At 49.3% G+C, this 288,358-nt stretch overlaps 1 protein-coding gene across 1 annotated transcript; it reads right to left on the reverse strand.

Moving 5' to 3' along the window:
* Positions 1-14,062: 14,062 nt before the first annotated feature.
* Positions 14,063-235,862, reverse strand: LOC119464412 (uncharacterized). Its single transcript, XM_037725366.2, has 5 exons — positions 234,922-235,862; positions 110,799-110,957; positions 108,186-108,435; positions 49,013-49,193; positions 14,063-21,197 (listed from the first exon to the last, which is right to left on the reverse strand). The coding sequence occupies exons 2-5, from the start codon at positions 110,920-110,922 to the stop codon at positions 20,094-20,096; spliced, it is 1,659 nt and encodes a 552-aa protein (XP_037581294.1). The 5' UTR covers positions 110,923-110,957; positions 234,922-235,862; the 3' UTR covers positions 14,063-20,093.
* Between the last annotated feature and the right edge of the window lie 52,496 nt (positions 235,863-288,358).

The following is a 288,358-nucleotide window of genomic DNA, read 5'->3' on the forward strand; positions in this document are numbered from 1 at the left end:
CGATGTTCTGACCATTAGAACACACATTTAGAGCGCAGCTATTAGGCGCCCGATCCTGCGGCGAGCGTCGGCGTCCTACTTCGTAAACGAGCACAGCAAAAGAGATAACGCGGAGCGCAGCGGGGGATGATAAAAGCAGCGAGAGCGAAGAGGTGCGAGCAGGAAAACGGAATAGGAGGGTACAGCGGAACCATGAGGCCGAAAGTGGAGGAGGGCATAGCGAAAGCGTGAGAAGAAAAGCGTAGTGCCGCGCACGAGGGGCTTTGCGGCGACGATGGCTACAAGATGGCGCCAGAGTAGCGCGCGTCGTCTGAGTGGAAACAAAGCGCTGCATGAGCGAAGGTTGTATGCGGCGGTTGCTGTGAATCGCGCCCACGCGTCACCCGCGGCTTCCTCTCGCGATCTCCAGATTAGCGAGGCAGTCGGTCCACACTTCGCTCCGTTTGCAACGTGCCGCACGAGATAGATTGTCCGCGTCAGCCAATATATCGCGAGTACTAAAAAAAGAAAGAAAATAGGGGGCAGCTTCACACTAGTGGTGCGAAGACTGGACAAACAGTGAAGCTGGCGACCTCACCTAGCTTGATCTTGGTTTCATCAAGTTTTTACCAAGTTATGCTTCAAGACTCGGCCAGGTTTTGCGCAAGATTACCCCGGAATCATCGACAGCCCAAGGCGCAACGAACACTCGGTCATTAAAGTATCTGGACCCTCAAACGCTTTTCCTCGGTTTCGCGGGCTCGTAACTCCGGATTTTCTGCGAATCACCGACGTTTCGCCGCCGCTTCGGCGGCGCGCGATACTCGGGATCGCACCGAAGTCGTCTCACTCACTCTCGAGAAGCGGCGCGGCGGCTTTCGCGCCGCGCTTCCTGTTCTTCGGGAATGACGCTCTTCTTCAGCCCCCCCCCCCCCATCTTCGCGTCGATGTGCTCGGCGCGGAGGCAGCGAGGCTTTTGTGACGCCGCGGCGGCGACGCGGAGCTATAGACGGTTTCATCCAACGCCACCGCGCTCTGGCAACGCTGTGCGCCGGCATGCGGCGCCCCTAGGAAACTTCCGGTAGCCGTTCCTTTTGCTCGTTTTTGCTGGTATTTGTTCGCTCGCGCGCTCGTCCTGCGCATATTCTGTGTTATTTTTTGGGGGTATATCAATATAAGTGCGCCTTGTGGCATTCAGTGTGTTGCGTGACGGCGAGTAGCTCTTGAAGCATCGACTGTTTTCATTACGCTTACTCGTCAACGGTGTTTTTCAAATCTGGGAGCCTATCAAGAGCTCCCAGATTTGCTCTGCTCACTTCATCCAAGGTACGTTACTACGTAGAGTAGCCGGACTGCTATAATGCTGAATAATAAAAGTGCTACTGCACCATTGTTCTGGCCGTATGTCGTGTAACTCATGCGAGAGCAGCTCGACTCTCGCCCCGAGTTTGCCCGCTCGTCCAGTTTCTTGCCTCGGCGTGGATCGCCATGCCACGAACATGAGTTAAAATTATTGTTTAGCGGGTGCCATGCTGCCGCCGTTTTCTTTTAATGTTTTCATATCTGGGGCACAAGTGCACTTCTACAGCTTTACTACCTAGGTACATGTGCGCATTGGTTTATCATGTTGAACGTCCTAAAGCGACTCCGGCTATGACGGACGCCGCCGTGGAGGGCTCCGGATAATTTCGACCACCTGTGGCACGACATAGCACAGTACGCGGACCTCTAGCATTTCGCCTCGATCGAAATGCGACAGCCGGGGCCCAAACGGAGTCTTTCGGGTCAGCAACCGGGCACGGTAACCGCTGAGCCACCGCGGCGGCATGTGAGCATTCGTATTGGTATCGCAGAGCAGAATCGCAGAAAAGTTAGCGATTTCCGTGCATGCATGTAGGAAGTTTCGGCCACATTCTAAAAGCATTTACGAATTAACGGAGGCCAATTATGGATTGCAATCGTGCCCAACACTACAGGTTTCATTTTGTTAGAAGTGTGGTAAATTCGTGAGCATTTAAGTTAGTCCCGCTTCAGTCGACCTAGGCTTCTTGCACTAAATGACTTTTGAGAATGTACAGTTATTTATGAATGCATATTGAAAAGCAGAAACAAGGCATATGACGCAGAAAACATGTGCATGTACACATGCGCAGCTTACCACTTCATCCTCCATCTTGCAGCAATAAACGTGCCATTGCGAAATGCAAAAACGCCCGTGTGCTTGTGTTGTAGGGCACGTTAAAGAACACCAGGTGGTCAAAATTAATCCGGAACCCTCCACTACGGCGAGCCTCATAATCAGAACTGGTTTTGGCACGTAAAACCCTAGAAAGAAGAAAAAAAGTGCCATTAAAGTTTTTCTAGTTTTCGGCAGTCCCATTACCTGCCTTGAAGACAACAGTCTGCGTTCATTGCATGTCCTCACTAAGATGCTCCGCTTGTTGCTCCGTGGTTGTAACTGAGGGAAGGTGTTTGGAGCCCGGCGAAAACGAAAATTGCACATCATCGTCCAGCGGATCGGGCAGCTCTCTGCAACTAAACATCAGCTTTTGGCGATACCGATCTTTTGCTTCGGTGCTAAGCGCCTTAAAGTAGTCGCTCGTCATGTCGACAATATTCACGATGTAGAATCAGCTCATCACAGATTCCACCAAGCAGTGCAAACATCGACACGCCGGCCTCACGTCGCGCATGCCTTCAAACAACATAGCCGGAAGTGCTTCTAGCTCTCCTGCCGGAAGTTCCGATGGGGCAACCAATCAGCGGCAAGCTAGGTTTGTTTGTAAACGCTGAAACCGTGGGTCGGCGCAGTGACGTCACGGCTAAGCTCCGCCTCTGCGCAGCTACGGCAACCACACCGGAGCCACACCAGCTATAGCTGCCAAATGTTTCACATGGCACCTATTCTTACAATGCGTGAAATCTACGTAATTTTTTTTTCACGGCTCGATTCTGTTCCATTGCTGCCTTTTTCTCAATTACTTATATCCAGTACACTGTTTATGCATCTTTGTGTTTTTATTTATCAACCATTTTTCTGCCGCTTTCCAATCTACTAGCGCGATATTTACTGGTTCCTTTCAATGTTTTTGTTCCGATACCTGGTCGCGGTCCGGCGGTAGAAAATGAGAACACGGCCCTATGTTTCCTTTTCACCATGCATGGCCAAGCGGCGTCGTTCACTCACCTGTCGACCGTCGCCCTCCTCGTGTTGTTTCCATTCCATGATGTATTTTGGTCGGAGGACCACGTGCCACATCCTTCAGCATTACCGGTGTGCGGGGCAGGCCCACAACAAGCTTGCGGACTACACGGCCAAGAAATGCAAGCACTTTTTGGCCCTGGCGGAGGACTGCGGATCTTTAGGGCAACTGCGCTTGTTCCGACAACACGTCAAATTCTACCGCTGAAGGCGAATGAGCACCGTTATTGTAAGCAAAGAATAGTTACCGAGCCCGCCCAGTGCATGTAATGGTACGCGCTGGTGTCCTCGGCACGATCACCATGACGCGGCCACGCTCGGCCCACTTATCACGTGGCTGGCAGAACCGGCCCGCCACCTTGTCGCCTCGATAGAAAGTACATCAGCCACGGCTTTTCACGTGAGATTGAATTGATCGCTAGCAGCACGCACGTGACAACCTGCTGGGACTATACGTCATATACGTGATGTTGCGGCATCCAATAAGCAATCGGCATCACCGCCACGCGCACGATTGCGTCAACATAGTTTGGGAAGCAAAGGGACAACTTTATATAAAGCTGTTTATATAGTTATAAAGTTGTTCATTTCTTAATAAATGGCTGGTGCTTTGTGTTCGCGACTCTACAGGTGCGTGCGCGTGCATCCCGACATCGAGCCAGTACATGCGAAAACAAGTAATATCGATCGTTCACGATGTGGACACGTTTCAAAGACGGAGCTTTGGATTTTGCAAAACGCTCCGCGGTCCCGTCGACCCTGACGCGGGTATTATTGTAACTGATGGCGCGGACGGTGGCGTCAAATGTGTTTTCTCGAGTCATTTCGACTATGTTTCATGATCGGAACAACGAATGGCTTGCGGAGTTAAAATTTGCAGCGAAAAGCCTTGCACAAAGCTTTCATTGGAACAACTTGCGAAGGTGATTTAGCATAGCAAGCTATAGGATGTCTACAAGTGTTCTTTAGCGCAAGAATGCACAAGCCTGAGTGCCCCTGAAGGGTTATTGTTTCAGAAAAGTGAACGTGACAAGAACAGATTGCTCGCTCCTTACAATAAAATTGAAAGTGCCATAGACAGCGCCTGTGTTGTTTTGTCTGTCTGTGGTACTGCTGCACTGTTTTTATCCGATTAAGGTGTGTGGATGACCATTTTTCAGTAAGAAATTCATAAGAGGTTATCGAACGTTTACGCTAAAACGCTAAGAAACAGTTCACAGCTACGCCTATCGAAGTCAAAAGTTTTCATTTTCATTGCCACAGAACTTAATTTCGATCACTTGGGTAACATTAGTTTTCAACACAGTCTTGGGTTATCTGTGAGCGTCTCATAGAGTTACTTTTTTTTACGTACGTGAGTTGGGAGAACATGCCTTTATCTGCAGAAGCAAGGTGGGCTCATTGGTTCGTGCCTGGCTGAATCAGATGCGTATAGAGAAAGTAAAGCTTATACACACTGCCGCGGTTGTTCTTGATGATGATGATGAGCTACAAACCTGCAGTGCAGGATGGGCCGGGGACAGGTGGTTGTAGGAAACGCAGAGATCATAGCGCCTGCAGGAATGAAACCAAAAACTAGGAAAGGTAAGAGCGGCAACAAAACAACAGTGTATGTAGTTTAATAGTCATACCAGCTGATTGGATGATTACGTTGAAAGGAAACAGCAAATTAAATGAAGCATCTCGGCCGAGAAAAATTTCGAAGAAACCTACTGCCGAAACCTGAAGGGAGAGTAAGACCAAAGCGCCAAGTTTACGAACCGGAGCTCAGGAAGCCTCGCTTGTGGCGTCGGTTTGCGCCCTCTCTGAGAGATATACAGCAACGCTTATTGCGGTGGTCGATGCTTTCAAAAGAGGGCGCCACGTCATCGCGTGAACTAGGGAGCCTACATTCGCATGTTCATCCACATCACTACGGCACTCTTGAGCGTGTGAGTGTATCAGGGGTCCCAGCGTGAACACGAAGGGTGTACATTAAAGTGATTTTCTGTTTTTCAGCGAAGCGGTTCGTCCTATTATATAGAAGCGTTCGAAACGTTATATATGCGTGTTTTCGCGGCCTCCTGAAAAAAAAACTCGATGAGTCATTGAGTTTATATTTGGAGCAAATGTGGAGAATTATGGACGATGTGCCGGCAATTTCTTTGACGTTGAGGTAATTAGGGGCCAAATGAAAATTGCAAAAATTTTGTTTTCTACTTGTTCGGAGGCGTCATGAGGTATGACATCATGAGGATGATGTTAGAAATCATAGTCATGAGCATGACTCGGCACAAATGACAATGACTCTCCGAAAAAAGATTAAAACTAAAGAAACAACTGGAACGTGGAGGTCCTAAAGCATCTGACAGACCGTTTGCACTTCGTGCGACCAAATTATCGAAAGAGAGGTGCTGGATCATGCACACCGAAAATGAAAACGTACCTACGCACAGTGCATTGGTGAGTGCGTGAGTATTTGGCGCGCAATTCCATCACTGTGCTGGAACACCCTCTCTACAAGCAGAATTTAGCCCCGGCCCTGCGACTTCTTCTTTTTCTTTTTTTTTTCTGTTCCCCAAATGCAGACTGCTGCTCCAGGAGCGCCATTTCGGACGGAAACAAAATCGCTGCTGAGGAGCTCAACAGGAAAGGGGTTTCAAACGGTGCTTCCAGGAACGGAAAGATTGGAACCAGTGTATTGTGTCTCATGTGGATTATTTCGAAGGTGACCACACTGATGTACCTGAAAATTTGTGAAATGATTTTTCAAGGTACTGCACGACCTCTTCGGACAGACCTGGAGTACAAAAAGCCCGCAAGCTTTCCCTAATGCCCTGGGGGAACCAAATGAGCCAGAAGTTTTATATTTAGTGAAGACGGGGGATCTTTTATGGTTGACCAGTACATAAAGATTGAAGTGAGTAGGTTAATTAATGCCTTTTCAGCAAATTGCATTACACATGTCTTCCAGAGCTTTTCTAGCGTATTTTACGAACCGCGTAGGAAATTTGCCCCATCTTCTAAAGGAACTCGCGCAGCAAGTTATCCTTGTTGCGCGAGTTCTTTCAGAATAGGCTCCGTTCAGTGAACAGAGGGCGCTACAACCGAATACGGCAAAACGCCGTGCAGCGCCAATGGTGGTAGGAATGTGAAAAAATGTCACAGTTTCGCCCTAAGGGCGAAGCAATGAATGCGATAGCAACACAGCAATGTCATACGAAGTAAGGTGAGCGGCTTTGGTAGCAATATGAATTGTAGTAAACATGAGCTGATTAAGTAAGCAGGTGTGCTGCGGCGTAAGTAGACCGACATGAAGAGAGACTCGATGACCACGAGAAGGAGCGTGTGAAACGGTGGTGTTGATGAGAAGCGCTTCCCGTGGGCAGCGCGTGCGAAGGGACACACCTGTAGTGCTGCACTGCCGATCCGGGCAGCATTGCATGTGTAGCGTGCGTTGGAAAATGTGGCCCGACTATTACTAACTGAATGAACAAGCGTGGTGTGAGCGCGCACAAACAAACATGAATAGATCACACTGAATGACTGCAGACAACGACTGTCAAAACGGTGGCAGCGAGCGCATACGCCGCCGCGGGCGAAGGTACGTGCGGTCTATCGCTTCAACGAAAACTGAGCGGCGAATGCACGGCGCATAAAGGTCAGAGCCGTGTGGAGATAAGAGACGGTGCGGGCGAGCGAGCGACGAGCGCGGTTGTTGGCAGAGTAGAAGTGCCCCCCCCCCCCCCCCCCGCCGCGCTCCCTCCGGCGCTGGCTTCCCGCTTCCTTGCTTGCGCGTGGGTGATTGAGTGCGTTCGCTCTCCGTGATAGCGCGCGTCCCCGCACGCTTCCGCTCGGGCATACGGCGCGCGGCGAAGATTTTATCTATAGGGAACCTCACGGCGACGGCGACGGCAGAAATCCGGTTGAAGTGTCCATATAATTGCTATCGCAATAAAACTGAGCCGGCCGCTCCGACCTCTGCGGCATCTACTGAACGTGTTCCAACGCGCGCGTGACGTTCAAAATATCGCGTGTGTTGTCTTGCGGCTTTAAGCCGATAAGCTGTATTAAAATATTACTTTCATGTGCCTATAGTCGACAAAGGAGAGAAGCTGCATGTGGCGGGCCACGTTTACGACGTGAAGGAGACCGACGGCACCGACTTGAGGGCGAAGTGTCACTCGCAGCAAGGGAAACAAGTGTACGACGTTTCCTTGCTGTCGTGCTTTTTGCGCCGTTCACTAAGTGTTTGGAGCAGATCCTGCTCGTCTGCTTCGGCATCCACGGCGAGCCGTCGTTCTCGCTGAAGAAAACAAGAGGAGCATGGTTGCGAGTACTACGCAGTTCATACTGACGACACAGTGCCCTATGCATGCGGCCGCAAGCAAGAGCGCCCATGCAGTAACCGAATGACTTCTTCACGGTACGGTAAACAAGGCAAACACGCCACAAAGCGCTGACAAGAGCGAGCAGTCTCACGGCAGGCGCCACTTGGTGAAGGCTTTTGAAGTTTAGATGTTATACGCACCACCACTACCCCCAATGTCAACGCAAACTGAGTTTACTTACTTCGCTGAAAGTCTCACAGAAAAACGCAATTTAACAGTTAATTACCGGACTACACGCATGCAAACAAATCGACAAAGATTCGCATGCAGCCTAAAAGAGCATTTGAGGCACAAATTCGTGCGTAAAATTTCGCGCTACGCAAGCTTGCTGTGCAAAACCTGCTCCATACACTTCAAACCGCGCTAAGCACACAAATACAGTTGCAGAACCTCAAGCAGCTAGACCTGGCTAGACCTTAAGGCATATAGTTACAATGACACTAGGAAAACGCTGTTTTCACAATTACTTAACTCTTCGAACAGCAACAATCCATCTTTTCCGTCGTTCTTGCTCCCACGGGCGGCCAGGAAATCAGTACAATTACACGCCAGGCTGGCCTTCGTGGCTGTGGCAGGCTTTTACACAGCAGTACCGGCACTTGTTCCTCTTCCGTACGCTTTCAGTCGATGGATTAGAATTAGTCGAGCTGAAGGATGACATTGTCTCAACGCCAGAAAAGACCGAACAACACCATCGACGCCACGCCTACGAATCGAGCCCGGGCGCTTTGGCCGTCTCATTATTGTTGGCGGCGCTGCGACAGATGGCGCAGCAATCGCAGCAAACTTCAATGAGCGGAGCCTATAGGGCTAATATTATGAGGCATGTGTGGACAAAGTTTAATAACCGCCAGTTAAATACCGGCTTTGCGAGAAACTTGCTTAACCAAGTACTCTAAATCGTTATAGGGCCATTATGTACAATATTTCCCAGATTTCTACAGGAACTCAACGTGACACCACGTTCATATTCGGTAAAATGGGGCCCACGTTAGGGTTGATGTGTGGAGAAAGTTCAACGTTTCTGGTTTAACTATATATAATCGCTTCGGATAGTTAGTGAATACTCGTATTCTGCCTATTTTCATGCGTGAAAGTTCGTAGTACAGCAGGCTTCCTCGGTGGACTAAACGAAGCACCTTATTTACAATTGATAACGGTAAGGGCAAATATATGGGTTATGTGTTGGCGAGGTTCAAAGCGTGTGGGTAATATATTTAGGACATTTGCAGCAAATTACGTAATCAAGCGCTCCAGGGAGTTTTATAGGTGCGTTCTGCGAACGGTGCAAAATTTAGTCCGCTTTCTGGGAAACCTGCTACCGATATATTTTTTTTTTTTTTACCAACGACTCGAAAGCGAGATACAGCCGTTATCGGTCCTATTCTATTGTCCCGAAAGAACGCTACCACGCACCAATATCGGTTCTGTTTTATTGCACATGAGTTGCTGTGGAGAGAGTGAGGTAGAGAGCAACTCGGCTACAGCATTTCTCCATGTTACGTAGCTATAAAATAGAGAAATAAATACCAATAAAATAACTAAATAAATTAGAAAATGAAACTAATAAAGATAACGCGGCAGTGGAGGGCTCAGTTGTCGTTTGTACATTCCGGTAAGCGAATGATGTTACAGTTTGTAGTCCTCATTAAGTGGTTCAACAGTCCTCCACGTACTAAATGGATGGTTGCGTCCACAGCACAGATCACAGGTGCGTCACTTCATACATAGCTGTACAGGACTACTTATCCCAAACACTCATCTAATTCCGTGTCCACTAAAATGACTTTTAGGAATATGTTCGCCTATTGCTGCACATCACTTTCTCACCACCGTCCAAATAATTTTTGTATTGCAATGGCGCACTTTTTCAATCTTCCTAGATTTCCTTCGCATTTGGGGGAAATGGGAACACGTTAAGCACACTGTGGGGTGAAACTATAATGTTTCTGGTTTAATTATGAGGTTTGCAAATTATTTATATTTCTCAGCTTTCTACCTATATTAATTAATACGTTCCGAGGCACACGATATAAGTTTCCCTGATGTCTTAGAGGAACTAAAGGAGGTACCTGTTTTATATTTCGCGAAAATGAGAGAAGGTTATGTATAGGTGATGTGTACGGAATGTTCAATGTGTGTGGGTTAATTATATAATTTGCAGTAAATTACACATCCAAGCACTCCGGAGCGTTAAAGGTGCGTTTTATATGAGCGGCACGGAATTTCTTCCGCTGTGAGAACTACAACTGCCACTAAAATCAAATTTAGCGAAAATGGGTGGAACATTGTCGCCAATGTGCATACGAAGTTATATATGTGTAGCTGGATTACAGCCTTTCTAAAAAAAGAGAAAAAAATCTTCCTTCACCATGTATTCGAAAATATTGTACGGCGACCGTTATCTGCAATGTTTCCCGGTGTTCTGAGAGAATTCTACTTCACATCTTGTTCACATTTGGTGAAAATGGGTGGCATGCTACGTGTAATGTGTGGCGAAACTGTGACGTTTCTGGCCGAATTATGAGCTTTGCAAACAATTATTGAAGCCTCAGTTTCTCTTTACATTTTCATGTGTTGTGCGATCCGCCCGCGGTGCCCTTAGTGAACAAAACGAGTATATAGATATTTCGTGTAAATAGTAAGCAGGTTATGTGTAGACAAACATTATAGTTTGTGGGTTCATTACGGCCATTGCAGTAAGTAACTTACGCAAGCTCTCCAGAGCGTTATAATCGTGTTTTAAGAACGGCGCACAGTTCAGCTGTTGGAACAATTGTAGCAGCCACCGATATCGAAGTCGGTGAAAATGGGGGATGCGCATGTGAGTGAAGTATGGCGTTCGCTAAAAAAAATTATTTAAAAAGCGCTCAAAAACCTTATACGTGAGTAACGTTTTAATTTTAAAGAGTGTGGTTTAATGACAGGCAGAAAGGTGGAGCTTCGAGCCGTTTGCCAAGAACAGATAAATGCGAGCGACAACCGGACAAGTTACAAAGCCATTATTAGTGCTGCGCCCATAGTTGAATCAAACACGCGCTTTCCCAATATGTTCCGTTTGAATTATCCAAGGCGTTCACGGGCCAGAAAACCGATGCTATCGTCTTGCGTGTTCGTTTAACGTTTCAACAACATTCACAAATATGTGCTTACACGACAGCGCATCGGGAGTGGGCGTCAATCAAAGTTGTTTAGATCTTGGAACACCGCCGCTAACGAAGTACGTCGTTCGAGGCTTTGTACTCGGCCGGTACAAATAGCACGTTGCTTTTCATCGACACATTTATAAGGAGCTGATAATAACTTCATCAAGGCTTGGCGGTGCAATTTCTTGACATGCTGCCGGTAGAATCACGATATCGGTATTCGGCGCAGATACACACTTCTTATCAATTCTAGCGGTGAAAGCAGTAGCGTTTTCTGTCTGACTCATACTTAAAACGTGAAATTGCAATGGCCCTTTTTTCCTCAATTTTTTACATGGGACGTTCATGAACGTGGAGAAGAAAGCGCAACACCGAATCTTCAGAACATGCCAGGAACCTTTCGGAAAAAAATTCCAAGAGCATCTGAAGTCATTCGATAATGGATGAAAAACTGAGGGACCATCTGTTTCTCGGTCAAGTCGGAAGACTGCTTCTGCACATTGCAGCTGGAGCTCATCGACCTGTTAACAGGAGCTAATGGGCGTGCCGAGAAAGCAGCCGGAAGCATAGCTTTAAGAATGACTTGAAACTGTATTCTCTCTTTTAAGGCCCCTAAGTGCGTGAGTAGAACTTAAAAAAAATGTGTTTGAGAGTTGGCAGTGAAAATATTTGACGGGACAGATTGCCTTATTGCCTTACCGCAAGCAAAAGACGCAATGCTTCCCTCTAGTGTGCGACCGGTGTGGCTCCTAGATAACTTTGTTCTGGCCCTCGCTGGCTTTCAGGCTCTGCAGCCGTGTAAAGATGACAACTGGTTGTGATTTCGTTCGGCAAGTTAATGGCGTCCACCACCGTCTGCCATTGGAACAGCTACGAGAACACTTACCTGCTCGGATGCATCGCGTTATATCTTGACGCTCCAATCGTCCTCGATCGCAACGTCACTCACGAAGATCACGTGGAACACAGCGTGAGAGCATCGCAAAATAAATGTAGCAACTTCTTGGGTTTCTTCGAAACAGTGGGCTTCCAGGCGTCGATTATAGACCCTGAAAGGGGCGCTATAGGATGACCTGGAATGCCACGCTAAACCGGCCTTTTGCGACAGCGCCATCACCATGGGAAAAAGCGAAGAGCGCGGCACCCTAGGTGATAGACACGTGCTGCCACGCCGTTATGTCTTTTCCTACTGGAAGGCACTAAGGTGTTCATGCGGACGACTACGACTGTGGATGTCACGGGAAGCGGCAAAGTTCACCGCCGCCTCAGTGTTCATTACTCTGCTCTCAGCGCGCCAACATCCCCGACGCTGCACTGGGTGGTTGCGCGGCAGCTCCGGCGAGCCAGCGCGCGTCCCAGCCCCTGGGAGGCTTCTCATTCCCAGCGGCACATCCGTTATATACGTGCGCCGTCTTCACCGCACTTCCCGATCCTCCAAGAATGGAACGAGGCGTCCCGAAGGTGCGTACAACGTTCGCGGCGGTGTGGACATAATGGGCAGTGGCGGTGTTCGCAAAAAACCGGTTCCGGCGTAATTGTTTCTTCGACGTAATTAAAACAGAGAGAGGAACTTCATCATTACGTCGGCCAGTATTCATTAAACCACCGCGTTTCGCGGCGCGCAATCTCGGCGCGCGACTGCTTCGTCTCGTTCTGTGTGCGCAGCCGCCGACCCATTCAGTACCGGCCGGGCGTGGTCCAATATATACGTCGTATACTCGCCGATTCACAGAGCGGTGCGCCGTCCGCGCGACCAGGCGTGCACTTCCGGCAAAGCGCATCGCTTCACACGGCGCCGTCATATTGCCGCCGTTGTGAGGCGCCAGTGGCAGCAAAGTGACTCAGCGTTTGAAACACGACCGAAGGCTTGCTCTTTCCACAATGTCCTCGCCATTCTTATCACATGCGTTCACAAACTTCTGGCAGTGGCCCTCCATAAAGCCCACCCTATCTATTTTCCTATGTCGAGTTTGCTGCTGCAAAATTCAGATTTAAGCGCGGAAAACTTTACGCAAAGCCCATAGCGGTGTTTTTTATACGCTTAAGCAAAATTTTAGTTGTGGATATTTGAGAAAACCAATTACTAATTAATTAGTATACAATTTATTTTTACTGAAATAACATTTCATTGCCTACTCTGTTAAACCCAGAAACAAAGTTGAACAAGTATTTTTTTTTCTTCACATGGAATGGTGTTCGGGCTTTGTGGAGATAGAAGCCTCAGTGTTTTCCATTCCTTTTTCACAGCTTTGCCCAGGCATCTCATGCCCATCACGCGCTCGTTCTGCCCGAAATGTCTCTTGGTTTGAAGTCACAATGAAACGCTGCCCCCATTTTACAGTGCAACGGAATTCATATACGAAAAATGATTGAATGTTTGCTAGAAGGGCTGCTGCTATAGTTCTTTTTTTATATAAGAATAAACGCTGAAGTGGTCGATGTCTCTGCAGCCAACTGCGCCAAGAAACCACACGGGCCTGAATGCTAGCGAGCTGTTTTCCCTAAAGACCGAGCTTCTTTAGGATAGTGGTTGCTAATTGCAAGTACGTACAATGCTAGCGGACAGAGCATAAATACGGCTATCCAGCTTTTCCGTGCAACTAAGCGATTGCGCCCGCAATTAGCAAATACTAGTGTTTTAGCAGAGAACCGAAATCAGCTGACAATAGAAATCAGAGGCCCACAAGGTTCAAGAGCGCTATGACAGCTGCATTAGGAACCCTTCCGCGTCTCTCTACACGTTAAAGTGATTTTGCTTTCACAGGCAGTGTACATGGTATCGTCCCCGGATTTTGACATGCGCGCTTCTTGTTCATTTCACTGGTTGCTTCTATCTGCTTATTTCGCTTCGCTTTCTGTGGGGAGGCAAGAATGCGACGGAACAGTGCGTCAGTAGATAGCCAGCGCTCCACCATGTCTCGTTCCTTCGTATATATGCTCCTACTGCAAGTATATTGCACGCCTCCCGTTGCTTGGATATATGAGAGAGGCATCCACCTCGACCTTTTGAGTGCCAAGGACCAGCATCCGGAGTGAGGCCCGCATTATTTTTTAACTAAATCGAAGAGAACAGGTAAGAAGTGCACAGGCTGCATTTCAGCTCCATCGAAATGCACCCTCGGCGGCTTCGCGCTCAGCAGCAGAACGCCGTGAGCCACCGTGGTGGGTGTAGGCCGCTCTGGTGCTTTCCAGCATTTTTTTTTTTTTTAAAGAGACTCAGAGGGTCTTCATTTAACGTAAAAGAAAAGACAAGTTTAAAATCTCATGTAGGTGTACTCTTTCGAGAGGCACTATAGCAGGGCGAACAATAGGAAATGAGAGAGAGACACAGAGAAAGTCAGCAGGAAACAACACGACAGTGCTAATTGAGATGACGTTTTCTTTAATATTTTCCTCTCGTAATCCATCTCTGTCACGCATATGTACAAAAGAACGAAGGGAAACGTGGTCACTCGAAACAAGAATAAGTTCAGGTAAAGATACCGAAATGAGAAACAACACAGAGCGTGACATCTTTCTTTTTTTTTTGTTTGTCCTTTTCATTTCTTCGTGGTCTTCGCCATCCACTCAGCCGCTTCCGAAAGTGATTCAGGCACGCGCACAAGCAGTCACTCAACACGCGCACAGTGGACGTCACCCACGGAAGGTACACTCTCGCAAATCACTCGCTCGCTATCGAAGAAACACAAAAAATAAACCCAGTAGCATCTACGGTGTCCACAGTTCAAAAGTGTCAATAAAATTATACACGAACGTCAAAGCAACACAGATGGCACGTTAACCAGAACACTTCAAGGTTGGGAGGTGAATAAAGATGCATGAAACGATATGGATGAGCGCAACTACAACGTAAAAGCCAGAATATTTCGTTGGCGCTTTGTTCTACTAAGACATGACAGGGTTCGCATTCTGAAATGACGACTTCCGGCGCTGCTCTAAATTTCATATGATGGTACATTCGGCGCGATGGTGCAATGATTTTTCTACCCATCTTGTCAACACAATGGACAAGACATGGGCGTTTAGGCTTCCGCTATAGTTCCACCAAAAGATGTGGTGATCAAAGAACAAGTGCTTCGTCACCGCTGGGTTCTGGGGGAATTCCGGCATCCACTAGCGCTCATTGTCGCTTTGGCGAGCTGATCAATACCAACGGAGAAATTGAAAACTCGCTCTTGAGCAGCCACACATTTGACGCCGGATCTCTTGCGCAATGGAACGTATACTCATGTAGCAACTTGCACCGCAAGCGATGCAAGCGCAGACTGTCGCGGTGCACCAAAGTCATGGTCTCGAAAATCGCGCCCCGCGAAGCGACAACGGCGAGCGGATACCTCGGAGGTCGTGCACACCCGTTGGGCTTGCAGCGTTTTTGTGAAGTTCGATAGCGCTGCATATCTCCTCCCGATCTCTTTCAACCACGAGAACACCGATTTGTCACCCCAACTTTTCGGTGCTCAGTGAAGCTGGCCGGCTCACTTTTCGTCCCACCATATTTTACAGACACCAGGCCTATCGCAACGTCGAAGGAAGTACACAACTCAGAATGCGACCCGCATACCAGTAGAGCAGTCAGGTTCACGAACCTTTCCGACAGCAAGAACTGTGACGTCATTAGTCGTCTTCACATGCGCCGTCATGAGACTGGCCTGCTCCCGTGCTTATGAACAGTTCTTGCGGACGAATGACCTCCTGAAAGGCAGCAAAGGCCGAGTACACAACGCAAAGCGCCTAGAATCGGTTTCGAGCAATGGCTGAACGAGAAGCAACACAAGAAATTCCGTGCTACAGATGTTCAAAATCGTCAAATTGGCCGGTCCGTACAAGCTAATGGCTTTCGTCATAATAAATAAAGTAGCTAGTTCCAGCACCGTCTCATGTGTCTTTCTCATACGTACTGTGTGGCTTGGCGCAAACAACCATAGTGTTCGCTTCACTTCGAAATAACCTCTGGGTCGTCCGAAGAGAGAGTGCCGCAGTTACCGGAAGCTCCAAGTAAATCATGCTAAAAATACGTGGCTTTACGTTGCGCGGCAGTCTTCTAATAGTTTGCAGTCGTCATAGACATGCAGTTTCACACCGTCAAACCGGCACAGGCCCGCGTCGAAGCACTCCACAGCACTTCGTCGGCGGACCATTAAAAAGCCTCTAAACATCGGCAGGGCATCGTGAGAAACACCCCGAAGAAACACGGTGCGGGACAATAACATTTTTTTTTTCTTTAGAGTAGCGCAAACGCCACCGGTGCGAATGTTAGATTCGTGCGACTGCACATGCGCGGCAGCACCTCAAGTTTGATCGCGACGCACCTCGCCCTATCAGCCTTGGGTCAATCACTCAGCGCAACGTAATGCCACATCTTCGAAACGGAGGCGCTAAGAAAAAAAAAAAAAAATCGACTAATGACTAGAGCCTTCGTGCCGCCGTTACTATGACATCTTTCGCAGTTGGCGTGTTCGCGACATGTGTGCAATATAAAAGTGAACGCCCTTCTAGTTCGCAAACGAAGGCAATACCAGGAACATGCACGCAAGGATGTTCCCGTATTTGCCGTATGGTATCTTTTTGTTTCCATTATAAACAAAACCAAGCTCCCACTCTTTTCTTATTTTTGTTTCGTCGAACGCTCCCTTAGAACTAAGACATTGTAAGATTTTGACGCAACACTAAAAATATGCCTACTTCGTTTCAAATACAACGTAATGGTCGGTTTTGCTCCGCGACAAATAACCTGCATCCGCCTTAAGCGAACAGTTGTGTGCAGGCCCTTGGCTCCGGCTCACCTTGCAGGATCTTCTCGTAACAAGGGCGACGGATACCTAAAGTTGTGACCACTCAAAGAAATAAAAGTGCCAAGTGTACCATTAGTCTAAGGCCTAAATGGTCTTGCAGCGCCAAATTTAGAGAAACCTCGAAAAGGCAAGACAAGTACGATAAATGCCGCACGTCTATTAATCGTGAAACTGGTTGCGTACATGATTATAGTAGTCAAGCAAATTATAGTTTGCTGCTAGATTGATGCACATAAAAGTGCACAACGTTTGTTCTGCAGCGATCGAGATCATAATGGAATTACAAAAAAAAAAAAAACTGTGTTACGCACAAGAGAAAGCTAGATGCGCTTGTCACGGCGCGTTAGTCGTATGCTCCAATGACGTCATAATCAAACGCTTAAAACCTGTTATGAGGGTAGTCGTCTCTCACGTTACGGCAGATAGACCGGTAATGGCACGCACTGAGATCACACGACCACGTCACGCGAGACCGTCCAACGTCGTCAAATTTGAATAAATATACTAGACATACTTTTTAAAAACCTTTCTGCCGCAGGTAAAAAGCGAATATTTGAACCGCATCATGGTTTTGCTCAAGTGGCGGAAAAATTCATCACTCTTACAGTCGCAAACAAATATGGGGCCACAGGCAGATTTAAATACTCGAAATATAGAATAGTCATAGAATATACACGCAACTTGACAAGACATGCGAGAGATGGAATTTAAATTAACAGAGATTTGTCGACTCAACTCATAAGCCCAGACGCACACACGCAATTGGTTCTAAGCTAACACCGCGAGCACGATTGCTGTGACGAGGTTTCTGATCACTCACATCCATCCACTCTTGAGCACTACAAAACTGCAAGGGTTTCCTCCGGGTCGAACAGGCCTCTGCGTCGCTTTGCTTACTTTTGTTTAGCTCTTTGCACATATTGCGGGCTCAGAACACGAATATACTTATTCCGAAGCCTGAAAACAACGCGTTGTCGTTGTATTTGTGCAACGAGAAAATGCGTGAGCGGACGAGTTTTGCCACAAGAACGAAAAGACATGATACCATTTGTTAACTATCGACCACAATGACTGTCGAGTAGAAATTTCAAAATAGCGGCAAACCTCGCCGATCCACCTTGCGATATATCCAGTAAGCTTTATCTTTCTTGCCACGCGACATTGGAAAGTACAACTGTGTTTGAAGTAGATGTGGGAGCAGCAAGTCCACGTATTTCTTTCTCTGAAGCGCGCGCTCCTGATTACCTCGGCGTAATTCGATTTTAAAACGAGGCGAACAAAGACGAAAGAGGGTTATCCAACCACGCAGGTTTCGGCAATGGCGTGCGAGACCCTCGTGCAAGCGAGGGTTGTCGACAGTATCACAAGGGCTGGTTCAACCTCTCCCGGCAGCGAAGAACGCGGGAAGAAGCAATTAAGCGTCACGTATGGGCCTCGTTACGGCAGCCGAGAACAACAGCCCGGCGTAGAGTGCGCTTAACCCATTTCCATCGCATCCTCCGCCGGTTCCTTGGGGTCGTTAACGCACATCTTGCATACTAAACAGGCAATAGGTCATTCCCCGCCGCGATAGAAACATTAACGGCGTCCACTGTGGAGCACTCGAGGGGCACACCAACGCCGCTCAATTTGAAAGAACGCGCTGGGCTGCTGCGCCGTCTGCAGAGAGAGCGACTCTGCAAGGGCGGTGAGTAGCATTTCTCAAGATAAAAAAATATTATGGGGTTTTACGTGCCAAAACCACGATATGATTATGAGGCACGCCGTAGTGGGGGACTCCGGAAATTTCGACCACCTGGGGTTCTTTAACGTGCACCTAAATCCAAGTACACGGGTGTTTTCGCATTTCGCCCCCATCGAAATGCGGCCGCCGTGGCCGGGATTCGATCCCGAGACCTCGTGCTCAGCAGCCCAACACCATTTCTCAAGAGGCCGTCGGCCATATTAAGAAGGACTTTCAACTAGCGGCCACGTTCATTGGCTGTAGTGACTGCGCGTCGTATACGCGATTCGGGAGGAGCCAGCTTGAAATATTTTAGGGAAAGCCGGAAATTGGCCACGGAAGTAGTGACGTGTGGAATTTTCCACAATTAGGATTTCCAACACTAAATACAAACTCCAAGAGGCTGCGTCGTGGCTCTGCAAGAGTGGATACTTGCGCACGGTTGAAAAGAAAATGAGACGTTAGTGGCGCAAACGCACCTGTGGCGCGTGGCTGTAAACGTTTTGGGGTCTTATCGCGGTGACGCAAGCAAACAAATTGACGTAAGCGTAGCTTCTCGGCACACATTATGCCCGATACTTAGAAGATACCGAATCAGTCGTCGGCGTCATGTGCAAAAATTTCGTTGCTCCAGGATCAAATACATTCAGGCGGCCAGAAGATGGGGAAAATTGAGTTCAATACTGCGCGCAGTGAAGCGCCAAGCGTTTTGCAGGTCCGCCAAAATATCTCGTCACTCGCGGAGTGGCTTCGACATTCTTCGCGATGACAGTAGGTTATACCTCATGTATCAACTCTGTATGCAATGCTCCTAGGGCGTCACCATGCTAGCATGCCCATCGTGAAACAATATGGAATAATGTAAAAAAAAAAAAAAATGAAAAACGTTGATATGCTCCCATTTGTGCTCGACAGAGCGCTCTCTGTCACTATTGTTAGCTCACGCGGTTCAGTGAACGTCGATTGCAGGACACCTGCAAGGCAGAACTTGCGGAACGAAGAGGCGTACCGAACGAACAGGAGGCCGCGGCGACACCCCTGCTTGCCACTCCCTAAGGTGCAACACAACCGTATACACGCACACTCATTCGCTGCATAGTTTCTGTAAGATATTTAAATTATCTGAATACGTTACTACTACTAGTGTACGCCGAAGGTGCAAGACTTGGTCACAATGGTGAGTCTGCACCGTCAGCTCGTCCTAAGACGACTGCACGGCTAAAGGCCGCGCTATCGTGGGGTTGGGACAGACGCGGAGGACTCAGACGAGAGAAAGCGTTCTTTGCCCCCGAGTGTTCAACACCGATGAAGAAATAGAGCAGCGAGAGCGCATATTGCGTAGCGTCCGTGCTTCGCTCGAGGGAGTGATTATTGCGAAGGAGAGTTAGCTGCTCTGCGCAGACTGCGTACATCGCCGGCTTGACTCGAAGGGCTACGCCGGCCACATGGCGTTCGATGAGAAGGCAGATGGAGAGGGAAAATCGAAAGACGACTCTCTAGTTCTGAGAAACAGTTCGACGACTAGGGTGGTACCGCTTTCGATGCTTCGAGGACAATTGGACTTGTTTGCGGGGCGACAAATGGAACGGTGTTGCCTGCCTAGACTGGCACATACGCTAATAATTTAAACAAAGGGGAGGGGGGAACTGGGTTGCCCGCTGTGTAAACCTCCCGTAGCTCATGCTTAGGCAGGCGAATGAAACAAGAAAAAAAAAAAAAGAAGGAACACGCAACATGGTCGTTCGAGGAGGCGCATCCATTTTTCGAGCACGCCCCCGAGCTCGAAGGAAGCAAGTCCCCCGTTTCACCTACAACGTCAACGCACTCAACGGAAGCGTCTTGGTACGCAGTGGTCGAGCACATGGCACCTTCACGCGCAGATCACGTGCACAGAGTCCGACCACTCTGGTCGGTCGGAAACACGGGCCTAATGTCACCGTAAGAGGGCACCACCGAAGCCTCCTTGGCCGATGCCACTGTCCGAGCACCTTGCCCCGGCTTTGCGGCAGCAGCCACCCTGGCCCCACCGCCGATGGTGTACGGTCCCGCCGCCGTGACGTCGTCGTCGTCGATGGACGCGTAGATGTTCTCGGCGTCTCCTTCGGCCGCATTGTCCTCTTGGACGGCGCCGCACGGCTGCAGAAGGAACGTCGAGAAGGGTGCGTTGGGCGCCGCCGGATACTGGCAGTCGGGCCCCATCATAAACCCTGCCTGCGACGCCGCAGTGGGCGGCAGGCCGAAGCCGGAGTTGGCACCGGGCGCCGGCTCCGGAGGCGAGCTGTCCTGGTGCGGGTGCTGCATCAAATCCACCGAGCTGTACGGCCCCGGGTTCCGCTGGTCGAAGGCCAGCGCCGACTTGCTCAGGTAGTAGTTGTGCTTCGCCTGCAGTCCGCTCGCGTTGTTGCGATTGCGCTCCAGCGAGTGGCTGTGCTTGGCCGCGCCCCTGGCCTTCAGCCGCCGGTTGCCGCTGGCCCTCGGCTCGGCGTCCGGCGGGCACAGGTCACCGCCCGTGGAGCCCTGCAGGCTGCTGCTGGCCGACTCGGGCGGCCTCGGGTACTCGCCCAAGCTGAGCTCGTCCTCGGCGAACTCGTCCTCGCTGCCGAGGCTCCTCGCTTCGTCCTCTTCGCTGTCCTCGCTGTCGTGGTGACGGTAGCCCCCCCTCCTGGACTTGGAGCGACCCGACACCTCCTCGTAGATGGGGTTGAACTGCTCGCTGTTCGCCCCGCGGTGCGAGCGGCGCGACGACGTCGTGCCCGTGCGGCTGTTGGGAGCCTTGTGCGACGAGCGCTGCGACGTGCCTGGCGCTGACCGGCGGCCGCTCCCCGTCGAGCCTGCGTGGTGTCCGTGCAAGGTGGCATGCTGCGGCGTACGGTGTTGCTGCGGGTGGTCCTGAGGCCGCAGGCTAGCCGGCCGGAACGTGTAGTTGGTCTGCGTCAGCGGGGCGAGGTGCGGGGCGCCGTAGCTGCCGTACTTGACGTCCAGCAACTGCGACAGGGAAGAAAGACAACGTGCGTGACCCTTCAGCGCTTAGCAATCACACGATACCCGAAATGGCCACGTGCGTTATATTGGGCGGCACAGTAAACATTAAACAACACACAGGTTCACAGCAAGTTGGGGACTTGATAAACACAAGAGATGTCGCTGGAACCGTTTTGAGAAGGTCTTTGTCGGAAACGGTCGGCTATAGTCACCGTCAGGACTCCATAGAGAACTTAAGTTAGACCACGGTAGAACTTAGTGAGTTACTAGTACACCCTTGTACACCAAGATACAGCTGACAAGAAGACACGCCGAGAAATATTGACCGATAATCTTTGCAGGGAGAAAAATAAGAGCTGATCTGAACGCTTCGCGAACAGAAGTGATGTGTAAAGCACTTCTTCACACCGAAGATGCCTACACTCAATGAGTCCTACATCGCAGACAGTGCTTGAAATCTGCAGACTCATCTTACGTAAAATGCATTCCAGGTCAAATGCGTGCATAAAGTAGTCGGTTCACCGTGACGGGTTGCTGGATGCAAAACCCCAGGCCACGGATTCTCCCTCATTTATGTTCTAAGAGATTAGGCCCGCATTGACAATTTTTTTTTGTGGCGAGAGCTACATTGGCCGTATTCTCACCGTTTCGCTGTGGCCGGTGGCCACCCAGCCAGCTGAGCCATTGCCTAGCAAGCGCCGCTCGCCGCGCCATCTGTCATGACATCAGAGGAGGAACCGGTGAAACCGCGAGCTGAGCCGTTGCCTAGCAACTGCCGCAGCTGGCAGTGCCGCTCACCACGCCATCTGGCATGACGTCAGAGGAGGAGCCGGTGAAACCCCACGTTGGAACAGAGCAGGAGCCGGCGTTGCATCGTATATATAGAACGGGCGGCTCGGTGGGATTCATCGGCAGATATGCAAAGTGAGCCGGAGAGCCTAAAGAAGCCAGGCTTCGTCGTCGGAACGAAACCAGGAGGAGGCAGCGAGCCGAGGAGACGGAGGAAGAACGAGCCACACGCCTCGAGAAGCGTCGTAAGTACGAAGCTTCCAGGCGAGTGCATTCAGATGAGGATGGTTCGTCGTCTAGTTCAGGAACTCGTGCCAGGGCCGCGGATCAACGACGGAATGAAACCAGGAGGAGGCAACGAGCTGCGGGGACAGAAGAATAACGTGCTCGGCGTATCGAACAGAGACGGCAGAGTGATGCAGCTCGGAGAGCAGCGCGCCTAGCCGCCGATACAACGCAGTTGGAGGGCGTGAAGGCTCGCCGTGTGACGGACCATGTGATTCGGCTGGCTGAAAGTTCAAGTGCGACGCGCATGTTCCAAACGGACTTTACAGACAAACCGTTTGGATTTGCGTGTGACGTTTGCGAAAGACTTTGGCATATGCGAGATTTGAGTGCGGTGAGTAGCGCAATGCGTGAAACACTTGGTTTAGCCGTACCTGAGTGGGGTGAGGAAGGAGGAGCCGTGGCGAGTGTTTGTGCTACGTGCAGGAACTTTCTACAGAAGCAGAAGATCCCGCTTTACAGCGTGAGTAACGGGTATCGTTATCCGGTGATGCCACCAGGTGACACTCAGACGTACGACGCTAAACGATAAAGATGTAACCGTACAGAGAACCAAGCTAAACAATAAGATTAACCGTACCTCACGCTACGCACACCCAGGCATAACTGAGTTAAGCCACAGCCAATTTTTTTTTTCGATCGGCTGTGCCGTGTAACCAAGCAGGCTGAAAACAATGTTGCAGGTTCGAACGCCGGATAAAAGCCCTTTACCAAACTATACCAGTACATAATTTTTGTCAGAGAAGGAGCTTTCTCGCCAGTGCTACTAATGCCTCACATGCAAACCATGCCCTTTGTAGGTCAAACTACGGCCGCGCATGCAATCTTCCTAATAATTCACAAAGATGTTCTTGAGGACAAGGGCCTCCTGATCCCGGAAGCCAGCGAGGCGATAGCGAAGCTGTACGGGCAAATAATTCGCAATAACGGATCACTACTTGCACAGCGCTACCGCGCTTTATACCGAAAATGTGGACACGTGCTTTTGTATCCTTCAGCGAAAACTGCTGGAGCCGGCGCATTGATACATTATGGGTGACATTGGAAGCTTGTGGTCTCTGGCAAGTGAGGCACAGAGAACTTACATTAGCGTGTTGTAGAGGGCAAGGAGACGCGCGTTTGCCTCGCCATCTGTCAGCCACCTCAAGCATAGATGATGGCCAACCCCCGAATTTTGAGCCAACCAGGCCCAGCCAGCATCTTGACCAAAAATAAGTATGATCTCGTGAATGCGAGAAGCAATGGTTCCGGTCCGCGCGGTCTAGAGGGAAGAGATCGAGACGAAGGCTGCCGGTCCAGCGTTCGTGCAAACGTTGGTAAGCTCATAAGCTGACGAGGTCAGTCACGCGTCAAAAAATGAAAACACCGCCGGGTCTGACGAAAATAGCTTGTGACAAGCGCACAGCACTTCGGTGCTCGTATGAAAACGGCGAGATGCGAAGTAAAAGATATATCTGACTCGACGAAGGAGCGGTAAATCTATATCGTGACCAACACCAAGGAGCAATAAACAAAAGCAGCAGCGTCTATTCCCCCGGTGAGAGAGAGGGGGAAATGCCATTGCGAGGTCGTAATAGGTTTTTCGCTCGAAGCCCTCGGGGTCAAACTGGGGCGTGGAAGCTTGTTAGCGGCCAAGGAAAAGATGAAGTCTGGAAAAAGGAAGGGCAGCGCGCAAAAGACGACGGCGAGAACTTTGAAGCCCCGCGGGGCGCGAGAGACGGGAGCCAGTTTATCGAGTCGCCGAGCATTTTATTGGGAGGAGGCTGCCACTCGAGAGGCACTTTCCTTCGACCGGAGGAAATAGTGCGAGCGACGCCAGCCAATCGGCGATAAGTGAAGCGGCAGCGGTGAGAGCACACTGGTGGAGAGGAAACGATCAAATACCGAGCTAGGCATCACTACAAAGTATATAGCGCTGTACGAGGCGCAGAATGAAGTGGGGCCCAGTTTTAGACAGCGACTGTATTTGTTCAGTGCCAGCAGCGGCAGTGGTTATGTTTCTTCCATACAGTTTCCTACACAGAAATGCATCTGGCGCGCCGATCGTTCAGCAACCACGGCAATGAAGAGTACAGTACACGGATTTGTCTAGCTCGTGGCTTCAGGCGCTTTTGTGGCATCACGTCATCGTTTGTCAACATTACCAAGGAATTATATTTTTTTCTTCTAGACGCACGAAGACAATATGTTCCTGTCCATATGCATAATCACCGCAAATCGTAACATTTGTATAACGCAACGTTTTACTGTGTGTGTGTGGGGGGGGGGGGGGGGGGCAATTTGTAAATTCCCCAAGTGGTTTGAAGACAGACGGGCGAAGTTTAAACACATGCATGTACACTACGCATCATTCCCGTGATTGCTTCACCGATTTTCAAGTAAGTTTGGCCTAGCAACTAGATTCAGTGCCCGGTCCGCTTCATCGCCGAGCGTATATATAGTGCAAGGCGCTCCTGTTGTGCTCTGGGCACCTCGCGCGTGTGCGCTGAGTGGCATTTCTCTGCGCTGGACAACGCGGGCCCAGGCAAGCCACATGCACAGCGGCGTGCCGAACATCTCTTTTTAAGCAGTCACAGAGGGCGTACTTCAGGACTAACTTTTCTGACCACACGCCGGAGCAGGCGAAAATGAGACACGGAATACAGTGCGCGTGCAACAATCGGCATTTACGCACATCGCTCGACAGGTGGACGAACGAGATGCGTCTCTGGAATCAGCGTATCGACAAAAGCTCTGGAACGCCCCGGCTAGAGCGACACTGCTTATCAGATCACTGTTGACCACTTCGAGCCTCCATATCCTTGCGAACCCGTGTCTTGGTTTGATTTACGCATGTTGCCGTCTAAGAGGCGGGGCACCAGCTCTGGTGTAAAGTAATAATAATAATAATAATAATAATAATAATAATAATAATAATAATAATAATAATAATAATAATAATAATAATAATAATAATAATCAATCATGTTTATTTAACGTGCCCAGGAACAACCCTAAGGTCTGAGTGCTGGCGCACGCATACATTACAAACCAAAAACAAGACACTCAGGGAAAAATCATTAAAAAATACATGAATAATAATAATAATAATAATAATAATAATAATAATAATAATAATAATAATAATAATAATAATAAACAACCGCTGCGTGACAAAGTGAACTGATCCAGTAGCGAATTATGAGTTAGTCTAACTCACTATTCTATAAGAACCTTTCGTATTTTTTTCTTCTTTATTGATGCGGAAGCGTCAATAGGCCGATTGAGCAAAAAAGCCGGCGTCTGTCGTCTGCAGTCGCGGAAGCGCACCTACATTGACATTGCCAAAGGCTGCGGCGCCACGTCACGAGCGCGCCTCGACGGAACGGTCGACAGGGAACACCTGCTACATCGCTAGCGTCCCAGGTGTTGCGTGAGGGAAGAGGGCATCGCCACGACCCCACGTCACCCTCGCTCTCGGAAGACGGCGCGCGGTCCGTATCTCTCTCTCACCCCCACTGGGCTTAGTTACTGCCGGCCTTGGTGGCCGCTGCTGCTTCCTCGGTCTCTGGTCGCGCAGCACGTACCGCTATGGTACATTACTCGCAGCGCAAAAATCGAAGGACCGCTCAGCGGCGTTCAACCGGACAGCATTGCTTTTGCATTCACAACTCATACGAAGTGCTTAGGTGTACTAATTTTTTTTTTCTTCACAGCTTTCGTAACTGCTAACTCTCGGTGTATGTGGTCTACTATAAAAGCTTTGCGGTCCTGACTCGACCGACTATAACTGAAATTTGGGCGAGTTCGTATAACTTACTTGTGAGGAACACAGCGCAAACTGAGACGATGCCAACAAAGATGTGACAAGACAAGCACCGGGCGTACAGATGGACAGCGCTGAAAAGACCAGTCGTCGCTTCTTTCATTTGTAGTCATCGTGCCTCTACGTTCGACAAGATGGCCGAAGAAACGTTTTCGTCGTCGAAGGTGAATATCGAGGAAATGTTTGTTCTGCACCGCATGCAACCAGATGGCCATTAACCCCGCTCGTCCCCACCACTACCCCGCGTACAAGTACGATTTGCATGGTGCTCAGATGGCCTTCCGTGACGCCAACTTAATGTTGGCGTGAAACAGGGTTTTAGCTATATTTTCCTTAACTACCCCCAAAGTATTATTTTCGTGGAGGCCCACTCACACTTTCGGATTTCGGCTGTGACCGCCTGCACCTTACGAATCATCTGGTGACCATGCTTTACATTTTTTTTGCTAATAATGTCCATGCCAGGGCGTCTGGGCTCCACTGTCATTCAAAAAAAAAAAAAAATAAAAAAGAACGAGCCATTTGTGGCTTTCGTCTTTCGTGATGCAACAGGACAGGCGAGAGTAAGCACGGCTCAAAAAAGCTGCAAGAGCAGTTCAGGGCCGGACCCCTAAAGCGTCTCCAAGCTCTGCTAAACAATGCTCCGAACAGGCGTCCTATAGCGGACCGAAGGGGTAAGCGAGAGAAGCGACCCCGCTGAAATCGGGTCCGTTTCCCTCCTCCGGGGTTGCTTTAAGATAAAGCAGGCCTGACGCTCTGCAAAGGAGAGCTGGCGCAAACAGCATTTCCGGCGGCCCCAAAGTCCGGCGCAATCTGTCAGCCAATCTGGGTCCCGGACAGCGTAGGCGAGCCACGGGAAGGGAAGTGTGAGCATCAGCGGCCACCGCGGCAACAGTGAATAATGGCAATCGATCCGCTCGACGGAAGCTGCCGCTCTCGGAGACAATGGACTCGAATCGATCGACCTCTAATGGGTGCCGCCACGCCGCCGACAGCAGCAGAACTCTGCATGCCACTGTACAGGGGCGTCCACAGAGGCGCGCAACACTTTCACCTTTCTGCGAATTGCCTTTGCCCATGGGGAACGCAGCATGGGTGGCGGGTGATGCAGGCGGCCGGGAGAAGAATTTCTCCGACGAAATGGTGGCCACCGATTTCTGATGTTGCGCAAAGAACAGCGTGTAGGAGGTGTGCCAACCGAAAATACCGTATACCGGCAGACGCATACCGCTGCCCAGGTATACATTGTGTTACACACACTAGAAACTAGCAGCAGTAACGATCGCGCAGCGCGTCGCACTACTGTGAGTGGCAGCTGTTACTAGCGTTCTTGAACTCTGAAGTTTATCTACTCTCGTGGCGATACAGGGCGACCGAACGAAGAGCCGCAAAAGGTGGCTTGAAAGTCGTCGCCACCCGGCAACAACAAGCGTGGCGAATGGCAGCACTGCCCCAAGTGTAGTAGAACTCACGAGAGCGAAAAAAATAATAGAGCAAGAGGGTCATTTCTGAACACATCACACAAATGAGGTGACAAAGCATAAAGCTGTTGCAATCGTCATTACTGCAAAAAAAAAAAAAAAAAGAACCTTGCAAAAGAAACGCATACGGGGTTCTCAGAAAGAACGCTTCGCAGTTGAGGAAAAATTCATTCTGATCCCGGACTAGGACGAATTTTACAGCGAAGCTGGTGTAGGCTAGGCTCCAGGAGATCGCGTCCGGCAACGGAAGTAGATAAATCAAGAATTTTTTCAGACGCGTCGAGATGCGGCGTTTTTAAACTTCGGGATCATAAAACAAGTTCAGACGCAATTACAGGCTGTGTTCCAGGAGATCGCGTCCGGAAACAGACCGCAAGTGTACGCGTCGCGCCACCTTGTGGCGTCGTATGAAAACGTCGGGAAGGGGTCGTTTTTAAACTTTGGGATCGCTATTGACCCATTTCGCGGAGCAGTTTGCTCTAGAGGAACCAGGTGGCGCTTTCGGCGGCGCGCCATACGTTGCCTCAGCGAATGCGCACGAATACAAAACCGTTACTGCTTCTGCCCTGCTACTCTGCGATCAGCTGTCGGAAATGCAAACTGGGTGTTCGCTAATGCACTGTGCCCAATTCACGCTGCAAAATGTGTAACGATAAAGAGAAGACGTGTGCGGTAGTTCGCTGCAAAAATAGTGATTCACATATTATTAAGGAATGGAATCAACCTGTGTCGCCGCTGCTGCATAAGGACTGCCTGTGTTGCCGGCCCTTCGCGATGCACGGCTTTCCTCGAGGATCAAAAAAGATCATCCGCCAGCGCTGTATAGCTAACCTCCAAAGAAAGGACTTCCAACTCCGGAACGTCGACACCTAAGAGGGAGTACCGATCGTTACAAAGGGAAGTAGCGCCAATTACTGACATAGTAAGCTTCTCGCAGATTATCTACACTCATCCACGCCTACTCGCACGCAAACGTACGTCCACCCTATCGCCAACGTATCAATAATAAGTGAATGAGCGCTCAATTGAACCAATGTGCCGCAGCAGGAGTGACGGTGACTACCCCGACAATACACAAATGTTTGAAGCTGAACGTTTCGTGACGGTCCACAGAGTAAGCGAGGGACTAACGATAATACGTCTTTGCTACAATCTACCGTAAAGTACAGAGCATTTAAATTCCAAGCTTTGTGCGAAGCAAGAAGAAATCTATCGCAGCAGAGCACACCCGCGAGCGATTAGGCTGAAAATAAGCAATCAGATAATGGCCGCACAGAGGAACTTTACTGAGTCAGAAACCTGACAAGCCGTTGCTTCAAAATGTTTGCCAAATAAAGAACGCGAAGAGCACACTGATCCCGATTTAATTCATAAGCGGAAAGTGTCGACAGCTTGGAATACATTTCTAGCCCCGATTTTAAAAGTACAAGCACCATATACGCTGCTCGCGCCGTTTGGACAAGGCGTAATGAGCTCTGAAAGCACTTGCATGTCCTCTAAAGCTGGGGTCAACGCTTCGTGTCGTACACAAAGCCACCGTCTACGATGTGCGTCGAAACGGAGGTTTAATGCGCTGCACCGGCGTCACGCGCTTGCATTGTAAACGCGGAGGCAACGGAGGCAGCTGAGGCAATTGGCAATGGATGCGTCACCACGTGATCAAACATGGCGGCGTCAACGGGAGCGCCGCGAAAAGGGTCAATATCATGTGTAATCATGTGTAGGTTCTTTGCGGCGCCGGCTGAAAGTTGCATCGCTCCAAAGCGTAGCACCACCTTGTGGCGCCCAATGAAATCTTTCGCGGAGAAAAGTGAATGGGCTCGCCGGCGGCGGAAGGAGACCACCGACGGCCGCGGACGCCAATCGTAAGCGTGCTGCCTGCCAGGACCGCGAGGCGGAAAGAAATGTGAACCGTCCATGTGGCCCCGATCCCGCAAACTTGGAACGTTTCACCGGAGCAACGGTAATCGCCACATACACAGCTTCGCTGGTCACCCACCTTCACACAGTGGAATGGCACTGAATTTTTTCCTCAACTGCAAAGCGTTTTTTTTTTTTTTTTGAGAAACCCGTATGGGTTTCCTTTCTAGCTTTTTGCGACATTCTGATTTTCTTCCCCTTTCGCCTTTTACACTTGCACACACTTACAAGCGCTGTGCACATCTTATTTGCTTCATCCTCTCCTTGGACCTTTCAGCAACACACACCGTTCCTTAAAACAAGGTTTAAGGCTGAATGAATCACAGAAACAGTGCGATTATAAAATGCTTTAGTGCAAAGATTAGTAACCAGATCCATTCTATTTCATTCCAAGATGGTGCCAGTGCACAAGCATGCACAAGCTTGTGTCTTGATAAACAGGCTTATTTCCATATGAGGTTATGTCTTGGACTTTGACGAGTTTGATTCGCTGCGAACTTTCAGCCCCCTTAATGGAATAACAATTTTCATCACAGGGAAGACGGCAGAGAATAGGGACGTCGACAAGAGAATGCGAAGTGTGCGTGCCCGTGCGTGCGTGCGTAACGCTGACGCATGCGACTACTCTGAGCATATTTCGAGCGTTAAGCAGCCCGCCATTTCGATATCGTACTTTCACGCGCCAACTACTGCGCTGGCACACCGCCGTATTCTTGAACTGCTCGTCGCAGTTTTTCTTCCCGGGCGTGACATACGGCCCTATAGAGCGACCCCTAGAGCGGACGCAGTGATCAACGCAGCGCCCTGCGTCAACTTTTTCACTCGCAGCCTCGCTTCCTGTTCCTTTTTCCTCCGCTGTAGGCACCGTGCGCCGCTATAGGCGGGGGCACAACCATTTCCACATCACGGTTCGTTGCGCCGGGCAAACGCTGCACGGCAGCGCAGGAGCCAAACAAGGAAATGGGGAGAAAAAGAAAGGCGCGCCGAGAGAGACCAGACTCCCGTCAAGGGAAGGCGCGGAGAGGGAGCGCGCACGAGTTTCACGCACGCGGGGTGCGCGCCCCGGGGCTGCAACTGCAAACTTCCGCGCGGCTGGACAGGACCCGGAAAACAAACAGCGAGCGCCGGCCAGGGAGTGTCGACGCTGCCACGTCATCAGCGTCTCCCGGCCGTCAAATCGCGAACGACAAACAGCCGACGACGCACTCCTTCCCCCGGGTCGCTGAGAGAGGGACGCTGCGGAGGGTGCGCTGCCGTATGTACAGTCGAAAGCAGTCCGACAAAACAGTTCTCGCGGAGCAGCAGCGCATTAGCTAGCTCCGTGCCGGCAAAGCGCTCGCATTGGGTTCGTAGTTGACAGTACGGCCGTCGAGAAAAATTACCTGTTCAACAGGGTTTCAGGGAGCCGGCAGTTGCTTCTCAACATCGGGGCATTCTTAATTTCACCGCGCGTCATGGTGCGTGCGCACTGTGTCCTGCCTGAACAGACGCGGCTGCAGTTCTGCTTGAATGAGGGTTTCTCTTTTCTTTCTTTTTTTTTTTCAGTAAACTTTAGTGAGAGAGCCGGGGAACAAAACTGTCTAGTAGCGATAAGGTGTCATACGGGGAATTTTCTCACCTCTGCGCGTGACAGTAACATACGCCAACAAAACATTTACGTTCTTAGTGTTCGATGTCATGAAGGAAGCAAGCTTGAACAATTACATGCAGCATTTCAACGAGTAGTACACTGCAAACTGTCCCATCCCCACGCCAAGCTGGTTCAAAATAAGGAAACTGAAAAAAAAAAAAAAAAAAAAAACAATTTGGGACGGCCAGACAGAATAAGAGGGATAACACTCTTCCACTCCCAAAGCAAAGCTCTTCAATTCCCGAGCGCGTCGCATCTATCGAGCGAGCCTAGTGCCAATTTAAGCCTTCCATCCCCAGCACGAGTGATAAAAAAAAAAAAATGGATTTTGAGCTATGGCAAAATGTGGGCGCGAACACGTGTCTGCAGAGGACGGTTTCAAAATGACCAGCGACATTTGTCACGCGAATGTTGAGAACGGTAGACTCGGGAGCCGTCGCTAACGAATGGGCGAACGTCCACCAACCGTAAACAAACTAGTAACGTTGCCGTAAACAGCATTAGAGACCCGTTAGACCAGCCCAATTCATCTACGAAGAAGTATCCAGTTGGGAAGACCGACGGTGCTGCAGCGCGACACGGTGTGCCCAGTTTGTCGGCGCACTGCCAAATGAGCTTTGCGCAGACGGGAACAAGGAGTGGTCTAACAGAAGGCTGAGCAGGAACAACGAAAAGAGCAGCTGCACTGCCGGCCACCAGAGAAGCAATGTTCAATATCAGCACGCGTAATACGCTTATTGGCGCACGGCTAGATGTCCCGTCTGACAGATCCGCTCCACGTATCCCCTATGTGCTTCACAGAACTCTCCGGTCTACGGGCCTTCATTATAGACTTTAAGAACGCCGCCCGCTATACCGCTCTATAACGTGCGCCGTTAGTTCGTGCTCGTCTCTTTCTCGCTATCTCTTACCTTCCCCATCTTTTTGTCCCCCTAACCCTTTCACCCGTGCAGGGTAGCCAACCGGAACTACATCTGGTTAACCTTTCTAATTCATCTGGCTATCTTTGTGCGCACCGTTATGCTTGACAGCCGCGGAACGAAGGCGCATGTTGCTCCGGTGAAACTCTTCAATTCGAATGGCATGGTGAAAGCAGAGCGGACACATACGCGAGTAAGCGACTTTAAAACGAACTCGAACCGCGGTTTTCGCCATTTCCTGTCCCTGCAACACTACTTACGCAGTTCAGGCGATGCATATCTGAAGGACGATCGTAATGATGCGCACGTGGTTGGTGAACTTCCTCGGCCCACTTTTGAATAAGCCTGCTTGCAGGAGGTGGACCCTGGAGCGCTCACGTAAGATTTTTCTTATCTGCCCCCGACTCGTCTTGCGTTCCCAGCAAATGGATTCTCCTCCCTGCGCATTTGAACTATGCACGTGAAAAAAGGCGTTTACTCAGCCTTCCCTTTTTTTTCCCCTTACTGAGCGACTCTGAGCGAGATAAGGCCTTAACAACGCTCTGCGAACAACGGAACAGAGCGGAGCTTATTTCATCGGCGACTGAGGCAGCGACGTTGGAAGAGGCTGGCTGTGCAAAAACGACGATGGCGCGAAAAAAGAAAAGTAGACAGCAAGCATAACGAGAAACAGGGACCGCTGATTCGTCCATCCACTTACAACTCGCCTGAAGGCACAATTTCCATTTGCGCTGCGGCGGCTTTCGGTTGCCGCTATGAGGTCGGCAACAGTCGCTTACGGTTCTCTCCCTCGCTGCTCCCCATCGCAACCTGCCAGTTTTCTTTCGAGAAAAAAGGAATAAGAGGAACAGAAAAATACAGAAATGTTCAAACGGGGTGTGGATCGGCTACGACACAAGCAGGAGTGCACGCCTCCTTTCCCGCGAACCGAACTCGGGGCTCTCCCGGATCCAGACTCTAGAATTGAACGAGCTCTTTCCACCCTGTCCCCTTTCTCCCAATCAGACGCAGAACCCTTATTTCGCGTCGCCGTGTTTTTCGCTTCAGAACGGAGAACGGCGGGGTCTGCACTTCAACCCCATTTCGTTCTCCCAAAAAGTGCGCGAGGTACAAAAGGGACAGAAAGGAAATGGAGGAAGAGAAGGAAACAAGCGGGCGAATAAAATGAATGAGCAAAGAGAGCGGCGGCGGGCAGCTTTTTTTTTTTTTCGCCCCCGAGTGTCCTCAATTTTGCCCAATTCACTCTCGTTATTACAATATTTTCCTTGTCTCGCGCACCCACATGTTTCCCTCACTTTTTCCGAATCCCCGAGATCTGAGTGCAAAGCGCGGTGGAACTGCCTCGTCTCGAGCCAGCTGTAAGGTGCCACTGCGGTCGCGCACCTCTGCGCCACTCACACACTCCTCTCTTCATCAGGCCGTCAACTCGAAATTAGCTTATTCGAGAGATAGCGCCACTTTCTCGAACCCACGTGTCGCCGTTTCCCTAAGGCGCACCCTCACTCTCGACTTGTAACCCTCACCGAGCAACCCGTTCTCTCCAGTTCATATAGAGCCGCTCTTTTGCTGCTTTTGACGAGCCTTCGTAGATTTTGAGTTCAACGTGGCGCAATCACGCCGGTGAATGCGCCATCAAGTGGACGGAAGAGGCAATGGAAGGATCAGCGTTCTTTCTTTCGAACTTTTTTTTTTTTTCCTTTCCCCAAGTCAGCACTATTTTATTTTACTGGAGATTTCATTTACTGAAGCGCTGACGTGCTGTGCCTGGCTTCAGTTGCTCGATAGAACTTTGACGAATATATACGGCAGGTTCGTTCGCTCGATATGGCACCACGTTTATCCTGGTTAACCTGTTCCATTTGAACTGTCTCGCCTTATGCGCCGAATAGATTGCGCTACCATCTTTCGTCACAACTCCTGTAGGGCATCTCTGGCAGCTTTTCTCGCAGCATCGCTGGAAAGCTCTTCTGGCCCCGAACTCCGCTATGCAATGCGATGCTACAGGAAAGGATAAGCAATTATCGCTCCTCTCTGCACACCGCCAAATCTTCAAAGCCCTGACTTGCACGCGGACTGCTGTCGTCCTGCAAGTGTCCTGTGTCGAATTCGTCAACCAGGAGCTTTATTTACCGTCGCGAATGCTAACGACGTCTTCAGCAAGATACTCACCCAGCGATCATGTGTGTACGTAAATGTTAACCCAAACTTCCCCAAGTTATCGGTGCTGAATATATATATATATATATATATATATATATATATATATATATATGTGTGTGTGTGTGTGTGTGTGTGTGTGTGTGTGTGTGTGTAATATGCCACTGCTAAAATGGCTGCTGAGCAGCCAGGAAACAAATTTCAAAGTAGGCGACAGAAATGTCTTAGCAAACGGCACCTGCTTGCGCGATTAAATGTATCGTGGAAGTACAAATGGGGGCGACCGCCTACGCGAGCTTGCGGACAATCCACTAACACAAGCTTGTTTGAAGGCCGTCATTCAACGCACTAATTCGGGCTGGTTGGTCTATCATGCTGGGACCCCAAGTCGCGCTGAAAAGACAATCACAGGTACTAGAAAGGCAACGCGCGGCGCCTTGTGTTGTCTTTCCTTGTGCTCGTCAGTCCTTGCGTGGCGTTGTCTTATTTGCGCGACCTAGGATCGCAGTATCCAACGCGCATCGATAGAGCCTCAAATACGACGACTTACATATAATCAGAATCAATAGCATTATTCTCCATATGCTGTTATTACACATAGTTACATACTGAGGCTCAAGTTACAAAGTGCGCACAGAAGTGTGCACGGCGTCGCTGTACATTGATAAGTGCCGAAGCCTTACGTACGTTGAGTCAATGATGACGCGATTTGCCATATGTTTTGCGAGGAACACAGGCGCTGCTGCAAGAAAGGAAACGAAACAAGGCAGAGACAGTCTGTGCTTGCAGTTCTGCGACAACGCACGCATACGCCTTGCCAGGCTAAAAACAGAAGGTGGCCATACATACAGGGGCGAGACACGCGCTTCCTAATGACTGTTCCGCGGGGTCAAGCCGCGCGGAAAGGGGTACAGCGTCGGGAGGGGCGGAATCCGCTGCCGCGTTGTGGACGAGCAGTCGGAGCTCAGCGGCCGTAATCAGCTTACAAAAGGAGAGGCCGGAACCGGGGCCTACACACAAAGCAGCGCCGGCGGCGAACCAGCAGCGCGCGAGTTTGTTCCTCATTACGCGCCAGTCCGGGATTCGCCACCTCCGCAGTCCGGCCCGAAATCTTCTTCTACTGCCAAGTCACCGGCATCATCATCATCATCCCCGACGCGCAACAACGAGTGGTTCAGGCTTTACGTCGGCCAAGTCGGCAGGCGCTGCGGGCTGCGGTGGCTAGCAGCTTTGCTCTCGGCGCGTCTTAGCCGAGACGGTAAGGAAAACACCGAGGATTATGCGTCGCCCGGGGAGCTGATTAGGCGCGCGCGCGCCAGAGAGGAAGAACACAAAGGGAGGCGCGTGTTTGCGCAGACCTTGCCGCCCTCTTGCCGACTCGCAATCACTTGCAGCCGCGTCTCTGTGCATGCCGCGTCGTGCGGAAGCAAGAAGCGCCGGGGAACACGTCGACGGGAGCCGACTGAAAAGCCGTGGGACGCTGCGTGGATTCCAACACGAGGCTTCTCCATCCCGAGACGAACCAAATCAATTTTGCAGAACGGAGCAAACAGATGCTGACCCGAACGCAAGTACGTCCAAGGGCTCTCACGGAGAATCGAAGCCGCGTGAGGCTACTTTGTATTGATCGAGCCTACGCCGCTAAACAGCGGTGCACATCTGCACAACCTTGTGTGCTACCTTCAGAAGCTAAACGCAATATTTCCAGCTGCGCCGTCTATATATACATACTTATTTCTTTCTTCCGTTTTTCTTATGGTCAATTATAAAACTGACATCGACCAAAGCAATAGTCACGTGTAGCTTCTAGCTTATAATGTGCACAAGCATGCGAAAGTGCGCACGCTTCATATCGGTTAGAGCGTTAACAGTGCAACAGCAGTCAGACAAATCCTGAGAGCATTCATGACGCGGTTTAAGAACAAGCCACCGGGGACACAAGAGAAGGGGATTTGCCAAGAGGACCGATATAACGGATAAAGCATCGACGACAAAGGCAAGTTTTTTTCGAGCGACTCTTACTCAGCCTGGCGCTTCGAAATGGATGCGGCTTCGAACTGGGCAGCGTTGTCAGGAAAAGGAACAAAGGCAATTGGAAAGAGGTCGGCGTCCAATGGTAAGTTGGCCTCAAGGGGGCGCTGCAAACAGTGGTCGTCATTTTCCCGTGCCATCCCGTGGAGGGAGCGCGCACGCCCCAAACCACAGTCGTTGGGAAAAGCTTGCGCAGCTCAGCAGTGCAGAGTGGTACTCGCACAGCGGACTACACTCTATAATCGGGAAAGGGAACACAAGGAAGAACGGGACGCAGTTGTTCCACGCGGTCCCTAAAGAAAGGAAGCAGGGGGGGGGGGGGGTGGCTGCGGCGAAAAACAACTGGCATTGTAGTTGTTCGCTCCCTTCCCTCCCCTCTGAGAGCAGAGCCTTCTTTCTCTTTGCGCCGACAACCAATTTCGGCGCTTCCCGACCGACTCCGTTTCGGGATAGGCGAACGTAATGACGACAATAAAAGGGAATCAGAGACGTCGAAGCTCCCGCTCGCGAACATGGGATCTAAAGATTTGCGCAACCTTCTCCACCCCACTGCAAACAAAGCCGGCTGCATCAAAGGTTGTACTCCCCATTTATGCTTCCACGGAACGCTTTTTCCCTGCCGAACGCCCTCCCACTTCGCCCTGCCCAAAGTCCACATCCCTATATCCCTTCTGCCCGCTATAATAAGAGCGGCAGCGAATGTATGATGGCTGGAAGACCATCATACCGTTTTTAAGCCTGTATAATCCACCTGCCCAAAATTGTATTTACAGTATAACTATCGTAACATGCGAGAACTGCTATAAAAAGAAATGCTCGAGTAATTAGAAAAACGTTCCGCCATTACGTAGTCAATAGCCAACCCTGATAAGTGATTCTGCTTTCAAGTTTCACGTCAGAAAAGCCTTTTTTATCACTAATCAAGGGCAGACTTGTGGGATATTTTTCGTGTCACTGTAGCTGGCGCAGACTATTCGTTGTATAAAGCATCGAAATAGCGTCAGTGCACACGTACAATCTTCAAGACAGGCGACGCGAAGTGACGCAGTGCCGATTATCAGCGGTACGCCTTAACAGTCGCTATGGCTTGGCTTAGCGGCACCGGCCCTGTAGGTGTGCAACACGATGCCGCGAGTTGCAATTCCTGGGCGACAGTGCGGCTGTTCCGATGGGTGCACTCAAATTTCAGTACAAGTTGCGCAATCATTCACGGTGGAAGTCAATGTATAGCTGTGAGCTACATCATCTCCCATACATCTCATGTGTTGCAGCTTTGGGAACTGAAAAGCTATAAATCGATTGTTGAAGTAGATAATACGAGCGCATATGCGGTAGCCTCTTTCCCCTCTTCCTCACGATCGAAGTAAAAACTGGGACAGGCGAGAGTCAGAAAGAAAACAACGCGTTCGTCCACTACACAAGCGCGAAAGAGAGACGGGCAAAATAAATAAGAGGGGGAAGGTGCCTGCATCAATACGGTTTTTCGGGAAGCGTGACTGTATTCGGGGACGCCGCGGGAGAACGCTGCACAACGCGGAAGTGTACTACACTGGAACCAGAGAGTGCGCACTTGAGGGCGCAGCTTCCAAGCCACGGCGCGTGCCCAAGGATTCCCCACCCAGTGGTTCACAAATAATGCAGCGCCGCATTATCCGCGCATGCGCCACACATCCGGAAAGCCTCACGCAGCGCCCCGCACGCATCCACTACAACGGGACTGCAGGGAAGACAGGAGAAAGAGAAACGACACCGTGCACAGTGAGGAGAGAGATGCCGCCAGCCTTCCCTGCGAGGGGGTCCTCAATTTTTCCAATTCGGTGTCCTCCCGTGTTTTCCTCGCTTCTTTTGATCCGCCTGCTCGACATCTTTGCGCAGGTTTGTTTTCTCTGTTTTGAGATTTTACGTTTTTATCACCTGCCCAGTTCTCCTTTTGCCAAGAGCACTAGTTCGATAGGCTTAGCCTGCTGTCATTGATGTACATTTATTTCGCTTTTGATTTGCTGCGGGCGTAGGAACGCTCGAAATAGAAGCATATAAAATAAAGAAGGGACGCTCGGATGGACTCCGCACAGGAGGGGCGACGACAACGACGCTATATGGAAGGAAGCACGGCCACGAACTGCACGCCGCACATACACGTAACTGCAATGCGAAAGAGGACGTGGCCCGTCGAAATTGAAAAATCCACGCCCGACTCAACACCGCACTGATCGCCAATACGGTGCAGCACACCGCCGAAGCGGGCGTTGGCGTCGGCCAATCACGAGCCCCAACGAGTACGCTAGGGTGCTGCGTTACGCCGCACCTCGCGCAGTCTCGCGCACTTCTGTTCGGAGGAACAGCGAGCAGACGACGTAGCGCTCGGCGGCACAGAAGCCTCGTTGACTTCGCGGAGTGCGCGCACGGCGGCGCTTATCCGTATGGGTTCGCAGAGCTTATAGTAAGAAACCTCGGGAATGCAGGCTTCGACACTAGCCATGTAACCGTCGCACGATAAGCACGAGCGTTACGGATGCGTGCGCGCGCCGGGTGCGACAGCCGAGTCTGACCGATCACCTGCACGCTGTGACTGGTCACAGTCCTAATAACACAGTCCCGGTCACGCTCTCGATAACACCCTCACGATACTTATGATGATGATGATGATGATGATACTTATGATCATGCACCTTTCTTTGTTGAAAGGCTCGTGGCGACTCCCGGTCAGTTGTCATGGTGAGAAGTGCTGCTACAGACTATGCAAAGTCTGCAAGGGCGAAGAGGCAATTTCCCCTCGCCTTCCGAAGCACCACCACTGACAAAGGCGCCCTCGATGTGTGGCATGTTGGCCGCAGTAAACGGCCCGATCCGGGAGACCTCGAGGGCTACATAGCGTCGCACTGCATCAAACTTCCCTCACCAGAGCGCACACACGCCGGGATTGCAGACGACTTGCGTGCAGTCGCTGTGCCTGGCCTATCCCCATTTTTGCGCGTGCGTGTGATCAGCAGCGTTTTTCTTGCTTTCCTTCGGCTTCATTGCTCCATATCTCTCCTCTCCATCGGGGCCTCGCACTCGGCGGCGCGAAATGAGATGGTAACAAGAACACGGGTCGCGAGAATTGAAAAGGAAGGCGCAGTGGGAGACGAATCGCGAGTGCGCTGCGCGACAAGCATTCGCATGTGCGACACACGGTGATTGCAATGCGCGCAAAGACTTTGTTGTTCTCGTTGCGTTTATATTTTGTGCATAAACGTGGCAGCGCCGATATGTGTTGGTATTTTTAAGGAGACAGAAAACAGAAAAAACGGTTCCTGTGAGGTAGTGGGAGATCGATATACCAACAACTTCTCGCGACATAGTCTCTTCATATATATATATATATATATATATATATATATATATATATATATATATATATATATATCCCGGGTGTTTCCACGAAGATGTGAAGCAATATTTAAAAATGGCCATTTTGAAATAAAAGGACTGTTCCTTAGGAGGAGGAGGAGGAAAGAGAAAGGCAGAAGGCAGGGAGGTAGACATGCCGTCAGTGGCGGCGACTATGGGGTGGCGGCTGATACGTGGTAATCAGACCTTAGTTAATAAAAACCCATTAATTAATTTTCAAACATTTAGTTTCAACGGGCTCATCGGAATTGGGAAATTGAAGCGAGCTCTCCGTACAGTCCATATCAAGTTGTGGATCTGAAAAAAAAAAAAATGATTACCCGCGGAACTGTGGTACGAAGAAATTCGGCTATCAGAGCGCGCGAAACCAAAACTGGGAGGCTGCAGCGAGCGCAAAGTCCTCGAGGTGACGTTCTGCTTAAGTCACTCAGCAGCGGGCTGCCGGCGGACAGCGAGTTGCACGGAGCCGCAACATGCTGCATATATATATCGCGTGCAGTTCGTCTGAGAGCGTGTATCACCTCTGCCATTCAATAATGGAAGCCAATTGCGTTTTCCACTACCACGCTCATCACAGCGCGCCCCGACAAATTTTACAGCTGACTAAAGAGTTCTGTCTTCGCTGCTTTACCGTGTACGGGTAATACGGTAAACCGCTGCCACGCGACTGCTCCGTTTCGCAAAATGAAAACTCCCCCATGTTTTATTTTCTCTCCCTATAAATATCTGTCATGTTCTTCATTCACTATCGACACGAAAGCATCAAATGGCTTATTGAGCGAGAAAGCCGGCGTCTGTAGCAGCGAAACGGCACCTAAATTCCATTGGCTGCGACGCCACGTTACCAGCGCGCCTCGACGGTACATTACTCGCAGGGCAAAACTCAAAGCAACGTTCAGCGGCGTTCAATTGGACGTTAATGCTTTCGCATTCACAACTCATAATCATTTTCTAATAGGTTTACCGTAGCGCGTTATGATGCGTTACCAACAAGCCCACATTGCAACCCTCAGAAGAATTGCTTAGGTGTCCTCAAAATGTTTTTCTTTTTTACCTATGCCCCTTTTCTCTTCTGGAGCGGCAGGTGTTGCGCCCCTCCTTATGGAAGTTGCCAGCTAGCTCTCTTTCTCTTCTCTGTGATTATTTTGATGTTTGCAAACCAAATAAATAAATAAGAAGAATGAATAAAATACGTATATCACGAGGCCAGCTATTGCAACGCGGCCTTTGGAGATTCCTGCCCGACACGCAGCTGAGGCTATTCGGCACTAATAACAGCCGCCACGGTCAAATGGACACATTACCTATAACACGGCCACCGGATTATCCAGCGGCCGTGCCTATACGCATGTTGTGCTAAAGCTCTCCATAGTGACAGCAGCGCCAGAAAGCAGGGCGCAGCGACAGGTCGAGTCAATTCGGTCGGGACGCGATCGATGATAGCTCGAATCGCGTATCACGAGGCAAGATTGCCGGCGGTCCAAAATGTCCTAGTGTCCATGTTCAGTTCTGCATATGACTGGGCATGGTCACGCTTGATATCGAAATTCAAGCTCGAGATCGGAAGTTATCGGCGCGTAACACTCAGTCGGGCAATGAAGCGTACGTGGGTGCCTCTCTTCTCGCTCGTCGATGTGGTGATAAATGAAAGTGTCGCAGCGCCACCTGGCAAGGTCTACGGTGCAGCTGCGGAAAGCACAGCCAGGAAACGCGAACATGCGACGACACACTCCACAGCAGCGGTGCAGCGCAGGTCGAAAAGGCGTAATCAAGGAAGCGAACGAAGTGATTTGTGCAGCAAAGGCGACTTTCCGGAGGGGACGGAAAGGAAGCGGCCAGAATCGATCTCCGATGCCCACGCAGATAAGGAAGATTACTGCCCCGCGCCGGCTCCTTTCAACTCCGGCTGAGCAAGGCGGGCCCGGTGCACAGATACAAAGAAACACGCCGAAGCCGGAGACCCGTGCTTTTTACCGACGCCTGCCGCGCCTAATTGGGCGCAGCGGGGCCGAAGCTCTGCCGTGGCGAGAGTGTGCACATACACGCAGTGGCATATCGCTGTGCAGTCGCACATGCGGCGATGCTAAGCGGCATTGTAGAGTTTTCGTACGCCGCATAGCAACAAGGGCACGGACTACCTACTGCCCACTGCCCAGTACGCAGCGACGCTTGGTCTCCCGCGAGCGTATACGCTCTTTCAGGAATCTAGCGGTCAACGCACGTCAACGCCTTGCGTGCGGTATCGTATAGGGGAACAGGGCGGCGCACATCGAAGTTGCTGCCCTCCACTTCGGCTATATTAAGTCGGCATCCTGCACTGCATTCCCTGCCCCATTCGTTCCCAATTGATGCATGTATTTGCTTTAAATTAATACCATGATGCGTCGGCAAGCAAATTGTTAACAGTTCGTGACAATTAGGCGCTGGTTCCAAGATTCGTTCTCGTTTTTCCCGCGCTTTATAGTATTAACAGGAGCGACTGCATTGGTCGGAGCGACTGCCGACAGGAGCGACTGCCGATATAGTCTATGGGATTTTGCGGTGCGCGGGTCGCAAGCAACGCGTACAGCAAGTTCTCAAGGAACGCAGATAAATTATTGCTTGTACTTCGTATTGTATAGTTGGGCGACACAAGCTACATTTTTTATAAGCTAGTCGGTGCCATAGTGATCAGTGTAGTGCGGATAATAAATATACAACATAGGATAAGGTTGATGTTTGCTGTGTATGTGATTTGCTTGTACTTTGCGAACGTTTACATCTGAGTGGCGACAGCCGTTTGCGTTAACCTTCCGCTCGGTACAGCTATTCTAAAAGACTACTTCGCGCCGTGTTAGCAACCGTTAGCGGTAGCGTCACCCGCTACCGCTAATGCAAGCATCTTACGCTGTACTAACACTTCATTTATCAAGGTGCAGGAACACAGCGCTGTTACGTCACAATTTTCCCCCGCCTTTTCCGGCTACCCAACAGCAAAAAGAACACAATCGCCGTACGACTCTACGGTAGATGCAACGCTCGAGAATTGCTTTGAATATGGCGTGAATTCGACGTGAACTTGAGAATCTTAAAAACGGCCGCAGAGCGGTACCTTTACTCGATCAATAATCCGATGCCAGTCATTGCCGCGTGCGCTAATCTTTCGCAATTAACAAGTTGCGGCTGATTCGCGTAGAACTATTTGGGGACCTCACACAACGAACAGGCTGGTTATGATGTATCGCCGTGTAATGCGAGGTTGTGCACGCATTTTAGCCGCCGCCCGGTTCCTATCTTCCATTTCTATGTCTCTGTCTCCTCCTTTCTGAAGAGTCTTTGCGGTGGAGGCAAGAGGCGTAGCGCATCAGACATAGGACACAAGAGGAAGAACACAGACAACACACACGTTTGGCGCTAACTTTCAACAACAAGTTTTTATGCGGGATCACAGCATACATACATATATATATATACCACTCTCTCGCCGGCAATAGAACACGTGCTTCGAGCAACCTGATAGCATATCTATCAGGTGGCTCGAAGCACGTGTTCTATTGCCGGCGAGAGAGTGGTATATATGTATGCTGTGATCCCGCATAAAAACTTGTTGTTGAAAGTTAGCGCCAAACGTGTGTGTTGTCTGTGTTCTTCCTCTTGTGTCCTATGTCTGATGCGCTACGCCTCTTGCCTCCATCATGTTATACCAGCGTGCAACGTTAGTCTTTCCCACACAGCTCGTCATCTAGTCCCCAGATCTGAATCCTGAAGGAAGTTTAGGAAAAGAAACACCTCGAAAATGTTCAAAGTGTTCGCAGCAACGGCGTCATCATTTGCGCTTGTGTGCGGGGTCGCTCTGGGCTTCATTCACCGACAGTAAGACCTTATACTCGGAGAAATCCAGCGAACAATCATTATGTCACGAAGACCATGGCAATGTACAAACAAAGTCAGGCGGGACTTTGCGCTGACCCGGTGCGGATGCGATAAAGGAAGCCGGCAGTTCTGCGTAGTCCCTTACAAACAATGATGGTGCGGTGTAGATCATAACGAACCGAAGCTATATAGTCAACTTCATCACTACATTTTGAGGAGTCTTCTTCGTTGACCTGAACTTCCGACTCCTTCCTCATCGAGATGGCCGCCCAAATGTGAAGTCTGTGGAAGCAAGTAGACGACTACGCACCACTTGTGTGATTGTCCTCGTTTCGGTGCATAAATAAAAACTCGGTGCTCGAATGACCCATTGAGCGAAATGCAGCTCCACTAACGTGAAACCTGGGGAGCTGCCAGGCATGCAGTGATGCACCGCTAATGGGCTCATACTGCCTTAAGCAATGACTCATAACCCCGTAAACGCGGCCTCCCCATTACGACGACAGAAGAGAAGTGAAATTCTACGCTGGAAAGATGAGCGGCAACGCAGACAGCTGTGGAAGACGACGACGACGAACGCGGGAGCAGTGGCACGAGCGCGTGCCGAGCGCGAGCACGAGCCGCTTGCTTACCGTGATTACGACGACGACGACGATTACGACAGGTGACGCCGACAGCCTGGGCGCCTAAGGTGCTTCGAGCGCGAGCACGAGCCGCTTGCTTACCGTGATTACGACGACGACGACGATTACGACAGGTGACGCCGACAGCCTGGGCGCCTAAGGTGCTTCGAGCGCGAGCACGAGCCGCTTGCTTACCGTGATTACGACGACGACGACAATTACGACAGGAGACGCCGACAGCCCAAATCGCTAATTGGTGTTTCGAAATTATTCTAATGCGACCAAAATTTTTGTGCTGTTTTTATACAATTACAATGATTTTAATTCTGTCTCTGCCCTGTAAATCTCTTTCCAAATTATCATAAACACTATACTTCACCCTGATTTAGTTTTCCGTCTAGTTTTTTTTTTTCTTTTTTTTCTCCATCTCCCCCTTCCGTTTAACCTTTAACCGCCGGCTTCTTGGCCAATCCACCGTAGTGGGTAAGCGCCACGGATGAGGATCAAGCAAGCAAGCAAGCCCGGGCGCATAAGGTGCTTCGCACCTAAAAGTGCTCTCCACCTCGCTCGACAAGCTTGACAACAGTCCCTTTACGGGAAACTGAATTCTTGGACCCTGGTCACAGCCGACGGTAGCACAAGTTGCTCCGAAAACACTATTGTGTTCTTGAGGAGCATCAGGAGTGTATACGAATAACTGTACTATTTGTCAGTTGCCTCCGTGGTGCTTTTTTTTTTTTGTGTGTGGACAGAATTTCTTCATACCTTTTTTCGCATCATCTTTTCTGCCCTTTTCCCGTCTCTCCAATGCAGAGTAGTCAACACACAATCTGGTAAACCGCTCTGCCTTTCATATATTATTTTCTCTCCCTCTGAATTCCCAACGCTCTGCGCGCAAGAGCCTCGTTACCTGCTACGCCGATGTGTGAGGGTATACCCATAGGAAAACAACGATAAAACCGATACTGCGCAACTTTCTAGCACCCCGTTACGCGCTCTGAATACATTTGTCAAGGGGCAGCCCGTGTAGCAGTAATTGCACGTCTGACTTTCTGCCTGGAAAGAGAACAGGTTGCGACCGGCAAGACTTCTGTTTAATGGCAACACCTTCACACACCGACGCGGTCGAGTCTGACAGCCCGTGTCACCTTGAGAACCGGGACCACATAAGCCATTGGGCTAGCTCCATTCGCTTTGTGAACAAAACCGTCGGTGTATAAATGAAGACGACGGTCGTGCCTCCTGTCAAGGTGCTCGAGCAGGAGATATCGCACTTCCGACACGTGTAAGATGCTTGGTGCGAGTGTTAAAAAAGTTGATTCCACTCTCATGCGACCAAGGAGGCTGCAAAGGTTCAGGTTTTCTCGGAAACCACAGGTCAAAGACGCGAACCGAGTTCAGTGCCACAAAAGCGTGAGATTTATCCTAACACGTACCACCACGAATTCATAAATTAGTAACAAAGAGTGCCGTTTTCTTTTCGGAAAAGTAGCGTTATTTCTGGACTATTTGTGCTGGATGTAGCGCTGAGCACTTTCTATGAACGTACATTTAGGCTTTTGAATGTAACTGCTATTACAACATCCGGCTAGCTATGGTTACTATAGACGGCGCGGCACCCGTCAAGTGAGTATTTTTGACGTTGAGCAAGAGTGCCTCGGGTGTAGCACAGCAACCCACCTCCGCTGACTGGACCAGCACTGCACAGAACAATGGGACGCCCGTAGCCACGGCCTTTTACGAGTGAGCGTAGATGTGCACACAGACAGACTCTCGGTGTCCAATGAAGAGGGAAAAGCCGGGCCGAAACAGCGGCCTACGAAACTCGGCTCCGGCGCGCGAAGGCCGTGATAAATGACCGCCCGCTCCATTAAAAGCACGGCGGCGCAGACTTGGGCCGATGGAACGAGCCAGGGGAACGGAAAGGAAGGGAGGGCGCGTCGTGGGGAAAACAGGACGCGGAGAGGGGGAACGAACACGGCTCGCGCGCAGCGTCATGTAACGGAGCTGCGGGCCAAACAGCGAGCGGCGCTCTTGCCTCTGACGCTGCTCGGCTAATTCTGCTGGCTTCTCTTTGTTGCTTTGCTCCGCCCAATGGGGGAGGGGCGAGATCAACGGGCTCGAGCGGCCGCAAAATCCAACGGCGGTCTGTGCTGCGCGTGCGTGCGAAGAGTATCGAACGCGCACTATCGTTAGTGTATAGTTCCCGAGCGGCACCACCGATCTCTGCACGACACCCAAAACATTGTGCTGAAACGCTAGACATCAGTCAATTTGCTTAGCAGACCAAATCGGATGCAAACTGCCGCAGTCTAAGCCAGAATCTAGTGGCCACGCATTCCACAAGGGTTCCCAACTCTTGTTCTGGAGAGGTAGCGATTTCTGCTATGCAGTCTCACTAGTTTAGTTTTACTGTTTTCGAAAAGTGCAAGACAAGCCGTGTCCGGCATCGCTGGTGCAGTTTTGCTTGAATAGCGGAACGATAGCAGATCGTCAGCGAGGAAGGACCCGTGACGCAAAGCTCATTGAGATTTACCACGCACATACAGCTTGCTTCGTTATATGGGCGCCGAATGTGCCGGCCACTCACTCCGCTAAACCTGTTGTTATCAGTCCCTGCGTCGTGCATCTTCACATCGTGTCGACCTTGAATTGCCCCACTGTTCCGTCCTCGGCGGCCTTTACCGCAGCGGGGCAGCTCTCGAGCTTCGTTTTTAGTTCGTCGTCACTCGGCACTTCCGTGCCGGCTATAGTGTATGCTGCGGCTGCTGGGCGCCGCGGTTAGTTGGCTCGAACGCTAGTGGGCTCGTGCGGCTCAGTAAACTCACGGGCATGCATGGCGAAGTATTACTATAGTCGGGTACAACTTTAGAAGACAGGAGGAGGCCCCGCCCAGTTGACCGAAGCGCAGCAGCCAATTCCTCCGCGACTAAAGAAATAGTCCCACTCAAAAAAATGTGACTGCTTCTAAAACACGTATTTGTCGGTATAAATAAGATTTGTGTATCTTGACGAGTGGTTTGGTAAAACTCTCATGATGGAAATGCTACCGCACTTGCCGGATCGCGAGAGAAAAATAACTCCGTGCCTTCTACAACGCTGTGCGTCGTCTGCTACAGAGCAAGATCGACGGCACCGGGCGTAGCAGTCGCTGGCTTAATTGCATAAGATTCATATATACTTTTTGTGTGTTTGCACAACCTTATTTTTTTAATGTGTTGGGCTTATTTTTAATTAATATTTTTTTCTTTTTTTTCGCGGTTGCGAACCTGCGATCTCGTGAGTTCGCGAACGATCGCGCGCGGCATTCCGTGCCAGTTTTCCGCCATGGAGCCCAGCGAGGTTTATCCTTCTCATTTATCCTGATAACGCTTCTCATTTATCCTGATAATGGTTTTGCTCCATCACTTCACCACGTCCGACGAGAAACGCAGGGGCACAGTACACAAACACACCCGCCGCTCACAGTAGGTACCAGACTTTGGCGAACTCTCCTCGTCGTAACTTCACTTAGGAGCAAAACAAAACACCACGGAACAAACACGTACGATGTTTGTTTGCAGCGGTATGCCGCCGCGGGATCTTGTTTCCACACGAAGCGCAGGGCAGCGCCACCGATGTTCGCTGCAATCTTTCTTCGCCGGCTCAAGGCTCAGAACAAACGCACGCGGCACAAATTGTGCATCGTAAGCTCACAATAATATTTCCGGCATGACAGACCACCACAAACAATTCGAATTCACTCTGACGAAGGGAGACGCACAGAGCTGACGCGACTCGGCCCAGTTCGAAGCGAGGGCGGCCATGTTAGGCATGTTCTCCGTCGGCGGGGACACCGGCCGTCCGGCTCATGACGTCACCTAAAGTGCGCGCCTATTGGTGCCGGCTCGTGTCCATCCGCCTTTGAGGGACAAATGCCGCTGTCTTCTAAAGTTGTATCCGACTATAAGGGGGCACAGTGTGCGGGCCCTGAATTGAGTGCACGTGTTGATAACGCTAATGGAAGAAACGAAAAAGAAAAAGGCCACCGAAATGAAAAGGACGAGCTCTGGACCAGGCTCTTTAAGATATGGAGAGACAGTGGAGAGTTCCGGCACTGGTTTAGGACACCGCTTCTGCAGTTACTTACGGAAGAGAGAGAGAGAGCTTACTGAGAGAAACACCTAGAGGGCGCCTTGCTGTGTCGAGACGTGGCCTCCAACTCAACACGCGGTGAAGAACAAGGACAGAGGAAGGAGCGCACGGAGATAGTTGTGGGCTTTTCTATGTCACGCTTTGCCAAGCGTTGGGTGGGACAAAGGATCGAGAGCGAAGCACGGGATACCGTGATAAGAGAAAGATAAACTAGACAGGACTCAAACCGGATAACGCCGGCGGCACAACACTGACAAAAAGCAACCAGGGAAAGGCGGGCAGTTCGAGCCTAATAGCGTGGTACTGAATCGCATTACACCGCCATGCTTGCGGACGATCGAAAGTTTGAGGGCGGAGTAGGTGCACTGCGCGCGATCGACAGCTTGCAGCACACGCGTGTCGGAAAGCACCGGCGATAACGACGACCATTGCCTGGTGCTCAACATATAATGAGATTACGCGTCTACGCCTCACCAAAATGACGATGGGCTCTGGGAGTACAAAGCCCGTCGTCGTCTAAAACAAACACACCAGATCTTAATCACATATTCCGTACTCGTGTAAAGCAAACGGCGAACCGGGAACAGTGCACCGGCGACAGGCGACAGTGCGCGACAGCGCGTATACTCTAAATCGAGAGCATCGTACAAGATATAGGTGGATACAGTTGACATCCACAGCGTGTTGTGCAGTTAATAAGAAACGAATAACGGGGTGACGTTGAAATCTGTGCGCACTGCCCAGGCACACCATGGTGCCAACGCTGTGCGAAAGCACTACATACAAGTTGCATGGACGTACCTCGATCGGCGTGAGCGTGTGCGTGTCGGTTCCGTGCACGAGGTGTGCGGGCAGCCTGGTCGGGTGGTGGTGGTTGAGCAGGATGTCGCTGTAGGCCGCACCATTGGCCGCACTCAGGTCGCACGGCACGCCCTGGTGGGGGCTCTTGCAGGGCAGGAAGTTCTGCACCTTCTTCTTGTGTCTGCAAGGCAAAAGGCGGCACTTGGTCAGCCCGCGCATGCTTTCATGTATACAGAGAACTGCGATGCGTGCACTTATAGAAACGGACAGCTCCACTTCACCGAAGGGGGCCGCGGATATTACAAAACACGTAAGTCAGCTAAGCGAAGTCAGTTGAAACCCATGATAGAAACACTAAACTATAAAAGTACAGAAGACATTATCAGCACGACACAATAAATATTCATTATACAGTGAATGTACACCACGTGCCAGCATGACTTAATTTATCTATACACGAACTACCTGCTGTATGCAGTACACAACGCGAACGTTGCATATAATCTGTCACACACCAAAACACAAGTATTTCCTTATGAAGGCCATTCGACAATGCTCAACACAGGGAAGACTAGTACACTGCAATCCGGGAATAAGAACTTTCGTTGGTCAGTTATCAGTGGCATGCGACCAATCTTACGACAGAGCTTTCGTAAGCGTAAATAAAAAGCGGATCGCCAAAAAGATACTTTGTGCATTATAAGCAGCACATGTCTTCCAGGAACGTGTAGGCACCACAATTCTTCCGTTGTCGCAAGAAGCAGATTTATTCGTGCGTTCAACGCGCACGAACAATCCGACGAAGCTAACGACTCGCTGACATCTATCCATGCTGGCTGAAAACAGACTGCTCGCGAGCCTCCTCGCAGCGCCGCGCATTAGCCCAAAGACAAATTGGATGACGCCCAGCCTCGAAGCTCGCGCGAAACAGATTAGGCGGCAAGTCCTTCGAAAGGCACAGCAAGACAAGCGGTGCGTCGCCGAGTCACACAGCATGTGAAGCGCGCACGACGAGTCGAGCCACGGGGAAGAGAACTAACTCGAAGACAACGAGCCATGCAATGGCCCTCGCGGGGGACACTTCCCAAATCGCGCCGCAGCCAGCGCTCCATATATACGTGCGCCGACGGTTTCCCGTCGAGCTGCTCGGACTGCGCCGAGAGACGGGCCGGAATAAGAAAATACATCAGCTCGTTCCTTTTCATGCCTCGTTGCGAGCAGCGCTGCTGAGACGCTCCGCAGGCCCAAATTAAATGAGCCCGTTTTCCTTCCGACGAAGGAGACGGTCATCACTGGTCGAGTAGACGACACCAGTACGGGCTTCTTTGTTCTGCGGAGCAGAAGGCGCGGCCGACAGAAGAATCGCGTACTGCGGTTTGAACTTGTCCGGTTCAAATGGACAGCACTGGTGCGCGCTCGACAGCACACGCGGGTGTACATTATATGGCTGTCTCGTATGCGACGCCCGGACAGTCTGTGCACGAGGCGAGAGATAACGGGAGAGCGGAGATTTACGGACCTCCGATGCTCGCGGTGCGGGAGATTTGCGCAAGTCAAATGCGAGCGGCTTCAGAACGAGCGATCTGGAGAGAGTGCGCATAATGCAACACATTCAGCGGGCATTCAGCACGCTGGCGCTTAAGGGCCAGCCTTGTTCCGGGCAGTGGTGGGCGGCGATAAGGACGCAGTGTCGCTCGTCTTTTCGGAGTGCGTGCCTAAATGCGTGAGTGAAGGCGCATTGCCACAAGGACAGCTTCGGAGGCATCCCTAACGCCTGGTGAGCTTAGAAGCACCTATTAACTACGGAGAAAGACAAGCAGATGAAGCAAAGGTGATTAGAAAACATTTAGGACACCCCTATTTTTAGACGTCATGACTGATATTGCAGATCCCCCCCCAGAAAACAAATAAGGGAGTAATATGACTATTTCATTTCTGTACCACGGTTACCGCAGCAGCTGCGAGCTCCGTTGAATGATATGCCGTCGATGCAGCAATCGCTCCTGGCCGAGGCATGCTGCGTTGTCGCGTCACTGAAGCATAAAGTGAAGTCTAGCCACGCATGTAGGATGCTTAAGGGGTCATGAAATATTCATAAAACAAATCTGACGCGCACGAGCGAAAAGAGCATATATGCTGGCGTATGACGCCTGAAACAACGCCAATGAAAAGCAATGGCAAGTTCAAGCCAAAATTTAAGGAAGACTACGCCTGCTGGTCCGACAGCCAACCTTCGTAGAGAGCTCTCGTGGGTTATATGATCCCGCAAATCGAAATTATCGAAGCATAAATTGCCACCATCTGCCTAAAACCTGCCAGCTTGAAATCCCGTGCTTGCGCCGTGCAGACAAGCATTGATAATTGGCGCGGCTCACAACCGCCGGCGGCTATCGTCCTCGGTCTTCAACGAAGGTCTCCGAGCTCTCGCTGCAAAGGGTGAAGGGCACCGCGCTGAAAGGAACCACTATAGTCTGAAAGGCACGTTGTGGGCTGTCCTATGGATGTATAGGTCCTTACTTCGCTCCTGAGCTCTTTTGAGACTGAAACGGTGTCTTTCGACTGGTGCGCAACACCTTTGCGACAAGGTAAGGGAAGTAATTATGTTAAAATTGAGAGAAAGATGTCAAATATATAGGATCGTGCAGCAATGAAGAAAGGAAGAGGAAGCGAAATACAAAGTACAAGCTTATTAAATGCGATTCTGAAAGAAACAACACGAAAATAATTTCGCATTTAGCGAGGAAAACGGTGTCAGCGGCTCCACACAAGGTGCACCTCTCTTATATATATGTGGCAGCTGCGACGCCAGAATATAACATCTGAACCAAGCTTCAGCGCCCGCTGCCACCAGCTATAAGAAAACAAAAAATAACAGCCAGCAAGCCACCTCTATAGAGAACAAGTGTATGTGAAACTGGCCAACCGCGTCAGCGCCTATGTCTCTGCGAATGCCCCTCCACACTTTCCAGTGCGCACCGGCATTACCTGCACATATAAGCAAAAGACTTCTTTCTTGGAATCCATATGGCTGCGCACGCGTTATTACCGCCTACCCGGCGTCGGCGCTAAGCGCGCTCATCTGTTGCCGCAGAGCGGGCGATATAAGTTCTGGAAATCGGCCCATTTCTCGAGCAGGCGCGTCGCTTCCACGCGCGCGCAAATACGGGCGTCGAAGATTTCCGCCACAGTGCAACACGCGCAGGGAGGAGAAAAAAAAAAAAAGAAAAAAACCGGGCGAACGATGATCGCAGATATAGGCGCACGGAGCTAGCTGCACGCCCGTGCGGGAATTACCGTCGGCCTAAGCGCATGCCAGATAAAGGTTCGGAGAAAATTTCTCCTCGGAGAAACTTAAAAACAGAGCGCGGGAGCTCTGCTCATCTGCTCTGTAAGAGCGCGCTCGTGTACCGTACTGGCGCGATTATAACACGAGGGCGAATGTTTAGACGTCTCGAAGTGAAAACATCATATTCGTTCGAATATATGAAACTTACTTATTTATCTATTTATTTATTTGCGTTTCACGCCCGTCACAAAGTAAAGGATATTTTAATAATGCCCAGAGTCGAAGTAAATGAAACAAGAGCGAAGGATATCTTACCCTTAAGAATCAATTTCGAATCGAAGAATTCAAAGCCACTACAAGCGCCTTAATCACCGCGTTCAGTAATAGGCACCAAACGCCGACAAGGTGTCCTCGTTCGCGCAGCTGATGTTTCTCAGTATATCCGACAACAGATGTGATGCCTGTGCCGTGCAGTCGGTGACTCAAATAAAATGCGGGTGTTCCCAGTCGAATTCGTTTCACCGTCGCTTCCAATGAGAAAGTCTAATGAGGCATCGGGGAGGCCAGCTTGCCGAGGGTAGAGAAAACGAGGTATGCTATTGTGATTAGCGCGGAAACCACCGCCACGTAAAGGAATCGAAAAAAAACAAAGTGAATTGTCCTTTCTATCTTCTCAGGCAAATAAGAAGACTTACAGACAGACCTAACACCACAAGCATTATTCATTATTTATTTCAATATCATTGTCATATCATTATTCTCATGCGATATATGCAGTAGCCTGTACGCCCATCAGCGACGCTAGGATCTCCGTTTTCTCCTTAAAGTCACTGTACTCCTGGCAGTAATTCGAGTAATATCCGCAAGGAAACCAACTGCTGTTTCTGCACGTACTGCTGTCACGAGCGCGCGCTTTGCTGCCTCTGCGATTAAACCGAGTTGCGCAAACGCCAGAGGAAAGACGCCTAACATTGTGCGCGATAACTCGCAATCCTGCAAACACGGTACGCGACCAGTGCACATTTGCAGTGCAACAACTCCTCGCGCAATCAAGTTGGCAGCGGAGAGTCGAAAGGGTCGTCCGCTGCGTGCGCAAAGCCCGGGGGGAAATGGGGCTCGGCGAGTCGCTGCAGCCCCGCGTCGTTACGACGAGGCGCGCTGCGCGATGCCCTGAGATTTGAATACGGCCGCGGCGGCAGAGCCGTTGTAATGCGATTTTAACAGCCAGCGCGGAGGCTATAGCGGGAAGTACAGTTCCGACGCGAAATTTGCGCCACCGCTCGGTTATTGCTGCCGCCGAGTGTCTTTCCTTTCTAGAAGGCTGCCTGCGATGATCACTGCGGATATCGTCACCGCGACGAGCGGGCGCTGCGGCTTTCTTACGTGCTGATGGCAGTGCTAAGCTGGCAGAGGTGAGAATGTTTCACCGAGTAGGTGCGGCCACGACGAGCTCGCCTCTCTGTGGATCGAGGGAAAGTGCCTCCAGCTGGAGAGCTGGTAAAAAAAAAAAAAAAAAAAAAAAAATCCAGAATCGGTTTACTACGCCGTCGTTTCCAGTTTGGTCTCGAATCATCGCGGGAATCTCGCTAATTTCGCGCACTGCTCAATCAGTGCCAACGCCGAGAGTGAGGCTGCGATCAGCAGCGTTAACTTCTGGTGCACAGTTACAAATTGTGGAGTTTAATCTGCCGAAACTCCACAGAGGGTCACGAGGGGCGCTGTAGAGGATGGCTCCTCACGAAGTTCGACGACCCCTCGGGTTCTTTAACGCATGCTCACAGCCCGGTACACGAGTGTCGTCGCATTCCGCCCCCAACGGAATGCCTCGACAGGAAATCGAATCCGTGACGTTAGTCATTGCTGCGGGTCTGGTGCAAAATTGCAGCTGATGTGACGAGCACGCTAATGTGCATATGCTTCCCTGCCTTTCCTTCTATATTTTCCTACCCCCCCCCCCCCCCCCCCACACACACAACTTGCAGTTTACAAAAAAAAAAAAAAAAAAAAAGAGAGAAAGAACACGCATTCAGGGTGCATATTGAGTGTCGAAGTTTAAATGAAATGAATTACGTAATTGCCTTCAAATACTATAGCTTCTTTTGGCTCTCTCTATCTTTAAACAATGCCGCTGCGAGCTATTCTTCTGTTGTTCCGTAACATCGGGAACCGCCTGTAACAGTAGATTGCTTTCGTGCACTGCTAGTGCGTACACATAGACGGCTAGACGAGACCTAAACGATCAAACGCTCTTCCGCGCTGGAGAGCACGGAGACAATCGAAAGGTGCGCCCATTATCCAATCGGCTTTTCACCGCCAGCGCTGCGAAAACTGTCGATGGTTCTCGGGCCCATCACGTAACACACGGTCATGGCTGACCAGCGCTTATGCCGCAACTCAGGGAAAGACGAGCGAAGTCTGCAGTGATCACTGACACTGAACATTGCAACAATCTGTGTCACGTTACACCTTGGCCTGCCGCCACATACCAGCCGGCAGGTAAGGTTCAATTCTCTCCGGAATTGCGCTATACGTGTCGTAAGTGAAGGACAGACTCGTTCACTATTTACAAAACCAAATGTTACCAAATCCAATAGTGTCGCAGTCAGCAAGACCAATACAACCGACGGACAAAAGGAAACAGGCGCAATGAAGCAGCGTTCTGACACACTTAATCCAAATTTTCGTTGACAGACTGATCCCATGCGCGGTGTTTCGCGCGGCAGTTAGAAACAAATCTCCGCCGTAAAGTGAGCAGCTCTGTAGCGATGGGAAGGTGGCGATCAATATAGGAGGACGGGCTGCAGTCACCAGCAGCACGCGTGAGGGGACGGCACAAAGCGCGGAAGCAAGCGAGAACGGGTTGACGAACACTTCTTCGGAAGGGCTCTCAGCCGGGCGCGGGAAAATGAATAAGCCGAGACAGAGCTCCTCCGCGTCGCCGTACAAAAGCGTGCAGCGGGTTCGTGCACGCGTGAGGCTGTCATCGCAGCTCCTATAGGCTACGCTTGGTACAGCCGCAGTAGCCACTTCTAATTATTTCGTACCACCTTAAAGCTGACACACTCCAGCTCCGACGGGTACTGCGTGTGGCCAGGCACTGTATATTCCCGCTTAGTACGGAACTGAAAAAAAAAAAATAATAATAAATCGCGGTGTTTAACGTACAGAAACTGCATGGTGGGCTTTGAGGGACGCCGTAATGAGGAGCTCCGGATTGATTTCGACCACCTGACACGCAAAAAAGCAGGTATACGCGAGCGTCGGGAAATGCAGCCGCCGCGACCAGGCTCAAACCCACGACCTCGTGCTCAGCATCAGAACTCCAGTGAGCCAGGGCGGCGGGTGAGAGGTGAAATGGAGACGACGGAAGTTCGTGTACCTACTATATAGGAAACGTGAGGCTTTACCTGTACACACGAAACGAGTCTACAGGGGCATCATTCAATGGCTGCAGCCAGTCAGAAGCAAGAACTGTTGATTTTAACTGGGAAGAGCACGAATCAAGCGAGCAAGCGCAAGGAGCTACGTTACGCGGCTGAGCTAAATGTTTTGTCATGAAGCAGTGCAAGCGACGGGAAAAATAAATAAATAAATAAACAAATAAATAAATAAAGAGATTCATGCTCCGGCACCGTTAAACAGGTTAATCTTCATCCCCGATCCGAAGGTAAACAGAGGGGGTTCGAAGCGTGTTCGTATATGTACTATGTGAGTAGATAACACAACTGGTTTCCAGCAGAACGTACTGACGTACATTTGTGCTATGTGCAACTAACGAGCTTATTCTGAGTAGATAACTCGCGCCAGAGGAGGAGGAAAGAGAAAGGCAGAAGGCAGGGAGGTTAACCAGAATGACGTCCGGTTGGCTGTTGCCTTCGTTCCCTCTATTCTGGCTTCTTCATTGTGAATTTCGCGCTGCCAATTATCAATGCAAGTTGTGGTAAGCAAGCAGCCCGCCTTGGAACTTGCGCCGGACAAGTACTGTTTTGAGCAGAGCGGCGTGCAGAGAAACTCTATTCCCAGAATCGATAAATGCACTTTTATCGCTCCTCGGACAGGCGTTGCTTTGCCAACAACAGCCAGACGCGACGTCATTCGAACTCGCAGAGCACTGCGCACATTTAGTGCGACACGGTGCGGAAGACGATGGGCACACCGAGAGGAGGAAAACAAAGCGCCCCGACTCGATAAGACCAGAAGCACAAGCCGATTAAGATTCGGGCCCGATGCCGTCGCTCTAAAAGCATTCAGCGCGCGGCGCAGCGTACAAGCACGGCAGTGGATTCCGTTCCGCTCTCGTCCCCTAAGAGCTTTGCCTCGGTGTTGTTTCTTTCTTGCTCGACGCTTTGTGAGAGCGCGGCGGGCAATCTGAGTGTTTGTGCAAGCGCGAAATTCGATATAGACGACACACGGTGAAGAAAAAAAGAAAGCAAGAAGCGCTGACCCCTTGCGTGACTAAAAGGCTTCCAGGTCGATGCAGTCTTCGGATGCCCGCCTGTATAGAGAGTCTATACCCATCGCTCGTACAGTCAGTACACGCAATGGGCAAGCCGAGTTCCGCTTCGCATGCTCCTTTTGGATGGCAATTCGACATCGTTTAAAAGGAGAAACAAAGAGCGTGCCTCTGCAGCCACCAACACCGCGTACACAAAATGTTGTTGTTTCCCGGTGGTCGTGCTTGCTTCTTTGGCGATCTTTTATGCTCCCGCGTTTTTCTACCGCCTGGCTTCTGTTTCGGAAAAATCAATGATTTACATTTGCCTGTCGCAGCCGTATACGTGATGGAAGAGGTGCGTCTCGTGTACAGCGCATAGTCCTATAATAGCCTTTACGACGGGCGGCCGTGTCACGCCAACTTGCACGTGCGACGGAAAGGCTCGAACGCACCGCGTTAGTCGGTGAGCGTATGTGGGTCAAAACGGCGCCGCTCTCTCGAACGGAAACGACGGAGATTCGACGGCGCGAAAGAAATCATTACAATCCCCGCAAGCTCGAGCACTTCTCATTGGATCAAGCGCGCGGGTAATCGAAGTCGTACCGGGTTCGTTCCGCACGCCGCAGGTCGATACGATTTAGTGCCAGTCGTGCACTAGTTCCAATAAAATAACCGCGTGATGTATGTTCGAGTTTCAGAAGCAATGGGCTCGCCGTACCTCGCGTTCTCCTTTCATTACACAATCATTTGCACTCCAACTCAACCAATCGATCACTCTATTAATAAAGAACAGAACTTACGTTACAAAATGTAAAGAAAGCATTGATTGAGTAACGGAGTAACGGACACCCACGAACTTGTGCTCCGAACCGCAAGCACTAAGCCAATGCGGTGGTTAGCTATATACAATGGTTAGCTAGCTTAGTCTACAGGTTGCGGTGGTCGCGGGATCGAATCCCGGCCAAGGCGGCCGCATTTCGATGGGGGCGAAATGCGAAAACACCCGTGTACTTAGATTTAGGTGCACGTTAAAGAACCCCAGGTGGTCCAAATTTCCGAAGTCCCCCACTACGGCGTGCCTCATAATCAGAACTGGTTTTGGCACGTAAAACCCCATAATTTAATTTTAATTTTTTAGGTTGCGGTGAACGCCGCAGCCACTAAGTCAATGCGATGGTTGGACTACATGCACTGTCCCACTCAGCATACAGTATGAACGCATATACCAACTTGCTCAGCTATCGACTAGGAACTATACGATGGTTAGGTAGGTTAGTGTCACACATCGCGTGTTATAGCTCACCCGAGCTCTGTCTCCGCGGCGCCCTTTAACGTGCCCACAGTGTCGTGTCGACAAGCTGCTCACGCGGCGCCAAACGGCACCAGGAGACAAGGCGATGAAGACAAGATGCGGCATAAAGCAGAGAAGAGGAGCACCACAGGTTGCCAGAACTAAGCCGCTATAGGAAGGGGCACCAAGTTGCCTGCTTGAGGGAATATTCCTGCCCTCATCACGGGTACAGCGATGCCGAACTTATTCTCGTATGTGTAGACTAAACGACTTGCTTTGTTTCTGTTTCCCCTTTGGGATTACGTGTACCCTGAAACAACCGCCGGACTTGAAATCGTAACAAGCACTGAAACAAATACCTTGGCGATCAATTTGCCGGGAGATCATTCGATCAGTTCTAGCTCGGTGAACTATAGTCCACTCGTTTCGTCGCACATTTTCGCGGCCAGTCCATCTATTTGAAGCACATCTTTTCGTTATCTCCGGTGTTCTGTTTTTCGTCCATTCTGCGCGTCATGATTTCTTCACACCGCGCTTTGTGCACATGGTCGCCGATGTGAGCACCGACAATGCCGAATACTTACGTGGGCTAACGCGGGGTGTTGGTGGAATTGCGCCATGTGCGAGTGCAGCGCGAATCAAGCCTCGTGATCATCCGCCTGCATTGTGATCTCGGCAGACCTTCGTGCCGGGACAACCGGCAGCAGAGTAGCGCCGGCTATTTTCTTCATACCACTCTTGCTGCTTCCCGGAACAGCTCGCCATGCGGCTCCGAACAATGTCTCCCAGCGAGATTAATTAGGGCCGCGCTTATCGCCGGGTGCCAGGCAGCGCGAGGAGGACCCGAAATGAGCGCCGCTCACACCTAGAGAGAGATCTCGGCTACGACGAGGCCGTCCCTTCGTTCATCGCGGAAAGGATTCGCAAGAATGCAGAGTGCAGAGGGACTGCAGGTATATACACGCCACTTGATTTTGGAGTGAAGAGGAAAAAGCCGGTAGTCCTCGTCGGAGGCCTCGGTTTTTCACAGCTGCCCTCCCCACACCTCTCTTTTTTCCCAGCGCAAAATGAGGATAACAGAGGCAATTAATCTATACCACTCAAGAAAGGCAAATAGAAGTCTGCGGGGAAAAAAAAAAAAAAAAGCTGAGAAAACGAGATAAAAGGACACAAATGAAATTGTAATACAAAATAAACACCCGGGTGCAAGACAATTAGAAGAATACATAAAGCTGCACGTGACAAGTCCAGATGCTGATCTCCTCACCGTGCGCCGACGGTGTGAATGTCAATTCCGTGTTTCAGATCGCGTTGCAAGCAATATGGACACGATATACCGGGTGTTTCTACGAAGACATTAATATTTAAAAATAGCCATTTTGAAATAACACAACGATTCCTTCACAGACGTGCCGTCTGTGGTGGCGACCACGAGGTGACGGGTAATACGGGGAAATTAGTCGCTAATTAACAAAAAAATACAATTTAATTTTATACGTTTAGTTTCAGCGGGCTCATCGTAATTGGCAAATTGAATTGAGCTCTCCGTACAAGCTCTACCAACTTTTGGACCTGAAAAAAATTCACCGACGATTACGATACTTCCTAATGCGAAATTTGAGTGCAGCTCTATACGCGTTTTCATTTCGCGATATAAGGCACCGAGGTGTGCGATAGTGACCGCGAACTCGTCGGCTGGACCACGACGACTTCCAGCTCCACGGCTTACAATTTTACATGAAGACAAAAGAGAAAAGCTGCAGACGCGCAGCTATTGGCCGCTGCATGTAAACACGACCGCTATATCCAACGCACTTGCATTGGGGGAGCGAATTTACGCGCAAAAGTCGCACGAACTGCGCCCGTTCTAAGACAGCCGTTGATCGATCGGTGGTGAAAACTGCCCCGAGAAGAAACTGAACATTCGCTCAACTGCGTCGGACTATAAAGAGAAGGGAGAAAAAATACCGCTAATAAAGTGCAGAGCTAAAGTAGAAAAAAAAAAAGAAGTGACGCCGTCTTCATCGATACCGCACCGCTGTCGATCTATATATACACACATCGCCGGCGGCCGAATTTCATTCATTCTCGGCGTAGAGACACGGTAGCAACCTGAGAGAGGAAATGCCCGTGAGGGTGCATGGAGGAAAGTGTGTGTTCGGGGGAAGGAAGTTCTCTCCATGGTGCGGTGGGAGGATAAGCGCGCAACGGAACAGCCGCACGGTGCCAATAACTCGGAGTGGGCTCATTGCCGAAACAACACGAAGCACTGATCGAGAGCTGCTGTTGCACTTTTCAGACTGCCAGCCCTCCCTCCCCACCGCACACCGACGCGGCTACCTTTTCTCGCTCGGGTGCGCGTGTCTGTGCGTATATCTGTACAGGCACACACAAACGTTTCCAGCGCAGCACACGCGAGGCGCCACCTCTTCACCCCGTTTTACCTTGCCCTTCCCGCTCTCCCTACTTCCCCATTTTTTCTAAGACTTCCCCGAAAAGCCGTTCAGTAGTCGTGACAAATATACCTCCGGCTCCGTCCATACCTTCGAACCTGCTTACTGTATATTTCGCCGGCCGCCTTCGTCGCCAATATATATCTCTCGCTATTTCTTTCCGAGGCAACCCTCTCTCGTTTTATTTCTTATTCCTCGCATGCCTACTTGTTTGCCGGCGTCGGGAAAGGTTAGGCCCAGGTTGAAATATGGGCTCTCGCGTAGCCCCGGCCACCGAGATATTTAGTACATATATACGCTCGATCCGACAGGAGCGCAGTGCCGAGGGTGCACACACTGTGTTGCCTCCCCCCTTCTTTTTTTGTCTCCTGTATGGCTTTCACCCGAGGTAGGAGCCAATGTGGCCGGGGCCTCTTTCAATTGCGCCCGGCAGTTTGCTGTGTCCCGTCGAACGGGACTCCGACACTGGCCCGCAATTGCACGGGGCGGACCACCCTCAAGAAAACGGCTCGGAGTGTTTTCGAAATGAAGTTTCCCTTCTCCGGTGAGCTACGTCGCGAATTGTATTTCGATTTTGAAAAGAGCCGAGGCGAATGGCAGACGCGCCGTTCGAGCACGAAAAGCTGCGTTTAGAAATTCGCGAACTGATATACTTCCACGCGATTCTGAGGTGGAGTCTCTCAACGGGCTGCAGCTGACGTTCGAAGGCACTCTATAACAAGGCGTCATCCTTCGAAAAATATGAAGGAAGTTACTGGCATTTTTTTTTCATAACTATATTAAATCTTTCACGACAGAGAGCAGCCAAAAAATAATTTCATTCTCTGCGCGTAGCGTCCCGATGCGCAAGACATCCGATGTGCGAAGACGCGTCAAAGTCAGTAGCGCTGCCTCTTGGCGGTGCTGCGTAGAAAGCGACGATTCGAAACAAGAGCGCTCCCAAAAAATATTGGTGGACGCTTAAGCTTCGCCTTTAAGAGTGGAACGCGATAGGCGTTATCAGGACCCGTTCGCAACGCATTTTTCGTTGAGTAGGTTTCACTGCAACACAGAACATGGGAAAGCCAGCTTACAAAGACCAAGCTTACACCAATCCCCTTAAAGTCAGCTTCACTTTTAAACAGACATGCATTGCTGGGAAGACGTTTTTCCAGGGGCAATATAAGTCGTCTTATATTAAAATGGGAAGGCCCTAGCACCTTTTTATTCTTTTATTAATTTTTTGCTATTGCCCCCACGCGCGCCCGTGTCCAAAACGCATTAGGCAGGCGAAGTCCCAATTTGACCTGCCGAGGATGCGAGCGCCATCTGGATATGAATTTCGCAACTAACCTATCCAAGCGCGCCACTGTTGGCATGGTAGAAATGCTGGAAAAGTGGCTTGTGTTTGAGCTTCCTCACAAGAGAATTACGTTTTCTCGTACATTCAAATTACAATCCAACGCCACCATGTGTGCAGGTTGTGGTTAAGTCGTACCTTACCATTTTTCTGACGGACTTCACTGTGAGAAATTCAATTTTTGTTAACTAACACCTTGCGCCACGCGGAGGGCCTGCGCGGCCGGGGGTCGTGGTGGCTGGAGATAATTTTCTCCGCCACGGACGCCGACATCCATGCCGCCGCCGGATTTTCTGCGACACGGAGCCCTTAACGTTGTCGCGTTAATAACATGTTTAGTTAGCCCTTTGTCGGCGTGGCGGGGTATCGTAGTGCGTTTTGTATGTCTTCCTACAGATGGCGCTATAGGTCCACAGGTTCCCGGGTCTACGCTCGCTAACTCGGTGCTATGCTACAAGTTTGAAGAGCATCGCGACTGGACCAGACAGATTTTGGAAGACTGGCATGCTTGCGGGGGGGGGGGGGGGGGGGGCATGGAAAAGCCCCAAATGAACAAGGACAGCAAGGGATAGTCCCTCGAGGTGTGAAAAGCTCAGTGCAAAATCTGCTTTGGACAACGACTGAGGAATACGAATGAATACATACATGGGCGGAAAGAAATACACACCTGAATGAGACGAATGACATCCCCTAGCATGCTACTCCAGGTGTTCGGTGAAAGGTCATTTATATACGCATGCAGGAAAAACAGTGACCCACGGTGGATAAAAAGAAACCGCGCACAAAGCACCAGGTGTTCAAAATTAATCTTTACGGAATTTTTAAAAATAGCCTTTGGCAGGAAGCATAAGTCGTATAGTTGAACAGGGTTATTCGAAGAGGCGGACATTAGTAGCACGATAAATCGAAACACATATTCAGCTAATTAACATAAATTCACTAATTAATTTCTTAGTTAATTACTTTACGACACTTATTGCAATTTACGAATTGTAGCCGGTGAGCTTGCAAGACGCATCCACTTGAAATGAATTTCCAGGATGACACCAGTTTCGAGATATTTTCCAAAGTGTGGGACGAAATACATGGGCGTTCCGGTTACTCTTGTGCTTCAATGTAGAAAACAGCAGTTTGGTAAAAAAGCAAGTGGATACAAGAGTGCATTTTTACGGCGAGTTTGATGGCGCATATCTCCAAAGTGGTGTCACTGAAAATTCATCCCAAGTGGATACGCCTGACAAGCTCACCGGCTACAATTCGTAAATTGCAATATGTGCCTTAAAGTAATTAACTAAGAACTTAATTAGTTATTTTTGTTAATTAGTTGAATATGCGTTTCAATTTGTCGGGCTACTAATGCCCGCCTCATCGAATAACCCAGCTGAACGATAAGAATTATGCTACCTGCCACAGGCTGTTTTAAAAAATTCCGTAAAGCTTAATTTTGAACACCCGGTATTACGCTAACGTCGTGGACAGGGGCAGAGAAAATGCTGCTTAACGTATACGTAACAGCGTGCTGGATAGGCGCAATTGAAGGGCAGCTAACTATGGAACTAAGATCGGTGCGACGCACAAAAGAATGAAATCAAGAGGGAAAAGTATTATGATGGAAAATTTAAGAAGTGGTGCTCTACTTTTCGAAGTCAGATTAGGACGTCCGAGTTATACGAGAAATTTTTTCTTCAGATGAACACGATGGCATGTGAAGGAGGAGGAGAGAAGGCCGGGATGTTAACGAGAAATGCGTCTGGTTGGCTACCCTACTCTGGGGGACGGGAAGGAGAGGGAATAGAAAGATGAGATAGACAATGGCGCATAAAGCATGTTTTGTTAGAGCAGCCTGCTTTACTCGTATGTCCACTGCAGGACGAAAACCTCTCCAGTCGATCTCCGATTAACCCTGTCTTGCGCGTGCCAATTTCACAATTTTATCCCACCGCTTAAGAGTTCTGCCGTCCTCGACTGCGCTCATTTAGTCCGGTACCTTTAATCAAGCCACTACACACCCCCCCACACCCCCCATCAAGCCAAGGGGGGGGGGGGGGGGGGTGTTCTGTAAGAAATCATCTAGTGGACTGTCCAATTCGGCTGTTGCGATTATTGGCCCCAGCAGCACGAGCGCGAAGGAGACCGCTGAAATGGTCAGTCCACTAGGTGGGTTCTTACAGAATACCCCTCCCCCCCCCCCCCCGACCCTGCTGTCATAGGAAGAATAAACTTGATTGGTTGATTGGATTGATTGATTGATTGATAGTATCAAAGTCTCCCTAATAGGCAACTAAAACGCAGAAACTTCAATAGCGCATTGACCTATTTCTGGTGCGACGACCGTATTACAATCCTAATGTGGAGCAGCAGGAAGAGCTAAAAAATCGTGCTCCTGAAATTAAAGCTGGCTGATATTTTGGAGCCCCAACTTTAACGTGCGGTTTCCCTCTTCTGTACTATGAGGCCACTAAGGGTCGGTCGGTGAACCCTCAGTACGAAAGGCACTTACAGAGTTTGCATTAATTATACTTGTAATACATGTTTTCGCAACCGTTCTCTAGTGGGTTCCAAATTCGCGCTGTTCTTCGCAAGTTAACCATCGCGGCTGATTCGTGCAGCGCAGGTTAAACGCGTCACACGTCGATACGACCTTTCGAAGCGGCGCTGCCGGTGTGCGCGAAGAAACGCGCACGCTTTAATTAGCCATTCCAAAGTAGTTAATCTTGAACGCCCCGCGCAGAAAACGTCGGCCCAGCAACGAGCCGCAGGCTTCCGAAAGCACGCGTGAGCGCGGCGCAGCGCCCACGCATTTTCCGCTTGTGTTGCTCTGGGCGCTGGCCACCAATTTTGCGTCATCAAAATTGTGCGGCGTAGCGGAAGCGTCGAGGCCGCGAGACGTGCGCAGTGTATGGACAATGTAGACATCGGAAGCATGCTGAAAGTTGGGCTATAGTTGCTGTGCCTTCATTTCTGCGATGTAATGGCGCCAGAGAAAGTAAACTATGACGGACAAAGTAGATGATGATCTCTATTGACATTCCCTTTGAAACGGGGCGGCGACAAATAGTCATCTAGCCAGCTTGAGCTTATCAGGTATTATACACATGCATAGCAGTCTACTAGCATGTTGCCTTCGTCTTCTCGGTCTTTCCCCTACTCATCGAAACATCTACCTCTATACTGTACAGTCACCTCTTTGCCTGTAACGACTCCGGTTCTATGAACATCTTCACTGCCTTTTTTTTCCCTCCACCAGTACTCTAAACGCTTTTTACTGATCTCAGCGGCTGACCGGTTAATGTTTCCATCCACTTTGAATGCAGCGCTTCTGGAAGGTGGACCTTCTTTATTACGGGTATTTCTCGGTGAATATATTGGCATTCCATTACGACGTGCCGAGTCATTTCTGGACTTCTGCACCAGCAGACACATGCTTGATCCTGCTGCGAATATTTGCTCGAGCGCGGGCGACAAACAGCAAGCGACTGCCCTTTGTGTTAATGTACAGAGTTTATCTCTTGATTTATTTATTGCTGTATTTGTAGATCTCCATTGTCTTTCTTGTTTCTATACTTTGCATCCAATTACTGGCTCTGTTTCTCTCACTTTCTTTTTCATGGCTCCTGGTTGTCCTTTGCACTTTCAATTACCCTGTAATCACCAGCCACAGTGGACACCAGGGTCACTCTCCAGAATTAATCAGAAACAAACAGAATATATAATAACCCGTGGCACCATGAAGTAACGTTATCCATTCGAAAACAGATTTTCTTTCATTATTTTTCATTCCACGCGATCGATTGATGACTCATCCTTTTGTCTTGTTTCGTTGCGAATGTGCCAAGCCTCAATCACCTCGCTTGTGCTGTCTCGTCATGTTGCCTGGCTAAGATGGACACGGCGCTTTTCTCCACCGTGTGGAGTGAGTGAGTGAGTGAGTGAGTGAGTGAGTGAGTGAGTGAGTGAGTGAGTGAGTGAGTGAGTGAGTGAGTGAGTGAGTGAGTGAGTGAGTGAGTGAGTGAGTGAGTGAGTGAACTTTATTGGGTCCACAATAGACGCGAGTAAACTCGACGTCACCTGGCTATACTGAAAAAAATTTCTCCACCATGTGGAGAAATTTTTTTCAGTCCTCGTTTACTTTCTGTACGTGGCCCCGACTTTGCACCAGAAGTCCAGAACTCAAATTAGAGAAAGTAAAAGCGTTACAGCTTGTGCGGCGATTCTTTTTTAAGAACGGTGCTAAGCTTTCGTTTTCCCATTCATTACTGCCTTCGCTATTTATTCGCATGCTGCCGTTGTAACCTCCATGGTCGCTCATACACTTTGCGCGGCGGATGAATATAGAAGAATCGATGCAAATGTACCGTATATAGAGGTCTGAGAGGATCCTATAGGCTATAATGTAGATAGGTATCACAGGTGTACGGAGATGATGCTCATGACTATAGGTGGCGTTTGATGGCGCAAGGGCCAAGTGCGGCCAAAGAGCGCCCGAGCAGCAATGATGAGTACTCAATGGACTAACGGTTCATGTGACGTGGCTGTATAGAGGCCTAAACTCAGAGCTGTAAATCACTTAAAATATATAGGAATTAAAGATATGATGATGACTGAAGTGGGGTATGCTACGACTAAGTGTACGGTCCCGATGCTCCCGATTATCTGAAACCCGCTGCGGCTTGCACAGCGCTCTGCTGTTTTCGTCGGAGACAGCCTATAGGCGCAGGGTACGGCACCGATGGCGCCGACAGGCACGGCAGCGGTGGCAGAGGGCAGCAAACGCGCGGGCGTCAACCCGGCGGCTGCCGGCGTTTTTGTTTCACTTTGCGTCGGTGGCGCGCACGCGTACCGTACCGAGGTTACGAACGAGCTAATTAACGCGCCATTACCGCGGATGCACGCACCGACGCTCCATGGCCCCCTCTCCGGCGCTGCTCAATTAAGGGACCTTCTCTGCCACACCCACAGTCGTGCACCATCGGCTGTTGCCAGCCGAAACGCGAAATCGTTATACGACGATCGCGCGCCGACGAGGTGCGGCGCTTTCTCTCGACCGAACGGATTTCCTCAGACGCCGATAGCTATGCGGCACTCGCACACGCATCGCAATGGTGGCGCGCAAACCTCAACTGGGATAGTTCGACCTGACTTCAGTAGACACCGCCGAGGACAGAGACTCCATGAGCACGCCAAGGCGATAAAGCTGAAATTTAGTTTCTGAGATTTCTGGTCTTGCGGACGGCACGTACATACATCAGTGCCGCGGAACAAGTATAAAAGGCGATATAAACAGCGGTAAGTTGACGCTATGAACAAGAGAGAGAAGGCGTGAATGTTAACCAGAAAGGCGTCAGGTTATTGGCTAACCTACATTCCAGGAGAGGGGCACAAGGCGGTAGATAAATGAAAGATAGGAAGGGCAAACATTTCGCGCAGGGCCACGCATGCAGGTACAGTCGTTCGCACAGGCCAACCGTTCTCAAAAAGCACAGATATCGTGGGCAGACAAGCGGTGATGTCGGAGTTCAGTTAATTAGCCCCTGTATGGACAGTCGACGATCGTCCAAGGCTTTGACACTGAACCGGGTACACCGGAAAAGCAGCAATAATGAATTCGAAAGCGACTCGCAACCAGTCTATATGCTGAGAAACGTGACAACGAAAGAAACGACACCCTCTCTTGTAGTGACGACGTCCCTCAATGCAGCTACACTGGCAAAATACGTACCGACCGTCTCCGCGCCCTTCTGCTATGGGCACTGCTTATATCTAGCTTTATTTTAATTTAGCACGCGGTAGAAGCTAGCCCACAACACCTCTCAAAGCGAAACTGCCATTTCTGTTTAACAATGAGACTATCTTTGTCGAGACTGGTCAATATTGACAAAAACGAAGGCCCGTGCTTACGCTAGCATTTTCTCCGGAAGCTCGTGCGTAATAACAAGCCTATGGTGTATTAATTGTCTTGATTTATGATACAGGGTGTTTCACGTAACCTGAACCATAGGCGTATCTACCAGGTGGGCAGGGGGCCACTTGCCCCCTGCTTTCCCCCGTGCCCATCAGGATATCGTAATTAAACCGCGATATCCCACTTTAGGAATGCGCGGTGGCCAGGAAGTGGCTTTCTTTTTTCGCAAGCACAATCAATGCATTTGGAACGGTTAATCTAGATCTGTGCTCGGTTGGTCTCTCAACAGTCATCATTTTTGTATTGCTGAGCCGTGGCTCGCATGCAAATGTCGTGCAGTACGGCGGAGCTGTTCCAGTTGGCCAGATTTCGCGTTCAAATATCTTCGGAAACAGTGCCAAGCAGGTGTGTGCAATTCATGAAGCCATCATCAGGAAAGCCGAGATTTTCGACGACTAACACCTCGTCCTCCCATGCTCTCAGGCCAGGTGGCTATCGGGCGTTAATCACACGCTCCACCAGACGAGAAGCCGCGTTAGGACATCTCGGAATGGGAGAGTGAAAGAGACAAGGAAAAGAAAAAAAAAAATGAGGCGGACATAAAATGAGGAAAAGACTGGAAGCTTAAGGAAGAAAAAGAAAACAGGCCGCTCTCCACTGAGCTGCGCGGGCGCGATTGTCGGAGAGATTAGCGTGCATTGGCCCCGGTGCAAATCGCAGCACCTGACGCGCACACGCATGAGCTCTTCCCCCTCGGAGCCAGGCGAGGAGCTTCGCACAGACGAGCACAATGAAATTAAAACCTCCTCTGTGGACGACGTCGCCGACGAAACGTTCGCGACGCGAACGGATTGGGCGCGTCAGCCGGCCGACCTCCCGTGCGGCGGCGGGCTCAGTTGCGCCAGCTCGGGCGATAGCGCGCGCGCGCGCACGTGTGCCAACCACAAGGGGCCCGAGGATCCCGTATCTGACTCGACGCAGGAGTCGGGGACGAATCGCAGCTCCGGCCACGCGGTGTCTCCCCAAAACGGCGCAGCGCTGCGGCTGGCGGCAGCCAATCGGAAGGAGCGCACGACATCCGTGTACGAATGAGCCCAAACTGCCGTTTCACCTGCACCACATCTATCTCGTGACAGTGCAGTGCCACTATAACGCGCCAAGGAAAACGATGCCATGCTCTTGCAGCTTCACTCGTAATAAATCCGCCAGAATACCGTTGATGCATGCTCGGCGCCGTGGTGCTGTTCACCGCCTCACACGTGCGCTGCCAGTTTATTATATAGAAAGTGTAAGTGTGCAGCACCCTCCTGCACGCCATGCATACGACTGCACCTACTGCTCTGCGCCCAATGCCTTCTGTCACATGGTATGGGAGTGTGGGCGCAACCCATCGATACCACCTATCACAAGACCAACCGTCGAGCTGTGGAAGGCCCTGCAGCTGAAAAGCCCCGAGGACCAGCGTCGCCTAGTGGGCCAAGCTATCGCCTCAGGCCCACGGCATCTTGCAAGAGGAACGCCGCCCTTCGCACGATTCTACCGTCGGCTCACTTCTATAAAGTTTATTCCTCATCCTATTTACGGCGGCACATCATGCGTGCTATCTCTTTCGGCAGTTAAGTGAAAAGAAGCAGCCGGCATCACTCGCGACGCATTCTCACCCTGTCACACGCATATCAATATCTATTCTATGGATCCTTAAGTTTCACTCATGGTCGGCTAATGATTTCTGGCAACAATTAAAGCTTCGTACAGTGCGACATAGAATTTGTCATTAAATTAGCTGTGCGCATAAATTTTCTGTCGTGTCGTTAATTAAGAAGAAACAATTTCAACGGACAGATAAAGCGATTCAGGAAACAGTAGACTGGTCAATAATGCCTGTTTGCAAATTCTCAAAGCATCGCAAACGCGAAAAACATGCGCGAGAAGCTCTTTAACGTGTCAAGCATAAAATGGATAAAATGTACGTTTAGCCAGCCTTACTTCGGCCGGCAGAAAGTCCACACAGGAACGAACAAAGGCAGAAAAAGAGAACGATATCAAAACTTCTCTCGGTGGTTTTTCCGTTTCTTATGCTCCTTGACATCCACATTTCGGTAATTTCGTAAACGGCGTAACGCTACTCGCCTAATAACGCAGATTAGAAGCTGCATAAGCACGCAGTAACGAGCAGAGACCGACCAGCGAGTTGCCTACAGATATTCCAGCGTGCGCCCCAGACGATAATTTGACTGCGATAAAAGAAACGCAAAACGTGGGGAAACCACGAGGCAAGCCGCACTCAAGGCATCGAAACAACTCGAGCAAGAGATGTAGGCTGCAACTTGCATTACGCACGATTAGCGAGGCAGCGGGTGAAAAAAAAAAAAAAAATGTGCACAAATAAAAAAAGGCGTTGCAAAGAGACGGGAATGGCCAATGCAACAGAGCGGGCAATTAAGCGAACGGCGAAAGGCCTGCGAGGGCGAAATTCGGTGTTGCGTTTACACGATGCAGAACGATGCGAACGCTCACAGGAGCGGAAAACACGAAACAGGTGATGCTTAAAAGGAATTATGCGCCCTGAATGCCAGAACACTCGAGGCGCTCGTGATAGGGTTTTTTTTTTTTTTAACATTTTTTTTTCCCGGTAAGTGTCGCGCCGAATTGCACTCTTCATTGACGTAAAGCAGTGTAATATTCGGTGTCATGACTATGGTTACTGCTTGGTCGTTACTGACTGAACAGGGCATGAAATACAAAGAAACTAACAAAACAAGAGAGAGAGAAAAAGAAAGTAAAGAAATACAGGGAGGTTTGCCAGTGTATATAGGTATCGGCTGGCTACCCTCTACTGGGGAAGGGGATAAAGGGAATAAAAGGCGATAGAATAAAAAAAAATAAAACAATAAAGTGAGAAAAATGAACACTTATTCTGGTTTCCCTATATGCAGAACCGAAGAAGAGGGCAAGAATAGTCTGTATACCAACAAAACGAGTCTGGGACATGTCCTATAGCAGTGACTGGGGCTTTTCGATCGCCTCTGTGGTGACAGTTTCAGTGCATGCACGTGCATAACATGATGGCACACTTTTGCTGCAAACGTGCATAGCTATATTCAGGCACTGAGGTGTAGAAAAACACGCACTACAAAGTGTGAATGGGTACACTTTATTAGGCGAACTTATGCCTAGAAATTGAAGCAATTTTCAAATGACAACGGTAGCAGCGAACACGGCCTGTCGGTCATTTAATCTAATAATTCAAACTTCTCACGCCCGTTCGCTATTTATACTGCGTCACTGTAGATTCCGGGAAAATTGCTGGCCCATGCATGCGTGTAAATTCGAGACTGTACAACGCTATACATTCGCGTACCACGTGCAATCTGGTTTGATGCGTCTCGGATACTGCAAGTGCATGCGTCGTGCGTCGAGCGATAACTCCATAACATCGATAATTCAGTAAGCGCAGCTACTGGCTAAAAGCAAATTAACATACGCGTGCCGATATATTTCCGAAATTTAGGATAAATTCATCAAAGTTATCGCGGTTTCGTCGTTATAAATTTCGAATTTGACAAAAAAAAAAAAGAGAAGTCCGTTCTCCGTTGTCTCGGACATCAATTACAACAAACAAACGTTGCAAAATGTGACAAGTCTTGAAGTAAGTTTTACAAAGGATGCACGCAAAAATGCACGCGAAATAGCCTGTCGCCTTTTGGCTCCATAAAAGTCCAACTTAATAAATGCCCCGCACAGCTCCGCTTTGCCAGAGCTTTCCTGACCCTGCATCAGCTCTTCACTGTTCATTTTTGGAAACTGGCGTAGTTTAAATAAAAAAGGAACACAGAAGCGAAGCCTAAGCAAAATAAAAGCGCAAAAGAAAGAAATGTGCCATATAGAAGAACTAAAGAGGACCTCTCTATTGTGGTCGAAAGTAGCGTGGTAATTCGATAAACGACGACTTTCACGGCTGAGTTGAAAATAGTACCACATACCTCCGCCTTAGATTGAGATACACGGCAAGTGCCAGAATATATTTTTTCATGGCGAAAAGTGGACCTACACCGCCTCGTGCCACAATGTCAGTCCCGACTTCCCCTTCTGTGTTGCCTCTCCCAAGACATGAGGAGCGGCCGCATTTGCGCGATCCGTTGCCGTACGAGAGACACGCTCACGACACAGGGTATTCTGCAGCGTCGCTCGATGTTCTTGCGTGTCGAAGTGATGACTTACTTTAGAGAGAGCGCAAACACGCACACGGACACAAACTAAATCCCCAAGTGTGCGCGGAAGTCCGGTTCTGCGTTACCGAAAACGGGACAGGGCGGCAGTTTCTCGATTAACAACTTTTTTCCTCGCCCGCTGACACCTGAGAATTTCGACACTCCCAGCTTCCGGCACCATCTCGGTGACAAATTGCCGCCGTCGCCTTTGTCGCAAACATTTCCCCAAAAACGCTTCCCCGCGTCGCGCGAAGGCGGCAGCTGAAGTCACCGAGGCGGTTCGCGACTTTCTCGAAGACTTCGCAGGAAGAAATCGACGGGTTCCGAGAAAGAAAGAGAAATAAGCGGGGGAATAACAACAGATACGCACGGCGATTTACAGCGCCAGGCTGCGGAAAAAAAAAAGAGTTCATCTGTCTCCCTCCCCTTCCTCCTTACCCTCGGATAAAAAGACAAATCGAGCGAGTTAGTCGCGCAAGGTGCGACCTTCAATTAAATAGGTGCGCGCACTCCTTAATTACGAAGCTCACGTTAATTAATTTTTTTCTCCCCCCGTTCTTGCTGCGCCCAGCCCTCGAAGAGCCGAGCAAAAAGCTGCACGAAAGACGTGCGCAAGTGTTCGCGTGGAAACGGAGAATTAATTCGCGCGCCGGGCGCAAAGCGCTCTGTCATTAGGAGCTGTCAACTCGTTAAAAGCCAAAACCGATCCCCGCCGTCCGCTGTGTGCGGGGGACATTACCTGCGCGGCCGTTCGCCGATGTGCGGTTAATGATTCATGCAGGCGTCGGCTACACTGTGTACTCCCTTTTCTTCCATTAATTTTCTTTTTTTCACGCATCTTCCGTCATCCGCAGTGCGAGCAAGAGCGCGTGCCTCGCACAGAACGCATGGTGGAAAGCCTGCGAACGAAGGGCGTTCGACAGCTACCAAAACATTACCTCGGGGCCCTGGCACAACCGCACCGCGCGCGAGACCCGCACTTGCAGGGGCCGTCTGGCGTTATTAAGGCGAATAGCGCTTACTCGTGGTTTGAAATTCGCTTCGTGGGGTGACGAAACGATTCTGAAAGTACCAATTGAGCGTTCACGTTTGTACACGTCCCGCTGCTGCATAACTAAGGTTAAATGACGGTAAGAGTTGAGTAAGTTTGCAAAAAGTGGCTGCACACCCACGTTCCACGAATGGAAATGCGAGAGCTGCACCGTCGTCGCCTTAGCTCGGTGATGAACGCCGTACTTCCTGCAACGCCGTACGGCGCTGAGGCAAAGCCACCTTGCTCTTTTAGGGGCGAAGCTCCTTAGGGTGTGGGTCTGTCCCTCCTCTGTAGTATGTAGTAGTAGTAGTAGTAGTCGTCGTCGTAGTAGTAGTCGTCGTAGTAGGTAGCCACGTCTACTTTTATGAGAAAAAAAAATTCCGAAAGTTGTGTCCGTAGCGGAATCGAACCAGGGAACCCTCACTTCTGAACGCGCGGCGCTAACCACTACGCCACGAAGCGCACATGGACACACGCACCACGATGGCAATAAATACCCAACATTAACGAAAGACTGCGCGTTTCTAACACGTTTGTGCTAGCGCGTTACGGCCCGTGTAAGACACTGTGGCCTCTCCGCCTTACCCCCGTATTCATAAACGCTGATGGCGTCGGCAAACGCAGTGCACGTTCCGGCATGTGTAAACGGCTGCGTAAGACGCTGTGGCCTCTCCCCCTTACTAGAGAGTACTGCACGTTTCTAACGCGTTTGTGCTAGCGTCCCCTTAAGCGGAAGATGGTGCAATTATAATGAAGGGCGCTGTTATAAAATAGGAATGACGTCACATATGGCGCGTGTCATTGGTGGAAGTCAGTCGTTCGATTTAGTGCGGCGAGACTGGGCGAATTACACGGAAGATTCACGGTTTACCGATGATTCCCTCCGGAGCTTCGCCCACTCATCATCATTCACCCCGTGGATATGCGGTTTTTTTTTTTTTTTAACGGTTTCTATTGGCGCCGTTCCGAAAATGACGTGCGGACGCGAAGGGCCCTCTGCGGTGGGCTGTCATCGTTTTCCCGGCTAAAGAGAAATTTGTGTTGTGTTCCGAAAAGAGATACTTTCGACCTGTCCGCGCTTTTCTCTGCTCTCAACGACTTGCAAGCTCGTGAATCAGCAAAGGTCCTGCTCCGTAGGTACTCCCTCTCTCTGTCATTTCTTCGCAAGGTTGACCAGGAAAGGCCCTCTGTCATCGACCGCTTGTGGTGTGAAGTCGTATACGTGTTTTGTTTCGTTGTGCAAGCAAGCAGGTTTTACCGCTGCAGGTAACGCAAGAAGAAAAATGGTGGCCTAATCGAAGAGACGCTGGAAGTGCGCGCATGCAGCAGGAGGAAAACTAGTAGGCTTAGCAATAGAAATGCGGGAGAGTAACAAGCGCGCCTTCTTCATTGATGCGCAACCTGTCGATTTCTCCAGAAGGGACCGAAACGACCGTCAGCAAAAGCTCGATGCGTCTTCCCTAGAACTCACGTGCCACCCTTCATTAAAGCATGCGTGGTCTTCATATATATCCCTCACTTCGCGTACATATACTCCAGCGAGCGCACTAAAACTGCCCAAACTGTTCCCGTATGCATGTTCTGTGCTACCTGTGAGGAAGAGCGGCGCAAATGGCGAGAAGAACAGGCCTCCCCAGGAGGTTCAATCACGGATGTCACCCGCGTGACGTCGCTATCCCCATCCCTCACGGCGCGATGTTGTACCGGAAACCTCAGTCGCTCGGTAGACTCGTCCCGAGGTATGCCACAGGCGCAGCGCCCTAGTACAAGCACACGGACATTTGTCGCCCTTCGCGTCAGCCACTTTTTGCACACTTACAGTCTACGCGAACGAACTCGGCGTTTCGACACCGTCACAGCGCCAGCCTTGGCCACAGGGGTGCACAAGGGAGCTTCGCAACCGGCATGATTAAGCAGCACCGCGAGAAAGAGATACAGGCACGCATGAATCTCCGCCCTACTTCCGAGCCGTCTTCTCTCTCTCTCTCTCCGCGAGAGACCGGCAGCAGCGACGAGACGCGGCAGAAGCTCCTTCGTCTCGGCGAGCCATCCGAGGCGTGACATCCGATGTGCCGTGCAGGCCGGCCATCATCGCTCTCTTGGTTAACGGCCGCACGAAGCGGCTTTTTCTTCCCGGACAGAAACCAGGCATCGCTGCGGCGGCCGCTGCTTCTCGCGTGTCCCGAGCCGATCGGTCTCAGCCGCCAGTGCAGCGCTCCGACGCAATCGCGTGTGCCGTGCTCGCCGGCGCGAGCCCACAACGGCCGCCCTGGACCGGACGTGCAACACTCCGCACACTTGACACGAACTATATACCGCTGGTCTAAGAATAATCAAATATTCACGTCGCGCGTCCTGCACATAATACCACAACGACGCTGTAACCTGTACCGGGCAGTGTTCCGAGGAACTCGCTAACCCTAACTACTTCTGTAAGGAGCTGTGTATGAGGACGTCACTGTGGATCCGTTTCCTATGTGCGTTACAAAGAAGGAAGTATACGCGCAAACTCAACGATATATCCCGAGCTTCGCTGCTGGAAAATTCTTTCTCGCACCATGTAATTCAACCCACCGCGGTGGCTTAGCAGGCTATGGTGTGTTACGCTGCTAAGCACGAGGTCGCGGGATCGAATCCCGGTCGCGGCGGCCGCATTTCGATGGGGGCGACGTGCAGAAAACGCCCGTGTCCCGTGCATTGGGGGCACATTAAAGATTCCACGGTGGTCAAAATTAATCCGGAGTCCCCCACTGTACGGCGTACGTGCTTCATTATCAAATCGTGGTTCTGGCACGTAAAAGCCCATAATTCAATTCAATTCAACCATATAAACTACCTCGCACTGTCGTTCCCGAGTTTTATTCTGCTAGTTTTCATGTGATCCCCCACGTGGGTTCCCCCAGCCACGGAGCCTGCTCTACGGAGTATACCAGCTCCATAGATCGCCGGGCCCCCAGCGTTCGTCCTCCTTTCCCTCGGTGCGGCGTGGTCATTCGGCGGCGATCCAGAAGCTCCGTTCAACGCGCTCACTCGGCCGCTCTCGTCAACGCGGGGCCGTATAGCGTGAAAGGAAGTGGCCAGCGGCAGCAGTCGGCCTCGCACGCGAACAAGAAAGAAACACTCGCGCTGCTGAAGGGAGCCCCCTCATTGAGAGAGAGGAGCGAAGAGGAAGCTCGTCCGGCCCAATTCGGATGCGGAACTGCGCTTCCGAGCTGGGCACGCCACCAACACACGCAGATTGAAAGCGAGCACGCCCGTCAGAAGCCTGCCTTTCTCCACATCTCTCGCGAACTGCGGCGCTCTCAGCCGTCAGGACCAATCACGTGGGCCACCGTTTCGGTCCGCTGCCCGACTCGAGCTTGCCATCGGAATCCATCCCCGCGCGAAGATGATCACGTTTACCTGGTCTGGCCACGTTTCTGCGCCCATTCGTCTCTCCGGCGAGAGGGCTGGCTGGCTTAGACGGGCCCTGGAGCTCACGCGCGGCTAGAACGCGGGGCAACTAGGCACGAGCCCGACCGAAGGAGAACGTGTGAAATATTCAACGCGTAATTGACAGCCTACACTATATATAGTATCGTAGAGCGTACTAAGCAAACCGAAATGGACTGATCTTTGCAACGAGGCAGATGAGAACATTTGAAGCGGCTTCTGCCATACAGAACGTGATGGTGACGATAATATGGACGATGCGTGCTTTATGGCAAACAAGTTATTATGCTTATCGGCGCATGCGTCGAACAACGCTTCACCTAGATCGCCACAATTTCTCGACTGCTTGATGTTTTTCTAGATGACGGTGCCTTGTTGATGATCCTTCGAGTGCTTTATATATGATTTTTTTTCTCTCTCTCATTTTTCTGAATTGTGAAATTATGTTATCGCATTGAGCACTGTGCCTGGCATGTCAATCGCGTTTCTCAGTTTGCACTGTCCAGATTCTGTCTTTGTAAGCTGTATTCCTCTTTATCCAAAGCACTGAATTGCATTCTGTAAATTCACACTTGCTTACCGCCTGGAATACAGGCTATAGTTATAGTACCAAATAAATAAATAAATAAATAAATAAATAAATAAATAAATAAATAAATAAATAAATAAATAAATAAATAAATACAAAATAAATAAATAAATAAATAAATAAATAAATAAATAAATAAATAAATAAATTACACATCCAGCACCAATAAAGAAAGCTTCGTCCCCCCCCCCCCAAACCTCTCCTAGTATGAATATTTTTGGACTGGTAGATAGGCTTGCCTGCTTGCCGTTTGAAGAGACGAGGAGGGCGGATACCGAGATAATGAACTGACAAAGGAAGCACATGACTGGAGAGCGCGGCAAAGTGCGTTCATACCCATCACGCGACTCTGAATCTACTATTAGCGAGCGCGATGGACGATGATGAAAAGCAGCAGCCTCGATCCAAAATGGGGACATGCAAAACGTTGGTAGATGGCGCTATCGGGGATATCCACGGTAATACGCGAGAGTTGCTCGCAAGAGGCGGCACCTCGGAAAAGGTAGATGGCCTCAACTACTGAACACACACGCACGCACGCGCACACGCACGCACGCACGCACGCACGCACGCACGCACGCACACGCACGCACACACACACACACACACACACACACACACACACACACACACACACACACACACACACACACACACACACACACACACACACACACACACACACACACACACACACACACACAAGAAGGGAAAAAAGAAAAAGAGAGAAGTTTCTCTTATTTCACGTCGTGCATCTAATGCAAACAACTTCCTGCTAGCAGAAATGACTTACAGGAGTGTAAACGTGATTTAACGTGACGATTTCCCTATATAGTTGCCCCTTACTGATAATCACACAATAATTATTAAATGAGCAGAACAAAGCGAAGTTACCCCGTTTCAGGGAAAAAAAGAAAATAAAGTACCTTGGCAGTCCAAGTATAGAGCACACTGCTGTAGACAACAGCGATCGAACCAATCTCAGGTACTGTTTAGTTCTGGAAACTCGCTGGACAAATAAGCTGCGTGCATAAGAGAAAAAAGGTTACTAACGGCATCTAACGTTTACCAATAGGCTATTAACCACCCACGTGGTCCTCCCTTACAAAATTCAGAACGTAATGGGGCACGAAAGTAACAAGGCAAGAAAAAAGTCAAGAAACGTGGCAGAGCTTTTCCCCTCGTTCATTGTTACTTCTCTCTTTTCTTTTCCACGGTGCATTTCAAGAGACAGTGTGTGTGAAAGGCACGCGACTTGAAGGAAGCACGGCAAGCGCTCGTTTCAACGCTCTAGTTCTTCGAAAGCGCTCAGAGCGAAGCAAAGAGAGAAGTTACCGGGCCGCCTATTTATACTCGGTCGATGTAATAATAAGGCGTCGTTATCTCCGCCTCGCGAGCACTTCGCGCCTTCCACTAGCACGTGGCGCTCTCTCCGTCTCCAGCGCGCAACACTGCATTACTGCATGTGGGCACGTCAAGACTCGAACGTCGTTCGACGTGGCGCGGACAGATGGCGCCACTAATTCACCGAGTCACGCGCGCGGCCTGTGGAGGAAGTCTGCGTCTTCCGTCTCGTAACTGATTAGAGCCCATCGTCCAATGCTGAAAGAGGAAAAGTGAAACGAAAAACTGCTGTTTAGAAATACTCCTTTTTTCTTTCCTTATAAGAAAAATGACTTCTCTCCACAAGCCGGTCGGGTAAATCGTTTATACGTTTTCTAGTTTTTCCCGCAGAATTCCCGCCGATTTTAATATTAGCCAGGCCTGCGCACCGCCAGTCACGCCAAGTTTCCCAGTCTCGAAAAATTCCCTTGCCACGACTTCCAGCGAATCACGCTCGGTCTTTTGCACCGGCTGCATCTGGGCACTTGACTGAAGTGGAGTCATGCATCACGTCAGATATAGCGAAAGGGTTGAACAGTGCGCGAAGGACGATGCGCTTCACAAGCAAACGAATTGGTTAAAACACACCCTTGGTGAGCACGCGAGGCACAAAACGCTGGAACTGCTTAGTCAGAGAAGGGCCAATGGAGGAGACAGCACCCCAGCGTTCTGGAGCGCTCCAAGTCTGCCGAATTTCCATTACACGTTCAAAATGATCTCGGACTGTAACGATACACCCGTACCTCCGCAGTACAATATTGCAAATATGTCCTCAGGAAAGCTTCACGAAAGGAGAATATTTTCATTCATCCGAGCGTATAGCACAAACCCACAAAAGGAAACACAATATGGATTCCTCCGAAAGAATGCTTCGAAGTTGAATAAAAATTCGGCCTCGGCCGGGAATCAAACTTAAGACCTCGTCGGGGGTGACGACCGCTCCGGAAAGGCGACATATGATCATCTTTCGAGTGCACCTTCTGCAATTATACGGTTGCAGTTCAGTAAGGAAGAACGGCCACAACAGTTGCTCGATGAGTTCGAAGCCGGGCTACTTGGTCCGCGCAAGTGTGCATGCAATCTGTTCTCCGGGCTGACCAGGTTAGTCACGGCCACGGGAGTTCCGAAGAACACAAAGGCACAAGAAAAGGAACCACGCGCGGAGAGCGAGACGCATTTCTCGCGTTGTGGTACGCTGCGCTCTTCGAGGCGAAGCAGCGCCGCTATAGCGAGCACTTGACGCTCCACGCAACGGGGCCCGAATGAGCGGCCCGCGACAGCCAATTGAGGGGCCCGACCCGAATTACGGTAAGAGGCGGCTGTTCCGCCACGACCAGCGGCACCCACCAAGCACGCTCGCTCGCAGGAAGGGAGCATCTCGAGAGAGACATTCACTGTATGGGCGGGAGAAGGGACACGTCTCGGCCACAGGGCGCTTCGCCCGCCTGGACAGAGCAGGCGCGTGCTTCGCGCCAGATCCCCCCGCGCGCACAGGAACACACACCGAAAGCCACGGGAAAAAAGAGGGAAGACACGTACACCGGAAAAACGCGCGAAAACACAGCGCGCTCTTCTCCACTACTGCTCTTTGGCACAGGCTCTGTGTGTGCACGAGCAAAAGAAGGGGGCAGCCCCCCCTCGCCCGCAGAAGAGGGCGAATGGTGTACAGATGAGAGTGGATGCCCATCTCCCAGCGGTCGTTAACGCTGTCCGAGGCAGAAGCCTGGCCGGCTATGTGGGGAAGAAAACTGGCAGGCGCCGCCGCCACACGGCATGGCCGTAGCTGGCTGGCAGACGACGCTGACTGCTTCCTCTTTGGCCCGCGCCTGACAAATAGGGTTGCCTGGCAACGACTCGCTTCCTCCTCCTCGCCCCGACCACCGCGCTGCCATTCATTCGGTTCCGGGGAAGGGCCCCGTTGAGTGCGTGCGTGTGTTTGCATCTCACGATACGGTGGCTTTCTGCGAGCGCCGCATCCCTGTGTATACACAAACTCATTGCCTTCGAAAACCATAGCTCCCGACGGCGAGACCGACTTCTGAGGCTCTCGGACTCCCGCAGCAGAAACCGCCGCGCCAATGGCGTCCCGCTGCTAAGCATTGAGGAGGCGGGTTCGACTCCCTACTGCAGTGGCAGCATTCCGTTGAGAGCGGATCGCGACGAAGCCAATGTGCATTTCGGGTGGTCAAAATTAATTCAGAGCCTTCGACTAGCTACGAGGCGTCGAGCTACAGCATTCAATCGGTCTCGTAAATAAGCCACCGATACCGATCATAATAGCCTCCATTAATTACTGCAGCACCATTTTTTTTCTCTCATTTAGGATGTCACTGACAATGCTACTCAGTCAAGCTACAACATCATAATCGTATTCCAAAATTACGGAATCTGTCGTGAAGAAAAACTGAGGTCAGTGTGCCAACCAAAGTTCCCGTCATGCGTTCTCCTATTTCTCGCATTGTTGAAGCGTCCTTAGGCGTGTTCTAACGCATGTTACTGCCCCGATAAAGCACACAGTGTCATAATACATGAATGTCTGCGCTCGTAAAGCTCATGTAAATGATTAGGGTACGTGAACACCGAGCCGGGCAGGTCACGGTAAAAGCGCCGCTATCGCTATCCGATATATTTATAAGGTGTGTTGCTGAATCGTCGTGCCGGGAAGCAGCATGCGGACTTTTCGTTTCAAGCTTTTTGTGCAACCATAGATGCATAAAGCAAAATCGAATGCGATCACTTGGACGGCACCACCTCCTGCCGGGTCCCAGCGTAACACTGAGCTTTTTCAGACATACTGCACAGCCTTGAAGCTCCATTCGGATGCTAGGGTGTTGCACGGACCGTGGCCTCCAAGATCGCACCAGTGGCAGGTGCGCCGTTACGCTCTCAGAGTTAACGGACAGTGCGGAAATTATTTATTTATTTATTTATTTATTTATTTATTTATTTATTTATTTATTTATTTATTTATTTATTTATTTATTTATTATTTATTTATTTATTTATTTATTTATTCATTCACTCATTTGCGATACTGCCAGTCTCAGTGAGACCAAAGCAGGTGGGCATTGTATTAGACAGTTGAACACGTTCTTATAGAATGTCACACTATCCACCCGACGCTAAATGTGGGTATAGTGATCCTGCCTGAGACATCAGATTTTGAGGGTTTTTGGTTAAGCGCAAATTAATCAGCAGCAGCGACAAGCGACAGTTGGAATATTCGTGGTGTGAAAGAAGGAAAAATATGTTTTAAGAGTCCTTTTTTCTAACCTATCTCTATATATTTATTGCGCGTGCCGTGATTAAATGGTTCGAGTCTTCAAAGGTCCCACACATTCCATGCGCGGAGCGTAACATCTGTTGCACCCGTCGGAAACAGGCTCTATCGCGCTCTGTGCGTGCTCAGTAAATTGAGTGTATTTAGCAGCCAATCGGACGCTGCAATTTCTAAGGTTTTACCTATCTCCCTTTCATCTCACGCTTTCCGTATCTTACTATATCATTGGCGCTGTTGTTATGTTAATCGTACCTTGCAACTCATTCACATATGCGATGCACTTACCTCTTCACGGTACTATAATGTGTACTACAGGTACGCGTCTGCGTCTCTTCACGTTCAGAACTGAACGCAAGGTTTCGTTTTCCCGGCGAATAATGGCTTCCGTGTCGAGAAGGTACATCGGATAGCCAGATCTGCGATAAGCGCACACCTCATTTCCTCTCTCGGCTCGCAGCGACGACGGTTCGCAGCGTGCAAAGCGGCGGAGCCCACCCTCGCCGTTCCGCGCCACCGTCTCGCGGAAGCGCAAAGGTCGCGTGGCCGCGACAACCAATCTCGACGAGCGCTTTTCTGAACCGGATTCTGGCGTGCGTGGGCGGTTACTTACCAACAAGAAGTCGCAGAGGGCGTTGCCAAGCCACGACTGAAAATAATACAGCGCAGAATATCTGCAGAGCTGTGGACGGCATATGGGACCGAATACACGAAGGGTCTTGGCGCGTAAGCACGGTTCAAATTTCTGCACGGTTATTGAGAGGCTGTACGCGGCCGATCCTGCGCCCGCATGCCGCCAGTTGTAGTGAGCCAAATCGTCTTCGGATCATGAACGCAAGCGCAGTTTACATATATATAGTGCCGGGAAAACACTGCCAGTGCGCTAGAAGCCTCTCTAAACCCAATTGCAATGCGCAGCGACACGGTAGCCCAGCAGTTGGCCAATGCATCCGTGCTAACAGCTTCGCGAATTCGGGACACCGATTAACACCACTAGTATCTGCGACGCTGCACGTTTTTAGTGAGCCACACGGCGTTGCGAGAAAGCGTACGTGAGCATTAAAAGTGGAGAACGATGGAAGGCCCGTAAATATTTGAGAAGAACCCGGATGCCCGAAACAACCCCGGCCCCGCTTTCTTGAACCTGCGTCGCGGCTATGAATGGAGAACGAAAAGCAGAAACGAAGAGTCAAAACGAGACAACAGAAGCCACACAAAGGCAAACCGAAGCCTGAGACCCGCGGATAAAGCGCTGAGACTGCGCGGCTTCCGAAAGCTGCGAAAAAAAAAAAAAAAAAAAAAAAAAAAACGATACGGAAAGTTGGAAGATAGAGGAGAGACGCAAAGCTATATACATGTATACGCAAAAAAGAAATGTCCCGAAAACGCCTGGCTACCCTGTCGTCGTCTGCTGCCATTTGCACTTTTGGTCTCGCCTCCCGCACTGTCGTTACACCGGCGCTCTTTCATTCCCGCTTTCTCTCTCCTCCGCACGAGGCATGCCTAGTCAGCAATCTTCAAAAGCGGCCAGTTTCGAGCGCATTAGGGCGGCCCCCCGTTCGCCGCTTTTATTTCTCTCCTCCGCTCGGGTCAAAACTCGCGGAAAGGGCGGCGGCCCCACCGTCATCACCAACGGGCTTGGAGGGCAGCCATTTTTGAGGCGGCTCTCGGAAACACCAAAATGACCGACTGCCTAGCTGCGTGCCACCCTCCGCCTCATGATCGCTTTGCTGACGCGGGTGACGCCTCGCACCGCCACGAGTAACTTGGCGCTCGAAAACACCACGCCTGGCGAACACGTCACGCGACGCGCTGTGTCCTGCGCCGGTGCAGTCAGTGCTCGCACAACTTGAAAAGATGCGACCCGGAAAGAAAACGCTCTAGTGACGAAAACTGCACGCGCCCTCGATTTCACGGAGGCCTATAGCGCTCGACGAAAGGTTTCCTACCGGTGGTAAAGGGTTGTGTCGAATATAGGATACAGCCCGTCCTAATGATGTGCCAACCAGCCCAGACCAGCACACTCCTGAATAGAGGAAGCTCAGCTTGGAGGGTATGCAGGTACTTTTTTTCACGTAAAGCTGACGTCAGATATAGTACCTCCCATTGGTTAGGCTGTGGATAGTGGTCACGTGTAGAGCTGATCGCAGTTATTGCCGCTACTGTGACGCAATGATGTGTCAGAAGTATGGTACATTACGATCCCCTTCATGTGTTTTGACGTAAATGATATCGAGCACTTGCATACACAGTACTTAGTGTAAAACAATAAATAAAATTACTAACTGCAGCTGTGCGGCCTATTGCGGCCAGCACTTGTATTTGTAACTATCTGTAACGTTAAGGTGAAAAGCTGTAGCAAGAACAACCGCTGAGTACGGATTATGTTATCAGCAGGGCTTTGTTTCTCGTACGTGGGTGGCGTCGCTTTTCAGGCGACAGCTCTGACACGAATTACGGTGCGCACGTGTCGCGCGCCTATGGTGCCGGTCAAAGATATTAGAAAACCGCAAGGCGATGATTAATGCGCGAGAACAGTGGTCTGTGATTATGCAGCCCTCTCTATCCGCGCAAATACATAAAAAGAGTTTCTGAAAGGTGGCAGGAGTAACACCGAGCTATTTAAATGCCAGGACTTGGTTCCATTCCAAAGCACTTTCATGCTGCGCTGTCATCCAGGTGAGCAGGGTTATCGAGGACGTGCGTAATACACAGCGCTCACTTCGCAAGATATGCTTCCTTTCCTTATTATGAATGCCAGTTCCCGGAAGGATACAATAGGCTGGCAGCCGTAGCAGGTAAATGTGAGATAACCATTTATTTACCAATCTTTTCAACTGCATATACAGTATGTCTAATAGAATCACTGCTGAGGCTTCTTCCGATCCCTCAACCCAGGTCCGGTGACTGTAACAGCACGTGCGCGCAATGCGTTTTCCATCTGCAACGTTTTGCCTGTCGAAGAAACGCACTTTATATATAGAGTTCCGCCGCAGTTAACGCGCTTTAAATTGACGCGCGAGACCTTGCGCGCAAGCGAGGCGCAGTTGTTTCGGGAAAGCGTCACGCGACGAGTCTCGGACACGAGCGTTTATCCGAGCAGGCGAGCAAACGTTCCGCCGAGATGGCCGCAGCCGGGTGCAGTGGATGCTCAGGGCGGATGTCGTGACTGCAGTAGTGGAATAGCCGGCCGCTTTCTCCTCCGACTCACGCAGGCGGCGCCGCGCTCGGCTGCTCCTCTCTGCTCCAGCCGCACCCCGAGCGCGGGTCACGTCCGGGCTCTTTCGCGTGTCCATCTCCCGATGGCTATCACGAAATAGCGTTTGCCACCGGAGACTGCGCAGTCCATCTCCTCCCTCCCGTTGGTGTTTCCGTCTACGAGGGGAGGCCAAGCCAGACGCGGGAGGGCCCTGTTTGAACAAGCGCCCGCGTATACCGCTAACTCGATGCGGCCCAACCAACCGATCGCCCAAGGCGGCGGCGGCGGCGCAGGGCTGGTTATACGAGGGAGGCGGCTCGATTGCTCGGTCGTTGCGGCGCGGCGGAATTTCAATGGAGACCAGCTGCACGAACAGTGAGCTCACCCTGCCTCCGTAACGCGTGGTTTTCCTCGTACCCAGCACACGGACCAAAGTAGATACATCTGGTAGCGAAGCTTCTATAGATGCCCATACGTTCAAAACAGAGAGGATCATCAGTGGTTCATAAGCGGTTCATGGGGCTTAGCAGCATCTGTATGACGAGCTAACGCTTCCGGCGGAAAAAAAAAAAAAAAAAAAAAAAAAAAAACTAATGTGAAGCCATTTCCGTTAGAAACGGAAGTGACGTCATTATTGTCAAAGGCGCCAAATTTGTTTTGTGGCCTAGCTGCCATTGGGAGCTGTATCTTCAAGTGACCCAGAATTCGACTCGCTGGGCTTTCGAGTTTCTAACGCGCAAGCGATGCCGCAGCACGTCAGCCGTACGGCTGTAAAAATCGCACCCATGGACAGAACATTTCTTTGCGGGCCGAAGAAAGGTTTGGGTGTTGAGTGCTGGTACGTCGTATCGTCGGACGCCATGCAGGCCCTTTGGCCGGCACAGCCACACACCAAGGGAGCTAAAGTAAATTATGTGGTGGTGGTAACTCACTACTTTTGACTGAACACGTCGAACATTCAGACAAACGTGGGCAAGCAAAGCAACAACTTGTGAGGGGGGCGCGGGGAGGGGGGGGGGGGGGGGGGCGTGTGTACTAGTAGCTATAGGTGAACTTACAGTGCGCGCCTTCCAGACCGGACTGCATTTGATAGCGGTGTGAACGCCCCCTTTATTAGCGAGTAGTGAAAAGGAGGAATTTATTGTTAATGATAAAGCAAGAGAGAGTTGACTTATCTTTTCTCGCCGCACCTATACAACATTGATTAGGAATTTTATTTCTTTTGTATGAAATCGACACGTGGCTCTTTTTCAATATATATATTTTTTTTCTATGTGAACGTTTGTTCCCTCCTCACATAGTCACGCTTCAATCGCTGCTCCCATAACTGCCCTTGTTCATGTCGGTCACAATTGGTCCTGGACCTTGGGCTGCTGAGCACGAGGTCGCGGGATCAAATCCCGGCCACGGCGGCCGCATTTCGATGGGGGCCAAATGCGAAAACACCCGTGTACTTAGATTTAGGCGCATGTTAAAGAACTCAGGTGGTCCAAATTTCCGGAGTCCCCCACTACGGCGTGCCTCATAATCAGATCACTTGGCACTGCAAACAAAGACCAGCAGAGGGAAACTGACCGCTCGTCACACGCAACGAACTTGAAAGGTCGTGGGAGGCGCCCGGAAGGACCTGGGAAGCCAGCAGGCAACCTTGGACTAAGCCGAACGAGCCGCTAGAGCCAGTGGGGCCCTGGAATAGGGGCTTCACCCGCAAGAACCTCAGTCTGCTATTTCAATAAAATGTTCATTCCTCCTCCTCATAATCAGATCGTGGTTTGGTACGTAAAACCCCATAATTTAATTTTTAAATTGGTGCTGGACCACTTTTCGCCCGAAGCATCGCGACGCATTTGGATTGACCTCGCACGGCCATGCACGCTGCAGCGGTGTGACCAATGGCACTGGCCGCGCTGTCGCAGAAAGTTCCGGCGTGGCAGTTACAATCAGATGATAACACACTCGGCGGCGTGTTCGAACCATACACATGCGTTGGGCACTGCCATTTTCTAGCGCCCTGCATATCTAGTGTTACGCAACAAAGCTTCGCAGTCGGCGCGTGCGCATCACGGTTCGTTGAGGCGGACCCTGCGACATTGGCGTTCGATTCGTGAAAAAAATATGGGTCGCTATTTGCGTATTGGCATGTAGTACGCGAACATGCACACATCGATATAGTTAGCCCGCATGTGGTTGTCGCAATGACCAGTTGGATCAGCGATACGCCAAAGCGCATTTCAAGCGCACGGAAATCAGTCGATCATATATACGCTGGTGTCGAGCTGTGGCCAAACACAACTTCCCGTTTACTTAGCCTTGGATTTTAAAGGAAGGGGGAGTGGATTCACGTGAACGATCACTTCACGCGCCCTTTAAAGCCTCACGCGCGCAGAAATGCGGATGCTTATAAGGAGAACATTTGTGTCCTCATTATGAACATGTATGTCCTATGTTTTTTGTGCGGTGACCTCCGCACACACGCAACTGAGAGTAGTAGCGCCTGTACCTTGACCATTTTTCTTGTGCAGTGTCAGCGTTAGTGCATTATTTAGGTTTAAGTTTATTGCAGAACGTCTGTATAGTTCTATAAAGAAACATGCGGCGAAAGAAAGCTGCCTATACTGTCCAGGACCAGCTAACGTTAGCCAAGCTAGTTAAATAAAATGCTCGACAACACGGCACAAGATACGTTTATAAGACCTACGTTGCTCCGATAAAAAAAAAAAATTCCTACGACCAAACACCCTATATAGGTCTTACAATCGTATCTTGCACCGTGTATTTTAACTATTCCAGCTTGGCTAACGTTAGCTGGGACACCCTATATGTGTGATGAGATCACCCGTGTGCCCCAGACAAGGACTATAACTTCGTCTCTCAATCTCTTTCTTTCACTCGGCCTCCATCCCCATTTTCCACGTTGCCAACTGATCAAGGTTTAGTTACCCCCCCTCCCAGCACAACAGTGCCATCCGGTCAGTGTTTGTATAAGGACTCATCTTCTTAAACCATTGCCATTTCTTGCTTTATTTTATTTATGAGCGACAATACCAGATATGCCTTACGTTGAAGACGACAGTTCGTTGAACTTTAGTTTTATGTGTTATGACTTGCTTTATTTTATTTATGAGCGACAATACCAGATATGCCTTACGTTGAAGACGACAGTTCGTTGAACTTTAGTTTTATGCGTTATGACGGTGGCGAACATTATTGCGAGCGCTCAGCGCTAGAGTTCTAAAACTCGTCTTTTCAGTTTCTTCGTGGGTAAGAATGCAGGCAGGACAGTGCGGGAGTGCCCGCGACATCCCAGACTTGGAACAGCTCCCGCCCCATCAACTGCGCCTGTTTACATGATCAGAAAGAGACGGCCGAGCTGAGACATACGGCATCATCTCGGTCAAAAAAAGAAAAGAAATAAACAGAGATAGCGCGAGAGAAAAAGAAACAGTCTCGCCGCGGCATCGGTGTCGTCCCATTCGGTCGATGGAAAACCGAAAACGCGTCACTGTCCTCCGCTGCGTTCGAATGCAAGAGGAGCAGCGGAGAACAGACACGCGCGGTTCTTTCTCGTGAAAGAGGGTTTCGAAAGGAAAGCGAGAGGAGCACGAAACGAAAAGGAGGCGGTGGAAAGAAAGAAAAAAGATAATGGAGAAAAAGGGGAGAAACAGGGAATCCCAGTGAAGAACGAAGAAGGAGCGCAATACTTTGCGAAAGACCGCCCAAAGGAAGCACACGAAGAGGAAAGAGGCGGCCCGCAGCAAATGGAAGATGCGACGGAAGGGAAAAAAAAAGAGAAAGGAAATTCGAGAGGGGGTTGGCAGGGAGAGTAAATGGCGGTCGGTCGCGCTGTTTGGACCAGAGGATGGAGCGGAGGCGGCGAAGTGGGCGCGTGTTTCCAAACATCACGTCGGACCACTTTGTCACCCGACAAGAAAGAAATGACACGCACAGGACGACGACGACGACGGAGCGGGGAGAATGCTCGGCAAAAGGGCGCCTCGTTCGAAGAGAGAGAGAGAAAAGAAAGGAGAAAACGGTGGCGTGAGAAGAAAGACCAACCATCGAAAAAAAGAACACAACGGGAATCTTGCGAACAGAACAAGACGGCGCGGCTTTGCGAACGAAACGCTCCGCGTCGACCGTGCTGCCAGGAAGCAGCCTCGTGGCTGAGGGATAGATTTAGGCATACGTCAACGAAAAAAAATAATAAACAGTGACATTTGTTCGCTGCTCAGAAAAGCTGTCGCTATGACAGAGCAGTTGTTCGTGGAAATTATCAGCAAGGAGCATTAAGGAATGCAGCGAAGCAGGCAGATAAAACGCAACATGGCGGGCCACCCCGAATGATCACACGGTTACCTTAGCATGCGGTCCACGTTTTTATGATTTACCTGATCGAAAGTGTCAGTAAGCAACTTTGAGAAACAAGAGTGAGACGGAAAAGCTTTAATGGTGAACAAAACCCCACTAGGTCTGCAGGACCCCACGAGCCATAGCCGCCTGGCGCCCTCTCTTGGCCATATCGAGTTGGTACCGGGAGTCGACGCTGGACAGCAAAGCTTCTCACTGTTGTGCGTTCGGGTGTGGGTTACGCGGTATTGAGTTTGTTAACTGGCATGCACATGTGGCGTGGTAAAGCGAGGCCGGTGCGTTGCAGTCGGTATGGAGACTGTGTGGGATAAATCGCGCGATTTAGCGTGCGATGTGGGAATGTGTTCGTCTGTAATTGCCGCCACGACACCGCCTCGTCGCACGTGAGTGATGCGTGGGACGGGAGAAATTCCCGTCTTTGAAGTCTGAAGATCTGGAGAGAGAGGGGGAGAAAGGTCATAAGGGGCTCGAGGCAGGGAGGTTATCCAGGCTGAGCCCGGTAGGCTACCCTGCACTAGAGAATGGCCGGGGAAAGGGGACTGAAAGATGAGAAGGAAGGGAAAAGTTAAAGCTTTGCACTGTACACACGCAGTCAAGCGTTCATCGTCAATCACAAGCGGCCATAGAGGCAAGTACTTTTCAAGAACCGTAGCAGCACTTTCGTGGCTTTATACATCGCAGACGCACGAGGCCACGGTCCCAATATCTTCTCTTCTGTGAAAGGCCTGTCGGCTGTGAAACCGTCGGTGGGGTTCTAGTCACTCCCCTTCACGATCGCCTGACTGAGAGGCTCGCCGAGGTATTCCCAGCGAGAGATTCGTGACGGGGGTCCAGATGATCGTGGCTGTTGCCGGATGGGTAGACTTTCGTAGGATGGAAAGCGCTAGCTGTGAAATTCTACCTCTAGCGTTAATTTCTACAAGCCGCCTGTGAGCCGCGGTGAGAACAACGGCCTGATCTCTAACAGGGTTTGTGCCAACGGTCAACGCGATGGCGGCTTCTTAGTAGTGTCAAAGTAGTGTCAATGCGCAACAGTGTCGCCGCGGCGATCTACCGCGTGTTATGGTTCATGACGCTGAAGGTGTCGCCTTTGGATACCTGGCTGCGTTTGTGAACCTCGTGTAAGAAGAAGTGGCACGCTTTTTCGGCAGAGCTTTCGCTCGTGCTCGTCGACGGTCCCTACGGTGGACGGGATCCATGTTTCTCGGAATGGGTGCCACGTAGAGGCCCTCACGGATGACCGGCGAGACGCGCCATTTTTGTGCCCCTGTGTTTGTCAGGAGCGAAGTAGCCGAGACGTCGCAGGGCGAGCCCGCCCGGTTCTGTGAATGTGAGCATTTCCTTTATGGCTCGTCAGGTGCGTTTCTATTAGCTCTTCTAGGGTGTTGTGCATGACGCTTCCCGGTAGGGGGGGCTGTATGCTTTTCGGGTGAGCTTGCATGTCTCGCTGCGGATGAGGGTGAGATAAGAGGTGCTGTAGATGAGTCTGCTGGTGGCGAGGGCTTGTAATACACTGATCACGTCACCCGCATTTAGTCCGAGTGCCACTGATGATTCGTTGGACATCGGCAACACACTCAGAAACGTATAACGCAGGCCACGCGCTTCGAGAAAGAAAGAAAGAAAGAAAGAAAGAAAGAGGAGGGGAGCTTTATAGGGCTGGAAATACCTGAGATCACACACGCGTTGAGCACGTCGGAGGCGCTGTGTTTCTGTGTATATATTATACGTGCATGGGAAACAAGCGTCGTACGACGTCAAGTCACGGTTCAGACATGCGTCCTGCTAGCGGTTACTCCTTAGTGGTTCTGACCCGTTATACTCAGTATAGTTACATTTGTGGTAGTCGTGCTTATACAGCATGGGACTACATAAAGGCGCCAAGCTAGCTTTGTGTATCGCTGTGAGATTCTTTCGAGGAACCGCTGTGATAAAAAAAAAAAAAATCCTGAGCCGTATGTCAGGATAGACTGAGGCGAATGCGGACGTATCCAGGCGACGATTAAGAGATGAACCACAACAGCTACTTCTACGAAACCATTCGGGTCACCACGCGAGATGTTCCAGAGCTTGAGTTGACGCAGCGTACGGCACTTCGGCAGTACGTTCTCTGGGCAGCGTCGTTGGAGAAAAGAACAACACTTCCGGGACTTGGCTGTTTCGAAACACACCTCGCGGCGTAGACCAGAGCACTCCGTCTTCATAGATACACACACAGCGAGCTGCAATCCAGCCGAGACACGCGGCCCGTGGCACGCGAACAAGCATTCGCCAAAGCAGCAACGGGTGCTTGCCGCTGAGCGTCCTCCGGTCGTCCAAAGAATGGAGCATATAAGCTCTCGGCGCTGATGCCAAATTATGCGTTATACCTCCGTGCGTTCGCTTTCCTTATTAGATCAATCACACGGCCGACTTTCCAGCCTGACTGCGCTACGCGGAACCAGATCGGCCCGACGCGATGCCGCGAGACGATGGAGGCCGCGTAATGGGATGGTACAGCGATCGTAAACGACGTTGATGATCGGCCATCTGTCTTCGGCGAGTCGCCCGGAGATAATCCTTTGTGCCTCGTAATAACAGTTGCACTCAGCTGATCCCTGATGACTTCATCCTCCCGCCATCAGTCTCGCACGACATTATATATATGATGGCGTCGCACGAGGACGTCTGGACGTTGTCGCTTGCTTGGAGCCCGTGCCGGAGAATTGCTGCTGGTCAGTTGCTCGCAACATTGCACACTTTAGAAACGGCGCCTCGGAGCCACTTAAAACACCGCCTGCACTCAGCACAAAGCTTTACGATGTCTTCTGTAATAATAATAATAATAATAATAATAATAATAATAATAATAATAATAATAATAATAATAATAATAATAATAATAATAATAATAACTTTCTTTTATTGGAGTACATTTATCGGGCCTGCCAAAAGCTCCATTGAGCTTGACTGGCACAACAAATATAGCAATTGCTACATTTGGGTGGATGTCTCATTTTCCCTTTAACAAATATTCCGTTACAGAATTTGCAAATATAGAACTTGGTGCATAATTTGGGTATATATCTGGTTAAAATGACAGAGAACTTGCTGACGGCACTCAGACAGACATTTATTTCTCTTCTTGTTTGCATACTTCATTATTATTATTTTTTATATTACATTTATTCCTCTCCTTGTTTACATGCTTTCTTTTATTGACCTAAGCACCAGTCGATCACTTCTCAGCCATATGTCGAATATCTAATTAGGCGACGGATTAATCCCCATGCTTGAATAGGCACCACTTAAAGCAGTCACTCGACGAAGTCAGATAGCGTAAGAACCGCAATCCTTCTGCCTTCAGGAAACACGGCTTTAACCGAGGCGACAGGCCGGTTGATGCGGCGCACGCGTATTCTCCGTGGCGGCAGATCAACATACTCCAAGTCCCGCTGCGCTGGGGACTACACCCAAAGTTGACAGGCAAACCAGTCGATGCCTCGCGTAGACTGAGCCTCCTACGAAACGTTCCAAATTGAAGGAATCGAAAACCTCCGATGACAACAGCGGCAGCAAGACGGCTGCTTCATGGTTATAACATAGTCACACCTCGTATCCCATTGTTTGTCATTTGTGTGTGCATTCCTAATTCAATATTAGTCCAATAACGTTACCCCTAAAACTCAATTTCCAATGCAGTATGCCACAAACGAGCATCTATCAAGGACGGCCGCCTCCAATGTTCCATCCGCTGTGAGACTCCACGCAATGCCGTTCGAGGGACGGATACAAAAGGGAGACAACGGAGAGTGCAGTGGTCGTCCTCGATGGAATGTCAAGCAGTCCGCGAGGTTCGCGACTCGCGCAGGTTTAGGCAAAACAAAGCCTCGTCCGGGCCACGCAGTCGCCTCCGCCGCGAATAGTTAGGCGGCGCTGCATGCCGGGGTCGCAGCCAATCTCGGGGAGGAATTCCTGCGCGCACGCACGACGGCTGCACGAGGCAGCGAGCGCGCCGCCGCCGCGGAACACGCGCCGTCGCCGACCGTCGCGGCCGGGAATGACAGAACGATTACGGCCCGAGGAGGAGCTGCTACCGCCGCCGCGCCAGGACTAATCGATCATCGGGCGCACCGCGACCGGCCCCGCTTCCTAGGAACGCGCCGCTTCTTCTTCCGCCTCTGCACTTGTGCTGTTCGGTGCACTCTTTCTCGACGACGACACCACCGAAGAAGAAGGCACATGGACCCCCTCCGGGCTAAGGTCTCGTTTATCGATCGCCTGACGCTCGTTCATCGCTAGTCTGCGGGTATCTCGCCGAACGGAACGTGCTTCGGGCCGCTCTCTTTTTAATCTTCGTCTGGATTCCCCGCTGCAGACTTTTCCACGACTGGCTATGCGAAACAGAATAGCTTCGCGTGACGTCAGCAAAAATTGTACGGCAACGGGACATCCGCGTTTCAGTCAGTGCGTCTGCCCTCGAGGAAGACAAGTGGACGACGCTAAAGCGAAGCCAAAGAAAAAAAATGCAGCTAAATCTAGCGTTCGTCTGATGCGCTTCTGAAGTAGCAAGTACATTTAATCGGAGCTTTCGTGGCCCGGGAGACGAAACGGAACTGAAACGCAGTCGACGTCATCAGCTCAAAATTCACTAAATATCCACGCCAAATCGAACTGGCTGTTGATGGTTTAAAAACGAGTATTTTTCGACAGCGAAAAATTAAAAAAAGAAAGAAAGAAGGAATTCAGCAGGGTACTTTTTGCACTGTTGTATTTAGAGAAAAAGAAAGAATGCATTCGTGAAATCTACGATGTCGAAAGAGAGGCGTCATCACAGCCACAGCTTGGAGAAGTTGCGCCATGATTCAGCCTCCCATTATAGTTTTCTGTGCATTGCATATAGGACGCGTTTTGTACATGAAACAAACGCCCATCAGCTTCCAGAACAGTCTGGCGTCATTTACCAGGACTCGTTACAGTGCTTCGACGAGCGGTTCCGTTACTGTGTTTAACATCAGAAACGTCATATACAGCGGTACAGCCTATGGTGGTCCTAAGTTGAAGGATCGGCGATGGGCGCGCCTATATACGAGTTGTAAAAGCCAACCAAGAGAATACAAAATGTCGATATAACGAAACTGTGCTAATGTTTTTACTTACGGAAGCGCACGGGCGCCGCACAGGTATAGCTGCGTCAGCGCGCTCATTAGAAGACAGCCTTCTAATAGCTAATCGCGGCGGGCGCAATTGGATGCAAATACACTCGTGTACCGAGCTTTGGGTGCACTTTAGAAGAACCCCAGGTGGTCAAAATTAATCTGGAGCTCTACGGCGCTGCAGTGTTGCTTTGGGACGTAAAGGCGACAATTTAATGTACGGTTTCGAGCGCACGCACGTCGACCTCTTCTGCTCCATCCGCGTGGTTCCATTATTTCGCTGTGCTTTGTTTACTCTCGTTGGGGGGCGTTGGCTGCGGAGATATCGTCCTCCATGGCTGCCCATGCAGGCGTGACAAGGTCGCGTGCGCGAGGCCTCCCTGCCACCCCGGGCGACAACACAAGCCCGCCAGCACAATACGTGGGCGGCGGACGACCAGCTTCCGCGACGCAGGCAAGATGGATTTACGTTCGTTTAGGCCGCGCAACTGAACGCGATAGGCGGAAAAGGCGCGCTATTTAAGTGCTCCGTCATTCGCTACGTTGCTGGCATCTACGCGGACGAGACCCCGCGACCAGCACCGAGCTCCGCGCGGCATTTCTTCCGCACGAACACCTATCGGCTTCCGAGATGCTAGGAGTTGCCTTTTTTTCTTTAGGTACGTTGCCTGCCATGGACGCTTTATACAATCATCGTGTGATTGTTCCAGCCGTGTCTTCATTTGCATAGAGGCCCCGCCCCGCTTTGCTGAGTCTCGCGGCTCGGCACCAACACCAGTTCAAGTTTCCTACACTTATTTTACAAGTTCCGGCTCCACAGGTGAGTACTATAGCAGTAGTATGGCAATATGTAGTATGCATAATACCTCCTTGCTTCCCAGTAATACGGTTCATCGCTGTAGACCAACCTGACGTCATGCAACCTATAACCGTATCGCCGCTTACGAGCGACTCGCGATCGGCGAAACTTCATGCCTCCAACGCCCAGCAGAAATACCAGCCTATACGATAGCCAATGCGCTCATCTTTTTCCAACGCCCAGCAGAAATATATAGGCTTGCCGGAGCCACGCTAGCTATTGAGCTCGGTCACTTTGAGCTCAACAAAGAGGTATTTCTCATAAGGCATGTTAACCCTCCCCAATGGAATCGTGAAACAAATTCTTAAAACGCTTGTACACATTCAGTAATTGTATATGTCCAAGGCGAGCGCTCGTCCTGTCTGCTCCTATATAGCATTCGTCTGTGTCCATTCGCGCTATAAACTAGAAATATTTTACTCTACTAACTCGCCCAATTTCCCCCCAATTTTGCTTATTTTACATTCGATTACTGAATGCATAAAAGAAATGCATGAATGCAGATTTACGAAACAGGGCGCACACAAATCACATATTCGCTCCAAATTTAACGACGCATTCGAACAAAGTGGCAGAGAATAAGACAAAGACCACGCAAGTGGCAAACGGTGCAACTTCCGCGAGATCGCGTTACTCCGGCGACGCGGGAAGCTGCAGTGCAACATGCGCACTAACCGTTGGAGCCGACTGAGCTGCACGTAGATTCGCGCACAAGAACTGCTGCCTCGTTTCTTGACTATGCAATTGCTTGAAAATGTTTTCATTCGTACACTATATCGTCCATTTTAAGTGCCCACTGCAATCGATCAATCATCTTCACATACCAATAGCCGCGTAATTCTGCTTTGAATATGTGACGGAAGTTTTATAGCATCTACAAGGCTGCAACATGGTTTTGGTGCATGAGTTCGGTGTAACTTCAGCCCGGATTCGGCATGATTCTTCGCAGACTCGTGATATTCGCGATTTGAGGGCCACCTCTGCATGCGCCAGTCTGCGAAACCTTATTGCAATGCTAAGAGCTGGTGCTCTATGTTCCCCTTTCTCTCCGTTCGGACCTGCAGTGATGCTTACTAAAAGCTGGTCACACTATTCCCCGGCCGGTATACATGGGAGCGCGGATCACATTGAGAAAACAAGGGACAGAACCCTCTTAGCGAGCACAGCATTCCAAGTGATCTGTAATTGCTCAAGCATAAGCGGCCTTTAACGTGCGCAAGAAATGATCAGCTCTATTTATTCTAAGGATCAGCGAAGATGCAAGCCGTTTCGTACGACAGCGAGAAGCAAGTTTCCTTGACAACGAATGTGAATTACAGAAGTATTCATTTAACGGCAGCGTGGCTCAGCGAGGTACCTCATCACGCAAGGCATCAGCGCACCGACCACCGCGAGTTAAAAATTCATTCGAACAGGCTCTCGCACGCGATGGTTGAAATCATAGCACGTATAAAGAAAGAAAAAGTCGCGGTGCGACCACCCGGTGAGCCCACCTTTTATGGCATCTGACTGCGGCTAACATTCGTCGTGGACTGCGATTATCTTGGCTGCGCATTATTCTAACTGCAATGCAAGCAAGTGCAGAAGACGCGCGCCCCAGAGCGACACAGTTTGTTATAGCGGGTCCTCCACAGCCGCGCAGCCAGGCCGCACGCATTACGCAAACTCGACCGCTCAGCACCGCGCTGGCGCACAGCAACACCGTCCAGTGCGTCCACCGCCACCGCACTAATTGGGAAATAACCAGGAGAAGCAGGAGCGGGGTTGAGCGCTGCGCACAAACCACCGAATGGACTCAACTGGCTGCGCACGAAGGCTGCTGTGTGGCGAGGGCAGGTGGAGAGGGGGGATTAACGTGCACGCAACGAGCCGCGCAACAGCGCTGTTAGTACAAAAAGCCACAGGTGTCGCATTGCGCGAGTAGAACGATCATGCCGCGCTCGCGCAATGCGCCGAGGCCACACTGCGCACGCGCAGACGTTCGAAAGAAAAGAAAGAACAGGCTGCAACGCGTATATAGTATGCGAAACTGCGGTCGACGACGAGTGGCCACAACGCGCGCATAACAATTAACCCGCGGCACATATCCGCCAGGCACCGGGTCGACTCGACGCCGGACGTTAAGCGGGCTCTGTTGGAGTCCCCCTTATTACGTCATCATTAGAGCGGCGGCACATGAGAGGAGGTGGCGCCGGTTCGCAGCGGCCGGTCGTTTTTCAGGCGCATGCGCTGTAAGGGGCGGAGATGCTACGTTTCTCAGGTATAACAGCGTCTTCTCAAAACGCTGCACTTCCCCCGGCAAAGGACGCAAGCTGCTGTTTAGGGCGTAATGAAATTCAAGAGCGACAGAAGTCGCGGAATGCTCTAGTTCCGAGGACAAACGCTATACGAGCGCACTAAGAAGCACGAGGACCGGAGAGACGAGAAAAGAAGGGGGGCGGGACTGAAGGGGCGACACGGTAAGAGAGCACGAACTAAAGCAAGAAAATGTTAGGGCATTCTATACGTATACTCTGCAGAAAGTGATCTCTCTCTCTCTCTGTCACACGCACGTACGCATGCGTTACGCCGTATTTTATGGCAGACCTCCATTCCGTGATCCCGCGTAAAGCCCACCCCTCTGCAGCCCGCGTCCGCTCCCGTACGCGCCGAACCTCCCCGAAAGCGAAGCTCAATTAGGAAGCGAGAAAAGCGTTCTCCCTCTTCCGTGCGTGCTAATTTGCGGTTTCAAGCCTCGCGCAGCGTTTCTGGCCGAGGCTCCCTCCCCGTGTTCTCTCTTCCCGATACTCTTCGCTTTTATTTCCGGCTTTATTATGCCTCCGGCGTAGTTCGTGCTTCTCGCCTACACCACCAGTGGCACGAGGGAGGAGCAACGCCCGAGTTAATTTCGCTGCGCGAGCCTCCCGGCATTCGATAAACTTCTTCCGAATTAGCCGACAAAATTATGCCACCGCAGCCATTCTCGCTCGAGCGTGCAACGGAACAGAGATCTTCAATGTCCGCCGCCGTTTTCTTTTTCAAACGGCTGCATGTTTATTTATATTTATTTATATTATCGCGCGTTTTCCAAGTTGCACAGAGAAGGCGCTCTTTGTAGAGTAGGGAAACAGCCGCGCACGGTGGGCGAAGTACGGGTTGTTTATTCGCTTTCCTTGTTTTGCATTTCATTCTTTTATCGAACAGGAAAAACATCCAAAATGAAGTAGCGGTAATCGTGAGCGTTTTCTGCGCCTTGCTTCTCCTTCATTATTCGTCGTTTTTTACTCGTCAACAAATCGAGAAAGTCATTTCTCCACACCTGTCTGCAGTTGGCAAAATCAGCCAATTCGATGTGGAGGGTGGCTCTAGTTAACGCGTCTCTATTCGTCAGCGCGAATGAGCCGACCATATGCTAGTGTGTAATAAGAAGCCATCTCGTTAAAGAGACCTGCTGCTAAAATTCCAAGCGGTTTCCCACCCGGTACCAAGTGTACTCGATCTCCGAGGAACTGTCAACGCGAACAGGTCACCAAAATATTGAAATCGTATCGCACCGTACCCTTGCTAAACTATACGTTAAACAAGTTTTTTCTAACGGTGCCTGGACGTTATGTCTTAATACGCGTGATTCGGAAATAACAAAAAAAAAGTACCGGTAGACTTTTGAAAATATTATCCATAATATACGCGCGCCGTCTAGCGACTGTGGATGGCGTAAAGTATAGATTTCACTTCATTCGTGTGGTTTAACGTCTAAAAGAAACATTGCGGCTATGAGACATGCCGTATAAATAGCGGAGGATTAATTGTCAGGGCGCCTCGGGATCTTTACCGTGCACATAAATGTAATAGACGAATGTTATTGCATTTCGCTCCCATCAAAATGCGACCGGAAACCGACTTCGCGAAACGACTCGGTGCTCAGCAGCAGAGACACCGCGGAGCATTATTGTAAAGTGTACGCCAACCGAACGAAGTGAACGGAGCTTACTATGCACAAAGTGAGCGAAGCTGTTCCATGAAACAAAACAGGGTTGTGCTCATGTGTACGTATACGCTGTCCCTTGAATCAATGTTTCCCAATTTTGCTGTTAATGTGAGCCACTAGGAATGAAGAGAAAACCAACTGCGCACTCAACAATGCTGCTTGCTTCAGGAAAGTGCGTTTAATTTTAGAGAAGGATACACAATGTTGCTCAGTCAGCACTACTGCAAGAACCGATATTGAATTTGAGTCATTTCGTACCTACCCTAATCGTATGCAAATGTACAGTCGATATAACCACAACAGAGAGGGGGAGAAAAAAAAAAGACGTGTGGACTTCCCACAATATAATTCTGCATATTTATGCACTGCGCTTACCATAAGTTACCTGTTGTTAGCGAGAGCATCGGACGCACAAGAGATTTCAAAGCGGTGCATGCGCTGCAGCGTTTTCTGCAACCCACAGCGTGCTTGCAGGCAGGGTTTAGGGAGGATTCAGCGAGCATTCTCGTATGCAATAACGGTCGGCCATTGGTCAGAACAACCTCGTGCGGTCCAACCACAGCAGTCAGCGAGACGAGGCCCGATAAGCCATCCAATAACGAAACATTACAACGTGCAAATAGATTTGAGCAATGGGCTCCCTTAGCTGGAGCACTGGTGAAGTGCTCCAGTTTCCACCACGCTGCATGGTTTTTGTATAGGGAGCGTAAACCGCGCGATAGAAGGGAACTGCGTCGCTCCTGCGTTCCTTCTCCCTATCTCTCAGTCGAGCAATCCAAATTGAAAAACAGCCTGGACGCCATAATAACCGAACCAGACGCTCATCGACAAAGCGCCCCTGAACGCTGGCAGAAAGAGCGTGGCAACACCGGGTTAAACAAAAGAGGAAACAAGACTCAATTTGAGGCCCACACGATCAGAACCTTCACCGGCAGCGGGGAACTTCAATATACCGTGTAATTCCAGGCCAGATACAGGTAATGTATGCCTTCCTGGCTATACGCCGTGAGAAAAATAAAAATGCCAGAACGAAAGAAAGCACTTTCCAAGAAATGGCAAATACAGTTTTGCGGGATCTGTTCTTTTTCTTTCTCCGTGTTCCGTATCTTCCCTCGTGCTCTGGGAGGCAATTTTATACGCGCCGTACACACACTATTCATCATTGTTCGTCTCTCTTTGTTTAAAGACGTTGCGCAGCTCCTTCGAAACGGGCGGACAATCGTTATTCACCGCGAAGCTTCGAGAAATGGAGGCTAATAACGCGGCGCACTGCCGCCCGGGCTGACGAGGTAGATTAGCCCATTTTTTACACCCCCGAAGAAAGGGGGCTGGCGGATACAAAATACAAAAAAGAAAATGTTTGAAGTTTAGAAAAACGAAATAAAAAGAGGAAAATATGGACGCAGGCTAATTTGGTTTCCTCCATACAGCGGCGCGCACTTTTCCCGCTAGCAGGTGCGCTTTCTCAGCTAATTTTGGGAAAACGAAACAAACATGCAGTGGCTCGGAGAAGCGAAGCAGAAACGGGCCCGCATTCGAGACAGGAGCGCTGCGTATACGACTCCATACCAGGCAAGAAGGAAAAGATGAGAAAAAAAGTGAGAGGCACCGTGAGCGAGTGTGCAATATTCTCTCCTATAAGAGTGAACTGCTTCTCCGCAGTTTCGAAGAAACCTGATTTCAATTTTCTTAGGTGCACGAGGGTTGGTTACTCGCTCTGCCTTTGCTCGTTGCGTTCAGTCTTGAGGCGCGACGTTTGATTGGCTGCAGCGCGGTTTTATTTCTTCGCGAAATACGAATGCAGCTGGCAAAGAAGGCGGTCACTCTGTGCTCGCGCTACCCCTTTAATCAACGCTGTTCGGAGTGGGCGCGCAATTGTGAGCGTGGATAAGCGAGTGGCTCTATAGTCAAGATGTATTCAAGTTAGCGAGTCAGGGTTAACCAGATGAAAGGGCCATAGCGAGCGAAGCGACGCCCAAACTCTCGCAGAGAATGACAAAGTGCGAGAGGTTACGGCTCAGTGGCTACGTGGAGACAGGCGAATGTAACAGATCTAGCCATCGGACGCAACTGTCAAGACGAAAACCAATTCATACGGGCCAATAGGTAGAAACGTCTACTTACACAAACCGATATGCTAACAGAAAGACTACGAGCTCTACGTGAACTCAGGGTTAATTAGTTAGCTAGTGAGTTAGTTAGTTTGCTATACTTGTGTCACACGGGCACCCGTGAACTACCTCAAACTAGTGGCGCGCGAGACTTCCTATAGGAGTTCAACTTGAAAGGAGTTGTAGTCGTGTCACACGTACGGCCACTAGCGAGTTCTTAACAAAAGCCGCCAAGGGCACATTAGGTGCTGTTCGGCCGATGTACGCAGTGTCGCTAATGCTGCTTCAATATAAAAATTTTTTAAAAGCTAATATAAAAACGTTATGTGAAACATACACTTTCTTTTTCTCTAAAAATTAATTGTCATGATTAATAAACAAACAGGGAAAAGAATAAGATAAAAAATGAGAAAGCAAGTACAAGATGACAAAGGAAGGGATAAAGAGAAAGAAAATGTGAGAAAATAAAAGAAGTGGCCCAATAAAAGGAACAATGTATGAAAGAAGAAAAAGCGCAAAAATACACGTGGAGCTGCGTGGCCAACGACGCACAGCGCTAGGCACGATATTACGAACACATCGGGTGTTATGACTTCAGGGAATGCGTTGAATTAACTCGCGCCGTTCATACTTTGTTGTTTGTTAGGGCTTTCCATTGGGTTTGTAGTGCGTGTTCATTGATGATGAATGCATTTTTCTTTTATGCATGCTCATATGCCCCGTAAAGATTTTTCACAACTCAAACATTCCTTGCGTCGTGTTTAATACCACGACACTTTTAATGTAATATCACTATAAACATAACCATGCCATCAGCCTTGCTGGCAAACTTACCCGTGCTTTTGTGTACGGTGTGGCGCGGCTACTGACTCTGTGTTCTTGCCGTAACCTTTTGTGTCCGACCATTTCGCGAGCAGTTGCGAAGCACGACGGGGCACACTGCAGCTACGACATCCCACGGTGAATAAGAGAAGGATGGAGCCAGTGTGTACAATCGAGGGGTGCTCTGGGTCGAGAGCACAGGGAAGCATAAATGTCACCAAGAACTGCTTAAACTGCTCTCTTTAATATTATAGATAGATGAATGAGATGCGAAAGGCTACAACCGGAAGATAAACAACTAGTTCTGGAACCAAAATTATTATATTTACAAGTAAGAGTAAACTCAGTTGCATCTCCCTAGTGCACTGTGGAAACGAGGGTACTCCGTTCAGCCGGCAAGGAAGATCGCCCAACTCTCTTTACCAAAAGCTCCATTAAACTTTCTCGGCTGTATAGGGCGATCGTGTCACACCGAGTGTATCTATTTCGAGATAAAGACGAAGGACTTGAAAGGCGTTCGTGGGTGGCCGTGTGACACGGATGCGCTAAGTCGCTGGGACAGGCCTTCGTCCTTACAGTGGACATAAAGATAGGATGCCGATGATGACGTCGATATAACTAAACCTTGTCTAACTTGTTCCCAGGTTTGCGGATTTACGGCTCGGGTTCGATCACAGCACGGCTTGTCGGGCTCGGGGCGTGGCAGCCAACGAGGGGCGTGCTCACTCGTAGCAGTAGGCTGTATTTTTAGCATCCGCATCGCCCAGTGAGGGGCGCCGTGTGTGCACACGACGCGAGCTGTGCTGGCCGTATAGCGTGGCCCACATGGTGGCACCACCATTAAGTGCGGCGCCTCCGGCACACTTGGCGCGTGTCCTTCCGTGGCAGAGAACACGCACTGATAGTCACGCTAACAGAGACGCGGCCTCGTGAGTAATGGTGCCCGCGGACACAGTGCAGCTGGTGTCAGTCCCGCCGGTATATACTCCTAAATAATGGACACCGCCGCCAGTGGCCAACTATTGCGCGCTGCGGTTCACGCCGAAAACGACAGCCTCGCAAGACACGCCACCGACTACACAACTGCAGAAGGAAGCGGCGCGCTGGATCCATATAAGACACGACGAGCAGAGCAAAACAAAGCTCGAAAGTAATCACGAGAACGTCGCTTCCCCGAGACCGCCTGGACTATCACACCAGCCAGCGCGCTATACGATGAACGTACAGTGTAAAGCACTAAAAGATAAAAAGAGAGCGAAGAGAAGAGAGATTCGCGACTGCAGAGAAGCAACATAAAAGCGAGGGTTTAAAGAAGATTAAAAGTCGCGCCAGTCAATTTGTCAGAGAGTCCGCGGTGATGAATGAAGGCCTCGTTGCAGCGCTCGGAAAGTTCCGCGGCGGCAACTATATAGTCAGGCGGCTGCAAGATTATCGCGCACGTGTGTGTATCGCTCGCCCCGGACAGAAACACCGAGGAGAGGGTGCAAGATTCGGTCTGAGGCCGCACTATATACTGCAATCCCGTTTTGTAACGGACGCCCGCATCGCGGCTTCATAAAACGGCGCAGCACTGTGCGGCGCCGGCCGATCAATTCGCCAGCAAAGCCCACAACCATTCAGCTGCTTGGTTTCTTGCTTGGGCATCTTTATACGAGGGACAGCCGCTTCTCAGCTCGCAGGTGCAGCTCGTCGGCTTTAGAGCGGCCGACTCTATACGGCAACACCACGCAGGAAGGGCACACGGCTGTCGTGTCTCGCTTAGCGTGGTGAGAGCCCAACGAAACAACCAAGGAGATGAGAAAGAGGAACGCAACAATATGGCTGTGCCCTCCCCGTTAGTTGGGCTGCTTGCGTTGTAGGTACTAACTAGCCAACATCCCGTGCAGCAGAAGGCGGAGAGGACATCGCAATCCGGAAAGGGTGCCCTCGCTTCCCGAGCGAGTCCTGACTTGACTAAAGGCTCTCCATCCATTGGCAGCCAGCCTTTTAGGCATCATCGAAATAGGCTCACTATTTTCCGTCGTGCACAGCCTCAGCACACTTGCCCGAACCCCTCGGTGCTGCAGCGTTTTAGTACAACGGGCGCGCACGACCGGCTCGCGCATCTGTGGTCCTTTTTCGTGTGACGATTTGTCTCGGGGAAAAGGCGGCGGCAACGCCTTCCTCGCCGCCCTCTGGCGTGCCGTGTTGCCAAAAACATCGGCCACCCGACCATTCTTCAGAGGCCGGTCTACGTGAACGATGGCTCCTGGCGCGCACTGTCGCTTTTCCCGCCCGAGGATCGCAGCCGAGCTGGAAGGTCCTCGGTGCTCCACATCTAGGCTTTTAGGGATTTCTTCGCCCCCCTGCCAATATCCGCGGAGTGGTCTCTCCCTTCACCACACACGTAGGCGGCACCGAAAGGCTCTGCAGCATCGCTTAGAAAACGTTAGATTTTCACGACGAGTTGAACGCGGCAGCCCTTGAAAAGACGCCTAGGAGACGGACGATGGGGCCATTTTACTCGGCTGGTAAGAAAAACACACGCGGCATTGAGAGCGTTGTTTAGCCCGCACCTGTCACAGTAAAAATTGATTTCTTGCGCTGTGGCCAGCTTGTGAGATGACGCGAAAAATAAATAAACGCGAGAGTGATAAATACTAAACCGGCATACCGCGGCGGTGGAAGAGTCCCAAGTTTTGACGCCCTGCAGACCTGACGCCAGTATAAGAACCGAATGTTGCGTTAATGGTAGCGGGGCCGCACCACAAACACTGCGGGCACTAGCAAAATGCCACTTGAGACCGATGATCGTACAGTTGTGCTCAGGCCTGCAGGTGCAGCTATCCTTCTACCAGCGGATGTATATTTAAGCGCGTACGCCATAGTTAACAGGGAACGATAGCGGCGGTACGCCTTCGAAAACGCCTGGCGTACCGCGGACTAGCCTGACATTTTCTTGCTCGGCGATAGGCCGGAAATACGTCGTCAGGGATTCCCCAAGGCAAAATGAAGTCGGATGGTACTCGTATGAACGTGTTTAAGTAATGTCAAATTCTTCACAGCCGCAAACGGAAAAGATATGCACACTGGGTGATCCGTATGATTTCTCGATCAGTGGACGAACGTATTCGCTAGATCACCACTGTGCATACATCAAACATTGCGTAAATAGTAGACGCACATCAATGCTTAAAGGACCGCTTACGCGTGTGGACATTATTTTTCGTACCATACACCGCGCATAGAAAACCGGCGCATAACATTACGTTTCCTCACAGCAAGACTCAGACATGTTTCAGAGACATAATTTACTTTTAAACAGAACAACGTACTACCAAATCTCCGCTCACTTCTTTCTGCACATCTGGGCAATATCAGTAAACATGATGAAGTCGTTAGGTATGAACACTTAGGCTACGAAATATAGACGCATTTCTTAATGCAAAACATTCGCCTCATTCCAGGCACTGAGCGGCAGGTAGGATCCTCTCTCGACTCGTTTCGGGTCTATTAAAAAAAAATCGCGATCAATGGTGAGTATCGATACTCACCATTGATCGCGATTTTTTTTTTTCGCGCAAGAGTTTGATCAAACTCTTGCGTTCCAGCACAGCGGCCCAAATATGTTACCCTTTAGGCCATGATCTTTTCGTTTGTTTACTGATTAAGCCTCTATTGCACGCATACTTCTGCCGTGCCAAAGCTGACTTATAGCTCTGTCAGACATTATGGCCGAGCCTCACCTACCAGTTTCTCGGATTCTTCCCCTGTGACAGGTGACCCGCTTTGAGACGCTGCGTTAATTAGACTTCACAGCCTTTGGGACCGGCCCACATTCCCCAGTCATTTTCTCCTAGCAGCTACCGCTACGTAGAAGCTGTGCAACACTGTACAGCCTACATGATCGGCCCACGTCGAATAGGTTTAAACGTTTATTTGCCGGAACACAAATGCCACCGTCATTTTAACATAGACCACATGACATAGGTACGTACGATCGTATAGCAGTTGGTCGCAGATGACGTCACTATCCGCTTTCCTCTCGCTTACGCACGTCCAGTATATATACGTACGACTCTGTAGAACCCCAATAATCAGCATGTCGTAAACTAGCGTCGAAAGGCCGGAGTAGAAATGATGCCGTTGGCGTCACACGAACGTCGTCACCGTCGTCATCTTACTGCTGTCGTCACATACACGCTCACCTCTCACACCACAACTTGTCGCACCACAGAAACTCGTAGTTGCATAGAAGACGATGCAGCATAGATACCACAGTGCGTGGGATGTGCTTTTTGTTTCTGGTCAGGCGTTCCGTTACGCTATACATATCATTACGTTGCACTATAAATCAGACTGTACCGTACATTACCGTTGCAGTTAACGATAACCTTCTGATTTGCTAAACTGCACATCAAGGACCATACGCGGCCTTTACTGCTTGCACAGGAATGCTCTGTTGCGGGTGTCTGCTTACCAGCGCATGGCTGCATCCGACTGCTAAGGCCAATAAGGGACACACTAATCCTCAGCCTGGGTCCTATCTTCCCCCACCTTCCTGCCGCAAACACTGGTTTCAGTGTGCAATAGTCATTCTGAGGCTGCAATTCGTACCAGCCAACAACACCAGAAATGCTCCACCCCCGAACACGATGCAGCCTCACACGACGTCATGTCGAAAACACCTCCGGATGCGAAGCGCCACAACTCCGTGACGACCTTTCATGCTCGCCGGCGGATGTTACGGTTCAAGGGCACGTGGTCACGCGTCGCCGGAAGTTTAAAGCCCCGCCGGCGGAAGTGACGCCGTTACAAGGAGTTACAGCGGAAGCTCGGGAAGAAAGAAATGTGTTGCCAACGCCACGGCAGCTTGCGCAAGTATGTAAACTCTCCGCAAACAGCATGGAGGCGTTTTGCACGGCCCACCTCTACTCGGGTAACAAGTGGAAACACGTATAGGCTGAGGGCGCACGGCATGTCCTTACACGGAGCGACAAACGTTGCTAACCAGAGCGTTTTACGTGTGTTCCGTGCATGTACCCTGTCCCTGCCTCGTCGTCTGCGGAAGCAGCCTGCAATCTTCTCGGCATAACATAAGGCAAATTGCATGTAGAGATCCGGCAAGTCCGTACACGGGGAGCGGCCGATCACGCAAGGCCCTCATTCGCGGCTTTCGGTCTTGATTTTGGCGTCGCCGCACGCGCTAATCACTGGCTTCCCCGAGCGCGACAGTAATGCCGGAGATGACGGATGTCCAGCCAACACATTCGGGAGCGACGTCTTCATCATCGGGCGACTCGTGAGTGGACGGGCAACGCCGTCGGCTGCAGCAGAGCCGAAGGGCGTACACTCGGGTGCCGTAGCAAAGAGTGCACGCCCATTGTATGCAGATGGGAAAACACAAAATCACCGAAGGACTGGGAAACAAAAGCGTTACAACCCCAACTATCATAAACGTCCTACTACAGTCAGTGAAGAGCCCGCGAATAGCGCGCGATGTCCCGCAAGAACGTAATGAACGCTTTAAAGTTTCGCCCGGGCGATTGCAAAGCTGCACACCGAGACAAACCCTGAGAGGCCGAGCTTTGAACAGCCTGCCAGTGCGCGTTTCTCTCTCTTTCAAAGCTTCGCGGTTGTCAGCTATCTCATATTATCGCATTGTTTCAGCGCATTCGCCTTCTTCAAATCGTGGTATATAAGTGCAGTTCTTCTAGTAGTAATTTATCAACGAGCATCCCGTACGTAAGAATCTGCGAGGTGATACACACCTGCATTCACGGAGGCTTGAGCAGAACTTCTCGTAGGCAAAAAGGGGACTTGGTGCACGAAATGATTGTGAAACCTAAGATGTCACAAAACGAAGTTAATAAGCCTTCAGGTCTATATAGACCAGTGAGAGAGAGAACTCATACGGGAAAGAATTTCGCATCGCTTGTAGGGGGCCGCCACGTTGTTGTGGGGACTGCGGAAACAGGCGAACGAGCGAGAAGGATGCCGCTGAGCACGTTAATTTCTTGTCGCATGCGATAAACACTAGAGCTTTCCCGTTTGCGGCAGCCTATCGCCGATCGTTGCTTGAGAACGTGCATAGTTACTCACTTCCAGAGGAGGAACGAAGCGACGAGGACGGCGACGAGGACGACCGAGGAGCAGACGGCGATCACGGGCAGCGAGGGAAAGGCCGAAGGCGTGGTCAGCTCGGCGCCCACGGGCCGAACCTCGCAGAACTGCAGCTCGTCGGCCGGGGACGAAGAGGCGCCCGCGCGCCGACCGGAGGCCACCGACGAGCACAGGCCCGGTGGCAGCGGGGGTGGGGGCACGCCGAACTCCGGGGGCCGGGGGAAGCAGCCTGGGCAGAAGGGCACAGCTCAGCACGCCGTCGGCGCGAGAGACACTGCTGCTACAATACCCCCCTTCCGTTACGGCTGAGTGTTCAGAAAGCCTATAAATTATTTACGGCGCTCTGAGGCTTTCCACTATTTCTTTTCTCTTTTAGTTTAGAGGTCTAGAACTTTCATTTAACACAAGAAATTAATAGTCTAATATATCATGTCAATAGCACTTTAAAGTATCCCAAACAAATTGGACGCTATCACAATTTGGACGATGTGTAGACCTGCCCTATTTAAACAAAAGTCCAGAAAGCCTTCAGGTTTCACTCTCTGGCACAGTTCGCTAATGCAGGCTACTGAGACTTCTACAGACTTCGTTACCCGCAAATTTAGCGAGTAAAGACGGCGACAAAAATTGCTATAGCCTGCAAATATATAGGACTCTCTAGCTAGTACATGTCTAGCTGCGCAGTTAAAACGTGGTATGATAAATGAATTTCACGGCTAAATACACAAGAAAGCGTGAGCTCGAATCATGAGGCGCGTTTCTTGTGTTTTAACGCATCACGAACATGCACACATATATAAACAACGGAGCAACATATTTCATTTTCTCCGTCATACTTGGGCACTAAAAGTGCGTAACTGGAAATTTTCTGAAGTCACTAACACACTGCTAACCACAGCGTGGATAAAAGGGTCTACACTGCACGTGGGCAAAAATAGTAAGAGGATGTGCACAACGATTCACCAAAAAGACACCACAAATCGTGCCGTCTTGTACAGTACGATAGCCGCGACATTCAAGAGGACATCACTGATATCACTGAACATGTTATGGTGTGCATACGTCACAGTACTACGGTGCACCCGCAGAGGGTGATGCGGTAACCATTACTGCGCCTATCCGCGTGTTAATCCCGTTTACTACGCCATGCTGGGAGTAGTAAACGTTTATTCGCGTTTAGCTACTCCGAGCTATGCCATATACTACAGTACAGGCTGGCCGTAGACAAACTGTTCCCCGTGGTAAAATAGACCAAGTGCAGGGCAGATGGCACTATAGTGCCATCTGCCCTGCACTTGATTTATTTTATTCTTTTTTATTTATTCACGGTATACTAGATACCGTAGTAGTATGCAACTACGGTATCTAGTATACCGTGAAACAAACACACGACAGCATATGGTAAGCCAACTGTTATACCTTTGCAGACACATTCGGGCTGTCCAAATGACTAACTCGATCCGGTTACGTCAGACCAAGCTCGCTCCGTAAGAGGTTTCCAGCATATGCTGAATATTTCAGGCACTTGCGACCATTCAGTAGAGAGTTGAAGCTTGTCCGTAGAGAGAGAGAGAGAGAGAGAAACGAAGAGGGAAAGGCAGGGAGGTTAACCAAGGACGTGCCCGGTTGGCTACCGTACACTTGGGGAGAGGGAAGGGGGAAGAATAGATAAGGCGAGAAAAGAAAAAGAAAAGAAATTCTTCGCGGAATGCTGGGTTACCAGAGAGCGACGGACGGCGGCAACAACGCTAATAGCGCCATTTTGTGGCGCAGAGTTTAACTGAAGAGGACACAAAGCTGCCACTGCAGTGACCTATACCAAAGTCTGTCTTGATTGCTGGTGTAAAACGTCAGTAGCGACATAAACGTAAACATACAGTCTTTTTACGATGTTCCTTCGATGAGAACACTCACGTAGCACAAAAACACTTCAGAGGCATTGTAGTTGGACAAAGTGTCAAAAGGTGTCACTACCAGCGTTCCTTCTACGGCCCTTCACGGCTCCAGTCATAGGTTATCAACTCTAGAGGAAAAGCTGGGCAAATAAAGTGGCAAACGCAAAGGCGCCGCCGCGAATTACTACTTCTCATTTTTGTAATGCTAAAAATATTCAAAATGTGATGCAAAAACAAGCATTTGCACGCAGCCTGTAAGTATCAACAATGAGTAAAGTAAATGAGCAAAGTTGATTATGCGTACTTTTTTATAAAGATCCGATGGCTATATATATAATTTTTATGTAAAATTTACGGCGCGTAATAGGGTGCGTTTGAAGGCGCCTGAACTAGCTAGATGATGCCACCAGGCAGCTCGGGATCGCGCTGATTGCGCGTCTCGTCTGAATCGCATATTGTCGTATGCGCCTGCGCGCCTGCACAGCGTAGCAACATGGTGACGCCTTTGCGTTTACCGACTCCATTGTATGGGTGCTACGAGGAGCTTTGCCTATAGAGCTGGTTATATTAACTCTATGTTTCCAGTAAGCAAGTATTTCGTAAAGTGTAATACGTTTACCGATAAGCTCTATAGCTCTCACTGTGAGTGCCCTCAACATCGTCTCTGTATTTTTTATTTTTCCCGGACTGGACGTACCGGGCCCGGCGTCGTCCCCGCAATTGGACGAGGCTAGAGGGTCTTCGTCATCGTCGGTAGCGGAGTCGCCCAGGCCTCCGCCTTCGTCCGGAGGCTCCGGGAACCGCGGAGACTCAAACGACATGCTGCCAGGACCCGCCTGGTCCGAGAGGGCTCCGGCTGTGAGAGAGAGAGAGAGAGAGACACTGCTCAGTGGGCTGGCCCCAAACATGTGTTCCGACAAGGGAAACAAATCGCGGCATACGCTGAACGGCACCAATCATCCACATCCACGAGAGAGCGCTTCAATATTAAGAACACGCGAACAAGACTTTCCCTTTGACGGGCGTATTACTAGCCGAAATAAACTAGTAGATTTTTATTCTTTATTTAATTCCTGCACACACGTCATTCAGTTACGCCCATCTCTGAACTTTGACCGTCCCTTTCAGCTGTAAAGAGTGACATGGTCTTAATTGCAGGCTCTTCGGCACGAATGACTGCGCTTGATGGCTCGTCGGACGAAGGGACTGAAAGTCAATGGGTTGCCCTGATTTGCAGCCGCTTGACGCTTTTCTGAGATGGTGACTACGACGATGGCGACTTGTTGGCTATTGAGCGCGAATAGCACAAGACACCTTATTTACCTCGCAATAAGCGCATCGTGCACACAAACACCGTTAGCGCTAAACACGTGGCCGCGTGCCTCACAAGAATCTGTTATACGCTGTGTCGTCCAGTGAAATGGCGCTACACACTTCCATGCATCAACCCGTATACGGTCTTAGCACTGCAACTTCTAATGGCTGCCAAAGTGAGCTAAACCTCGGCATAAATCAAGCCAGCCGGAATGCCAAACACGACATGCCGACCCCAGCTGGCCTGGGTAACATCTTGTCAACGCCAAACATGCCAAGCAATATAGGGTGGGTGGAAGGGAATAAACACATTTTATCGGCCAATGTTCGCACGCAGTGTGCCAGTATAGAAGTTAGAACGACACGACGTCGTTTCTTCACTGGTACATCACTGAATAAGATGAATTCGGTGCGATGCTATCGATCGATAGAGGGAAGACGGTAGCAGCCTCGGCAAGAGAGATCACCAGGCTATCGAGAACCGCCATCGTGCCTCCTTCTCATAACCGGCTCCTTCCCCACTGAAGACTCCCCCCCGTACCCGGACCAAACCAGAAATTGCCAGCAGGTTCCTCAATAGGCAGGCTGCTTTATTGCGAAGGTCAGTCGTCAGGACGGACACACGAAAGCACTTCTTTTTACACTCCCCCCCTTACACACACACACACACACACACACACACACACACACACACACACACACACACACACACACACACACACACACACACACACACACACACACACACACACACACACACACACACACACACACACACACACACACACACACACACTCCCGCTCGCCAACCGAATGCACCGCGGGCACGAAATACCTCCTCTTCAAACGCAAGCGCGCATCGCAAAGCACACACACATACACGCACGCTCGCCGGTCTATGGGAGGGCAGCAGGGAGGTGCCGGCGCAAAAGTAGAAACGACGTCCGTCCGTCTCGCTGAAAGAAACCGTGCAGTGCTGTGGAAACTTACACAGGTGAACCGCACTCATCTACGGTGTATCCACATCTGCGACCGCGTACAACGTACGCTGCGGAAAAAAGGCAAGCAAAAGACCTTTCGAGAGGAGCGCCGCGATACTGCAAGTGCTTCGGACATCACACGAGCTTCGAATTGTCGCAAAATGTACCGTGCAATTAAGCGCTACCGAAACTCGGCAGTAGGCCATTTTCTTTTTCTCGAGCGCGTCGGCGGCCACCATCGCACTACAAATTCCCCAGCGCTGCACGGCACTGTGTAGGCCGGGTGTAGTAATCCCCGCGGGCTTCAAGCAATCCGAGGCAAAAGAGACGAAGCCACCAGCGCCGCCCTTGCCCGCGCAGCAGATAGGAAACAGACCGAGCGGGCAGGCACCCCTCTATAACGAAAGCAGACGACATCCCGGGGAGAGAGCAGACGACCAGAGGCGAGGGCGCCACCGGGTTCGAGAGTGTACGCTAGGTGACCAATGAGGAGAGAGAAAATGCGGGAAGAGAAAGCAGACGAGCGCGGTGGACAAAGTGAGATAGCGCGGCGAGGATGAGGGCACGGCAGCCACCGCTTGGACGTGCTGCTCTCTCTGCGGCTCTCGCGCGGCTATGCCGTCGTTCGTTCGGGTAGCTCGCCCGCCTTGAGCTTCCCCGTCTCGGGAGCCGCGCTCTCGCGGTTCTAATGGCGGAATTGGCCGCTGTTCCTCGTGTCACTAAAACCATGCAGCGTTTGTGGAACCTGGCACCGGTACATACCACACGGTAGGAACTAAGGACCGAATTAACAAACCATTTGGTTCGTACGAAATGGAAGAACCGAACGGGCCTGTTTTTTACGCACCGCTCGCGCGCACCAGCTGCTTCGGGAGGAGAACACACTGTCGGTCTGAAATGCCGCCACGAGGATGCTGTGCAGACGAGGGTGAAACTACTGTACGCCGTCGCCTCACAAATTTCTGAATGTAGATGGGAGTTAAAATTCCAAAGTACTATTCAGTATTAAGTACGGCTGTAGAAATATGGAAATAAAGTTCTTGTTGGAGGAAAGTAAAAGATTCCAAAATACCTTGACCGCGAGGGACGCCGAGCTGGATAAGGGCCCTCCAGATTAGTTTCCGGCGAGCTGGCGTCTGCACCTATCTGCACGGGGGCGACTGTTCCTCGTGCTCTTACCGGAATGCAGCCTCGCACTCAGCATCCGCAGAATGCCATATTCGACGAGCCACAGAGGCGGCCGCCTACACCGATGACTATAGTCGGTACCCCGGAGGCCACACGTCGTGGGTGCGACGAGCGAGCACACCTGTACCGACCAATCGTGTACCCGATTGGCTCACGCTGATACCCTGATTGGCTGGCGCTAGCTTCTGCAGCGCTGCACGCTTTTGTCGAGTGAGACATAGGGTAGCGACGGAGTGTTATGTCGCCCGCTCACGCCACGGGCCCATTCCGGCACGGATAAAAAAGGTCGGCGTAGTGCGGCCGCCGCCGCATTACGACGGTAGCCGGCGTTCGGCTCTGCAATAAAGCTTGATTTCGGGAGGTCGTACGCGAGCTCTCGGAGGCAGACACGGCAGAATTGCAGGGGTCACCTCGAGACCACGGGACGCGCGCATTCGACGCCGAAAAGTTTGTCGAGCCGCGCAGCACCGCGAATTTTAATTTCCGTCATTCGAGTTTGATGACCAAAGTTTCGTTCGAAACGCGGAAACTCCGCGGGAGCTTAGTGTGGGGCCACAGGTTCCGGTGTTCGGCGGACCACATCGCCGTAAAAGGTGCCGCGTTAGTAGCGAGCAACGAGGCAGAAAGGCGCATCGATGGGAAAGCTGCCTGCAAGCAACTTTAGCGGCTTCTTGGTTCGCCACTTCGCCGATCAAATATGCGCTCATAAAATGCTTCATTGCGTGGCAGCCGCGGTTAAATCAAACCAGCGACTTCGCGAACTGCTTAGCAACCCGCGCCCACAATGGAGCAGAAATAAGTCAACGCCTTGCAAAAACCCGAAGCGTCTCGCGTTGCTACCCAGTTAGTGTATTCATGACACAATTCATGTGTCACAATCATGACAACAGTGCCATTATGTTATTATTACTTTCATGAAAACATAAACATCACAGAGTGAGAATTAGAAGCGGGCTATGAATTGTCTCCAGAAAGAGGTATACCCCATCCACCCTCTTGAAGGTGGGAGAAATAAAAAAAAATAAAAAAAAAACTGTCAGCCCTTCCACTGGGGTGGAGATGGAAGACCAGCGAAGCTGTAATATGGTGGGAATTATGTATTTCCAATTATGACCATTAGGATGTGACGGTGTAATTGGTCATTTGAACTATTAAAGAATGAGAAATATATATTATCCGGTGGTTCTCATTTATTTAGTGACCACAGGGCTCGCACATACAGCATACGGCCAATTAGGGGTTTTTTTTTTCTTTTTTTTTCCTATTGCCGGACGCGACCATCGAATAGTGAGCCCTTAACAGCTTCGTTGTAAAAAGGAGGGTGAGGAAATAAATAAAGAAAGGAAAAAAAGAAGAGGACCACAACGCACGACGTAATATGCAGAGTACAAACATTACAGACGAAAGTCTATTCCCGTGGTTGAAAAGAATTCTAGTACAGCTTTGTGAGCCTCATATCGAGTTGAAGTACGCCTTTCCGGAAATAACCACCGAGCACGCAAGTTCGAGCAACATTACCCCATCATGCGTTCTACACAATTCAAAGCGGCACGAAAATGACGCCTCCAGTCGAAACCTTGCTACGATGATGTTCAGCATTACTTCAGTGTTCAACGAGAAATTCCCGTACGAAATAGCGCACATAAATATGAACAGCAAAGAAAAGCGGGGTACAAAAACAGAAATATCGCGCTCAGCATATATTGATGCTTGCAGCTGCAGCTCTGCATTTCAGAAATTATAAATCAACTGTGTGGGAGAAAGAATCAGGAAAATATGGGGCGCTTCCGCGAAGGTTCCGAAATGCCCAAAATGTATAGTGAGCAGTTACACCGAGAAGGCAATATTGAGAACCTGGAGTATATTTCTCCAGGGCAAGCACATGCGACGGGAGAAAATTTGTGGCGTTCTAACTTGGAAGCTATAACAATGCAGTGAGAACACGGAAGTAAACGCGCCTTTTTCGAAGTCACAGAAGAAATCAGAGATTCAGGGAACGTCCAAATTTATGTATAGCACTTCTTCCATATTTGTTTCTTTATACTCCACGCTATTGGGCGGGTCCATGCACTCACCGCGCAGGCTTGCACCCAAGTCAAACAAGCGCAAAATATCTTCTTCCAAGCTGGAAAGGACAATTTAATCCTTTACATAGGGCTCCACCGGGTTCCAAGTCCGCTTCCAACAGAACGCACACACGTCACATAATAGGCTCGACTGAAGAGACGAGCTTAGGGGAAATTACGAACGCCAAAACTTTCCTTTCTTCGAGTGAGTCCCGAAAAATGTCTACAATGCGAGCCCCACTAAACAAAGAAATAGCCGAGCCAGCAGTTGCACTTCCTTCCAAGATCGCGATTTGTGCAGCTCCCCATGTAGCGCTTACATTTCTTTTCGTTTATTCTTTAATCCCCGGCAGCGGCTCCAGTTTGTACAGCTCTGTTCACGCGAGAGTGCAACAGCTTGACATCGCAATCTGTTCGCTCCTCTCAGAGCGGAGGAGTTTTGAAGCTCAAAATGGGCCGCCCCCGCTCATCGCAACAAGAGGGCTCCGCTCTGCAGCTCCCTCCTCTCTCTCTCCTTTCAGCGCGTGTGTTTCCCTCCTCTGACGGCTTAATGTTTCATTTGTTGCGCACCCAGTTCGTGCACCACAAAAGGGAACACCTTGCGCCACCAGAGCGCGCCACGGCGCCTTTGTGCACACTGAGGAAAGGAAGGAAAGGATCCTCCAATTTCGACAACTCTTTGTGCTCCAGTTGATGGCGGCGAGGAGAAGTGAAGAGAATACACGAGACAAAGAAGGCGCTGAAACCGATTCAGGGCAGCCGCACTTCGTCGCAGACAAAAAAACACTGCGCCCCGCTGTATAGCAGATATATATGTGGCGTGCCCTCATAGATGAGCGGTAGAAAATCGGTAATGTGCTTCTGCGTCGCGGGTGCAGCGCAGTGAATCTCTCATCCAAGTCTCTATTTTTTTTTCTTATATATATAAACGAGTTCTTTTACTTTTTTCTTTCTTAATAAGCATCACATCGCGTGCTCACAGTTCTCAATATCACACGACAACGCCATAGTCACGGGTATATATATATATATGCGTCCCCAGACACCGGTGACTGAACGCTCAGTGAAAGGACAAACGGGAAGGCGCGTTAACTACTTAGCGCGAGTGCGAATGGAGCTGCGATAGCGTCAGCGAGCGAGTAAGAATGCGAGTGACCTCGCATGATTGCGAACGTACACTAAGAATGGACTGCACTAGCACTTTCAAGGAAATTTACAGCGCACATACATAGACAAGCACAAATAATGCATACGCGGGTGCCACGCTCTATGTCCTCGTCTAGCTTGCGCCGTAAATGTCCTTCAATGTGACCCACCAACTAAACAGCTCAAACAAAGACAGTGCACTAGCACGTTCTCTTTCGTAACTGGCTTAAAAGTGCCATAGCTTGCATTACGTACGTACTCTGCGTGGTTGTTGAGAGACGGGGGGAGTTAGGGGAAAACACAGGCGGATCCCTACATGGTAAGCGACGCTGCATAGAAGTACAACATGTCCGCGGAAAACTAGAGACAATTTTTTTTTTTTCAAACGGGAAAGTTTACACCAGCTGACGCTCGTACAAATCAGCCGCATTGAGAGGCGAACACGACACACGTCATCAATAGTAAGTGGACATACGGGCTGTGTAAGTCAGGAAGTGTAGCTGAAAAATAACCATTTCACAATGTGGGAAGGCACACGAGAAAATCTACCACATCTCGAGTGCGAAGGACATTAAAAAAATGCCCCTGCTGTATCGTGTACGGCATCAAACGGCCTATGCGAGAAGCGATTTACGTCGAAACATCACATATCCTATAGTTATAAGGTTGGAGTAACGTATCATAAACCGGTAATGCTCCGGAGGGCACTTATTCATCGAGGTCGACTAGCAGAACTACGTACTATGCTCATCGTTTTATTATTTACCTTTTTGCTTTTTAACCAAGCGATAAATACATTCTCTCTAACTAAACACCCGGAAGAAGGCGAAGCGCAGTGTCATCGAATGGAGCGCGGAATGTGGCGTTAACCCGTCATACAACTTACATATTCTACACCGTCAAACTGAAAGGCATCGCGGCGTCACTGATGAAAAGCTGCTGAAACAAAGGAAGACGGTATTGCGTACACAATGGATAAAGGACGCATGAAAACAGCGCGAATTTTCAACATGCACGCACTATCACACAAAGAGTATTATACGCGTGATAAGTTGACCGCGCAGCTATTCTCGCATATATATACATGTTATGGCAGACGTGGCGTGATCCCAAAACACTCACATCATGCATGTTCGCGCGCTGCTAGATCATTAATTTTGTTGAATTCGATAGGGCTTTTTTAAAATGCTGACTTCGCACAGCACTACACGTTACCTTCAACAGACATTCATTTGTTACCCGCAGGTCTGGCTATATGACGCTTGACTGTGAAGTATATGCTACAAAAACAACGCGCAGTCGTGCTTCCCAGGTTTATGTTTTGTCTCGCACCCCAAGCAATATCACGAATAACTGATACAGTGAATTCAAAGCGTCCGACAATAGGTTAAAGCAATTTTCTTCGCAGTTGGCCGTTTTTTGATGGTTGTACATTGCGTTTTCGCTGAAGGAAAGAAGAAGAAGAAGAAAGCAAGGACCTGTTCATGAGGGGCCCATTTCTACAAATGCAAACACGCACCGAATGCCCGGATGGATTATTCGCACGAGGGCGTCTTTCTCTTGTTTTCCCCGCTCGGATCGCTTGTTCTCCGCAGGATGCGGCACACAAGTGCGCGCAGAAAACGACGACACCAAAAGCAATCGCAAGGAGAGGATGCCTGCAAGGTCGAGACGTAATGAATTCGCGCTACAAGTCGGCCTACACACACGCACGCATGCCGAGCGGCGTAGCATGCGGGCTCGGCGGTGAAAAATGGTCTGCGCAGCACCGCATCCCGGCGACCTTCTTGCGAGTGCCGCTGAACGAGAAAACGCTGCTGCACTAAACACGCGGCCCCGCCAAGCCTGCAGGGCGAGGCGAGCTTGGCAGGCTCGATTGGCCGCCGAGATGGGGATTCGCAGGCGGCGTTGTAACGATGTGGGATACCCTTAAAGGGACACTTAAAAAAAAAAAAAAAAAAAAAAAAAAAACATCGCTATACCTTTTTAAAACAGTATAGCTTCAAAAGTCTGCTTTGACTCGCTAGCAGGTTCGACTATTGCAGCAATGCTTGAGATTTTCATATAGTTGGTGAAGTCCCACCTTTTTGCGCTAGCACACGGGAACGACTCCTACAATCGACACCATGCGAGACTAAGCAGGTGAAGCGAAAACTACCGACAAGTGTTTATTTTGGTTTCTGTTATCTTCCGCCATGCTTTTTGAAATTTATAGTTGGCGCTTCGCCCGTTCATTCTCCATCCCTCTACGTGCTGGTCATTGTCCGCCTTGTTTCCTAACGACAGGGCAATAAGATCTATTAGTGCTACACAAAACGGAAGCCGAACTCCTCTGCCCCTCTCCCTTTCTCTATCTTTTTTGATTTCGCACTGAAACCTCAGCACGGATACGCCATTGTGACGCCACGAATTTCAAGATTGGTCCGATATGGCGTCAGGAATTGCAGTATTGTCCTTTATTATACGGACGGAGTAGACGATGTAGAAACCCGTAACATCACACCGAGTTGGTGCTGGAACTTCAGGACGGCTTCGCCACCCGTCTTTCGTGCTATTTTCCTTTTTTGTCGGATGACCAGGATTTGTTTGACAATAAGATTTGCAGATAGAAAGCGTTTGGCAGTATACCATATCACCCCTGGCTTTCGCTTTACAAAGTTTTTCCCGTAACAATTACACGGCGGGAACTGTGGCGCCGGTGTCTAGCGGAGCTGCATGTTGAGCCAGCACAGAAATGCCGGTTAGCACATGGATTCGCCAAAACTCTGTGGCTGCAAACGGCTTTGTGATTTTTAGAGTTGATCATTCTCAACAAGATATTGCGTTGTAGAGGCAACAATTCGCAATGACTGTGCATGTGCCCAGAAGCCTATTGTCATGCATTTACAAAAATATAATTGCTCAAAAATTTAGAAAGCTATTGCGTATTAAGTAACTCCACAAGAGCGTCTGAAGCCACAAGCGCGAAGATTGGCCAAGTCTACGTATCGCCCACCGCTCGCGTAGCAGCTAAGCGATCGCAGTGCCACAGTTCAATCCCGTAATATTGAAAGGAAATGCCACCGAGTTTTAGCAACAGCGTAGGAGGTGTACTTATACCGGAAGGCACAGAACGCAAGCAGCTGAGACGGCGGTATCTTGTGAAGGTGTGTTTGACCATAGCGTATACAGAAACCTTGATGGGATGACCATGTGTGCTGCACACATGCACGACCTTTGTGCTGTCCCTTTTCAGCGAGGCTGGGCACATTGTTCGGTGTTGTTCGTCGGCACAGACAGTGTATTCCCAGAGAAAGACGCCTCCAAGTAATTCATGGTTGACTGTTCTTTCCCTTGTTACTGTTATTATTTATTTATTTTTCTGCAGCGCCGGCCATAGCCGCTGCCACTCGAATGTCCGCACAGCGTCCACAATTTATGGCCAAGCGGCGAGGCGGCGGCACACGCACTACTAACGAAGAGAAAGACAAGGAAACGGCGGCCTTCGCGAGCGGAGACGACCAGCGAAGGAGCGGTGAAAGTTTCAGCACCCGAGGCGAGAGTAACACGGCGTCCGGACAATGGGCTGCGCCGTAACTGGTCGGCCTGGGAGGCGTCAAGGAGGCCAGCAGTAAATTATGCCTCCGTGAGGTGAATCCGCACAAAGGCTTCGGAAAGCGGGCAACCCACAAGCACGGCTCGCGCGAACCAGAGAGAGAGAAAAACAAAACAAACGGAAGAAACATTTGCCGCGGCTGTCTCTGAAGAATTCGGTCGCCGTGCTTGCTGTCATTTGCAGGCGATGAATGGCTCACACTAGAGAGAGTGGCCCCTTCGCTTTGCCAGTTGCAAAGACGCGAGTCTCAGCTTAGATTCATGGCGGCATTCGTTTCGAGGACGGCGAGTTTCCACGCTCGGCGTCGCTCTCTTAAAGCACGACGTCGTTTGCGACTTTTTACAACGACGCGCTCCCTTACACGAGCTGAAGCGAGGCGCGGTGACCGTGAGACACGCAGCACATTAATGGCCTAGTTAAGTTACGCCGACTTACTGCCCTTAACTGAAGACCACGGTGCTTCGCATAAAGAGGACTCTAATGTCATTGTGAGGGGCAGTGCTCTGCGAATAGCAGAGTAGCGTAAATCCGATCGAGACAACGCAGTCATGCAATTGCTAAAGTAATAATAATAATGACGCCATTTCAGCAGCGCAATGGTTCTACCTCGTCGAAGCTAATCCGCACCAGTCAGAACATCTCCGAAACAACACGATACCGAAAGCAATAACGGCATACGTAACCTCTCTTATGCATACACTCAGGCATTTCCCCCTTCATTTGTTATGCTCCACTGGTGAGTGAGCTGGACCATTCAGTATGCACTGCCGTCCCATGCTTCTCGACTCTTCGTGCAGCACATTCAGACCTCAACCTGAAAGCCTCAAGTGTAACCATGCAACGACAACGGCTCGGACAACGAGCCGTTTGTACAATAAAGTTCATCTCTCTCTCTCTCCAAAAGATAGCGGACAGGAGCGGCAACGAAGAACACTGATGACTAGAGACCGTATTTTAGGCAAATGCCTTTTTTGTTCCTTGCGTTCCTATCGCCCCATTTTGATATATGAGCATGAATTATAGGTTAAGAAGGGCTTTCATAGTGTTTTTATAGTGCCTATAAATGCCTATTTTGGCGTTTGTGCCTAAATGCATATAAATGCCTATTTTCAGTATCGGCGCCTATATGAACACTATTTAGCCTCAAGTTTCGCTTTCGAGTGCAGTTAGAGACCGTTATTCATGTTACCGGGCAACATTGACTGTTCGGAACTCTATGGGTTCAACCTAGTCCTTTAGTTCAACCAACTCCCGGAAAACAACTGCTAGCAGCATTGAAATGAGACGCGCCGGCCAGCATACGGCGACGCGCTGACATTGCGCAAGCGGTTGGCGAATGCGAAACCGCGGAGAGCCGTCAGGGGAAAGGAGAGTGAAGAGCAAAAGAAGAAAGAAAAATGTGATGTGCACGCGGCTTTTGTTTTGCTTGTAATTCACTTTTTAAGGTGTTCACCGCCGTCGGGCGTCCCTTCTCAGCGTACGAGATCATTCCCAGTGACAAGAGGCACAATTTTGAATCCGAAAATGTGGAGATGGTGGTAGTTTGATATTGTTTCCACAATCTTCACAGTGATTCTTCGACTACGTTCCGCGTGCTCTCCAAACATATTTCTTGAAACACAGGCACCTCAAATGGGCAGAAGTGTATTTGGCAGTGTTGGGACGTCTGGCCTGTACAATTCAGATAATGTCATTGTATATGAGAAAATTGCGAAGAGTTGTACCTAACAGTCCTGATGTAAGAACATGCTAATTTCTTAATAAATCGTAGTCTCTCTTGCATTTATTATTTGTCTGGTTTTGTTGCGTCTTAATTTAATTGCGTCAGGCAGACATAAAATATTGGCTTTTTAATCAGTATACCCAGCTTTCAATTACTCTTTTTCAGGCCTGTTTCACTATATGCGACGCTCGAGTACAGTGGCCATTGAACATGAATATGAACAGTGTGCTTATTCAACGAAGCCAATTGATCGTCATTAGTCCATCAGTTTTATGGGACAATTGCACGGCTATATTCAACTGTTGGCGCCTTTGTGCCATCATAGACAATAACATTTATTGTTTTCCTATCGTAGATATAGGCCGCGCACGTCTTCGTTTGAAATTATTTGCATTTATGTAAAAATGCATTGCGCCTATATTTACGGCATTGGAGGCCTAAAACGTTGTCTTGCCTGCCTATTTTTGGCGCCTAAAACGCGCTTTTTTAATGCCTAAAGATCCGGCCTCTACTGATGACCCGCCCAATCAGCACAGGAAATACCGCAAAGGGCGTATTACGCATCCGTAAGGCAAAGCGTTTCGTTTACCGAGTCCTCCATGAAACTCAGTGAATCCCGAGAAAGCGAGTCGGCGAGATACAAATGATTCCGGTCCCAGGAACGACTAACTCCCACCAGCGGCTGCCATGACAGTTGCCTCATGCCGTCCACTGCGATTCCTTTTCTGCTATAGCCACACTCCGCCGCTCGCTTTGTCGTTCAAGCGGCAGTTTATCTGCCAGCTCTGCGCCATTCGCTCTTCCCCCGGCGTTGGCGTATATAGCATGGATACTGCATTGGAGCGGCTATAACGCACTTTCCCACTCGGTACAACTTCTCGAAAGCCGCTTCACGCTGTGGTGGAAGCTCCCATATGCAAAAAAAAAAACGCCAGAAACTTATTTGAACGCACCGCGAGCACATACACGCAGTGAGCGCTCGATGGAAACAAAAAGTGGTGGCCGTGAAGGTAGTGCGACAGGCGGGTGAGAATGGTGAAGGATCGGTGCTTCTGCACGTTGGGTCCGTCACAGCTCACCACAGCATGCGCTATATGCGTGAACAAACTAAAAACGACACAAGAAGCGGCCGCTTCTGAGCTCGGCGGCGCCCGTGGCACCAGCCCTTCTAACATCCCTTGTACAAAGCCTCTATCGGCTCCGTTACGAACGCGCAAATACGGCAAATGCGGTTGCCCAGTTCGTGGAAATCTGCTCAGCCAAGATGCGAAACAGCAGGGGACCAGTCCCCTCCATATACTGCAAAAAGAGGATGGGTGGCGGCGGCGCCACATCCTCGAAAGCGGGCAAAAGTGATTTTTCTTCACAAATCAGCCGCAGCCATTTCCGCTGCTGGCAGCAACGAGCGTGATAGAAGCCAGAAATGACGTCACAGTGAGTGAGCTGCTCGCAGAAAGGGCGACGTTCGCCCCAACGTGCTGTACAGAAGAGATCGTTGCATGGGGCGCCGAGTACGCGTCGTCTCAAGTACAGTGAAGCGACCACGTCAATGGCGGAAAAATAATGGGGGCATTTACCGCCTGCGCTATTTATTTATTTAAGTAATGTTATTAGCCGCCTGTCAAAATTATTACTGCAATTGATTACTAAAAGGAAATTCCGTAGGGTTTCCCGTTGTAGCTTCGGTAGATGACAATTGTTTTCGAACTCGCACAGGAAGCAGTTTAGTACTCAATGGTTGACTCAAATGTTGAGCAGAGTAACCAGTTGGGCTTGTTGGTTGAACATCATAGAAGGCTACAGCGCGGAGCCGACGAAGACAAGAGAGGCACACACAGTACACAGACACAGCGCTGTGTACTTTGTGTGCCTCTCTTGTCTTCGTCGGCTCCACGCTGTAGCCTTTTACGTTTATCACGTTACTGACTAGCTACCAGCCGCATCCTGTCTGTCATCAGGATTGGCCTATAAATAAAGCAAATTTAATCCAGTCTAAAATAGAACAGGCGAGCCAGTTTTCGAGCAGCGGGAGCCTATGTGAGAAAACGCGTACCGAAAGAAAAAAAAAAACGAAAAAAAAAAACGGTAGTTGTGTTTGCCTGAAGCGTGCGTCGTCGCCACAGCGGGTCTCTTTGTACAGCGGCAACGGTTGTAGCAACACGCGTGTCCAGCCTGGCGATCGAGGCCGGCAATTGCCCCGCCCCCCCAACCGCCCCCAAACAGAGCAAACTGTCCACGCTCTGGCGCTTGCGCTCCCGCGTGGTCGGCCTGTCCGGAACGCACGGCGCAGGCTCGAGCGTTTTGACAAAAGGAGTTGCACTGAGCACAACAGTCCAACAAGAAACGTGCCGTTGTCGGAAATTCAAGACGTAGACAGCAGCACCGGACCGAGACCCTCGACCTAATAGTTAATTCGCGTCTCCGTCTTCCAGGCTCGAAGCATCGCAGTGGAATCTCCTCATTGGACTCGTAGCTCAACAGTTAATATCCAGCACGGTTTCCCGTCGAGCGATAATTAATTACGGACGACATGTTCGGAAGATATGCAACCGAGCAGTAAGGAGCGATCAGCGTTATCTGCTGTAAACGAAATGAAGAGAAAATTCATTCGCAGTGGTCGGGAGCCAATCCCGAAACGCTCGAGGAGTGTGGGCACTTTAAAATGTGCGGTACCAATCTGCACCACTTTTGATGACGAAGGAGTTGCAAGTCACCGAACAAGTCAAGGTGAAAAACACAGACACGTTTCGGCGCTCGTACGGGTTCCTTAGCCACAAGCACTTTTCTAGCACCATTTGATCGGTTGCTAACGTCTGGCAAGGAAACTTCAACTAGTTTCGTAGTTCAAAAGTAGACGGGTTGAACGACACAGCGGGCGCAAAGTTTAAGCATCAAGTGCTGAGAAATACGAAGGAGCGCAGTCGGAAAGAGAATCTCCTCAGAAAGACCACACACACACGGCGACAGCTATAGTCGTAGGACCGTTTCCAGGGCAATCTCAATACATGCAATAACGTAACTGTTCATGTTCGTCTAGAAAATAGTCCTCGAAAGATATACCAAACACATGTCAATGGCAGATGAACACACTGTACAGCTTCAGTAAACGAACAGGGTCGGAAGCCGAGGCTTCAAGCGATTATGGAAATGCAACTCTACGTCCCGCTTACGGCTCGGATTTTCCTTTTTTGCTGTGACCGAGGCGACTCTACAGCAGCACTGAACACTGAAGAAAGAAAGAAAGAAAGAAAGAAAGAAAGAAAGAAAGAAAGAAAGAAAGAAAGAAAAAGAAAGAAAGAAAGAAAGAAAGATGAATGTGATTAAGGGTATAATAAACATGCGGAGAGCAAATATTGCTCGCAAGCTGATTCAGCTCTGGATGCAAGATATACACCATATGTTGCTCACAGGCGGGTGTCAGCGGCACACTCCATTAGACATTGCGCCGTGAAGGTGCCCGCTTATGCGGTCAAGGGTTCCAGGCGCCTTCAAGTTTTTTTTGTTTTTTTTTTTTCTCAGCGTCAAAAAGTGGCCGACCCACAGGGTAGTGCGCGTGCATCAGCCAAGGCGCGCGCACGGGTCAAACGGAATGCGATTGACCTTCGCCCCGACCAAACCGTTCCCGCCGCCGACCCGGCCCCCTTTCTCGGCCGCGTCCATTAGCAGCAAGGCATCGTCGTCCCCTGGACACCAAGCGCTGCAGGCGAACACACTCGCCGCCTGTGTGTGTCTCGATAAATGCTGGAATACAGGCGCGCGAATCCTGGTCCAGCACATCGGACCACGATAACGGACGTCTCGAAGACAATTGCACGAGCGCCGACAGAAGCCGAACAGCGGGGTGGCAAACAGCCAATCTTGGAGGAAGGGAGAAATTTCCACAAAACCGTAGCAGACGACCTCAGGACGAATGATCACGACCGCCTGTTGGTTCCCTAAAGGAAGCGAAACATAGCAGGCTGCGCTAATGACACGGTACGAAAGCGCGTTTTAATTTCGGCCAATCAGCGAAACTACCGTCTCGAACAAAACGTCTGTGAAAAGCGAGGCAACGGAGAAAACGACGTCGAGCAGAACGCTCAAACCTGCGACTGCCGAGGACATATAATAGGAGTCACGCGCACGAGGCTCGAATGACCCCGCAGGAACGTTGCACGACGAACCACGAGAGATTGATGAGATCCACGCGAATGGTCCGACAGATCTCACCTGGCGCTGCCTGTTGAACAACACCGCCGAAGCTCTCGCGCGAGGCACACAAGAATCGCAGTCCGGATCGCCGAGGTCACGTTGTCGGAGAGAGTAAACGTTTAATTGGCTCGAACTTCTCAGAAGTTGCTCGCAGGCAGACAGCGCGCAACTGCCAGGCGTCGGACTGTTTAAGAAAAAAAGCAAGAAGCCACACCCGAGACGGATAGTGTAAGATAAAAGGGGGCAGGCGCGGTAATAAAAAGAAAGTCTCCGGAAATACCGCTCCCCTGTAGGTCTCCTAAAGAGAGGTCAAGCGGGTTCAAGTGGACAGCGGCAATTATACGGTCGGGCACAGTGCCTGCGTGTGAACGCGAAATTGGAAAGCGAAGCGGATAGACGAAAACAAAGCGCCGGGGGCGATAGTCCTATGCGAGGTAAGTGCGACAAACAAAAGGGCAGAGCGTCGGCACACGGATTCGAAAACCGGTGCAAGCGCGCGAAAGGCGATCATTTCCAGGTAAAAGCAATCGCGTTGAGCTGAGGGTCCCTCTCCGCGCGCTGCCCTCAGTTCCCGAGAAGTCGTCCCGCAGGGTGGGCGAGGGGGCCGTAGAACGAGGCGAAACAGAGGGTCGGTCATTTCGAAAGCGTGCAGCGCGGCAGAACGACTAGAATTACTGTTCCTCCTGTAATGACACTAAAGAGAATGCTCGCGTCGGGCCTGTGGCGTACAGAATATTTGAGAAGTTTAGTGCGGAAGCGTAATTTGGGGGCACTAAGAGCGGACGAAGACGTTACCAAACAGAGTCCTAATTTGGCCCTTACGTTGCACACTTTTGGTGTATACGGGAAAGCGAGAAGTACACGACACGCACGAACTCTGCTCCTCCGTGTGGTATGTTTATTTCCCAAGAGTTGTCTTCTTTAGTTATACCGGAGACATGCAGGATCACTTATGCGAGAGAAAGAGCTGTGCACGGCGCCGCAAGTCGAGTATTGAGCGACGACAACGGAAACTGAGCGCTTGCAAAATTACGTAAACTGATCAGCAGAAGACGGTAGAGGAAAGCCTCAGCCTGGACTCGACAAGGGGAGCTGTCTCAGTCAGGTTGTGACCCGGCAGGTTAAAACGTTAAACTTCCCAAACTGTCTTGAGCAGTTCCTTGGATGTATTCGCGCGGTCTCCGACGCATGCTTCACATTTATGGGGAACGCGCCAAAGTGTTATTCCAGCACTGATTGCAGCTGAGACATCACATAAACGCCTGAACACTAACTTTTTAGCGACACATGTATGATCATCACTTCAAGTTCTCTCTCTCTCTCACTGTGAAGTATAGGAGCAATGCTAAAGTTACACAGCCTTCGGTATGCTTAACCCGGTGTCCGCTATAGGCGTGCGACATAATGAGTTGATAACGTCCTATAACAACGCTTGTCGGCTCGACGGTGACGAAGCTTGAAGGGGGAGGTCTTACGTGTACGTAATGTGCTACACAATGTCGTATATTGTTCACGCATCACTGGTCAGCAATTTTGCCCTTGGATTACTTGTGTAAACACGTTTTCGCACAAATATTCGGTCAAATGAAGCTAATACGGACCAGAGTGGCAGAAAAAAGTAAACGTTCCCCGGTCGCGCTAATCGTGAATATTTGTCGGAGTCCCCCTTCCACTGTCGTCCCTCGCATTGCAACGTCGCCTGCTACCTGTTCCCGAGAACCGATAGTGTATATGTATACATACCTACTTGTTGCTGGCATAGTTGTTTCGTACTTATTATGGTATCACGTTCTTTCCTGCCCTCGTCTTATTTCACTTTGTTTCGCGTCGCAACACAACGTAATCGGCATATACTGTATGCCTCCTCCGAGGAACATTGCAGAGCGGCATTAAACACGGCGAACAGCACAGACGAAACCAAATCGGCCAGCTTCTTCCACGCTGCACGGTTTTAGCGAGACGAGGCGCTCGTTAAAAGCGTTCTTGCTTTCTTCACGGCCTCGGCTCCGTGCCGAGTGTTGGCCACGTTCTCCAGGCGAGATTGCGCCGCGCCGTCGCAAGCAGCATCAGAAACGGCAGCCCCCCTGCAGAATCACCTGTCAGCCATTAGTCTCCGGAGTCACGCGTCCAGCGCGCAGCAGTGTGTCTGTGCAGCCGCCTTGTGCGCGAGAGACTCGTTGGCGGTTATTTCGCAGTACCTGCGCAATGCGACCGAGGGAAGCGACTCCAAGAACTGGGGGAGAAACTGCGGGGATTGGCGCGCAGCGGGAGCGCGCTGCACTCGCAACACCGTATCAGCATTCGCCGCGAGAATTTGCTTATGCGCTAGGTGGCATATACGTGGAGCATAATGAAGCACCGCACACTCCACGGCACTTCACGCTTGAGTCACTCGATGAATGCGTGCGAATTTCTGCGCTAAGATTGGGCGACACAATTAAGAGCTATCGGAAAACGGGACAAGGGCAGTGCAGTGTGTGCGAGCCGTTAATTATGCAAACATGACATTCGGTGGCACTATCTCGGTATAGTCTGTGCTTTGCAAACTATTGTGCGAAGCATGAAAGCACAGAACTGTGAAATGTAACCTGTCGCTGGGTTACTCTACACTGTCATACACTATTGACCAGTTTGTTTTTTCACATTTTTAGCTAATTTTTCGCTACCAATACATCATCGACGCTAAGGAAGTCACTGGCGAATTATTATGTTTGAACGCTACTAGGAAAACTGTATTTAAGACCTTGTTTACTACCAAGGTGAAAAAAGACTTGAAAAATATACTCATCGCAAAAGAAAGACAAGAGAAAATGCTTTTGTCACCCTGCAATTAACATGCTACAATTCTCGTAGGCCTTTCGGAGCTATATAGTTATATTTTTGTTCCTTTCTGCGCCCGAGAAAAAGTCCTAAAGTGCTAATTTAGCCTCCGTGTGGTTCCACGGTTACCGGGGTGTACGCTACCTGCCCAAACAATGTCATTCTTATTTTGAATACCCTTCTTATCTATATCCAATACGACATCTCGTCCTCCAAGCGCAGCTCTTTTATTAAACGGCAAGGTTTAGCGCATACCAGTAGTGTACGTAGGCAGAGTTGCAGCAGCAATTTCGCGCAGTGCGCCCACAGGTACCCGTGGAAGACAAGAAGATATATAAATCGTGGTAGAATTTCGAGGCGACAGACGCACCGCCACGGCAAACAGCCATATGTAAATTAACAACATATATGTTTCATTAACCGGAGAAAATTCCAGACGGCGTTCCAGACAACAGGGGAGAGCCTATACTCGTGATTCGAGTCAATGCTGCTTGCTAAAGGCAGTTGAAACCAGAGGGAGCACACAGGTGTTCACCACAGCAGCCGCGATGCACGACTTGAGCCCTGCAGACCTTGTGACCGAGCAGCGTGGCGCCTTTCGACCAATGTACCACCCCGCGGAGGCAGGCGACGCTGCCGGCACGTTTCCAACAATAGAGATGCCGAGATACGCGAAGACGTTTCCGCCCCCGTGATCACCTCGCAGCACCGAGCAATACGTGACCAGGTTGCGCGTCCTGTTTTGCGTCGAACACACGCGCATTGCGGTCGAGCCTACGCGCGCGCCAGGGACAGCTGCGACAGCCAACAAGAGAGAAAACGGCGGACACACACAAAGACGCGACGGCAAAGTCCGCGGGGGACGCATTATAAAAGCAAATCAAGCTCGATCCCTCGGCGCGTCCTCAATGCGCGCGTCTCCGCTGGACGGTGGGACTCGTGACAAAACACCGCGTTCTCGCGTGCCCTCTTCTCCCCCCGATGAGCGGAGACGACGCTCGCAAAACGTGCCGGTTGACAACGCGTCACCGGCCGAGACGGGCGACGCGGGATCGCCTACACGGGGCCACTCAGTCACGACTCTCGGCGTTTCATTGCTTTCCGACGGCGAAGCAGTGGGGCTCCCGCGAGGCAGCCTCGAGCACAGACACCTACGCTCGGTCGCGGAACAGGAGGGAAGAAGGAACAGTCGTCCTTGTGGGCTCAATCTCTTTCGCGCTGTGTTTATGCGGGTGCTTTGCTTTTGTCGGTTTACTTCATCGAGCAACCATACAATCCGCGTGCTCAAGCGCATCGCCGTTCCTAAAGATCGGTGCCAGCTTACTAAGGATGAATGTCGCAGCAGGGCTTAACAGAGATGTGTATCTGGGACATTCCACATTGTCGAACCAAATGCGGTGATCAGATGTAGTGCTTTAAACTGCCCCGTTTGCTCAATATAAGTAGCATTTATATAAGTAGCGCAGTCGAGGACGGCAGAAAACTAGGTGGGGTGATGAAGTTAGGAAATTGGCAGGCGCAAGTTGGAATCAGCTAGCGCAAGGTAATTCGAGATCGCAGGGACGTGCTGCAGTGGACATAAAAATAGGATGATGATGATGATGATGATGATACTGATCATACCCACGACAGTTCATTTTTGCTTTTCGTGCTTTACGATGGTTCTCCGTGTAACGATTTCTTTTAGTCGCACAACCTGCAAGTTTTCTTTAATTGTTCTTGAAGCAATAGCGAGACAATGTTTAATGGTGCCTGGAGAGTTCAGCCTAGCGAATCAAATACGAATCACAATGCTGTATTAGTCTGTGCACAGTTCTTACACGGCCGCGTTGCTTGCTGCCAAAAGTGATGGTCAGTGGGAGCTTTGAAGCACACTTACGAGGCGCCTTGACCACTGACCCCATCATAGACGGTGATGTTGAACGAAGAGGGTGTTGCTGAGGCGGGTGCAGCGGACACGGGGGCAATGTGAAGCTGAATAGAAGATCTGAACAAAAGCGACGTATGTGTAACATTATATGGGCGTTACAATGGGTAGGTGGGAAAATAAGCCGCCAAAGAGATGCGAAAAGCCACACTATAGGATTGCCATCACAATGTTTTCAAACAACAACATGCACGACTCCTCCCTTTGCTACAAGTCTAAGCACCTGTTACGTAATGTCCGCAGCTCTTTCAGCTTTCTTCTGATGCAGCCGAGAATTGAAACGCGTGGGCGCTTCTTCGATCGTCCAGCTCCTCAACGATGCCTGCTTCCATCCTGCCGTCCACTGTAAGTACTCCGCTCACACGCGCACCAAGACCGACAGGAAACCAGCCGAGAACTCGGCTCTGATGGTTGAAGCGTCGGCGCTCACTGACATCATCGCTCTGCGCGACGTGGCAAGCAGAACGGACGGCACAGTGGGTCAGGGATGTGCGGTGGCTGGGCTCTGGAGCTCGGCAAACGATCGCGAGGCGTGGGCTCCTGCCGAGACAGCTCGTGAGCGATACGCGCGCGCTCATTCGTTTGGTTGTTTGCCTCCTCGTAATAAAAAGAAAGCACACACAGCCGCAGACGGGAGGGCAAGGAGCTATCAAAACGTCAGTTTAAAAGCTGCATTCATTTCGATAAGCAGTGTCGCTGAGTTGTACAAGCACGCCCGTGGGCAAAAGCATACGAAATACAGATTCCCAGAAAAAAAAAAAAACTGATTTTTTTCTCGTAATGCAGACGCACACGCTGGTACTGACGAGCACAGTGGAAAGTTCGCCCCGCCAAGCTTCGACCGCTGTCTGAACTTTCAAGTAACTTTCATAGGCGGAGAAGAAATCGGCTGAGTCGCGGAACTCCTTGCCCGCATACCTTTGCTCAGGGCAGCACATGCAACCCGGCTGTGAAAATGGTGGTGGCGTTATATGCCGCTCGTCTCAAGTCATGGCAGCAACGACTCGGCCACGACCAGTTATGCCGTGTGCGCCATGAAAACGTATTTTCGACTTATACCGCTGAGATTGTCGCGAGAAATGAGGTCACAAGGCAAAGATTCTTTAATGTCGGTGACAGTTATGAAGTTCTTTAGCGACAAACTTTATATAAAAGGTGGGACAAGAAATAGGTAACGAGAAAAGAAAGGTAACAAAATACAGTCACAACACGTCCGCAGGTCACGAAGAAAAATATTTTTAGAAAGTTATATAACAGTACAGGAATAACACATACTTATGAACTAGTAATATAATAACATACTACTTATCTCTTGGCTGATTGACTGGTTCGCTTTAATCCCGGCCACGGCGGCCGCGTTTCGATGAGGGCGAAATGCGAAAACATCCGTGTACTTAGATTTAGGTGCACGTTAAAGAACCCCAGGTGGTCCAAATTATTCCGGAGTCCCCCCACTACGGCGTGCCTCATAATAAGATCGTAGTTTTGGCACGTAAAACCCCATAACTTTTGACTGGTTCGCTTTATTACATCGTAAAAGCTGGGAACCTTATCGCCATCTTTTCCACTGCATTTCAAATCGCCAAGTGAACAGACAGACATAACATGATCCAGAAAAAAGAAAACGCAAATATCGACGAGCTACGCCCTTTAATCAATGGCAAATGTAGTCGACTCGCTATAACACTGCGCACATAAATGTACAGCTGAAGAACGACGAGCAACCGAAGAAAACAATACAGCGATAAAAAAATAATAACAAAAGTAGGAAAGCTGGTTGCTACCTCTGCAATGTACCAAGTCACTATGGCATGCAGCTTTCTTCGAGCATTGACGTTCGAAAGAAACAATGCTGAAATTTATTAATTCATACATTCATTCGTTCATTAGCCAAAGGCAAACGGCCAGGACGGGAACAACACATTGCTGTAGTAGCGTAACAACACGCGCTCGCCGTATATTGATAGCACCCGTGGACAGATTCAAGAAGAATCCGAGATTGGAGGAGACGGAGTAGTCGCAGGAGAAAGGCAACGAGAGTACCGATCGAAGCAAACTCGATATGCAAACGACTTTCGAGCACACTCAGCCGCTGCGGCTCACACAAGAGTGCCAACGCTGTGCCGTTATGTCCATAAAGCCGACTGGCAGCGCCATGGCCATAGAGAGAAATAGCATCGGGACTCGGGGTCAGAAAGCTTTCGTGCGCCGTTCATTAACCGAGCTGGCAGCAAGCGCACCAATTGGGCGTCACGTATCCAACCGGCAGGCGATACAACGAGCTCCCAAACGAGCCGCTCATTGCCTGCAGCAGAGGGGGGACCATCGCTGTGGGACCACGCAGCTAATGGGCGGGCATGAATATTTAACGAGTGCGATCTCAAAAGGAAACCGGTGCGCGAGCGCCTATCTCTATTGACGACCCCGGCTCGGAACGCCGCCCCGCCTCGCCGTTTGCAGCCCCGACAACGGACTCGTCGAAGGCTGAGTCGCGCAGGTCGGAACGACCGTCGTGGCGTATGGCTGCGCGGCGCACCGAATGCTCGATGTCTGTAGACAGAACCGTGCAGCAGACAGAACCGACAGAACGGCGAGTGACTCGTGGAGTCGGAGTCCTTACAGGCCTGTGAATAAAGCTACGCGTATTTGCCTTTCGACCGAAATTTCGGGAGCACCTTCCCGCTCCACGCGCATTTCAACGTAGCGCAGCCTGCTCTTTCCCGGCCCTATTTTTATAACTGCCTCGGCACCACTTGGTCCTGATGTTAAAAGTGTTTCACTATACGTAATGCCAGACGACCATATGTTCTGGTCTATTGTAAGAGCGGTTCGTGGTTCGTCGGCAATCCTGGACCCTGGAACGGCTATCGCGAAACGCTATAGCGCACAGGAGTTGACTTGAACAACACTGCACAGTTTTAGTGACAAGCGATAAACGCGTCGTGCGCCGAACACCACATGAAGGCTCGGAGACAGGAGAGGAGAAGGGCGCGTGACGCAAGACAGCGAAAAAGAGGGGAAGGAGCTGGGCGAGCAGGCACGTGACGTGATTGGTCATTCCGTGGGCAAGACAAACGGCGTTCGGCAGTGAGACCGACCCCGGTGGGGCAATTGGACAGCAGTATCGGACTCCGATTAAGCTACTGCGCCCCTCTTAACGACAGGGGGTGTGGGTATATAGTATATGCATGCACTTACACGGGGGCCCGTTTTATTCGACTGGTTTCGTCAGCCGGTCCCGTTCGCCAGAGCGTCGCCCCGTGCCATCATCTCATAGGACGGCGATCATCTATTCATTAGCTCAACGCAAACGTGTGTCCGCTTCTCTTTGTGCCTGGAGGCACCGGAGATTCTGGCAACAACGGCACCTTCTGCATGAGAATGCTGGCCCGCGGCGTTTTGGTCGAAACGCACTGGGTGGCCTTCGGAGTGGTATACGGCACTCGCGCTGCGCTCGGCGCGCACAGTCGAGTCCGAAAGATAAATACGCCGAGATTAGCAGCGATTAAAATTCAGACAGCATGCGCCAGAGGAAGGCCACCGGCAAAGGCTTCCAGGCTGCGGTGCACCCTAGACGGCGCTCAAAGAGGAGTAGCAGATACGCGATAACATTCCCAAAGCACGTCTCGGCGAGTTATCGTAAAATCATGCCAAGTATTAATGATATTCCTATGCGATCCGCCCCACACGCAATCTTACTGTCGACATCGCTTCCACACACATAGACGACTGCGACGCCAGGTGTGTACCGACTTGTTTAGCGCTCATGCTTTTCACATTTAGAAAAACAAAAATGTGTGCAATAAGTAGATATTTAAGCAGTTGTCAATGGGACTGCGCAAGAGCAGACTAAACCGGGAATTCGTCGGTGAGACACGTGCAACAATGTATAAAATGTCATTGAAACAAGCAAACAAAAAACACACACAATACTCCTTTGTTACCAATAGAGAATGCGCACTCCCCGCGATGCAACAGCAGGTTGTCCCAGTGCAGAGCACAATGTTGTCGCCCATCAGCGCGGTGTATACAAAGGCATCGTCAACACGATCGACACGCCCAGAACAAATGGCCTTCTCGAACGAAGAAAAATAACAGCGCACAGACAAAAGGCCAGTCACCGACATTGTTTCCCGCCGACTCGGCAAACAGGGCAGTAGTGGCAATGCAGGAGGAGCGCGTGCGCGCGCACAGCTCGCCGCTCCCTCGGCTCTGGCACGGGCACGATAATTACCCTTCGTCGCAAACAATAACGGTCCCAAAACCGGCAGGCAACGCGGCGATCGGCAGCTCTCACCACAGCCGCCATCTTTCCCGTTCTCCACACACAGCAGAAGCGTGCGTGCGTGTGCAGGCGCGTCTGAGAGCGTCGTCTGCTTCGCTTCTGCATGGCCAGGCAAGCCAGCCGAGCGCACGAGCCAAAGCCAAAGCGCCGGCCTCTTCGTCGCCGGCGGCTGCAGACGTATTACCACGACAAAGCTTTCGCGAGCAGGAAATGGCCGCTCGTCGCCTCCGCCACGAAACGAACAGAGAAAAAGAAGAAAAGGCAAACGGCAAGCAACACAAAATGGCGTCCCATTGTTCGCCAAGGCGCGATCCTTTGTTCCTCGGCCACCCGTCCTTCTCGGTTCCTTCGTTGGCCCGCTGCCTCCTATAATGCGACGGAAGAGCTAAGCGCAAGAAGTGAAATAACACGAGCAAACCGGCGCAGGCGCGAATATATCAACTCTTACGAAGAGTAACGATGGTCAGCAAGACAGTCAGGTTGGCACGCCGTGGATCGGAAGCTGCCTCGACAGAATCGCACGGGGTCGTGTCAAGGTTAGTTCGGCGCGGCCATTTGTATTTCTAACGACGGCCCGATCCATGGACGAGAACGGAATGGTGTTCGTCCATTCCCCGCAGCGCCATGCAGTGAAGGAAGCGTTACGCAATAAGGTTCGCACGTCGGCGTCATTGTTATGGTTGCCATCAATTCTGGCCGGCGCACGGTGCTGTACGGGCGGAATGCGGCGCACTTTGAGATGCAAACAAGATCATGCGAGAACGACAGGCATTTGAAAGTCAAAGCAAGGAATTTTAGAGAGCTCCTCAATTATATCTTAACGACTGGAGAAGACTTCAGACTGGCATCACATGAATGCGCCATTCTGGATAAGAGATAATCGTACTGCTGAGAGAACAGCACGTAACCTAGGAATAAAAACGGGTGCGATATATATATATATATATATATATATATATATATATATATATATATGTGTGTGTGTGTGTGTGTGTGTGTGTGTGTGTGTGTGTGTGTGTGTGTGTGTGTGTGTGTGTGTGTGTGTGTGTGTGTGTGTGCGTGCGTGCGTGCGTGCGTGCGTGCGTGCGTGCGTGCGGCCGCCACCGCCTCCTCTCGTTCTCGACAATGGCTGGACGAGTAGCGTCATGCATGGCGAATGACTGACAACACCGTGTCGTGAGCCTGCTCTCCTTGACTCTTATCGCGGGTGTCAAAGTTATACGGACATAGCGGTGAGCTACAACCGCTGCACGTTGCTATCAACGAACCATTCAGGGAGAGACTTCGCAGGCTGTACTGGCTGGCATGGCAAGAACATCAGCAGATCTGGAGTCGTATCCCCGAACTGTCACTTTCAGTGTGCGCTGATTGGCTGCTTGAGCAAATCCGGTTAAGCTGATTGCCCCGTTGAGCAAAACTGGTCGAATCACACAGCGCGCCATGTACTACGTCACGCAAAAGTGATAGTATCGCCGAAAGCGATCGTCCGAGAATACGGCCCCGGCTCATTCCTACCGGACGCATCAAGCGGGCTTGGCTTAGTCAGGTATGGATCGTGGTGGCTTGAGATTAACATTCCGGCCGAGCAGATTGTGCAAGCATTCCGAAAGTACGGCATCTCGAATGCGCTAGACGGAATCAATCGCGGACACTGCACTGTGAAAGGAATCAGTGACAAAGTGGACAGCGATGTTGACAAAAATGACAACTAAATCCAATGAACTTTGCAAATCATCACGAAGAACATTGAAAACCGCACTAAAATGGATCTTCCTTTCGCAATCTAATGGCTTTTTTTTTTTTATCGCAAGCTTACATTAGAAACATATTTTTTTTCTAGCCTTCCGAATTTGGGGAGCAGCGGAGGGGGTGGGGGGGGGGGGGGGAGGGGAGGGGAGTTCTGCCTAGAATTGCGTAAATACGGTAAGTGCCCCGGTTCTCCCTTTCTCGCATATCTGTAGCGCAACTACATAAATCAGCACAATGAAACCAAACCTTTCCGACTTATTCCTTCTTTCACGAAGAAAAAGTAAATCGTCATAGATACGCTTTCATTCACAATGTTCTTCCATGTGACATCTTGGTAAGGACGTTGAGAGACAAAAAAAAATTGAATAAGTTACAGAGGCACTTAAGTCTCCTTACGTGCATTGAATGCGAAAGCATTCTGGGCATGTCGACTATATCATGCGTACTGTTTCCATGTCCATGTCACTTGACACTGTCACATGACGTCATCACTTGGTCATGTGACCTTCCAACTTAAGGTTCTTACTTGGTCACGTCACTATGTCACATGACGTGATCCCTTGGTCATGTGTTCGAATTGGGCAAAGTCAATTTTGAGGGTGTGCCAACGAAGTTTTTGGGATCGGCCAAGTCAACTGTGGGAGTCAGCCAGGTCGGCATTGAACGTGGGTCTACTCAATTTTCGGATTGGGCAAAGTCAATTTTTTGGTGGGTGGGCCAACCAGATTTTGGGGGTGGGCCAAGTCAATTTTGGGAGTGTGCCAGGTCGGTTTTGAACATGGGTCAACTCAATTTTCGAGTTGGGTAAAATCAATGTTTTGGGTGTGGGCCAGGTCACTGTTCATTGACACTGAAACGTGACGTCATCACTTGGTCACATGGGTTTTGGTACCATCAGATGTTAACGCCGGACGCCGGAATTTCCGCTTCATGGGGCAAGCGCGAACTATCTTCACGATAGGTGCACAATTAGGTAAATTTCAGTCTTGCCTGCGGTTATTGTACACGCACCGGCGCTCGCACCTCGTGTGACGTACACAATATTTTCGATACTGACATGAGGTGTATTTACACGACTGATTATTTACGAACATTGACTACCTTCAATAAGAAAGCCATCGAAATGTCGTCCTTAGACAATCGCATCAGCTCTAGGAGTAAAATTTATTCGTTGAAAAAAAAAAGCGCTATTTAATCTGCTTGTACAACTTCAATTACGGCTCTTCCTTTACCTCATTTACGAAATAACGTAGAAAATCGCAGCATCAACATTACGTCATTCATAGCTTGGCCTTTCCCGCCAAAACAAACCCACACCCGACTCATCCGCGCACACGCATTCTTTAGAGCAATCAAATAATTTTATTCCCCGTCTCGAAGATGAGTGAGTGCGAAGTGATTATTTCGCAAACTTGACAGAGCCTGGATCTAGTTTGACATGAGTGAGAGAAGGTACTACACCTTCGCATACACTTGCAACGGCCCGAGTGATACCACTGGAATAAATCACAAGGGTCACATTTAGAAAACAATCGGGGACAGTCTGTACAAAATGTCGCAATATGAGGCGCAGTGCTAGTATTTCGCGCTTCAAACTCTGAGAGAAGTTGACATGGCTCCTGAAGTGCGAGACAGCGCAGAAAGATGAACACAGATAGGAAGAAGACAACTCCTGCCAGTTGACAGCAGCCGACAGTTTTCTCCCCCCCCCCCCCCCCCTCCCCCCAGTTCTTACTTTTGTATACTGACAGGAGTTGTTTACAGAATACCGGGAACCTTATCTGGTTGCTGAGCTTCAACGTAATATGTTAGCTCTAGATTTAGGACTGCTATATATATATATATATATATATATATATATATATAAAATATATAAACAGTTGTTTTTAATATGTACATCAACTTCTCAACTATAACCTTGCATACCTTCAAGTTTACACACACACACACACACACACACACACACACACACACACACACACACACACACACACACACATTATATATATATATATATATATATATATAGTGCCTCGAGCGGCCAGTCGTGCGGCAATTCTGCGTGTATTCGCAGGCTTCTTTCATGCTCGGAAAAACACATTTATGTAGCACGTATTCAGTAACGGAAAGCGGTATCGGGAGTTTTTCATGTTGCTCTACAACTTTCTCATTGACACTTTGATAAGTAGGACAGTACTTCTCGAGTTAGATAATTATATACAATTAATTAATTAAATCTCAGTAACGATAAAATTACTGGCGGCTACTCCACTGTACTGGTAACAATACGCACTAGGTTTGCATCGCGTAACGCCGTTCCTCTATTTTTAAATCGTGCTGCATGATAGCGGTGACGCCATGAATATACTCTTGATGAAGTTCGGACCCCGGCCGAAAAGTCGAAATTAAACTTTGTTGCTTTTCTACGTGCGCCTGCACTTCTTTTAATTTATATATGTATATATTTGCAGCAGCTTTGTAACCCGCTTCCTGTTGCCGTCGGTAGACTTGTCCCTTAGTTGCAGCAAGTTTCACCTATATAGTCGCAGCTGTTATCCGATGATCGCATTTCTGCGTCGCCCACAAGTGAATATATATCGGGCCGAAGGTGACGCATCGTCTCAAGTCGGTCACGTGAGCTGGAAAAGCGCCAGGGAAGAACGCGGATTCCGCGAACTTGCAAACAACTTAATCGCAACGCGTGTCGAGGCAAGGCGAGACAGAAGCCGGAAGGGCAGCGCTTCCTCTTTTTTTTAAAACGACCCCGAGAGAGGGTGCCGGTCAAACCTGTTCTGCGACGAGGCTCGGCCAACGGCGCTCGCTGGCTGGAAACAAACGATCGCGCTCCTAAATGAACTTGACATTGAGAAGCTGAGGCACGAGGACACGCTGCTGGAAAGCTGGAAACCGCACAGTCGCGGTTGAACGCAGCAGCCGAACGATGACGACTAGAGAGAGAGAGAGAAAAGAACTCATGCTCAGCGCACTGTTTCCTCGCCTATATGTGCGAATTACCGTGAACGAAGTGAAGCAGATTGAGCTTGCTTCGCTGATAATAAATCGAGAGCGAGATGTTTCGAATGCAGCACTGAAATTCGCATCAAATAGACGAAAAGCTCGCTCGTGAATAGTGACCCTTTGGCGAACCACGGGTCCGCGCCTTTCTCCCACTTCATCTCATTGCCCCATAACATACGCTCTCTCTCCCCTTTTCCCTTCCACCAGTGTAGGGTAGCCAACCGGGCTCAGTTCTGGTTAACCTCTCTGCCTTTCATTAAATCATTCTCTCTCTCTCTCTCTCTCTAGAGCAATCATTAGTATACATTTGAAGGACGTTCATGTCGACATGAACTCTCCTTCGTCCAATCTTCGTTGGTAGTCTGTGAGCATATTCTCTCCTCCGCCGCGGGAGTTGTTACGCACACCCGCTACAAAAACCGCTGTGATGGCACACTGTGACAGACTGCGTAGCCACTGTGACGAAGGGCATCACAGTGTGCCACAGAACGGCAAAATAAGCACCCCGTGCAAGCAACCCAATGAATCGCGAAATGATTCCCCGATATTGCTTGGGAAGTCCGTGAGCAACCTGCATTCGGACGTCGTCAGCACGATCTCACGCAACCGACATGCGGAGGAGGCTACGCCGTTGCAGTCACCTTCCAACAAGTTTAGTTTTCCCGTAACTATAGCAAAACTAGCGTGACTAGTCTCGTCCTCGTCGCAAGCGGCAGAAAGCGCACGGCGAATGAAAGCGAGGACGGCCAAACTGCGAGTCGCGCTTTAATCCAGGCGCGCGCCGAGAGGTCGAGTGCTGCAGGGATCCAATCTCGGCAGGGTTCCATCCCGCATCAAGCCCCGGTCTGGGCGGCGTGCGAGCCTAATGGAGCCGGTCACGCACACACCTCTGTGCGCACGCGTGCCTGCGCAGCGACGGGGATTTCGAGCAAAACGTCGGCAGCAATCCGCTGCTCGAGGATGGTTAGCGCTGCCGACATGGCACGCCGACAGGCAGACATTAAAAACGATACAGCGGAGCAAATTGCCAATGCCTTGGAAAGAGAGGCCACATCTCGCAAGGACGTTCTCGAGGCAGAAAGCCCGCATATGCAGAGGGCGCTCTCCTCCAGAAGGGACAGCGAAGGAAGTCACAGCAAAGGGGGCTGGACAGAAACGCAACCTAGCGTCTCGCACAACAGGCACACCACCGAGAATCCGTCTAGTTCACGAGCCAAAGGGCTCAATTTTTACGACGTCCTAATGCATGTATATATAGTATCAGAAGAGACTGCAATGGGAAGCCACGCACGTGATTGAAATGGTGAAAAGCTATAGAACGACAGCGTCACTTAGGAGACACCGCAATGCCCTCTGTCAACGAGATTCTCCACTGAGGCACAGTAGCCGTCGTCAGTAGCTCTGCAAGTGTCCCTAACCAGCCCTGACGGAGGTCTCACCGCCGCAGACAGGAGTTCTCGCCCCCGCTGCCCTCCTCCGCCACTTTTCACCAAAGTTCAAGTTTCCTTTTTTATTACGACAGGATACACGACAAAATGATGCGTTTTATAGTATGGCCTGAAGGATTTCAGAGCGATACTAGGGCGGTCCCCGCTTCCCAACGCGTGCATTACAGACACTCGAATCATCGTATTCTCTTGGCTGTGCACGAGGAAAGATGAAGAATGTGTCAAGCTAAGGAAGAAATGAAGGCAGCAGAAGTCTTAGAGGACAGACGTGGTGGCCATTAGACTAAACGCTGCTAAGAACTGAGGTCGTCTGCTCGGTGGTGCCGACACAATTTCCGCACTGCTCATCGCTTTATTGCAGTATGCACTATGCACATAGAGAAAGCATCACGCTCAATGTACTTCTTATCAGCAGCAATTACCAGTTTTATCGAAAAAAAAAAATCTAGAAACATTTGTTAAGCGAATGATTACAACAAGTATCGCTGTTGCTATCAAGCCAGGTAGCCAAAGGTATTTCTAAAGTATCTTTTTACAGCGAAGCTGTATACCACTACCAGCCAAGGAAATTTTCGTGTAGTTGGCGTAAGCAAAAAACGCCAGGCTAAAATTGAATACAAACAGCATATATCCTTTGAAATCAGGCATACAGCATACAGCTCAGCACTCGTTTTCAAAAGGAAAAAAAAAACAAGCATCAAAAGCACATTATGGATGATAAGGCACGTGTGAACAATGGAAACACCCTCCGACGTGTTCCCGTAAAGATTTCATTTCATTTCATTTATTTCTGAAAGTGCCCAAGAACAGCTCTAGGCCTTAGTATTGGTGCACTTGTGTTGGCAGCTGCTTCGAAAGGGCTTCAAAACGTCATTCGCTTCGAAACGCTTCAAAACGTCATTCAGCTTCGAAACGTCATTCAAAACTCTCGTGTGAAGCGCAAACCGTATAATGTATGCTAATGTCGTCTGCGAAAAATGCGAAGCACGTTCCTTCTCCCGCGTGTGTTCCCCGGTAAAAATTACGGTTGCGTAAGCTACTCCGAGTATAAAAGTACCCAACAGCATAGAAATCACGTAGTGACGTCCCCACGGTCACGGCCGCTCGAGCGGCCGTGCCACGGTCTAGCAACTCATTCAGTTCATTCCAGGCTACCATGGGTAGACCACGGAAAGTAAAGACGCCAGAAGAACAGCGTGAATATAATGTCGTTGTGAAGTAATAAAGGGTGTGGTTAAGTACATTTCACTTGTCTCTGGTTTCACTATTTGTGTGTGAATTCGTGCGTGTGTGAATTCAAGTGACGTCACAATGGGTAATCGTTGTTGGTGTTGTTTACAGCTTCGCTGTCCAACCATCTTCACAGAGTGGAGTGGAGCCAGAGTTCTTTTTTTTTTCATACTTTCAAACGCGCATATGTTCATGTTCGTAGTGTTCATCCGTTACGGACAGGTACGCGGCAAGCAGAAATGGGAACCAACCTAGACTAAAGCTACTGCGCAACAAACCTGTTCTGATACACTCTTAACACTTTGGAAAGTCCTTCAAACGATGCCGTAAGGAAAAGCCACATTCGTAATGTTAATGTGTGCCAACGTGAAATACTGGCACAGATTTGCAGCCGAAGAACGGTCTATATATCATCGACCAGCGTAATCAGTTTTCATCTTCCCACGCATTGGAAGCGTATTATTGTTGTTTCACTATCTTTTATCTATGTGAGAGGCAAGCGAAATTTTACTGCACTAGCTCTGTAGGCATGCATGCATAATATACGCGTGCACAATCTGTCCCGATAACAGACTTGAGACATCATTAACTAGCGCGAAAATGACATCGGACGACAGCAAAAAGCACACAGAACCCTATATAGTGTCCTGTGTGCTTCTGGCTGTCGTCCGATACCTTTTCTAACTTTTCTTCTCTAACTGTCCCAATAAATGTGCGCAGCGCTATAAAGCCTCAGAGCTAGAAACTAACCAAAGAAAGAATAATAACAGGGTTTTCACTAAATGCTTATTGCTGTTTTACGTACATCTTACAAAAACAGCGCCAACAATACGACAGAGAGGTACAGACAGCTTGAGCGTTAGCAATTGAATAGTTTATTTGGAAAAACAAGAAGAATAAGAAGAAAAAAAGACATGAATTATAAGAGCAATGGTAAACGCACGCGCAGGTGAAAACTAACGGAAAATAGACATGTGCACCGCCTTGCAATAAAAAGCTAGAATCAGATGTTAACCCGACAGATTACGCACTGTTTTATCAACATCATGGTTGTTTGTGCAACATGCCAATTGCTTTTTCCTGAAAGATCAAGGATGAATGGATGGCTGCAGCAGAGAGATTTTTTGATGGGCACTGCTTCGAGGATTGCACGCGTTGTTTTGTCGGGGTGGCGAATCCCAATCTCGGTCTTATCTATAATAAAGGTGCAAGCGAGTGAAAGCACCATTGGTCAAAGCAGGCCTTGCTTCTCTTTCTACAATAACCGCAGACGACGCACACTTGCGCCGTAAGACGGTGCAACAACGCAGCGGACCCGAACGCTCAGTTTCGGGACGAGCTGACGGTAGCTCACTGTATGGTGCGCGGTTTTAGCGAAGCGAAACGCCGCCAGACAGAAATGTTTTGCAGTTTAACCGCACATGTGCAAGGGTCGCCACATGCAACGTATATTTGCAGACGTGCGTGCAAGGCGTTCACAGATACACGAGTCGTGTAATGATCCCTCAAAAACAATTAAGCGAAAAGCCATGTCAGAGGGAAAAACGAAAAATAAACCGACGCACGAGCCGAGGCGACTTTCCATTACGACGGCACGCGAAAGGTATCCGCAACCATTAAAGCACAAACACGCACGGCTCGCTTTGTCCCAGACGACGACCTCGTTATTTGTCGTCGTCAGTGGGTTCAGAGCACCGGGACAAAAGAGGAATCGTTCCTCTTGCCGGCTCGTCAAATTCCAGGCACCAAGCGCGCATCGTAGGTGCGCGAACAAAATGAAAACTCTACCGTGCTTTCATGACTTGTATACGAGTGCATATAAAGCAGAGAACGCTGTGTGAGCGACGAAGTCTAGTGCGGTCACGGGAGTCTTACTCCGCCCGTATAGTGCAGTTGTTTTTGATCTGCGACGCTTTCCATACAGAATAATTAACTGTTTCATTAATTGTCATACTTTGCGACATAAGAATATAAGACTTAATTTTACGTCGACGTACATAACGCATACCTACCCCTTTCTGTCAGATGTGACGCGATACTTTAAGACGCGAATACGGGAGCAGTGAGAAAGTACCATCTGGTTTAACGGTGTCTGGAGAGCTTAGAGCGTTACCTGCTATGCATTGAAACGGAGTATAGGACACGACTGCTTTCTTCAGTCAGCAAAACACTTTTCAGCTAAACGTACTTTCGAAGGTGCTTCTCTCGGCGACAGATAGGGCAATAAGAAACAATGGGCACAAAGGTAGGACAAGCCGAGATTACAGTGTCACATGAAGGCGCGAAGGTTTTCGCGAGTGGACCCACAGAAAGTACCTCTCAACGGCTCGACGACGATAATTTTCTTGGGCATCGCAAAGTACCACTGGTGCTGTTTTGAAAGCCGCGTAGGTCCATCGATGGCTTCTACCTGGCGCTATAGACTTCCGGACACTGAAAACTCATGTAAAAAAAAAATTCTAAGTCACGTTAACGTCCTTCCAGCGCTCTTTCCTTTCAAAAAGAAAAAAAAAAGTAAGAAATAAAAAGAGAGAACGAATACCCTTTTTAAAAACCAGAGGAGTTCAATTTTCATTGCTTTACTCTCTCTCTCTTTCCATCACTTTGGAGAAGGGTGTATTGCGCAAGTTAGAAAAAAAATAAGCGCATCGGCACGAACAAGAAAACTGTCCCTTCACTCTCCTCCTGAACCCGGAACCCTGGTCCTCCCTTCAGGCAACTCGGACAGGGCACGAAAAAAAAAAAAAAAAATCCCGTGGACGTGCGGTAACAATTGAGCGAATACAGTAGCCCCGGTCGGAGAAAGAACGATATATTCCCAACGAGGGCGAAATAGGACTGCCGCCGGTCGGCGAGCAGAGAGCCTCCGCCGCAACAGACTGGGCCGCTGCGTGCAGCCTCCTTGGTAATGATGCCTGCGCGCACCCGCTGAATTCTCCGTCTGCGGCATCGCGTGACGAATTCCATTTCAGCGCGGAAAGGAAAAACGCGCCGCTTCTGCGGACGCCGCAGCAGAGCAGCTGGTGCTGCTCCTTGGTCTTCGATGTAGCGCCCACTGCCAACCGCGCTTTATTCGTTCAGAGCGGCAGCGGCCTAATTCAATATCTTTTCCCTCGAGTTTCGTTCGCTTTCCCGCGACTCATTCGGAAAGTCGTTAGCTGCTCTCGCCCTTTCTCAGTTCCGCTCCCTTTCCCTTCCCTGCCGTTCCGCATCAGCGCCATTTTAGATTGAAAAGGTTGCCCCTACGAGCCGTTGTCCTTCGCATTGAATGTTTCTGTATACAAAGGCCGTCCGCGCCGCTGCAAAACGGAGAACCAAAGTAACCTTGACGCAAATCAATTCGATTCAACAATGCAAAGCACGAATATCTACAGTATGATGAAGACTGATGCACTTCGGAGGACTCCTGATCGTAATTACGACAACGCCGGGATTCCTAACGCGCCTCCTACCTCGTCCTGTAAAGGCAGAACCCAATGAGCGGCTCTCGAGAGAATTTCGAAAACTTGATATCAGTTGTACCAAGCTGGTGACAAGTAAAGGTGCACACGCGTAAATTCACGCGAACTTGAAAATAAAAGGCGCAGCATCAGACAGTTATACGAAGGAGTACTGCGAATCGACGCACCAACTGTATCGATTCAGTACTGCTTGCACATGCATTGTCTAATCTTGTGGGCACTTGAAATGCAATCATCTTTCATCTCCCCCCCCCCCTTTTTTTTTTTTTTTACTTTCCGCAATCATCTGCTGCGCCTGTTGACTGTTTCGTGCTGTATCAAGACGAATCACTCGCACGGATATAAACAAGGCAGCCGCACTTGCGCGAGAGAGACTACGTCAAACAGAGAACGCGAGGTTAAGCCAACAATGATACGGAGAGGTGAGCGGCAGGACAGGTTGACGCGATTTGGCGACGCAGTGTACTTTTTGTGGAGCGACGACAATTTATTCGATATCAAATCAAGGCAACTCTCCAACAAAGTAAGAAATCTTCTCTCTCTCTCTCTCTCACCAGAAACGATCGAAAGACGATGGCAGAAATACTTCTCCATAGCGATGAGAGCAGGGAAAGAAAATGCAAACGTTCGTTCCGTCCATCAGAACGCGAAACCAGCTGAAGACAAAGCTCGAATGCATACATAAGCGAGAGTCCTGGAAGGGCCCATAGAAATTCAGGCAGAGCGAGAGCGTTCGGTAAATTGAATTGAACGCAGAACAGCGTGAGCCGTGCTGCAGAAGAGATGTCGCAACTCCATTCAGCCAAAGAACTAAGGCAAAAGCAACAACAACATCAGCGACGACGGGAGAAAAAGAAGGGCGAAAGCATGTCCTTCCCCATAGATTGATAGACGCAGCAGTGACAGAGACGGCGGCATGTACTATAGATAAATGCAAGCAGGGGACACGGGAGCGGAAAGACAAAGGCGGAGGGGAGATACCAATCTGGACAGATGAAAACGGTCGGGAGCAGAGAAGAAGTGAAACATGCGAGAGCGGGTCTGCAGAAGCAGGAATCCAACGTAACGGGTCGAAACGGCAGAAAGGAAAACTCCGTCTGTCCCGCCGTCCCAAGATAAACCGAAAGAGAGCGAAGCCAGGACGCGAAGACAACTGGGTAGAGGATCTGGATATAGAAGCGACTGCGACCGGAGTAAGAAAAACGACGTGTTCCATAAAGGCCGCGCAGAGATGAAATAAGAATGGCGGAGATGAGGGCGCGCGAGGGGGGAGGACGAGAAGGGGGTGCTTCTTCGTCCAGGAAAAGCAGACGACGTCTGGCGAACGACGACGCACGGGGTTGGAAGCAGACGAAAACGGGAGCAGAAGACGAGCAGAAGATCCAAGGCGCAGTCAGTGGGGCGTGCGCGATGGATTGGAGCAGTGGCGCTAAATCAGGCGTGGCGGGACTTTCTGAGAATCGAAGCGAAGAGAGTGACTGGGCGCTGCCTTATACACAGTGCGTCTGCGTTGCCGCTCGCCAAAACACTCGCTCGTCACCTATAACGCCATCTTAGGTCCGCTGCGTTCTGCGCCGCAAGGTGTCGCGCCGGTACACAACGGATGATTGCAGAAAAGGACGGCGTATGGGCGAAGATCTGCAGCGTTATAAAACTTGGCATGCGATGCAAGTATGTGCGCTCTGAGCAGGGCATACGAGAAGTCAAATTGAAAAAATTGCAAGAAACAGACCAGCAATTTTGACTTTCAGTGTCCAGGAGAGTTTAATCATAAGACAGCAAGAGGGAGAATTAATGGCACTCCCACGCTCCACGCACAGTGTGCGCGCTGCGCTTGTACGATTGTGCGAATTTTTCTGTTCCTTTGGTACTCATGTTTGAATGAAATTTACATTTTAAGACTATCGAAACCTTAACATCATCAGGGGTCATAAAGGAACAAGAATTCAGGAAAGATCCACCCCTGTTCATCGCGGGTGAGCGCTCCACAACGAAGTTGTGTAACGGTACGGTACTCGGTGGACAGGAAACGTCCTGTCTGAAATCCTCACACATGCGCGAACACACGCACACTAACCCTAAATGCAAACCTAGCAAAATGCACGCAAAATAATGGTCCCTGGAACAGGCACAAAAATAAATAAATAATAAATAATAAATAAATAAATAAATAAATAAATAAATAAATAAATAAATAAATAAATAAATAAATAAATAAATAAATAAATAAATAAATAAAGAAGAAAGAAAGAAAGAAAGAAAAAGCCCACCAGGCCAACTGAAAACTAGCGCGCCGAAAGCGGACGTAAACGCTGTTGCACGAATACGGGAGCATCGGCGGCGGCGGATGCAGAGATGCATGCACCAGTTGCATGCAATAAAGGGCAACCCGCACGCGTTCTCCATCGTATGACTGAACGTATAGGTGACGTGTAAGTTTACAGAGCACATACTGTGGACTGTTGTCCATTTTTCAGTTCCTCGCATTGCGCAGTTCTGAAACATGTGGAAATGACAACAGTAAACAGACACAAAAAGCATGCCCACGGCGTACTCAAGTATACCACCGGTCTAATATTTGAGAATATGCAAGTGTCGTCGAATCATTTAAGCAGGATGAGGAATCAACTTTTGTCCAGAAATTACGCAATTCGTGCATTTTTCACTAAGACAGGGTTCTCCTTTTTCTTTCCCGCTGCAATAAGACGCCAACTGACAATAAAGAAACACGTGCACTGCTCGTTCCAACACACAGCTCTGTTCCACGCCCTCTCGGCGTAAACCGTCGACCAGAGGCCGCGGAGTGTGTAAAGCGCGACATTTGCAACACGTTATGTTTCTCCAACACATCGGAAAGAAAATAACGGAGATAAACTCAGAAGCGCTGAAATAGGAGACGCTCAGCGGCCAAAAATAGAACATAAGGTCAGTGCTCAGGCAATATGGTCCCAGAACGAGCAAAAAAAAAAAAAAAAAAAAAAAAACCCGAAACGCCGAAATTCCTTACCCAATTCACCACTCACGTCAGGGCACGGCGAAGCAAGCCCAGACTTCGAGGTGTTTACCGTTAAAGTACAATGGCCTCGGTTTACTGCGTTTGCGAAGCCCCTTCTATACGAGACCACAATTGCGCACGCGCCACCGAATCCGTGAGGCACTACGAACTGCAGCGGACTGTTGCGTGAAGCCGACACGACTGCGCCCACAACACGGTAGGCGATACACTTTTGCCTGTTTTTGCTCGGCGGTGTCCTCGTTGGCACGTCATGGAAGAAATCGTGCCAGCTGCCCAAGACGCGTCTTTCGAGCACGCGGTTCGGGCTGCGCGTTTCGCTGCGCGCAACTATATAGTATACAACCACGAGCGACAAAGGGGGGGAAACGCCGTAGCCCGAGCCATCGTCGCAGGAGGGTGGGAGTTGTCGCCGCCTCGGGCACCCTCGCGGTACTTTGTCTCCGGCGCTCAACTTGTCAGGCTAAGTATATGACGAGGAGGACGCAGAGAGAGCGCGCGTAAAAAGGAAGGCAGCCGAGAAGACGTCCTCCTTCCCGAGCCGCGGCGTACGCCCACATCCGTCCGCGGAGCCATCCGTCTCGCGCAAGCCTCTCCGGGAGCCATCGCGAGGCTTCCTCGAGAAACAAGAGGCCCTAAACCGTGCAGCAGACTCTGGACGTAGAACAACGCGGCCACTCGTCGATGATACACACGCCTCGCCCTTAGCGGCCCCACTTTAACTGAAGTTCCCTCCGCCGACGAGACAAACCGTTGTCGGCGTTGCCAAACTAATTTCAGAGTTGGTCGTCACCAAATCAGAATGAGAAAGCGCTGTCTCCGCAGACGATGTACCCGCACCAGCGTGGCAGTTGCAGGAAAAAGAGTTCTGTAACCATACACGAACGCTTTCGCATTCCGCCCCAGTGGGATTGCGACCGCCGCAACCAGGATCAAACTCACGACCTCGAGCTCAGTGGTGGGTATATACACATGGCAGATAAAACATTTGCACTGGTTTACCTCATTGTCTATCCTATTATATCTGAAAATATCCCGTTGGCAACACTACGCCGACAGCACTAAACGATTTTCGCGACCCAGGAGAACATTAAAGAAGACAGATGAAAAAGAGGAACACTGCACTCAATTCATCGGCTCGTCCCTTATAGACCCGTCTTTCGCACAGCTTAACGTCGTTTATACGTCGAAAAACTCGCCAATAACTCGCCACATACACTCTAAGAAGTATGCCGGGAAAAGCGGGAGTAACTGGACAGTTACTCCTAAATAGGGCGCTTTAGTCCCTCATGGGACTAACTGCAGAATTGTGCGTGCCGTCTGCAAATTTCGGAGAGTCCCTGGTCCGAAAGAGAGCAACGGGAGGACGAACGGCAACATGCAGTTACTCCCCATTCACTCCGCTGTTCTCGTCCGTCTCGTGGAGTGATGCGGCGAAAACGGTGTTGTCTATAAATGGTGAATAGTTCGAAGTTCGTGCACTGTCTGCTGAACTGCATGCGAAGCAGCACTTTGCCTCTGTGTGAGAAAATTGCGTGAAATTTAAAAGGTGGAGTGTGAAGAGCATGCACTTCGTGTGCGTGCACGCCAGCCATAAGTGAACGATACACTCTAAAGGCGCAAGTCATTGATTGAGTGCCAGATTTTCTTTTCCGATAGTACCTAAGTTCCTTTTCTTCCAAGAAGATGACAAACTTAGCTGATGCGATGTGTATGTAGCTCAAACGACGCACGCTAAGCGACAGAAAAGTTTCCCTTCTCTGTCGTCTTGCGTGCCCCGTTTGCTCTCGCTACACGTAAACCCGTGAGCAAAAGTATACGGACCATAGGGTCAGCGAAAAAAGTGCATTTCATCATAATTCACGAGCATAAACTGGAATTGATGAGTACACTGAAAAGTTCGCAATGTGAAGTTTGGACTGCAGTCCTCAATTTCAAGTTGCGTTCATAGGCAGAAGAAAAATTCAGCTTTTACGCGCAACCCCTGGTCCGTATACTTTTGCTCACGGGTGTACATCACGAAATGTCTCAGTTTAAATCCTAAGAATAATCGGGCAGCTTTCTGTTTGCAGTCGATTATGGTTGCATGTGCACGCGACGCTAGACTCTCCCCGCATAGCATACACAAAATGCAGAGTCTCTTACGAGTATGTATTGCCGTGCCTGCGTTGAGGGGCTTAACCTTGTCTCAGTATCCTACCTCGTCAACCGAGCCGCTATGGTGGAGTGGTTAGGGTACCTGACTTGTGAGCGTGAGGACGTGAGTTCGAATCCTACTTGCGCGCACTTTCTTTTTTCAGCGTATAAATGGCTAATTTCGTTAATTCCATCTTCGAGGAGCACCGGAAGGAATGACCATTACTCCCTTGAGAAGCATCGGAAAAGAGGAACTGTTAGTCCTCGAAGGAGTAACCGTTCGTCCCCTCGCACTTGTCCCCTAAATGGTTGTTGCAGATCAGTTCCTCCCCTAAAGGTGTAACCTCCTTTTCTTCTTAGATGAACTGTGTAGGCTATCCAACGCTTACGCTATTTCTCTCTTTGTCTTCTTTTTTGCAACTGCGACACAGAAGCTTTCGTACCACAAGTTTTGCAGATAACTTCTTTTTTTCCAACTGCGACACAGAAGCTTTCGTACCACAAGTTTTGCAGATAACTTCTTTTTTTCCAACTGCGACACAGAAGCTTTCGTACCACAAGTTTTGCAGATATCTGCAAAACTTGTGGTACGAAAGCTTCTGTGTTGCAGTTGGAAAAAAGAAGACAAAGAGAGAGAAATAGCGTAAGCGTTGGATAGCCTACACAGTTCATAAGAAACGGTAAACATGCTTGGTGATCTATTTGCATATTCGAATGGGAAGCGGCGAAGCGGGCGGCGGCTGGACACTCAGGGACACGAACGCACGGCACGGGCTCCGACTGACAATTGCAAGCGTTATGCGCAAGCGCAAACACTGCTATACTGCACATATCCGCCTTTGTGCGCGCATTCAGAGTGTGTGTATACGCAACGCGGAAACCAGGCACGAGTTGCGCTCTCTATATAGTCAGCGCGCTGCACGCTTTTGACGAGGCGGCGGAGTACGCAGCCGCCCCGTTGATAGCGAGGACGAGTGAGTATAGCTCCTATTTTGCCAAGCCAAGCCGATACGAGACCAGACGAGGCGAGGGAAGCAAAAAAAAAAAAGATAAAAAAAGAGGCGAATACATATTTCCCCTCTCTCTCTGCGCAGTTGTTTCGTTGTCCTTTTCCTCGGGGGGATTTTCGTTCTCCCGGCGGTCGCGTTGTTTTCTCTCGCTGATGGAGGGAGTATTCTCGTTCGATTACCCGGACGATAAACGACCGCGTCCAAACAAGCAAAGGCCATCATCCCTGAAGGACTCAATACGAGCTCCCACAAACACGCAGCGCTGTGTGTTCTGGCCGCGAACATGAGGAGGCTATAGACTGGGCGGCACTGAAGTTATAAGGTTTCTCATTAGTTTCAGCGCAACGAATTCAGCTCCCGAGGACAATCCGCACAGCCTCTCTGGTGACACTCCCACTGCCTCGCCGTATACATTAGTTGAACTGAAGTGCCCTTTTTTTTCTGCGTGCACGCTAACCATAACCTAACGAAAGTTAGACTGAGTACTGTCTTTATTATAAATAACTGTAGAAGAGATTTAATGTATTTGATTGTTTTTGAACATATATATTGCTTTGCAGCGTCGCACAAAATCGTTCCGATATCCTTTCATAACTGCCTTGTGCTTTTAGTTCAGGCGGAGCAATAGCCGGTATGTCTTGCAAGATCCTAACACAACCCACACATCCCCCTTCCTCCCTCTCCACACCCCCTGCTTAAATAATCGTTTGGCAACTCACAATGACTGTCTACGGTAATGCGATTACCATTGAAGCAATGCAGCGACACGCCACAGAGGCGACCTACATTTGAAATCTGTAGCGCCCCCACCAGAGCATCGGAGGCCACGAAGAAGGCGTCACTACACGCAGCCTCTCAGTTGCAGCCCGTTTTAATGCACTGTAGAATTGGGCTTCAGCATATCTGGCTTCGGACGAATTGCAGCGCCATTGCCCAGGGCCAGTCTTTTTCAGGCGTAAAACTTCCATTTTCATTGTCAGCTAGAAGAGCGCGCATTCTCACATTTATCAGTCTGTCTCCTTTTCAACTTTGCGCCACAGTACGTGGGATTATTGTCACTCGGACATGCAGCTGTGCAGTGCGCTCGCAGCAAGTCGATCGATAGCCGTTACAAAGAAAAGATACAGACACCAAATGGGGGAAGTAGGCTAATAATAACATCGCATTAAGGTGGCGGTCCCACTCCGGCGGCACGAGCCCCCCGTTTTCCGTACTTTTGGAGCAACCGTGGCGGCTCTTCGACTTAGGATGTAAAGTTGTCGTATATACCATAATAAAGCTTAATTCTTGTAGATTCCAACTATATATAATATAAAGAAATTGATTATTGTGATTTAGAAATAAGTGTGCATGAGTTTAGGTTAGGTTAGGTTAGGTTGCGTCCTAAATGGAAATTCCTTGAACTCTAATTCATCCAAAATTTAGCTTCCTTGAGCTTGTAGTTGCCGGGCTGTTTACAACAGAAGTTTGCGATATTTGGCAATCTTCAAAAGCAAGTTATTCAAAAAGTAAAAATTCAACATTATCTTGCTGCGTCCAGGAAATAGATAAATATGTCCTAAAGCTACAGCGCAAGCCACAATGCAGTAAATGCGGTAGTTTCTTCTAAATATGGTCACAACTGAGACACAATTCGCAAAGCCATGTATCTCATGCTTGTTCTTTAACATTTATTTCTAAATCTCATTAATCAATTTCTTTACGTTATATATAGTTGGAATCTACAAGAATTGAGCTTTTTATGGTATATACAACTTTATATCCTAAGTAGAAGAGCCGCCACGGTTGCTCCAAAAGTACTGAGAACGGAGGGCTCGTGTCGCCGGGGAGGGACCGCCACTTTAAAAGACGTCTCATGTAATGAATAACGAAAACGCTTAGAACAACCCCCTCCCCCTAGTCCATTTTGCTGAAAGCACTTCAACATTGGTTCAGGTCAAACGCAGCTTAAGAGCACCACGCAAAAATGACACGGTCATAAAGAAAACTGGAGGCCAGTCGAATCTTGCCGAAATGTTCAGGCGAGGCAGCCTCTAATGGCATTGCATCGGGTGGCCACGTGATCACGGAAAGCATACAGCATGAGAACCGCGTGACTAAGCCGGTGGTACAAGTACTCGAAGCTGCGCTGCTAATCGCCCCACTCGGCGTCCTATACTTTACGGTTTAACAGCAGCGCGCTGCCCGTGTACCCACGTGTTGGTACACCCGTTAAAACTCCTGGCTGCCGCCGTCGCCGCCGCCATCGGGCGCGCAGCGCTGTTCGCCCCGCCGTCGTGACCTGCCTGATCCGACGCACGGAAGAAGAAACCGCCCCTTATCTAAACGCCGGCGTTCCTGTAGCCTGTACACCGGGCGGCGGCGCTGACTCGGCCTTATCGGCCGATGGCCGCAGCGAAACCAACGACGAGGCAGTCGCCGTGACGTTTTTAGTAGAGCTCGTAAAACACAAATGCGTAATTTAGAGTCACGGACGTCGTTTTCCTTAGGCCTTCCCAACTCCTCTCCGTGGCCTCGGACGATGTATTTTTCTTTCTCATTTTTTTTCTCCCCCCCCCCTTCGGCGTCCACTTCGCATCAGTGGCTTTATCAAACGGCCACATCTGTCGGTCGGGGGCCATCGTGGGTCGCGAAGCGCCATCCGCGCACCTGGTGGCGCAAAGGCGAAACAGAAGACGCCCTGTGAGAATGCCATGGCGAGCGCACGGCATGTCACATCGCATCTCGTCAAGATTACGAGCGCAGACCCGCTCGGTAGCGGACGAGGTCGTAATGTTGGGATGTCCAGCCTCAGTGCCGATGCTGCAGGATCGAAATCGATGCACACACACACACAAGTCCCGGCAAAGGCCATGTTTCGTAGCTGATTAGCAGCCGACTGGAATGGCCACATTTCTATTCGACAAGAAAGTACCCTAGACATACATGGCCTGTCTACCAACGTATCACGATAAGAAAAAGTAAGGCATTAGAACTACATATCTCCAAACTGCGGACATGCTTTGTACACGCCACCATGCATTACGCGCGTTGAAGATAATGCTTTGCACAAGGACGCCGTTTACTGTGCGCAGCAGCCTTGGTGACTCGCATAACGACTTAGTGTAAACCCAATCATAACATTGATAAACAGTATTTGACTTTCAAGGAAATTACATGCAGACATACTCCCGTTTTTCGCAGCTCTATAAGTAAGCTTATACGTAGCGACGACTTGAGATGGATGCATGGTTAAGGTTGTACTTGATAACACTATGGCTTGCTTCTATCGTCAGTGTTCCCCTGTGCATCTCGACAGCGCTTTTCGCACCTTTGTTTCAACAGAAGTATAAACGTAACATTTATGCCAAACGAAGTGTTGAGTACACAGGCGTTATAAGATCGCGTACACATTGGCCATACTAAGCATTGAAAGCAACACACAGTAACTAAGTGTTTTTTCGGAGCCACACTCATACATTCCCTATCACTGAACCAACAGTCCCTTTACGCCTATTTTCACTGCATTAATTAAACAATATATTGTCACGATGTAGTGACGGTGAAGAATCGGTCAAGTGCCAAACTGCGAGTCATGAATATTGGGCGAACTTGTGCTCAGCAAGTTTTAGTTACACGTACATACGTAGGGACTTCACGTACGCAAACGTAAAAAAGTACGTACAGTCTGTTTCACACTTAGGGGAAATCTCGGAGCGCATTGCATCGCGATGCGGCGAGCGCTGGAGTCGGGTGCCGGAAGCAGCTCGCGCAGGCGCAGACGCTCGAGACGCTCGAGGCGTGCGACCTCAAACATCGTCGCCTATCATCCAGCGCTCTATAGTTCAACATTAACATCAATGCGTTCAATTTTGCATCTCGAGCACTCAAAATGCTTAATACGGATCCTGCTAACAGAAAGCACAGCCGTGCGATGGTGGGCCCCGCCACTGCCTGATGCCATGAGTGAAATGAACAGGATGGCCGCGCTGGAAGAAATATGTACATGGATCGGTTACATCGTTGAACCGTAAATTGTAAAGGGATATTGGCAGATGTACAGAAGGAGGAAATAGATTAAAGTGCCGAGGATAAAAGAACCGCACAGCAGCCATCTTCCTGCCGCAAAAGACGTGCTAGATCCCTGCAGATGCTAAATGTTCCCGTTGGTTACGCGTTGCTGGTTCTAGCTCGCTCTGTCCTCGCCCCGAAACAATCGAGATTTCCCATCTGCAGCAAGCGTCTTTTAAATAAGGCCACCGAAAGCGCATCCAGTGCATTCGAGTCTATAGTTTTGCGGACACCCAACAAGTATACATCAGGTCCTGTGAGGTCACGCAAACGTACGGCAAGCCGTACACTTGATTTGTAAGAGAGCTTTTCATTTACGTTCGCTAACGTGCTCGGGTAACCTTCCAGGTTGAAATTCCCTCTCTTTATTTTTATCCTTTTCACTTGATTCCTCTTCTACTTCTATGATGCTTGTTCCCTTAAAGGTAGAACGAAGATTCTGGCGCACGTGTTTTGTCATCGCGGCAGGTCTGGGCCCGATTTTCTCCTCCCCCACATCTTAGGTCCCCCCCTCGAGCGGCTTGAAACTCCCGCGGACCACTAATCCCTTCCAAGAGGTTGGGATTACGCGTCCAAGTGGGGCCCGTCAATCACCCCGAACTTTACAGGTGACGTCGCGCAGAAACTACGAACACCGTCCGGAGAAGAACGCTTGAGCGAAGTAAAGGCAATCACAAAATAAAATGTGTTATTCGGTGAACGCTCCTGACCTGCCGAGGCGCACTGAGGCACTCCAGCAGAGGCGGGCACGTACGCGTATACACACACATACTCGGGGATTTGCGAACAGCGAAACAAGCCAAGTGCTTCGTCAACACCTGCGCCTTGGAATGCAGCTTTTGGGTTTCGCGCGATCGTTCAACTCTCGCGAGGGCTGTGCTTAACGAACACGCGTTCTGTTCAGCGTGGCGGAAACACCGAGTCACACGACTTCGCGATAAATAGGGGTCACCGCGCACACCGCCATTATCACGGCCTAGAAAAGATATTCGCCATACGTAGAGAGAGAGAGAGAGAAACGTGGTGGGAAAGGCAGGGAGGTTAACCGGAAAAGATTCTGGTTTGCTACCCTGCACTGGGGGAAGAGGAAGGGGAAATGAAAGGCGGAAAGAATAGGGAAGAGAAAAAGCAGTCACAAAAAAAAGGAAAAAGAAAAGGAGGAGGTTCGAAACGTCTGTGAGAACTATAGTCTGTCAGATAGTCCACTCGATCGCAAAAACTTCAAGAGTGCCTTGACTGACTTGTTGTGTGACGACTGTATAGGCCGGCGTTCCAGGACTGTCTGCTCCGAAAGCGGCTGGTCGTCAAGACGTGCCAGCGCGGTCGCGAGTGACTGCCTATGTGCGCTGTATTGGGGACAGTGACAAAGTACGTGCTCGATTGTTTCCTCGTCGCCGCAGTGATCACACGCAGCACTATCCTCCCATCCGATGCGGAAAGCAAACGACTTTGTAAATGCGACACCAAGCCACAATCTGCAAAGTACTGTTGTTTCGTGTCGGGATAGTCCAGGTGGAGGTCGAAGTCGAAGACAGGGGTCTAGTCGATGCAGACGTGTGTGTTGCAAACTAGGTGTGTTCCACAACGATTGTGTGGCATCGTCTGCAATCACTCGAAGTTTCGCTGCTGCATCTGTTCGTGACAGCGGGATTGGTTCCTGTGCGCCGTCTTCGTGAGCAGATCGAGCAGCTTCATCAGCATATTCGTTGCCCATTACGCCACAGTGGCTAGGGAGCCACTGAAAGGTGACGTCGTGTCCTTGCTCGACGAGGCAATGAAGGAGCTCTCGGATTTCTAGGACTAGTTGTTCGTAGGGTCCACGGTGTAAGGCGGAAAGCAAGCAATGTAGCGCTGCCTTGGAGTCACTGAAAACACTCCATTTGTTAGGTGGTTCCTCACGAATTATGCGAAGTGCGCTACGAAGAGCAGCAAGCTCCGCGGCTGTCGATGTCGTCTGGTGTGATGTCTTGAATTTCAAGGTGGAGACTTTCGCAGGAAAAAACACTGATCCTGCAGAACCGTCCACGGTGGTTGAACCATCAGTGTATAGATGGGTATGATCACTGTATTTTTCGTAGAGCATGATCAGCGAAAGTTGCTTGAGAGCTGGTGATGAGAGTTCGGCTTTCGTTCGAATTCCAGGCACTGTCAGTCGAACTTGTGGCTGAGCCAAGCACCAAGGAGGAAACAAAACTCTCGTTGCAGCTGTGTAACCTGATGGAAGGTATATACGATAAGGCAGTATTGTCTGACAAAAGGAGGCACGTGGTCGGTCTTCTGGCAGTGAGGCTAGATGGTGGGAAGGGGCGCGAGCAAGGTGCCTGACGTGTGCTCTGAGCGCTTCCATAATAATGTGAATCTTGGCTGGGTAGTCATGTGCAATTGCAATGGTTTCTGATGTTGATGTACATCGTGGCAACCCTAGACAGACCCTAAGTGCCTGTGCCTGAGCACTTTCGATTGTACGAATGTTAGTTCTACAGGTATTGGTCAGCACTGCCAAGCTGTACCTCAGATACCCGAGAAACAGCGTCCGGTAGAGTTGCATCATCGCGTGTACTGAAGTACCCCAGGATTTTCCTCCAAGAAACTTGAAGAGATGGGAGATGGCTGTCAGGCGCTTCTTTAGGTTGGTGACATGGGGACTCCAACAAAGGTCACGATCGATGATTACCCCTAAGAACCTGTGCGTTCTGACGTAAGGGATATTTTGTCCATCGATGGTTATGGTGTATGGTGTCATTCGTTTCCGGCTAAATGCGATCAATGCGCATTTTTCTGGGGAAATCTTGAGGCCTTGTTCATTAAGGTACGTCGCTATCAACGCCGCAGATTTTTGGAGCCTAGCACGTACTTGTGGACGCGTCACGCCAGATGCCCAGACGCATATGTCATCCGCATATATTGACAACTTCACCGTATTTGGTAGGCATTCTACTAGGGCAATGAGCACAAGATTGAAGAGTGTTGGGCTCAACACACCACCCTGTGGTACTCCACGGTGTGTATAGTGTTGAGAAGTTGGGCCGTCTTCAGTATGCACAAATAGAGACCGCATATGTAAATAACTGCGTGTCCAACGATAAAGCCTACCGCCGAGGCCAACCATTTCCAGAGCCTCTAATATAGCCTCATGAAGAACATTGTCATATGCTCCTTTGATGTCGAGGAACATGGCGACAGATAATCGCTTGCACGTCTTTTGATGTTGAACGTAAGTAACCAAATCGATGACGTTGTCAATGGAACATCGGTGACGTCGAAAGCCAGCCATTGCGTCTGGATAAACTTCATAGCGTTCCAGGTACCATTCAAGTCTGGCGAGGATCATTCGTTCCATCACCTTCCCAATGCAACTAGCCAGCGCGATTGGGCGGTAGGAAGTAATCTCTAGAGGAGACTTGCCAGGTTTGAGGAGTGGTACCAGGCGGCTGGTCTTCCATTCTTGAGGAACGTTTCCATTCTCCCAGGACTCATTGAAGATGTTCAGCAAGGCACTTCGCGCTAGTTCACCGAGGTGGCACAAGGTACAGTAAGAAATACCATCTGGTCCAGGGGACGACGACCGATTACACAGGGCAAGTGCCGCGTCGAGCTCTTGAGTGGTGAACGGCAGATCCATGCGTGAGTCCCGTGTGTCCGGAACGTAGTCAGATGTAAGGGAACTTGATCCCACTGACTGGCCTGTAATCATGGCACAGAAATCTTCCGCTACGTCGAGGTCTTGTCGGCGTTGGAAAAGTGCTAGTGCCTTGAATGGAAAGCGTTGTTCCGGAACGGAACGTAGGCCTCTCACAGTTCTCCATATTTGAGACAGTGGCTTGCGGGGGTCAAGGGACTCACAATACTTTGTCCATCGCTCCGATTCCAGTTTATCCATGCGGCGTTGTATCTTCTTTTGAGTGCGCCGAGCTGTCCTTAGATCGTGAATGGACTTCGTGCGTCGGTATCTTCGTTCGGCGCGACGACGAATAGCACGAAGTCGCTCCAACTCCAGGTCGAATTGCGAGTACTTCGATGAGCACATGAGCGTGCACATAGCGGTCTGCGCCGCTTCTTTAATAGCTTCCTGCAGTCCAGATAAAAGACCTTTCTGACAAGCGTCCTCCAGGTGGTTTTTAAACACAGTCCAATCAATTCTTCGTAGTGTGCTTGGCGGGTGAGTGTTAGACATGCCGTCAATCTTGAGGTAGGTGGGGATGTGATCGCTGCCATGTGTCTCAATGTCCAAAAACCACTTAACGCGCGTGGCAAAGCGGCGTGATACAAAGGTCAAGTCCAGGCAGCTGCTGTACACTGTGCCGCGTAGAAACGTAGGACTTGCATCATTGAGCAGCAAGAGGTCATGATTGGAGGAAAACGAAGCGAGACTTCGTCCGGTTGCGTTGACTTTTGAGCTTCCCCAAATGGTGTGATGGGCGTTAAAGTCCCCGGTGATAATCCAAGGACCAGGGGACGCTTTTATTATGTCTTCTAGTCTTTTGGTGTCAAACCGGCTTGATGGAGATAGGTACGCGCCTACAAGTGTAAAAGTGAGCTTTCTATTTTTGACGGTTAAGCAGACATACTGATTGTCGTCATGAGGTTGCACAGGCTGGATGACGTAAGTAAGCTCACGGCGAATAAAGACGACTACCCTTGCTATTTCCGTTGTTATTTGAGGACGTAATTGACTCGTAGCCGGATAGTCTGATAGGGTGTGTTAAATTTGGTTCGCAGATAACGATTATTGGAAATCGGTTAATATGTACAAACTGGCGAAAATCAGCAATGCGAGATCTTAGACCTCTGGCGTTCCACTGAATAAGCGATGCTTCTTTGACCTCCTTACGAAATGACTGGTGGTTGTCAGCCATGGTTCACTCGAGGGTTGCTAGGACTGGGCTCAGCGAGTCCAGCACTTGTAGTCCCCTCCGAGCGGATGGAGTTTCCATGCTGGTCAGCATTACTCTGATGACATCAATTATGGACCGCAACATCGGGATGATTTGGCGGTCTACTGTTGGCAGAACATCAACTGAAGGTTGCTTCGATGGAGGCATCAAACGTGTAGTCTCCTTGGAAGGCTGAGCGCTCGGGAGCGCTGGCCAGTCTTCTACACGGGAAGGATTTTCCGTTGGAGGCCTCCTTGTGGTCTCGGGTCTGCTTGTACTCGAAGCTGATCGCGTTGGCACAATCTGTGCATGAACTGCACCTTGAGTTGTACGTTTCCGTCGATGACGTCGACGTCGACGCCGGATCTTTTCAGAAGCTTCACTGTGAGATGAGCTGTCCCTAACCATCTGTTTCAGGATAGCAAATTCTTTTTTGATCCGTGGGCAGTCTTTAGATGTGGCTTCATGAGAACCGTTACAGTTGCCACATCTAATGTTGGTTGCGCGGCAGACGTCTGCAGTGTGCGACTTCCGCACACCGAGGGCACACTACAGATTTTGCACAGGCGCCCTCGACATGTCCAATCTTGAAGCATTTGTAACATTGAAGCGGCTTAGGGACAAACGGCCGAACAACATGTCGGAAGTGACCAACCTTGACATGCGAAGGGATAGAGTCGCCCTTGAAAACTATCTTCACGCAGCGGCTGTTTCCAAGGCGGCATACGTGCGTTATGACTACTCCTTCATACGCCGGTTTAATCAGAATGGGCAGGTCTGAGTTCGTAATTGCCATGTCAATGTCGTAGATTACGCCGGCAGTGCAGGTTTCTTCCATTGGTATAACCGGTCTTACTTTGATGTTTCCCAATTCTGTTATCTGTCGGAGCTTATCCAGCGCATTTCCCCGGGTCGTGTCGACAGCCAAGACATTCTTTCGCGTGTTTATTCGGACCTCCTTAATTTCATTTGGTGCCATTCCCTCAAGGAAAACGGAGAGAGCTTGCCTGTTTAATCCTCGAAGGCTGATGGAATTATCCACAGGGATGAAAAGGATGGTGTGCGGCCAGCGCTCAGGTTTTGCATGCAGGGTTGATGTACTCCCGGGTGATGACGTCTTGATGAGTCTTCTTTTTGCCTTTCGGCTCCTCACCGATACAAAGCTGTCGTCCGATGAGTCGTCGCCTGTGACTGAGTAAATCTCAGTGTCTTCGCTGGTGCTAGACCAAGTACCTCGCTTCCTTGAGGAGCTTGTCAAAGTAGACCTCTGGCCCGGCGGGATTGCAGGATCCGCATCCATGACCACGAGAGCAGGAGCCTCAGTGGAGTCTACACTGCTGGAGGACCGGTTGCCCCTTGTCAATGAAGAGCTCGCCGTGGTAGACTTCTGGCCACACAGGACTGCGGGAGGCTCCGCGTCCATAGCCGCAAGGCTGGACGCATAAAGCGCCCCGGAAATTGTGGAAAATTGGACGAAATATAGCTAGCCGAGATAGATGCGTTCTAGCAAAGAGCAACTTCGTCGTCGTTTTCCTCGCCATACGTAAAAAAACATCACTGCTACTAAATGATTAACGGTAGTAGAACGAGCGATGTCGCTATCTTTCCGACAAGGGGGACTTGTTTTCGTCAGGGCAACCACTGCAGCCAACACAGTCGTTGTCATCACGAAGACGGCGCCCGGTGTCCCGGTGTAGAGCGCTCAACACTTGTTCGATACTCGTTCATCACTACCACTGATCTCCTGTCCGGCCTGCATGGACGTTGCGCCTACGGTACACATAGGGGACAAACATTATGTAGGAAAGTGAAAGGTATTCTCGACCACAACTCTATACACACCGTATTGAGGGGCACACATGGTAGCAACGAACGGGATTCAACATTACGCGCTTGCATATATCGGGTCAATCCAAACGACAGCTACGGTTTAGTTACGCTATATCGCGACGGTAGCAATCCTCTTTTGTTCGCGAAAGCTAGCTCTGCTTTCTGTCCAAACACACTAAACCCCAATGCGTAATTTTTGTGTCGCCGTTAGCAACAAGCGGTCCGTGAAGTTCCTAGTGTGTTGTCGACCACTGTAGCTCCAGAGTCGGAGTAGCTCCGACTTCTACAATTTTACAAGTGGTCGGGAACTGGCCCCTGCGTATTGCCTGTCGCAGTGATCGACGCATAGCACTACTTGCTGCTATGCAATTCATGTGCAGCAGCACAAGCGTGACAACGATCGCCGCTCCGTGGCTGCATGAGGGGCAACCCCGCCTGACAATCACTGACGAGAAGCCCACTTTCTCGCGCCTGCCCCCCACAAAGAAGTGAGCAGACGTGTTTTTCCATGTCACGCAAAATTATTCCTTCTTGGTGAGCGAGAAAATGCGTTTCTGCTTGCAATGTCATTGATCAGTGTACTGCAATTAGTGGCGACACTACAGTCTCGTATAGTGCCCGCCATCAACAATCACATTTGACTCTAGGTCTGACAAAAAAATGTCGCAGTTTCACCCGAAAAGCGAAGCACCAATTGCGATAGCAAATTAGTAGAGAGCTGTATGGAGTAAGGATAGTAGTTTTATCAGCTGTATAAACTTGGACATGCAGCAGCACCAGCAACGCGCAGAACCGCGCGCGTTCGCACCGAACGCGCGCGGCGTTGGTGACTGTTGCCGGTGCCTCAGGGGGCGACTCGGAGGTTTTCGACGAGATCAGAACAGGACACTCGTCGAGCAGCGTTCGAAGTCTTTACCACCTTCTCGCCTCGCAACGTTATTATATAAATATTTAATAAGCATTTGGTGCCACAGTTAAACGTCGCCTCCACTCCTTCCCTCCCGTCGCCCCCGCACGGCCTGTCGCGCGACGGAAGAAGTCGCGTTTGCTCTATTTATATGGTGATTATAAAGGAGGAAAGAGAGACGAGGATTTCATCACCGTTTGACGTCATACGGAACCTCACGGCGACGGCAGAAATCCGCTTTGAGTGCTATCACAATAAAAAGTGCAGCAGAGGTGTTGACATTAGTGGAAACAGCCAAGGCTGTAAAGGACCAATTTATGCGCACGGTAATTAATATGATTATTCCAGTCACTCGAGATTATTTAGATGGAAGTAGGTGAAAAACAGGAGACCACCCGACTGAACCGGATGAAATGAAGTCATTACCTGTATGAGCCGAGAGTGAAACAGTGTTTAGTGAGAAAGGGAAAAGAAGAAAGAAGACGAGGTTATCCTAACCTTCGCACAACTGCACAGTGCCTATGCTTCAGCAGCAGAGGACCTTGCCTCCCAGAGACGAGCTGCCGGTTCGCTTGTTCTTTGCGCGTGTACCTCTTGGGCACGCTGCACGTAAATTCTGACAGCGCAGCGTACACGGCCAGGCAGCAGCGCGGCGATGAGAAACATCCGGTGCCTGGCAGCGCTCAAAAGCTCAAACAAGCTCCTTCCCGCTCCTCGAGCGTTGAACGAGCGTTCCAGGAGAAGTAGCCGCGTGTGTGCCCTGCAGATCTCCTGCGCTGCTATTCTCGTCGCTGCGGCTGTATACGCACGTAGTATACGCCGGGCACGGCAAGCACTGAAGTGGGCCTCGCGTAAACTAGCGGCAATGCCCGCAGGCCGAACAGCTGGCGCGGATAAACACCTATACGACGTATACGAACCTGTTTAATTATTCACCCAGACGACACAGAATCAGAGCCTAAATATCGCACCCAGCATATCAGAAGGCTTATGCAATCGCCAACCGGGATACGCCTCGCCCGGTATTTGCAGGACGTTATCGCAATCTGCTATACGATCGCTTAAGATTTGGTTCAGATACAGACGCTGCAAGTGCAGTTCGAACAATGCTCTCATAGTGCATCGCAGTTGGTAAAACTCGTTCTTCGTGATTCTGCGCAACAAAGTGCGCAGCCGAGCAAATCGCCCGCGCCAGAGGTACTCCCGTTTGGAGAGAAAGTCCACACATTCTGCACATATCCAAAGCAAGGCCACGGCACTCTGCCTCGGCCGCTAGTCACTCGTATGGGTGAACGATGAACGAAATGTACAGACCAGACGCTGGCTCTGGTGAGAGTTGTTTGCGGGGCATTATAATTGAAGGACGATACGATCCTGGAAAAGCGATACCTCGGCCGCGTGCGTGCCTACATGGGGTAGACGCTGACACACCGCGGCTACGCTTCGACAACGCAGGTTTCTGTGAACCAGAGGAGGTGCCTGCAACAGCGGGAAGCTTTACAGCTATTCGCCGTGCCCCGGTGAAATGGTTTCAACGCGGGCAGGCGTCGAACCCGCAGGCCGAGGCCAGAGCCTGCAGCCGAGTCACCTCTGCGCAGCCAAAGTGAGCTGGCCGAGACGAAACGCAACACGACCGACAAAGGGACGACCATGTAGGGAGAAGACGTGCCGGGGCGGCCGAAGAAAAGCAGGGTGCGCGAATAAGGAACGAGAAGAGCGGCCGCAGTCTGTCGCTCGCCGCACAGACGGAGGACGACGCACCCCTCCGCGCATGGACGGGGGAGTCGGGGCTGTTTTACAACCGGGGCGTAAAAAAGAAGGCGAGGCAGATGGGAGGCCCCCCGCACAAGCGGCATCTCCCCGCTCGCGCAAAAATCTCTTTTTGCCACAGCAACGACCTCCACCCAGCCGCCGTGCTCGTTGCAGTAGACGCCGTAGCGGGAACCACCCCTGCAGGAGGCTGCCGCGCGCACAAGTGTCCTCCCGGCAGTGAATGCCCACGACATTCACGTCGTTCTCGCTATAGTCGCGGTCGTCCTCTATAGTGCGATCATGGGAATGAATATATAGACGAGAGGGATTGCCCGAACCGCAGAGGGCGCTCTCGTCGTCTTGCGGTCAAGGTAAGCGACTGACTCTGGTGAGCCAGTGCGGTCAGGAACTGCTTGAGCTTTTAACGGGAGCTGTCGTGCGATGCGAGCGCCGCTTTGTTTTTCTTTCTCGCTAGAACGACGTTGTCGCCGTGCTGGGAGCAGCAATTTGGCGCCGTGCGAACGCACGCATCTCCACCGCACTTCTCGGCACTGAGCCTATGTGCCTCCAGCGTGGTCCGATGTTAATGGAGATCTTCCGCGCGCGCGCACACGAAGTGCGACTGACGCCAACGGTTCGAAACCTCCATTCGAGTCAAAGGACAGCGTCTAGGCTGTAAACAGTCAGGTGCAGCACCTTCGGGCACAAAAGTCGTAGGATCCGTCACATATCGTCGACCATTAGCAGCAACAGTGCTGTCCGCGGAACTGATCCCATCGCCATAACCGGAATCCTTTGCTATGACGCTGCTTCGGTGGCGCGCGACGGCTCCAGCGGCGCTGCATGACAGCTGCGGACCCAGCGGTCGCGAGTCTTCCGGGAATTTAAAAAGAAAAGAGCCCACGAAAAGTTGGCCGAGGCAGGGGCGGGTTGCACAGAAGATATCCGCCGAATCCGGTTCGTGGCGCTTTCGAAAGGAACCAAACAAGAAAGCGGGCCCCGTCTAGTGGGGTGGAAGAAAAAAAGCGGTTGGCGTTAGACGGGGGAGAAGAAACGAAAACGCCCCAAGAATGAGCTGCACTTCTTCGCCGCCAGGGGTCACGACGGTCAAAAGCGTGCGCGGCCGACCATGGTTAGGCGGCGCTGCGGTAGCGACATTCCTTTTCTGCATTTTTTCAGCATGCCAAGTGTGGCGTAATTACTATGCACATCTTCCAAGATTCCTTTGACTGCAAAGTGGACTCGTTGCCGAAATTAACGGCAGCACTTCGTGGTAGTTTCAACAGCGCTCATACCATTTGATTGCAAACTGATAACAGTTCAATGCCGGCATCAGTAACAGCCGCCTACGGGACTGCGCACCACTATGTTGCGTTCATGGCGTCTTGGAATTATCAAGAACAACCAGCAAATGTTGCGTCGGCTACTTTAACGGTGAAAAATATGACTGGCACCTGACAGCGAAGAAGGCCGAGTCTCGCAACAAACAAGTATTGCAAGCGCATATCTTTTCAAGTATTGCAAGCGCATTTCTGGTACTTTTCTTGCAGTTTTAAGTATGATCGGAGACAAATGAAGCTCAAGAAACTAAGCTCTGAAACGAACGCTGTGAAAATGAAGTTGACGTGACTTCTTGTCGCGAAATTTGCAAAGCCACTATATTGCGCTCCGTCCGGAAGAGTGCACTTCCTCGCGAAAAGCGCATAAACGCGCGCATTTAGTAAGCAGGAGTTTCTCGGAAGGCAAGGAGCTACAGAAACAAAATTAGAATGTCGAAGGTGACGAGACAACGCGGACAGGAATAGCACGTCCCCGACAACTGCGAAGCGCCGCTTCTACGTATACAGACGAGCGAACACGAGAGCGACCGTGCGGCTCCTTTCGGCTGTCGAGCGCTGAAGAAACGCTGGAAAACAAGTCCCGTAAGCGAGCCTCTGACTTGCGGATAATCTGCTGAATGCGACATTAACAAATAAGGAAAATAGTCTCGGACATTTAACGGCATGTGCAAGGGAGAAAGAAATTCATATTTCCATTAGAGCCCGGCCACCCAGTTTTTCAGGGGTGACTATAAGTTTAGTTTTTAAATGACTTAGTTTTCAGCCAGAAAATCCAGCGGGAGAGAGCGGGTCTGCGGGATTCCACTAGGAGTGGAGTGACGTTGACGCCATAACATAAGTTAATTATCATCGAAATGCGTAAATCAAGGCAGGAATTTGGGCACGGCAAATTACTTTAAAAATAACTACTATTCAAGTTTCATCGCGTATTACGAATGTTTATTCCAAATAGTATAAGCACATAATTTCATTAAGTTGTGATGTTTAGCGCCCCCAAACTGCGCAATGGGTATCTGAAACTGCACGGTACCTGAAATACGCCGTCTCGCTAGTACTTCAAAACGCATTCGATGATACATTAGCCGGATGTTTTGAGATATGCGCGCCTCTTGTCAAGTTCTAAGGTATTTATAAATATTCATCGTCATCATCATTGTGCATCTCTGCAAACATAACAGTGAGAGAAACTAGTAGAAAGAAAGGAAATGTTTCACGCTGCGCAAGCCGATCTTCACGGTGGCCCCCTCATTTTTCCCCGACGCGTCCTTCTACGCGCCCAGTGACGTTCCGTTTTCTCGCTGACGCTTTTTGCTTCTTCGGCGCTTCAGCGCACGAAGTTTCCGCGAAGTCGAGATTGGCAGCCCCATCACGACACCGTGACCACCGGAGCCAAGTCAAAGCCCAGTCCAAATCCGAAGCTGTAAGCCGGTCCACCGTCGGCTCCCGGCAGCTGCTCCACGAGAAAGAGGGTGCGGGCCTTCCGTCGGGAGCACACTGTTTCAACAAAAATACCAAGAGCCGAGACAAGACAGCACGTATATACGTGCCGCCATATGAAAAGCAGTAAAAGAGCAGCAGCAGCAGAGACGCGGAGGCAGACGTCATTGGCGGCGCCCGTCTTCGGTGCTACGTGACCTGCGTCTCCGAAGACTGTGGCCGCGTCATCTCATGACTGGAGACGCACACGTAGAGAAGGGGGGGCACGTGTCCACTTCGTTAGATGGCTACTGGCCCCCCACTGCCGCCGCCTTCTCAACCCCGCGGCGCTCAATGCGCAGCATAAAAGCGTCGGCTGCCCGCGGCTCTTGTAACCTTCGCGACGCACGCTCGGGCGCGAGCAAGCGGCACCGCCGAGTTGAAGCTCTCCAGGCCAGTGTGACCAACGTGACCGCGATTTACGGCCCCCTTCTGAGGAGTCTGATTTGACCTGACAGCTTTAGGCTGAGCGCGCGTCGGGAGTGCGACAGTGGGATGAGGACGCTCGGAGCAATAAAAGCGGCCCAAGACGGTTTTGACAGCCCGCGAAATGGTCGTCGTAAAACAATGCTCCTGATCTCTCCACCCGAGGCAGGTCGCCCTTCTGCGGAAACTCGGGCCCACCGCGGGATAGCGTGTCATAGAACCAGACTCGCAGAAAAAAAAAAAAAAAAAAAGGTCAGAATTTGTCGTCTTCTGGATGCCGCAAGATGCAAAAATGACTACGGATTCGTGCCACAGTATCTAGGTAGGCGACCTACAACACGACAGAAAGACGCGAGGACAGCGACGGAGTGACAACTACAGCGCAGAGCCGAAAGACCCTGCAAGACAGTCACGCCTCGCGAGTCCGTCTTGAACTGCACAATAGGTATAATTAGGCGAACACCTCCACGACTCGGTTCTTATATACTCATCTGTGGGCCTTTGCTAACGCTCAAAGATTTAAAGAAAAAAAGTTTACCTCACAGTGCACATTACCAAAGTTCACGAGAAACAGTTTAAGCGCAAACGGCAAGCAAGCCTACCATGCAGCCCGTGCCACAATCTCCAGTGAACGACGAGTGAAAGCAAAGTGCTTTGACTAAGCCCCACGTCGAGTGAGTATAAAAGCTCCGTTACATAAGAAAGAAAAGAAGGCACGGTGATCATCGGCTGCAGCAAACCACCGACGCATAATGACGCTAATGAAGCGGATAACGAGCGATGCGCTTCCCGGACGCGGGACAGGCACGACGCGCGCCCACGGACATACTATTCGAGCCAGCCGCAAAATTCAAATGAGCTTTGAGTGGCACGGCGCAAGACAGCGGGAGCCGAAAGTGAGCCGGCCCCGAATATAGACTGTCTCGATGAAAGAGCGCGGTGTTGCGCAAGCTATACGGTTCCCCGATGCCTCTGCGAAGGACTAATTGATGATCGAGACAGAAGGAACACGGCACTAAGTATATACGTCCATGCACAGTAACGTTGCTTTGATGAGACAGCGACACTGACTTCTTGGAGTCTATACAACGCGAATTAACGTCGTGATTCCGTGCTGTCGCGATGAGCTTAGACGGGTGCAATGAACCTTCTTTTGTCGGTCCTGTCAATTCTAATGATGAATAAAAAACTCAGCTATATACAGACGACAGCGAACGGGTGAGCTAATTGCGCGTTTACGATGCGGCGATCATGCAGACTGCGGCGGCGGCAACAGCAGCATAAAGGCTCATTACGGGATCGCACATGATACTTTCATCGCGAAATAACGACTCGTGCAATGAAAAATAAAAATTTAGCGACGCACAGGAACAATTTTCTAAGCTAAGGAAGGCTGGCGTATACGAGAACATTCAGAAGAGAGATACTAAAGGCCTTTCGAATACACGTCAATACCGTGCACGCTAATACTCCGACAGGCGATAGGGTACACATGGGGAATTCACTAATGACATGGGCCAGAGCGCAAGAGCGGGACGAAAAAAGGCGCATGTAATGAGTCTTTCTTGCGCTCCTTGCGCGGGAGAAAATTGAGCGCGAACTCCACGACACCGAAGCCTTCGAGTTCTCTTAGTGCCACATACACAATTTTCGCACGCGTACGTCTCGCGACGGATCTCTGGGTTGGCCAATCACGACGGCCAACGGCACGACGTGCGTGCTGCACGTGCGACTGCCGACGCGATCTGCTAATAAAGTTTGACCAGATATGTTGCTCGCGAGGTCTTTGATGCGAAAGCGTCGAGTGGCCCATTTGGCGAAAAAGCCGGCGTTTGCAGTTGAGACGTTGAAGAAGAGGCGCGAAATTTCGGAAGGGAGAGAAACTTTTAGTAGTACCTTCAGACAGTAAAAGTTGCTCCTCTCTTGATTTGGGCTGCTTGTTACATTTAGTGACTGCAACAATATACTCGCAATGATGCTACCCCCCCCCCCCCACTACTACTACTACTACTACTACTACTTCTACTACCACTTCTAACAACTACTAACTACTACTACTATATTAATGGCGGTAGTTATGAGCTGGTAGTAGTAGTAGTAGTAGTAGTAGTAGTAGTAGTAGTAGTAGTAGTAGTAGTAGTAGTAGTAGTAGTGGGCAACAGCACACTCCATCCCTAAGTTCGTCGAACACAGTGCGTGGAGGAGGGCGTACTTGCGCCCAGACAAATAAACTCAGGCAAGTCATGAGCGACACGCGAGCGAGAATCGGAAAAGGTGTCTCGTCTGCTTCATTAACCGGATGCGCCCTAACGAGGAGGTACAGCCACACCGTTCCCCTGCCAAGGGAGATGCCGGCACTGACACGCGGCACTCGCAGAAGACGCCACAGGGTGGGGGTACAAACATGGCACGGCGGGAGCAACGGCGCCGCCATAACGCCAGGCAGGGGGGCGGCTGCACGAAGAAACGAAAGCCAGGCAAGAAGAGTGCGAACAAAAGAGAAGGATGGCCTGGGGGCCGGTCGTTAGCGGCAGCTGCCAGGGGTTCGTCACGTTCCTAGCGCCGCGCACACACACTCCGAGGAGGCACACGCGCCACCGAGCGGGGCTCGTTGGGGCGATCCGGGCGGCGACAACGGCGGCCCGTGCCCGCATCGTGTCCGCCCGTGCACTGCCGCCGCCGCCGCCACGGGGATTACTGCGAGAAGCACTTGCCCAGTGCGCACGCGAAACTATAGCGCCGCGTTACGATATAGCACTGCTCGCTCGTAACATTTAACAGGGCGCGCACATATCGGGGCACGTGAATGTCACGCAGCCCTCGACACACCCAACTGACTTTCAGAGTGTACACGGGCGTATACACTCCGAGGGAAAAAAAACGAAAACGACATCTACAACGTTTCCGGAACAGGATTGCAAAAAGAGACTCGCGTCGTATGTATACCAACGGTGCTTGTATACAGACGCGAGTCATCTGCACGGGCAACGCTCGCGCAATCGAGCCAGCCACGGAGAAGCAAAAACTGGAGGACGTCTAAGCTTCGCCTTTAAGAGTAGAACTCGATAGCGTTATCGGGACCCGTTGGCATCGCATCGTTCGCATACGACAAGTAGGCTTCATTCACTGCAACACTGAACGTGGGAAAGCCAGCTTACAAAGACCAAGCTTACAACGATCCTCTTAAAGTCGGCTTCACTTTTAAACTGAAATGCATTGCTGGAAAGACGTTTTTCCAGGGGCAATATAAGTGGCCTTATATCAAAATGTGAAGGCCCTAGCACCCTTTTTTATTATTTTATAAATTGTTTGCTATTGCCCCGACGCGCGCAGGTCTGGTAGAAATGTTTGTGTTTCCTCGTAGCAGAATTAGGTTTTCTCGTACATTCAAATTACAATCCGACGGCGAATCCAACGCCGAATGGTACAGTCGTACTTTACCATTTTTCTGGCGGATTACACTGTGAGAAATTCAATTTTTGTTCACCAAAACCTTGCCCCACGTGGAGGGCCTGCGCGGTCGATGTGGTTGGATGATTTTCTCCACCACCCACGATCCCACGCCGGTTGCCGACGCCGGATTTTCTGCGACACGGGGCCCTAAACGCTATTGCGTTAAAATGACCACAGTGCGAGGGCCAGTACATTGGACCTCGGCACTGGCTGTCAAAAGGCCTCACAGAGCTGCACGGTTTTTGTGAGGCTCGAAGACGGCCGCGGAGCGGTAGAGTGCGCGCGCAAGCAGCGGGCGAACCGAGAGAGTTGTAATTGGCGGAGCTAATCGAAGGCGCTTGCTTGGCCGCTCGCGCACGCCGTGCACCACCCGTGCCAAACTCTCTCATTGCCACCCCGCTCGCATACTGCTTCCGAGCTGTGCGCCCGGTTGCTGCAGCTGCTTCTGCGGCAGCTCGTTCCTATATACGCGTTGGCGCCAGCGAGGCGGCGAAGCTAAATATAACGCACCGCGTGGACGTCGCCCGGGCGCTGCTTAACGCAGGGCATGGCGACGTCCTTATTACGCGCGCGCTCGCTCAGCCACCTCGAGTCTACACTCGCTTCGTGCATCGACGCTTTGCCGCGAGCCGAGCGTGAGGTGCGCGCGCGCCCGGAAGGCGAAACCCGGGTCAGCCTCCTCGCTCGCACGACACGCGCGCAGACACCGGCCCGCGTGCGGTGAAAGTAGTTCAGCCGGCCGCTCGGCGTAGCGGGCGATAGCGGCCATTGTGAGCTTGCTATACGCTCACCTACAGTGGACCCGTGGGAACACGAGCGGTCATCCAAGTGCGCCGCCTTTCTACGGGACGACAGACTGGGCACGAGCTGGTGGCCAGAACAAATTGAGCTCCACTTGCGTGGCAAGGGAAAATGCCAGGAGGAAACCGGTGCTCGCCCAAGGCCTCGCGTTCTCCCTCTCTCTCTCTGTATATATATATATATATATATATATATATATATATATATATATATCAATTCCTTCCACTGTGTAGTGAGGCCGAGTACAATATTAACGCAGACGAATATTCGTGGCTTGTTATATATTCACATACGCACTTTGTCAACTATGCCCTAGAGCCGCCGGACATATTCATGTAGAAAATTATCGATATGGCTACGGTCCCGTAAAAACGACTAAACAAGTTGCGTAAACACGCCGAAAAGCGTTTCCTCGATTTACGACGCGTTCATGCATAGTTGGACCTGTTCCGGCGAGAAACTAGTACGCCAAAGAGCAGCGACGTCTCTTGGTGGCAAAACCCGAGTTTGAAAGGTACTGTCATCAGCAGCAACACCGCAATAAATACCATCGTCCCGGTTTAGCTTAATTAAAGACAAGGTCAATATTGCCAAAGCGCCCGCCGTCCCTGTGAACTTTCCGTTTCTCCTTTTCCAACCCTCACTGCGTAGGCCTAAGCTTAATCTCGAGCCTCATTCTAGAACATCTCACGGCATCGGAGGAGGTCTGTACAAATGTAGACAGAGCTGCACCAAATACTATACACAGGCTCACGGTACTCCCGCTAACAAGAACAGGGTTCGCGGAAAGCGCCGCATTGCTGAGAAGAGAAAAAGAAAATAAAAAAAGGTGGGGGTGGTATATGCTTCAACGAAGGCAATAAACATTTTAATGCAGTGGCAGAATACGAAGCTGTAGAGCTCAGGACATGGCATTGTGGTGTACGCGATCTTAATTTCCATTATCGAGAAATATCATAAACGGCACAGAGTTATGCGTAGCCGCTTACTTGATCGTAACTTTATTAGTCTGTCACAGACGTTTCGTAATGCACACGAAAATGTGCGTACACGGACTCCGTCTAGATAAGGTTTCTCACGAGAAACTCTTGAATAGCGCCGATCCCGCTCAGGAAATGCGAAAGACCTTCGCAAAAGCCGGCCGGCGCGCCAAGACTACGGCGAACACCCAATCGCGCCCGCCCGACTACTTTTCTCCGATTCGAGACAAGCTGACGGGATACGAGTGACCGAAGACGATGTTTGGAGAAGCCACGGGGGCAGCTTTTCGTGCAGGATCAAAAAGAAGAACCCGACGCAGCGTGTCTGCGCATGTGAGCCGCGTCGCCACTTCCGTGAAAGCGAACGATCGCCCCCCTCAACAACAACGGCACGTTCCCACAATTTTTTCGCCGCGCGCTGTCAGCGGCTGCTCAGACAAGACAATGCGATCGCCGCAGAAGCTGTCGGTCAGCGCCGCAACAAAAGATGGGAACCGGTGTATGCGTATACCTGGGGCGCCGCCATAATTGCGAGCCCCTGCGAGGCTCGGGCCGATCGCATGCGGGGTCAGAGCGAGCTTTAAGACTGAGCAGCGTGCAGTGTTGCGGAAGCCAGCTAGCTCACACGGGCCAATCAGAGGTTCAGTTCAAGACGCAGTTCGGTATTGGCGCGTTTCATCTCGCACTGGACGACGCGAAAGCACTTACAATATGTCAGTGAGTGGCAGTCGTTATGAGCGGACGGGTTCGCGAACCTCGATGCGATCAAGTCAGCCGTCGCTTCTACAATGCTGCATAGTATTAGCGAGTATGCGCAAGGAAGGGCCGAGCTTAAAGCAAGCACGTCTCGAGAAAAATATAAGCACACACAAAAGGACGAGACAGGACTCTCACCGAGGAAAACAAAGATGGTTCCCGCAAAAAAGAAAGCAATAGAAAGAAACAGAAAAGTAAGCAAACAAACAAAAGGGCACTATATGGTCCGTTAGACCTCTCCCAAGAATGTACAGCGCTGGCTAACCCGTTATCGACAAATATCGACGAAAACCAGGTGGCCGCGGACTACAGAACACAATGGCGAGGTGCCTTCCAGCCAACGTCACCCGGTATCCGAGCACTCAAGCTCGTGCAGCGAACTCTTCAAATCCTCAGAGTTGTCAGTTAAGTCATATAACGTTGGGAGGAGGCTTTGTTGTCCACGTTTCAGACGACTACGGCCGCGACTGCACGTGCACTGTGTTGACGATCAGCTGCCATCACTGGTGGCCGCATAATAACGGAGCACTAAACCTTGCAGACGAATGCCACGCAGACGCTTCGCTGAGCTGAGTTCAGTAAGAGCAGGTTTCGAAATGCCGCTACAGCCTGGCACAACCATTACGTGATTGCCGTAAACTGCTACTGATCAATGCGAGTCCACCTGTAGCCCTACAGATGCCGCATTTCCGTGAACAAAGACTGTTCGATCTTTCCAAAACCTCAACGCCAACATTATCATGTTGTTCATGCGCACCGCAAGATCTCTTTAGGAAGACGTGGGACGTGCACGAAATCTAAATGACACAGCGCTTTTCCTTAATTGCTTCAAGAGAGCTACCCTCGAGTTTTTCGGGATGGGCATTTAGAACGCAGTTAAGAAAATTAAACAAACCTATGCGTCTCGCTGAGAAATGCGCACCGTTCAGTAAGCGTTCATCAATCGAACGATGTGTTTAAATTTGCAGGGGCCAAATTCACAAAGCTGTACGTAGGATAATGTCGTCGATGTCTATCACGAATGGATGCGTTGGCCACCTGCACAAGCAAACAAGCAATAATAGAAAAGAAAGAAAAGAAAACGATCGCATACGCGCGCATCGGCCGATCCCAAAAGGTAGTTTCATCTGCAAACAACTTCGTTATCTATTCCTCTGAATAGTCGAAGAGGACGCTAGCCTCAACAAAGGCAGCCGCCGTTTGGCCGAAGCAAAACAGCACCACATGCACCAGCCCTTCTGACACAAACCACCAGGAGGACCGGTCGCGGTCAAGTGACAAGCCACGAAGAAGGAGCCTCCTTGGCCAGTCCAAACACGTGCACTCCTCCCCAGCAGAGCGCCAACAATCAGAACTCGTTGGGAGCCATCACAAGAGAGGTTCGCCGAAGCCAGCGACGGGGCCACCTAGGGGAGTCGGCGATATAAGTTGACCGCCCTTCCCCCCCTTCCAAAGACATCGCGGCAGATAAGGAAGCGGCGATTCTCATGACCTGTTTTGCTGCCGCTTAATCACGGCTCTGCAAGAGCGTCGTCTGAGTTCGACGGGGAAGGCTCGCTGCGCCCTATACAGGAGAGTTAAATCGATGAGCAACTGTCGTGAGCGCCGTTCGTGGCGGACGTTGCTCGCAGGGCGTAGATTTCTCGCGCGATTGTCTTGGCGGCGCAGAGCGCATGGACCGAGGCGCAATGCCACCAAGAGATCAGCCACACGAAACCCGCCTTCCAGCCAGCATTTGTTGTAGGCCGGCTATAGGCGTCATAAGCTGGAGGAAAAGATGAACTAAAAGGCGAAGGGGCCGAAAATAACTGGATCGTCACCGCGAAGGCAAGGTGACGCAAGCCGAACAAGGCAAAAGTGGTCTCGGGAAGATGACTTGAAGACAATTAAGTCCCCTTGTCCAAACATCGGTTCCAGGGTGAGGTTCAGCTTGTGCATCTGCTGTTAATTATGCAAGGTTATTCCACTGCGAACTAAAAAAAGAAAAAAAGTGGATAGTCCGCGACCTAGAATGGCTAAAAAGCCAAGACCGACATAGACCACCTTCCACGATTGGAAACCGCGGTTATCGCGGGGTCGGCTACATGGAAAGCATGATGGGAAAATGGCGCGCACACACGCACACACACGTACACACACACACGCAGAGCGAAAGACTTCGAACCAAGCGGTTTCATGATAAGGGTGGTTTACTGCATATAGCTACCACCCTGAAGAGTTTGACCACTCTTCAGAAGACACCGTGAAGCTAACCAATTTTTCCAAGCCGTTTTTTTTTTTCGGCCATTAAATCCTTTGCGCACATTACGGGGCTTAGACGGCTCCCGCATTCCGCAATACGGGCGCTTCAACGGGGAGGCCTCGCGTCGGGAGAGTTGAATCGATGAGCACGTCTGCCCTCTGCAGTGTCCGTGGCAGCCGGTTACGCCACGTCGCTGCCGGTTCTCACGGCATCACCCGCGCGAATAAGCGAGGAGCAGCGGTTGGCACTTGGATTCGCCCTATACTCGCCGAAGCAACGCGTCGTGGATGACCGAAATGACGGAAGCCGTGCGGCGCGCCACTAGGCTGTCGTTTCCGTTGTGAGCAACGCAGTGACGAAGACACTAACACAACGCTGCAGTTGCTGTATACATCACTTGTCGCTTGCATATTATGAACTGTCGAGTATGACGTCAAGGTTACCCGGGAGAAATGACGGCCCAGGCTAACTCGATCTGCAGCAGTGCAAGAACAAAACCATCACAGCTTTTTCCCCGATTTGTACAATCGCTATAGGTCATTAAATCAATGCCGATGCAGTCATACGCGTGAAATGTAAATTTGTGAGTGCAGGAACTGCATGGCAACTGCAGCCATAAGAACGGCTGCGAAACAGTCACGGAACACCACAGAGCAAAGACGAGAGTTCTTGGCTCTGCCGTGTTCGTTAACACAAAGCGTTATCGGAGCACAGGAACGGAATCAAGATATCTGAGTGCATTTCGACCAACAGGAGGAGCTGAAGGTGGAAGGAAAAAACAAAACGGCCGATTCAAAGGCCCCCGCCCATTTAGTGTAAACCGAAACATGTAGTACGATGACCGTCCAGTGCACGATGCAACGCGCGCTCAGTGCCAATAATCCCGCCTTCTGGCCGGCCTGTTTTGCCGAGAGAAAACAAAACGACGATCGATCAGCAAGCGACAAGAAGTCGTTCGCGTGGCCGGCAGGCAAGCTCGCCGCCATCGACTTGGGTTTTCTCACGCCCGAAATCGCGGTGCTGGCGACGACGCCGAAACGACGCCGTTTTGCCTTTTCCCGCGAGAAACAAATGAGCGTATATTGCAGCGGAGAAGCTGCGGCGGCGCCTGGTCTTCTCGCGCCGCTGCTCCGCTAAGCGTTTGTCCTTCCGCAATGACCGTTCCCAAAGCGCTCGCGTTTTTGAGTGGCCATTGTTGGAAAAAAGGTGCTCCCCGTCGCGACCGTGCTCCGCTTTGCGGGAGCGACAAAAAAAGAAAGCAACGTCGATTTCGAGGGCACCTCGGTAACGACCGAGAGCGCGACTCCGACATGAAAACGGCCCGGCGCGCTAGTTCAAATGGTCTTGCCTTCGTTGAATGGGCGCACCTGCTCCGCATCGCTGCCGATGTCGTCCGTGTAGCTGTGGCGAACCGAGCGTCACACGCATGCGCGCGCAGCCACCAGATCGCGGTTTGCGTTTGCCTAAACAAAGAAGGTCAGTGTTTTGGGAGGCGTGTCTGTCTGCACTCGGAATCATTCTGCGGCCACGGAGGGTCGCGAGATGGACGCTATACCACGTGCCTACGTTGCCGCTTCGCGGACTATACGTTGTTGATCCCGTAGAGGCAAGATGCGCATGTACGCAATGATGGCAAGGTCGCTGCAGACTTGATGGTGCAGATGTAGACCACGAGCTTCGTAGTCAAGTGGAGCGCACTGCTGGGGAACGCTTAGCAGCGCGATGACCTAAACTTTGCAGCCGCTGACATATATATCCGTACGCTCTGGGCGGCTTAGATAGAGTGAAATATACTAGCACGCCTCGAGCACGGAGGTGTGGCCTCGCATAAACAAAGACGGTCGGTGCAGCGATGACGGGACCTTCGCTATGGGACTCATGTGGGGTATACCGCGCTGCCAGGCATACGTCGCGGGTGGACGAATGGCTGAATAGCGCGTAATGCGCCGTCATAGCGCACACAGCGACGTTTTTCTCGCTGCGTCTCGCACACATATACTGCGCGCAGGCGTTGCCTTAGACGTTTTTATAAAGACCTCCAAATCACCGCCACAGCGAGCAGCACGCTTCAATAGTGTACCTTGCCTCATCGGCAAATCAAACAAAAACGCACACTAAGAAAACACTTGGTGTCATGGCGAAGTGGACGCAAACGATGCGCTGACACCGTTTCCTGAAATGCCAGCGATCTGCTTGATTTATCATTAGCAAATTATAAAATTAAGGTGTCCATGCGTATGAAGATTAAACTTCACCAGTAATGTGCATCATTATAGGCGTAATATATGCTTTTCTTGGGATAGTTATAACGAAATATGCGACGTACCCTGTGTGGCGAATGTCTGGTACCATAAGAAAAATCATAGCACAATTGTATCGAGCGGGCATGCATTCAAATAGTTTCTATTTGAAGCTGTCAGGAAAGGTGTGTAGGAGCATAACTGCACAACAGAAAGCCAACATAGTGCAGACTCAATGATTAAGCTGCTGTGGAGTGCTGCATGACAATTGCTGTGTGAATTCAGCTGTTGGGGTTTCGTTGAACAACATCGAGTCAATGTACGCTTAACATTAAGTCAACAACGTTTCAAATGACCCTTTTGAAAGGGTCTAGTTTATAAAAACACCATATGCTCGTGACATTATATAGTGACTACAAGAGCAAGTTCAAATAGTGCGCACGGTGCTTAGAAGTAGTCGGAGGGCGACTGCCAGTGAAAACAAAACTACATTTTTGTGTACAGCAAGTGCGTACAACCATCCCCGTCGAACACTAGCAGTCCCACAGTATGAGCGACGCAGTACACTCGAACTTACCAAGCCTGGTGCTGCACCGATAACTCTCGAAAAGCGACACAGATGGCAGAGTTTACCCAGGACAATCGCCGCACCGCAAACTTTACAACGACGCCGGTGTACACACTGGGCAGGGCATAAAGACATCCAAGGCCCACCATTCCGCGTATTGCCCAATTCATCAGCGGCAATCGGAAGAGCTATAGGCACGGGGAAAAACAAGATCAATCCGAGCAACGAACAGAAGATAGCTTTAAAAAAGAGACAGTGACATTAAACGACAGACAGAACTGCTGTCATCTGTTCATCGCAGCTGTAGAGCGGTATACACAACGATGATTAGCTGCGGGCTATACGGTACAGGACAACCCCTGGCGATTCACCGGTCCGACCGGAGAATCCATCAAAACAGCTCGCGCAGCGCGCAATCACTGGCCGGCGCAGACACATGACATGCGGGCGACCTCTAGGAATTGAGCCACGCCAATATTATTCGCAAATAATGGGAACAGCTCAGGGACGTTCTCGATTTATAATTCATTGTCTCGATTCATAAGCGAACGTTCCATCGATCTCTTCACCAGAATATACGAGGTCGCATATTTGCTCGGACGAGACCGCTGTCGGCGCTGAATTTGCGCTGTTTGCGTACACGACCACCTTTTCCGACAGACAGACACGATTTCAAAGTGAGAAATAAGAGTGCATGCCGCACCAATATTATAACTGTTCCTCTTTGAAATCTGCTGAGCGCCCTTTGGAGAGAGACGTACGTGGCTCGGAAACCTCCTATGTAGTGAGCGCCCCACAGATATCGACTCGACAATGACGTAAGGCAGTTGTACAATCTGTCTGCAAACTGAGCGCCGAATCTTTCCACTGAGTTGAATGTTGCGATCGCGTTCAGATTAACCCAGCTGCAGCGTCCCGAAACTGCATACAGTAGGTGCCGATGAGGGCTCCGGGTTCATTTCGACCGTGGTTACTCTTAAGTGTGCAGCGCAAAGCACGCGGTACGCGAGCATGCTTGCATTCCGCCAGAGCTCCGATTCCCGTTTTTTGCTACAAAATACATTAAAATAAATTCCGGGAATCAAACCCGCAACCTCGTGCTTAGCGGCCATTTTAGCGGACAGTGGCGTATACATTTTATGGCGCCTGGCTGCCAGACTTTATCGGTAACGTGATCAGCTATATAGTCTTCAAAAGGCTTCATTCATTCATTCAATTATTTATTTGGTATAGTATTAACTGTTTATAACCGCTACTCAGGTCACTGGAAAAAAAATTATTTTAGAGTCAGAGCCAGAATTTATTATTAAAAGTTGGGTCATATTAAAGGAGTATATAGGAGGAGGTCCGATAACCTAAGACTGTATTGGGACCTCCTTTCCCTGTTGAAAATGATTGCATATGATCTGTGCCCTACCCAACACGGTAATACTAAAAAATAAATTGTCGTTCCTGGATTTCGACTGCCTCCTCGCCGATGCTGTTGGATTAAAACACTTTTGGACTAGTCCGTCCAAAGTACCCTACGTTCCAGCCCGTTGGCTCATACCAAAGGAACGTTACAAAAAACATCATCGCGTCACGCAATATGGGATGCGTATGCGTGGATATTGTGTTTCCAATTTTTCAATCTGCTACTCTCTTGAATTTTTCGCTTTAAGTCGAAGTTCCCGCTTAAAAAGGTACTCAAATGTGTCTCAGCTGATAATTTTTATTGATTTTGGGCATGGCGTGTTCTACATTATATTTGGTGTTGCTTTTCTTTTCCTGTGACTGTATTGTTACATATTAATGTACGTTTAATTTTATTCAGTGCTTAAATAATAGTTCATACATACGTATGTATGTATGTATGTGTTAATGTATGTATGTATGTATGTATGTATGTATGTATGTATGTATGTATGTATGTATGTATGTATGTATGTATGTATGTATGTATGTATGTATGTATGTATGTATGTATGTATGTATGTATGTATGTGTAGTACGTACGCATGTATGATCGATTGATTGACACTCCCGCTGCTTAAGCACAGCTGGAATATAAAGAAATACATAGTGAAGTGCCCCGGATCACTAACAAACAGCTCGAACTTTTCAAAGTGCGCCGAAAGTTTCGAAGGCAGACGCTCGTTATTTAATCCTCAATGCGACACGAATTGGGGGAGAATAAGCCGATCCACGACCTATAGCGTTCCGCGACACAAGGTCACAGCGGTCCCTGGACGAACTCGCCTTCCAACCGCCCGACCGATGGAAGCCTCTCAATGTCGCGGTCTGGACAGGCGTGACCGGCGACGACAGCATCGGCCTGCGCGGCCCGAAACGGGGCGGCCAGATCAACCGCTCGCGAGAGCATGCAAGGTGTGTACGGTACAAACAGGCAGCCGTCAATCTGCATGCGGGCTCAGCGAAGGCTGTGCGTGCAGCACGCAGCTCGTCACGCAGCCAACGCAAGCCCAAGTCGAGGCCTCTTTAGCCGGCGCACACGAAGCTTAGGAGCCGACCCCCTAGCCCGCCGAGGCACGTGGAAAAAGAAGGGCTTCTCGCTCCCAAACGTGGCCAATTTTACGCCGGCAAGAGAGAGAGAAGGCGGGTGATGGATGGCGCTAGCGCCGAGAAGATGCCGTCCGCATCGGCCGGTCCATTTTCCGGCAACCGGCGCTACAGTTCTGATGGATTTGCGGGGATAACTCGAGCGCCCCTTCCCAGTTCAGACTCTTTTCGTTGCCTTGCTCTTTCGCTTGTCAACTTCGCTTCTTTTCCTTTTCCGCGCGTCTCCGTGGGCTCCGTTTCTCCCACGCGATGTTCATTTCGCTCTTTTCCCTTTCTTTCTGGCGAGTGTCAGTGTTACGTCACCGAAAGACGTGGCTTTGGACGGAGCTGGCGTTGACCTCCGCACCTTTTCGCCGACGCTCAACTGGGAGAGAGACTCGTTCGCTCGTTCATCAGGATGAAGACTTCCGGTGTTAGGGATTTGGTGACGTCACCATAAGAGAGTCGTGACGTAATGAACTATACTTTATTATTTGCACTGTCTGTGTATCTGGAGCGACCGTTGTCGCCCTGACATTCGTGAAAAACGAAGAACACTGCGGTGAGGTTGAAACAAGACTTCACTTTTATACACTGTCACGGTAATCGCAAACGCACAGCAACGTGAGAAGTAAGACCACCAGTGTCACTTCATTTCAATTTTATGCACCACCTTACTAGACAGAGGTCGTCACGCAGGGGACACTGAACAAGCGCGCATAGGCAACACTATCTTGAAGGACTCGAGGGCCGCTCACCTTCCATCCCAGAATCTAAACATTTTAACGAGGCTGGACCAGCAGGCGAAGCGCAATTTTCAACGATGCAGTTAAGAGAGAGAGAGAGAGAGAGAGAGAGAGAGACATGCACAACAACATGACACGATTTTAACCGCACGCCCGTATGGTGGCACCGACAGCGCAGTGAACCACCCACGACTCTAGAACGTCACGCACGAAGAAATCGTACTACGACTCATGTGCTTTTCAACTCAACTTTTGAGTTGCACCCAAATTTCACAGCCGATGTGAAAAACGCAAGATAAAAATGCCGAGCTGTTATGAGCAGGAGTTCACTGCGCAGCGCCTCACGAAGGGGCGATAAACTCCCAAGAAACAAAAAAATTAATCTCGAAGGACGTCGCTGTGCTGTAGTTCGCCTCACGCTTACACGTGCAGCGACGCGAAAGCTACCAAGTGTGTTGCAGTTGCCCCTGTACAACCAGAACGAAGAAAGTAATGACCAGCTTGCACCGCACATTCGTCATTCCTCGGAGGGAGCCCTCATCGAGGCAATCATTGGAATTACTCGTCAAAGCATTTCACTGTCCTCGTCCTTTAACGTCGTCTGCTATACTCTTCTCTGTAGCAGACGACGTGGCAGCCGATGGAAACGCCCAGGCGCCGAAATACGGTGCAGCGGCGCGATTTTCTCCCGGACGGTTGGCGCCGCCCGCCGCAGCTATCGCAACGCTGCACGCATTCGGAAGGACGGCGCGTATAGTAGCGCTCCCGGCGACCCGGCGTGTGGGCGGGTGTCAGAGCCCATCGCGCAGTTCATCCCCGCTTTCATTCCGGGACACCAGATGACAGTCCGAGAAGAAAGCCCGACACACGCGCACGGAGTGAAGCTCGCCGGGCCCGAGCGTTATTTCCGGGCCATAAAACTGCGACAATGAAGAGAAGGCCGGGCGGGTCAAAACAGCGCTAAATATTATCCGACTGCGCGAAAGAACGAAACATCGCAGAAATAACGTGGATGCTATACAGAGAGTGCGGCGAAAAGAAAGAAACATTTTAAAATACGCAGCGAGTGGTTCTTTCTTCCCATCACATTATGCAGGGGCCCACGCGTTACGCGCTCAGTCATGAGCGTTTCGATGTATATGTATGTATATACGCGGCGGGCGACGAGTACGCTCAGACGGGAAGGAAAATAACTTTAATTCACGCCGCGCTTTTAAAGAAAGCGGATACCTTACTTATTCGTTTTCCTTTTTTCCCTTTACGAGAAGGACAGAAAGGCCGAGCAGAACGAAAACGTGAAATAAGTAAGCTAAGCACAGCCAGGGTTTGCAGCGAAAGAAAATACGAGCGTGGAAGCGAGGCATGCCATACACAAAAGCAAACGCGAAAGAAAAGGCGCAGCTGAAACAAAGTCCAAGAGTCAGCGGGCGTTAATGAACGCGGCTGCTACAGGGGAAGGTCGCGGGCGCTGGTCTTTTGTAATTTTCCCTTGCTCGCCAAGACGTGAAAAATGGGAGTTTGCGGATGCGGTCAACTAAGAGCCCCCCGCTCTCCCGTCCACACGGCGGCTTTTACGCTCGTTTGTATCGGCGCGTTGTGCGAACGCCTAATTGTTTTTATGTGTTTGTTTCCGCGAGGCCCTTTGCAGAAATACTTTTTAAAAACTTCCTGCCCACAGTGTCACCGCTGTCTTGTTGCATTTGATTACGAAATGTTCGCTCGCTCTCGCTTTTCCAAGAAACGTTCGTTCAGTGCAGCATTGTTTTATCTTCTTTTACGACAAAAAGAATGCTCCACAAAAAAGAAGAAGAGGGGGGGGGGGGGGGCAGGTTAAGAGAACTTCGAAAAGGGAAACTGTGAAAGGTTGCGCAAACGAAGCAGGAATTCCTGGCACGAGCGCACGGTATCTACGAACTTTTATTCGCACGAATATCTCGTAGCGCACGACACACGCGTACATACACAGCTGCATGCATTGCGTGTGTGCTCCAGTTTCCACCGTTGTGTTATTTACCGTGAAGCAGTCAGCCAAGCTGACAGCCTATTCTTGCGATTTTCATTCGGCGTTCCTGAAGAAATAATTCCTCTATTGGCTCGTTGTAATGCTCACAGCTTTAGCAAACTTAGCATGGGTATCCTGAATCACCTATCTAAATGAAAATAAACGAATGAATAACCTTTTGTCGAGGTTTCGGCGAGTCAGCACTATGCCGCACTTACAACTGCGCAGCCTTCGGTATATGCCAGCGTGTTCGAGTTTGCTGCTTGCTTTTAGAGACGGCGTGAAACAAAACGAAGAGAGCGAGGCGCAAGAAAAGGGAATTAACTAAGCGGTCTGTGAGAAGCCAGGCGATACATACAGTCTGGACGACTTGTGAATGGACGATTCTGACTGGATGAGTCAATGACGAGCGTGCGAGTTGACGCACGTCGTACTCCGTCTCTTCCTCATCTTGAACCCCAGCACAATCGCAATCGAGGCCACCGCAAACGCCACTCGAGTATCTCAACTCGTCCTGTCTAGCATCCACAACCACACTCCTTCAAATCCCGATCGATCATTCCTCCACCATACAATCTGCCGAATTTACCTGCCCTTGGAATCTGGGGCCCAATTTGCAAAATTTATGCAGTGATGTTCGCCATCGGCCGGCCACCTTCTCTAATGATATGTCGAGCTTCACGATTGAGTAGAATTTGCTCTTACAAACAATGCTATAAGCGTCAAATCTTTTCGTGAATACGGGCCATATTCTGTTAATATATACTTTACTATGTGCTCGCGCGCACACGTCGCACCTCTCATTTCAACTTATTCTTTATAGAACACAATAAACTCAAATTTGTTACGCAGCGAACTCTGCTCTCTTCGACTGTGTCGTTGCTCATGCGGCATTGCCCACAGCACCGAGAAAAATTTGTTGAAACCATCGAAGAAGGTTGTCAAAGTAAGCGAATAAATAAATTCTGAGGTTTCCCGAGCGAGTAAGCACGATCTGATTACTAGGCACGTATTAGTGGGTGACTCGGAATTAATTTTGACCCTCTGGGGCTCTATAACATCCACACAAACATATAAGCACATGGTCATTTTTGTATTTCGCCTTTTTCGAAATGTGGCCGCAGCAGCCGGGATCGAATCTATGACATCGATCGAGCTTAGCAGGGCAACGCCCTAAGCTACCTTGGCGGCTTAACTAATAAGCGCATAGCTTATGTGGACAGCAGAAATCAAATGGACACACTAGCGATGCTGTCGAATTACACTGCTGGCATCAATGACGGTGTCTGACGATGGCGGTAGAAACTGTCGTCGACGAGTTCTGGCAGACGGCACGAGAGCGTGACGACGGCGGCACGACCATCGAGATGAGGACAGCGCTACGACGACGCCAGCGAGAATAATTAAGACGGCATGACGACAACGGAATCGAGACTCACCTTCACTCACTCTTACAGGCAGGATTATAAGGGCCAGCATCTCACGCAGCAGTAATTCGGTGAAGCACGTGCGGCCCTCTGCAGGACGTATATATAGCGGACGCGTCTATATAGACCTCTACAGACCGGAGGCACCCACAAAGGCAAGCTATAGCGAAGTCTTCTGTACTCAGATTGACCCCGGCCTTTTCAAAGACATTTCCGAACAAAACGAAACACGACAAAACTGGGCCGAGTTCGAGAATCAATGGCGTCCGAGAGAGAGAAGGCGCTTTTCAAGCCGCGTCGGCCCCCTCGTTGCGCGCTTCATTAATCTGATCGCCGTCAGGGCCATTCAGCGGCCATAACTGTCACAATCCAATATGGCGTCAGTGGCTGCCCCTTTCTCTGCGCCAGACGGATGCGGAGCGAGACGTGAAAGGCGAGACCCGGCCACGGGATGAACACACGAGACCGGCCCCAAGAAGCAATAACCAAGAGAAGGCCAACACAGCCGCGGGGCAAAAAATAAAATAAAAATAAAAAAGCAGTAAATGGGTAAAAAAAGATAATGACACGCCAGCGCCTTGACTATACGCTCTTTTGTATCAGCCTCCGAGGGCGGCCTAAAGGAGGAGCGACTGCGCTTGATGTCTATGCCCGGTCCACCCGCAGACCCTGTATACCGCGGGAAAGGCCTGCCACCATTCCTCAGAAAAACAGTGCAGTGATGTTGCAAGCACGAAGCACGCTCGGCAACACACAGCTACGCGGTGAACGGTAGCGCCCAATCTGGTCAATGCTAAATGCGACGAGATAACGACGAGTCGCTTTCTTCCAGTGTCCAGATGCACGGAATTCGATGCATATTACTTATGGTGCGTTTGCCTCTAACGCAACGCTGCTTCTCTGTCACCGAGCAACTGCTTCATCTTTTCCTTTCTTAGATGCGAGTCTCACAGCCGTACTGCATTTGTGACGTTCTCGGTGAAATCGTAAAAAACCTCATGTGAGTATACATAAAAGTCATCAGTGACCAGCGCTAGCAACTTTCGTTTTGGCGCTGTCTTCGGTTGTGTACCCGGCTGAATCTCACGACGCTACGACAACGACTGCTATACTAGTCGGCTGTTCCCCAAAGCTTTCGAAGCGCACCACTTGCAAAGCCCTCCATAGCTGCAGTATTGCAGGAAACCGAATAATCCGATAGGTGTAAAATAAGGAGATCGCTGTGGCGTATACAAGCGGCTATGGTGTAGTAAAATATTTGCTGAAGCAAGAGTTAAAGACAACCAACTCCTTATTTCCCATGAAACCAGCTGGAAGGCTGGACCGGTAGATTACGATAAATAACGGGAAGAAAGAAACAAACTAAGAAAAAAGAAGAGCAGGACCGTTATTTACACAAACAAGGAGTACGTGAAATGATGCGCTAACAGTACTGTCCAAGTAAACATAAAGTGCGCTACATATGAAAACCAAGTATCATAAAATCCTTCAAAAAGGCAAAGCGAGCCTATCTCTTACGCTACGCCGTAACATTTGTTCCACAAATATATTGTACAATAGAGAATACTCGAGAGACGTGGACAGGCTACCCCGGTAGTATCTATATCGCTTGTCGTGGAAATCAGTGAGCTGTCAGTCAGTCAGCGCTGTCGTGTTAAACACCAAGAGAAAGAAACGCGCAGATATCAAACCTCTTATCTACGCAAGACATCGAGGTTCTATTCATTTTATTCTTTGTTTACCTTTGTCCCATGTGGCGGTCGCTGCAAGAGGGCTTAAGTTTTGCCAACTTTTATTAAGTGGCGAGCAAAAATGCTGAAAGCAGTCTCGCGGCCAGTGTATAAGAGTGTTCGTTAGCAGCAGGCGCGTGCCCTCGCCAACGCTGCATGCATCAGCGTGACAGGCCTGCGACGCATCTGGCAACCCTGGGAAGGCTCCTCCTTCCCTCCTCAATGGTGGCGTCGCACAACACAGCGGCCGCTGAAAAGAGTAGACGACGAGCGAGCGAGCAGCGTTCGTTAATCACCGAATGTGACACTCGCAGGCCACGTGACCATGCAGGCCGAGCGGCTTTTTTCCGTTGACGACGTGCACGAGAGAAGCTGCACCCAGAGCCGCCTTTAAAGTCGACGGCGGGAAAATGATTCATTCGAGCTGGCTGCACAGAATCGATGGCGGCAGACTCCTCTCGACCCGAAAGTAGCAGAGCGGACAAAAGTGAGGCGTTGTCACCCTAGACGTTCGCTGTGAAGGGTTTCATCGAGAGCACGTAACACGAGTGCAGTGTTTAAAATAAGAAAGCAGCGTTATTAATAATCGTTCAATCAATCATTTATTTATCGTGCCAAGAAACAGCCCTAAGGTCTGAGTGCTGGCGCGCGCCACATAATAATAATAATAATAATAATAATAATAATAATAATAATAATAATAATAATAATAATAATAATAATAATAATAATAATAATAATCTGCGAGAGCGCTTTATATCGCACGCGAAGTGGAAAAGCACCGAAGTGACGACACCTCCCTGCTTGAAGCAGTAGGTGGCGGCAGAACAGGGCCACTACATGTATGACGACGCGTCGATATATTGTGAGCAGCGATCGCCAAGACGAATGGCAATAAAGGAATGCAGGAGTGAATCCAGCGACAAGCTCCTCCAGGACAAGACAAACGTGAAAAGCGGAAACAGAAGAAAAAAGGCGTATTTATTGGTGCTCGTGGAGATCTGTGATTATATATATATATATATATATATATATATATATATATATATATATATATATATATAATCTGACGTTCACTCTTGGACCAACCGACCTTCTATTTCATCTGCAACCCCCTTTACTCCCTTGGGATACGCATCTGTTATCTTCTCGCTCCTTTTCAATATCATCCCCACCACGGATAGCTCTTCTGCGGAAGCGCCAGTACAGTGCACAGACTTCTACCCAGCGTATGAGGTCTCAACGGGCTAGCATATCCCACACTGGTGAAAGCTGAATAGGAGAGGCTACAGCTCTTGGGGCATATCTACGTATATACCGCATTCAAAAGGCTGCAGCCAACTATATTCAAACAAAATTTTGCGAAAGTTGCGCGCAGTTCATGAAGTAGGCGAAATGATTTATTTGCGGCCTATATCAATTCACTTTACGCAAAATATCAGCTATATACATGTCGTATACCTCGACGTTTATTTCAATACCCTTCGTTGCCAAAAGCGCTCACGGATTGTCTGGCCCCGAGATCAGTGGCTAGAACACGACCATATGTGGCTGAGTGACGAGTCACGACCGAGACATTGGCGGCGATGCGCGGAAGTAGCCGCATTACAGCTGCTACGCGTTAACAAAACAAAGACGAGCGCACTGCGAGAAGTAGTTCGATGTCCCAGACACGAGAGAGATTCATGATGTCCCGCCCCATCCTTCGTAATTAAGGTGTAACCATCCGCGCCTTTTCGAGCACGTCGCAAGCAAAACGCCCGAACGAGACCGCGCCACCGTGCGAGAGAAGTGGGTCAAACCGTAATTAAGTGCCACGCGTGAAACGCGGAAAAATTCGTCCATCCGGATTCTACTACCATTACTCACTCTGTCATTCTTGCATTTGCTTTATATTCTTCTCGTTCGAACGAAGAAAAAAGAAAAGGAAGAAAGCAGATTGAGCCAAGCTCACAGCGAACCAACTTGCGGCACAATAACAACGTCCCTTCGGTGATTTTCTCTTCTCTCTTTTTTTATGCGCAGCGCAGGTGCCGGAGCAACCAACTGCGCGCAAAAAAGTGTATCCGAAAAAGAGATGCCTTCGAACGCCGTTTCCACGAGGTACAACGAAAGAACTCGCAGCAGGCAAGAAGAGACCGAGCCGAAGGAGCAGGAGTGCCATCACGATCGGCGTTTAGGAACATAAGTGGTCTGACCGAAGGCGACCGCTTTGAGGGGGAAACGAATTAATAATGAACATCTCCCGCCTCATCCGAAACCGCACCTGCTCCTACACATCTCTCTCTCTTTTATCTCGACTGCCCCTTTTTGCGTTTTTCTGTTGTTGTTTTTTTTTCGACGGTACTTCCGTGCGATCTCGCAAAAGACGCGGACAACGGGAGAGCGAGCCCCGGCTTCTCAACTCGAATCCAGGTGCGCCCTGAATTGAACTCGCAGGAAAAGGAAGCGAGCGCGGCGGTTGGCAACCGCAGTCAGCTAGGAGCGGCTTCATTCTTTCCTCGGGCCAGCTCATCCCGAACCATGCGTCATGGTGCTCCAACAGATTCGCCGTCTTGTTTGCCTCCCAGAGAGCGATTCTTCCCGTTATCTTTCTTTCTTTTCTTGCTCGCTTCTCACTTTGGCTTTAATACTTTCGTGAACTTCGGGGCCCGATCGTTAGCCTCCTATACTTGCCTCGTACGTTCACGATCGTCAGAAATTTCCCCCACGCGAAAGGGGCTTCTCTTCACAACCGTTACATGGGTCGGAGACTGCGAATGGAGAGGGAGCGACATCGAAGCAGAATATAGAAAAGAAGGAGCCTCCGCTGGGAGCCATCTCGTGCACCGCAAGTCACGTATCGTGTTCGTCCGTTCGACGTTGCGGCCACGTATATAAAGGCGCTTTATTTGTTTATTTATTTTCTCTTCTGCCCAAACCAGAGCGGCCTGTGCGCGAGTTTAAAACGGAATAAACGGGACGTTCTTGCTCGCGATGCGCTCTCTCGGATGGACGACGCGGGGAGCGCACAAAAGAGAGCACGAGCAATTCCGGTGCGCGCGAGGGAGCGATAAAAAACTGACCGCTGTCACGAAACGGAGGAGGACGGGGGAACGGAGAGCTGGTCGGGCCGCGACCGCCTCGTCGCGTGCTGGTCACGCGTCCTCGCTGACCAACAGTCGGTCACGTGTTACGGAACGCTGGTCAGGCCGCCGGTACACCAGACACGGTGGCGCGACACTGACGGCATCGTCACGCCGACGCGACTTTGCGTACGCGGCCAAATCGACCGGCCGGCCGATAGTCAGTCAGTACGCCGTTCGACGTTGCTGGTAGCTGCGGGAGGACGGCCGTCCAATGTAATCGAGCTTTCCGAAACGCTCACTGAAGAGTCCGCCTTGCACGCCACCGAATAGCTGTAGGACCCATTTCAGAGGGCGTCATGAAACAAGGAGAACAGAACCGCAGGAAGCAGGCGACTTCCAAGGTCTGCTGCTTCGTACGCACTGGCGCTTGTCGCCACTAGGTCGCCACTGGTAACGAAGAGTCGCGGTTATCACAGTATCAAATAAGTTTCAGGCAGTTTGACAGATTTTGCGATCTCCGCTATGTCCCAGCTGTTTGCTGCAGTATAGTAACTACAAAAACCGCGTGCTTCTCTGCATCATTCCTTTTGCGTGGCGGCTGCGCTGCAGGGATATGCCTTTTGTTTTAGTTGCCCCCTCACACAGGCGCCATTTCTTCCTGGACTTCGAGAGCGTGCACCGTGAGAAGTGCGCGTATGTCCCGCATCTGCCGCAGCCTCCTCGCCCCCCCACCTTTCTTTCAATTTGTCCACCCAGTGCGCGTCGGCGCCGGCGTCGGCGAAATAAGAGCGCGCTCGAGAAGGCCTCTCCGCTCTCGGGTTACGCCGCCGCAGATAACGCACGCCCCCGTGGCCTTAATTGAGATCAGGTGGCCTATCCTTAAGCTGACGCTGCACGCTGACTGGGCCTTCTTTCATACACCCTCACGCAGCCGTGTCCCCTTCATTTCTGAGCGCCGGAGACTCGCCCACACTAGGGACGTTGGGTGTGCATCGCTCCTCACAAACCTAACCTTAATCGACATCACGGTTTAAGCTAGGCCAACATAGCCGAATTCAGAACTAAAATATGCTGACCGAATAAAGAACCTGCCGCTGTAGCTTAGTGGGCTATCGCATTGCGCCGCTGAGGTCGCGGATTCTTTCCTGGCCTCGGCAGCCGCATTTCTTTGGGGGCGAAATGCGAGAAACTTTTGTGTACTTCGATTTAGGTATACGTTAAGTAGCGCCCAGGTGGTCGAAGTTAATCCGGAGTCTCCCACAACGGCGTGCCTCATAATCTAGCCGTGATGCTGACGCGTAAAGCCTCAGAATTTAATTTAAAAAAACAAGAAACTAACACATGCTTTCTTTTTATGTATGCAAGCAATAGGTACTTGCAATTGCCTAAAGCAAGCAAATTAAGGATTTGCATAAGAAAAGCTCGTTTCAGTTTCGAGAACTCCAGCGGTAAGAAAGCTGCATCAGTGATGTGTGTGACTTACAAAAGCGGTTCAGAGTAGTGGAAGCTAGAGCCACGAAACCTGAACCGCGTTTGCGATCACCAGGCACCGTCCCGTATCGTCGATACAGGCAGCCGTTTTACCACCCGGCCCCGTGCCAAGTGACGTCACAATTAGGGAGAGGGATCTCGCCTGCCTTTGTTGGCATAGCCAGTCGGCTCGTACCCTGATAGTGATATTCCTCAGTGTTCTACTACTGCCGAGGTCCTGTTACCACGTCTAAGTATAGGATGTCCCAGCTAACTTAGCCAAGCTGTTGAACGAAAGAACCAAAAATGATAAAAAGATCACGGTGCAAGATACGATTTTAAAACCTACGGTGTTCGGTCGTCAGACCTGTGACGACCGAAAACCCCGTAGGTCTTATAATCGTATCGTGCACCTTGTTTTTTTAATATTTTTTTTATTTCGTTCAACAGCTCGGCTAACGTTAGCTGGGACACACGTTATAAGAACGCTTTTGCAGCACACTTTCGGCGTGGTTCTTGACGCGTCTACTTCACCCCTCTCAATGCCAACGACTAAGCCACGGCTGAAATGCTGTCTACATGGTTATCGCTGAGCCGGAAACCAGGCAAAACCCAATTGGGCTCGTATTTCGTCGTGGAATAAGCGATCCATAAAATAGCTGCGGCGAGTATATACACGCCGCGGAATGGCGAACCGTTCTCTCGCACACGTCTGCGAACTTCAGCCACAACGAGACTGCACCGTTCTATATGCAGCGTGACTGAGAAACACGAAGCCATAAACGCACGACGCTTTCTTTTCGCCGGTAACGAAGCGCGCGCGCAAGGCGCGGAGCAAACCCGCGCTCGTTAAAAGTCGCTGCGAGCGGGCGCGTTTTTGAATGCCGTCGTTGCAAGGTGTACGTACACACGCGGAGCACGCACGGGGCCCGTCTCTATGGCAACGCGCGTTCCAATTTAGAGCGGCCGATACGCGAAGTTGAGCCAACATTTCCCTTAATAATTCACTGCTTTGATCGCGGCGCAGTCGAGGCACGCGTGCCTATATGTGTACACAAGCGCCGGTGCATTTCGTGGATACGTGACTGAGTACGCGGTGCGGACAAACTCGCACTTGCTGCTTCGTTTTGTTAATATATTATACGTGTAGTGCTGTCGGGAAATATACGCAACTTAGTGAAAAATCGCCCATCAACACAGTCAGATTAAATGCAGCACGTAACGTGTCAGGAATTGACCTGGTTTTGGTTGTTCCATGGTGGTGCAGCTCTTGTTGCTTCGAGCGCTATGTTCTGCCTAAACGCCGCGGCCCAGAACATAAAATGCGGCAGCAACACTCTTCCGCGAGTCGAGGGCACGGTGTAAGATATATATCGTACAGCGTGGTCGAGGGTCACGTAGATTTATAATCTTCAATGCCACAGCGAGAAACGAGAACAGGATAAAAGGATAGACAAGCGCTTTCACAAGCAAACCGACTTGTATACTTACATGTATTTCCATTACATTTCCAGGCGTGCAAACACAAGAAGAAACGAAAAGAGCAACAGCGAGACAATGCATTGCCGGTTCTGCAGCGTTCCCGAATAAGAGCGAATGGGCGATTCATATTTCACAACGAAGTGCCGAACTTAACGCATTTTCAGCGATTCGTTTGCTCAGCCGGTGCCGTCGCCTCAAGGGCTGGCTATACGAAGCACAAAGCGCGCTCGCACTTTATCGCGCCCATTCCTGTTTTATTGAGACGGACAGTTCGCGTGCTACAAGACCAAAGAAAGTGGGACGCCCCCGGGTGTCGGCTCTTAAGAGGAAGCTTTACCTAAGGGCCAACTCCCATTTCGATCCCTCTACAGAAATACAAGTGAAACGAAGAAAAGTTACCTTATTGGACAACCGCCGAACCGCGATCCCAATGAAATTTGTTGTAATTAAGCGCAAATGCTAATTTTGCCGACTGTAACGGAAGCAGAATTATAATTTAGGGCCTCTAATTCGTTACATAGCTTGCCAAAAATTGATAACACTAAAAAGAAAAGAAAATACAGTGAAACGCAAAGTTTACCAATCCGTCACTCTGCACCAAATATAGCTATCACAGTTGTTCTAGAGCATCTAAAACAGACAAATGTGGTATATATGTTTACAGCTCACGTAGATTTTACGAAGATTTTGCAAGAGCCCTGCTCACAAATCAGTGTTATACTACGGAGTCACGTATGACATATCAATTTTGTCCGCATTACATATATCCTAACTGCAGGTGGATGTTACAGAAATGTAATATCGTGCTTAACACGTACTGAGGGGCTGGTTGGTTAGTGGTGATGGAACACGGACGGCAGTGCACTTCGAAACAACCACGTAACACAGAATGAACACACACGAGCGCTGTAGAATATAGTTTTTCACTACTAGGTTAGAGTAATAAATTGGTTATGTATTTTTCAAAGGTATCTGTAAAAAAAAAAAAAAAACAAAGCTTGCCCAAATTTATAATGAGCTTGCTGCAGTCGGTTCATTCTAAGCTTCTTTCTTTGTAACGCAACAAACCTCTTCCAATGGGGTGCAGTAGATGTCAAGAAACAAATTATTTTGTTTCTGAAAACAAACGTGTATTTAGATGGGAGCTCCCGAACTAAAGCTTACTCTTCAATTAGAACCCGCGGCAGTTATCGCGGCCGCGGGAAGGCGAGTACACGCCGTGGAGGCACCTGGGATGGCGTCAGAATGGAAGCGGGGACTGTGCTTATTAAAAACTCGGGTCGGTCATCCGGCGGCCCCGATATACACGCACAAAAAGCGCCAACGTGAAAGAGAATAGCAGATTTTCGTTCAAAGCCGCTTCAAATAGCTGTACTTGCTGTAGAGTTCAAACTATACAACAAGCACAGCAATGAGTGGGGTCGTGACTTTACACACAGTTCAAGTGTTTCTTTTCTTTTTGGTGCAGTGCATATACTTCGCCTCTGCGATCGCGTCCGCCATGATATCACTGAAATAGCATCCTGTATAATAGTATACGGCCGACTTTAGAAGAAGCTGCTTTCACGGTCTTCCGTGGAAGGAAATATTCCGCCCGTGGCGTACGTCGTTCGATCTAAAGCCATCGTAAACTGGTGTTCCGGTTTTACAGCAGCAACAGCAGAGAAACACACCGAGACGCAGCAAACACTTCTAAATAAAGGACGCGCCAGACAAAAAAGAAATAATAATAATAAAAAAGGCGGTAAACGGACTAAGACAGTCGATGAGAGCCGGGCAGAGCGTTTCATTTCCGGAACACAAAACATGGGCACCCGCCGCCAGGCACAACTCCGTTGCTGGCAGACTGCGATGATAGTAATGAAAAAAAGAAATAAATAAAGAAGAAAAATAAATCAACCAGCCCTGGAGGCGTTTTCTCGAAAAGCGCCTCCGCTCCGACACAGAGACGACACCGCAGGCACGGACGCAAGCCTTGCCGGGCGAATATAAAAAAAGAAAAGAATTTTAAAAATGGGGGGCGAAAGGCGGACTCTGCTCGCGACCTCATTAAAGTTTCATAAAATGAGCTGTGCACACACACACACACATGCGAGGCCTGGCGATTGAAGACAAAGCGAAGGAAAAAGTGCCGGCGGCTTCGTCTTAATTAGGGCCGGCGAGAGTGAGTGCGTGCGTGTTCATCCTTGGCGTTATTGATCGAAAGCAGCCGGTCGGGCCGGCCTCGAAGTCGCCATTTCTCTCTTGCTCGCCGTCTTCTCTGCACAGCACCGAGCCACCCGCGCAACCCCCCTCGGCACAAGCTCGGGAGGGAGAGGAGAACACGCTGCAGCCGAGGCCAACGCGTTAAAGGTTTCAGCCGTGATTAGTCGGGAAGGCTGGCGAGATGAAAAAGGGATTTGCCAGGGCGCCCACACCAACGGGTTATCGAAAGCGCGCAGCCGGCGCTGCACCTTCCTCCTTCCCCACCAGCACCACCTCTCTCTCTCTCTCTCCCTCTCTTTCGGCGCTGCTTTTGCATGCGTTGTGCACGTAGAGAAAAGCGCGCCAGCGAAAATTCTACCGAGTCAGTGTTTACGTAAGCAGGTAATGCGCTAAAGAGAGCTCCGATGCATCAATTACAAAGAAACGATTTCACGAAAAGTAAATGTCCTTATCGCGGCCTCTTGTCAAGGAATGGGGGCTCAAGAAAAGTAGATGGTCTTATTGCTATCTCTTGTCAAGGAGTTCGAGCTATACGAATTAAAAGCGCCTAAACAACGAAACTGCAAGCGCAAATCATATATAACGTCAGCAATGAAAATCTCTCACCCTAATTTCAAGGACATGTAAAGGGCTCCACCCCACTCCCATCCCGAGGAAGGAGCCGAGTTGACTTCGAAACATCGGGCTTAATAACGCAGTTTTGGTTGGAAAAGTTATTAACTCTTAACCAATGAGCCGAACCAGACAGTTAATTGTGTCGAATATGTTCGGCATCGAGAGGCATTTTTATTTACGATCACTCTTCGTGAAAGGAAACCACAAAGAGGTTGGGACATCTATGTGTCTCAGCCCTCGCTTCCGTTCCTCTGGCGCCGTCAGCCCTCTTGGCTACAAGCGCTCGCAGGCGTCAATGTCATGTTGCCTCGAAAAGTGTGCTACTGATCCCGTGCAAGGACATTCGTGCCAGCTCTTCACTTGGTCGCGTGGCGAACCAAGAGAGAACGCCGCGGAGGACGACAATACACCCGCATCTTTTCGCAACGTGCTGCACTCGACACTATTGAACATTTAGAGGCTCCTAAAAGTTCTCTGGTTTGACGCGTAGCGCGCATCAGTGCATCTGAGCATGCGTCGCACCAGCGACCCTTGCTTTATTTTATTCACACTGCATGCACCGGCCACTTTGAGAAATATTATCTCGTCTATCGTTCACAATAAGAAATAGTTCGTCATTCTTACACAGGATACAATGATATTTTAGAAAAAACCATGCCCGTAGCTCTGATTTACGTTAGCGAATGCTGCCGATAAGTAATCTCCGTGTGTAAAAAAGACACCGCCAGGAGAACCGCCTTGTTTCTGCGACGAGGAATCGTCAAAGAATTAGCTAACCATCGCACAAAGTTGAACGCGTCGAAATGGTGCCGCCGTCACACCTTGCCGTCGTTCTTGGTCGCACCACAATCAGAGCTAGGGCTATGCATCTAAACAAAACAAAACAAAAAAAAGCCCAAATGATTCCCCAATTCACCTCGACAAAGGAAGCCTGCGGTTACGACGTGGGGCACAGGAGACAGCAGGAGCCGGAACAGATCCTGAGTTGCGAGACACGCAAAGAACGAAACTAACGCACACGGTAAGACGGACCATCTGTGCGGACGAACAAGAGCATAGGGTGTCCAGAATCCAGCAAAATTAAAAACACGCAGCGGCAACCGAAGCACACAGAATATCGCCAAAGTCCACAAGCATAGCACCACCTGTGTCCAACGAGACTCGCTGGCGGCGACACGGGCCGAGCCAGAGGCATAGACCCGCGTCTCGGCACAATAATGTGCAGCGTTGTCGAAGCGCCATATAACCGGATGCCAAATGAACGAAGGCTACAGCTAAACATCAAACATCATTGCTGGTTGGCAGCGCACAGCCGCATGCTGGCCAGTCACGAAGGCCCAGGCGATCCCCCCTAGCCAATGATGAAGCAAACTTAAGACTCTGGCAACTAGACCCAGACTGAACCGCCCACGCAGGCTATAGATTCTACAACCCTGCGCGCTTACATTAGAAGGCGTAGAGAACCACAGCTTCAGGAAAGCGAGCATAATGCCGAAAGACACGCACCCAAACGGGAAGCCAGCTGAAATCCACGTATACCGGGTCCTAAAACCGAAGCGGACGGGGAGGCATGAGCCGCAGCCGACTGCCGCCCAACGGAAGTCAAATCCACAGAGACGTTCAAAGACGCGCAGATATTTGTAGAGACCGCGGCTGGGAAAGGAAGCGCCGGCCGCACATGGGCGTATACCGCACACGTCGAGATGGCAGCGCACACACCGGCAGCGCCGCGGACTGGCGGGCACTTAATGAACCGCAAAATGGACACGGCGCAGCGAAGGCAAGCGCACAGTCCGGTAGACCGTTAATGCTTCGGGCGAGAACGCAGGCGTAGTCTCCGACGAACACCCCCTCCTTTTTTTCTTATTCTGCTTTCGATTATTACACCACCGCAGCTACGACCGTGTTCCCTTGCTTCATTTAAAGCTAAGCTCCTCGTGTCTCCTTCACCTCCCGTTCACCTCGTCCGTTTTTCCTTTTCTCCCCGTTTGCCGAACGGAACTGAATTGGAATCGAAGGGGCGGTAGGGGCAATGAGGGGCACGCAAATGGGCATCCCGCTCTTTCAGCCTGCGATATCGTTTGCCCGAATACCAACATCGGTGTCGCGCGCGATTCCATAGTTCAACTCCCTGTTAATTTTCAACACTATGACATGAAAAATGTCTAATAGGTGGTAAAAATGCAATCAATAAATTACAAAACTACCAAAAATGTAACAGATTACAAGTAACAGGGTTACTGAATGGATACCAAGAGAAGGGAAGCGCAGTCGAGGACGGCAGAAAACTAGGTGGCCTGATGAAGCTAGGAAATTCGCAGGCGCAAGTTGGAACCAGCTATAGCGCAAAACAGGGGTAATTGGAGGTCGCAGGGAGAGGCCTTCGTCCTGCAGTGGGCATAAATATAGGCTGATGATGATGATGAATTAATTACATATAATTCGTCACGCGCAAGTCCACCTTATACACTGGCTTTCGTCCTGGCGTTGTACGATTGCATTCATTACAATTGTTTATTGCTGCACGCAAGCTATGAGTGCAACGTACGTGCTTTCCTCTTTTGCTTCTCGTTATCTTTCAACTAGGTTTTGTTTCGCTAAATGTACGCACTTGCAATGTCGTTAAGTAACACTAATTTATTCCAGTTGCTAGCCGCTAACATACGCATATTGCAAGTCATTTGCCCTTTTTCTGATATGGTACATAGTACTGTTAGTACCACCCCTCTTAATCGCGTATGTTAGTCATCTGCATTACTGTTACGCAATTTTTTGTCAGGGCCTGTAAGGTACTTTAAATAAACAAATAGTAATATACGGCTTTGACAAGGCAATGGAAGGCCAGACAGAGGCCTAATTAGCGCAGCAGAAGTTAGCACGACGATGCCAGATGGCAGGTTCTCCGTTCGCCAAAGTTGGCCGGGAAGCGGCGCCTTTTCCCGGAAGGCAATCGGTGCGGCCGCAGAGCACTTTCCCGCGCTTGTCGTCGGGCAAAGCCTGCGAAATGCCTCGTCATCTCCAGTTGCGGGACCCGTGTTGTGGCGCACTCCTGCGAGAGCGAAACCCGAAGCCACACAGACACAGCGCTAGAAAAGAGCAGCACAAAGCATCGTCGGCCACCGATCGCGTTTCCCGGAGCTTTCAGCGGCCGACATCTGAGAGCTCTCGCCTTCGACGCCCGCGCGACAGACTCGCTCGGGTTCCTTCGTTTTGCGCCTGTGTTTACACGACGAGAACAAAGACAGCGGCGGTTGGATAAACAGCGCGGGGCTGCGGCAACCACAAAGAGATTAAAGCCACTCAACGAACGAAAATCCCTAAACTGTCCTCGAATGAGCATGTGCCTGCCCGCATTAAGGCGCAGGAAGCGTCGTAAAATAAGATGCACGTTACTCGGTATTTCGAGGAGCTCTTGCATGGTTGCTATTCGTACGTAACAAAAGGCGAGGAAAATGTAGAAGAAGGGGAAGCTTGATTTACGACAAACATAAGGAGGTTCAGAGGATCAGAGCCATTGTCAAAAATCAATAACACGCCGAAACGACTGACATCGACTGTCAGCAACGTCTGGAAGCACCTGCGTCTTCTGCGGTGTAGAAAAATGCAACGCGCGAGAGGGAAAAGGGAAAGAGATAGTAGACGCAACGCTGTCGCTAGTGTACAGTCGTTGCTTGCGCGCTACGTGTGTAATAGTGACATGCACATTGTTGGAACCGAAATGCACCAACCACGAGTAAAGCAAACGGTCCTAGCTGACTGTACGCCATCACGTGATAAGAACAAGGCTGACTCAACACGACTTGTTTCAGATCAACGCAGTCCGCTACTACGAGATGAATTTTCGAGAGTACAAATACAACGAAGCACTGAACACGAACCTCCTGCGAATATTTTGCTACCAGTAACTACAGTCCTACCGCTTTCCTTCTTTACCATTTTCCGAAAAGGGCAGGCACGTATAGTTTGCTTGTATAGTCGCACGGGTACATTAATTGACCGATGAACAAACAAACAAACATTCATAATTTCACAACAGCCTCGCTCCACAATTAAGCCCGGCAACACCACCGCAACGAAAATGGGTCTCTGTTATTACAGCCTCTGTGTACACAGAGCATCACAATTAACCGGGAACTGACAAGCAGAACACATAGAAAACAATGTTCGGCAGCTGCACCGCGCACGTAAAGCGTAAAATAAAGAAAGCGGCAACAGAACCGAGGGCATAATTCTGGCGTGTCCAAAGTGCATGCAAACGATGTAAGCATTTTACATAGCGTATTTAGCATATTGATCGGGAACATCGGCCGACAATTAGTTATTATCGATGTCACCCGGGGCCCTCGCAAAGATAGATCGATGCGTCCAGGTCTGCGAACCACTCCTTCGTGAAGCGCTGAATGGATTCGCCGTGCAATCCTTTCCTCGTCCTCTGCAAACCCGGAAGCAGCATCGCTGCACTCTAAGCACTGCTGGCTGCAATGTAACAGAACAGCTGCGCTAGTTAAAGGGACCCTGAAGAGCAATACCGATTTAGTTTAGTTAGGTGAAGCACCAAACCTGCATTTACTTGGCACAAAATGGTTGGTTATTATAAAAATAAAAGTCTGCTCTTTATTTCTTTTTGCTGTCCTTTAATTTATCTCACGGGCCACACCGCCGCATACATTTCCATGAAGCCACAAATTACAAAGCACGTTCGCGCGACATGCCTCCTTTAGTTCGAAAAAAGGTATTATTATTAAAACGTATTAAAGCATTAGCCTGAGTACGCGGTTCCGCTATCATGTCCTGTCATCCTTGCTTGTCGATAAACTATTAACTATACTATAGTTCAGAGTAGAGGCGGTTCAAATCTCGCGACATCGCGGGGACCTACAGGGCAGAAAGTGCAAGCCCGTCATTAGCCTTTGCTTCTTTTCCTGGTTCGCCAAGATTCCTACCCATATAGCGCAGGGTAGCAAACCGAACGCTCTTCTGGTTGAACTCCCCGCCTTTCCTCTCCTTGCTCTCTCTCTCGCCAAGATTCCTCTCACCTGACGTTTGCTGTTTATCAATTTACCTTCGAAATGACAAAAACAATGTGTCGATGCGTACGCTACAGCTAGTGCTGTCACTGCTTCTTCCAAGAATCCCCCCCCCCCCCAAAAAAAAAAAAAAAAAAAAAAAAAAAAAAAAACAGGAACGCATCTATCTCGATCCGCTGTGTAAAAAAAACTTGAACAGCAAATATAGTCCCGCTCAGAAGCGGCATTTTTAAGGTGTTCAAGTGACGCCGCAAATGGTAGAGGGCACTTAAGACGTATTATTTATATCTTTCTTTTTCAAAAATGCACAAAAAGATCACCATGTAAGAAATATTTAAAATTGTGTAAAAGAACAAAATTCTGCCACGAGGCCAATAAAAACATCAGCTACAGATGCAACGAAAAATCTACTAAAAGGGCGACGTTGACTACAGTAGAATGCGATGTTGGGCTAGTTGGTTCAGGGTTGAAATGTGGTTCTGGCGCAACAAAACTAAGAGGAAAGAAGAAGGGGCTGCCCTTTCCTCGTAGTTTTGTTGCGCCAGAACCACATTTCATTTGACTACAATAGTCTCCAGCCTCGAACCAGGCAACCTCAAGTAATAAACGAAAAGCAAAGCATTGTGCCAGTAAAAACATGGCGCATCGCAGCAGAGAAGACCAACCCCGCGCTAAGATAGAATGAATAAATGTCGCACGTGGCTTTTGAAAAGGATAAAGCGAGGTTTCAGTTCTGTAGGCAACCGTAAGTTCAGACACTCGCAGACTCGCGCAGAGGACGAGAACGATGTCGGCGTCAAGACAACGGCACGACGACCGCCGCAGCGTCACAGAATACAGGCGGACGGTCAGAGTGGACCATGACTTGTCGTTGTTAAAAATCTAAACAGAGCAAAATGCAAGAGAAATGCGAAGAGCCAGCTCTGTATGAAAAAAAGAAAGGGGGGGGGGGGGGGTGAGCACACGTCGAACCACCAATTCGATACATGCAGAAGCAAACTAATGAGAACGAACCAGTAGCAAACACCTCCAGTACGGAGTGAACCGGCCAAGCAACAGAGAACAAGATGAAGGAGAAGAAATACTTGACAAGCAGCTCTTGGGTTGTATGCTGTCAGAGATGGGAGCTCGAGAGTCCAGCTAGGGCCGGGAGGCCAACCTAACGTAACGCAGGAACCGGACCGAAACGGGCCTCATGCAGGCAAGATTGCAGCCACCGATGAGCGTAAACAGGGAAACACGGAAACCGGCCGAAATTTCATTGTTATAGGCGGGGACAAGAGGAAGCGGTATCCGCCTCGAGATCCCGGCACAAATTGCACGCCACGGCGCGCGACCCGCGTGTGACACGGGGGAAAAAAAAAAAAGAACACCGAGGCTGCGAGGCGCAAGCAACGAACAATGCAAACCCGCGGCGTAGTTTTTCGAGTCGTACTACTGTACACAGACGGGGGAGGCGAGTGCAGTGCACGAAGCCAACTTCCGTCAGTTCGAAAGGCATCGCGAGCTGGGCCGTGTCGTCGATCGGCGCCGCGGACTTCCGGGCGGCATTCAAGCTGCGCGATCGGGGAGGCCGCCGCCGCACGAACCCCGTAATTAGTGACGCAAGGAGAGGGCGGCCGGCGAATCTGTGCTAGAGAGCCGAAACGTCGCGGCCGTGTCCGGGAAACGCCGCTGACCGCCCCGGGACATGCGGCGACGGCTCGCATCCCGTTCCGAGCCGCTAGGCAGGTCGGTCGCTCCGTTCGCTGGCTCGACCGCGGTGCACGGTTCGTGCGCCCGGGAGACCGTCCAGCGCGGGGCGCATTGGGACGTGGCTGTTCCGAGCGGACACGTATATATAGTAAACGGCAGGAGAAGGCCGGTCCCTCTACGGGCTCTGTAGGTCACGTGCTACGCGGCAGTGTCCAACTGGGTGGACACTGGTTGCAGCTTCAGCACGCGCCTATTTCCACGCTGGGCAGACGTATTTCCTCGAATGCCAGTGTTTCCGCAAAACGCCACGCGTTATTTTCCGCTCAGTAATAATGCCACGTGGTCGTAAGCCTTGTGGCCGCGACTGTGGCACCCTCAACCACACACACACACACACACACACACACACACACACACACACACACACACACACACACACACACACACACACACACACACACACACACACACACACACACACATATATATATATATATATATATATATATATATATATATATATATATTAGTCATGACCATATAAAGCCAACATAAAATGAAGCCAAGGCAAGCATCGGGGACATTAGCTGTGGTTGAAATGGAAATGCAGAAAATAATAAAGGAAAGAAAAATGAAAGCGGGCGAAAAGGTAACTTGTCGCCCATTTCCATTTCTCCAGTGACATCCACCTTCGAGTTCCAACGTCCGGCCCAGGCCTTTTATGTATTTGTTGTTGCACCTCAAGATTAGAAAGCAAGTGCACGTAATTCCAAAACGGCAGAAGAATACACCTTGTAAGTCTTGTGGGCTTCTAAGAATGGTTTGCACTCACATTGAAAGTAGCACGAAACCGCACAGAAAATTCGTGCTAGTGGCTCTGAACGCAAGCTCCGCATTTAACGTAGAATTCGCCTTGGAGTCAGAACGAATTCTTCCTGAATTGCCGAGACAATATGCTTTCACAGCAACAGGCATGACCTTCCTATCGACAGCTTCCAAATTTCGCTATCGTAAAACCGGAATGCGCAAAAACCTCGATCATTAAGATCTAACGTCATCGGTGTCGCGGCTTCGGAGTGAAATTGAAAATGGCGAGCTCGGAATTCAGACTTGCCCTTCCTCCCTAATATGCAAACTATAGGAACGAACGCTTTCGCTAAAAACTCGGGGGCTCAGAAATGCCAGTAAAAATGGAGGTTCAAGGAGCAGGGCACATTACAAGGCGGCGCCGCAAGCTGCGTCAGGGTAAAGTCCCTGTATAGATCAGGAAGCCCCAGTGACTCCAGCGCACAAAATAACGCCCGCGATGCCAATGCACGCAATTCTATCGCCAGAAAGCAGAAAACCCAATCGACCACATAAGTCTGTCGGTGTGTGTCCCCCGGTGCAAGCCCCTGTCACCGGCAGTCATCCACGCCGAATGTGTTTCGTCATTTCTAGTCACACTCGACGACGCAGTCTCGCCTGCGCGGATATGAGTCGCCCTCAGTCACGAGTTTCGTTCCTTTTTTCTTTTTTTTTTTTTTTTTTTTTTTTTTTCCCGCGGGAATGAGAAGGAGGCCTTCGAGTGTGCGACCGACGCCGTCGCGTGTAGGCAAACGAAAGAGACAGGCACACGCGTGGTGTCGTTCCGCGGCGGCACGCTTTTTCGCATGCCTGACGCAACCCGCGCTTTCCCAATTGCTGTTCCCGTTGAGGTCGCGAGAACCGCCTGCAGGCCGCCCTTAGAAACAGAAGAAGAAAATAAAGAGAGAGGAACCCTGAAAACTGTTTCCCCGGAATGAGCGAAGTAGCCCGAAGGACACCCTGCCCGGTCTTTTGTCAGTCGCCGGGGAAAGAATTGAAAGAGAAACTGAGGAAAAGAAAGGCCGAACTGTGCAGAGCGAACGGTGGCGAAGCCTGCGGGCGCCGCGAGGTGGTTTGCCGAAGACCGGAGGCGAGAGCGTCCTGCGTCGCGTTCTCTCCGTGGAAGCGCGCGTAATGATAGGCCTGCGCCTTGCAGGGACAGCGAAAGCCGCGTGTACCGTGTTTATTCTGCTGTAGGTATACCCCTTCTATTCGCACCGAACATGCATACAGAAGCGGTGTAGGAGGAGGCGCAAGGCATCTTGAAATGAAAAACGTATACATTTGAAGCGCTATATAGTATCACCTCATTATGAAAATAATGTCATCCCACCGGCCGACAGCCGCACAAATTGAAGACTACCCTTATAGACTTCATGCAACTTTCGGGTGGGATATAACAATCTTTCGCTTGGATGCAACTTCCCCACCATTGCGGATTTCCGCAGAAATGATTTGCGGTGCTATCACTCGTGAGCCAAGCGCTTCGCCTTCGTGGGGACAATGTTCGCCCACGTTGTGTGTGGCGCAGGTGAGCCAAACGCTGCAGCCACGTGTATGCCTGCCAACGATGGCAAGGCACGCGTATAATGGACCAGTTTAAATCGAAAGCCATGGAAAATGTTATTAGCGGGCCAGCCCAGGCCCACTAAACCCAAGAACAACGGAAAGGAGCGACACAAATGTGAAGAAATATGAATAAGACGGTCCATGCATCTAGTCCGCCATTTCAACAATCTTTATCGTCTGTTCTGCCCCAGCCTATAGTCTTGGTCATATTCCTTCCTTCTCCTCTTCATGGAGGCTCCACTGTCCGGGCACTTGAGAACAAATAAATTTATGTTCGTGTTAAAGGACTCGTGCGGAGATCGCTGCCAACTACGTGACGTGTGTTACCGAAAACGAGCGGGAGAAAAGGTGGCGGGCTACGAATCGAGCGCTGCGTAGACGCGAATGAATGCGGCACCGAAAGGAGGCCACCGCGTGGCGAGAAGACAGGCGATTGACGGGGGGGGTCTCTGCTGTGACGCGGCTGCGAGCAGTAGCGGGCCACTTTCGTCTTCCGCGCGCTTGCGAGATCAAAAGGAGAAATCGCCTCGGTGGCATATATTTATTCCGTGCCCGCGGCGACGCCCTCCTAAATGCGCGCGAGGGACGAATGTGCCAGCCTGCTCGCCCGCCTCGGTTTTCTGAAAGCGTTGCGCTAATGATATTCCCCGTCTGTCAGAGCTTGACAGGAAGGTCGCGGCTGGACAGAAAATGAGCCCCCAACACTGTTCGCGGGTCAACCAATGCGACGGCATCCTTCATACCTTGACTCCGGCGTCGCTTGCGAAACTGACTTTTGTCATAGTGAAACATATCAACCAGCTCTCAGTGACATGGTTCTTCTCATGGCTGAGGCATCGGCATAAACATTTACATTGACTCTGGCACTAATTTCGTAAAAGAGTTCGACGTGGCACTGCCGCCCCAACGAGCTTTCCGTAAATGACGGCGGACTGCCGGTGCACCCCTCCTCCCGCGGGACCAGCCTTCGTCGGTGTTACAATATATTATATACAATGCCGCAGTGTGCTAAACCCGCTGCTGCTCGGGCCGGAAGACATTCCTGAACCAATCGCAAAGTTTCCGCAGTACGCCGCGCGACTCGCAACAAGTGCAGTAGGCAGGCTACCATGCATGTGCTATCGCATTCATGGAATAACAGCAACACCGGCGAAGGACATTCTCCCACAATATGGCACTCGCCATGAAGGGATGAGGCAGACGAGACGTTGAAGTTTGCCATCCGGGGCTCGATTAAATGCCACGATCCCTTTCTTTCATTAAGTGTACGCGTCACCGTCATTACGCATGTGGACACTGTCTATGAAGAGGCCAACGGTGAAGTACTTTCACAGTGCAACTGCGCTGTGGGCCCGACTTTTAGATACAGTACATGAGTCGTGTTCTGAAGACGTTTTCTGGCTCCTAAGTCACTGCTGCATGCTAACAAAATGATCAGCCTATGCAGCGGATGTTAACAACGGCCTTAAATAGAAGAAGGCAATCGTGCCTCTATATGCACTCAACTGCGGTACGCCTTAGTATGACAATTAGCACCTTGTTATTTGCCGAACGCCGAAATAAACGCGTCGCATATTGACGTCTTTCGATTTCATCGATTTCCTCTTATGATGCAAGCGTGCCACGAGCTTGTGCGTTACCACTGCCTCGAGATCCAGCGTCGTGATTCGGCCAACCATACGTTCAACGAATCGCATACCTACGTCTGCTATTCTAGTTTCCAGTCAGAATAGTATCACTCATAGCGTCTGCTACTCACTGTAAATTTACTTATGAGCGTTGCGCATACGTGATTTTAATTTCATAACTCCTCATCGGTGACATCATTTTCGCTTCTGCGCTTTACCGGGGTCTGTTCTATGAGCGCTGAAGGGATACATTATACGTCGCTCTTTTACTCAATATCGGCAAGTTACTGGTCTTTTTTTTTTTTTTTTTTTCAATAGCTGATACAGATACATTAGAAGTATCTACACTCAAAACCGACCGGCGTTTATCGTTTCACACGGCCCCCTTCGACGTCTCGAGCGGCCATTTAGCGAGACTACCCTGGCTACACATCGAGCACCACGGGCAGCACAGCAGAACCCGCGCGCCGCCATCGAGTGACGCGTGCGCTAAACGCCGGCGAACAGGCGCCGCCCGCATGCATCAACCGCGGAAACGTGAGGCAATTTCCCGACCGGCGCATCGCAGGCGACGCCGGTGGAAAACGCCCGCAGCTACGCGAGACGAGGAACGGCACAAGCACGCCCGCCCGTATATGCAAAAGAACGAAACACGTCGTCCCACCATATACCATGCACTGCAGCCAGTGGTACGCATATACTGTTGTCCAATCCTGGCGGCCTAAGTAAACTTGCCGCGCTGTCCTGTGTTCGTTCACCGAATCATTTGGAAGCGGCACACCGTTGTTTCTGTCCTTCGTAGTGTTCGCGTCAACTCACTACGCGAGCTCGCCGAGTGCTCCGGCGCGATGCACTTACGAGGCCGTCAACCAACACACCGCGCGCCCCGCCCCCACCAGTGGGCGCAGCCATCGCCGATGGTCACAACAGTGCCTGATCTGTCCATAAACGATAGCATGCGGAACCGCACATTGGTCGGCGCACTTTGTCAACGCTTCGACCCCGGTGCACCGATTTGTGGAGACGGCGCATTGACGATCCCTTCTCGCATACGCGGAAAGCGACGCGCGCCCCGAGAGCATCAACATTTCTGCCGCTGCGGAACCGTCGCGGCCGTTCTCTCTCTCTCTCGCCTCCCAAACCTCCTCTCCCGCGACTCATTCTTCGGCCGGTTTTCTCCGAGAGTCCACGTGCCTTTCTTATTTCTCTTTGGCGAGCCGCCCTTTCGATATTTCGCCGTTCGAACGTCCCCTTCTTTTCTCGACACACGCGAGCTGCTCTCTCGGCAAGAACGACCGCGAGCAACAAGAGAGAGAGAGAGGACCGCGGCCAGCGTGCGCGGGCCAACGAACCGGTTCCGCCTATTATTGTTATTACCAAACCCATCTGTCTTGCGAGCTCCGGGGCTTGTTTTCATTGCACCTTGGCCCGAGGAACGGCGTCTCCCCGGACTGTGTCTCGGCGGCTTCCCGGTGTCTCGCTCGTCCGAGCGGTTGCGGCGGCGGGATTATGCGCGCTGCGAAAAAAGCCGCCGCCTCGGATGGTTTTCAGACGAGCACGCGGCGGCAAAAGTTATGCATAGACACCGGCCTCCTCTCCGGCACTCGCTGTTCCGTGCACGTCTGGCAGTGAAAGATGCTGCGGCCTCTCGCGCAGCGCAAGACCAACGGGAGTCGCGCAACATGCAGCGGCAACGAGGGGACGCGGGCTATCGCGTGCGCTTGCGTCGGGATTCAACGCGTGTACAGATATGCCGATCCGCCCCAAGAGTTCGGCCCTGCTCGATAACCGGTCGCGGCTTACCGACTGGTGCACCCAACTTGTCGGGCTACGGGTAGCACAGTGGAGGAACCACTCGCGAGGCAAGGTCGCACGCCCCTTCGTGTATGTTTTGGGACGAAACGGCATGGCGTGCATCCGCGATGCCCCCCTGCTGCTCCGGCTACACTGGCACGACAAGGAGAAGCGGTTAAGAACGATGACCACAATGAGGTGACCAGACGGGGGCCGACCGAGGAGATCTCGAGAAAAAACACGCGCGCGCACGGACAAAAAAAAAAAAAAAAAGCATCGTCGCCGCTGGAAGATGTCAGAACTAGGAACTAGGGGATGAAAGCAGTGACAAGTGGTTAAAGGGATAGAAGTGCTGCCTCCAGAGAGAGTGGTTCAGTGACCGGACGTGAGCTGACGAACAGCGTACAAGTACTTGCGGGACGACCCCGACGCCGACTAAGCGAATTGCACCAAGATGGTAAAAAAGCACTGTCAGAACCACTCTTTCTTTTTTTTTCTGTCTCTCTCTCCTCCGTTCGGTATAAGAAAAGCTAAATTGTAAGTTATGCAAGGCAGCGTGGACATGCTCACTGAAGTGCTGCAGGCAAGCGAACGCCCGGGTACTGAACTCGCAACCACGCATTCAACACCATGAACATGGAGATTTAGACACCAGGTACATCCCACCAAAGCGCTTTAGCCGACTTTGTTGTTTCCTCAGCGGCGACGACAGAAGAGGCGTGGCTGCATGCGGTGCGTTATCTAGAACCAAACTTCCTTGACGTTTTTGGGGAGGAACAAACGTGGCTATTCACGAATGGCGTGATCGTAAACGACGGCGCTCCTGTAAAACGTGCACAATACAATTGACAAGTGGGTAGTTAAGAAGTCAAGTTTATCTCAAATGCCATCATCTTGCAGTTATCTATAGGGTATTCCAGCTAACGTTAACCAAGCTGTTCCAAAAAAAAAAAAAAATCAAGACAACAATATTGAAATATAACTGTGCAAGGAACGCTTTTATTACCTACGATGTTCGGTCGACCGACCTCTGACGGCCGGACACTGTAGGTCTTATAAGTGTACCTATCATTTTTTTTTTTTCGTTGAACCGCTTAGCTAACGTTAGCTGGGTTACACGGTATACACGGTAAAGAAATATTGCAGCAGGAGGTCCCAGAGTAGAGGAAAAACTGACAGGAGGCCTCATATGATTACATAAACTATACAAAGGCAGTAAGTGCGACAGTGCAAGAGAACAGAGAATCCTAAAACAAAAGAGAAAGAAAGAAAGAAAGAAAGAAAGAAAGAAAGAAAGGAAAGAAACGGTGACACTACTAAAATGTTGATGAACATTACGCGCATTATCGCTACAAGAGGCACGTCTGATAAATAATTGGTAGAAGATCCCCCCCCCCCTTTCTTTTTTTCTTTTTTTGCTTCTTCTGCATCGACAGCTCGTCCTGTAACACCGCACCGAGACCAAAGAGGTACTGTGGTGGTACGTCATGAGACAAGATCTATAGAGCACGGCATCTTAAGTTTTCAGGGGATCAACGCGCCAGAGAATACGTACGTGCGCGAATGCATGCACACAATAAAAGAGCGCGCAACTGACCGTCTAGTTCCATCTTTAGCAAGGTTGGTGCAAGGTGGGCCGAGTTGGTGCATATCTAAACAAATGAATTGTGGCGCGAGGAAAAGAAGAAGGAAAACCAAGGGGAGACAGGATCGCGGGCAGCACTCGTGCAAACACCGCCGCTCAAACAAGGCAGCCAAATAAGTCCTCCTTGGAAGATGAATAGAAGAGGATGGGGCAGTGCGTGACCCAATTCCAAACATAGAAGGCCGCCGATCCAAATCGACGCAAGGAGAAAAAAGAAAGAAGAACCGGACACGGAGGCTCGTTAGGACTAACGCGCCGCGAGACAGGTAGTAATATAGTCGCCAATGGAACGCTTATCTCGCGCCCCAAAAAAGGACCGGGAGATAAGCGGAAGATAGAGAAGGCGAGAAGAAAATTGAGCGAATATCGCGAGTAAAAAGAGACGCCGTCAAAACACGACCTTCGGCTCGAAGCGTGCCTATAGCGACGCGCGTTCTCCTACTGAAAACGGTGCAACGTTGCAGAGACATGCAGCCGGCGCCAGTTGACGACGAAGGAAACCGCGTTCTCCAAATTGCGTTACCATTAAACGATGACGCTAGCTAGCGTTCTCGCACCGGCCAATTACGATAGCTGAGACGGTACATGAATCAAGAATCGGTTTTATGTGATTTTGGAAAGTCCGCCTGGCGATTCTCTCATGGCAACTCCACTTCCGGCCTGACGCACGCAGCTGCGCAGACATTCTCTCTCTCTTCTTTTTTTCCTAGGCAGGTCGAGCTCTCAGCGAAGTGGCAATGAACCGAGCGGCGATGCCGAACCGGAGGAAGGCCGCAGGAGTGGGGCGGCCCATCCATCACGCTTAACAAAAGTCTGATGTCGCTGGCCGGCTGACGTAAGTGGGCGCGCGCAGTGCTTTTGTCCAAGCGCGGTGGTCGCATGTCGGCGCTGCTGCTGCATGGCCTGCATAGCCACGACGCGCTCATTGTCCGCTCGATGGCCAAACACGGTCCCTTTGCCGCGGCGCCGTGTAATCGAAGCGTCGCGCGGTAATTAAGTTGACAGCGACCTTCGTACAGCGGCGCTCCCGATTGAGCCGGCGTCGGCTGCCGACGGCTGCACGCCGGAAGAGCGGACGCGACGCATAACGGCTGCGCGCCATCTATTATGTACGGGCACCACACTCGCTCTGTAAACGCAGCTCCGAACCAGAGATTGCTGCCCCGTTCGCGCGCTGTTGTCTTCCTTAAATCCGTTGACTCCTCCCTTCCTTTGGCTTGCGGTTTCTCAGTGTGAATAAGCAAATGATCGCTAAAAAAGAAGTGGTCACGATCCTATACGCTCCACCACCTCTTTCGCGAAACGTCGCCTAAACCATCGCGTATAAGCCATGGTTACATATTCGTGGTTATGTTAAGTTATAACATTTACCCAGTCTTGCTCGACGGGAAGAAACGTTACTTTGTCGCCTGCGAGTAAGCGTTTCTTTTACGAACGCCTATTCACTCCTAATTGAAATAGCGAACAGTGACAATTGCAACCCATGTGACGCGGAAAAGAACCACAACACACCTCCTGTGTGACTGTCCATTATACGAAGATCAGAGGCATTCCTTTTGGACAGCTTTAGAGCACTTAGAAGACAGGCCATTTACATACGAGAACATCGTGGTACCGTGTAGCCTCGCGCTTCTGCGAAGTACAAAAGCCACAAAAGCACTGCTGTGTTTCTTGAGGTGCACGTGCAGCCTATATGACCACTTGTGATGAATTGAACGACGATCGCTTCATTGCGCGTGTGTGCGTGCATGCGACGAAGTTCTCTAGTTGTTGTCACCTGCCCTTTTCTTCTTTCCCAGCGCAAGGTGGCCAACCAGGTTCAGCCTGGTTAACGTCCCTGCATTTTCCCTATCACTTCCCTCCCTCCCTCTCTCTTCCGCCTGACAGTTCGACAAGCTCTCGCCGACGTGGCTATATATACGCCAAAGTATATGTTCCAACGAGAGCAAAGCACTCTTTTAGGATATATATATATATATATATATATATATATATATATATATATATATATATATATATATAAACGGGATGGGAAAGGCAGGGAGGTTAACCGAACAATATTCTGGTTTGCTACTCTGCACTGGGGGAAGAGTAAGGAGAAATGAAAGACGGAAAGACGAAATCTGTCAATCTGTGTGTTGTCCGACACACCCACGGCGGTTCGCTCCAGCTTTGTAGACGTTAATTAAGTGTAGTTCCAGCGCTACGCTTGTTTTGAAGCAAACTCTTCAACAAAAGTATACGATAGGCAGACCACAGCAGTTACACTCTCTAGCTCTATGCCTTTGTTCACGTGGCAACTGCTTCAGATTATATAAGGTACGTCAGAATTAGCCGCGTTTCGGAACCACTTAGAGTACATTATGCACATTTAGCATATTGCCACGTGTACATTGTTTTGATGCACGCCGCGAGTAATGTAATGGAATCTCGAACCTACCAGAGCACCAGACTTCACTGGAACGTACTACATACGGTAGCGACGCCTATAAATAAAAAATAAAAATAAATTATGGGGTTTGACGTGCCAAAAGCCTGATTTGATTATGAGGCATGCCGTAGTGGGGGACTCCGGAATAATTTGGACCAGCTGGGGTTCTTTAAAGTGCACCTAAATCTAAGTACACGGGTGTTTTCGCATTTCGCCCCCATCGAAATGCGGCCGCCGTGGCCGGGATTCGATCCTGCGACCTTGTGCTTAGCAGCCCGACGCCATAGCCACTATAAGCAAACACGGCAGGTGCCACCTATAAATGCCGGGCAGACTTGAGCCACGTGATTACAGAGCCGACAAGTGCTGGTCATTTCGCTGTCTGTTATTGTGCCTCCTTGGTACAAGTACGCCAAATAAGACGTTGGATTCTGTAGAGGTGTTCCTGCTTCCTCACAGTCGGGATACCGTGACAATAAATACGTAGTACATGGAACATTGCGTAAGCAACCGAGCATAGAATCTAATCACCATATCCATGCACATGCTCGAACACACAGCCGCTACTCCATCGCGCATTTACTGCACTTTAATACGCTGTATAAAGACCGGAAGTCACACAACGTATACCTATAGGAGAGAACGTATATAGTAGAACCCGGCTTTTATAATCCTGTGCGCACTGTGACATGTGCTGCTTCAGTTGTTCGGGCCTTCTTGGATGGGACAACAAGCTCATTTTTCCTCCCCAAGTGTCCCCCCAACATGCGTCCTATACGAGAACGTTCTGTTGAAATCGAATTTCCACGACCTTATAAACGAGGAGTGTATAAGGGAGAACTGGGCGTGTGCGTAGTATACGCAAGGAAGCAGAGAACCACGTCCCCCCTGAACGCGCTGTATCACCGCCACCATCACAGCCACGTCTGACCCGGCCCCGAGAGACCACGCCCACCACGCAGGCAACCGAGTGGCTCTGGACACCGCGGAAGCTCTGAAGCGAGTCGCCGCTTAGCATATTGATCGCGGTGGTGACAACAGCGCGGTGATTGCGCTTATATGTATAGTAAGCAGTGCGTAGTACACGTTACCACCGTGCAGACACGCAGCACACGCTAAGGGGTTAGAAACGGACGCCGCAGTGGCATTTTCTAACCAAAATCGAGCACTCGCTTGCCACTTCTAGCAAGGCCAGAGCCGGATAGCGGAACGATTCTATATTCCAATTCTATTATACAAGCAGTGACGGCGTGCGCCCCCCTGCATGTGACAAACGCTCACCGAAGCGACATTACAAACAAGCTATGGTTACACATTGACATGCGCAAATAGTCGCCTCTCTGCTATTCCCTCTGCCTGTCCTCTATACCCCACTGCTTACCACCATTCAAGTGTCAGCAGAATAAGACAGACGGTTACAGTGTGCGGTCCAGCAGCAATTTCGCTTCCTTACTTTTCCTTATTTTTCCTTCGAAACTAGACAGAAACAACCACCTATACTACTGCTATTCACAATCATTTTCGTTTTAGCACTTCATCAGTAGTCCGAGCTCCGGGTATACGTTATCAGCACAGAATTACATCGAATAGAATCGAAGAAGACACCAGCCCAGAGCTTGTTTCCTATGCTGTTCATTTAAGCCTACATGTCTCTTCAAAATACTACGATAGCGCACACCGTGCGAAAGTGACCAAGTGTGGTAGGAGAAAGCCAGTTTAATGTTTGTGCTCGGTGTGCGGGGCCGAGAGATGAAATGCGCGGGCTTTTCCGTGCTTGTGTTCGGCGTGCGGGGCTGAAAAGCGCGAGAGTGCGCGTGCTGTGAGACCATCTGGAACGATGGGGCAGCCAAGCTGGCAGAACGGGCAGTGCAGCGAGATGGAGCGGACCGAACGCTGGCCCACGTCCCGGCATCCCGGTCCTGTACTGCAAACTGGGCGCCGCCCCGGCTTCTACCATCGTCGCGGGTCTTGATGAGCTGAGCCACGTCTCGGCTCGCACGACCGCTGCCGTGCTGCCGGGCTCGGGCTACGTCCCAGAGCACAAACATTAAACTGGCGTCCTCCTACCACACCAAGGTTTCCTATCGGAGCGTAATTCAGCCTCGGTATATACTAAAGTTGGAATACGCTAGCGCAAGACAGGGGTAATTGGAGATCGCAGGGAGAGGCCTTCGTCCGGCAGTGGACATAAATATAGGATGATGATGATGATGATGATGATGGTGATGATGATATACTAAAGTGTGCGCCGGAATAAGAAGCTGGCACGACGAGGGTTCGTGACACTGGCAGCAGCGCATCACGAGCATACGGGCGCGAACGTAGCGCGCACGCTTGCTTTCTTCGAGTGCATCCAGTGCGACGAAGACACGACTGCATCGTGGCCCGCCGCTTTGTGTTTGCGGACGTCATGCAGTCAGCTACTGCTGTGAAAGCTCAGTATCCTAGCCGATTTGGTATAATGTATTACAAGAAAAAGAAAGAGCAAACGGATACGTTAACGAATCATCCACGCTCACGCACCTGCAAGTCGAAAAACGAATCCGCGAGTTACAAGTCGTACGTCCACGTGGCGTTAGAGAGAAGCAGACTGTGCTAATTTTTGGGCAAGGAAGGCTAAGGATTGCGCAAGGAAACGTTTATTCGTACGTTGCATAAGTTCAACAACGAGAGAGAGCAAGCGAGAGAGGAAAGGCAGGGAGGTTAACCAGAAGTGAGTTTCCGGTTTGCTACCCTACACTGGGGTGAAGGATAAATGGGTTGGAGAGATCGCAAAGAGAGAGAGAGAGAGAGAGAGAGAGAGTAAGCAACAACGAGCCCACAACTGGCCAAAAGTGACAGCGTCCCGTCAACGAAAAGTTATCGCTATACCCGTACTGTGCATGCACTACTTTGCCGACACGAGAAGCACTGCGGGAATACCTCGGCGAGCGAAACTCCCCCACTGGCCTATTACATCTATACGCACGTGCGTGTACACCACACACACACACACATGCAGGGGCGTGTCCCCGCCGCCACAGCAAACAGTGCAACGCGGCTCGGCGCTTAACCCCAATGACTCGGCGACGTGCCGGCGTTTACGGCCGCCAACGACCCAATTGCAGGCCGACAACGAGGCACACCGCACCGGCGCACAGCACACAACGGCCAGCGGGACCTTTTATATAAGCGCAATTACCCGACGTCGTCGGCCGACAGATACTACTGCGGCGCCGACGTCGTCCTGCGGCGGAAAGGCGAGCCGGGCGACGGACAAACTGCCCGCGCGCGCCGCATGACAAAGCCGGCGGACCGGTCAGCGGGCTCGGCCGCGCTGCTAATCGACGCGGATATCAACAACGCACACACCGGGCGAGGCACGGCCGAGAACAAAAGACGGGAACGGGTGGGGGGGTCAGTAAACGCTTTCGCGCCGGCGTTATCGCGAGCGCGTGCGCGCGCTTCTGCGTGCGTGCCCGTGTGAGTTACCGCGCGCTCCGTTTTAGACAACGTGCGCGCCGAGCACGCGAGCGCGAGGCTGCATGAACGCCTCGCGATGGAGACGCCTCCTCGCGGTGGGAACTGCGCGCCACTGAATGAACGCGTGTGCTTTCGTTTTTCTTCGCTGCAGGTTATCTTCTGCGACGCGCTTTGTTCACCACGAGCTCCTCGGAGCTTCGCGCCGAGATCTAAGACAAACAGGCTTCAAAGACAGAGGGAGGGAGAACAGGGTCCTAACTTAAGGCATGAAACACGGCCTATATTAGGCGGCACTGCATTCAGCACTGTTTGGTTGTGTTTAGCAGTCGTATAGTGCAGGTATACATCTACATACTGACAATGAAAACAAGAAGATTACAGCCGTCGATCCATTTTCGGTGGACCGACAGATGTGGCAGAGCGCCAAAATTCGGAATGAGCGTGTTCCTTGAGAATGACTATGCGCGCCGCGCTTCAAGACTGTCCATTAAAGCTCACGGGTAACATATATATGTCGAGAGCCGAAACACTGCTGTCTTTGGCAATGTCGTCTTTGTCAGAACAGATAGAAATCTATAGCAGCCGCTGCAGGCCTATAGATGTCAACGGGAAATGCTTCCGCGAGGCGGGCTACGTCGTCCATTGACGGAACCCAAAGCCCGAACTGATCGACAGTGATCACAGACGACGTTCCAAATTGGTGTGCCGCTGTACACGACATCGTAAAGGAGTCGCGGGACGGCAAAGACGTACGGTCCTTGTGCGAAGCAGCGACGGGCGGCGCATAGATGCGCGCTCATTAGTATGCATCATTCGTGATCCTAAAGCCACGCGCTTTATTGAAGAAATGTGGAGGCCCCCTAGTGAAAGGGTAAGCTGTCCAGGGAGAGCTATAGCTAGGAATGCTGACCCGAGCGTTCGATTTCAAACAAGTCGAACACTTAGGTTATAAGCCAGGCAGCGAGCACGGAGCAAGCCTATAACTTAATTACGTTAAACACGAGCACAATGAAGCCCCCAATACAATGGCGGACCGAAAAGAGCGCGCACTTGCCAGTGGCGTATGCGTATATTGTGCCGGCCGGTCGGCCGCTTTAAGACACGTACTTTTCTCGACGCGCAAAGCAGCTCACCACGCGCCGCTATCAACCCGGGGCCGAGCCTCTCGAACAATAGCGACCGAGGGCGCGCGCGGCTATGAGCGTCCACTGAGGCGGCAAGAAGCGAGCACGTTTCTTTCACGGCGCCGTCGACCCCACGAACGGGAGATAAACGGCCGCGATGAACCGATGGCACCGTTTCGCCTCCTCGGCACGCTAACTGCTGCGTCGCGCAATTCACGGCGCGAGCTGTGTCGCTCACGAGATCGCGATGGAAAGGAGCGCCATTCGAAGGACTCGTGAGCTCCCGCTGCAGCACACATGCGAGCTATACGTTAAACGCAGCCGCATTTAGCCTATACCGCGCTGCACATCCCACAGCGCCGCCTGCATGCTAGACGATGCGCAGTCGGGTGCGATGAAGTCCAATTTTCTCAAAGCCGAGTGATGCGGGAATTACGGTTTTGCGTGCTTTGCCTGACCTGCGCATTACACTAATTAATGCGCGTGCGGGCGACCTGTAATTGAGAGACTACGCGCGTCGCACCAGAATCCTCCGAGGAGTGTGCAAGGCGGCCAGTATATTCAATAGGCAGCGCGTACGTAAGCCAGCCGCAGTGCTGCACTTTGTGCCTCTCGCTGTATAGTGACCACTCCTCGCGCATACGCTTCCGCCTGCGATGCAGTGAAGCAGCCCTCCTCGGATTCATCGCCGTTGCGCGGTTCATTCAGCGAAGCTTCGCGCAAGCGCCGTGCCCCGAAAGCAGCGCCTGTCGGCGATTAGCGACAAAGCCTGCAGCGCCGAAGATTAACTATCCCCGGTTGGGAGACACCCCCGTCCTCCTCTTACCCCGTTCTTCGCCAGCGCGGTAAACGGGGCCATCGCCGGCGTCGTGATTAGGGCGTCTAGACGCTGCGCCGCCATTTCGGATTAAAGCTCGGCTAACGGAGCGTGCCAACAACGGCGGCCGCGAGCTTCCGTTTATCCTGGGCGTAAGTGAAATTGAGATAGAAGCCCCGATTGTCGCTCACAACACGCACGTGGACGATGCGCAAGACTCGCCCGCCGAGGAGGGAAAGTGCCACGGTGCTTGCTCAACGACTGCGTACCAAAACATTAGCACGCATCGACGTTGCAGTGGCTGTATACACGCACGAACAGACGGCTTGAAAGCCGAAGCAAGCACTAAATCAAGCTACTCTGTATAGAAGGCTGGTCTCTTGGAAACATCTCCGGGTTTGTTCGGCAGACTAAATAAGATTAGTTATTAGCGGAGAAAAGGAAGTGCAAGCTTCTTGCCCTTTCGAACTTAGCGCCAAAAGCGCAGCGCCGATATGACCGCCACAGCTACTGTGCACGGGGGTCCGCTTCGTGCAGCAAGAACGCCATCAGATTTGAGGAGTTCTGACGACGTGCCACAAGCAATTTAGAAAGGCTTGTTTAACTCGGGTTTCAGTGAAACTGAGATACGTTCTAATCGAATCCTAAACTAACGACGATCAACGATGGACCTTTCTAACCCTTCATTTGCTTCTTTTGCTCAGCTGTGAATCTTGGTATTCATTGTACGAATAGGTTTGTGACAGAGTCAAGCATGTTGGTTCTGAAAGGCACGACATTTAGTTTTAGTATACTGTATATTCTTGATCTGGCGTCATTCGTATCTGCTAATGTGACGATAATCTGTAGTGGAAAAGTCGGCGCGGTGAAAGATGCGGTGAAAGGTCATGGGGAGTTCTGTAACAGCAAAGCATCGCTTTCTGTCCGCTTCGCGCGTTTTAGAGAGTCTAGATAAGTTTCCCAGGGAATGTACCGAAAGCACTAAAACGGTCGACGTTTTTCGAAACGAGCCCGCAGAAACACACACGAGGAGAACACGCGACCAAGTACAAACCACATTCCGCTTCTTTGCAGTGTGTTAGCATCTCGCAAAGTGATGGTTCCATGCAAACGTTGTGCCCGGCGGTCCAACGCTGAATTTCATTGCATTTTACGTATAAGCATAACTGATAACCCGATGAAGGCTCCAGGAGCAGCGCACGTTTGTAAACATACACGGGTATGCTGACGGAGGCCAAAGTATCGAATAGTTGCCGCACCCTGAAGACTCGGAACGTAAGAAGCGCCAAGAAGGGAGATGCGAAACCGGCGCAGAAAGTGTGTATAATTCATTCCACGCGAAAAGAGTTACACAGCGCAAACATGCGCGGACGCACATGCGAGCTTCCTCGTTGCAGAAACTTTGCATATCCCGACCGAGAAGGAAGAGCGCGGGCCTCGAGTGCTGCTCAAGGTTGTCTCCCGCGATTAAAGCGGATGTCGCTGCGTGTCCGGAAAGGACAACACGGCGGCAACGAGCACTCACGGAGAGCCTGCGCCGAGTTCCGCGCTTCCCTAAATTCAAAGCGAGTCGGCAGGCGCGCCCACGCGGCGCTGCTTCGCAAAGAGACACGTGCGCGGCAATCCTGGCTCATTTGCATGAAACATGAAAACGCTCCTCCGCCGCGGTCTCGCTCGCGCTTCGGGGATGTCTGGTGCGTTGGGCTCGCGCCGCGACTCGTTTTAATGCGAGCGTAAGAAGAGTGCAGAAAGAGGAGGAACCCTTTGGCTCCGCTGAGACAACACCGTGCTGCGCCGCTATAGCGCTGGACGCGAGCTCCACTACGCGCCAGGAAGTAGTGCCGCGCACAGGCGGCCTTTGCACCCGGCGCAGGCAAATTTTGAACAGGAGCTAGGCTCAATGCCGACACACCCGAACTATCAATGGATGTGATCCACCGCGGTATAGGCGATTTCGTCAAAGGAAAAAAAAAATAGTCATCCAGACGTCATTCACTGCTGCTAAAGTATACTGCGCGCAACCGCGGACGCATGACCCTGCAGAGCACAACGCTGACAGTACTGAGATTTCCAAATGTTAGCATATCGTAATTGAAGCTTCCAAAGGACCTATTTGCCGCTGGGCACACGAACGCAAAGACAGGGAACATGAAAGGAAATTTCTTGCGTTTATCTGCCTAGCGGTAAGCTGGAAACCATCAACTTCTGAAGCTGCCCGCACCCAGTCGAACAAGGTGTTGGCTTCGGTGCTGCAGTAGCACTTATCGTAACCTACGGGCAAACATTTTCACCTTACCAAGCTCGTTTTCCTTTTCTCTCACGCGTCGGCACGTCTCGGCGATTGTACAGCAAAGAGGCATCTGCGACTGTCCGCCATGCCTTTACCGATTGGGTGAAGCAATTACCGCGGTGCTGCTGCTGCACAGCATGAGCGAGGACAACGCCATGGAGTTGCTCCTCCCTCGGAGCACAAAATGGTGGCCCAGAAAGGCCTGCGCTCTGAAGCCGGGACAGAGCGGGATGAAACTGCCTCCGCCCATTTCTACAACGCCGTGTCGAAACCGAGGGAACAACACGCACGCAGTCGGCAATCGCTCCCGAATGATCGCGACCAGCGGCCGTAAACCGAGCCTGCAATTTCTCTGCGCAACTCCTTTCGGTCCCTGTTCTCACTCTCTCTCTCTCTCCGCATTGAACAGAGGAGAGACTACACATGAACAGCTCTTGAAAGAAAGAAAGGGTAAACACGAAGCATGCGCTGCTTCGAAGGAAGAGCGAACTGCGTGCGACCCGGAAAACACGCAGCAAATATACGCTGAGAAAATTGAATGAGCTTGCACCGCATGTAACCCCCTTCTCGAAGTGGATTCCTATGCGGCTCGCTGTAAAAAAGATGCTTCGCTAAGAACCCCGCAACGTTGTGCAACGTGCGGCTGGTCGCACTCGTCGAAAAAGTACAGCCACCGACGTTGCGAGCGTCAGTCTCAGCGACCGATATCCAAAGATAACATCGGCTTGGAATAGCTCAATGCCTTCAAATCCGCATGTTTAATAGCATAAAGGTTGCAGCAACTGTGTCGCGTGCATAACATCACCACGCCGGTGCGTGACTTCGGCGAGACATGCGCAGAAGCAGAAGGCAGGGCAATGCAGGGGCCTATTATACCCGCCTCTATCGCCATAAAAACATGCCTGCTCTTTGCGGCCAAGTGAATGACGCCCCCCGCGCATCGCGCAGCTATATACGGCGACGCACAGCGAGGTGCCTTCTGAAACGTTACCGAAGGAAAACATGAAATCGTGATAGAACACAAATGCCATGAAAAGGTTATAAGGACAACATTAAAGGCGTGCAAGTTTGCCCGTATATGGGTGTTCTTTCAATAAGCATTTGATGTTGTTTTTTTCCACGTCGCCTCTCCCACGTGCTCTCGTTTGTGTTACACAGGCTAGGGAAACGCATTTACCGAGCTTTCTAAACACAACTGCTTCTACTGAGCCAATGACAGGCACAGTGGAAAAGGGATACCAAAGAATGGCTTGAACTCGGATCGTAATTGGGTGCCTAGAGATTTTACTTGTCATGGTGCCGAAATGCACAAGAAAGTACAGGAGGAATCGAACATCGCTGACTTGCCCAATAATGCGCACAGAAAAAAGAATGAAGAAACGCACACATTGGAGTGCGGATGGTGCATGCTCGTTTCCTAACACCCAACCCCCACGCCGACGGGTCCGGCTCGGAATGGCAAGGTTGTATGCAAATGTGAAGACAGGCACCTCTTCGGGGCTCGAAAAAGGCTTCCCATTTCACGAAGGAGCGAAGAACTAAATAAAAGAAGGAAATGAGAATACCTAGGCTCGGCACAATTGGGATCGCTTTTAAGGGGATTCCTTCCCTCTCTCTGCGCCTTATTTAACTTTTTCTTTCATTTTCTCCCCGCCATATCACCGGCTACGCTGGCTGAAGACGGACACGAATTCCTTTTTCCATGATCGATGCAGGCAAGGCGGAGACTGTTCAGCTGTACAGAGCCTGCCTAAAGTCGCGTGCAGCGCTCCGGAAGTTGAATCTGGCGTCAGCCGGCATGCAAGGCCTCGCCCGCTCTCGAAATCGGTTGCAGACGACGCTGCACGGAGTGACACGACACGCGTGCTGCAATGAGCAAAGTCGTGCTCAGGTGAATCGCTACGCAGCAGTTAGCCTTCGCGACGGCATTACACTGTCCATTTGTTACTTGCGACGAGTCAGGGGCAAACGTGCATAGTGTCGCCATACCGTGCTTCCATGTGACCGTGCACTTCTATAGAGGGCGGTGACACGAAGATGCCAACTAGGACAAGTTTTCCTGAAGATATCACGACATGAAACTGCAGATACGCCCACGCCTGTGACGGCAACGTGCCTTCTTGCCGAGCTTAGTTTCTGATTACCGCCGTCAGCAGACGGCCCGTGGTCAGGGGCTCCTATATATATATATATATGTGGAGAGAGAGGGGTGAACTACACGATGCGGCATGAGCCCCCAGACGTCGCCCCTACACATCAGATATACAGGTACAAGGTAAATTTTGAAAAAAAAAAAGAAAAAGATTAATGAGAGGTATACAAAAATGCTAGATAAAGAACATGTATAGTATACCTGATTAAATCACGCAGGCTAGGTGACTATTTGTCGCCGCCCCATATGAAAGGGGATGCCATTAAATCGTCATCATCATCATCATATACTTCCGGAGCCCCTGGCCACGGTTTCGGTGACCCAACGTTAGCCTGTCGTGCAGCTATACCTAACTGCGCTTTAATCAACGCAGGGGTTAAGCCATCCCATCAACGAGTGCACAAACGTACTGTGGTATAAGCGCACGCTTCCAACGAAAACAAACACGCTTTACAAGCGCAGTCAAAGCCCGTCATGCACGCGCGCGTAGCTTCACGAACGGTGCACAGTTTTACCGAGACACGCGGTGTGGCTCGGCGCCGAATAGCGATGAATACGGAATTCCGCCCCCTTCGGATCGCACTCGTCACGGTGGACTCTGCGAAGCAAATGCGTAGAAAACGCATCCGAATACGACGCCTTTTCATTTCCACCAGCCCGCGTCAAATTCGGCATGCGCACTCCGCCTCACTTTTCTTTTTTTCCCTGCTTTCATTATCGTCGTCCCACATTTTCCAAACAGCGCCTGTGCTTTCCTTGTTTGAGCACCGGGACGAAGTTTATTCGCATAATCAGCTGCCGGAAGGTACGGAGAGGAGTAATAAACGGCTGCCGCTATCCTTTCACAAGTTCGCTCTTAAGTTTGATGAAATTCCCGACTTCTGCGCCGCCGATGTGCGCGTACATCGCCTTTTTTGGCTTTGTCACTTCGCTACCCCTTTTTGCGTTAGGATTAGAGGTACGCGAGCCTTCAGTGGCAATCATATTGCAGAACCCAACAACACAATTGTGTGCGTAGTAAGAGCATATACCGCACAACATGCCCTCGCTTCCCAAAATCGTCCGACTTAATCGCATCAGCAACAAAAGCAGGACGAAGGCGTTTCCCAGCGATTTCTAATTACCCTCGCCGTCTGACAGCCGAATATGTACATGATATTCCTTTATTATATATATTATAGTATATCACAATAATGTATATGGTGCATGAGAAAATAATTTACATACTGCATATACTATCGATTGATCACACTGGCACGTTCCGGACGCAATAATCAGTGCACTGATGCCCATCCATCCGCCAGACGCAGGTGTACCTCCTTTAATAAAACAGCTTTTGCAGACGTCTTTAACTACAGTGACACTGAGCCCGCGTACGCCTTAAGTTCGCAAAACCGATGCAGCGAGACAAAAGAAGCTTAACAACAGAAATATAAGTATTCTGCACTGTTCTCTGTGATTGCAAGAGCGTTCCTATCACTCTAACATGCAATAATAATAATAATAATAATAATAATAATAATAATAATAATAATAATAATAATAATAATAATAATAAAGAGCCAGATCTGAAGCCTTGACGTCCGTATTTCTCCAAAACGCGCATGGCATTCGCGCGGAGGCGGTGTAATGGAATCTCGTAATCGTATCCGAAATTTGTCTATGCAAGTGAATGCACAGGTTTTCCAAGATGGAAAGTTTTCGCAACGGCAGCACTTGTTACCCTGCAATCGTGTCGGAGCTTGACGTTCGAAACAACGTGTCGCTTTCGAAACATTCCTTTCGGCGGCTTTTGTGTAACGGGGCTTCGGGCGTGCAAAGGACAAAAAGAGACAAGAAATGACATTGGAAATAAGGGAATAGAAAGGCTTAGAAAAGGTGCACGTCAATTTCTATAGCACTCCAGTCAACAACGCGCCGACATATATGCAGCTGTCCTTCTGCGTAACGTAGTATCAGGGTCCTTCAATGCTATGCAAAACATTGATCACGCACCTGCGCGCTTTGTTTGCGGATGGAGGTATAAGCACCAGCTTTAGGAAGAAAACTTTGAAGCCGGTAAAATTTATATGGAATAGCATATCACCACTCATGTACTGCGGTAATGCGCAAGATGGAGTGAGTTTCATGAAAGGGAAAACTCATCCACCCGAGTGCAGCACCGAGGCCAAAAAGGAATGCAAAAACGCCTTAACGGGCGCCTCTCTCTGCTATCTCAGATGGTGGAGCGATCGCCAGGAAAAGGCGATGGTCCAGGTTGCCGCCCCCGGACCGGGACGAATTTTTCTTCAACTGCGAAGCTTCCTTTCTGAGAAACCCTCGATGGGTTTACTCTGTGACTTCGTGTTACACTCCGGTGGATGGTAACCTTTTATGAAAAGTATATTTAAATGCTAAAAAAATGGCGTAACGCGGATTTTGGAAGAGCACTGCTGTGGAACTTCGGCTCATCTATACAATTTCTTTCCTCTTGAAGCGACGTTATTCATGCTCACCAACGCGTTGTAGCTAAGTCTTTGACCCTCAAATGCTTTGTTGTGGACGTTAAATGCATGTTCCCTTATTTCGCTGCTCCCTTGCCAACCCAAGGCTGGCAGATTTATCAACAGCTAGCATCACCCGCCGAGATGGCTTAGCGACTATGGTGTTGCGCTGCTATGCGCGAGGTCGCGGGATCAAATCCCGACCGCGGCGGCCGCATTTCGATGGGGTCGAAATGCAAGAACGCCCGTGTCCAGTGCTTTGGGGAACGTTATCTCCTGGTGGTAAAAATGAATCCGGAGTCCCCCACCACGGCGTGCCTCATAATCAAGTCAGGGTCTTCGCACGTAATACCCCAGATTTCATTCATTCATTCATTCAACAGCTAGCACTGTGCATAATTTCCTTGTGAAAAAGAGGTAATAAAAAGGCGTCAGAACGAAGCGTGGGCGCTTGATGCGCGATATAATAAGCACGAGCTAGGAGACTAGTCATGATATCTAAGAAAATATCTTCCAACACATTCTGCATCCCAATAAAGATGTGGTCGCCAGCATGACCTGATCATGTTGCGTTTGATTCGAAAGACGTCACGCGCGGCCGCAACAAAGAACGGCCGGCGTCGTTGCGCACACTTGGCGCCGCGCGATAACGACGTAAATGCTTGGCCAAGATATAATGATCCACCGGGTTTCTCGTTCGTTCAGTAAACGAAAGAAACTCATAATGGCCGGCACTGCAGAGCAACCGAAGTGTAACAACGTGGAGGCTGCGACTGCGGCCGACGACTGCACAAAAACGGGTCGGAAATACGGGCGCGGTTGTCGCCTCCCCGGAACGACCCACAAACGGACGAGCGGCTGTTGTCTCCGCTGTCATATAGTCTCGGCTATCACGACTGGTGCACAGCGCAGTCGCCAGCAAGTCACGAGGTGCTCTTAGTTGAGAGCAGCTTTGCGAATTGGCAGCCCAATTGGATAGCGCCACCTATAGTCGCCCAACGATGCACGGCTGAGTATCGGCGCACTCCTCTACATGGTGCTTCGATCGGGGAAAAAGAAAAAGTTAGACAAAACGGGAGGACACGGGGCCAGTTCCTGCCCAAGGGGCGCCAAACGGAACGGGGGGAATGCTACACGGCAGCGTCGTGATCGTTCGCGGCCCCGGCGGTGCATTCCGTTCACGTTCGGCCCGCCCTCATAATTCGGTAGCTTTTATGCCCGCCTCACGCCGTCCTGTCGAGGACGCCACTTAGCGATTGTCCGAATTCGACGCGACAGGGAGAGGCCAATAGGGAGCCAGAAAGGAGAGAGCGAAGGTCGCGTCAGTCCAGAACGTCCTTTCTCCCAATCGGCTATACACGCCACGATTGTGCGCCCAGCCCCGGCACAATGGCGGCAGGAACCTCCGCCATCACGAGACACCGCCGCTGATATACATAAGCGGGAAAAGAGAGCGACGCCGTCGTAGCCGCGAACAAGAAGTTCTCTCGCAGGAAAACGATGCAGCATTGTGGAAACCAGGCATACCAGGAGTACAGCATACAGAAACACTGTTTCCATCATGGCTAAATTATCTCGCTCACGAGAACGGTTAAACAGATTTAGTTTTTGTACCGCGTTCAAAACATCGCGGTAGAAAAGTTAAATATCCCCAGTCGCAGCACTTCTCGTAAAACAGACGACGACGCAATGAGCGCGGAGTTTTCGTGCGCTCGTTTGGGAAAAGGACCACAGAATCATCCTCGGTCGATGCATGCATAGCTGATTGTTAAAATGCTCCAAGGATACGGCAATGACGAAGCCATTAGAAGCTTTCAACACAGCATAAGCGTTGCCTGGAAGAGGCGAAAGTAAGTGTGCCTAAAATAGCGCGTCAGTAGTGCAGCAAAATCCATGCTCCGTCTGTCGAAGATTCGAGATGACGCCTAAGCATCTAGCGTGTCCTCTTTGTGAGAGCTGACGCACACCGCGTTATCGCCCACGCAAGATGGCACTTGTTCGCACCACTTCAGCGTCTACAATGCTGCGCAGTTTTTTATGGAACCCAGCGCTGGCACATCCAAAACCAGGAACCCCGCACCGAAAGCCTCCGAGAAAGGAAGCAGAAAGAGAGCGGCGGCACGTTCAACGTACCACCGTGCGAGCAGCGCCGGTGTCGGCTCTCCGACAGTGAGAAGCGCACAGAATGGGATTAGCCCGGTTGTCAGCTTCGCGGCTGATCGAAAGCACGATGCTGACCGGCCTCCTCGTCAAAGCGTAATCACGACAATGTTCCCACACCAGGACCTCGACAACGTCAAAGAGCGGCGAGAAAGAAAAAGAAAACGAACAAAGCTAAACTAAAACGGCACGGAGCATCGACGAACGGTGACGAACAAAACGAGCAGCAAAGAGTTTTCTGTCCCCAATGCATGCAAATCAAGGACTGCGGCTCAGAGTGGGGAAGGAGAAGCTTGCGAAAAAGAGCGCGAAGCGATGCGCTCGCATTATCCGTCCGTGCCGCCCGGTCGTCGTCTTCGTGATTCGAGAATGAACGTGACGAAGGAAGCAAAAACAGAGCGACGGAGGTCGCTGTACGCACGTGGAAAGCACACACACACACACATGGGCAAAGGAGAATATCAAAGAGATGAAGCAGTGCTCTCGACGAGATCGATGCCGGCGTACTATACAGCGTTTTTCGCTCTTTTGCTTTGTTTTGACGCTTGTCAATCTCCGGGGGGATGCCCGGATGAAATGAACTGCAGCTTGCTGACGTGCCGAAGCTCTCGGCGGCGACTATTCTGTCGTTCTTTTCCTGTCGTCTGTTGTCGCGGCGGTGATGCAGACGACGCGAATTCCCATTGGCGCGCGAGACGCGGAAGCCGCGAAGGCAGCGGGCGACACAGAAAAGGCGACGTCGGGGCCGGAGCAGACGACGCTGTCACACAATTGTCAAATCATCGCGAAGCGCTTCTGGAGCACAATCAGCCTGAGAGTGTCCGAGCAACGCGAGGATAGGTCGAATGCAAAGGTTGCAGCCGGAAGGAGCACGCCGTGGCCAACAGAGGGCGCCCAGTAATAAGTTTTCTCCTTTTTTTTTTTCTGTACTTCTACCCCTTCCTTTTGGTTTTCTCTCCTTTGGTCTGAGTATATTACTCACCCATCACTAAGATCAATTCAGTTCTCAGTGTCCTTTTCTATGCTCTTCAGTTATCTTCAGCATACTGAGCACTGAGTTACAGCGGAGAAACTGCCGACTTCTGCCGATGTCAGCTATTCATGCATAGCGTGTCGAAATCAAACCAGTTCTGCGGAAGCCCACAAGGTAGAGAAAAGATGGTGAAAGGGTAAAATTGTCATCCACCAGATTGTTGCAGGAAGCTACAAAGGATATCTGCACACGTTTCTCAGAGAGAATTCCTCCTGGTCTGAGGACCCAGACGAAATGGCACAGAAACCATTCGGCATGGACTTTTTGGCACGTCGCAGTGTCCAACAAGCGGTAATTGAACAGATGGTTACCCAGCCCGACATCTCCGGTTTTCAATTCATATTCATTTGATTGCCTAAAGACCACCTCAAAAGGGGATCTTATATCTTACATCCAGACAGTAAAAGGGAAAAGTGAATTAGCTCTGCGGTGGAGAAACGTAAAAGACGGCTGTGTACTACACACAGCAGAAGCGTATGAAAAGATTACTTTTTTAGAGCGAAATTGGCAGTTTCGCCCGAAGGCAAGGCACTGAAAGCGATAAAGCAAGGTTTAGCATTGCGCTGAGCATTAAGCTGCTCACCCGATTCGTGCAGCTCAGACGAGTGCGTGTACCACAATGTGGTGCGCACACTGCAGCTTTCTCAGCAGGAACTGTACAGAGACGATCGCTCGCAATCGCGCACTCTTATCAAAGACTATTATCAGAGCAAGAGAGAAAGGCAAAGGAAAGACTCTGATGCACCGTTGACACTGTGTATCGGAGCAAACCATTTTATAATGCCTACCTCATCAGCCATCGCAGCAGAGTGCGACGAAGGCACTGCTGCAGCGTTTAAGGGCAATAGACCTGCACGTGCGGCTGTAGCAGGAATTGTTCGTTGTGCTATACAAGTGACACTGTGCTGTGATAGTGACTGGCAGTGAGCGCCGTGTCTGTGCTCTGTCACTTCTTATCTTTCTACATCTCCTCCCCCGTTACTCAGTGTATAGGGCTGCAAACCGCAATCTTACTTGCTTTTCCCTTTCTTCCGTCTTTATATGTATATCTCTGTACTGCAAACATTGCCAGAGGGAACTCGGTGCAGCGATCTTTCAGCTGCCATACAGAAGATGGTTAGTACTGCATGGATTGGTCTGATCTTCATGCTTGTCGCTTCAGACGTTCTTGTGGCTTTGTTAACTACACTTTATCTGCCTTTACAGGGGCCGTATTCTGAAACGTTCCACTGAAACGTTCAGGCGCGCGATGATTGGGTGTTCTAGCAAAATTGGATGAGCTGATTGGCTGGTTGAGCCCGACATCATTCAATTTTGCTCAACCAGCCAATCAGCGCGCGCCTGAAAGCGAAAAATAAATATCGCCGACGTGGAACGTTTCAGAATACGGCCCCAGGTAATGCAAAAAAAAAAAAAAAACATGGCGTCCATAACGTATTTCAGTCTCCTGCAATTGCTTCCGGCGCATCTAGTCAACCAGATGTGTTTCGGTTACTGGGCGGGAGCCGGCGGTGGGGCGTGGATTTGGACACCATCCATTGGCCAGCGCTTTTTCAGGACGTTCAACTGTTCAGGGCGCTGAAGGCAAGAAGACTCCGCGCGAGCCCAGTGAGTCTACACGAGCGGAGTTCTTTTTTTTTTTTTAATAGTCCGAGACGAAACGGCAACTCACAAAGGATATGGTGCAGGCTCCTTTGCTCTTTGCAACCACGCGCGCGTGGTTGCATTTGCATAGAGAAGCACAGTGACGAGCCGCCATCCATCTGGCCGTGGACGGGCGAAGGTTAACCGCTGAGAATGATGATGATGACGATGCGCCTTTAAATGTGATCGCAACGGGCGCAGGGGCAGTGTCTCGCCCTCACTGATAATTACTATCAAGAATATGTTTCTTTATGTTCCGTTTTTCAGAAAGCGACCTGATAAACGAAACAAAAGGCGGTAGGCGCTGTTCCCAGTGAAACACTTGACACACTGCAGCTTTATCTCACAAAGACAGATGTCCATCACAGAACTCTACACCTGAATAACCTCATTACTCCGCGAATGTGTTCACGTTGATGGTGAAGGGTATATAGACGTCGTAATATTAAAGACTGCAGAAGACACCACAAGCGCTTGTAGTGTCCACTCCTGTAGAGTCCTTGCATTGTCCGCGTTGCACCCTTTGCCATAAACACGCATCAACTCGGCCAACTTTCTATCCTGTGTTCACATTCATTGATTCTCTCTGTTTACCTTTATTTCTGCCCCATCTTTCCCTCGTCTCCCAACCCCGGGGTAGCCAAACGGCCATGGTTAACCTCCCTGCCTTTCCTTCCCCATCCGTCCCTCTCTCTCCCAATGATGGCTTGTGCAACACATTAACCGATCCTATGTCTCTTTATGACGGGCCCTACATTGGTTCATACCACGTGCTCGGGCAATTTATGAGCGCCAGTTGCATCTTTCCTGGTTTTAAATGCATGCATTTTAAATACATGCTCTTTGTCTGCTTTTATGGGTGATATTGATTTTGTTTAACGCTGAATTCGTTAAAATGTATGCGAGCGTTGTTACGCTGCACATTTGTCATTGTGCACTGCATGTTTAGGCTTCCCATGGCGTCACCGTTGCATTATAAAGGGCGCACACTCCCCGTCACGCCAATTAGTGGCTCTTCGCCTGTAGCCTCAACATCGCGTATCCGTACGTGATGTTGAAAAAAAGCTTGATCTGAAAACTCGTTAGCATAGCGACGCGCAATTTTGAATGATTGTTGTTTTCACGTAATAAGAAATCGGACAGTGTAACCAAATATGTACGAAAGCGATATGCATTTGTAGGCTGCTTTAAAGGTTTCCGAGAATGACGTCCTTGTGATCAACGAACGTATAATACTCGTGTGCGCTCAAAGAGTTGCATCCTGCAGTCCCCATCGGGTACAATGGGAAAACAAGAGTGCAACAGCAGTAGCATCCGACGGCAAGATTAAAGCTGAAGACGCCCACAGAAAGGCTTACTCAAACAATGATTTTTTTTTCGAAGCTCGGAGGAGGAATTATTCTCATGGACGGGTTTCTCAATATTTAGCAGGGCACAGAAAAAAGCGCGCGCACAGAGTGGAGAGACTGGTGTTTGGATGTGCACTGCTCGAAATGAGAGCATTCCAACTCGCCCGGTGCTACGACTCACCAACATAGGTCAATATGAACATTCGTGTATTCTTCCACGTCTGAATCAGCTCATTTCAACCTTTATCTTAGGCGACACAACCACACCTGCCCGAAGATCGCAGGTGACTGCGCGGAAGAGCAGTAGCCATTGCCTCGGGCTTCGCAATGTGCTTTCTTTTTATTCATTTTCAAGAAAACGGGGGCTTTGCAACCGATACGTGCAAAGCCGTTTCCCACTCACTGCCATAAGGTACCGATGCAGAGCTCCCAGGAAAAAAGCCAACAGTGGGGAGTAACAGAGCGCGCTGTGAGTCACACGTACTTTGAAGGCTGGCCACACTCCGCTTGAACGCGGTGACTTTAGTGGCCAGGAATTTCTCGCACAAAAGTTGGCGCTCGGGGCACTCATCGCTAAAACAACGTCTGCCAAGTCCACACAATTTGTAACTTCGTAAAGCAGAGCGTTGGGATACATGCTGGACGTTATACTTGTCCACTCGGGCATAACACTGCACGCACACACACACAAATAATAATAATAATAATAATAATAATAATAATAATAATAATAATAATAATAATAATAATAATAATAATAGCTTCGAATACTTACGGTCACCCAATTTGGCGCAATAGTTTTTGCATTGACACTATAGTTCTTGCGACCTAAACAAACTCGGTAACTTCCCGTAGACGCTTGCTTTTAGCTGTCATTGATTACTTAGCGATTAAGTTCGCGCTAGGCTCCTTCCTGTTCATCTGATTTGTCTGGCAATGGCAACGGTTTCCAGCCACAGGCAACGACAAGCTATTTACTCGTACATCTTTCGACCAAGTAAAAACTCAATGGCTGCGTTCAGGCGATGAAACTAGCACTTATTGTCGTGTTTGAAATGACCCACACGTAAACTTGAGAAATTTCAAGGTAGACTTTCACAGGCTAAGCGAGCCAATTTATAGCCAATATTCTGCGCTCAGAAAAAAAAAAGGAAAAAAAGAAAAAAGAAACGAGGACGTTTGAAAAAAGACAACAGGGATAACAAACGAAAGACAGACGTAGCTGACGCGTTCCTAAGTTAAAAAAAAAAAAGAAAGAGCGATCTTACTATGCACCAGACTATCGTTCGTAGTAACGTGATAATCCCATGCCTTAAATCTAATCATGATTGTCGTCATACGCGAACTCACGCGCAATCCTTGAGATATGTCATTCTTCAGGGTCAAGTTTGTAATCTTTTCCACGTGAGTCACAGAGGAAAAAGGCTACAAAAAGTTACAAATCGACTAACGAATCAATACACATTTATAAGTAATAAAGGCTGAATTGACACTTCCGTAAGTTTCTTAACAAAATTAAATTTCGGGCAGCGGATAACGCAGCTTCATGGGAGTCACAAATTGATTCTCGACCATGACGGACATTACTGATGTGCGGTATTATATTTCGTAGGCGATAGCCTCATCATTCAACATCTATACGCTTTCTATCCCTAAAATGAAAATAAATGCGCGCCCGGACATGACATGCGAGCCCCCACTTCATCACTCAATATTTCGCTTCCTTGATGTCAAAGCACCAGCGTCAAACGGAGGTCGCCTCTAACACGTTAGCGTGGGATAAATTTATGCGATGCTGAAACAGAGTCACGACCAACCCAAGTTGTCATGAGCTGGTCGTAACGCCAGTTGTTCAGGCACATGACCCTGACGTTGAAGAGAGAGGGAACAAAACAAGAAAGCTAGCTAGATCAACGGTGCTCAAAGTTTTACGTTCTCGAGGAGGAAGTATTTCAAGAATGCGCGATCAATATCAAACGTGAAGACTCGGAACGTGCGCAAAAAAAAAAAAAAAAAAATCCAATGCCTAACCGAAGAGAGTTGGAATGCTCGCAACCAACTTTTGCAGCCTGATAAGCCGTTTTTCATAAGCGCTGCAGCAACATACAGGCAAAGCGTTGAGGGACAACGTTCCGAACGCTGTTAGTTTACGTTTCTGTGATTGCGGGGGAGCTCCAAACGGTGCTGCACATATAAAGCGAAATACGCAGTATTGTACCAGACGAATATTTCTCGTGCGTTACGAGCGGCCGTGGATTCCCGCTAGCAGAAGCGTGAGGAACTATCGGACCACAGTACGGCGAGCAAGCGTCAAGTGATATCGCAGAAGTTACCAAAACCGTGAGAACGGCGCACATAAGGACAAAACACGTAGGCGCTGAACAGCGACTCACCTTCCTAGCGTATATCCATCAGACGCCGAAGTCGGAGAATCGCCGCCTGCAGCGCAGAGAGGTGTATCCGGGAGCGAACACGTCGTATCCACAAAACATGGGTGTGCAATCCAGAAAGACGCGGCGAAATCTCACAAAATCCCCGCGATAAAGCCAGCGGAACACCACGCCGACTCTCAAACAGCGCGCGGCAGCAGCCGAACGGGCACCACGAACAAAGGAACGGGAATCGCAGATCCTATTTGAAAAACAGTTACCGCTGTAGATCGTTGTCCGCGTAACTCCCCAGCCACCGTCAGTTCACAGTTTCCCAATGCAAACTGGCGCGAGAACAAGGCATCGCTTTGTTGTTACCGGGCCCGCCGCAACAAGACACGGCCGCCAGGAGAGGTAGCCTGCCGGCGGCGTCGTTACGGACGCCTGGGCTGTGAGGTGAAGCCGTTTGCTGCGATGTTGGCTTGACAAATCCTGGCTTGGTGGAAGTAGCAAGGCGCCGAACAGCAAGCGACGTTCTGCACTGCGCGTGAGGTGGTGTGTCGAAGGCAGGGCCGCTTCGAGATGAGGTGCCCAGTCTTGTGACGCGACCGCACGAGTGTCGAATCGCAAATCCTCCACCGAAACAACACGTAACTTCGCTGCCGCTTGCTCCGAAAGTGGATCGGCACCGCTGAAAGTATCCGTTCTGGCAACTAGAAATGAAAAGGAAGCACCGCGAGACCTCCCGAGTCGCTGCGAATCCTCGGCACAACAGACAACACACAGGGGCGCGCGGACTGCCAGCCCGATGCAGAGCTGACGGTCTGGGCTTGGCGCGGTCAATACTCGGCGGCGGCTCGCAGCGGCAGCGTCACACGCAGCCGCCGGTTCGGGAGCGGGCACAGCAGCGACGGCAGCGACTCCACGCTGCCACTGGGGAGGGAGAGGAGGAACGCTCGGCGTGGGGAGTAATGGACGAGTCCATTGGCTCCGAGATTCCAACGGGGGGAGGGAGGGTCCGCTCGTCTGGTTGCGCGCGGCTGGGGTGGTGGTGCAGTCCACTCTCGGCAGTCCCGGTGGAGGGAAGAGGTGGGTGGGTGGGTGTGTGTGTTCGAGTGCTGCCGCGGAATCGTCCCCACTCAAACGCGGGTGGCGGAGCTCACGGTGCGAGTCTGAGGAGAGAAACCCCGGTCTCGGGTAGTGCCAAGGAAAACTCGGTGCCGCCTGTAGAAGACGCAGGAGAGAAGCCGCGCGGCGGCGCGAGTAAATGGGAGTAATCAAGAACGGAGAGGGGAGCGAACGATCAGGCGCTTTGAAGAGCAGGAAGGAAAAAAAAAGAAAAAAAAAAAGGACGCCGCCGTGGCTTTTCGGAGATGAAATCAGAGAGGCTGTGGGGAAGTGGCAGGTGAGGGGTGCTCGGTAGCTGCTGCGCTACCTTCTCGTTCGCGGAAATGTCGCGAGAAGAAGTAAACAAAAGAGATGCACTTTGCCTCCTCGCAACGAAAGCAACAGAAGAGGTGCTCTCCACGGCAAGAAATACCGAGGTAGGCGGCTCGAAACAAACAAAACATATCGCTTCGCCTTCGGTCTCCCTCCAGCGCGCGTGCCTCTACCGTGGGCTTCACGGCGCGACTTACAAGTCACCCGGTGGAGAGCGCACAGCGGCGATTATGGAACTGCGGTGAAGTATGCGCAGTTTCAACTACTGTAATTAAAAGATAATTATCACTCGTGAAAGCGTTCGCTGGCATCTTACCGTCTTCCCAAATGGCAGTTTTTATTTTTAATATGATTAGGTTTCCCAGCAGCTGTTAATGGGCCAGTAGGCGCGACATATGCGCAGAAAGGACAACGGACCGTATAACTGATGCCACGTGCGCTGAATTAACAGTGAGTTTCTGACTTTATCATCATCATCATCCCGACTGTATATTAGGCAGAAAATGCCGGTATGTAGAGCAATACAACAGCAACATCACAAACACAAAGAAAGATAAGGCGTGGTATCACTAGACTGCCATCCTCTATTACGGGACGAAAGGACGACTATCGTGAGCAGAAACCCCTAATATATATATATATATATATATATATATATATATATATATATATAGCGTTATTTATTGTCAGTTCTTTGGGCAGTACCTATAGCGTATGTAATGCGGTCCTGTACAAAGGGTTGGGGGCCGAAGACCGCATTTTCTTAGGTTTTGACTGGTTGCCCTGATGATATCGTTTTGATCTCGCAACGATGCCCGGATGTTCTCGCCTGTTCTCGTTTCGTTCTCTCGCCGATTCTCGTTTTGATTGCCCGGATAACGGCTCTGGATTTCCGCTCATGGTCTCTTGAAGGTCGCCGACAACGGGAGCTAAGAGCATTCCACACTTAAAAAACTGGCGGCAAAAGTGCACTGCCGTGAGTTAAATTTTGAATTCTGATATAGGTTGTGCTGTCGAAGACAAGGACGCACTAACGCACACAGATGAACAATGTGGAGCGGTTTAGCAACTGATATTTATTGAAAACTTTCGGTCTTTATATACATACATCATTGAACAACCACGTGACGCTTCCTATCGCACTGACCAATTCAAGAAGAAAATTTATTTATCTGACAGCACAATCGACGGTGTGCCGACACATTTCCCCACTTCGCTGACAATGGCTTTCGCCTCTGTCGCACTCCCGTTTGCTTATCTGTGTATGCCTCACTGTGTCTTCGAAAGCGCAACCCATATCAGTAGGAAATTCCAACTCGCCCAAGAAGCAGCACTCTTTCTTTTTTTAAATGAACGCACGTGGGATGGTGCAACGATGGGGGTACTAGAGGACAGCGTAAAATGGTGCGAACCAAACATGATAATGAAGGGAAATAGCCGGACACATACTTGAGAAGTGAAGATGACCGCCACGACATACAGATACTCCAGAAACGCCAAATGCTGAATTTTGAAAGATATCCAGCACGCCACACACACGCGACACGCAACAAGAAGTCACGCAATCGGTACAACTGCGCGTCAGAAATTGTTGGACAGCTTTATTATGGCTATGCGTTTAACATAAACAAAATAACAGTACATGCTTATCGCATATATGTCACTGTAGCCACGATTTCGTGTGCCCTTAAATAGTTTAGTGAGTAGCTGATCTGTGTGCTGTCAGAATTATGACTGGTCTGCTTGCGCAGACCAGATATGTCTCGCAAACCTCGACACTTAAAGACGCCTAGCACGTCACTTGAGCGGTGGGGGGTACAGCTGACCGGCGATACCCTGGCGGGCCAGGAAGCGCTCGTCCAACAAGTTCGTCGCGCAGCCATGGCCAGTATATAAGTCCTGGAATGAGGACACCACCTACTCGACCTCAAGAGCAACGACCTCGATGATTGAAATAATTGTTTTCTCTCTCTCTGAATTTAACGTAAGGCATAGATTAACACACAACTGGTACTTCAGGGTAGAAAATAAAGTAAGCTAATGGCCTAATCTGTCATAATGTTGTGGGGACTGGAGCAACCGCGCGCTGGCGACGTTCGCAACCAAAAGACAGTGCGTCAGGTACAAAGTAGAAAAAAAAATAATATGTAAATGTGGCGTGTTTCATTGCAAAGCTACATTCATACAAAGAAGTCGCAGCATACGAAGAATTTATTAAATTGAGATATAGCACAAGGTAACACATTAATGTTTAAAGGTGCGGAGTTGTACACGTTTAGGCCGCACTACTTGATCAGCGTCCAAGCCGTTACATTTCAGCTGTCTTAGCCTGCACTGTTGTATTTCTTACTGGCAACAGCGCGAACCAAAAATGTGAATAGCCTGCACGCATATACAGTCAATCAAATTAGTTTGGCGGAAACCTGCACGCCGGTGGCAATTTCATGGGAGGAAGGGTTTCATTCGCACTCGCGCCACCAACGGCTATTCTCCAGCTTGGCGCGTTCCAGCGACACTGATCATTCGAAGTTCGATCCAGCGAATAGGGCAAAATTTAAAGCCAGCGGGTTACTTAGGCTCTATTGACCGTTTTCGTGGTTGGTGGTCGGAGATTGGTGGTGGTTGCACCTTCATCGCCGGTACAAAAGCGCCAATGCAAAGGGCTCTCGCACAACCGAGTTATAGATTGTTGAGACGTACGTGCTATCCACATAAATACTGCCGCTGTAGATATGCCGGTTAATGGCTCTGTTCTCTACGGAATTACGCTACACATCCTGAATATCTGCACTGCAACAAATATACGCCTTCGAGCGCATCGTCCCTTTAACAAAGCGAACAGCTTTCTAGAAGCGTTCGGCTATCATTGACAATGCCGATGGTTGCTGCACAACCTTTACTACTCATCTACGAAGTTTCCATTTCGAATAAATCGCGCGGGGTTTCTTTGCAACGTTATCCTGCGATCGTATGCGCGTAAAACTTTCCTTTCGACCATTCCTGAAGGAGAAAATAAAGAGCGTAACTGAGTGAATTTTGCTCTCTACCCTCGTGTCGTTGTTTAAGAACAATTTAAATAATAAACCAGTAAAGAACTACTACGAAATTTTACCAATATAGCGAAAAAAAGAAAAGAAAAAGAACTTGAATACAATATTTTGGTGAAGCTGCAGAACAAGTGGGCAACAGGAAACGGGAAAAAGAAAAAAAAAGTACGGTATGTCCTGAAGTTGCGATACGTTTCTTAAATTTTTTTCCTCAGTTAACCCTCGCCATTACAAAGTATAATAAAATATTGAAAAGGACTGACAACCAATTTTTATGGTACCCGTTTTTTTAGTGTGACTGAAAGCTGACTGGTCTGCGCGCGTGTCCAATCATACAGTGGTAACGCGAAAAACGCCGTGGAACATTTTTAATCAGAATTTTCCGATCTGCATTGAGGATGTTGTCGCGCTCAAGAAACATGATGCAAACAGCCATAGGTGAGCGCGATAACGATTATATTGCGGCATTGGAGGGAAGCAGACAAGTGCGGCTTCAGCTGTAAGAAAGTAATGTTTTGTTTATCAAGCCGCTCTTCCTGTGGTCCATGTTTTATGATGCATTGGATTACTTTTACAGTAATGGGTGGCGTCCGAATCCATGCCCCAGCGACGGCTCCCTCAAAGTAACACAAACTGATTTCGAAGGCCATGCTACTGCTAGCCGCCTGCGGTAAGCGTTTTTTCTTTTCTTTTTCTTCTTTTTTCTTCAAACCGAGCCAACCTAAGTGGTAGTATATGCCAGTATAGTCCCATTCATGGCACAATTCGCCCATAACAATAGGTATCTCACAGAGACCACAGACCTCGGGGTACTAATCCGCAACCCTCATTTGCGCCGCTATGCATTGAACAGCTCTGCCACTCCACTCGTTACCACGAAGGCATGCGTCGCTCGTTAGCGTGCACTGTTTTTTTACTTCGTAATACACAAAATATAGCGCAAAAGCCAAATAATATAGCGATATTAAGCAATAGGTATGTTGTACTTAATAACAGCCAACTTACTTACAGTAATCTCATATACTAGATCCGAAATCCCAAGACTTCACTGCCAGGCCGCGCCACGTACTGGTTTTTGAGTGTCCGATAATTGTATGGGAAGGCCGGAAGTGTAATGAAGTAGTGGAAATTCACCAAGGACTGAAGCAAGGATGCCCTCTGTCTCCATTGTTGTTCGCGCTTTATGTTAAGGGCATAGAAAGACGACTGGAAAAGAGCGAATTGGGGTTTGATTTATCCTACATGCGTAATGGACTAATGGTGCAACAAAAGATCCGCGGATTCATGTATGTGGACGATATAATGCTACTAGCGGACAATTCAAGAGATTTACAGACACTTGCGAATACGTGTGACAACGCAGCGACAGATCTAGGCCTTACGTTTAGCACGGAGAAATGGGGAATTATGATCGTGAATGAAGAGACGAGTAATGACGTGGTGTCAATTCAACGAGTCATACCCACAGTAAAGCAATACAAGTACCTCGACGTATACATAAACGAAGGAAAGACTCAAGCAACCACCAAGATAATCTGAAAATAAAGCGGAAGCAGATTGCAGCAATATTGAAACACAGTGCAGCAATATTGAAACACAGAGCACTGTGGGGCCCCAATAAGCATGAGGTGGTGCGTGGAATCTGGAAAGGAGTAATGGTGCCAGCGCTAACGTTCGCAAATGCCATTCTGTGCTCAAAATCGGATATCTTGTCGGGGCTGGAAGTTGACCAAAGATCGGTTGGCTTTGGGAACCCACGGCAAAACCACAAATGAGGCAGTTCAAAGGGACATGGGTTGGGCCTTGTTTGTTGTCAGAGAAGCGCAAAGCAAAATTAGTTTTGAAGAAAGACTCAGGAACATGGGCCAAAATAAATGGGCGGTCAAAGCGCACAAGTATCTGTACCTGAAAAGCCTGGACCCAGAATGAAGGAAGAGTTCAAGAAAATTGGCAACCAAGTAAAGGGTAATTGAAAGTGTAAATAGACAGCCAGAAGTCATCAGAAAAAAGAAAGTGAGAGAAACAGATATTAAATCAGGATGAAAAGAATGGAAACTAGAAAAAGACCGTGTAGATTCATAAGAATAAGAAGAAATAAATTAGAAGGGAAAATATGTGCGATAACACGAAGGGAAGTGCCTTGCTTTTTGAGGCCCGAGCTGGTTGCCTAAGGACAAAAACATACCGGAGCAAATATTCGCAACTAGATGAGGCATGTGTATGCTGCAGCAAACATCCGGAGACCACTCAGCACATCCTAATGGAGTGAGCGGTTGACATCGAAGAAAAACAAGGTTTTCTTGGAAGGCATTAGTGAGTCATGTGGTTTGTTGTTTATACTGCACTACAATCGGGATCGGCCCACATTTTTAGACTACACTATCCCCGGGATCAATCCATATGTTCCGTTGAGTAAGCCACACTTACAGTTTTGGTTTTAAGTGCGCGTAGCTTGATATAGCGCATCTGGGTCTCACTTCGGCCTTTTTGCTCCAACTACACATTATTGCTTGTCCACACATAGCTCGACGCTAACTTGATGCGTCTTTTTCGTTGCAAGCTCCATTTTGACGCCTTCTTCTTTATCCTACATGCGCTAGAAGGCCTCAAGTCGTTTATTTGACGAGTCGAAAGTGGCCAGGTATACCAAGATCCTACGAAACCCAAATAAACTTGAATTCTCCAAAGAAGACCTCGTCTTCAAAAAAGAAGCCGATAGACAGAGAAAGAAAATTGGGGCTCGCGTCACTGCGAATAGGTTTTCAGTTGTCGCTTGAGGGTGCTGGAAACGTGTCATGCGTCGTCGCGTCATGTGCAGAAGGCAGGTCATTTCGACTGCGAAAGGCGTGCATCAAATCAAGTTTCGTTAACCGCCTCACGTCTGATACGGCGTCATGCAACGCTTTGAAAGAAAACCGGATATAACCAATACGCCTGTATAGAGTGGAAGAGAAGTGCTCTTCATTTCGCAGCCGACACCTTCCGACCAGGCTTTGCTTCATTTTATCACAGCCGCTGTGAAAGTGCGCTGACAGAGGTATACACCGTGAAGCGACGCATCGTCAGCGGGCGCGGCAGACAGGCAAGACACCGCCGAGGACTTGATTCGAGCATCTCTTCTGTGTGTTCACTTTGTGCAGCATGCAGCGGGATGGCGCATACAACTATACGGCACGCGATTCTTGGTTCATTTATGCAAAAGGTATCTGCGCACAGCGGCGTTGCTTGAAGACGACTACAGCAGGGCGTGCGCAGTCCACAGTGCAAAAAGTAAGACCCTTACTGCAAAAAAGAACAGTCTGTATTCCCATCTGTTCCTCTTCAATTTCTAGTTGTATGATTTTAGTGTCACCGGCAACTTTTCGTCGTATGGTAAGCAAAACGAAATCACGTGAAGCACCGAAAAAACACTAAATGTAGTGAGTGAGCATGAACGCATAGAAAGTTCTGCACATGAGTCAAGCATCGAAGATGGTACGTGGAAACGCACAAACATGGTTATAAACAGGTATAGTAGAATAAATAAATGTATTACATTTTGTATTAATGTATTCACTCAATACTTTATATGTTACTGAATAATTAAGATATGTCATAAACCTTACTGTACTGCTATGTCTACTTCTATGTTGCACTGCCATCATTTTTGTCTCCAATGCTGATCCATTTTGTTTGTTAACTAATCATTTGCGGCCTTTGTTTTTTCTGGCTTTCTTGTAAATATTTGATCCGTGCTTGTAGCTGTACGCCCACCCTGCGAAAATCCCTTCCTGGGATTGCAGTATAAATAAATAAATAAATAAATAAATAAATAAATAAATAAATAAATAAATAAATAAATAAATAAATAAATAAATAAATAAATAAATAAATAAATAAATAAATAAATAAATAAATTTGAAATAGTTCGAGAACAAACACAGAAGTTTGCAGTGTCACAGAAGTGTGGACCAACGCAAGTGCACATGATTTGCATAACTTTCCACATAACTAAATGACCACAATAAAAAACTTGTTGTTTATCATATATCATGTGTAGTTCTTATATTAGAAAAGTTCTTTTGTACGTGATGGCGCTTCCTCTTTGGACGGCATTCGTGTGCCCGCTACTTTGATAGCCACGGCCTTGTAGGGAAACATTAGTCGCTGCAATTGCCAATCGAGGAAGTCACACAAACATTACTGCAGAAACACCCTATAGTGGGACTTGTCAGAAGTGTGTAAGCATTCTTTCAGGTCGCCCATCTTGCACACATACGTCTCTGGCCAACTCGAACGTGTCTGGTCGCATGATGGCGACGTTTGCTCGGTATCATTTGTTTTGTTTGTTAATTAATTTTAATTAGGCGTAAGTAACACTCATTATTCCTGATTAGGCTTAATTAATTAATTGATAATTACTATTAGTAATACTAATTAATTTAACATAACTTGGTCTTAATTATCATCACTAGTCTTAATTGCCCTCAACTAATCGTCATAACGCTTAGGTTATTTCATCGTAATTATATTAGTACCCTTTTGTTAACTGAAATTCTTCATTCCTCTTCAGTACTCACTATATATAGTCATAATCGTAAATCTCAGTAGTAATACATAGTCATAACGCATTCTCAGATATACACCAATAGGACCCCATGTACACCTCGTGTCACGTGTTACAGACAGCCAAACGGACGGACTGACAGATTTCCGAGGGAAGTAGCCCTAGAATGCTTACGCATTAAAAGAGGTTTTGCGAATACGGGTACAGATTATCCTAGTCAGTACATAACTATCTTGTAGCGTTTGTACCGGTGACCATTCTCAAGTATTTGCCTGTTTCGTGTCGTATCGTCTACCGTATAAGAACAGAATCGTCACCGTCTTGATGAATCTATTTATTACAGCACAGCTGTTAAGGGCTATTTCCCCCAGGATCGGTCGTCCGAAAGACAGGCACCAGAGCTGGCAGGGACACCCTGGTCACTCTGGGCATTTTTACTGAATGCGAAAAGGATAACGTCAGACAACTTGGCAAAGAAATCAGGCACGCGATTGCGGTTCGGTCCTCTCCCAGGAACGTCCACCCCGTCTTTAACCAAGGGAGAAGGCTCGCCCGCGCGAAGGCTCTTCTTGCCGAGGCTGCTACGGATTCCGCAGAAGCTGCCTTCGCAAACGCCGCCCAAAGGGGGAGGGAGGGGGGGGGGGGTATTCTGTAAGAGTCCACCTAGTGGACTGTCTACTTCGGCTGTCAGCATTGGCTGCCGCTTCACGAGTGCGAAGGAGACTGGCTGACACCTTCGCTCCCGTGAAGCGACAGCAAATGGCGACAGTTGAAGTGGACAGTCCACTAGGTGGACTCTTACAGAATACCCCTACAGGTGGTCAGCCGCGAAGCTTTTTGGGTAGCCGTAATAGACACCCACGAACGAGTCCACAACGCACTCTCTGTTTACACCAAGAATCTGGAGGTGGCCAAATAAATGACCATTGCACTCGCTCTGCTAGATCCACAGCACTCGGTAATCTATACTGATTTCAGGGCAGCCACTCGCGTCTTTGCTAGGGGAGTGGTAGATGCGAAAGTTACCAAGTTACTCGAAGGTAGATCCATTAGTCTCCACTCTATAGTCTGGTTCCCAGCCCATATGGGCGAGTTCGTGGGAGCACAGCGGAACCTTAACGAATCCGCTCATAGGCCCGCGCCTTAAATTCCCGTCGAAACATTCGTGAGCACAAAAAACAACTCTCCTCCTAAGGCCTTTAAAGATCAACTTCAGACATAACGAGCTCACCAAGCACTTTTATTTGGGACGTAGAGAATTCTCCCTTCTAAACAAGGGACTTAACAGGGGGCGGTCAGTCAATCTCCGCTTGCTACAGACGAACTCGTACTCCAATCTTTGGCGTATGAGCCGAATCAACCCAGACTACAACGGATCCTCCAATTGTGCACAGTGTGGCGGACATGTGAACTTGGGACGCATGTTGTGGGGAGGCCTCCTATCTGGAGGACAAGAACAAGTGGGACGACGCTCTTAGGCGCAGCAAGCTGCAAGACCAACTCTGGGCTTTCCAGAAAGCCCGCGAAGCGGCGGAGAGAATAGGGCTCCCAGTCCCGACGTGGGAGGTGCCCTCTACACCTTGAGGAACAGTAGGGTGTCCTTCAGGACAATTTTCGGGAATAAAGTTTTAGCACCACCACCACCCCCTGGATCATGTGTCCGCGTGTCGCAAAAAACTATCATCCTCAGCATTGGCTCGAGCGTGTCGTCTTCTTCCGCAGCTGGCTCGTTGGCGCCCCTCGGTTGGTGCTCGTGCCACTGCTCCCGCGTTCGTCGTCGTCTGCTTCCACAGCTGCCAGCGTAGAATTTCGCTTCTCTTCTGTCGTCGTAATGGGGAGGCCGCGTTTGCGGGGGTATAAACCATTGCTTAAGGGGGAATGAGTCATTCATGAGCAACTGATGACGTGTCCTAACGTGTTTGAGCAACGCCACCACGAACGCGCTCGGGAAAGGGCTCGTCGACGACGTGCCGATTCTAGATTGAGGGCTTCCGAAGCCCAGGCGAAACATCAGCGAAGAGCCGCGGACCCCTAGTTGAGGGAGTGCGATGTTGAGCCCGAACGTCAGCTTCGTCTTACCCTCCAGGAACCAGACAACGGTGGTGCACGCCTCAGCAACGCTAGCGCCAACTTCCCCGGTGCGACGGCTAGGTTTCAACGCGAGTTTCTCAACCAGAATGTTCATCATAGACATGTTCGGTTGGGTGATGCCCAACGACGATATGCCCATTCTCATCGTGCGGGGCAATATTCACTACAGCAGACCCACCATAGTCAAAGCTTCGCTGGCTTCCATCTTTACGGTAGTGGAAGGGCTGTGAATTACTTTCATTCCTTTTATTGCGATAGCAATTATATGGACACTTCAACCGGATTTCTGCCGTCGGCGTCGCCGTCGCCGTCGCCGTGAGGTTCCCTATAGATAAAATCTTCACCGCGCGCCGTATGCCCGAGCGGAAGCGTGCGGGGACGCGCGCTATCACGGAGAGCGAACGCACTCAATCTCCCACGCGCAAGCAAGGAAGCGGGAAGCCAGCGCCGGAGGGAGCGGGGGGGGGGGGGGCACTTCTACTCTGCCAAGAACCGCGCTCGTCGCTCGCTCGCACCGTCGCTTATCTCCACACGGCTCTGACCTTTATGCGCCGTGCATTCGCCGCTCAGTTTCCGTTGAAGCGATAGACCGCACGTACCTTCGCCCGCTGCTGCGGCGTATGCCTTGCTTCCAGCGTTTTGCCAGTCGTTGTCTGCAGTCATTCAGTGTGATCTATTCATGTTTGTTTGTGCGCGCTCACACCACGCTTGTTCAATCAGTTAGTAATAGTCGGGCCACATTTTCCAACGCACGCTACACATGCAATGCTGCCCGGGTCGGCAGTGCAGCGCTACAGGTGTGTCCCTTCGCACACGCTGCCCACGGGAAGCGCTTCTCACCAACACCACTGTTTCACACGCGCCTTCTCGTGGTCATCGAGTCTCTCTTCATGTCGGTCTACTAACGCCGCAGCACACCTGCTTACTTAATCAGCTCATGTTTACTACAATTCATATTGCTACCAAAGCCGCTCACCTTACTTCGTATGACATTGCTGTGTTGCTATCGCATTCATTGCTTCGCCCTTAGGGCGAAACTGTGACATTTTTTTTATGTCGGCGCACGTATACGCGCCACCGGAAAACAAGAATTTCGTCTTATGGCGCGTATCGCGATAACGGGTTCGTTGGTTAATCAGGTGAGGACGTAACGTCAAAATCGAATGTTCAAAATCGATAGGAGCCGTTCATTACGAAAAATGTGGTTCTTGTGGAACTTAACATCTGGTAAAAACCCTGGTGTATACAGGTTGAGTATGTGTTGTCTGATGAAAACAGAAGACGTAAATGACCCTGCCACATGCTGCTAACGTTGTGTGCTATTATCGCCTGGAGGCTCCCTACACCGCCGCTACCTCGTATGGCTTCAGCGGCGCACAGCGTTAACAGTACAAGGGGTTTTGTCCACAGTATAAACTCCGGTTATGCTAATTAAATGCCTAGAAATTGCAGCATAATCAGAGCAGCAACAGCAGCAGTAACAGCGCGCATTGGCAAATGCTTTAATTCGAGCACATCAAAGCGCCATCAATAGTAATTTGAACCCTCTCGTCTTCCATCTTGGAACTACGCTGTCGTCAGCTGGATGGCTGGTGCGCCAATGTCGTCGACCTGCAGCTATCAAACAAGCGGTTGCCAAGGGAGCAGTGCGCGAAATTGGGATGGGCAAGCGAGATTGTTCTTATATAGCCAAGGGGGCAAACAATCGAAACGCAGTAGAAGTTGAATCTAATTAAAACACGCCATGCGCACGCACACGCAAAAGCTTGCAGAGAACAGGTCCGCCCCCCTCCCATGTCGTCGAGATTCCAGAAGCTAATGAGCAAATTATGCCTTTACACGACATTCCCATTTCGAGTGCAGCGACGGTCCCCTCTCGAGGGAGAAGAAAATCTCCTCCCGGGGTGGTTCTGCGCCATCGGATTTCTCTGCGCATACGCGCCGTAACGTCAGCTGCGATGTTACGCTGCCCCAGATAGCTGCTCGTCGAACTGCGACATTTCACCGAGCGCGTTTGTGTTGCCGATGCATATCCGCATGCGCTCTTACTGTGTGGCCCGCCTCCGTTTGACTAAAACCGTGCACTGTTGACCAAGATACGATGCACCCACGGTGTCGCCAGGGCGTCTATTGCCCGAGTTTGGTCAGGCATTTCGCGACTCAGAATAAGAGCCCATCTTAGCTTTGCCGCGTCCTCCATACGGCCCTCGGTGTGTGCGGGCCGATTTCCAATATGCTGGAAAACAGAGCCACTGTGCTGAAAACTTTCAGAGAGAGCAAGTGATTAGGTTCTGGTGAGTTTCTTAGGCATGTGTGACAAAATCCTAAAGCTCGTAGCTAATTTACAATCACATAAAAAGTGTAGGGAAAAAACAAGAAAGAACCGGAAGAGTGGCGTCATGCCCTTTCAGGTTTTTTTTCTACGCTTTTTATGGACGAAACACCTCCTTGACGAACGCTTTACCAATAGGCCAGCCATCAAACAAATTTTGAAAGAATTGCAACGAACTTTGACACTGCTGGCGGGAGCCGCCACAGACGCTGACGCTGTTCTTGATGTATGTTTTAAGAATTTACATGATACGCTAAAGGTTCTTTTTCTTTTGCACATACTCCAGCGCTGCCCGTTATTGACCGATGGATTTATTGATGAATCGATTTATAAGAACGGTAAAGCAGCTCGAAAGACTGTACAGACAGAGAAACGTAGGGACACACAAAGCGCCATTGTAGGTCCCTATCTTCCTGCCCACATCGAAGGCGTTGCTTTATCGTCCCTATAATAACAAACCAAGTAGTCCAATCTTCAATCCCAACCAATTTACTCATTCATTTATCCAATATTTCTCTCGCTCAAGAGCCTTGTTTGACACTCTGGCGTGCAGACGTGGCTTAAACGTTACGTCTCTCAGAAGCTCCTGCCACCCCCCCCCCCCCCCCCCTTCTCCTGGAAGCTGAAAAAAAAATATTTTTTTTTCCCATAATATGCACATGTCATTCACAATCACTTCTCGCAATCGTCGCATGCTTGGTTTCTCGCATATACGCCGCCGTAGAATGGGTTGCATTAGTATGGCCCTTCCTTCAACTGAGTATCGCCAGCACCAGCTCGCAAAGCACTGCACGGTTCTGCTTCAAAGGCAGCTCGTACGCGGAGTCGCAGACTTCGAAACAAGCTCGTAATCAGCGCTCATCGTAAACACTGGCGACAGCATGAGGCCCGTATCGTTTCTCAGTCATTTGCTTCTTATCTCATTCTTTTGGCAAATGCTACTCGCGAGCATCGTTAATAGCGTCCTATCGCTCTAGAGAGCTATAGCTATAGAGTGCTTACTAAAGCGCATTGACAAAGACGGAAACAACGACAAAACAAGTAGCGACCATGGCAACCCAGCAAACAGTATTTGTCGACCAGTTTTCGCTTTGTGTTATTTACCCTTTGTTTGATCAGCGACTCTCGGCAAATGCTTCTAACAAAATTACTTACCGATTGTGCGATACCCGCCCTCTAGTGCTCTCGGTGGGCACGCAAAGCTTGACGTCATTACCCGCACGTGATAAGGTTAAATGTACGATTTCTATTAATGGGATCACGTTGTCACGTCATGGTTAACGATAATTAGAAGCCAACTCTGTCAGCAGAAATCATTTTGAAACGGGCTGGAATGCAGGTCACATATATGTGAATATTTGGAAACCGAATTTTTCTTAAACTTCGTCATTGGTCTGCCTGTCCTAGAACATTTATTGCGGGATAGAGATATTTTCTTGCTAGGACGGCAAATAGGTTAAACAGGGTGATGTTGACGGAAAGCCAGGGGCGGAGGTTAGCCAGGCTGATCTTGGATGGCTACTCTGCGCTGAGGACGCAGAAAATAAAAACATTTAAGTCAAGGGAGACGAAAAGTTAAGTGCGCACAAACGCATGGTCGTCGTGCAGCCGACCCCAAGAAATAAGGTTGTAGACGAAGAACGATGATGCCGGCGGATACAAAGGCGGTTTCTCAGTTTGCTGAGCCAATGGAATCAGCCTCACGTCTCGGCCACTCTTGCGCAAGATGCGTGCCACAGAGTTGAACTCCAGAAAGCCAGCCGGGCCACGCTAGCGAGATAAGGACAGTGGAAATAGTCGAAGTGAAGGGTAAGACTAGCTTTGCGCAGCGATGTACATGAAAGGTATTGACGGCCTGATGTCATCAAAGGTTAAGCGGATCTCTGACCATATTACAGTGAACTCACAACAGAGTCATTCCAACCATTTCATCAGCGTCGATGAACAGCGTTTGAAAGTAAACGCGCGTAGAGTTGAATGCTTGACTGTGTAATAAAGCAGGGAAACGCGCGTACATTTAGGAAAAACAAGAGTAAATACTGGTCATAAAGGAATCGTTTATCTCTATTTATTTAGACATCCGTAATATCTTACACTCTCCGGCCCAGAGCGTGGATGAGCGTAGTGGAACGACACAAGATTGGAATAACAACGGCAAAAAATGACGCACTGTAAGGATAGACATGCAAGAAGGGAGAGAAGGAAAAAGAGCGGGAACTACCGGAGGTTGACCAGTTTGTAACCGGCTGGCAACCCTTTTCTGGGGCAAGGAGTAGAGGGAACGACAGGTGACGGAAGCAGAGAAGATTAAAAAAAGTGAGATAAAGAGAGAAAGAGAAAACCGTGCGCGCACTAACGCAATGCAACGCGCTACAAGTCTTGCGTTCTTGCCCCCTTCCCCCCCAAAATGTAAAGGAAATCTTAGTGCCCTCCCACTCTGCGAAGAAGGACGACAAGCGAAGCTGTTATGTGTTCTTCTAAAATGACGAAATTATATGTACTTATGACTATATATATGCAATTGCAGCATCGAGACAAGGACACCCTAATCCACCTCAATCCTCCTTAATTGACCTTAATACACCTTGTTCAACCATATTCCTCCTTAATAAACCTTAATCGACCTCAATCCACCTTAATCCTCCTTCATCCACCTTAATTCACCTTAGTCGACCTTAATCCGCCTTAATGCACCCTAATCCAACTCAATCAATCCTAATCCTCCTTAATCCAATACGGACACAAAAGTTGGCGGGTGGTTTTTTTTTTTGCATCGGAACAAAAGTTGAACTGTTGACAATGACGAATACAACAAGCTGCTTTGAAAAAAAGAACGAGAAACATTTTTTTTTCGATTTTATGTTGCATCTTGCCTCCAAGCAGCCGCCGGCAGAAGCTGAAATTTGACGTCATAACACCCACCCACCCACCCGCGCGCGCGGCCGAGGTCGGCCACAGCCGTCTCAGTGTTTCCGGGGGTGTCGGCCCCTCGCAGCGTTTGTTTAACCTCTTTCGGCGATCGTCGCACGTGGTCAGTCTGAAACATCCCCGTCGGCGCTCGACGCAGGTGGTGCGCCTTACATGCACTTTCCCGCGGTCGTCACTCGGTATTGAGGTGTTCGTCGCGGCGGAAGGAAATGCCCAGACATTGCTGCTATACCAGCATCGTCGGACGTGACACGCCATCGCACACGTTTCCCAGAGACGAGAAGGTGCGTAAACTTTGGACACCTGCCTGTCAGCCATCCCGCCTAGCCTGGAGACATCTAAAAAATGTCTTCATTTGCGCGGACCACTTCGTCGACGATGATTATGTGACCCGCCCGGCTGTGCCGAAAAGCCTCGGCATGCCGCTCAAAAGGCAACACCTAAAGCCTGACGCTTTAGGCTTTAGGCGTTGCCTTTTGAGGCAACCCTGGCATTGTCCCTGGCAGCTCCGAGTAGCGAATGCCAGAACAGAAGTTTGCCCATTACCGGAGGCGTAAACATGAGTAGCCTAGTTGGTGGGACCACCGCGATCTCTACCAGACAAACACAGAGCCATTATTGCAATGCAGTGACGAAGTATATTCTTGTTTCGCTGCTGGTGTGAATTTTCCCAGTGGCGTAATCGTGAATACGTTGCATTATTAAATATATTTACAGTGAAGCTGAATGTGGCTAAGTTCTGGCCTAAAGTGCGCGCGTCAACAGGGTGTGTAGAAAAAAAGTTGCGTCAACAAAATTGAATCCACAGCGGCCCGTTTATGTAGGTTCCTTAACATAAGTGTCAAAACCAGTGATCGATGACCATTATGTCATAGTCTGCCCACCAATCCACCAATTAATTTGGATGATTAAGAAAAGTGTACAATCATTGCATTCTACCGGTGCTAACATATGGGGCAGAAACTTGGAGGTTAACAAAGAAGCTCGAGAACAAGTTAAGGACCGCACAAAGAGCGATGGAACGAAAAAGCTTAGGCCTAACGTTAAGAGACAGGTAGAGAGCGGTGTGGATCAGAGAGCAAACGGGGATAGCCAATATTCTAGTTGACATTAAGAGGAAAAAATGGCGCTGGGCAGGCCATGTAATGCGTAGGATGGATAACCGGTGGACCATTAGAGTTACAGGATGGATACCAAGAGAAGGGACACGCAGTCGAGAACGGCAAAAAACTAGATGGGTTGATGAATTTAGGAAATTTGTAGGCGCAAGTGGGAATCACCTATAGCGCAAGACAGGGGTAATAGGAGATTAGAGGCCTTCGTCCTGGAGTGGGCATAAATATAGGCTGATGATGATCATGATAATAATAATAATAAACAAAAATGTTGCTTGGCAGTATAACGTTTTCGGACCACTTCGTCATATATACGACATTGCTCTGCCAACTCTCCTTCGCTGAGTATAAGTTTTAGGGACTTCTTTAACCTTCCGTTGCTCGCCGCCGCAATTTTCGACAAGCCACCGCAAGCTAAGCAAGGGGAAGCGGACCAATCGCAGACGTCGGCACCACCCTCCTCAGCCGGTTATCTATTTCCACTGCCCTAGCTCAAAGCCACGAAAACCCTCGCTACTTCTGCGTGCTTCTCGCCTCTGGTTAGCCAATTAGAGAAGACTAGCTTGACAAGGTAGGCGCTGTTATTTGCTTTCAAAGCAAACGAAAGTTGCCTCTTATAAACGAGGACAGCATTGAATTGGGCTGTTGAGACAACACCGCGGGTAACTACCCCGATGTTTTCGTCGGTGGTTACGTAAATCTGACGTCAGGAGTTTGGAATAAAGTAACAATGGAATAGTTTAACGTTATACGGCCCCAACTCCGATGCTGCATATGCGTAAAACATTTATATGTAAAACACAAATGGTTTCCTCAGGTAACCCCTGGGCCAATTTAATGAAATGTGTCGCATTTTAAAGAGCAAGTTAATTTCTAGTGACTGTTGGAGCGAAATTTCAATTCAGGGCTTGAATTCTTTTACACTATTTTTTTTAAATTGTAAGTTAAGAGAATGGAATCCGTAAGGTTACAGATTTGTCTTTCTGCATAAACAACAGATATAGCCATTCTGCAAATTGCATCCGTTAGAGAATATTAAGTGGACAAATCTGATATATAAGTTTACAACTTATGTGAATTTGTTAGAATGTTTACAAGGGTTTTGCTAAAGTCATACACATATAGGAACAGTATGCTGCAGAGCAATGTGTAATAACAAATTTTGTCCGCTTTAGATGTACTATTAGATGCAATTTACAGAATTGTGATATCGCGTTTCATTGCTGAGTTAGAGATGTAAACCCGATGATTTCGTTTTGTGATGATTTGCGATTTCCGGCAATTTTTATGAGACAATCGACGACCTAAATAAAAAATCCGCTTCCAACAGCCACTAGATCTTAACGTTTTCTTTTAAGTACAACAAACTTAACAGTGCAGTGGTTGCTGAGAATGACGATTTCTCCTTTCCCATGTATTTAGATAGGCGCCCCCGAGCTACATCTTCCTCTTAAGCGAAACGCCGCAATACCAGCTTTGCTACTGCCGTCCATGGCTCCGGTAAGTCGGTAATGCGCAAACGTTAGGAAGTTTACGGACAGAGGACGGCGTTCTTAAAATCGCGTAAATTTTTCTTGCCTCTGGCGGCGTCCTCCTCCAAAACTACCATTGTAATGCTGGCGTTAACACCAGTAATAGAAGAAGGTAATATTTCTTCATTAGCCAACGGACTAGGACCGGCTACTCGACCATCTAGTAAAAGAAAAAAAAAGAAAGAGCGAAGAATTAAAGCATGATCGCATAGGTTAAAACTTACTTTTAAAATATATGCTTCCAATAAAGAAGTAGATCACCCGGTATAGCTGGGCTGATTAACTTGATGATACTGTGAATGCACCTTTGGATTCATATTCCCGGTAAGGACGTATTTTTGGGCTAGTTGCTTCTTCATCATCAAGTAAAAAACAGCGCCAGAATATGCACAGGACCAAACGACGAGTAACAGGACATACACAGGGCGCTCGTATTCCCGCCTCCCCGCAAAAAGGTAAAGTGATACTTTGGAGCGACGTGTTTGCTCACATTATCTACTAAATTGTTTGCTCGCAGAAGGCAATGACTGACAATTTTCTGCGTCCTTTTGAATTTATCTATTCGCTATATCTTCAACGTTCCTAGCTTGCCGACACAACCATCGTATCAAAATTAGAATACGAAGGTGCTCACCTATATATGCCGCCCTCTTCAGCCTCATGTTCTGGCATTCGAGTCCTGCCCTACCTCGCGCCTTCCAGCACCGCGATATGTTATCTCCACCACCAAGATCAGGAGACTACGTGGTGGATATACACCCACAAGGAGAAGTTCATCATGGCAAAAGCGCCACTAATACGAAGACACGTGTTCTCGCTAAATCTCCATTTCAGTAGCGCTTTTTACATCATGAAAGTTTACCAATACGCCCAACTGACAGCAAAGTTCACCAGCGGAACTCTGCAATGAGGGCTCCTTAGCGAGCTCATTGAAACATAACAAGTCTCATTTAGTCATTCAACAATACGATATTTTTCTTCCAAACCGACAAAAGTCGATGACCTTGACATTTTTATAGCACGTAGAAAAACAAAACAACGCAGGACGTAACACTATATTCTGGCCTAGTATAAAATATCCCAATAAGTCATGCATAATTTTACTTCGCAAGATGCAGTAGATGACGATTTTAAACTTGGTGAAATAAATTGGTTTGCGTACCAGGTCAAGGTTCCCTCCATCTACATTTTCGCCTGATGCTGCATAGTTTTCTGTAGTTTCTTTGCGCTAGCCTCCAAGTTCCTTTCTTTTTTTTTTGTTGTTGTTGTTGTTAAGTACGTATTTGCTATTTGCACGGGTTCGGGGTGATACAAACAAATGAGTAAGCATAAATCGACCGTGCACAGACTACGCCGGTTGCGTCCTTGGCGATACGGCGCACAACTGGTGCATGGTGCGCAACAGCGCCGGGACACAATGACGCGTGGCCAACCTGTCCGAGCCATTTCACGCGTCAAAGTGCCCCGATAGCTGACCACACGCGCTGGAGGCGTTGGGTCACAGCCTAAGGAAACAGGCCCGGTTTCGCAACGCGCCGGATTAAGGAATGCGCCGCCTGGCGGTCTTGCGAAACAGCGTGTACGAGTCCCGCGGGCCACGGAGTCGAGGCTCCGGTGTCGCAAGGCGCCCTCTGGTAACGGGGCCGTCGAACCTCGTCTCTTCTCCGTGTAGTTCGACGGCGGACACCAATTGCAACAGCACTCAGACGCTCTAAGGCAAAAGTGAGAGCATTTCGAGGATTTTTAGGTAGAACCCCCGTCCTCATGTTCCTTTAGTTCTTCCAAGAGCGAAAAGGGCCCCCATGGCGGTAAATTCGAGCAAAGTGAACATTTACTCATTTACGCAATTCCTCCGACGTGGCCCACTGGCGAACGCGCTTTTATAGGACTCGTCAAATATTCATATATCCGGCGGTGGGAGCGAGGAGCCTCTAGCCGTAGAAATCTGCAAACATAAAAAAAAGATGTGTAATGCTATAAAACTTGAAGTGTAAGCACTTGAGGATCGATGTAGCAACGCGCAGAAGGTGCAAGCTTCGATCCACTCCGCGTATAGAACGGTTCGTCTAGAGACGGCTGATCGTTGTCACCGTTTGGCTGTCCCGAAGCAGTTTGTCCAGTCTACGGAGTGATCTGCCGCATAGCATGGCCAAATCGTGCGAAGGAGATGAGCTTTCGGCTGATGTACGACGAGTCGAATCATGCGCTGCAAAGTTGAGTTGGCGCTGAAAACAAATGACGAGAGAAGAAGGGGAGGATCTTCCATGTGTTCAATGTACTAATTCACATCATGCATCACGCCAGGCTTTCGATCTTGGTTCAACTATTTTTTGAAGAGCGAAGCAACAAATGGGGCTCGTTAGCTGATGTTGCTTGTTATACCCGCTGTAGCGTAAGAAAGAAGGCACAGGATACGAAGGTAGGTGTGAGGAGCGTTTAGTGCGTTAATGTTATTGTCCGGAAAGCCTGCTTATGTAATGAATTATTGCTGACATTAACAATTAACAATAATGAATTATTGTTATCACCTATAACAATTGTGCCTAAGGAGGACGGTACTTTCAGGTAGTGCACAGACTACCGATTGATAAACCGACAGAAAGACTTGTTTTCATTTCCTATGCCACGGATTGATGACATCATTAATGAAACTGGAGGATGTCAGTGCTTTTCTCGATACGATATCTGCAAAGGTTATTGGAAAGTTCCTGTCCAAGAAGAATACAAGAAGTTTTCAGCTTTTGTTACACCTTTCGATGTACGAATCCAACAGGCTATCATTTGGCTGGAAGAGCCCCGGCGCCTGGGTTCAAGAAATGATGAACAATTTTTTATCTGCTTTTACTGGTCAATTTTGCACCGTCTACGTGGACGACATAATTGTGTACTCTAAAACAGAGCGCCAGCTTGCAAAGCATTTATCACAGGTTTTGGAAGCACTGAGTAAAGTCAAGTTGAAGATAAATGTCAGAAAAAGTGAATTCTTCAAGCGGTCTGTGGTATTTCTGGGCGGAGTGTTTGACGGCCACACGAAAATCACCAAAGCAGAGTCTGTCGAGAGGATAAAGACTTTGCCTAGGCCGCACGATTTGCATTCATTGCGAGTTTTTCTAGGTCTGTCTGGACACTTTCGAGAGTTCATACCACACTATGCCACCATGACGAAGTGCTTGACATCTCTAACACAGAAAGGTGCACCGTTTGTTTGGAGTGAACATTGCGAACAAACATATCAAGCACTTAATTGTCAACATGATATCTTCAGATCCAGTCTTGATACTTCCGGACTTTGAAAAGTCTTGAGCTCTGCACGGACGCATCACTTTACGAAACTGGGGCTGTCCTCTACAAAAGGGATGACTCACAGCCACCAGTGCGCCAACTCAAGGCTGTTGGTTATTATTCATACACATTTACGAAAACGCAAGGAAAGCACGCTACTACGGAAAAGGAAGCACTTGCAGTGGCAATGGCTGTAAGGTATTTCCGAGCATACCTTGAAGGTCGACAGTTCAAGCTGTTTACGGACAACAAAGCGCTTACCTATATTCTCAATCTCTCGCAACCCAAAGGCAGAATTGCGAGGTGGATCAACGAAATGCAACAACTCACATTTGAAGTGACCCACAGACCAAGGGACAACTTACCAGAAGCTGATGGCTGATGCATTATTAAGGCTGCATATTCCATCAGCAGCAAATACAGAAAAAGTGTGCGCCATCGACATCTGGGAAGGAACAGAGGGAGTTCGACTACAGGGCGAGAAGTTTTACGTGCCAGAGACACACCGGCCAAGAATCTTGCGACTTTACCACGACACCGCCGAATCGGGTGGGCATGACGGATTCTCAAAGACGTTCAGGAAGATAAACCAGCGCTTGAGCTGGGAAAGTATGAGAGAAGGTGCACACGTATATGTCCGCACTTGCCACCTGTGTCAAATGGCCAAAGCCAAATATAAACCTAGAGGGCACGAAATGGTCATTCCCACGTATTCGAGCGTACCCTTAGAAGTTGTCCACCACGAATTCGCTGAAGTCAAAAAGGAGGGGCAAGGGGTGCAGAAGACGCAGGCTATTCTTGTCGCCATTGACGAATGTACAAGAATGGCAGCAGCTAAATGTGGAAAAGAGGATGCCAACTCTGTAATTGCCCTAATGAAACGAGTCATCTTCAAGGCAACTAAAGTATTGGTCTCCGATAACGGACCTCCTTTTCGTAGCGAAAAACTCAGAAGATGGGCAGAACAGAGAGGCACCGCTCTGAGGTTTTCGACTCCGTAGCACCCGGAAGGCAACGCACTCGCAGAAAGGTTAATTCGTGACCTCAAGAAGTACTTAGATTTATATACCCTACCTTCGCTGGTGGGTGGCAATGTGCCTTGGAAGCTGCAGTGACTCACCACAATAACAACTATATGGAGGGGTTGGGCTGCAGTCCGTACTTTACTGCAAATGGAACAAGTCCTTGGCTTCCTGCAGATCCCCAGTTAGGAATCGCCAGCCGCGTTACTCTTCTAGAGACCCCCAAGACAGCCGAACAGCAAATTAAATATAAATTTGAAATTAAGAGAAACTTGGACAATCCGCACTATCGTAAGTTGCCTGTGATTGAACCTGGAAGTTTAATAATCGTCAAAAAAGGACTGAGTGGCCCCAAGGGTCAATTTAGTGATCCATACATGGTCACCAAAACGGCAAGTCAGCAAGGAATCCTCAAGTCGGTGTACTACGACACTCCGGCGAAGACAATCGAAGTTAGCTCCGTCGGGAACATCATCCTGTACCATCCCAGGAGGGATGGAGCCAGAGGCCCCGGAGAGTGTGGAGTGCCGTTAAGACGAAGTGGCGCGAGTGCCGGAGGCGAAGAGGAAGAGGAAAAAAGAGCTCCAATAAAATGGAGGAACGGCTTTATTTGTTTCCGTTGAGTTCTTTACATACCTTATATGCGTGAGCTATCTCAAGTGCTACCACTGCCGCTCGGATCCCCAAATGCACTGGCGAGCTATGCCTCTCTGTGTGGAACGACAGCAACGTCATCTGTGCACGCTACACGTGCATGATCGAGTAGAATAGCTTCTTTGCTCTACACAACGACACCAAAGCAAAATACCCGCCTTGGTGGCTCAGTGGCTAAGGCATGCGCTGATGAGCACGAGGTCGCGGGATCGAATCGTGGCGAAATGCAAAAACGCCCTTGTGCTTGCGTTGTAGTGCCCGCTGAAGAACCCCAAGTGGACAAAATTAATCTGGAGCCCTCCACTACGGCGTGCCTCATAATCAGAACTAGTTTTGGCACGTAAAACCCCAGAATCTAACCAAAGCAAAATGCGTGGGTAGTACGGTGGCCAAAATGTCAGCGATAATAGTTTAACACGTTTTCGTTACATGCGGTTTTCGCAAGCGAGCCCCTGGTACCCAACTGAAAGACGTCAAAACTTAAAGGAGTCCTGAACCAGCCCTGGGGTTCGGGGAAAAAAAATCACCGTTCGCGGATAGCATGCGCTGTTGTGAACGTCTCAGCTAAATTTTGCAGTCGTGGGCGGCGCGTGGAGCTCAAAGTCAACGCGCGAAGTCACCTTTTTTCTCACCCCCCCCCCCCCCCCCCCTTTTCAAACCAGGCCTTCTCCTCAGTCGTTTCGAATTTGCCGGCGACTTGCATATCTCGTCACATGCAAGATTTGCATAGAGTGGTGTTACTGGCTGATATAGCTGACATAAATCAAGAAGCGTGTTTGGATCAGTGCACTTCTTCCTACTGTTACTGTGCATATTTATTGACGTTGTTTAATAAACAGACTGAAGTAAGCGAAAGTCTGCTTTTCGAATTTTGTTAAGAATTCTGTACTTGCGGCAGAAGCCAATTATTGTCGGCTCACGCTCGGCCGCGGCTGCCCGCTTAGGAAATAAGCTTTGGCCACACTGCTTGTCGGTGTCGTAGTCATCGGGTCTTGCTAATTTTGATTAGTTATGAACATCCAACTAGCCTCGAACCCCGCTAAAGCTTAAGGTCAGGCCAAACGTACGCTTGCTAGCGCGTGCTCACTCCTGGCTGCTCCTGGCTGGTTAACATACGATTTCTCGTGCAACTGATGTCCGCCTCTGTGAATATACCAGCTCAAGGACTAGAATTATGTTACGGGCAACAGGCTATCCTTTAAAATTTCATAAAACTTAAAATATAGATATAAAAGTGTCACATAAAGCGCACCAACTTCAGTCACATGACCACACTAGGCTGTATCAGATTGCTGGTGGGGTGATGACGACAAAACTTTCCTCTGGTTTGCTGCCCTACGCTAGATTAATGGATATAAGGAGATTACAAAAAAAGAAATCTCGAAAATGAACATCTCCAAGGTGCCGTTCTTTGTTGCGAAATCTTCCCGGACCAGCCTAATTACCATGATTTGATGCCTACATGCGAGAGAGAGGGAGAGAGAAGCGAGGGAAGTAAAAAGCAGGGAGGTCCACCAGAATAGAAAATCTTCTCCGTTCATGCCTGCATTAGCAGATGCAACTTGCGCAATATCGTGAACCGGGTCGCAATGCGCTTTATGAATGGTGTTAATTGCGGGCACGTTTTGCACAAATCATTATACCTAAGGGCTTCTTACAACCCTGGATTAAGCATGCTATAGCATTCACATAGACGTTCTATGGACGTTTAATGAATTTGGGGATCGCACGCGCGAAGAACCGTCACTTTCCAGCCATACGTATTTCAAAGGTTGCGTATTATTACGGGAGAGAAAATTCCGGCTAAAGATTAGAGAGTACGGGTGCACGAATATTCGGAATTTTCCCATTGCATTGGCGCTCTTTGACCACGACGCATTGACGATGATGAAATTAACGAGAGAGAATGACGAAAGTGGTACAACGACAACGGCATAATGAGAATGGGATGACGAAGTGAAAAGGATGGCATAACGATGACAATGGGTTGACGACAAAGGTGTGACGACATTCGCGTGACGAGGGCCTATTGTGACGACGATGGCGGGATGTCGATGGTAGGACGAGGATCAGAGGAGGAAGCTGGAACGAGCACGACGGCATCACAACCAGGAGCGCTTACCCTGTGGCCCGAGCTGGTAGACAACTTGGATCAGTGGGTCACCATAAGAGAATAGATAGATTATATATATATAGGATACAAAGTTACTGAAGTAGGCAAAGAATGCGTATCGCATTAATATTCGTTTCTGTTCGAATAGAACGGTTAACAACGCCTTTAGAGTCGAGAGAGAGAGAGAGAGAGAGCGATGAAAGTAAGGAATAGTCCCGAATTGGCAGCAACGGTTGCGGTCGCGAGCAAGTTGCTAATCTACTCCTACTTTTGCCACAGCATATGCGGAACAATCTACGAGCTGAAGCAAGGAAAGGCTGTCACCTCTACACGTGCAGTGCCCAGCTGACCATTTCGTCACGACAGTGACTGGTCTACTGCGTCTGCCCTCTATCGGACAAGTTCCACCATATAAGCAAGCATTGTTGGCGCTGTCCCTCACTTTTGGCAGCAGCGGTTGCGGTCGCGAGCAAGTTGCTAATCTACTCCTACTTTTGCCACAGGTTGGTCCTTTTTTTTTCCCCAACCATATTTTTATCTGTCTGTACCGCTGCCGCTGCTGCCAAATTGCGTGCTGTTTGCAAAATGCCGACCAACGCTGAGTTGGCAAAAGAAATGGACACTTTACGTGCTGAGGTTGCTGCGATGCGTGACAGTCTTAACATGTTCAATGAACTTTTCGAGACCGTTAAGAAGCAGAATACCGATCTTGCTGTTGAAAACTCGGCTCTGAAAGATGAAAATGGCCACTTGGCACCCAGGGTTTCTGAACTGGAACAATACTCCCGACTAAATAACGTAGAAATAAAAGGTGTCCCTGCAACCAAAGGTGAAAGCTGTCTTGCGGTTGTTCAGTCTATGGGTGATGCTATAGGATGCAAAATCGCACCTGAGGATGTCGATACTGCGCATCGTGTACCAGCCAAAAAAGAAACAAATATTATTGCATGCTTCTGCTCCCGAGAAAAAAAAAACTGAGTTCATGAAAAAGGCACGCAAGGCTCGCTTGACCACTGCGACCCTTAGGTTTCCACAAAAGGATCAGAGGCCATTATATGTAAACGATCATCTCACGCAAGAAAGTAAACGGCTGTTCGCACAAGCTCTTGAACTGAAAAAAGCAAAAGGCTGGAAACACCTCTGGACAGACCACTGCGTAATCAAGGCCAGAAGGACAGATGAAAGCCGTTTCTACCGTATCTCTAGTGTGGGTGATCTTGCTGTTTTCACCTAGCTTTCTAGTGTTTGCGGCTGCGTATATTAACATTCGCAGGCATGTTTTCTTGTCTGGATCTTTAAAAATATTTCAGTGATGAAAGTCTCAAGTTATCGCTGATACATTTAAATATTCGTAGTCTACGAAAAAACTATGACAGCCTCATTGCATTTCTTTCGGTAACTAATCATAACTTCTCTTTTATCTGTCTATCTGAAACATGGTTGTCACTGGACGATAGAAATTTATATGCGCTACCAGAGTACAATGCAGAATACTGCTATCGTGATACGCCACGTGGCGGCGGATCTGCAATATTTATTAAATCGTCATTGCCATACAAACGCCGCAATGATCTTGCCTTTTCTAATTTGCTCTGTGAGTCTATATGGTTAGAATTGGATCAGAGTGTTTTTTCAATTGATGGCCGGAACACAGTGTTAGCGTGCATTTATCGCTCACCATCATCGTCATACTCTGAGTTTTGTCGACAGTTTGAAAAGTTGTTGCACACTGTTACGAACGAAAACAAAAATGTCATTATCTGCGGAGACATCAACATAAACATTATCGACCCTAATATTCCATCATGTTCTGATTATCTCGGGTGTTTTCTCAGCTATAGCCTTGCTTATTTAATTACTTCTCCAACTAGATGTGACATGACAGGATCTAATACGTTAATTGATCACATATTAGCCAACATTAGTACAGATTTTACAGCAGGAATCATCGAGCACAGCATAACCGACCACTACCCTATATTCCTGACTTTAGGTACAGAAACTTCTAAACCGACTGAAAAGAAGGAGAAAGTATACTTTAACTCCCAGAAATTTATTTCTATGATACATTCAAATGACTGGACCGCCGTATTATGTGAATCATGCGCTGAATAGGCTTATCAGTTGTTTTTGGCTGAAATTACTCGCTGCATTCACGAATGCACTACTACATTTACCATAACTCGTTTTTTAGTTCCCCTCGAAAACCTTGGGTCACGAGGGCGCTACTTCGATGTATCTTGAAGAAAAATCGGCTCCACAAAAGGGTAATTTGTGAGCCATTTAACTGTGACCTTAAATCTCGTTTCAAGAAATATTCTAACACACTTGCAGCCACACTTAAATGTGCCAAACGAGATTACTTTCAGAACAAGATCTTGGATAATGGCAATAATACGAGGCGCAACTGGCAGGTTATCAACGAATTCTTAAATAATAAATGTCGTGAGCATTTAACTAAAATAAAAACTGACATACAAACATACTGCCTTCCAGCTGATATCGCGAATGCCTTCAGTGAGCATTTCAGTAGTAGTTGCGATTCTCAAGCAGATCCCCCATTACCGACATTGCCTCGTCATCTTCATTCTTTCTACTTGCGACCTACGACTGCAAAGGAAGTTCTTCATGTTATATCTTCGCTTAGGTCTACTGGACCTGGCCTAGACTCTGTTCACCCATCTCGTATCAAGTTAGTCTCTAATGAACTGTCTCCTATCATAGCAGATATTGTTAACAAAATGTTTAAAGCAGGCATATTCCCCAATTCTCTGAAAGTTGGTAAAATAACACCTGTTTACAAAAAAGGCGATCGCGAACTTCTGAATAACTACAGGCCTATTTGTATTCTTTCATTTTTTAGTAAAATAATTGAACGACTACTTCATACACGTTTATCATCCTATCTAGCAAAATTTAATCTACTATCACCTAAACAGTATGGCTTTCGGCAGGGTTGCTCAACCGAGCTTGCGCTTCTAACCTTCACCGATAAAGTCAAGAAGGCAATCGACCAAGGCTTGCTGGTTGGAAGTGTATTTATAGATTTAACGAAAGCTTTTGACACCATTAATCACCAAATTCTTATACATAAACTTGAATCTTACAGCATAACTGGCCCGCCACTTCAGTTTATTTCTAGCTATCTAACCAATCGTACTCAAGTTGTTCAGATTGACGGCAAACTCTCATCTGCTAAGAACATAAATCTGGGCGTTCCTCAGGGCTCAATTCTAGGCCCGCTACTGTTTCTACTATTTATTAACGACCTACCTAACGTTTTGACAACTACCGACTGTATATTATATATGCAGACGACACGACTATTTTTACTTGCGCTAATAATGTCGACGAGCTACAGCGAAATGTTAACGTTGATCTGCATAACATAACTTCCTGGTGTCGAACGAACATGTTGTGCATCAATCCGCTAAAAACGGTTTTTATGGTTTTTCATTCCTTCCCGACACTAATTTCGAAATCTATATCTGTATGTCTCGACAACAACCTAATACCAATATCTGATAGCACAAAGTTTCTAGGCGTAGTTTTAGACAGGCACCTGAAATTCAATCTTCATGCGCAGTCGCTTGTCCGTAAGATTTCTTTTGGAATATGCGCCATAATCAAAACCCGCTCATATTTTCAGCCACACATTATCCATTCCCTTTATCATGCGCACATTCACAGTCATTTATCTTACTGCATATCAGCGTGGGGTAACACATACTTCGCACACCTCAGCCAACTTCAACGCCTGCAAAATCAGGCGCTTCGACTCATGACTTTCAGCCATTTCCAATCCAATGCAACGCCACTTTATTGCAGTTTAAACATTCATCCTGTTCATCAGCTCTTTCAGTTTAAGTTAACAATCGTGATATATAAGTTATTTCGTAATATTGCACATATAGATGGCTTTATCATTGAAACTTTTGTAAATACTAACGTTACTAGGTTCTCTGAACTCGATAACCGCCTTTTACCCGAAGTGCGCACCCACTATGGTAAGTTAACTACAACATTTGCGGGAATAAAACTGTGGAATTCTATTCCACATACCATTAAATCATCACCCACAGTACATATATTCAAGAACCAAGTTAAGAAATATTTTTTTTACAACTCTCTTCATCCTAACAACAGACTTTTGTGATTGTTATAATAATAATTGACGTAGCTATAATACTACATGGTATATTACCCCCATTTTTATTGCATTGTAAACTTGAATTGCTTGTTTATTACAGAAGTTTTCTTTGCCATTTTTTTTTGTCTTACTAAACAGCCTTATATTCTTGTTTTTCGCACTATTCCTTATTTTTTCTAATTGTTTGTAAAATCACCGTAACCAATGCTTGATCTATATCTCGTTTTTTTTTTTCATTTTGTTCATGTATGGGAGTCCCCCTGACAGTTCTTAACTTTGGGACTCCCTGTGTATGTACTAATTATGTATGCACTTCTCTGTAAAACTGACATCGTTGATGAATAAACATGAAACTTGAAACTTGAAACTTGAAACTTGAAACTTATTTTGCTGAGGATAGCTGCGGTTGTTGCGCAGGGGCTCCAATTCCTAAGTGAATGCATGAGGAAGGTAACTTCCGCTTAATCATTTCCAGTCACACCACCAGAAGTTCTTGCATTTAGGCAGCCCATATATGAATGAATCGTCCATGTTTATGCGAGGGTATTTAATATTTAGTTAGTCTCACCAGGTTTGCACCACTTTAAGATAACGTGCGGGGCTGTGGAACAAACGTGTCTCCATCAACGAACACAAAACTCCACGTGTACCTGGTGACGTGCAGTTCCCTTGTTTCATTACTGCCGTCCCCCTCCTCTCGTCATCGTCACCCGTCATGTGCCTCTTTCTTTCCCTCTCCCCTTCCCCCAACGCCGAGTAGCTGGCTAGAGGAATATACCTCAGGCCGACCTCTCTGCATTTCGTATCATTAAACCTCTCTCTCTTGTCGCGGAGCGCCATATAAATGAAAGCAGTATGTGTTTAAAAAATTTCTCAGATAATGTAAATAAGCGTAATCCCCCCCCCCCCCCTTTTTTTTTAACAAACCGGACTCCTTGTAAACTCTATATTTCACTTCGTTTAGAAATGAGAAAATATTCGGTATTTTACTGAGTTTGAAGGTATATTGCAGCAGTGCGATGGGTCAAAGACAAGCAAACAACCATAACAGGCTAGCGTTTTTATATATCTATGTAGCTTCCAGATGAACCAACTCGCCGAAATCAAGTTGTTGCTATCTACAGAGCTCGTAGGCCGCGGAAATCATAGACTGTTTAAAGCAAACCTATAGTCTAACCTGGCTGAAAGAGAGAGGCAGATTTATTAAATGAAAAAAGAAACGACGCTGGCTTGTCGTAGCCGGCTGCTCTTATCCCTGGTAGATAAGGGGAGAGTTTAAGAAAAGGTAATGATGATGATTAGGAGAAAGAAGCTGATGCGCGTAAAAAAAGAAGGAAAAAGCAAAAAAAAAAAAAAAAAACTAGAAGTAGAGTTGACCACTGAGTTCGATCTGTCTTTGAAAAAGAGAAAAAAAAAATTGTGGAAATTTTTATATAGTACGGGTATTGACAGCTAAAAAAGAGAGAGACAGAAAAAAAAAAAGGCGCTGCGGGGAGAAAAAGAAAAATTACCCGCGCAACTATTTATTCATTAAATATAATTATTCAGTGATAAAAATTATATTTTGCTGTTGATCAGAAGGTTGCCCGCACTGTACTGGCAGTACTGTGACATAAATTTATTTTCTATCGCTCGTGATGGTACCACTAAAATATGAACATTAACTCCGTGACACACTGCAAATGTAGATTTTCTATACGAAAATCGTTAGCAAAATAATATTTTCGGTTGCCATTTGGTTCGCTTTCAATATTGTTTACCGGCGCAACGCCTGTGGTAAAGTATAAGAAAACGAAATTAAAAACGCCCGTTGCTTCAGTAGCGTCAAAGCGTGTCGCATTGTGTCGCAGACGAGGGCAACAACCGGCAACCTCATTGGAAATAACTTCTGAAGCCACATTGTCAGGACGAGGCGACAGAGGCGGGGAGCATAGGTAGCGGCATACCACGGGGATCGTAGACTACTCCTGACGCCAACAATGGCGAACCCTTGTGTTGCAACGCCGCGCGACCAAATCGCGCGCCGCTTGAAATTTGTTTCGCTAGTTCGCAAAACAGCTGTCTCACCGAGAAGAATAATGGCCGCCGCGAGGCTCCAGTAACGATCGCACGCCGAGTTCAGGGACTCTCGGCTTCCTCTCTTATCTTGATGCCGGCAAGTTCACGTCTGCTACGCGTTGCCGGCGTCGTCTGCTGCTGCTGCGGCTTCGGCTGTGGCTGCGACAGCCAGTCGCGAGCCGGCCGTTGTGTTCCAGAGTAGGCGGCGGGGTGCCATTTTGTCATCCCTTTCGTGGACGGGAAGTTCGAAGACATTTTGTGCAATGGGTTGCGTATAGCGGTGTCTCGCACAAATTTGTGCGTCTCGCTTAGGCCTATATTTCTTTCTTTTCATTTATTTATGTGATCATTATTTGTTAGCGTATTAATATGAAAGTGTAATGATTTAGATGTTGAAAAAAACGCAGACACTCAGATTTTCGGTACACATGGTGTTTCGAATACCAAGTATGGAACACAATTACACACGTTGTGTGTCCTCATTTTCTTTGTACTTCCTCTAAGTCAGGGTTAGGGCAGTGGTTCCCACACTTTCTGGTCTTGGGGAACCCCACCTACCTTCCCAGAGTACGTGGAATCATCGTCATCATAATCATCAGCAGCCAATTTATGTCCACTGCAGGACGAAGGCCTCTCCTAGCGATCTCCAATTACCGCTTTTTTTGAGCTAGCTGATTCCAACTTGCGCCTGCAAATTTCCTAATCTCATCACCCCACCTCATTTTCTGCCGTCCTCGACTACGCTTCCCTTCTCTTGGTATCCATTCTGTAATTCTAATGGTCCACCAGTTATCCATCCTACGCATTTGCATGGCCTGCCCAGCTCCATTTTTTTCTCTTACTGTTCACTAGAATATCGTTTGCTCTCTCATCCACTCCGCTCTCTTCCTACCTCTTAACGTTACGCTCATACATTTCTGGTTCCATCGCTCTTTGCGCGGTTCTTAACTTGTTCTCGCACTTCTTTGTTATCCTCAAAGTTTCAGCCCCATAAGTGAACACCAGTAGAATGCAATGATTGTAGACGTTTCTTTTCAACGACAGTAGTAAGCTCCCAGTCAGAATTTAGTATTGCCTGCAGTATGCCCTCCAACCCACATTTATTGTTCTGTAAATTTCCTACTCAGGATCGGGGTCCCCTGTGAGTAACTGACCTAGATGGGAACGAATAGGTCTTACTATTTCATCTCTTTACTAGCGGGAGTGTAACAGGGCACAAAGGAGATGCCTTTGTCTGAGTGAACTATGCGTTGCACTTTTTCACTGTGGATTCACTCTCTACGCCCAAACACTTCCGCTGCCTGGCGGCGCACAGCGACTGGTACATCCACTCCGTGGTGTGGCATACCCCCGCATCGGCACCAAGACCTCCGCAGGGCGCAGCGTTCAAGGCCGTCAGAGAGGAAGAACGAAAAAGAAACGCGTGCTCGAAAACCGCTGTACTTCAATGCGACACGTGAACTGCAAATGACAACGTAGAAATGATAATAATAATAATAAAAAAAAAAGATTGCGAGGCGAGTGGGAAAGAAACGACGCAGCCGTCGCGACGGCCGCGAGACACAAATGTTCTCGCCCCCCGCTTCGCGACAAGAACGGGCAAACGCAGCTCCATTCTTCTCGGCGCATGCGCAGTTTTGTACCGCGGTGTAAGCCGACACCCGGCGCGTGACAGTTTTGTAGGCCCATTCTTTTGCCGGCTCCTGTTTGTTCTGCCTCTTGCATTCTTTATATACTATATCTTGCGCGGTAGAGCGCAAATGTACTCCCGCTGCTTGCGTTGGCATTGCGGGAGTTGAGGGTATAGCGCGTTCGCGCTTGTCGGTTTTCCAAATCTGCATGGTGCGGGAGTTTCGGATGTGAGTAGATCTCGGCGTTGCCGCGGTGCGCACATGTTATTTCTTTTCTTCGTGCCACACGATCGCTACTGTTACCGTCATACACGTACCTAAACATTGGAAGCATGCTGTCGGTGTCAGCCTAACGATCTTGTTTTTTTTTTTTTTATGCAGCGAGCTTTACAATATTAGACCATCTGCTACTGCTAATGCGTTTTGTTGACGGGTCCCAGAGTTCATTACTGTCATTTCGAATCGAGACAATAATGCACAAGACAGCATTGTCGCATGCTTCGCGTAGAACATAGCGAGAGAGAGAGAACTTATAAGGGAAAGGCAGGGAGGATAACCAGGATGTGTCCGGTAGGCGACCAGTACTGGGGAAGGGAGAAAGGGGATCGAAAGAGGAGAAGGAAGAGAGAAGTTCGCACCCTGCACAGTTACACAGTCAAGCGTTCATAGCTGAGTTAGTCACACACGGTCATATATATACAGCATCCACGCAAAGCAAAGGAGGTTAACCAGCGGACAGTTTTCATTGGCAGGGGAGAAAAGCAGGTATAAGGTGATAGAAAGGGAGAGGAGCACCAACGAAGTAAACTGCGTACGCAATCCAACGGTATAGCAAGCAGTGTTCTCCAAGTCTATCATGTAAAGGAACTTGAGCCGTGCAGTTAAGTCTTATCGCGGTATGTTGTTTTGGGAGCAATGGCACAGAGCATTTCTAATAGCGGGGCGATTGTCTAGTCTGCCTCGCACTACCCACATCACTTTTCTCTCGGTAAGCCGGCAGCTTGTGACCCGTCCGGTGCACCGTATCGTATCAATCTGCCCACCGTATCGGCACAACGCCCTCAAAAAATTTGCTAAGCCAAAAGAATTTCTGGGGCAAGTAGGTGCTTAGATTTCCTAGGTATACTTGACTGTGGCGCGAAAAACATTCCGTGAAAAGGGGACAGAAAAGAGAAGACAGTGAAGCGCCAAACTACCTACTGTTAATTGACCGCGTCCGAAACAGAGAAAATGACAACTTCCGCGCGTGTGCAGAGAGCCAAGGTGTGACGTAGAACTACTTGGTCATGATAACATATTTTGAAAAAAAAAAGCACATTTCTCCGGAATACAATGTGATAGATTGTCCATCAGGCCCTTTGTCATTAATGTAGAAAGCTTCCAACAACTCCCTGTAAGAAGCTTTCTGTACCTGCCTTTCTGTTTCTGCCTTTCTGTACTGTAAGCGTCGGAAGCGACTTCAGGAACCGGAAACACGTCATGGTCACCATGTTTAAGACGTCATTTATTTCAGGCAAGTCTCGCAAGGCTAGATCTGCCTACAGTCAACATCCTCTTCGCCCTTCGTTTCGGCTGGAGCCTGCGTTAACTCACTTGCCCCGGCATAAAAGCTCGAAACTCTTTATATAACCACTGTAAGAAATATACATATATAGATTGTTCAGTGCGTCCGGGCTGCATATACCATTGCGGCTAACCTCAGTGCCAAGCCTCACACCACTGAATTATTGTCCGTACCGTAAAAAAAAAAAAAAAAAAAAAAAGAAAGAAAGAAATAAAGAAGATGAAGGTGGAAGAAATAAAATAAAAAAAGGAGCAGTGAGAGAGGGGTCATGCAACTGGGGCTATTGAGTTCAGTGGGAGCGAGCGCTCCATGGTTGCCAGCGCAGAGTGCCGCCAGAACCGCGGCCCTGCGCGGGCCGCCCGTTGGCTGCGATTGTCCTCCGCACCCCCCGAGGACGACACCTCGACCACCGCGCCCGCCGGTGAATGCGTAAAGAGGAAGCTGGGCCGACCCACCGGCGGACTCGTGTACGCGGTAGACGATGCAGCAGCGCCATGCACATCGGTGGTGCATTCAATGCATGACCGCAGAGCACGAGGGTGTCTCGCGGTTGTGTATCCGATGGCGGAAGAAAAGTGGGGCAGCCACCGCGGTGGCGTCGCAGAAAAGAAAGCGCGCCTGATTATCGGGGACAAGCGAGCGAGGAAGCAATTTCATTGTGCGTGCGGCTGCGCTGACTTGTCCGCGCAGACGTGTACCACTGACACCCGATGCCGCCGCCGGAAGGCGGAACCGAGGTCTCTCCGCTCGCTCTATGAGCGATAAAAGCGTGCAGCGATGATCGGGGCTGGCTGCTATTACGTGGCAGCATGCAGTTCCTCGCTTCCAAACTTTTGTCATTGCGTGTACGCGCGAGAAACATGCGTCGACAGACTCTGCCATTCGGTTCCCAAGCACACCTTTGGCCGATATCAACAGCCCATCCAGGCCTTACTCCGCGTCTTCGAAAGCGTCGTCTGAACACAGTTCAGGCGGCTACTGTGGCGCGGATGAATACGTCGCGGCGAAACAGTCCTCGCTGCTGACTCGGGCTGTGTAGCTTGCCTAGCGGTGCACGGCTTCGGGGGAGAGAATGGCGGCGCGCCGACTCCGTCGTTCCTTCGACCTCGTCGCCCCGTTTCGGATTGAGAGGTACACCACTCCGATCCTTTGTGCTTGTCCGCTTTGATCGATGATCATTTGCGGGTTTCAAGCGCTACCGTTGACCGGATGTGGACGACGTGTTACAAAGTAGCGGCAGCGATCGCCGCCCTAAATCCACTTCGGTTGCTCCCCTATAGACCGTTCGCCTTTTAGGGTTCGAGGCAGGGTTCGTTTCAAGAAAAGGTAAGGCTGCACGTTGGTAAGAATGAAAGAGCAGACCACGACATCGTGATTTTGCTTCCCAACTGGAACTCCTCCCAATATTTTTTTTAATGCATTTGCACACCCACTTATGAGTCTTTAATATTAGAGGTCACTAAAAGAGAAGGGATGTAGTTCGGGCCAACTCCGATTTCCATATTCAAATACATGTAAAACGCAGAAATGTTTTTATGAGAGAACAGCTGCAGTTATTGTTGTATTCCAGAGGTACATTTAAAATTATAGCAACTGTAGGAACCAGAATTTTAATTTCGGACCTCATTTTTTGCGAAAGTCGCGGAAAATCAGTAGGTAAAAAATGACGAAAAAAAAACACACACACACACACACGAAGTTTCCAAATTTGTCATTAACCACGAACAGGTATCGCAGTTCTGTAAACGTCATCATTTCGACCATTTGCAGTGGACAAATTTGTATATGAGTTAACACCTTACGTGAAATTGATACAATGTTTACCAGAGCTTCGGGAAAGTAACACTCACAATTTAGCCGAAAATTTAATCCATCGTATAATAAACCGAATTTGTCCACTTTAGATGTATTGTCAGATGCAATTTACAGCATTGTGATGATATTATTTATTGCTAGGCTGCGAAATTGAGAATTTGATACCTGAGTTTTTTTTTAATTTCCTAATATTAATTAAATTTTGTAAAACGATTTGAAGGCCTAAATAAAAAAATTGCTGTCAACAGTTACTAGATCTTTACTTCTCTTAAACGCGACAAGCCTCATTAAAATAGGTGAGGTGGTTGCCATGAAAAACGATTTCTCGATTTCCATGTATTTAGATCATGAGCTTCCGAGCAAAAGCTTCCGCTTACAAGTGACAATGCAAGCTTACTACGACTACCAAATCCCCCCCCCCCCTCCCTCAACCCCCGAAAAAAAATAACAGACTACAGCTATAATACTTAAGATGCTTAATTATAGATGCTACATTTGCTAAAAGTTGCACATAACGCTTTTGAAAATGGCGACATAAGCTTCCGAGTTAAAAGAACACGACAATTTGTACAGAAATGAACAGGTGTACATCAAATCAAGCTGCTGTCTGTACTATTTGGTTCATGGGCACAATATAACGGCTAAACAGCACCAGAAAGCAAAAAAAAGTCACATGCCTGCGCGGCACACGCAGCACAGTCACAGCGTAAGCAGGTGGAAGAGTAGCAATTTCGGCACCACGCACAACAGGGTATTCGCGGCAAAGTGTCTTCGCCTCGTTTTGACGAGAGCGATCTCAACTGCCCGCCCGGCGTCGACGGCGAGCTGCGGTTTGTAATGCTCTCTGCACAGCAGTCTGCTGAGCCCGATGATGCTTGGTTGTAGCCGCGCACATAGCTCTACGATTCGCTTCTTCAGCAGCGGTTCGTACCTTGCGAGGAGACGCCATAACGTGTACCGAAGAGGTACCGAAAATACTTGGCGTACATCTCACATCGGGATTGCATTTATTGCGCGCCTCGTCTGAATCGCATCTCGTCGTCTGCGCCTGTGCACGCGGCTTTTGCAGGCGCCTTAACTAGATGGCGCCACCATACTGGCGGAGGCTCTGATCGTCTGCGCCTGCGCGCCTGCCTAGGGCGCGTTTATAGGGCCTTTTTATGACGCTGATAGCATGAGCATGCGTGGCTCAGTGGTCAAGTATCCGACTCCCACGCAGCGGGCCCAGGTTTGATCCCGGTGGAGACGGGGTACGTTTTTTTTCGCATTTCGGACGATAGCGGTTACGCGGCGGCGGCGGCGGCGGCGGACAACAACGCGAACCGAAACGGCTATTAGAATGAGCCCATAACAGCTTACGCTGTGAAAAGATGCTCAGAACACAGTTTTACTGCTTTTTTACGTGCACCCTTTCTCTGTGCATAAACGCTTGGACCCTGCCCAAACAATCAGAGATTAGGTCCCGAGGCTCTAGGGGATGTTCTCGCAGACGGCGAATTCCTAAATTCTTTCTGAACATTAGCTTATGTGAATTTTTATTTGCCTTTTGTTTAGATTGCCTGTCCATGCTCGTGTTGTTCTTGTAGTTTTATAACCGTTTTTTTTTCTCCAGTAGTTTCTCCGTAATCCACGGACTTGCTGTGTTAGGGTTTAGCCATTTCAGTGCAACCTTTTTACAGTGTTTCGTACTTTCATTGTCTTTCTGGTTTTTGCTGTTTTCCCTAGCCATGATTTTGGGATAACCGGCCATACCTGTGGCCACATTTCCCTTATTGGACATTTAATAAAGAAGCAGCTGCTTCTATATCATTTCTAGCATATATACCCGTCAAATCACATGCCTAGATAACAGCGTATTATAGGCTAATTATTTTATTTAGTCGTAGCTCGCTGGTCACTCCGTGGCGCTCTGGTGCTGAGCACGAGGCTCGATTCACGGCTGCATCATCGTGGCGTCGGACGAGCGCCGCTCAGACAAAGCGCTTCCAATGAAAAGAATGGGAATATATCCGTTCCCAATGCAGTAATTTGAACCGGTTGCTTGTGAACAGGACAAGAGCCGACGACAAACACGAGCACTGTTGATTCACGCAACCGTCATACAATATCCTGCACCAGGCCGGTAAGACATTAATCATAGCCTCCGAGATCGGACGGCGCTCGCTGTTCAATCTCGTAGGGAATGCCCTAATCCAAAGCCCTACCGACAGCGTCTACGGTAGCCGGTGTGGGGCTTTAGGATTGTAACACAATCAATCAATCAATCAATCAATCAATCAATCAATCAATCAATCAATGACTAGGATGCTTGAACCTTGCGACGTACTTTCGAATTGTGTGCTCCCGCGGCTCCTGCAGAATACGAAAGAAATGTTTGGTTCGAGCTTGTAAACGGGGTCCCGTGCATGATAGGAAAATAATTTATCTACAGGAATAGCGTGATGTTCTTGTTTTGAACGTAACGGTACAACGACGGAGGAGGGGCTCATTATTGTTTTTTCCCACAGACGCACTGGCGAAGGTTGTAGCAAAAACAGCGACATCCAGACGATTTCATTGCGCAGGATTCGACGGCGTGTCGTGCGCGCGGGGCCAGACAAAACAAAAGGAGCGGCAAATTGAGCCTGATTCGCTGCAATTACTCGCGATCATGGAACGTGATTAGCGGCGGAAGATGCGAGCGCTCGCAGTCCCACGGGGGCGCCGCGATCGCTCGGCCTCCGATGATGAATGACGCGCCCAATTCCGCTCCGGAGCCAGCGCCGCGCGACGGCGGAGAAGCTAATGAAGCAGTTCCGGGCCCTTGCGAAGCCGGCAGGCGCTGCTGCTCGGTGTTGAGCAAGCGCCGATTATCGAGCGCGTTTGACGTGCTGCTGCTCTAGAGTTAACCTATATCGCCCCGAATGTTCGTCGCTTCGAGATTAGGCTGCACGGAATAGCATGTCCCCGCTTAACAATGCCGAGCGTTGCCGTGTTAGGCTTGCTTATGCGGCGTACATTGCAGTCTCAGACGACGGGGTACTGCCACATACATAAAGCCACGTGTATGTGCCAGGTGACAATACACCGGGTGTTCAGAATTAAGCTTTATAAATTTTTAGAAATCGCCTGTGGTAGGTAGCATAATTCTTATCATTGAGCTGGGTTATTTGATGAGGCGGACATTAGTAGCACGAGAAATTCAAACACATATTCAACTAATTAAAAAAAATGACTGCTGAACTTGTTTAGATAGTTACTTTACAACGCATATTGCAATTTACGAATTGTAGACGGTGAGCTTGTTAGGTGTATTCACTTCGAATGAATTTCCAGGATGACACGAGTTTGGATATGCGCCATCAAACTCGCCGTAAAAATGCACTGTTGTTGTACTTACTTTTTTACCAAAATGCTGTTTTATACATTGAAGCCCATGAGTACCTGGAACACCCATGTATTTCGTCCCCCACTTTGGCAAATAATATGTCGAAACTGGTGCCATACCGGAAACTAATTTCAAGTGGATGCGTCTTGCAATCTCACCGGCTACAATTCGTAAATTGCAATATATGTCGCAAAGTAATTTACTAAGAAGTTCATTAGTAAATTTTTGTTAATTGGTTGAATATGTGTTTTGATTTCTCGTGCTACTAATGTCCGCCTCTTCGAATAACCCAGCTGAACGATAAGAATTATGCTACCTGCCACAGGCGATTTTTAAAAATTCCGTAAAGCTTAATTTTGAACACCTGGTCTACAATAGTCTGCAAATAGTCTACAACTAGAATATTTCGCATATAGACATTACATTCTTCGAACTTTCAATGTGGTCTTACCGAAATTTTTAGGAGAAAAAGAATCTTATTGATTTGCAATGGCTCCTCTCCTTTGACTTGAGACGATGCGATGGAATGATTGCTTATATGAACGGTCTATAGGATTTCTTTAATAAGAAAATTTTTAATATATTCGATAAGCATGTTGCAATCTACGGGAAATTCCATACAATAAAATTTACGCATTGTAACTGCGCTAGCGGAGTCATGATCGAAATGATTGATACTTGGGCTTTTGATGTCTCTCTAATACACGCAGAACAATCAGCAATAAATTCAAATGAATGTAATTTTAATGCTTGAACATACAAATTTCAGTTATTTGTGGTGGCATAAATGTTTTACCTAGCCTTGTTAAATATGTATTATCAAGATTCTAATCTAAATGGTCTTATTTATGACTAGAGTGTTTATAAACAGAATTTCAGTGAACTTAGAGTAATAATTCGTGCATTCCAGCTGATTTCGACTGCTGTTTTATAAGAACATTTGTAGGAAATTGTTGAATTTGTTTAATTACATTTTATCTCAGGACATTATACAAAAGATATTGCATACACATCTGGGCCCTTGGCAGTATTGCTAGTCCAGGCCCACATAAAAAAATTAAAACGTATAGCGCAAGTGAGGCAAGCTTGCAGGCAAAAAAAAAAAAAAGTAGTACAGAGCCCAACTGTAGCTAAATTGGCACTCTTTATGTCGGCTCCGGCGAAAAAAGTACGATATATGCACACGTAAAAATAGCGGTAGAAAGCATGTGAAATATTTCGTGCAGATAAGGCGATAGACAGAGTGGAGAAAAAGGAACACAACGTGAAGCATATATTTTCACCATCCTATGCATTAATGGTAACAGATTATACAAAGATACAAGCGAACAGAAAAACATACTTCGCTCATTGTTTATTCATTCACTCAGTTTATTCACCAGATAGTACTGGATGGCTACCTGGGCTAATCATGCCACGTTTGAAAGCCATTTGTTCCAATGAAATGCTTTCAATGCTCAGGCAAAGTTGTTGCCAGTGCTTACAGATTGTCACGTTTATTCTTTTGTTTCAGAGTGGCATTTCCCTTCCTTTCCCTTATTTCGCAGTATAACTCCGCTTTCTTTCCCACACGAACACATTTACCCACGCTCAGTTCCGTGAACCGACGTGTCTCGGGCGATGGCTGGGCCCCCAGGGCCTCGGTATCTGCCAGTGAGTAAAGTTTTCTGCATCGTATAAGCAAATTTCAAAGACCATACTTAGCTGCGAAAACACAATGTGTATATAACTTAATGTTAACTTTTCGATACGCGATCATGTCCTTGCCAAACAAACACCGATGGCAAAAAAAAAAAAAAAAAAAAAAAACGTGCAAACCTTCGGAAGTGGTCACCTTTCAGTGGAGCAAGTGAGCCCTTTGAACGCAGGCACTTCCAACGGGTTTGTTAAGACATTTCTCCAGTTCTGCCCGCGCTGCGATCATCAGAAAGCTAACTTTAACGTGACTTACACGTGACCCCGTGAGCCAGCGGGAATGTCCGGGATTGGAGAAGACCTTGAAGCCAGCTGCCACAAACGCGAACCAAGTTAGCCGCACGCAGGACGCTCCGGCTCTCGAAACTATACAAAGCAGCGTGTACATGCAAGTTTACATATGTCGAATATAATTGCATTAAATTGGCTACTCACAAAAACAATTATCATTGCCAATGTTGCTACTCAGCACCGCAAGAAATTTGGCAGACTCAACTGTAGTGGACGTCAGCGTAATGCGAAGCATTCATGATTTGTAGAGAACCTCTTATTAATATTGTAAATGTTGAGTAGCGAACAGTTATGTAAAGAGCATATGTGGCTGAAGTGTTTATATTTGCAAGAAGTAAGAATGTTTATAATGGCAATATATAAGACTATAAGATATAAGATGTGCCCCAGGGACACATAATTTAAAATAAAAGAAATTTTTATAGCACAGCGACGTACTGGGCCGGTATTTTGTAGCGATGCCTTTCCGGTGCTAATGCCTTTTCGCGCTTATCGCGCTTTGTCAGTGGTCAGAGCGACGGTCCGCTCGCGTTATCAACGGGATCAGCCGGCCGTGAGCGGTGGATGATAAGACTAGTATAGAATGAGTCATAAGGCATCGCTACAAAATACCGGCCCTGGTCTGTCTCACTCGATCTCTTTTTTGGTTCGGCTGTTCAACCTCTCCTTAGCTATGAACTAACTAGCTCAGTTTACTACTATTCTTACGTAATTTTTAGACTGCATTACCACCTAGATCAGCCTACGATAACGACGAGATAGGCTGCGCTGCGATCGCCCCCCGCAACAGCCTGCAAAAAATAGCTCTACTCTTAGAAGAATGCTTTGCATTAAAAAAGCACAAGACATTTACAACGATTAACAAAATTCGTTGCTGGGCTGTAAATGGTTCATTCCCATAAATCGGTACTGGTAAGCGCAGTTGTAAGACGGGACAACAGAAGACATCGACACACGGGACAAGCATTGCTCACAAATAATCTTTATTGTGAACATTTTGCCTACTTATACACACAGCCGAACAAGATCGCACAAGCGCATAGCCCATCAAGCCACAATTGTGTCATGTCACAGAGCGTACAGATTACAGCATCCTTTCTAAAAACTGCTGCTTTGCTATGCAATACAACCAACGTATCGCCAATACAGGCACTATCTGTAGAAAGAGATCGCCTGTATGCAATTTTTAGAGAGCAGTTTTTAGAAAGGACGCTGTAATATGTACGCTCTGTGAAATGACGCAATAGTGGCTTGATGGGCAATTCGCTTACGTGATCTTGTTCTGCTGTGTATATAAGTAGGCAAAATGTTCACAATAAAGATTAGTTGTGAGTAGCACTTGTCCCGTGTGTCGATGTCTTCTGTTGTCGCGTCTTGCAACTGCGCTTACCAGTACCCATGTATTAACAATTCCGAGCTTGCCAAAAAATTCCCACGTTGTGCATTTACAAAAACGTACATTTCCTCTTTTCCCTCAGACTCCTGATTTTCCTAAAATATGGGAAACTTCCGATGATTGGTCAACACTGCTCGTTATTCATATTTATTGCACAGGAAGAACGTTCCATACTTTTGTACCAACGCACTGCAAAGTACGTCCCCGTACGTGTTCTTTACAAAAGCAATAATAATGTTGTAATTGGACTGGCGTCGTGTTCGTCATAGCGGCTTTATGAGGTCATTCTAATCGAAGACTTCTTTATTAACTTTTTAACTTAAAGCAATGAAACTCCGGCTGTTTAGATAGATTTATGCTGATTTCAAAGATATAATCAGTTTTATATTTTATAGTGAATTGCATAGTTTTCGTTCTGTACCACGACAAAGCGTAAAATGTAGGTCGGCTTACCCCCACTTCTATCACTAAACTTCCATAAGTATGGACCATTTATGGCTCATATTCCTCCACATCAATTGTAGAATGCCTAAACCTAACTAGGAAATGCATATAAGATATGTTATTACAGGTGAAAAATTAAAACCTGGGAAGTAAAATATTCGGCGCCCTATAGGTCTTACTTGAAGTTTGTTTTAAATATGAAAGTGATGTTGAAGTTTAAAGGGGTTATCGGCACTTCTCACATCTTAAAAAAACAAAACAAATATGGGCACAATTTCATCTATAGATACGAGCATCGGAAGTACCAGAAACAAGATGAGCAAACTCAAAAAAAAAAAAAAAAACTTGCCAGAAATTGCATTTTGAGAAAGACCCATTTTACAGTTTAAAACGCAGACGGAGCGCTCGGAAAACGTTATGAAAAAAAAAAAAGAAGTGCATGCGCGGGTGTGGCCTAATGGTTAGAGCTCCGGGCTGCTGCACCAGGGGACCAAGGTTCAATGCAACCATCGGGCACATAATTCATTTCTTTTTCTAATGCGTGAGCTATTTGGTAATACAGCAGCAGCACCTAGTAGCATACGGTCAAGAAAGTCCGGGAAGGTTCGCAAAGGAAGCATCTCCTCAATTTATCCTTCTTAGGGCTGGAAGCGAAAACAAGTGACGTGCCAGGCGGAGGGTGAAGCATGCCCGGCTTAGCGTTTTATACAGAAGTTATTTATTTGATTTGTAATTTACTAAAGCATCGAGAGTAACAGTGAGGTGCTCGTGCACTTCAACGTCTGGTAATTTTGTATTTTCCGGACGAATAATAACATTCCTCGTCCCTACAATATCGCGATAAAAGAAAGTGTATGTTTAGTTTGAGATATATTTACCTTATAATATTTTACGTTATAGTTTGTAGACAAGCGAACAACGTCTTTCAATATCTGGTTCACTGTATTATCTTGTAGTTTGATATTTTTGCCCGCGAGGAATGCTGCTGTGTCATGAGCGCGCATAATCCTATAACTTTGAAATCATACTAACTAGAATTGCATGAACCAGACCAGCAGCATTTTCATAAGTCTGTAGTACCTGCCTTGCACTGCACCGTTGTGGCATAACGTGACTGCTTGGAAAAGGGTGAAATGTTTTCTTTGTTTCTTTTCGGTTTGTTCGTTGCATGCAAATGTACCTCGTTTGTCTCTAAGAGATCCGACTCTTCGCGGACACTGACTGCTCTTCGAACGTGACCTTGAACGCAGAGATGTATTTACTTGCTGGCGTTTATTTGCAGACACTCTTGATTACAGTGCTCCGCGAGCTATCAGTGGAGTCCTCGCGCAGTGCAGAGTCTCCGGAGGCGAGTGTTGCAAGCGGCGCAAACATGGAAGCCCACAGCGCCGGGGCACGGTGCCCACTGTCGTGAGGTAACGTTCCTATCTCCGGAACTTTTACGGCGTCGTTATACTTTTACGCAACGGAAACTCAATCACGCCTCGCTTGGCAAGCGCACGTTACTCCGAACGAGACGTTGTAAACCGCTGCGCCAGGAGAACAGCGCGGGCTACGCTTCGCCTCTGACGCAATGCCTGCTGTTCTTATTCAGTTATGACAGCGGACATTTTTCTCGAGTTTAGCTTAATAGCAGCGCAGCGGGCGTATTCCCGCGTGGCATATCGCAAGAATTATGCTGAAACTAAGCTTGAAAATCATAATTTGTCATGATTATGACGAACAGAATAACTGACCCAATAAATGTTGACACCGCAGTGTTATATGCGACGTTATTCCTTCTCGCAGCGGGGCGCATGCCCTTGCTAGAACGACATCGTGGTTTCGTAACTGGCATATGAAAATTCGCTGTCAATAACTTTGTTCTCCAGCGTTAATAATTTCAGCTGTGTCGCCCCGTCTGCTAAATTATGCAGCGTTTCAAGTTCGCACGAAGTAATTAATCATAATTGGTCGCAGTTTTTGAGTTCAATGTCGTGAAAGTTTCACGATGCTGAACTCTAGCTACAAAGCCGACAGCTACCTATTAACATCACCATGTAAGCGTCATCGCCACCATCCAAATTCGGCCTTTTGTCTTGGTGTATTGATGTGCACAAGATTACTTCACAGACCCAGTCCCGAAGCTTAAGCCAGCGAAATATTTTGATTTTATTTTTAAGCCACTGGGGCACAAATATTTATCATTTAAATGTGTATGGGTGATTGAGAACTCGCGCACGTGCTCACGTATATGTATGGGTTCTTTTGAGTAATAAGAACTAGTTGGAAGTCAGCGCTTGCACACGTACCCCTTTTTTGCGTTCTTTGTCTGGTTTCACGCTGTTTAACAAGATGAAACACCAAATAGCCCAGTCTCACGCCCTACAGCCGCTAGCACTCTAAAAGTGGGCGGAAGAGGAAAAAAAAAAAGCTTCGCTTTAAAAAAAAAAAAAACACATTTGAAACACTCCTGCTGTGGCAGCACGCACGAGCGACATTTATGTGCATCCTTCAACCTCTTGGTATTATCCTTTTCGTGGTTTATTTTTTATGGGGGTGACAAATACGGCACAAAAATAAACGACTTGACCTCTTCTAGCTACCTCTGATTTTAATTTTGGCTGTTTTTCTTGAGTACCTAACCGCAACGCTGTTCTTGGGCCAATATAGCGGCTTCGTTCTATTCTGGCGGGTTTGTTCTAATGAGTTCGATGATTGAGAACTACGGCAGTCGTGACACACGCTGCACTGACTTCTTGTAAGAAAACGGGCTGTAGTGCCACTTCCACTCATGCTGTGTGCATCAGCCGTAGAGGCTTTCTTTTAGCTGACGAGCTTGAAAGTCCTTGTCCAGCTCCGTACGGTGAGCTCACATTTCCACTCAATGTTCTCTGCGAAAGAGATTGATGCATGAAAGAGATTGACGCATGCACAAGGCATGCGTCATTACCAGTCATTGATGAAATAACGTATACTGCGTTGTGACCACTTGTCTGGGAGACGCTCACACTCTAGAACTTTAAACCGCCTTAGATTTTTGAACAGCTGCGAACGATCCGCAGGAGCGTAATCGTAGCCGCTTGATCTCTCCATAAAAGTTTTTCAGTTGAATCGGTAAGGCCATGAGAAAGTGGTACTGGTATGGAGTGAATGGTGCCTCGACTATTCGTCTATCGGGTAACATCATCAATGTCAAGCTGTCTGTCCAGCAACGGAAAGACGTCAAGTTCGTTTCTGTTGCTCACACTGGTCCTCAACGCAACGTGAGAGTTATCACGAGCTTCTTTGGAATGTGTTAAGCCCGATGGACTGTCGTCTGTTTTCAGAGACGATACTATTAGCGTGTCGTCCTTCGTCGCTGTTCAAAAAGCCATGCAGGCGTTGTTAAGGCAATTTCTGAAATGGATTTACCTCACTGACAGGCGCAATAGGAACCACGTGTGTGCGCACTGGCGACTTAGTCCCCCACCCTACTATGTTGCTGCCAGAGCAGTTAAAAAGCTCTTCGTCTCGGGACATGCTAAGCGTAGGAAAAAATTGACTGCGACCACTGACTGCGATAGCAAGGTTTTAGCGTTGTGCTTGAACTTCTCGAAAGTGTTCTAACACGCGGGTCCGACTGTACGCGGACGCGACATACCCGGGTGCGCCAACATTTCTAGCACCCTTAAAAGCTTTAACACGCCGTGTAGGGCCCGTAATATGACATCGCACGGGCCCCACTAGCCTGAAATCACTTTCAGGTTGAACATTGATATTGTTTCGAACTTATATTATTAATAGTCTGAGAAAACTTAAGATAAAATGCATGCGCTTTGAACGTTACGTTTCAGGACATTTGTTTGTGGGCTGCCATTCCCAAAATTCTGAGGAACAATTTAGTGAAGAACGTAGACCTAGTATGAGCAACTTTGGTGAATGAATAGACGTTGAATTGATAGTGCATTTTTGTTTCCCACTACGGTGCACGAAATTGTAACTTCCGTCATGTAACTGCAGAATAGTATTCTGATGCTCACGACCTTCATGTACAAGCTAAAAGATATGCTAGCAATACAATCTCACCCACTTTATATAATTAACCTTATGCTTTCCATCGGCACATTCCCCAAACGACTTTAGACATCAAAAGCAACGGTGATTTTCAAGAGCCGTGATATCAACGTTTTTCTCTAATTACAGGCCAATTTCAGTTATTCCCGGTGTATTCAAAATGCATTGAAAAGTTGATATATGAACGCATGTCCAGCTTTTAAATGAAGCACAGTATTATCACGCCATCCCAGTACGGTTTCAGGAGAGGTTGCTCAACCGGAACGGCCATTTTGCGCCAAAAAGAACTCATCTAGCTTGCAGTCTTTTGAAAATCGGCTGTGTGCACTAAGCATATTCGTTGATTACTCTATAAGGCATTTAACTCAATTAATCACCATTTCTTACTTGAGAAACTGGAACATTATAGATTTAGAGGTACTATCCTAACAGTTGTCACATCGTATGTTCATCATCGTTGACAGCAAATCGCCATTAAAGGTTTTCTATCTGAAGTCAAACCAATTCGTGCTGGCGTGCCTCAGGGCAGTATCTTAGGCCCATTACTCTTCGACATACTTGTGAACGATATACTAAGCATAGACACTAATACAAAATTTAGTATATACGCAGACGATACAAGTATTTTCATAACAGGAAGTGATCCTTCTACCCTCATAGAAAAAGGCAACGTAGTGTTAAGTAAACTTCACACTTGGAGTGTCTACAACTCGTTAAACGTAATGCTGCAAAGCCGAAAGCAGTTTTATTTCGCACTCAGCATCAAACACTCAATATAACCAGCAGTTTAAAATTAGGGTCATCAAATATACCAATATCGCGCGAGGCTAAAAGTCTTGGCATGACAACAAAAACTAACACGCGGACGCTATATAAACTTCAAAATAAATCACTTCGCAACATCGTTAATGCTGCAAAGGACGCACAAACGGAACCAATCTTTAAGGCTCTAAATCTATTACCAGTAAATGAATTCAACCACACAATGTTAAAGAAACGCTATAAATTGTAATGAAAAAATAACGATTCATTTCTTACTGAATTGTCTGGACTAAGCCAGACTGAGAATGCGTGAACTCTGGAAGGTGCCTAGGACACGAACAAACTACGGCACTCTGATGTTAAAATATCAGATGCCTGTGCTGCTTAATAATTAAAATCTCCAAATATAACACAAGAACACGCTCATTTGTCTTATTTGCTTTTCTGTGTTGCTCCTATTTTCTCAGTGTTTTCCTTTCACAAGACGACGTGCAATTTCATGTGATATTCATGTACTCAAGTGAATCCGTTTCTGTCTACAAGCGTTCTTGCACAACGACTTGCTAATATGCCATATTTTTTACTGGTATTTATGACATTAATAACAAATTTAGGACCTTTAATTTAACACACCTGACTTGCGTACACTCTTATGTTTATTTCTGTGCAAGTGCTGTTTTTATCATGCGGCTTTTCTGTCAAGCCTGATAGATGGCTTTTTGTCTGTACCCACCGAGTGTGTTTGATAGTGAAATAAAATTATCGATCGATTGATTGATTGACTGATTGATTGATTGATTGTAGCAATATAATCCACACACACGGCATGGTTAAGCATACAGCATACATGTACCTGAATATATGCGGAACCCCACGGTGACGCTGATGCGGATAACGACGGCAAAAATGCACTTCGAGTGTCCATATAACTGCTATCGCAATTAAAAAAAGTAAAAAAAAAAAGAAGAGGAGAGTGCTATCCTGTCCACTCTGTCCTGTACACTTTGTGGACAGAGTGTTGTAATCCGGAGTGTGAACGGACCACGGTAGTGCGCAGATGCAGGGGAAAAAATCAGTACGGGATATAATTGAAGCCCGCGAAAAAGACAAGACTGGTTACATGTCACATGACTTGTTGCCTGTCACAGATAGGAACACATTCACCTATCAATAGACGGGGGACGGCATTTCTGATTGTTGGCGGTCGACGGCGATGCCATCGCGCGCGATTATCTTCTTTTTTTTTTTGTTTCTGTATTTCTGTTGAGGGGGTCCTTGAATACATTGGGGAGATATAGCCCTCAATAAAACTGCTGGTTGAAAGTCAACACTCTGTGCTGTTCCTTATTTTTTTACTACTCTTTGTACATGCAAAAGCACTGCCGCAATGAATGCATCACCAGCAAGCCTGCGCGTAAACATTATTAGGTTAAGAACACTGTGTTTTACATGAGCGCTTCATATAATCTATATTTGCAGTTACATGTACTTGAGTTCTATGTACTAGATGATGACATGTGGGCACGTAGTCCCAGAAAGCACCATGAAATTAGCGCCAAGGCCGAGACGCGCAAACCAAGATAGCAACTGGGCTATGAGAAAAGTGCCGCCACGACCGGGCAGTCCTTGCCAGTTTAATACAAATACGCGCCAAAGTTTGCTTAGGAGCTTAAATAGGTGATTGCTTTGGGGCAAATTAACAGTAATTAGTAAGGCTTCATAATACATTTTTCAGTTTCCGATGGAATGCCTAGTGCAGAAAGCCCTGATAAAAGCGATAGAAAGTCAAGAAAAAGCAGTTAACCCAATACAAACGTCGATTTGCAGTGGCAGGCAGCATCGGATAGAACGTTAACAGCAAAATATTGAAATAACACCTTTTTTTCTTACTTCTTTTCCTGTTTTGTGCTCTTTCGGGCACATCAGGGCGACGAGTTCCAGCCACCGCCCACGGAACGTGGATGTCACTGGAGCGTCCCATTTACACGATCGGAACACTAATCTGCGTCAGAGCTTTTCCCATCCAGTTCGGCTACGCTGTGCTCCCAGTTCGTACGAGTAGAGATGTGTGAGGTTTCTCGTGGAGCCTAACCAACTCGGTTAATGACCAACCAGAAAGGCAGGGGCGCCCCCTCCCCGTCTGTTCTGCTTTAGTTAGAGAGTAACGGCGTCGTTAATGGCCCGTTACTGAAACGTCACCGAGCCGACCTGCACTGCGGCTCAAATATTCTGCAAAGTGCGGACAGCTGAGCGCGGTTACACTCAGTAACGGGAATGTGATGCTCTCTACTATATGAATGTAATGGCGTTGCAGCCATGGAGGCATGCGTAGACGCGCAACGTTGATTAATGTAATGGAAAGGCTCGATACTAGCATCGCGCTGCATTAATACCTTGCAAGCTGAGTCCATGGCGAGTTTTCCTGTCGTGATCGGCGCAGTGACCCGAACTATTTTGCCCTTGACGAGCACAAGTTCATTTTCCGAACAAAATTAACAGCACGTGGGCAAGACATTCAAAACAACTCAAACCGTAGGAACATGTGCTTCGTTTCAATTTTTGTATATAATCGACATCGGGAAAGCGGACAACATGTAACCGTGCGTGCAAAATGAAGGCAGATTGGGCGAATGTGCGTGGATTTCCGTCTTCTACCCAAAAAGCCACTCAGAAGTAGTATTTAATAACGCACATAATTATAAAAGCTACGTATACACTGATATAAGAAATTAGGGCAAGTGATGCTGCTTGACTTTGATGTCTTTGGAAGTGTGCTGAAAGTTGAGCTAGTTGGTGGGAAATCAAAAAAATATTAGGCATTTAGATTAGGGCCCAAGAAGAGGGACACCCCAAATGCCATTGTTTTTACCACTGGCTTTTGTATGAATGCTTAATTGTTAAAATGTCAAACAATAATCACACGATGCGAAATAAGCGCATTACAGCAATAAAAGAGTTTCCGCAAGTGAATGTAGACAGCTAATTTAACAAAGATAAAAAATATAGCCCGGTAAAACGGAAAGTCCTGCAACGGCTTTTATTGGACACAGGTCGTTGAAAACACCACAAATAGAAGACTAGACAAGTTAATCCAAGTAAGCTATCTGCAGAAAGAAAAGAAAAAAATAGCATAGCGGCAGACAAAGACAAGAAAACCGAACACGTTCATCAGAAATTTCTTCCATTAAATATTTAATTTAGCAGCGGATAAGGTGCACTATGGCTTGTATTGACAGATTGAATTTGTCATGAACTGCGACTACAACTTAGTTTCCGCTTCTTCTCATGCAAGCTTCCAGATAGATATCAGAATGAACACAAGGGTGATTGATTGAGTTTAACCCCGAAGAAATGCACGGGCTTTGAGTAACGCCTCACCGGAGGTAATGGAATAATTTTGACTATCTTGGTTTCTTACCGCGCACAAAAAGTACGATACGCGCTCGCTCTTTTTTTTTTCTACGCCAGTCAGGACCTATATAATTATTTGACATTTTGCCAGTAAACTGGTTTTGATTTGTTTGTTTATACTTAGTTGTTACTTAATTCTATTTTGCATTTGTATAGTTACCTTCTCCTCTTTACAAGAACTTAAACAAGTCACCCGAAGTAGCAAACCTTGCATGTAGCAGGGATCGCACCTTGAGTTTCCTTTTAAGTTCTTTTCTCCCTGTCTTCAACCGCTAAACCACTCCCAAGCTACAGCCGAAACGCAAACACCAAATCGGGTGGATGCACAGTGTGAGAGGTGGATGACGTCGATGTATGATGCTTGTGTGCAAACACCTCTGCTGTGAGGAGGAGGTAACTTTTTTTTTTTCAGTAATAGAATAGCTCCTGTGTTCCTGCTTGCGGCCGCGTCCTCAAGTCCAGGTCTCGTGCGGCTTTGGCTGCCGGCCGGCTCTGGTCACGCGGGTCCAAGCCGGACAGCACTGGACAAACATTCTATACTCACATTGCCACAGTGGCAAATACCAGTTTGGGGGCATTGGCCAAGAAAAGGCACACACCCAGAGTGGTCCATACACAGTGGTACACACCCAATGGTGCAGGAATGGCGTGGCCAAATATAAGAAATTTTAAAAAGTCATAGATGTATTTGAATATCGCGCAGTATTCCATTAACAGTTTCGTGTGTAAACCGACATTAT

This window comes from Dermacentor silvarum, chromosome 9, assembly GCF_013339745.2.
Source record: "Dermacentor silvarum isolate Dsil-2018 chromosome 9, BIME_Dsil_1.4, whole genome shotgun sequence".
NCBI lineage: Eukaryota > Metazoa > Arthropoda > Arachnida > Ixodida > Ixodidae > Dermacentor > Dermacentor silvarum.

What these genes read in the sequence shown, in the direction of transcription:
- LOC119464412 (XM_037725366.2), bottom strand. Translation starts at nt 110,922, where the DNA reads ATGTCGTTTGAGTCTCCGCGGTTCCCGGAGCCTCCGGACGAAGGCGGA. An exon ending in GCTTCGTTCCTCCTCTGGAA is followed by an intron (nt 49,194 to 108,185) that starts GTGAGTAACTAT and finishes TTTGCCTTGCAG; the next exon opens with ACACAAGAAGAAGGTGCAGA. An exon ending in ACACGCTCACGCCGATCGAG is followed by an intron (nt 21,198 to 49,012) that starts GTACGTCCATGC and finishes TCCCTGTCGCAG; the next exon opens with TTGCTGGACGTCAAGTACGG.